Here is a 280,616-nt window from a genome sequence, read left to right as displayed (position 1 = left end):
TTATACCTCGTAAATGGTTTCCTACATTTTTACTTCTGAATTCGATAAAATGGTAAAGTTATTGCTTTAGATGTTGCTGGATGCGAAACTTCAAATCCTGTTTAGCAAATTGGCTTCCATGATATATCGATGATTAATTAACCGATCTCTTCAAAATTTTACAAAATAAATACAGTCAAACTTGAGCTTTTGTGAGGAGCTGAAAGGATTAGTTCACTGGATGATACGAAGAAAGAACTTTAAGAAGAAGATTTATAGGAATGGCGAAGAAATTAGTAAAGATCACATTGTACAACCTTTTTATCTGTGCCTGTAACGAAAAAGTACGTTTAGTAGATTCATATCAGTTATATATATGCTGAAAATTTCATCAAAATCGATTGATGCAAAAACAAGCGCTAGACGTCGAAATATGTACGGATCATTTAAATTATTACATTTATTAGTTTTATTAGTTTATTTGAGTTGTGGATTGGGTTAGAGTAATATCCACTTTACTCTAGTATTTATTCAGTATTAGTGTAATCGGCGTCATTAAGTGGCCGGCAATGTTAACATGAAATAATTTTTAATGAATTTATTGATATAGGAAATGTTGCACTATCTCTTTGTTCGTTGTGTATATGCTAATGATATAATCAGAATTAGCAAATACATATGTATACATGTTCTAATGAACACACGTAATCTAATGATAACCATATACCATATATATTTCCACTATATTTTTACACGTAGAATGACTTCCTGTCGATTACTTAGTTCTGTCCAGCTTGGAATTAGCCACGTTCAAGTATACTTGACAAATTTCTAAACTCGATCTTCTCGAAAACTAAGCCGGAAATGAGAGAATTCTATTCTATATCTTTCTTTCATTTTTACACAGGGAATCACGCCGCTCTTACATGTTATTCGGACTCTGTATATAAATAATAATAAATCGTAGTAGTCGAATTTATCATGCACTTACAAAATCGCATGAAGTAGGAATTAAGTCACGCTTGCGTTACCAGTCGAATATTAATCTACTCCAATCTATAGCCCGCTGATTTATCTCTTTTTATTTATATTAAAGATGACTAGCGTTAATTAGTTAAGTGTAGATTGAGCTATATCAAAATGTGACGCTCTGTATGCCAGAATGAAGCGCAATCGAAATTAAATTTAATCGAAGATTTTTGTGAATATCTCGGAAATGAAGAACGGACGGCGGTTACATGTATGCGAGAAAGTTGTTCAGAATGTTGGTTTTGCCAACATATTTCAAGCTCATTGAAATCGGTGAGGTGTGCCCCTTCCTATTTCCTCAAACAAAGAAATAAGTGGAAAAGTTTGCTCGTTCAAACAATGAACGTTGACCGTCGTATGTTTAGCATAGACTGCAACCAACCGTAGTTCAAGATACCTTTGGAATCGGTGCCAACTGGTCATCGTGGGTAAACATGATGAGATGTCAGCACCGGTGCTTCGTTGATAACGCGTCTTCTGAATGATGCCCCGTTTATCATTCGTTTTGATGGAGAAATATGTAGTAGGGGAGCATTGCCATTGACACAAGAGCGAGCCTCAGTTACCCCGCGTTTATTCGCGTAAACTAGAGCGCTCATAGCGCTCAGTGATTTTTTAGTTACTCGGCAGACGAGGGAGGTCACGAGCAAGGAAAGACTCGAGGATCGCGATCCATATAGGACTCGCGACCTGGAAGTCCTTCCTGAGTCCATGCGGAAGCACGTGGCCTAAGGTCAAGGTGAGACTAATAGAATTCTCGCGTGTTTTCGCTTTCTCTTGCATACTTTGTGCTCTCTGTTATAAGTGCTAATGTTTCTATCAGGATTGCTTATTTTTCCACACTATTTTATTACATATTTAATCAATTGCTAAAATATCTTGCGAACTACATCGTACGTATATAAATGGTCATGCGCTTCTATTGCAGTGCATACAAGCTTAGTTAAACGCATCTCACGGGTTTTTTAAATATACAATTTATAATATTATTTATACATCGTGTTTCATAAGAATATTGGATTTTTTGGGAAACTAAAATTCTATCGGTTATCATAGCAAGTAGATGATAGTATAGAGTCTACGCTCTTTATTCGATGTTCATGTAACTGTTTAAAAATAATGTAGCTTTGTCATTTTTACACATGACAGTCAAATATCTATCATTATTGTACTATGGTGTGCAACATTGTTCATTGGATTTATTTGGTACGTACAATAGCTTCTTCGTACAATGACAATTTTAATCTTCCATCTTTTCAATTTGCTCTATTTGTCAATTCTCTCTCGCTCTAAATATTTCATTTGGCGGAATTTTCATCCTATTCTTTCATAAATATGTTACGTTGATCAACATTACTTTAAATTGATCGTTTTACTCTATAGATTGGTATAGAACTATCTTACGTTATTACATTATATCATCTATTATATCATTATAACTATTATATCTATTATATCATCATGGACGTTTTTTGTCGACATTTACTTCCATTCGCAACTGTTTACCGGTTTCTCGTACATCTATAGTTCTATTACGCGCATGTGTCGCGTATAAAAATGTTCGTGCTTTTGATTAATAGCCGATGCCGGAAGTTCGTAACGTTTTACAGTACTTACTAATTATAGTACATAGTCATCGCTATGGAGCCTATATGACTTTCAGTGAATTTTACTGTTTATGAGAACATCATCGTAACATTTAGCTTTTCTCAGTTGTATTTTCATTTCTGTCTTTCAATTCTTGTCTATTTAGCAGTTTTAACGCGAACGACAAACGTCAACCAAGCCTTGATAATTTTTTCACAAGCTTTTAATTGAAATCCTTGTTTTTACGTCGAACGTTGCTGGTATTGCGACTTCTTCTCACTCGCGAATATATCATAAAGTTAGGTCCGCGATTCTTCGCGTGCTTCTTGTAGCACGACGAGGCGGAAGTAACAATCGGCTGGAACTCCGTATTAATGCAGTCTCCGAGCGTCACAACGAAATCTATACCCAGTTAAATTGCAATTGCGTAATCATCTCAGGTGCCCGTGGCGCACTCGACAATTACCAAGGAAATCGTTGGTAAATAAATCCATTACATCGTTTGACTTTTTGACATTTGCACACATGAGACATACATATTACTTTTTTTCTTTTTTGGTGAAAAAAGTAATATTATAGCGATTCTTCTAACGGTTAGACGATGTTATATAAAAAATTCCGCTTTATCGCTTTATGCAACAAGACAGTATCTAAATATTTAGCAAACAAATTATTTGGCAATATGAATTTCAGTTTGCAAATTTGTTATCTTCCCTACGAATTGCGGATCTTTCTAAGAATGATTTGCGAATGCTATTATTGGACATATTTAATCACATTTAACATTACTCTATTTTACTGTAATTTCTCATTAGTTATTAAGTCTCACTTGTGCGTGCTTTTAACGTGTACGCTATGCACGTATGTAACTTGCAAAATTTTCAAATATTTTATCAACGAACTTTTCATACGTTGAATCATAATGTAAAATCAAACATACGTTATACATATGTGGCGGTGATTACGAAAGTGACCTAAGTCAGGAATTTAAAAAAACGAGTTTATCGCTTATTCTGCGTTGTATTTATTTACATTACAATAATCTGGAAGAATTTCTGCAAGGTAGTAGAAATTAAATTGGATTGAATTGGTTGTTGAGCCGTTGAGCTGAATTCAGTTCGTGCGTCAAACGCAAAACTTTAATAATTTCTTCTTCAAAACACTTTCGTAATCACAGGCACGTATTTCCACGATTGATTTTATTTATTATCTTTCGTTAATCTTAATTTTTGTAATTTCAATTTCCCTCTTTCTAATGATAATTTCGCTGTATTTCGAAATTTTATTCACGGTCGATTAACAAACGTATTATAAAGTGATATCACTCTTGTGTCGAAAGTGTCATTGATAAAACTGACTGTGCTTATTTATGAACTTGATTCATGAAATTGCCTATTACAGAAAGGATGGGAACCATTGGTTATTCCAGCTGTAAGATACTTACGAGTTGAGAAACTTTTTCAAAAATGTGTAAACTTGAAATATTACGAGGCATAAGAGAGCTAGTTTGTCGAAGCTTTTAGAGTGTTGCTTACTTTTCATGCGTATCATTATTATTATTTTAGTTCCTCCGCCCGTCGATTCTGTGTTATCGCAATTAGACGATTTATTAAATATGAGAAAATTCATCATGAGTGGGGAATAAACATATCTAAACATATCTAAAGATTTTTCAAAGTAGGTAATTCATTTATTTGAAACAGATTTATTAACGCAGAAACATTTTGTCGTGATTTATATCCGAAAATTCGGACTAATCGTTACCAGAATGTAAGATTTGATGCAGCGAAACAGATAAAATTAACATTTGCACACATACATTCGTCGAAACAACGCTTTGAATCATTGCAGCCACATAATTTATTCTACATATATTTATATGATAATGAGGAAGGATTAATGAAATGGTAATAAATGGAGCGACCGCTGCTAATCATTAAATGATTAAAACGGTTTATAACGGTAGATAACAGACTTATCGCTGCTAAAGGAATTGTATGGAAGAGAGAAGTGTTCTATAGAGAAGTTAATGCAATTATTATAATTGACCTTGTTAGCTTTTTATTTCTATACACATATACATGTGGTTTATAGGCTCTTCATATTTGATATTACATTTAAACGTAACGAACATGTTTTTCGTATCTTTGTCGAGGCATATGATTTTCTTTTATTCGGATCATTCGATATAATAAGCAGCTATTTAAAATTTTTTACATAAATAAACAAAAATAACTCATATTAGTTGTTTGATAAAAAGAAGCAAAAATACATAAATTATTGCGATATTTGATGATTTATAGTAGTATGCGAAAGTATTGGTTTGTAAATTGCATCAGTAATAAAGATCTATCGTTATACCGTTATCAGAAAATTATTCGTTCTTTATTCTTCGTTTCTAATATCGATATTAACGCATTAATTTCCATACTCTTTGCGTGTTGAACTGTTCGTGTCAGTTTACATTTGATATTATAAAAAATAATTGTGGCATGATACTTTCGCAAGTTATTGTACAAAATGAAGAGCTTTTAACAGATTATAAGTGAAATGCGATATGTATTTTATTCTCCGGTCAGATTGTAACTAACAAGGTGTATGCTATATATCGTCATTAGAATGTTAATAAGGAAATATTTTATAATAATTTTCTAAAATGTTCCAAAAAATTCGGAAAAATGAGATATGTGAATGTTACAGTGCAGTCGGAGGGATGAGCAAAGGTTGTGGAGTTTGTGGGATTTATCCCCGATGGCTACGAGATCGTGCTACCCCAAAAAATTTCATCGCCGTGTACGGGCTCCTCGGTACTGTACAGGCGATGGCTTTTATTTATATCGTCGTCACTCTCACAACCTTGGAAAAGAGATTTAAGATACCTAGTCGGACAACTGGTAAGAACCTTTTGACATTATTAACCTGTCACCTTATTTCGTTTACCTGTATAATCTAAGTTATAATTATCACCTTTGGAGTAATATGATCGAACGTATCATATTAATTAATTCCAAGGTTTAAAATAAAACGTGCTATGTGAGATAGTTTATGATTATTCTCGTACTTCATCGAACGTTCTATCACCTCAAAGTGTATGGGATATATTGTTGCTAAATAGATGTATGCAAGAGGCTAAAATAATAAGTGTTAAGTTCGTTAAAGATTTACAGTCGCAGCTGAAAGAAGTAAAAAATACTTAATCGATATAGAAGCTAAAATCAGGATAAAATATATTTCTCGATAACGCGTTAAATACAAGGAATGAAGCAAATCTGAAAATATATTAAAGAAATCTAAGAAGAAATGTCATCGTTAACATAAAAGGGAACATAGAATATAAAACAACTTCTTTTATAAAATGTGTTTAATATGTCTTCTTTTCATATGAATATTCATTTGTATAAATTATAAATTGACGTATAATGTAGAAATATTTAAATGTTCCTTGCCTCGTCTCATATTCTCTGACGAACGTACAGTTTTTACTCGTCATCGAAATTTTATTACAATTTTCTATTATAGACGAATGGACTAAATTTATTAAGATTTCAAAGAAGATATGAAATTATGACAGAAATATTGATCCTAGAACCTAAGCTGAATATATTGTACTTTACAAGACTTTTTCAAATTTTACATCCTTTCGTTTTTCAATATCTTATGTATTAAGGAAGAAATTTCAACAAATCCTACGTAAATAATTATATTTTCTCTGATTTTATGTTATCGTAACGTGCATTACATAAAATCGACTCTTTCGTGCAACAATATTAAAATCTGTCCGAGATATAGGAAGCTGTGAACACTCGAGTATTTCGCGGTTCTTATTTTTACTGTGATTTCTCTCGTCACTGATACCGAGTAGCCAAGTGTTACGATTCTAGTCGCATTAAAGTACTTGGACTTGCATTTGCACACGTACACGCATTCGGCCCCGACGAAAGATAAATCGTGTGTCGGTGTGCGTTCGTCTAGTAGGTAAGTAGAGTGTCGCAATCATAGAAGTGAGAAATCTGTCGTTAGAATAACGAGTGCTGGATACTATAGAGACACACTGTTATACAATATGCTGTTTTCAAAGATCCTGTATGCTTTTCACTTTGAAAAGAGCGATTAATTTTTAGGTCAAGATAGAACGCAGATGGATAAAAATTATTCTATACTTTTTAAAAGTAATGTACGTATAATGCTCGAGGAAGCTGAGTTATAATTATTCGTAGTTGGATATTTCGGATACGTTTTAAATTTCGAAAATCACTTTGTATTAGGTGAAATTTATTACTGATTTTTTATTAGTATTGTTGCTATTGCTTGATTTTATTGGACAAAGTTAAAAAGCGTATTAAATAGATGTATGGAGAATTGCGAATTAGTAGACATTTGAAACCTGATTCTATGAAGCTTAGTATTAGTCAAAACCGTGTATGTGTAGATTTATTATATAGAACTGTTCCTGTCTAAACTTCGTCTAACGCTCATCGACTAATTACGCGTCGCCGTGCTGTGCCCCTACTACCGCTAATTTTCGTTAGGATTCTTAGGTCATTTTAATTATTATAAAACTCTCGACCAAGCAATATGTCTCCGAAGAAATATAGAGCGGTGGCTTCGCGCGTGCAAACTTTTAACCCACAAAGACATTGTGATAATAAAACAATTCTGATACGAAATAATCATGGTCTTCCTTCGCTATTTTATCAATTTTCATTTCATCCTACCGTTAAAGTTGCTCCACGTTTAACACGCGAAATCAATCAATGACAACGCGTCAACAATTCCTTTTCAATTATTTTCCATATTCAACCATAATATCTACTAGATAATGATATCAACATCATCGAATATAATTTTTAATTAATTTAATTGAATATAGATTATTGGATTAATAGCAATAGGTGTCACATTATGCGTACGCATTATTTACGTGTCTTATATATATTGATTAAATGTTACATAAATTACATTTTTCATTTTATCAAGAATGATTTAACAAAATAAAAAAGCCTGATTCGCTTTAAAAATATGCCTTAGTAGTAATGAATATCGCGCAAACTTGTTGCTGAGTCCACGTGTAATGATGTTAATCTAATTGACCTCGCTTTGATTTTTCAAATTAATCCTTTATTGTCATTTTCTTTCGTTCGAGTCTCACAATTGTATGATGCAAAAGAATCGAAGAACTCTCGTTTGTTTCGCTTACCACCCTGGCCATTAACTGGCCCACCGATTGAAACATTATTTGCATCGTGGACACGCAATTGGATGAACGTTAATTACGTGTTACAGCGGCTGCGTGAGAAATCGATACAACTCTTACGCACACGAACGTGTAGTATTCAGCCGGTGGACTTTGCGGTTTTACGAGGTCGGTGTTATTACGTTGATTCGATCGATCGATATCTGTACATATCCATTGGAGTTAACGATACAAACGATACGTTTTGTCGAATTCCGTGATTTTTTAGAAACGAAACAAATATTCCATACGACTACGACGATGGATAATTAGGCAAAATTCTATCTGAGAATCGTAGGAAATAAAGCTGATAAGTTCGTCTTTGCGAACTTTCCTGATTTTAATATCATCGGTTATTTAAAAAAGAGTACTTGATGTAATATAAGTACATAACTTAATATAGCACAGTCGAAAATGAGAATAATATGTCTAATTTGGGAAGATAACATATTTACGAACAGTTGATAAATTCACTCGGTTTTCTGAAAAAGTGAGAATATTTCTCTGTTTCATTTAACATTTTTAGAATGTTGTGGAGGATAGTAAAAATACAAATTTAATGCAAAAACGATATAAAATAGCGCCTTGTTTATTTTAAAATTATTGTTTTATATTGAACATTCAAATAACATTTTTTTATTATTGTAAAGTTGCTCTCCTATAAGAAAAGAATAAAAATGCTATTTATACATTTGTGTTCTTTCGTTGAAGTCTCCATATTATAATATTATCATTAATTTCAATAAATCAATGAAATGTATAAAACAAAGGAGAAGAAATATTAGTAGTCGTGATTAGGATTTACAGAATCGTACTAACGTCCAGCCTAAAAGAAAAATATTATTTCCATTGGCATATGTGGTTAATCTTTATGATTTGATATTGTGGTTCAAAAAACTTTTTTGATCAAAGTACAGTTGATAGACATGTAGAATATCATTTATTATTTTCGATTTGATTGTTTTCTATGGATTAGATGATATACAGATGTATAAGAGATGTATGATTTTTTGACATCTTGCAAACATTCAGATTAATCATTCTCCACAGTCTACATAGTTTGTATCTTAATGTTTTATGAACACATACTATGCTTAAACTGAAAGTAAACTCTATACAGTAATTTAATTAGTTACATTAATGCTTTTAATTTTTTAACTTTATTTTTCTGTTGCATCAACCCATTTCAGTTATTAGTAACTACATTAATTTACATAACTAAACATTATATTACATTAATTTACATAGGCAAATATAGATATTACGTTAAATTAAACGAAGAACTCTGACATGTATTAAGAGAATTGTAATACTATGTTTTAAATATTTTGGAAAAATTTTGCATTTCGTAGTTGCAATGTCTATTATTTATACGAAAAATTGTTTGAAGCAATATTCTCATAATAATCATTTCTTTTGGGCAAATTTTTGTAATATTGTTTGTTTTCAAAAATATCATGAACTCTACAATATTCATTTGATCCTTGAACGTATTGAGAAATTTGTTTAACTAATCATTTTTCGGAGATTCTAAGCAATTCTTCTCCAGAAATGCAGATTCCACAAAGAGCATTTATAATATCAATATCTTTAAGCGATGGCTATATTTGAAAAAATATCTATAATGAACTCGGTCCGTTTAATTTAATTAATAGAAGATCGTGAAATTCAACAAACTGTTTCTTCCGTATAATGTACCGATATAAGATATAAATTAATTAAAAGAATTAATTACAAATTATTATAATTAATACCTCATAAATTATTCACAATAATTTCGAATCTTTTCGAGTAGTTTCAGACGCAACAAATAACTTTCTTGTAACTTTGATCGGCTATATGCTAAACTAATCTTCATTTCATCTTATCATAATTTGATACTTTTCTATTACAGAGAGTAGAATAATTCAACCTACTAAAGTTTTGCTTTAATATGATGTTGATTGAATTTACAATTTCGAGCTTCGTACACAATGATATACGATATACATAAACGTGTGTTTATACAATTATGTACGATAATTGTCATAAATAAAAATCAAGCATTGTTTCCGTTGCATGTCTTCTTATACCACGAAATAAGAAATAGTCACGTTACATGAATTCATTTGAACCGAATTTATTTCAGGATTAATCCTTTCTGGCAATGAGATCTCTCAAATTTTATCTCTGATATTAACCTACTACGGAGGTTCTGGTCACCGTCCAAGATGGATCGCGGTTGGTGTCGGTCTTAGTGCCTTCTCGTGCCTAGTCCTCGCTCTTCCACACTTCTTGTACGGACCAGGACGAGATGCTTTGGCATTAACGAAGGAATACCTTGACCAAACTCTGCTGAACGCAACCACAGTACCCCAAGATCTAGCAATTTGTCCACGCGTCATCAAACCAGACCATTGCGACGAGGAAACGCTCTTGGATGTCAGCATTCTTCCACGACTCTTAGTCTTCCTCTCTCAGTTTATCCTTGGAATCGGTACCACCCTCTATTACGGTCTTGGTCAGACGTACCTAGATGACAATACCAAAAAGAAGAATACTCCGATGCTTCTAGGTAAATATTTATTCTATGTAAATATTTCTTGATATAAGAGAACCACGGATATTTATGCAAACTCATATTTTTATGAATATAGCGAAAAAGGTGGAACAGAGATAAAATGAAAGATTATTTTATCTATTAAATATCACAACGAGTACCATATTTTGGATACTATATATGTACATTGTATATTATTTGCATTGTGTGCATTTATGTAGCTTAAAATTTCTATCTTGTTGTTTGCTAAGCTCTTTATTTACAAATTTAATTTTTAATATTCAAACAGTAAATGTATGTAGTAATATATATAAATTGTAAAAGATACCTTTGACACGCGTGTTTTAACAGGTAATTTGAATTTATAATCTGTTGATTTCATAGGAAGGTAGTAAGTACTGGTTCTAATCATCGATTTATCATTAATTTGTACACGCTGATCAGACTCAAATAGTGTATCTATGCAAGGTATTATAATGTAATGTATTAAAGTTTCATAATTTAATGTACGTGTAAATGTAAATAGATCGTCAAATTCTACGGTTGTTCAGGGTTAAGATTATTGATTTAGATGCGTGGAGAGGAAATTCCAGGATGTTAAGCTATAAATATTTCTTTTGCATTTAAATGCTACGTCCAGCTAATTTTAAAACACTAAAAAAAACAATATTAACGGATTTCCACATTTTCTTTTACTTTTTTAATTTATTTGTAAGATATGTAAACTTTTTTAATATTTCCGTGATGAGAACTTTAATAATATCTATAAATCAAGTTTGAAGGAACTCTCTTCCTCTCTGTTGCTTTTAATAAATATTTACCAAATATTTTGTTTACCAAGTAATCTTAGTAGCCAACACAGTATAGGTACAAACATAATTTCTTTATTTTACTGGGTATAAATCTTGAATGGTTGATAATTTTATTTACCCGATTTTGAATCTCTTTAATTATACTTTAAAACAAATTTTAGGAAGCTCAATTATTATATATTTTCATCTAATATTATAGTTAACGCTATTCAACTAAACTGTAATGTTGTAACGCTATATATCAACTAAAAATTCCTAACGTTCGTTACATATAATTCGTAAACTCTAAAAGGTTCGAATATATATATTTCAATATTTAATTAATAGAAATGACGAATAATTATGTTATTTATTATCATAATTATTTTATTATTAATTGCCCAAATATCTGCGCCATGTGCGATTTATAGAACACAGGAATATTAATTTTTATTTAATCTTTATCCAGGTTTTACCTTTGCTTTGAGAACTGTTGGGCCAGCAATAGGATTCCTACTGGGTTATGGTTGTCTCAGTTTGTACATAGATCCCAGTTTACATCCTGTGATTACGAAAAAGGATCCACGCTGGTTAGGTGCATGGTGGCTCGGTTGGATTATTCTAGGCGCCACTATGGGCATGTTCGCTATTCTAATAGCAATGTTTCCACGAAATTTACCGACAGAAACAAATACTACAATCGACACTGCCAAGAAGGTGAAATATGATTAATTCTATAGAATTTATCGTTCAATGCATACGAATTTAATACAATATATAGTTTGCTTACTTTGCAATGTCTACATATGCAGCTTGCGTATGCACAGAAACGTATCGATAATGTTGCAATTAGGTATAAAGATCTTAGGAGTACTTACATAATTTATGATAAAAATACTTCTTACTGAGTATGTAGTATCAATATTCTAGATAATCTTTCAAGTTGAATTGTGCAATATACAATGATGTAATTATGTATTCGTGATACAGTTAAAGGAGCAAATTGTTGTTTGCATAATAGCTATTTTAGATAAAAATATGAACAATTTCAAAGTGACGTGTAAAATAATAATCGTAATGATTGCAACGGTAAAGTTTTGCTAAAGATTTCTGATTGCTCTTAATGATAGAATTTTACAGCATCATATCTTCACTTATACGTCTAGTAGATAAGAGGAAATATCAACAAGAAAATTAACTAATTGAATTACTTGCTATATTTTTTGCATAGGTATACATACTCACTTTGAAATATTTGATTACATTTTATATGTACGTCTTTCACATATGTTCACACGTATTTTTTTTAGTCGATGATTTAATGATACTTTATGCATTTTTTTCAGGATGGTAGTATTCCATTGAAATTGCACCTAACTGTGCAAGAGCAATACATGAAGCCGATGGAACCAAGAAAGTCTGTAGAAAGTGAATATATTCCAACTATGCGTGAATTTCCGAAAGCGATGAAGAGGTTGCTAACAAATTGGCTGTTAACTTTCAATAATCTAAGCGGAGTGTTTTACGTGTTAGGTGCTTCGGCATACATAACATTTTTGGCGAAATATCTTGAGGTTCAATACAGCACATCTGCTGCTGGTGGTACTGTGATTGCAGGTGTGTCACTTGGAAAAATTACATCTTGAAAATAACTGTTGCTAGTTATTTAACTCTTTCAGGACTCAATCTTTCTTTGATTGCGTAGACGAGAATTTTTATTAATAATAAAAGCACAATTTTTCTGATGTCTTTGTAAAGAAGACACGACGTATTAAAATGTATCAAATGTATCAAATACTATGTATTAGAATGTAAAGATCGGTTTGTCGACAATGAATTTATTGTTTAACTCATTGGCATGCAGTAGTCTGCCAAAGTTTCAAATGTTGTGTAATTTAATTCTTGGTTGTTAAACAATTCGATATCTAATATTGTGCAGACTGTATTTCTTTTTAACTGTTGATTACTAAAAATAACAGATAGTGATTTTGTTTGAGAAAAAGTAATATATAACAGAAACTTTTAATATGGAAACGATCGGTATGCCAATGGATTAATTAATAATTTGTTAATGTATAATGTTGCGTATACGTAAACATCAAGTCCTGTAAGGGTTAAAGTAATTGATTACCAAAGTATGTAATTCCTCAAAGCTATTAAACATAAGATTTTATATTTTAAGGTCCGATATCGCTTGTTGGTATGGTACTAGGATTTCTGCTTTCTGGATTGATCATTAGCAAATTTAAACCTGGTCCTAGACCATTGTTAGCGTGGAATGTGTTTGTCGGTATTTGTTTCGTCGCTGGTCAGATACTCTTTATATTTCTTGGTTGTTCCGATACCGGCATTCAGGGTCTCAACTTAGAGACTATGCAGTGAGTACGTTTTCTTGCTTATAGAACATTGTTTACATTACTCTCAGATTATAAATAAAAGCTCCGTTATAAATAAAGGAAAGTGGAAAAGTACAATTTCATGAAGTCGTCACTAAGAATAAAGTAATGTGTAAAGGAAAGTAATATAAGAAAGAACCTATAGATTGATCTATAAGGAATTAAATTGTAAATTCATTTGTAACTTTTTGCGTTGACAATGTGATAATTTTATTATTACTCCTGTTTTTCTCAAAATCTTGTAATATAGTAGTACTCTAATATGTAACAAGATAATTGTAATTAATTATGAATAGAGTCGCTTTATTATGTTAACATAAAAATGTATACCGATAGAAATAATTAGTATTTGAATTATTCTTAGTGAAGAGCATTACATACTCTAGAAATCATCGGATAAAACATTTCTTTAGGTTTTATTATACTTCTCTGTTAACGTAAGTTATCATTCTTTTTTAATATGTAGGGCGCTGTTCATAGAATTTAATGTGACTTTTACGTATTCTACATGAGTTACAGTGTCTTGAAGTTACATATATTAAAAACATTAAATGCTAGGTCCAAGGAATATATTTTAGGATCATATGCGCATTCATTCTGTACAAATTATTAGAAAGTATAAAAAATTTAATTTTTCGGAACTTCTGGATAACTGTTTGTTGTATTATTTGATATACATGAAATTACATAAATCGATATTGAAGCTAAAATTTGATAATTAAATAGTTAATTTTTATAGCTACTTTTATTGAAGAATGTAATTCCTATAAGTTTCTAATTTCTTCATTACAATATAAGTAATAGCACAGACTACTATACATGAAAACAAGTAAATTATTAACATATATCTATGATATTATAATTTTTTCTATAATACCATTTTCTTAATATCTTCTCTATTTAAGTATGCATTATTTGTATTTACTGTAATTGATTTGTACTTGATACCATGACATATCCTTTATGTATCTAAATATGATATTTAATACACGGTAAACTTTCATACTTATTTCTAAACGTATACTAACATTATAAATCAGTTGTAAATTGCTGTGAAATTGTTATCTAACACCTTTATATTACAACGTTGTATCGATACGAATAAAATTTAGTTAATTCATTTTTGTTACAGGATGAACCTAACATTTAGTTGCAACACCGACTGTAACTGCGATGGCGTTAAATATTCTCCAGTTTGTCATGTATCATCAAAGACGACCTTTTTCTCTGCTTGCCATGCTGGTTGTCGAACAATAATTAACGACAAGGAATTTGGAAACTGCAGTTGTCTTCCTTTACTGAGCACTCCAGATCTCGAAAGTCATTTCGGATACACTACCGATTACAATTTGAGGAATCAATCGATCTACGTGAACGATCCACATACGATGAATTTTGACAAAGTCAGAGCTGGACCATGCACGAATGACTGCAGCCGCCCTTATCTTTTGTTCACGGTGCTCACTTGTGTCATACAAACGTTAGCGTGTTCCGGAAAAATCGGCAACGTGTTGGTCAATTATCGCAGCGTCGAGAAGAAGGATAAAAGCTTCGCGCAGGGTATTACGCTGATGATCATTTCCATGTTTGCATTGATACCGGGCCCGATTATTTACGGGGCCATTATTGACTCGACTTGCTTGATTTGGGAGGAGTCTTGCGGAACCAAAGGAAACTGCTGGTTCCACCATGGAAGAAACTTCCGGTATTTAGTTAATATAACGTCAGCTGGTAAGTGTTTAGTGTAGTAGTGATTTTATAGTGTATTATAAAATGTTTTGATTTAATGGACGACAGAGGGATAATCCAATTTGTCGAATATTTAGTCGAAACGGTGACAAAAAGTATTATATTCAGAAGTTACATGCTTTTAGTAAGAAAACATTTGATACATGTAGAAAGTGAAATGTAATAAATAGATTAGTATAGCGTAAAATAAGGTGAAAACGAAAAGTAAGTTGCTTAAAAATAAAATTTCGTCTTCGAGAAAGTTGATTTCGAGAATGTACAATATGTCAGAAGGGTACACACGCACTTAACTCTGATATCGATAAACTAATAGAAACTAGTAGCTCATATCGATAACAAGCTTGTTATTAGTAGTAGCATAGTAAGTGGTAAACTGCAACGTTAATTATGTTTGTAAATGTAAGCACATTTACAAAGAGAGATGTATACTAAGGCCCACCAAATCATTAATTACGCGTATAAATTTCTAAAAATGATTTTCTCGAAAATGAAGTCTTATTAGAAAAGTTTTTACGGTGCATCCTATAGGAAAAGATATACTGTGTCAAATTCTCTCAACTTCCCTCAACTCAAACGCGTTTCAATTTTTAGGACAGGAACGCTAAATAGACATTTATGATATAAATGGTATTTATGGTATAAAAGTAGGAAAAGGATAAAGCCTGATTAAAATTATATCAAACATACCGACTTGTACCATACGAAAATAATTGTAACGTACACGTCTCCCTATTATGTATATTGGAATACAGGAGTTTCTATCATACTCAGAAAAGTATCATAAAACATTGATTACATTATTACCTATTACAAAATAATGTAAATATAATAGTAGATTCGAATGGTAGCAAATAAGCGATAAAGAAGTTTAAAATTTTTATCTTATCTCGTCTGGATGGAACTTTAAAAAATATACCGTTACGGTGTAAATTATACCACAAGTAGTGACATAACGATTCGATTCTGATCCAATTGTAAACTTTCGATTGCTAACAATTAGGCATTCCTGATATCACAAGTTAAATAATTTTGTTAAATAGAACAAATTAAATATCATCAAATGTTATTAGAAACTAGCATAATTCTTCATTCATACGTTTTATCTTATTCATGTCGAAGATGTAGTTAATCTTCGTTATACATGTTTAATTTTTAGCGATCTCGCCATGAAAGTACTTCGTTATTGTACGACAATGTGTTTTCTTTTTTTAGGATTCTCCATAATAGGAGTGTTTTTCGATGCAGCGGTTTGTTATCTCGGGAAGAATTTGGATCTTTACGGCGCCCAAGAAAGCGACAGACACTGCGAATTTATTCGAGAGGACGAGGCGTCACAAACTGCCGACGGTGAGAAGAAGAAGGAAATGAACGGAAATGTAAACTAAAAGACGAGCAATAATCGTTTCTATCGATTACAAGTCAAAATGTTCCACGTAAAACACTAGGTTTTGTTCGTTGTTATGTAAATTAAACAAATTTTCGTACTCAATATCGACAATTAGAATGACATTATTTAACATATCAAATTGCATAGGGGTATCTTTAATAAATTTCGCGTGTCCTATCGAATAGTTAGTTAAAAAGATCGACTGTAAATTAAAGTAAAATTCAAAGCATTTAAATAATGTCGATGTTTTTATCTTTTTTAAATTACATTCCAGACTGCTAAAATATTTGCACGATTGTACAGCGTTATTCCTATCTATTTGTAAATAAAACATGAGTTTTTATTAAATTTCTGATCGTGTATGATCTTTCTTTTGATCGTTAAATGTTCTTGTGCAAGTAAATATTAAAAACTGATTTTCAAGGAAAATCGGGCTTTCTTCGTTAAATCTATGGCAAACAAAGTTATAATACTCGACGAGACAGAAACGTTTGATCGAACTGAAATCAAAACAACCAGGTATGTATATTTTGGCGTCAAATGCGTTGTTCCTTTGTAACAGTTAATCAAATTCATTAAAAAGCGAGTTGCATAAAAGTAATGCTAACGTACAATGATGTATAACGAAATAATTAATAAAATATATTTTATCAAACTTTTATAAACTTATAATATATTTTCAATATATACATTTTAACAGTAGGTTGGTTCAATCAATTAGCATCAATAATGTAGTATTATGTGGCAAACGATTTAATTGTAAAACTATTATCATTTCCAGCACAATGTAATGGTTTCCAATCTATATATATATATATATTACTTATAACTTAGAAAAAGACATTTAGGCTCTTTAAATATCCTACGATTTACGTCTAATCCTTGTACAACGAAGCCCGGGCTAATTTTATTTGGAAATATACAAATCAATAATTCACGAAAGTATTTAGATTCATAGACTCTGTTCCCGAATATGTTATGTGTGTCATGTAAAAGATTTTGTATGACATATGACATATGACATAAAATTCGAAACAAATCGGAAAATGTGTATAGAAGTTGCACGATATTTGTTGAAAATACACACTTCACGAAGGTGACGAAATTATTTAAACAGTCGATTTTCTATTATATTAATTAATTTAGAGCGAACACCTTTAGCATTAATTATATGTTTATAACAATTATTCATGCTATCTATTAAATATTTTTTATCACTACAACGATAATCGTGTTTCATAATAATACTAATGGAAAAATTTTTGTACAACACACGTAATATATTCACAAAAATTTTCTATGATACGTGTCGCGAACCGTTGTACGCGAACGATTGTATTTTTTCATCCCTTAATATGCAATTTTCATCAGATCGGTCAGAACTGCGCAATTTTTTTAACGAAATTCATTCTTGCTTATATAGATAATAACATATTGTTTTATAATTCTAACGGCATATCTTACATTCTTAATGCAATAAAATGCAAAATACAAAGCGGAAAGTGAAGAAAAAGTGGCGTTTTTATGAATACGAAAACGATTTGTCAAAAATCGTGTATTGGCTGAGCTTGTGTCTCACGCGAGCATAAGTGTCCAGGAGTTAAGTCAATTTAATTGTCACATAGGGGTAGAAAAGGGGTAATCTCCGCTGAGCAAGGGTTGAATAAGAAAGTATGTTATATATTCACAAAAATGTATTAAATATCTTTAAGCAACAATTTTAATAAACCATGCAGATCACTGGTAACGCAGCTATATTCGTTGCCGGCGAACAGAGTAAGAAATGTTTAGTTGGTCGAGCATATTTGAAATTTCATTATACGATAAGCGAAGATTGTCCCCTTGGAGCAGTCCGATGGTTCGTAATGGTTTCGTTAAATCGCCCGCAAATAGGCCGTAATGCTCACAGGGAAGAAAGGGGTTTCGACTGGCTGTATGAAACAGGAAAAAAAAAAACGGAAAAGTATACTTAAATCGGGCGATCGACGGTTTCAGCTGATTTGCCGTTCAACGAAAGAGGAAGGAAAGCGCTTGGGAAGGGGGTAAGGTCTGAAGGTTTGTTTTCAGGCTTCCATCCCAAATTCTGGGGGTCGAGGCTCGTGCAGAGATCTCCGCTAGTCAAAGGATTACAAACCCGCGAGCCCGAAAGTAAAAAGGGAGTTTCTGTTTGAGAGCCTTTTAATTTTTAAGCCCAGACAGACAGAGGCAGAAGGCCCAGCCGCGTAATGAATTCCGCGACGTCTTCGTGACGTCAGGTCGTCTCTATCGATCGCATCCTTAGGCACGCTCCTGGAGGATGCGCTTTGGCATTACCGGAGGATTAAGTGCCCTGCCTTACTCCACCGTAAATAAAGAAAAATCACGACTACGATGGTCGCTCGTCGCTCGACCACCCGCTCCCCTCGGGATCCGCTTGCTTCTCGACCTTGTCTCTGATTCGGTGTTTCTTGTAGGACAATTTCTTGCTCGCCGAGTACCACGAGCCGTGGCGATTATCGGCTACATCGTTCCACGCGGTCTGATCAGAGCCGAGGTGAACGGCTAGCAAGAAGATTTGAATAAACCTTACACATGTAAAAACACGCAGCGTTAACAGTCATTTTAATCTAAATATCGGTTTTGGTAACGTAACGTTGCCAAGAAGTACTCACTTTTCTTATCGCCTCTTTATTTTCAGTTCCAATTTATTCTTAAAATATGAATTAACGCATAATTTGTTAAACTCTCTGTTACGTTTCAATGCTTCGTTAAGGATTCAGTGACGCATTCACTGCTATAATCAGCAGGTTGTTCAACTTTTCAGTAATTTCAGTAAACAAATAAAAACCAACTTGAAATCAATCAGAATGAAATAGCTTCTTGAATTTTAGTATAAATTCAAGCTTAACTAATATTTGTAGTGTATATATTGATCGTCTAAGAAATCTTTGATCGTCTAGGAATGCTATAATAATAGATGGAAAATTCTACAGAATAGCAGTTAGAGGACAATCGAATGCGATCGGTTTCTTAACTTCGAAAGCGTTAATTCGCTTGAATGTTTACCGCGCTATTTGTAATCGCGATATATTGACGAAACCGAGAGCAATTGATAAAACGAATACGTGACACTTGGATTTGTATGAAGTATGAAATCACGTATCGCGATACAACTGATACAGTTGTTACGACCGAAGATAACACGACTAGTAGAAATTGAACGTTTTTTATCAATGTCGGCCGTTTGAAAGCACGCGAACGTGTTACCGTGAATGTACGGGTCAGCTTCGTGTTAGGAAGTTTTGTCGTTGTGTGTACACGGTGCATTGTGCATGACCCTGACCCATCTTTCATATAGACCTCATCAACGTCTTCTGAGTCGAGGTATAGTCTGATCTAGACTAACGTCGACAATACGCATTGAAGGAGGATAGAGGTATGCGGCGCGGCTTACCGGAAGCGACCGGTTTCAACCGTCCTCTTGCTATTTCTAACCTGCATTTCTTTCTTAATATTGGTCGAAACACGTTTCGTTTATATACAAACCGATTTCTTTCGCTATCTTCTAGAAGTTTTTATTTATTTCCTGGTCGGACATCTCAGACCATAACTAAGATAAATATAAAGGATTACCGACACGAAAATTCGATAAATTTAATTACAGGCGATATATGTGATTTCTCTTATATTCAGTTATTTTATTACATTGTTATAATATATAATTATCGTAATTACTCTATAACATAATACAATACGTGTGTTGTATACGTATATATAATTATATTAAATTATATTTTTAATGGTTGGCTCATAAGGCTATGTGTAGAAGAGGCACGAAGAACAGTTAGCATATAAAGTGCATACACAGAGTTATATCTAATACGAAATCAAAGGCTCACAGATGCAGCGTTGATTGAAACAGAGAATGAAAATAAATAAATATGTCGAACACAGAGTTGTTATTTTGTGAGTATATATGTAAATATAATATTCAACGTATAATAAACGAAATAAGCGAAAGTGGAAGGTTTATAAAATTAATCGAGCAGAGGAACGATTTTGTAGGAGCTATCAATATATTTGTTCGCATTTATGTCGGCAAAAGAATGCAAGGAATAGAAGGCCATTCGCCCTCGAGAAAAACGACGATTAGCATTAACTGTGGGTAATAATAATGATTCTAATGCAGCTCGTCCGGCCTTGATTCTTCTATTCTACGAATGCTGCGTAATTTAGCGACGCAAGTGGGTTGTAGCGTTCAGCGCGTCTAACAAAATTTGTCAATCTATTAGACCGATTCTCCAGGCTCTTGCTTTTTAATTTACCAGATCACCCGCACAATACGAACATTCTTATTGTGACGCGACCGCAACGTGATTAATACGTTTTCCTTACAATCGTCTTCGTCATTTATTAGAAAACTTTCGATTTCACGCGTATTCCAAAAAAACGAAAAAGGTATTAAACGCCGATGCTTCTCCGTTTAACGGACGAAACTGGTATTTTAAGATCGTATCCACGTGTGAGACGAGAAATAAAAGTATCAACTGTATTTCTGCAATTTCAAGGGAACGATGTCGAGGAATTAGAATTCTGTTGAAATAGGTTATATATAATACTGATTTACAAGTGCTCTTGATTTGTCTCGTTTATCATACGTTTGAAGGGAAAGAGATCTTGTATTCGAAAGGTTATCTTAAATTACGTCAATTACTTTATTTTGAATAATCTCATAAGATTTGTCAATGCGTTAAATTTACCGAAAGAATGAATTGTGCCTTTACGACCGTTTACTTTTCCTAAATACGGTGCCAGAAAGATAGTCGTAATTAAAAGTTCTACACGTGTATCAGACAATTTTCTTATTTGTTGTTCCCATGAAATAGCCGGTAGTCGTCATTCTGCAAAAAGCTTTAACATCTGTTTTATAAATTCGATGTGAGGCAAGTAAACAGTACCATGCATAGTGGTTTGTATGTCGCTATGAATTTTCAATTGTTCTGTTCACCAAACGAAGAGAACGTTCAACGAATTTCGTAAGTGCCCAGCGTGTTCGTCTACATAATCGTCGTAAATCTGCAATTATTCGACACCCTTTCCTAATCAAATCTAATTGGCAAAGATCATCTATGATTCACCTATGAATCGAAGTAAAAACAATTTAATCACATTTCGATACTTTTTCGAGGAGTAGTTTGCAAACTTACGAAACATTAGGAAAATATAATTACCCTTATTCGTTAGATCTGAAGTTTTTATTTTATTACGAATTTCGGTGTTCGATTATATCGTTGACTTACAAGACCCAATTAGCGGAATAGAAGGAAAAGACGAGATCAAAACGTTTTGCTCGTTTAGTGACAAGATGATACTGTGTATTAATTTATTGCCGCCTTATCGTAGATGTAAATTTTTGCTAACAAACAAAATGTCTGACATATGTTTGCAAACAAGAATACGAACGTCAGAAGAGGGATATTTCCTACAAGTCATGTCAAAATTGGTTAATAACTCTTTCGTGACTTGTACGTTTCTTTGTGTTCGAATGACATTGACGTGATACCGTTATTCCTAACATTAGCAAGTAGGTAAGTAAAAGTGGTCGAAATATTAAACGAACCGGCTAGATATGATAGATAGCATCTGTTCGCTATGCTTTACGTATTTCCTTATTTGTCAGTTAAATTTCCTCGTTTCTATTAGTGCGCAAAGGTAACCACAAATCAGGAATATACGCTACATACATACGTTATTCGGTTACCGCAAGCAGAGACACGTGCATTCAGAATTCATACCCGGTTGGTAATATCGTTTAATTATCTTAGTAGCCGTGATAAGAAGATTTCAATCGGTTTCGCAATGTCTTCCATTTTTCTTACTCCAAGGTTACCGAAACTGTTTGAGTTAAACATTGTTGATTACTTGTTAAACAGAAAAAGAAGATCGTCAACGAATAAAGCTTCCTGCTTGTATTTTACGTACTTCATTTTTCGATAGCCGAATTTTGTATAAATCATACGGTTAAGAAATTGAATAGCAAAATCAGTCGAAATAAACCAAGTTAAGATTTCATATATTTCAAAGGGTATTAAAATAGCGAAAGATGAGCGTCGTTTTTAAATACAAAGAAAACATTCTCATAAGAGACACAGTAACGATTTATCGATGAAAACAATTACTGGGAACGTTAAGAACTTATCCTGATATCGCCTCTATCGAATAATCGTTTCTATATTTAACGAAACAATGATAAATATAAAATAAGCATAGTTGAATTATGAGCAGCAGTGAAAAAGACTTTCAAACTAACATCGTGAAATTTCACCGTTACCTAATACTTTAAAGAGCGATCTTTCTTTGTAGAAATGTATTCTTCATCGCGATGTAATTGTATTTTTCTGCTTTCTTTTTCCAGTGGTATACGGCCACTAATTAACGTGAATCGTACAGGTTAACGTGGAAAATCTCAAAGTATCTCGAGGTCGAAATAACTACGACAACACGGCCGCAGGCCGATCCATTCTTCGATGGAAAATTAAATTTCAGCAATTAACCGCCAGCTATTAGCGGTATAGCTGTTTGGTGTGTGCCATTAGCAATGCGCGGGAATAGACGGAAGAGTTTACCAGCCGCGTAGTGTGCGCGTGTGTGTACATCACGTCGGCTCTATTAAATCATAATGGGTTCACAATGTGAGACTCTGCTCCCGGAGGTTGACTAGAAACGAGCATAGACACCATACCCAAAGCCGAGGCTTCGTCTATCTTGCTGAGATCTGTATCTTTCGACCAAATCCTAGTTGGGAATACCCTTTTTAAGAATGAGACATTGGAGGCAGCAGACGATGAGATAATTGGAACGAATTTCGCTTAATATACCTTTATATTATCATAATTGTTAATAGACATACAAGAACCGATGTTGGTACTTTTCTTTACCGGCCTATCTGTTTACCATAAATTTTCAATCATTTCTCGGAATTAAGCTCGAAGATTTTTTTCTTATCGGTGTTCTCTAGCACATTGTAGTACGTATTACATTTCGTATTATCAAATATTGTGCTCTTATTACTTATTATTATCTTATTATTATCACGAATCGTATTATCAGCTTTTTAGTGGGTTACATCCGAAGCATTAGAGTGATCTTTATTAAAAATAAATTTGTAGCTTTCTTTAATACTCGTGGAGACATAAATGCTGGAGACAGCGGAATAAATTAACACTACGTTCCGCCGTTGTTTAGCGAAATATCTTTTTTATATCTAATCGTTTAACTTTCCATTTATTACAGAGAAATTGTAACTTTACCAGTAGTGGTAAAACATCGTATCGAAGAAACGTCATCGATCTTTTGTTCGTCAATATAGTGCTCTGTTAGCCCACAATTATAAACTTCTCTTCTAGCTATTCTCTGTTCCCCATATAGCTATTCTATATAGAAAGTAATTTTTTAGTTTACGTTGAATCAGCTCCGAAGTAACTTCCATTCTTATAAGGTCGCATTATCGACATGTCTCCGCAAATATAGATTATCAAAAGTAGACTTTTCAGGATGGAGTCAAATACAAATAAATTCTTCTGGTGTTTGAAGAACGGAGAAGAATACAAATAATGGAGGAAGAAAGAAGGCGTGCGCGCAAGAGAAAGGGAGTAGGCAATAGATCAGACAGTGAGCGAGGAAATAGAGGGGAAGGAGACACGAAGTGATCGCAAGAGAGGTAGAAAATGTGCCCGCTTGATAACAGCAACGCGAACCGAAGTACCATAGATGCATCACAGTTCTCCGCGTCGTGATCCTCTGTCGTCCGATCGGTTCTTTGGGGTCGAAAGTGGGGGTCCGCAGGAGATTTCGAACACGGTTTCATCTGTGTCGCTCTCAGAAGACAATTTCAGTCGGGAAGGAATATCGTTCGTTTTCGGACACAACATTTACACATTTTGTAAGAACCGCGTCGTAATTGCTTCGCGAAACGAACCTGCCACTCCGTAGGATTCTTATAAATATTTTACTTACCCTTTCGGTGGCGTTCCGTGTATTGGTCCAGCCATTATCCTCAATCGCTTTCGTTTCGACATAAAAATCTTTTTTATCTTACGGTAGGTGTGAGTGAATCTTGTAAGAGCTTTCATACTTTTGAATTGCCTCGTTTCGAAATTTACATCGATTGGTAATTATCGAGTTCGACGTGTAGTTTTCATGGCACATTTTTAAATTGTTCCATTCGTATATTCCATTGAAATTTATCTCGTGCATTTATTTCTGGTATTACGTATTTGTATTGCCTTTCAAATATTCGAATTAGTTTAGCCAGATTTAACCAGACTTCGCGATTTCTCTGGTGACTACCGTTAACGTTACTGAATGTTAGAAATAATTGTAAAAAGATAATATATTAACGATATCGGTTAAATGCTGCAAATAAATAGATAAAGCCAAATAATTATTTTGATATAAAGATAAGGAAATATTTGAGAAGTTACTTTTATCACTGAATGAACTTTGTTTTTATTGATTATATCTAAATTAAAGCGAATATCCCTCGATTTAAAGCATATACAATGGTACAGAAAATTTGCAATTACATACGTACTTTCACATTTCCAAACGTCTGCTTTCATTAGTCATCTGTCCTAGTTATGTATCATCAAACTTCAAGACGTTTCGTCAATATAACGTCAATATAAGATGTAACGTACATATGAAATGTCATTCTTAAGGTTTTCGTGAGTGATTAATGAAAGTGTACTCATAATCCTGTCTAAACAAATCATTAGATTTATAATCTGACCGCGTATATCTTCAGGTTAAAGGTCATCGACATATCTTGATCGAGTGTCAGAATCAGATCGACGCACGATCGGCTTTAACCGCGCGATACCGAAACATGGAGAACACGTGACCGTAGAAAAGTAAAACAGAAGTAGAGTGAGCAGAACGAGAAGCGCCGAGGAGCGTGTTGAAGGAAAAAAGCGATGCCAAGGGCCGCGAGAACAGCGGACGTCGATCGAAAACGTGCGATCAGCGATTGAGGTCAGAGCGATCTCGAAGCTGTAGAGTGGCTAAGTAGTCAACGCGTCGTCGACCAACATGAAAAATAACACGAGCAACCACGAGAAGAACGGGCCGGAGAGCCTGAAGTTGTTGAGGGTACCGTCCACGCCGCCGACTACCCCAACGACGCCTACCACGCCGAGTTCGAGAGGTCTCGAAGACATTTTCAGAGATTTACCCATCACCGACGAAACCTCCTGCGGGATCTGGTGTATACGGAGCCCGACCCTGCAGAGATTCGCTAATAAAAAGGCTTATGTGTTTCTGTACGGTGTGCTTGGATGTATATTCTCGGCGAGTTACGCGTATTTCAACGGTACCATTACTACCATCGAGAAAAGATTCAAGATACCTTCGAAAACGACAGGTGAGAATCGATAAACTTTGACGAAGACGAAGTAACATGGTGTGCTTCCTAACATTGCACGATTTCCATTCATCAGCTGAACGACTATTGTACGTAGAATACATGCAAGCGCGTAAATGTTCTGATCGAGTTTAGGTGCGAAGCTTTTTACAGTTAGTAGAATGAGAATAGTTCAGATCTCAGATAGGTACGTTGAAAGAACTTTTTCTTTTCATTTTAATTTAAAAGCACACCTTCATATAGTAAGTTTTATGTCAAATAATCAGATTCATATAAAGGGTAGTTATATATTTCCAAGTATCGTAATACGGCATGGATAAAAATGATTTCTCTGCGATAATGCATATGATAGCGAATGATCCATTAGCTTTGAGAGGTTTGCTAAACGGACAAGAAGTATGCGATGTCCTTTTTAACGTGTATCGAGTGTTTGTATTTTATATCATGAATCAATAGGAGCGAGGCAATTTAATTATTTCCACTGATCCAGAACGTTAAACATGCATTTTTTTTTCTAGGTCTTATCTCTGTGGGTAACGATATCTCGCAACTGTTTGTATCCGTGGTCCTGTCTTATTACGCAGGAAGGGGTCACAGGCCTCGATGGATCGCATTCGGGATTTATACTGTGAGTTTTAACGAAACAACTTGCTCGTTCACAGTCACTTAAAAACATCCTGAGTTATTTATATACATATGTACTTGATTTCTTTCTGTCTGTCTGTCTGTCTCTCTCTCTTGTCTCTCTTTCTCTCTCCCTCTCTCTCTCTTTCGCGAAGACCGAGGAACGCAGAGAAAACTATCAACTATCGGCACACGCCCCGAAGAATGAACTAGGAGACGTCATAAACCAGCGGTTGGTCAGTTCTTAATTAAATTAGGAAGCGTTGAAATCGTAGCTCTACGCTCATTCACGCCTCTTTCCATCGTACTCTCGCCACAGTATGCTTAGCTAAGCACTCCATTCATTGGGCAGTGAAAAGGCGCTGCTGGTATGCGTGAACCAGCTCGCGTCACGTATTTTCAATAATTATGTTGAAATAATTCGCGTTTAATTAGAAGCAAGTTAATTTGTACCATGTCTATTTGGAGCATTCAGAATTATGCTTGGTTGTATTACCCATAATTAATATTTTCGGAAGTATGAAAATATGACGTTACTATGCTAAATAACGTGGAATAACAACGTGTTCGTATCAGTGACATTTCGCTTGATGTTTAGGTTACTGAAAGAACTTTCCAGTTGCTTCGTTTAGAAAAATTATTTCTTGCTTTTTCTCCTTTTCCTTTTTTTTTATTTTAGTCTATTTCTTTTCATATTGATTTGTAAACTATTATCGGTAGAAATATTTTTAAACGCAAGATAAATTTATATATCGGCATATTACGTGAAAAAAGGTATACAATAAAGCAAAGTGACATATAAAAATCTAGGGATCAGTTTCTATCGACATAGTTTTAGTCAAGAATTGCTTGCGCATGGTAAAAAGGTATCTTTACACTCTGCTTACTCTGCACTAATCGTATTCCACGAAACATCGATTTTTTAAGAACCAATGAGCCTTAAGAAATTAATAAATCATTATCGAATATTTGATTTTCTAATGTAACAATATAGAATATATAGAAAATTAAATTTAACAAAAGTTTAAACTTCTTTTTTCTATGTATATGTAAAACTGAATAACGTTAATAGGGTAAAAATTCATAGACCTTATAAGTTTTGTAAGTTTTTCATAAATTGATTATTAAATGACGATTAATTCATATTCTAATTGTTTGAGATTGTTTTTGAGTCCTTCAGCATCTTTCGTTACGTCTTTTCGACGAATTAATTACTCAACGTTTATCTCGCATAAGACAGTCGAATACGCGATGAATTATTGTCAGAGCAATCGTTAGATAACGTCACGGTAACAGTAACGGTAAACATGACTTGTAGACAATCGTGCCTAACGATCGTGGATATAACAATTTCATGAAGTGCATGGCATTTTCCAGGCTGATTTTATTTAAGGTATTGACTCAAACTACCAAAGCAACACGTTTCATGATAACCAGCAATCACAAAAAATATGCAATATAAATCTTCAGAATCTTCATTTTATTTGATCTTCATATTGCACTGAATCATTGTCAACCAAAGATATCGTGTCTAGATATCTTTATCACGTTTACAATTTTTAATAAATTGACACTTTTGCCAATATACTATTCATCCACACTATTTACAGGGTTTCAGTATGGTGGAATATAATGAAAATTATGCCATTTCTTTTCGCAAATTCTAATTATGCCTATTTTTCAAATGCAAAGACAGGTTTATGATTCAGAATTAGCTTCAAAGATTTGAGTGTTAACAATAGCGTACTTCGGCTCATTGTTAATCAAATCGTATCTACTTTTCTGTCATTAAAAAATTTCTTAAATTTGAGGAAAATATGAAAGTATCGTTATTGATATGCATGACTTCACTTTACAATCGTATGTTAAGGACTTTTTTAACATATATAAAATCTTTTTTCGATTGAAACTAAAACGAGACCGAAACTTGAAAAATGCGCACACTACAGTAGGCTCAAATAATGATTGAAACGTCAGATAATTTAGTCTTGTTTCTTCAGTAGATAGCATCTAATCGATTAATTAGGGAAAGTTTGGAAATGAACGTTTTTCAAGATTTTTTAAAACTACTATCTCTGTACTTGCGACTGTTAACAGCACAAAATGAAAAAATAATAATTGGCTCGATATGGAACAAATACAGAAAAGGAAAAGATAAAAATTTCACTTATTACCAAGAATGGTAGTTATAACACTGAAAAATTTAACTTTGTTACGAAAGACGTAATAACACGTCAGCAGTTATTAGTGTGTCGAACATTGGTCATCGATAATATTCATATTTTAATATCGTAATTAAACTAATGCAAACAACATATGAAACAAACGAATTATTCCTGTTGTAGGAAGCAATAAAAAGATTTACTTGTTTTGTTCTTTAGGTAGTTCTCTTTTGCTGTTTAACGATGCTGCCGCATTTCTTATATGGTCCCGGAGAAGACGCTCTTCTGCTCACGAAAGAATACGGAGCGAAACCGCAAGCTGAAAACTCGAGTCATATACCTGATAAATACCGGAAGTTTTTATGTTTCGGGAAGGAGAGTCGAGAGAATGAATGCGACGATGACGATGGAAATTTCGCGCCTCAAGTGTTGCTGTTTATAGCACAGCTAGTATCAGGAGTTGGTGGTTCACTTTATTATACTTTAGGAGTATCCTACATGGACGATAATATACAAAAGTCAAAGACGCCAGCTCTAATCAGCTTTTCCTACTTCTTGAGAATGTTGGGGCCGGCCATTGGTTATGGTCTAGCTTCGTTTGCCCTCAAATTCTACATCAGCCCTACATTGACGCCTACGATTACAACACAGGATCCAAGGTACGCTAAATAATTCATAAAACAGATGGATAGTTCGATTTTTTTTGGCAATGAAAAATAACATCGTTAGATAATCGAGTGACAGAGTAATAAAATCACTTAAAGTAAAATTCCAGAATATCAAATTGAAATATATATGATACTATTAGTACAATGATTCGCAAAAGTATTTAAACACATAGCTTTCCTTTTTAATATCTATATTATATTTACAACTGGCTTACGTTTACTACTGAAATCACAATTTTCTGCCATTTTTGATAGAACAATGTTGTACGATTATTATTTTAAATTATATTATTATTATAAAAAAGCCGATGTATCAGTAAAACGAAAGAGAAACGGAATATTAATTGACCGTAAAGCTATATAAACGGATGATACTTCTAAGAATTGGAAATTATTATTAAGCGTATTCTCAAAATTTTGGCTCACACCATTAGAATACTCAGCCTGTTATATAATTATGAATTAAAACTTTCCTTTATATGTCTTTAAAGATACATATGAATCTCTTTCATTTATTACAACAAAATATCAATAAGGAATTCGATCATATTTAACGCGTTAACTGTCATGGAAGTCATTCATCAGTCAGAACAGTAGTGATCGTTGAGATCAAGAAATCAATTATAGTTATCTAAATCAAATATCCATAAAGTTTTGAATACCTTTGATGTTGCGATAACAGTATAAAGTGATAGATGCACCATGAAGTGCTTAAATAATTTGATTGTTTATAATAAAATATGTTACCACCGGATCATATAAAAAACATATATAATTCGTTTTGTAGTTAACATGTTAATATTGCCTAAAATAAATTTGATAGCGGTGTTACTTTCTTTTCCTACATCATGTGCGTAGTTAAATTTTCTATTAGTATGTCTATATTTTCTATTAATAAGATGAATTTACCGATGCTTGAACGTTAATAGGTGGCTAGGTGCCTGGTGGCTGGGTTGGATTATCCTAGCGTTCCTTCTTTTCGTCTTCGCAAGCATTATCGCGCTTTTCCCCAAAACGCTGCCCAGAGCTGCAGCCCGTAAAGCATTAGCGTTGGAACGAAACAAATCGGCAAGCAATATAAAAGAAGACGAGGAACCAGAGTTACCCGCCTCTATCTCGGACATGTTGAGGACGTTCAAGCGGCTGCTAACGAACACTACCTTAATGTGTAACAACCTAGCAACTGTCTTCTACTTTATGGGATACATGCCTTACTGGATTTTTATGCCGAAATATATTGAAACACAGTACAAACAATCCGCTTCCGTTTCCTCGTTAATTACTGGAACAGTCGGTTTGGTCTTCAGTGCTTTTGGAATTCTTTTGTCCGGTTTAATCATCTCCAAGTATAAACCCAAGGCCAGATATTTGGCCGCGTGGAACGTGATGGTTGGCGCTATATCGGTCGTAGGGATGATCTCTTACGCGTTCCTTGGCTGTTCCGCCAACGACAATCAAATTACAGTTCAACCGGATGGCGCCCTGAAGACTCTACTACCGTGTAACGAACAATGTCATTGCGATTACGTTACTTACAATCCTGTTTGCTCGGAACATGGGAAAACCTTTATTTCAGCTTGTCACGCTGGATGTCGCAATATGAAGGTTCGATATCGCTTTTTTTATAAATTTGAATTAATACCTTTTTTTTTATCGAAGTATTGAAACTACTTCTAAACTAACGCTTTTACTGCGTCATTTTTTTTAAATTCCAAGTCGCGGATATTATTTAAGGACAAAAGGGAAAAACGAGAAACGTGATAAAATAGTTTTGCTTCGGAAGTTCATCCGTAAAGGAACAAGATTTAACGAATTTAACTATATCCTTTACAGTATGAGGTTTATGCTTCTATTAGGTGTCAGAAAAATTATGGACAAAGAAATAATATATTACATTAATTTGTCTATCAGTCGAACATTGCAAGTTTCCATTATTATAAAAACAAGGTCAGTTATTTCGATATCGAGATACAATAGGACATCGATTTTTGATTCGAATTCGAATAGTGTACACGATGACAATGCAAATAGAGTACATGAAATTACAGCAGGTAGTATGAAATCTTAATATATTTGAAAGATATACTGGACAGATTATGACGAAAATCATGCCAGAGAGTGATATAAAAATGGTAAAATGAAAAATATAAGTAACGAAGAAATTATTGAAAAAGTTAAAAGAGGATTTAACAATAACGAAATAGCAATAAAACAGATGATGTTTTTGTAAACGATATTCAACATATTCACACATTCAAAAATATTCATAGCAACATGGACAAGTATTACACGATATGAAAGATAGAAGGAAAGTAATCCTGTGGAATTACTTATTTAAAAGAAAAAAGAAAAATTAAAGAACATTTCTCGTTTTCCCCTAATTTTTTAATTCGAATAACGTTTAAATACTCAGTTCGTAATAAACGTTTGTATAAGAATAAGACGATTAAAAGAAAAAGAAAATTTATAACTTAGACACGTATTTTAATTTCAAATTTTAATAATTTATTAATTTTGTAAATGCATAATCGTTACATTTCTATCCAATTATTTCTAGATGCAGGCTAATGGTAGTAAGATGTACACGGAGTGTAGCTGTATCAAACCAAAATTCGCACGTTTGCCATTTTTGTTTGCAAACAATAATTTTACGTATACAACAGAGGATCCGCTTGAGACTCCAGAACCTGATGGGTCAGCTCCTTTAGGCACCGCGGTACCGGGAGCCTGTCCCGTGGATTGTATGCATAAATTTTACGTCTTTCTGGCTGTGGTTTGTCTGCTCAAGTTCAGTGGCGCGACTGGAAGGGCGTCGAACTTCTTAGTTTCCGTTAGGTGCGTCGATGAGAAGGATAAAACAGTGGCTATGGGCTTTGGATTAATGATTATGAGCTTATTTGCGTTCATACCTTCTCCCATCTTGTTTGGATTTATTTTAGGTAAGACACGTTATTTAAAGAGAATAGAAGTTTTTTCGTTATACCATATGGTGTTTCGATTGGTTTCGACTGAACATTGTCAGTACGTTCTATAAATATAAACAGATGTTATCGAATTTTACTAAATTTACTGTCGCTAATAAAATTTAAGAACGTAATATCTAATTTATCGAATATTATTTTTATGGTAGATTAAAAGTGTATGATATAAATTGCATTAGAACTTATATTTAATGCGAGAGAGTTTGATATAAATATGTCTACTGTATATGATAAAGTTTTACGCTATGATATGGATATTAAATTTTTACATAAACATAGACCATTTGGTACCTGTTTTTGGTGCCTTAAAAAATTATAATAAATGTATAAAAGAGAGGAAACGATATTTCGGTTTCCAACATCACATAATTTTACAACGTTAGGTTTTTAAAAATACTAACTTTCATACGAAGATTTAGTATTGATCCATTGTGACGATAATGTGATATGAAGATTTTTTACTGTTATAATTTTTTAATAAGGCTTCAGAAAAAAAATGTTACTTGAATAATTTCTTATTATTTAGCCTCGCAGAACATATTGGCAAAGTTAGTCAAAAAAGAACTAGGATAGCTGACGTACAGAAAATACAATAGTAAAGTATATAAAACAGGTTGTGATAAACAAAATGACACAAATTCAAATTGTCATGTAAGAGATGGAAAATTTATTTTAATGAATGAAAAATTTAGACTATATTATTCAAAGTGATGTTCAATCTGTAACATTAGGAAATACTCTGTATTTAATCACAAGAAATCAAATATTTATTTATATATACATTGAATATTTCCGTTTTCTGTGCGTCTGTCATTTATTCGACTAAAGATTGGCTAAATATTTCTCCTTACATATTTGCCCACAGATAAAACGTGTCTTGTTTGGGGAAAAACATGTTCGGGTACAGGAAATTGTTGGCTCTATAACGGGGAAACGTTGAGATATCTACTGAACTTTACAGCAGCCAGTAAGTTTATTGTTCGATTCATTTTGAAAATGTTAACTCAGACTAAGCAAATATTTCACCTCCAAAGTAATAAAGTCATATATCAAAACATTTTCGTGCGACTTTTTGCATTTACGCTTGTTATCGATATGTTTTTAATTCTTTTATTGCACTTACGAATAAATCGAAAAATAAATGGAAAATATGCTATTATTGTGAAAATGCCAAAATCGCACGAACTGTATTTTGTATAAAATATCGCTTGAAATTTCGATTTATGCTACATAATATTCTACCTTTAGAATAATAATAATCCGTCTCGCAATATAAGTTCGTTAGCATTATGATATTTTTCTTCTTAGCGTTCGTAACGATTGGTACGTTATTTGACGTGGGTGTCTGGTATTTCGTGAAAGACGTAAAAATCTTCGACGAGGAGATCGAGCTGAAAGACATAGCCGAAGAATCGGGAGAGACACTTTGAAACTGAGCTACCAACGATCGAGCTAGATCGCTTCGTTTCAAGGAAAGGTGGAGTTAAGGTTCAGGGGCGAAGTCATTGGTGAAGAGAAAAAAAAGACGGGAGCGTTGGAAAAAAGGAGAGCCGACGAATAAAGACTTTACAAGTACCTTAAGCAACTTTTTGGATATTTAAACGCTCGTAGTACCTCAGGTAGAACTTACTGTTGACTAGTTCACTCGTGAGGCATAGTATTTGAAGAAGAAAATGAATTTCATTTTTTACTGTCCCCGTTTTATTATCATAATTAATAATAGTTTTCATCGCTTATGAGAAGCCTGAAACCCTCCTATCAGATACAAACAGCATAAGAGGATACGAGTGTAAAGAGGCTCACCAATAACAGTACGAGACTTTCGAATTAGTCATAAACCTGCGTTCCGTGTACAAAATATAGTCTAAAGATGAAACTTTCAATCCATTGGTGAAAGGAGGTTTTTTTTTTAATTTTTAATCGAATAGCGTAGCGTAATATATCGTGTTTCTTCAAATCAACGAAGCGTTGCCATGTTTTAGAATAATATTAAGATGAAAATCTGTTCGAATACGATCATTATATATATACATATATTTTTTACTCGAAGCAAACTAATTTACGTAACATAAACTCGAACGCAAAAGCTGAGGCATTATTGAAATTATATCGTATTAATATCGAGGTCCGATTGGTTGCAAATAATCTGTCAATTGACTTTTTTAAATCGTTAAAGAAGAAGGAAATTAATAAAAAGTACATAGTATGAAAATATTTAGGTATATTTAATTTTTATTTGCAGCACAACTCGGAAGAATGTCACTTAATAAAGATACAGTGTTATGTGGAATTCTGTTGTTGTATACAATCCCTGTTAAAAATGAAATTGATATCGTTAACAATAGAAACAAACAATAAATTAGGGGATTTCAATTTGAAATAGAAACTTATTATTTTGAAATTTTTATTTTAATAGTATATACACATGTTTCAATAAAACAATTTTATCTACAGCAATCTGTATTTAAAACAACCCGACTTACTATTTGTAAGGATGATTCTTCATTTTTGAAATTCGAAAGAGATGCTATATACCTACTTTCTAATTAACGAATTAAAATGGTACATTGATTTGCACAATTACAAAATTTAAAATTTGGTAATTCATTTTCATTTTTGTTTGATTTACTGATTGTATAAACTGCGGGCTTCATTCAAAGACAAATAAATGAGACGAACAAGTTAATTAATAACATATTTGAATAATTTCGTAATAAATATATAAAAGAATTTAACAGATATATATATTGAACGTTGTAGTATTCGTATTTTATACAGAGATATATCAAAGAATAACAATTTGAGTCAAGATTTTTATTATATTTTTGTTGAGTCACATTTTTAATACATAACCAGTGTATAAAACAGTTTATTAAGGTAAGTTAGGTATATTCTGCCTGAAATACATAAAATTAAATAAAAATGGACATATTATACAGTGTTTATATAAAAATATTTCTAAATAAAGAAATTACTATAATTTTAGATATTATTATTAATTAAATGAATATATATGAAATGCATCGTCATATATATGAACAATTTAATTTTTCCGATTACTCTTTAATTTTATTTTAATTCGTTCGTCGTTGGCAGTGTTATATAAAATTAATTATGGTCATACAGTCTTTCTTGATACGTATCTGTGATTAGTTATGTCAACTTGTTTTTTTTTTATTTAATATGAAATAGATATGTTACATGAACATAAATCTAGAAAATTTTTTTTTAACAGATTCTAATGAAGTACAAAAATTAATTTCATCTAATATTTTTAGACAAAGAAAACCTGTACTTAATATATTTCATAAATTTGTTATCGATTATCAGTAATCTTGATCATTTCGCTTGATAGTAGATATAAATTTCCAGTAGAGTACTAAAAAATCCAATAACACAGAGGAATTAAACTAAAAATAAAGTAACGATACTTTTAGGATAACTGACCGTATGTTATCTTAACCGCTCCACTTTTCCTCGCCGATTTGTTATCAGTGGAAATAGATCGAGTTAGTTACGTTTGAGTTCTACAGCTAAACACTGTAATTTTCATTGTAATCTAAACATTAATAATCGATTGATTTAATTGAATTGGAATTTTATGGAAATTCTGACTGCTATATTTTTTCTTTATAAATCTTTTTATAATATAGATATAGGGTCTGTAGATCGCTAAGATTCTTCTACTGAAAATTTTTACCAAATTCAAATTATCGTCGATCACCTGTAAATTTGTACTTTCTATATCTGTTTTGGTTAGTCGTGGTTATAATGGTATTGTGTAACGAACTGTTTTCATTTCTTCGATATAGATAATTACCAATAAAAAATATAAGTTGCATATTTTTCTAAATATTCGAAAATTACTCCTTTCTTAAAGTTATTTAAAAACTTGATCACTTGTTTGGTGTTCAAGATAATTTTAAAAAATTGGACATGATTGAACTTCACTACTCGTTTATGTTTATATGATATAATAGGAAAAATATATTCTTTTCCTAAAAAAATATACTTTGTTGCTAATAAATAATACTGACCTTGTAAAATTTCGAAAGCAAGTTTGGGAAAAATTTATATTTTATCTTTGCACGTCGCATTATATTTCCTCCTTCTAATAGAAGGAGATACTTTATACATTTTTATATTATTCTTAAGTTACATTTTTTTCTTTAAATGCAAAGAATTTAGTCTTCAAAAGTCATAAAAAAACGTATTTTTATGATATTAATAATTTTTTGAGCATTTTTCTGAAATTTCAGGCAAAATTATTTACTTAAAACTATCATTGATATACAAAATACTCTCTTTAATTTTTATTTATCTATACTTAGAAGTGTTTCGATTAATTTACTTATATTTCTTCTATTCTACAAAGATTCAATTAGATGTATGTTACTTTCCAATAGAAACTGCAATTCAGTGGAACAAATTTTTTGCAACATATGATTTCATTAAGATTAAGGAACTTACTTTTACGTAGTAACTCACGCTTTAACGGTTTATGAATAATTATATATGCATATTATAGAATTAAGATTCGACAGATAAAGAAAATTAACCAAAAGTGTTAAATAAATAAAGTATCTTTATAGATTTTTCGTATAAAACTTCAAAATAGAGAACTGATATGTAACATAATTGTACATCAGAGATCAGTGCGCAGTGTCCCTAGACTGCCCTTACTAGATGCTTTCGTGCTAACGCTTTCGCGGGATTCGGATCGATTTTCAGGAATCTTACTATCCGTTAAACTGCCGAACCCCGATGAATATTGACTTCTCGAGAGAGGTCTTTTCGGTGCCATAGCTACTAGCGGGATCCCTATTTTACTTTCCAAGTGAGTTCCGTTTTCGCTTGATCTGAAGGACTCTTCGCCTTCTTCGGTTTGCTGTTCAGCGTTTAGTTCGTATCGATCAATCAGTGATTTTACACCTTTCGCGGAAGCACGCGAAACAGGAACATCTACTATTGGTATACCAACTTCATTGAAATCTCCTTTCTTCTGTACTTCAGCGTCTTGCCTCTTTCTCGAAAATTTGAAACTGCTGGTTTCCGAAGAACCATCTATGTGTTTCGCTTGTTTCGGATCTACGTAGTTATCCGGATTAGGAAATTCACGTCTAAAGAGCGAGCTTTTCGCGGAAGAGCTGCGATCGCTGGTATAAACAGTATCGTAGTCCTTCCCCATAATACGTTTCCGCGATCTTGGCTCCACGCTGCTTAAATCACTTTCTACATCGGAATCGAGATTCAACGGCGTGTATGCTATCCTTGGACTCGATTTTTTTTTACTTTCTTCGTCGCTAGAACTTAATTCGTCCTCCGACTTTAAGTTTCGAATCATCGACCTTCGATTTTGCGTCGTTTGATTCAGCGACGATTTTGAGTCCGTTCGACGATCTCCAGGACCGATGGGACCATACTTCAGCGTTGTTTCCTCACTCTTTTCTTCCTCTTCTTCCTCATTCTTCTTCGACAGACTTTCATTTAGGGACCTCGTTGATATCTTCAATTCCTCGTCCGCGATATCTACTCGAACTGGCATGTCATCTAAAAAAGGATGGTTTTAATTTAATCGTTCCACTTCTTAGTAAAGATAAAAGTTGTATCAATACGACATTTCATTCACGATTTTTCTAACACTGCTATTATTTCTTTCTTCATTGGGGTCTTTGAAATTTACGAAGTTCACGATAATATATTTTCAGACGTATGACTAACTAATCAATCATTGAAATTCTTCTTGCATTTCTGACTTTCGTAACATGCTTCTATGTTTATTTCTTCCAGAAGTGTTTATGCATTATTTCACGGCTTGTTTAATTGATTAATTACGACACGATAAAAATATCGTTACATACGAAAGATAGATCAGGTAACATTGAATCGATATAATTTAATTAAAATTATATATACAAAGAAAAATTCTGTTCCGTAATATTTAATCATAATATGTAAGAGTTTTGGAATATTTTTCTGAACAATCACGGCTTTAGGTTAAATACATATTGAATTATAGTAGACTTGCGTTAAACGGCAGTTATTCTTGACTTCAGTTGAAACTTTCTCTAAGTTTAATTACTAAATACTTGAGAAGGCCGGTGTTTTACAAATCTCGGTTGCCAATGTACTTACTATCATGGTCAGGTTTAGTCTCTTCCTCTTGTTGACTAGACGCAACGTCAGGATTGCGCATCAATTTTCTCAATTCAGTCGCTGCTGCTGGTTCTTCGTCTTTCTGAATATAAAGCTCTAAGTCTCTGCAGAAGAACCACACTAGGGTTTTCAATATGACAGACAGAGCTAATAGTGAACCTGTCATGTAGCACAGATAGTTGCCAAGCTTCAAGCCATCATGGAGATGGCACACAGATGTTTGAGTTCCCCAATGTCGGCACGTTAAATTTGCAATCACATCGTAAAGAATTTTTCCGGGAATATTTGCAAGTATAGCCAAGCACGACATCCAGAAGCCTATGCTGATAGCCTTGTCCTGCGCGTTGACTGATCTCAAGATTATCAATATATCTCCCACGAAAGTTGATGCAATTAATATGCACGTCAACAGACTTCCGGACTAAAGGAGAGAAAACTATCATTGACCAAATTATAATCGTTGTTACGTAACTATGTTAAAGAGCTAAATTTATGAAATCCTAGGGTTTCGAAATTTAGAAAATTAGAAATTGTAATTTAGAAAAGGAGATGAACAAAAAAAAAAAGATGTGAGAAATTGGAAAGATATATAACATTTCAAGGAATAGCCTTGATACTTGCCTCGAAAAGTATCCAATTATTTTGACAACTAGTAGAAGTGCAAGGTCCATCGATCACTTCCACCCCCATTCCTATCTCTTCTTCTATGCAGCTGCAACCACTGTAAATTGTTACGCCATTTATAAGTTTGGAAGAAGTGCATCCAGCGTGACAAGGACTATAAAAGACGAAGGTGCCTTTGCTATCGCAGACTGGACGAAAATCAGCGTCATACGAACAGCCACAATTTCTGTTACAATACTTCAACAGGACGAGACTAAGAAAAAAATATATACTGAATAATAATGGCTAAAATGATTATTGAATTTTCTATTTCATTTACTGATGATGTACTTACGATCCGTTTCTAGTGGTACCAACAATAGGCTTTTTCTCACAAGTTGAGGCAGACAATGAGAAAATAATTACAGATGCTAAAAGTACGACGATGATACTATAACCAATGATACACTTAGCACCAGGTTTCGCCTTCGAAATAACTAGGCCAGAAACGATTACGATCAAGGCGACTAGAATAGGTTTCAAGATATCTGAAAATAGGTAATACGTTAACTTAGTCATATCTCGAAATTGTATCTCAAAATTATACTGAGATGTAATTCGTATCCTACTTAATATTAATCTTGACGAAGCTGGATCCTCGAAGCCGAGTAACATCCCACTTGGCTTCGGTACGTGAAATCTTGATTGCGCAATGAGATTTTCAAAACTAATAAAATGCACAATCGCCATAACGTAAAGACTACAAGAAACGACTTGGAAAATCAAAGTTTTATTAATGAACAGTCTACCGACCGATGGCCAGAAATTGGAATTACCAACTTTTCGGCTAACCAATCTGCGAGATGTTCGGTTTTGATTGTTGGAACTATGTAGCAACGAGGCAGCAGCTTTTTCGACAACCTAGTGGAAGAAATATGGTTTTATAGATACGTGTTTAGTATTATTAAACAGGCAAAAATGATTAGATAATCACCTCAGATGGTAACATTTGAGGGAACCATGAGAGAAGCAAACCAGGAATTATGAGTAGTATCGTTAGAATTGGTAACCCTAACCACCATGCGCCGATTTGTTCTCTGTAGGACTTTATCAAGCTCAAAGTCATTGCGTCGACTCTGTATGAATAAAAATTTTCACAAAGCATTGAATTATATATTTTGCGTAAGTTATATCAGTATTTTAAATTTTGATTTATTAACGCTATAACTTTGGATGTCGTTATTTTGGCTTTTATCAGAACATTGGTGCTCAATAACTTTCAATATTTCTTTTAGAATGTCATATATGCAGAAGTTTATAGTAGTATCTGCTCGTAAAAGGTTATAAAATAATCGAATTTGTATAAATTACAATGAAACATAAGTAATACATTTCATTTATAATTTATATTTGAATGAATTTTCATTAATTCTATGAACATTTGAAGTCGTTATTTCTTTCTAATTGTATGTTAGTTTACTATTTATAGAATTTTAAATAAATCTATATACTATTTATAGAATTTTAAATATATAAATCAGAAATTTAGCTCACCTGAGACAAATCCACGCCAAGATAGATCCTAGAAGAATACCGAAAATCTTCGCAGCAATGAGAACACCAATGAAAGCAGCTATGTGTTTTTTCTTTGTATTATCGTCTAAATAGGATATACCCAACGCAAAGTACGCAATGTTCGCAATACCAGATATAATTTGTACAACAAAGATCATTGAAAATGTGAAATAACAGGGCTCACTCTCTTTTGCAACAATCCTAGAAGAAGCGTCGAAACACAGATCTCGACTATCATCTGTAAAAGGATATGTTAAAAGTTATACTTCTCTTCTTTCATTATGTAATACATCAATATTCTATTACTATGTCTAAATTATAATTTATAATCACGACAAGAAGAACAGATTTAGAAAAATTGTGTGTCCACCGAAACTTCAATGCTTCTTATTCTATTAACTGACACAAGAAATTAATTGTATTTGTAAATGTATAAGAAAATGAATTTACTCACGAATACATAAGTCTATTGATAGCGATTGAATAAGAAATGTATTATTAATATGTATTATTCACCTGCGTATATCGACATATGTGTCATGTTTTCGGTTTCTTCGATAACTTTGGTCTGATGCGTCAGATGAGGAATTATCATAATAAAATACGAAATGCTTTGCAAAAGAACTATACCGCCAATCCATGCAGCTCTATGAATTCTATCACCCCAATATGCAACGACTACCCCAAGAAGGAAAGGCGTTAAATCAGATATTATAAGTACCCATTCTGCAACATTTAAGGATGGTAATTAGTGATTATTATCTTCAAATTTCTGTCTTAACGTCCGTACTAAAAATACTTTTGAAACTCTATTTCACAGAATTATGGTACAATATACCAAAGCCGATAAAAATCTTCGTCATAATTACGAATAGACTAATAGAATTCATTTACAGTAAATTTAATAGAACAAAAATGCATAGAATGCACAAGATATAAAATATATAAAATATTCAAAATTGTATACTCTTTGTAATGTCTAAGAGATGAAATGAATCTCGACTTAGGTTCCATCTCTTTAATTATATTTAGAAACATATGAATTTGAACAAATATCTGAAATCTAGTGGCGGAAAGCATTTGTACGATGATAGCAATTTTAGGAATACATGCCCATTACATAAGGATCAAATTGAAATCTTCTTCCGATCGTAGGTCCTGCTATGAAAAGATACGCGTAAGCAGCGGCTTGAATCAAACCAACCCATGAGAGTAAGCCAACGAAAAGTCGGCGAGTTGCAAATTTTGCTAATTTCGGACATGGTAGTAATCCACAACCGCAATCTATCGACTGACTCGGTATCGGATTAGCTGGACCAGCAAGGCCACCCTCCACTTCTGATCGCATCACTTCTTGAAGATGTATAGTCATTCCTTTAAAATAAGATCAACTGATAAAGTATTTGCAGTGTTTTTACGTTTCTTCTGTTTACATTATAAATAAAGTTGGTCACGCTACATAAAGAAAATATACATATATTTATTACTGAATTTTTAAATCTCTGCTAATGTTGAAATACCACTTTTAATTTTCCTTGCAAACACACACGATAACATGTTTGTGTTAATATTCCTTCAAAATAGATAGATATTAAATTTGCCGATTGGATATAACAAATATAATAAATATCTATATTGTACTGTACTAGCAGAATTAAAATATTTCATACTTCAGTAGGTTTTGAAGACTATTAAAGCAATATTGAATTACATAATTTACGCTTTGTAATATAATAAATATTAAACAAAAGTAATACAACGAGTAATTCTAAGCGTAAAAACATGAGAATATTTCGTTCGTATTTCGTCACTTTTGATGGGCTAATGATTAATTCTGCTATTATCTACATATATATATATATGTGTGTAACACTAGTTGTAATTCAATTAGCAATGTATTTCACGTGTCTAGCGATTTATGTGTCACGATGAATCACCTGATGACGTCTCTTAGAACCCGTAGTTTAATTTTTACTGAGATTCTCTGTACCGGAGAATCGTCATATTCGGCATAATCAGCATTTTACATATAAATTATTTATCGTTTACGACGCGTATATCAAAAACTAGTTCAGTTTTATTGATCATTTCAGTAGCCTTTGTTAACTTACTTCTGTGAGAAGTCGATCGATCAACAACTTCTATTTTTACGCACTGATGAACACGCCGATTTCTGTATCGATGTAACCACGAAAACTCGATGTGCAATCACATGTTGGCATCAATCACAACTGGGTTTCGAGTCGTTTTATCACGTTCGATTGCACGGTTTGTTTCGTTTCACGAAAACGGGTTAATAAAGCGCAAACCTACTAACGTGAGACCAGAGGCGAGGCACTTTTAGTCGACGCACGTTATCTTATTACAGATACGCTGCTCAGATATCTTTCGATAAAGGTAGAGTGTAATATACGCATGTGCTACAATAGGAGACGGTAATACTCGTACCTCGAATCAGACAAGAAAAATATTTATGAGATGCGCATGTCGATCGTCGGTTAAGCGATAATTCATAAACTCAATATTTAAATGGGTGAACGATGTAGGTAATAGATAAAAATCTTATTGATGAAAATCTTTATCTGCACAATTACGAGCTCGCACGTACAATATTTAGTAGTCTTATTACATGATTGGAGAAGTTGCATTGTGAAATATCATTCATTGATTGAGCAATTTTCTGACAAATTAACGATGAATCGTACGTAATTCTTCGATAATCACGTTACTTATAACGTGGATTTAGTTTCTGATTGAAAATAAACGGATTAAGTAGGTTGTTTTTTTCATATTTTTCATCTTATTTTAATTAGAATTATTTTTCAATTAATCGTGCAGATCAAATAGATGGTTCAGAACACAAATATATCTGAATTTGATTTTATTTCCTTAACCATAATTATTATATCAAATGGTATAAATCATTGCAAACTTCGTACGTCTTGGCAACATGTTTTCAATTTTTTTACATAAAATGTGTCTCACTGCGAATAATTCAATATCTCTCTGGTAATAATCACGGTTTACAGATATTTATATCCTAAAGCATATGTTTTACTTGCTTAGTTCTTAGAACATATGATAACTCTGCGAATTAAAGATAACATAGTTATCAGCTCTTAAGATTATTAAAGAATTTAGAAACTGTAAGACCTTCTTCGATACACCAATCAATAGAAAGAATTAAGGAAAGTAAACTTTAAATACAATCAATTTAAATAGTTTTTTATATAGGTAGATTAATATATGCCGAAATAAAAAGATGGCTGATAATAAAGGTCAATACACATCGCTACATCTAATTCCTTTACGTTACTTATAGACACGTACAACTTTTCATTACTGGAAAGTTTGAAATTAATTCATTTCTTGGGATGAATACATTAACATAAACTTGCATATTTAAAATGGTATAAAAATGAACGAACGTTTAATTAATCACCGAAACCCTACAATATCTGGAATTCTTGGGACATGGAGGATATCAACGCCATCAATTCCGGTGTTTGTGGTGCCTGGGAACGAAAAATCTTCGTTATAGAACGTATTCGTTCAATTTGGTATTCCGGGTTGCCTGAAACAGCGAGTTGGCAAGGAGAATCCCGAAACTGTCCAATTTCGAAAATGGCATCGGCCGGTTCCACGAGCTTGGCCAAGCTCTAGCGCTTCCAGAAAGGAGTTAGCACGCTTAAGCACACTTAAGTCGCTGCCATAAGAAAATGACGAATGCCAATTAGCATATGAAAAGCTTCCCTCGTTCGCCAGTTCGGTTGGTCGAGCTGTGCTCGACTCTTCGAGGGCTGTTCCTTCGTTCGGGATGCTTGGCAGGGCGATCACGTTTTTGAATATTAAGGGCAGGATTACACCGAGGGCTTAACGCGCAAAATTTAGTCCGGCGGAGCCAGAAACGAAAAGAAATCACCCTTAAGACCCCAGCGTAACGGAGGAATAGGAGACGCCAGAAAATCGGCAAGAGGACCGACCAGGGATATACGGCCCTTCCAACTTCTCGACCTTCTCGTCAGCCGCGTTATGCATCATTTTCTTAGCCAATGGCACTCTTTTCTAATGATAAATGAATCTGTCTGCTGCTGAAATGGGAATCGGACCGGCCTCTAGCACGCTACAAAAAAAATGAATGGTAAAATTTCATGGAATTCTCGCTTTGAGAGATAATTGAAATCGTTTAACGATGAAACTACCAAATATCATTTCGAACTTGTGAAAATGATAGGTTACAGATCTTTTATTTCTTTAGCCATTAAATTACCTCCTTTCTTCTTTCTAGGGTAGTTTCTTAAACGAGAACTTTTCTAATCGTGGAATTAAGAGTTAATCATGACAGATTTGGTATGTACAGACATAAGGGTATAAAGTAAAATATGCAAAGTAATTACTATCTAAGAGATTGGCAATTCGAACGACGAACTCTGTTACCAAGTTAGAAGTATGCAGGTGCTTTCGACAAAAGTAATGCCAATTTTTATTGATGCTAATCACTATGTCACGGGTTGTATGTATCTGTTTACTATAACACAGAATATATAATACAGAAAGAACACAAAAAGTAGATCATTTCGTTAATTTACCCTTTCATGAATTTGTGATATATTAATTGACAATTTCAAAGGATTTCATCGTACGTAGAAAAATTGTGAATAACTTGTTATTGTCATGGTAATTATCATGGCTTATAAAAGATTTCATTTCATTCAAATAAAACAGTCGTCATTTATTTGGCAACATACATAAGTATCCAAAATAAATATCGTTTTAGCGACACCGAAGAATAAATAAAAGCAACTGCACGTTTGAAACAATAGTAAAATTCAATTTGCCAGATAAGTACGAAGAGGGATAAATGTTATAAAGTTGCATCAGATAACTGGTGTACGTATGCTTGGAGTTCTGGATGGATGCTCATCAAGGAGCCATATACGGTAATATGCTCGTTCATAACGATCGCACAACGCTCCAAGTATTATAACTGAAATATAGAAATGTATTTATATACACGCGTATGTAAGTACATCTATAGATATCTCACACAGGAGGATGCAGGCTTTCCATTAGCGGAGTAAGTGACCACCGCTCGCATTTTCTTTGATGTTGGTTAATTTACTAATAACATCGTTCCACGGTTACTCTTCGTCCACCCTCTAAATATTTGTATCGCCAACATATCGACTTGTCCTCGTGTAATTAAGCTACATTATTATTTGAGTGGAAGCAGCCGGGAAAAAGACCCGCGACGTCGCCAAACTTCAACTCCTCCCAAAATGAACTTTCCATCAACCATACTGCTAAACTACCGCAGATGAGTTTCTACCCTATGTATGCAAACTAACATAAGCCAGGGAAATATGTGTGATTACTGGAAGCTATTGATTTGTTTAAAGAAATCGATATTATTCACACAGTAATTTAGTACCAAATAAATCGAATATTTAACAAAGGTTCATAAGAACGGTGTTAGTTAATTCTACCATACAGTTATGTGCAATACAGTGATGTTTGGTCAGATAGATCTTTTACTTTATGTTCACAAGAGTCATTTTAATTAACAACAAGAATGAAGACATGACAAATAAAAGAAAACGTTTTATAAAATAGACGTGACGATCATAGTGGAAAATTGCATTTTCGTAAAATCAATCGCCAGAAAAACTATATTACATAACAACACGACTTAAAAATAAGCTCAACCCAACAAAGTGGCGAATAAAAATTTATCAATAACAAGTGGAACGTATATCTTAAGCGAAACAAAGATATTATACATACAGGGAGAAACGTTTTAGGAGTTCTTTGAACATTTCACAACTTCCTTACGCGCATCTAACCGAGAACTTTCTGAAAGCATAATCTTGAACGATCAGCGTAAGATGAAAAAAAAAGGATAGGAAAAAGAAAGACTATCGAGGAGGGTTGAAAATCACGAACGGCCGTCTCAAAACTGGAGAGGGGCAGAACTAGAGGAGGGATCGCCAGTTCGGCGATCTTAGCAGAGGATTACGTAGAATTAAATCCTGGTCGGGGGCGTGCCCCCGTAACACTTAATTTTTCCCCCGATTTTTTAATCTCCCGGTAAATATCGTCCCACTCTGTCCCCCTTTTCCCAGCCAGTCGGCCGTTCACGTCTTCTGCGCTCTCTCTTACCATCGTCAAAGGAGAACCCATTTAAAAACCTCATCAATGCTTAAGCCCCCGCGCTACCATAGGAACTAATCCCTCCTATTTTAACGCAGGACGAAGGTGAGAGAAGGAACGAAGCGGGAAAGAAGAAGAGAAGCAGCGGTACGCGCTTTTAAAAGTAAGACTCCGCCTTTATTAGTAGATACAACAGTTTTATTTCCACCGAAAAAAGGCAAAGGAGGCAAAAGAGAGATCCCACGTATCGGGTCTCTCGTTGTTTCTTTCTTCTTTCCACTTCCATCGAGTTCTTAACTCGAACGAGGCCCCCGTCTTCGAGAAACGAGCTTACCCAATGCTACGACCTTTCAGACACGCCTAATTGGCAGCCTCTGTCAACCGGGCAAAAAACTGGTAACACGTCGCCTCTAAAACTTTAACGATCACGTAATCGATATATCCTTCATAATATCGTTTTCACGGCTTTCGACTTTCATTTAGGTGATCAAACCTTTTACCTTGTATATATAGAGATAGTTCTGCAGCAACTAAAATTCAATTTCGTAGGAAATGTAGCCAATTAACGATGTACATGTGCCATACCGAAGATATGCATATTTCGATTTTATGGTTACTAAAGTTATATTAAAGTATTGAATCACGTTTGTCACAGCGTTTCAAAGCGTTATGCGTCTAAAATGGATATATGCTCCGAAAGAGTTACATGCACCGGTTCAGTTCTAATCTATTCCAAACCAAAGTGATCTTTCCAGTCAGTTTCGCTATTCTACTCTACATAGGTATCTCAATATCTTATCTACATATTCTATTCTATTCTACATAGATATCTCAATATCTTATATATACAGTTTAGTAACGTTAAAAAAGACTGTAAATGTTACGAGCAGCAGATTTCTCGGACGTCGCAAATATTCGAGCTGGTACATTTCTTTGAAAACATATTTGTTGAAAACATTTTTCACGAGCATCGAGCTTTGGCCGAGCTCGTGATACGCGGACGAAACAAGCTCGCGTCGCGACTGTAATACGCTTTAAACTGTTAATAGAGTATCGTGGACCGTGTTTGGCTGCGGTTGAATCTCAAGTGTTGGGCTAACATTCATGATGAAATTAATCTGGAGCGGCCGATCGGGGGTAGTGTAGCCGTCGGTTAAAAAGCTCCTGGTTTTCGTCGGTGGACCATCCCATAGGTTTGTCCCCTTCTCGTTGACCTCGACCCTTCCACGGGATTCATTCAAATACGAACGCGGTTGTTGCCGCTGTATTCACGTGTGTAAATGTCCGTCTGCGACTCTAACTTTGACCGGTGATCACTTGTGGCAAGAGTCCACTGACAATATACCGTGCGTGTTGTTGCACGCTTAAATATATTCGTTGATTTTTATCGTTTTACTCTGCGATTTTGTGCGCTTTATCAAAAGAAACATACGGATTGCGGAATATATTTCTAACATACGGAATTCGGTGTTGTGTTTGCTCTGTTCGGCCGAAATTGTTGAGTACAACAAATCAAAGTAATCGTTGAATGTCTATCGATTCGAATCTTTTTCTCTTTTTTCTTATTCCACGTTTTGAATCGTTCAATATCAACCCTGATCAATCCTTTCGATACTTGATAATACGGAGCTATACTACATTTGACTGCTACATGGATGCTCGTACCGACAATTTGACTACATCAATTCATCCTTTGAAGTTTATGGTATAATAACCTCAGTTTCTTTCTCTTTGTTCGCCGTTTGCTTTTTTAAAGGAAATACGACGCAAGGTTTTCCATAAAAGCACTGATGAGATAACAGTCTTCGACCTAACGAAACCATGGCAGGGGTGAAAGACGAGCGCTTAACATGACAATAGCCACTCAGGGAAACTCACACCACTCGCCTACAACGTATTCCCATCGGACTCAATGCAAAGGTGGATCACGACTAAGAATTACAAACCTTTTATGAATCACAGATCCTGATAAATCGTTCTTTCAACGCGTCTCCCTCGTTAATCTTTACTATTTCTCTGAACAAATTAGCGATTCTCTCAAAAACAAGCAATTTTTTTTTAAACAAATCTTATCGTTCAATTTTATGTCACGTATAGATACATGTGTTATAATATGTAACATACATATACGCTAAAGTATCTAGTTAACTAACATTCAATATCTAAAAATTTAACCTCGAGGTTTGTATAAAACAATTAAACTTGCTATATACAATACTATGAGACACTTTTCATCTTTACTAATATCTATAGTAACGAAAGAATGATAAAATATTACGTACTCTAGTTTCAACAAGAAAAAATATCAAAGACTAGAAAATGATTAAAATAACATATGGCAGAATTAATTTACAACGAGGAAATTATTTGAATCAAGTAAGAATTTCAGGCTTACATGAAAGAAAAATATTGTAGTGTTATTAGGTCACAGGGAGGTTTTCGTTCGCTGAATATAGAACAGAACAAGTAAAACTGTAATTAACGAAATAATGAAAATAGTGTAACAATAATGATTCTCATTCGACACGATTATTTAAGACTTTGTTTCCCTGAACTTCCTATAGAAAGTACGACAAAGGTACGGAGTATAAAAATAATGTGTAAAGAAAGTCCGTATAAACACACTCGTATGTCAACAATTCCAAATTACAGCTTATTTTCTGTTATAACTACTTACTGTGTAGGAAAATTCCTCGGAGCATCATCTCTGATTTCAATAAAGACGTGACCACGTTTTCTCGTGAATTGTTGAAGTCGTTCGCAAAGATCACAACACAACTTTTAACACAAATTTTCACGATAGTCATAATCGTAATAAACATATCCTGCTTCACTAAACTCACTTTGTGTACTGACTGGTCGATCCACGATACCTGACTGTGTTTACGTTTTGTTTCATAATCCTTCGAACCTTGCAGAAAAACAGTAAACCAATATCCAACTACATTGTGCCTACTCATACACAGAAGGATACAGCATATAGTAGACAGAACAGAATCTTTTTTGGAATCTTTGTGTCCTAAATCCAATTCTACTTAATTTCTCAGATGCAACGAGATACGTACTCTATATGTATTTACAATATTGACTATAAGTATTAAATTGAGCGTAATTTCATTATTTTCACTTTTACTTTACATATATATTTTGTATCGAAGGGAATAAAGGAACTAGATTAGTTCTAGTTATTCAGTCCTGTAAAGTTCTGCATTGTTCAGCGATGAGGGATTTGAGCATAGGCAAGCGGTAAAGATGTTAGTGTATAGTGGGAGAAAAACTTGGTCGAGTTCTGTAAGAATGGAAACATCTAACCCATTGAAATGTAACATTTTTTTGCACTTTCTTTTAGTTATTCATCAACGGATTAAATAAAAATGCTTGCTTAAAAATTGCTTGCTTAAAAACATATTTAATGTAAAATAACAAATAAAGTGAAATTTCTTAGAATTTCCTAAAGAATTTAACGAACGAGTGTAATACTTCTAATCGCTAGTGTGTATTAGAACGTATTTATTATTGATTATTATAATTAATATTCAGCAGCGATTGCAGACTACGGCAAATATCTCGGTTCGCAATGAAATTACGGAGTTTTATGCCAACGACTATGTACATTTATCGATATCGTAGTCCGATGCATAGATAAAATTGTGTAAATCGTTTGTATACACATATAGAGAAAGGTTGAACTTTGAAAAGCAAGTATTTGCTACCAGAAGACTAAACTAGCAATCGGTTAAAGCAACGAGAACCGTGGAAAAGGGAAGCGACATCAAGTTTGTCCACGCTAATTTTCCCTGAAAAAAATAATTGCCAGACAAATAAGGAATCGGGAGGAAAGTTTTCCGCGAACCCCTTCGATGTATCCGCGCATAAAAGTAAAGGGACGGAACGTCTCGAACGGAGGCGTGGGAAGGCTGAAACAGACGTAGACAGAACATCTTTTTCCCCCGGTGATTTTTTTCAAATAAGAGTAAGAGTTTTATAAATCAACGCATACACGCAGACAGATCAAAAGGCGCGTTTCTGATAATTGGTAGAAATCTTTTCCAGTCCCTTCGACCCTCCATAAAGAAACGAACCCCTTCGACATCGCGATCCTGTATACACCTTCGTTTGAAGATTATGCACATTTGACGGTAGCCGCTACGGAAAAACATGGTATATTTATTTTATACGCTCGATACGCGAAGCAGTCATAGTTCTAAGAGGTAGTGGTTTCAATGGGGTATAAGAGGGGCTCGATGCAGTCTGGTATCGACGAGATCGGGGGTAGTCGCTGGTCGTACAGTTCAACCAGACGAGGGGCGGTTGCCGCCGGATGTCTTTGCTTTACGCTTTACTTTTATTTATCGCCGTGAAAGACGGAATTCATGGCGGCGCGCTGCTACCGTCGCAGACTTTTCATGAAAGAGGGAAAAAGCAGATGGTTCCCCTCCCACCATCGCGCTAAATGATACTCGGTAATTTCATGAGTGGAGTCGTTGCTTTTTTCTCTGATGAACTCTCCCTCGTCTACGATTCTACAAGAAATAAAATATTCCATGTAAACCAGAAATTTTAACGTCTAAAATTTCCAAGTTAAATAGAATCGTCGCGTTGCATCGCACGAGTTTGTTTATCGTTTCGCATTTTTTTTTTTTTTTTTTTTGAAACACGATTTTTATATGTTTACGATGTTTATATCAAAATTGATCCATGCGAGAATTTCGAAAAGAATGACTCACATTTCTTCCCAATTTCCACCTGGTATGATACCACGAACTTAATTAATTGGTATTCCACCTCTACTTGGAAAATCCGAAAGAAGTAATAATAAAGAGATCTATTCTTTAGCAAAGTATTCTCTGTAAATTTTTGGACGACAGTGGTAAATTCGCACGGTACGCCACGATATACGCACGCATAACTCTGTTAGTGTCTCAGCACTCGATATCGACGTATTCCGATCTATAAATCATAGATCATAAAATTCGGTAGATTTCATACTAAATCGAGAAGTCTTGAAAAGGGTTGAAATCCTCCTTAATTTTGGGACGTAGATTCGAAAGAAAAGAACGAATGAACGAAGGAAGGGGTTAACTTCTAATTGTTTTGTTAAATGACGCGCGAGTAAGAATCTCTGGAAGGACTTAAGCTCGAAAGCGAGCGCCAGCGGCGGTTTCAGTTCGTTCCGTCTTCTCTCGTTCTTCCTGCTTTCTTTCTCTCCGCTCTTCCCCTGATTCTTCCACTCCTCTCCGCCAAGCCTCTCTGCCGCCTTAATTCTTAGCTTTATTCTCTTCTAAGACTCTCTCTTAATTTCTTATTTCTCCCTCCACCGGCTCCAGCCTGCGTACTATCTTACCTTTCGCAATTTATACTCGAGAAGAAAGAGAGAGAGAGAAAGAGAGAAAGAGGCCACTGAATGCCAGGCTTAAGCAGACAATGCTTCGCTTTCAAACGGCGGCTTCGAAGACCTTTCTTTCGCATTAGATACTTTAATTCTTTAAACGTGTCTTTCCGCCGGCTGAGATACCCTCCGCCGTTACTACAAGCTTTCCTCCAAAACTGTTTCGATCCACAGAAAAGATTTATTTTCCACGATATTACATTTAGTTAATGATTCTTTTAATCTGAAGGAAATTAATTTCTATGAAACATTCCTCGTGGGAAATTTTAATTTCCGAAATAACGTGATACATGCGATGAGTATGAAGATATCCATTACCAATGTAATCTTCGCTCAGTCGTACTTGTGAAATACGACAATGCCGATTAACTTTCTTCAAACGCGTGTTAATTCGTTAATAAGGAAATAACATAAGATTTACTTTCTAGGTTATAGCAGTGCTGATACATTAAACGTTACTGAAAGGATGTTACTTAAGGCGGAAACTATCGAATAACTGTCAAACGTTAGTATAGATAGTTGACAATGAGTTGTCGAACTCTTCGGAAATGTCGCTGCTAGTGACCTAGACCCTAGACCAGATATGAAACTAACAAAAGCTGTCATACAAATGTTTCAGACTATAGTTCAATTACAAAAATTAATATCTAGCTACGTATGTAATTAACTTATCGCTAAAAGACACAATGACAATTTTCCTTCCTTTCGTACAAACTAGATACAAACTAAATAATCTGAGGATTCCAGAAAAGAAATTCCAATTTAGAAATTGATCGTAAAATAGATATTTATGCATCAACTTCTACTAATATTATAGTTTAAGAAGCAAAAATTCTTCTCTTCTCTATTCGACGCAGATTTATGTATCAGGTGAATGCAAAAATTGGCTCGGCTGCTGCATTGTCACTAACATTGATTTTGTAAATAAATTATGATAAATTTAAATGGCAACTAATGCCACGTAATAACTTTGTGTATCCTACTTTAAGAATATATAAAAAATGATGAATTTGTTTATTTTATAGCAACTATTGAAGTGGGCAAATGTTAAAGTTCAAAGTTGCATGGATTAAAGTTCGTACACCTCGTTGCATGCCATATGAATTTAAGAAAACTAACAGCGCAGTACAAAAATCTGTACAAAATATTTATCGCAAGTATGATGATGAAATTATAAATGAAGAAATTATAAAGGATGGTTTATTGGTTTTCGTTTTATGGGTATTTTGTTTGAAGATCAACTACAATGAAGCGGATCATTTACAAACGAGGGACAAAGCAAACGAGCATTGGTGATTTCATAGACTCTAGGAACCAGCAATTCTTTGCCAGAGGTATTATATATATTACATATATATTATACACATATGTAATCAGATGAGGAGTATAGTAGTTGGAAAAGAGTCGCAGAATTAAACACAGCATATAAACACAGAGAGAACATTTAAAAATGTTAAAAACACTTGTTACATCTTTAGTACGTAAAACTGATAGAACTTTTATATTCACGTGTTATATCTTCTTTAGTTATTGCTCCTTCTGGAAACGAGTAATATCTCAGAAACCATTTATTGTAAAATTTAGAAAGATTGATTTTGACATATAAACGCGCGACTTTACCTTGATCGGTATGGTCCGATTTTTGCAAGCAAATAATTCCTGTTCTATGATCTGATAGTGTTTCATAGGAACACCGACCAACGTAAACTGCTATAATTATTCGATACCTCTTGACACACCTAATTGGACAACTTGGTCGGTAAATGGTACCGGAAGAGAGCAAGATGGTGGAGATAGGAAGAAGTTGGTGGTAAGGGGTAGAAGAGGGAAGAGACGATACTGACCGTCGATTTCTACAGACCATCCATGGACCAACCATCGGCTCGTAATGGCCACTTTGAGGGCCCGCCATAAGCTTTCCCAAAGAGACGAACCCTTGCCCTAAGTGGTCTTACACCGACGTTTCGACGAGGTAGATACTTACTTTGCCTATCCGCAATATGACCTAACCTTTTGCTCTGTCCTGTTATCATTCTCTCTCCTCAATCCTTCTCTATCTTAAGTTTACCTTTCCCTCTGCTCCCCTTCTTCCTCATCGTCCCTATAGCTTATACGTTTAATTAATCGGATATTGAGTTTCATATTTTCGAATGCGAAACGATTTAATACTTGCAACTATCATGGAAAGAAATTAATCCCACGATCAGTGTAAATTATTAACTTTCTTATTGTTAATCTCAATTAACCTGTTAACCGAATCGCCACTTAGAGCTTCTATAATTACGGAATGAAAAATCAGTGAAGACAGATCAATTTCAATTATGTGGATTTTAATCATAGCGGATAAACGTGAATATATGATATAATTTACTTTTGGAAATTAAGAATTATTACAATCAAGAAATTGTGAACCTGAGAGATTTCTCTAGTTTACAGGCTAACCACAAGTGAAGTATCGCAACTGGTTCAAATCGTGCAACGAATTATTAACAAAATCCGTAGCAATATCTCACGATTATTATAATATTCATGATGATATCGCAGAATGACACAAAATATTCGATGTTCATTCATAAATTGTTGAATGGATAACAAACAGTGTAGATAACAATTATTACAAACTGGTAGTAACAGAAATTCATCGTTACAGTTTCCTCGTATCATGTCCCCATATCTTAGCTAATTCACACGATATAAGATTAAACACGAGATATTCGATCTTCGGTCATGTTGCTTCAGCGATTTGCAGGTATTCAGAGTGTACAGAATAGAAGTTCAGTTCGACGGTTTTAATATCGCGAAAACCAATTGACTCAGAGGTAGTCGAGAATGGGAAGGGGGGTAGGAAGGTAGAAGAGCAGAAGTACCATCGAAACAGGGGGTTCAGAGACTAAATGGAGGCACTGCAGAAGCAAGGGTTAACTCAATAGAGTTATAAGTGAATTACTTATCGCGTACACCCAGTATACAGACTAGATGCGTTTAGCTATAGGTCACGGATACTCAGGGAGGAGAATAAATTTCATCGACGTGAATAAACACACGTAACCCTTTTTCCTACCGCGACAACTTTTTTGAAATTTTTTCCTCTGTCCAACGACGGTAATGGGATTAAGCTTGACTTCGTTACGAAATTCGAGTTCCACATGAACCTTTTTTATGGACACATGGGAAGCATAGATTAAATTCTCTTTTTTTTCAGCGTTGCTAACTCTATTCGAGAAGGTATTTCCAAAATCATTTAACGTCAACTGCATTGCGAACGGACTTTTATTATTGAAAATACCAATTGATATAAAAGATAGTAGAGATATGGAAGACTATGCACGAGAAAATTCTTTATATATTTACTTCATTGGTAAATTCGTTTCCCTTTCTATTCGATTACGTGTCGCTTACCTTTCGATAAATGGAGCTAACACTTTCTGACAGTGGTAAATTGTAGAAAACCAAATTCTAAGGGTTATGCCCTTCGAAAGCCCTTACGAGGTCTTCCAGTACTGGGATCTTTGATGGACGCCTGGTTGCTCAAGAAAATTCAGTTAGTCCGTAGCTTTGTGTCCTATCGCGTTGTAGGGGCTGAGGGGTGATAGTGCTCGGACGGATGTCTCTGCTTGGAACTTAATTAGCCATCGCAGCCTTAATTACCGCTTGATATTGCTCCGGAACAATTAACGCAATTAACCGGAGAAAGTGTTGCGCATCCAGTCTTCTTTCGAACTTCTTCATCTTCGATCGTTTGTCGTTACAGAAGTGTTACTCATACCCTATATCGAAATGGAAAAATTATGGAGAAAGAATCAATTTCATTTCACTGTTGAGTCATCTCGCATTTAGTTCCTCTTATTGTATAATTAACTTGTGAAAAAATAATTTCATTCTTAATGTAATACAGTAGATATCGATAGTAGTATGCAGGTACTAGCGATATCTGTTACGATATGCGCTTTTTGACTGAATAAACGTAAGAGGTATACGATTTAGCTATTGTTACAATATTACAAAAAACTTAATTTTTCTAATATCTATCTCACTCTATCTCAAAAAGTCTACCTTAGTAATCTTTAGTAAATAAATATTTATTAAATATTCCTCCCTCGTTTATTATATATCTCCGCTCTTATTTCTATCATTTATTTCTATAACAATAATAGGAATAACGATAAGAATTAAATTCTGATGGAGTGGGTAGTTAATATTTACAAGACATCTACTATTGGCATAATTACGTAATGCTACGTAGCTTCTAGACAAGTAAGTTCCGTATAAAAGTATCGTAAATTTGACGTCAGTGACACTAAAAATATACCAAATACTTTACTGTATGATGATCCTATATAACGCATTCTTCCACGACGGGTCATCGCTGTATTCGTTTTAAGACAAAATTCAAACTCCATGCTAGAAGTGTTTCCGTTTGAGGACACGATCATATTCCCATTTTGATTGAAAAGGTTGATATCGTTTTTTAAATACATCTCGAATCGGATTGGTCAATCGTATAACTTATCCTTCGCCAAGAAATATCAAACACCTACGTAATTCGAAGATTTCCTTCGGCGTTTTCGCGCACCTAGCCTCGTCAGATTAATTAGAAAGAACGATCTTGAAGAGTGGCGGAACGGTAGAGAAGTGCAGCCGGTTGAGCGTAGCAGAAACGCGGAAAGGGTGATGTTCGGGAGGGGGTGAAACGAACAGGCCACGAAAGCGCGAGCGCCGCGAAAGGGATGGGAACTAGCTCGCATAATATACTCGTCGCGGCATAATAATTCAGAAATTTGCATGTACGCGGGCTAACTCCTCAAGTAGGTTATCTATGCTGAAAGTTTTCTTCGTGATATATAACGCATCCACGGTCGAGTAGCGGGGGAGAAGCCGCGTCTACATCGCCTTACGTCCACGCCGTTGAGGGGGTTAGAGACGAGGTTTCGGAAGCGAACTTGCCTAACTAGGCGCAGGTACCGCGAAATATATGTTATACCAACGGGACATTATCTTTTCGAATTTGAATTACCGATTCCGTGTTTCCGTTCTCGTGGTTAATGCTGTCACTTATAGGAAATTTATACGGGAGCTATACTTACGTCGTTAGGATCACCAAATTATATCCTTGATATTTTATATGGATGACATTTCATATAGAGTGAAATTCTGTTATATTTTAGAGAGAAAATTAGTCTTTATATGAATACTTCAAGGCAAACTTTACGAATCCAGCTATATGATAGATAATTTTATCTTAAATTGAGGGAACACAATTTTTTTGTTTCTCGTTAAATAAATTTCTCTCGTGGCTTATATGACCTACCCTTTTGTCATTATAATAAAAATTCATAGCAATAGCTTTCATTAATTGTTCGGTTACGAGAACGTTTGTTATCGTTGTTGTTATCCTGGTTGCCAGAAAAATAAACATAAACGGTTCGTTTAAAATTTGGAAATTTTCGAATAGCATCTTCACCCCTTTCTCGTAATTTCTCGAACTTTCCTAGCTCCGATTAGTCTACAGTTATCGCTTAAGCAGCTTGATGTCGGATACCACACGAGCAAACCCCATTCACTAGATTTACACCCCCAAATCTCTTCCAAACTACACACCTCAATGTCGTAAAAGGGACATCGTCGGTGTCCTGTAGCAAGTATGTCCCTCCCACTGTTGCGAACCTAATCCAAATTTCAAAACCCCACATTAGCCTTTGAGGCGATCGCGCATCCTCCGCTCCCTCAGTTTATCGCATGATGTTTTCATTTCACGTATTCGTACATTTTCCAGATAATATTATACTTTCCCGATAGTCGTATGCAACGAGCGTGAATCTCCTCTTTCCTATTACGGTGTATTATACCTACAGATTTCTGACAAACTACGAATATATCTACCCATCTCCGCTTCCTTTCTCTGTTTCTCTCTCGTTTGCTCTATCTTCTCGTTCGTGCTGCCGGTAACGTTTTCACCCTCAAAGGACCTGCTCGACATAGTCAGAGGATTACGATGTACAACTCTATGTCGAGTTAGAATTTGGTGACACGAAGATGAGTATGTATATGGGAGTTTATTGAATGAAGCTGTATTAAATTCAGTATCATTTCAGGCCGACAAGGAGATAAAGGAACTCAAGGAAAGAGCACGGAAGCTGATTACATTTAGATCGAATTTATAGTTATGTTGGCAAAAACTATCGTGATTCATTAGCAGCATCGTTATTGATTCGTAGAGAGATTTTAACAAATCTTAAAAATAAAAAATCGAGAAGTATTTCTGTTTGACGATAATTGTAATGTTATTGATAATTGTGATGCGTAGCAATTATATTCGTATTGGTCGTCAACTATTATTGTTTATCTGTAAATTACCTCGAGTTTGGATTTTATTTGGAAGAGATTTGAGATCGATTAAACTAATTTATAGAAGCAATTTTGGTATAAGAATATAATCTTTAGATCAATAAATATAATTTCTATGCTGTTTTTACATATTCTGTATAGCCTGTTATTGCATTAATTATAAAATCACTTACAGGTATCATATAGGTATGATTACATTTGTATATTTATTTTTCACATGTGTCATTGCTTTCGCCGACTATAACGTAGCTAGTGATTCTTTAAAATGTGCAGTTATGATATAAATTATACGAAGTTATTTTGTGAATTTCGGATTGAAAGGAATAATTACGCCTGAAAGAGATTTAATACTTTTATTATAATTATTACCCATATTTAGTGCCCAGCATGCTCTATCTTTATATTTTCATATAAAATTATAATAATATATAATTAGATATTTAGATAATATAGGTAATATTTAGATATATAGTACATACACAATAAAATTTAATATATACAATACACGATTCTATGATACACAAACGTTGTTCGAGTAATACAACTATATGTATACTCTACAGATACTTAAAATGTATCCGGACACTTGCTTATTCTGAACAAGGTGTATTTTCATTACAAAATTAATTAACATATATCATTAATCTATTTTTGATAAATATTCACAGACTGAATATTTATCAACACAGCTACTTCTAATTATTATTAATCTACCAAGTACATTGGTGAAAGTAACGAAGTTATTCCTTGTCCACTAATAATTAACAAATCCTTGTATCAGTCCCATGAACCAACCAAATTGTTTATTCCAATTATTTTGTTACGCTAAACTATTCGTATTATTTACATTTCGATGCAGTTCCTTCGATCTATCTAATAACGTTCTCAAATATATTAGCGTTAAAGAAACTGTACCCCTTAGGTTCGTGCGACAGCACAGTCACATAGGAAAAGGACGATCACGCTCGATGGAGCGGAAAAGATCCGTACCGATGACACGAAATATTTTTCGCGGGCTCCCATGGCGTTCTGTTCCGGCAGGAGATCCTTTTTACACGCGCGGAAACGCGACCGCTTTTATGTGAGTTAACGCACCGACGCTCGTAGATCCATAACGTAACCCCTCCGACCCTCGTAAACCAGAATTTATTAACACTTCGAACGATGGGGGAGATTTGCTAAATGGTTTTCAATTTGTACCTTAACGCATCCAGACCACATGCTCGACAGATTTCGCGGCATATCGCGTACGTATTTCCGAAAAGAACTGTATATTTCTTTTCTTATTTCAGATATTATTCCAACCAGTTCTTCTTTATCGCTTACGCGTCTCGAGCATCGACTACGAAATTTAAATTCGACGGCTACTTCTATTTTATTGCCAATCCTGGTAATTGAATGAGAGAGAAAGTAAATCAATGAACGCTTCGATGCTTTGGCTATGTATTTCTTATATTTCCTTTTTTCCAGCTTTTTGATTGTTTAAATACGCGATTCTCTACTTGTAGGTGAATTTTTTTATCGAATTTAAATTAATGTCGATATTTTGATTACTGTCTCCTATTTCTCACTTTATTTTCCAACTATCTCTCTTGAGTAAACGAGTACGTAAGGCCTTCGAGAAACTTTTATGCAGTTACGCAGATTTACGAACTGCTATATTTCAGACGATAAACGTAAGAAATTTTCACTTTTCCGGACGAAAAGTTCATTTCCTTTTGTTTTCATTATCAACAACAGATCCTGCGACTACCACTACAAAATTTGAGAAATAAAATACCCGGTTGAACTATTTTAAATAATATTTCGTAATATACGTATATAAATCTTCGAAAAGAATCAATATTCGTATAGATGCGATTCATCGACGTGAAAGCTACTTCGAACCAGCGTATTAAGAGAGTCTATCGGTAAGTTAAAATTCGATAGCGCTGTTTATCCCTACCAGCTTTCGCGTTTTCTTCGTTAAACGTTCCGAGAAAAGTGTTTGACGGTTACAGGAAGATGAAAAATACAGGATGGAGCGTGCTAAACGACCTCGCCCTCGCGGATATTGGCATGCATCGCGCAGGACGCTCGTAATTTTCTCGGTAAGCTTCGACAAATTAGCCCCGGGCATACGTTACCCTCGCTTTAGTTGTCCTCCGTGGTTCGCTTGGCTCCACCTAACAGCCCCTCCGCTGCTCCTAAAAAGTCAGATTTCCTCGAGAAAACGGGCAAGCTTCTATTTTTTTTCCACTTTTTCCAGCGACAGCGTGTGTCCAAACACGCGTACAAGCGTGTACATCCGCCGGTACACGGATGCAGAGTTTGGCGAGTATAGGAAAAGAGAGCCGAGGAAAGGGGAAAGCTTGCCGGTTTGGAAAAACTCCAAGAGGAAAGAGCGGCGCTTCGCGTCGCGTCGTATCAGGGGTGGCTTCCGAGAGGAACTATCCTCCGCACAGAGGGATGAGAGGGACGGGTTGCCGGTTCGAAGGGAAAGCTACTCTCTTGGTGCTGGAAGGCGTGAGTCGCAAAAGCTCCGCCTGCAAGCTTCGTGGAACACGCCCCGCCGGCGTAGCTTTACCACCCACTGTGGCGATCCTGGAAAATAGTCCGACCAGCCGTGTCACCGGCGAGGCTTCGACCGGTAACCCCTCCACGGTTAAACGGGAACCGTAGTCCTTCCATCCGTGATCCATCCCCTGCTTCTCGTTTTTTCGTTTCCTTTTCCTCCTCCTCCTCCTCCTCCTCCTCTTTCTCCTCTTCATCTTCCTCGCCTCCCCCATCATGCCGTCTCTCTTCCTTCTATTTCTCCTGGTTTTCCTTTCCCGACCTCCTCTTCCTCCGGTCTCCACCCTTCGAGTTTCAACTTCGGTCCGCTTTGCACACAGATTGCATCCGTGGCATCCGCGGATGCAATCATTACCTCGCTACCGGTCCTTGCTCCTTTTACAAGGAAGACGCTCAATCTATATACGGCCAGACTGGTTAGTTTGTACCCGTTCGTGTGCACGTGTGTGTCGTTTGCATGGGGATGGCTGGTCGGAAGAGTGCATCGTTCAGGCAGGGGTTGGAGAAGTTTGAGGTAAAGCCTCGTAGATGCTTTATTGGCTTCACCGTTGCGATAAGGAGCGCTGGGTTACCATGGGAAATAGTAATATAGGGAAAAGCGTCGCGAAACTGGATTCGAAATTGGCAGCGAGCGAATTCGTTCTTTTACGTTTCGCTAGAAATTTATTGGTGATCGTGCTATTTAAATGTCACCGGCGCTTTTTCGGCTACATATAGTGAAATTATACTGTCGATAGAAAAAAGAATTTTCTACCCTTGAATCTGTAAACGGCATCTCGATTTTAACCGAACGCCTAAAATACAATTAATCGTTAAACGTCACTGGAAAAGATCGAAGGCAAGTTCGCATCTTTTAAGATGCATTTCATTTAAAAAAAGAGAGTCGTTTCTTTGTTTGAAGGTAAAATCTTTTACGCTTAAAGACGTAAAACAATGTTTAGGAAACTGTATAAAGAAACAATATTCGCATATTCGATACATAATAAACACGATTTCTTTTAAACAGTATTCTGCTTAGAACGAGAAATCATCGAATACGTTCGTCATAAGGTAATTATATTAATCGTTTTATCCCACATTGTTTATCAGTATTGAAAGAAATATAAAGAAATGCTCTAAATCGCAAGAATGTATTCTCTGGATAATTTGAAAAATATATGGCTTTAATGGACAAATTGTTTCAATAATGCTAAAATATCAGGAAACGATCCAATTTAATTGAAATAAGGGAAAGTAAGATAAAACTGGGTACTTGATATAATTTTTCCGTTAACGAGAAATCATAGTGCGAAAGAAAGTTTAAACTAGTGTTAAGGGGGCTTGATACAATGAAGAGGTTTTCTTTTAAAAAATGATTGAACTAGCTGAAAAGAAAAGAAAATTTATCAAACATAAATTCTCAGCTCTGTTCTACGACTAGAGTACAATACAATCGGAGATACTCTCATTTGTTTCAAACTACGTATTTGAACGACAAAGTTTAACAATACCAATATCTTTTTTAATCGTGATAGCATTCTCTTATGATACCTTGAGAAAGTGCATTCTATCGTTACCTGTTCATAGCAACTAGTTAATTTTTTCAAGTTAATCAAAAACAATGACAAATTATTGAGAATATCGATTTCCAGTGAAAAATACCGTAGATTAAGCATTTTCTTCATACGAAAATCCAGCTTTTATTTCAGCTTACCTGATTGACGTATGGAATTGGATTTGAAAAGTGTAGAATGTTGTATCACTGAATGAAATTTCCTGATTTCCTCAATCTGTCACCAGGAATTTGCCTGGAAGATTTTCGGCTGGCTTCAGCCAACATGTGGTAAGATGCACGAGACCATACTACGTATAGAGACAAATTCGCAACGCGTTTCCATTATCTTATTTCGACCTGAAATACGTAACTGCGTGTCTATATTTCGCAATAACAAAAAGCATAAAATTTCAACGAATCGAAAATATCTACACCGAAGAATCTCATCCTGCGTGTCCAAGCACAGATTATCACTGTAATTATCGATCGAATATTTTAGATACTATGTTTTTATTCATATGAAGTTTTAACAGGTAATTCCGTTAAGTTGAAAGTAAACTAGAGTGGCAAGAGGGAAAAGAGAAACGACGAAAACACCGTTGAAATAGCATAGAACGTTGAATGGCAGATGTTACGTGAATAATGGATTAACAGGCGAGCACTTCCCTTAATCCCGAGATTATCTATTCTAATACCGTGACGCGATCGGAGCTTGGCCGAGATTAAGCTGACCGATCTGACTGATGAACTTTTTCTTCATTCGCATAAATCGAATATCGTATATCGATATCAATAACTTCTCTCGCAATCTGGGTTAAACGACTTTTGCTGTTTCATTTAACTGAATATAAAGTATGTATCCCGATGTGCGCATTCAACGCGTCATTTGATAAATGGAACAACTTTATAAATGAAAGCAGAAATAACACCGAATTTAAATAGTAAAAAAAAAAAGAAACGGTATACTTAAAATATTTTAAACGGTGATCATTACTATAGTCGATGCACCGGAAACCGGAACTGATACGGAACGTCGCGGTAGATATAAGCAATCTATTATTCCATGTAATCTGTTACAAATGTTGAACAATCATAACGACACTCGTTTCGAGATTTTTTAAAAATAGATTTTCAATTATCTTTTGGTCTTTATTTGTGAATTTCCGTGTTTAATAATTGATACCCTGTGTTCATTTTCATGGATTAATTCAAAATTAATTGCCAAAGATACTTGTACATTGCACTAAGACCCTTATTTTCACACACCTTTGATACAATGATGAATGTTCTAATTTTTCCGACGGTCATTCTATTGAAAACGCATAGTAACGTACTAGTATTTTTTTATTTCATTATTCATTCATTAATTTCCAGTGTTTTTCGCACACAAGTCTATTTGTTATCTTATTTCGTTATATTACTCGCAATGTCTTTATGTGCGAAGCTCAATGAACATTTCTACTTGAATTGAGTGTATGTGAAACCATACATGAGTCATATACGAATGTTACAATTTATGTTCGTATAGGAGAATATGCAAGAACAGCAAGAAGCACCGAAATTTCACAGATATGTTAGCCACGAATAACGTTATTACTTATTCGTCGTCGCTTATGCTTACTACAAATTAATTCCCTCCAATCGTATAATCTGAAGCCAAAATCAACGCAAGTATCGTCCATGGTGTATGTCCCTTGAGTGTTAGCCCCTTTGATCTAACGTTATCTTTGTTCTTACAGTCAAATATAATTTGGTAAATTACAAAATTTTATCAAAATAGAGATTTTATTAACGCGAATTAATACGAACATATCGGAATAGCGAAAAGTCAATATTAGTTGCTCGACTAAATCAAATCAATAAAATCTATAGGATTATTTTATACAAAAATGTAAAGAGTTTAAATGATGCGATAATTTCAAAGGAATTATCGAACGAATAACGTGTCATCACATTTTAACGCTAGAAACAATCATGTACCATTATAATTTTTGTGAGAGAATTTCAATTGAGCGAATTCTGTAATTGATAATATATTTCGATGTCCATTTATGTTCTTTAACATTTTAAACACCCACTTCGAGATGAACAATATTAATATATCATCTATTTTTCATAAACAGAGGTATTATGCTTATTCATGAATAAAGGACAAAATTTTATCTAAATTGCACTTAGCGACATTCATTTTGTATTTTATAGCTATAGTATAAATTAATATTTTTATAATTCGTTATCTGTTGATTAAAAGGCAGTGCGTTTATGAACTAAACATGAATGCACTAAATATACTTGATATGAGCTAAATATGAATTCAGTTCTGTTAAATTTCATATAAAACTAAAATTATCCATTAACGTCAATTTTAAACTATTCCTTGATATTTACATACGTTTATACTATTATTGTTAAAAGAAAATTAATTCAATATTGGCTTATCATAATAGATTTATCATAATAATTTAATCCCATTATAAAACCACAATATGCACAACAAAATTTAATTTTTTAATATAAAATTTTTCAACTATATAGATCTTTAGACGTTGCTGTACTTTCACTGTCCAACTCAACTTACAAAATTCTCTGAACTTGAAATCATGAAATGTAAATACCATTAAAAATACTAAAGCATTTTTTTTTTAATTGGAAGTTTAAAATCGCATCAATATCTTGGCTGTTAACGGCTACTTAGTAGTTAGTATTGTATACTATAAGTTTAACTCATATTGCCTATCTACTAAGTAATTTTTATATTTTATATTGTGTATAAAATATAAAACATAGGAGAGGACTTTTATCAAAGAATACATAATAACAATGTGTAGATATTACAACTACAATCAATATATTCTATCCTTTATAATTTTGTTTTACACGGAGAATTTTCAATTCTATAAATAATTAAATTTTCTAAACTAATATTTCTTAGTTAAATTTTGTTTTATTATTAAAACAGTGGCATTAATTATAGTAAGCGCTACGAAGTGCTTCCCTCGATTTATTACGACATAAATAAAATACATTATTTATGTATACGTTATTATATACTTATAGCTTCTCTGAAAATAATATAAATCAATTTACAGATTCCTATACACAATTACATATTATAATAAAAAGAAAAGCATTCCTTTATAAAGTATTTCTATAATTTTGTTGGTTAAAAATAACATTAATATTACGATACATGAACGTTGAAAGTAAGATTAAAATTGTAGATAAAACAATTTTAAAGAGAAACATTGAGAGATGCTCGTCTCGACAGAAATATCAAAATACTTGTTTATTCTGAAGTTGAAAATAAAGAGCGTATATAAATAAATATTCTATCGTACGTAAATATTTCATTGTACGTTTCTTTTTATCTTGCTTCATTTGAATTTCCTCGGGTATTAAGAAGTTGCTATTATTAGAAAATTCACAGCCAATATCAAAAAGTACGTCAAGCTTAAACTCTTTCCGCGAAATGTTTTTACCAAAGCAGAACGTGAATAAAAGGCAAAGAAAACTGACGCAACTGGATGAATACAGAAAGATGAGAAACTCCTTAGTGCAGGAGAACAAACCCATAGCCGAGGAAACAAGTTAGAAGGGGCAGGATCGAAATCTGCGTAAGAGATCTTAATTCTCCGTCTTCCGGCCCCTGGTCTGCGATGCCCACGACGAGATGCTTCGCACAGCGTGTTGCAGGTACACAGGTGCAACGGTGTACGTGCATCTTATCTCTAGACACACCCCCGGACTGAAAGTGGTACAGCTAAGAAGAGCGGGGTATATGGGAAAACTAGCTCCCGGACCAGAGAAGTGGGAGTCGAATTATAACGAAGGAGAGAGACGGAATGAGGAGAGGAGGGATCAGAAGAGTTAGAAAGGAAACTAACAACATCAGGAGGGAAAGAGAAAGAGAAAAGCAGATATAAGTAGACACAAGGTGAAAGGGGTGAATAAGGCGAAGCAGGAGAGAGTAGAGGAGACATGGAAAGAAAAGCAAAGAGAATCGAAGGACCAGGAAACTTTAAACGAAAACTTGAAAGAGAAGAAGATGAAAGGACGACGAAAGATAAAAAAGGGTAAGATCGTGCGGATGAGTAAAAGAGAAGGATAGAGGATATGACGAATCACAGGAGAGAAAAAGAAAAAAATGAAAGAAAGATGGAGTGAAAAACGTGAGCGGGGAGGGGGGAGGAGAAGGAGGAGAGGAGGAAAGAGAGAAGCGGAGAAACTGCACGGATGAGGAAGGTAGTTCCGGAGGGTTTGAGGGTGAACCATCCAAGTGAGGACCAGGATAGTCCTCGACGGTGGGCGATGGTAGCTGGCGAGGTGGTGGGGTAATAGCGACGGCGGGTAGGGCGTCGTAGGGGCAGAACCAGCGCCGCGACGCTTCGGCACGCACAGTCGCGGCTCGAACGCCGTCCCATGCGAACGTGTTATTCTCGCGGTTCGTGTATTCTTTTTCAGCATCGTGTATAATATTCACGACCTGTTCACATTCAGATAGGGATTTCGAAAGAACATGATCGAGATACATATTACGAAAATCTTTCGATCCACATTCCGCCCCGAAGATGGATTTTCTATCAAGATCGATGAAAATCAACGTTAAGTTTCTGAAAACATGACCGAGAATAGTGTTCATTGACGATGTCGTACGATTAATAACTGTGAGACCGTTTTAAGATTAAATCTGTTATCGATCGTTCGGAGTGATTTTGACGATGACATTGAAGCTTTTCAAGCTTGATCAGAGTTAATCGATCAAGACCGATTTTCAACTGAAACGTCATACGATTGGCCGATCGAAAATCAATTTGATTTAGTGACACTTTTGCAATTTACTTAACCAAGAGTACATGTTTTAAACTCTCTTTAAAGACTGAAATATTCCTGGAGTGTTTTGCAAACAATTTTTACCAGTGTACATATTATTTATTGACATAGTGTTTCTATTTAAACGTATAGTGAACTTTTGTTCCAAAAAATCAAAAGTTATCGCATGTATCGAAAGAAACTGAAATTTAATATTCGATCGGTTTAACATTCTTAGTGTAAAGTCGCGTTCCATACATGCGCTGTTTTCATTGAGTTTCGAGATACTGTCGTATCATTCCGCAAACACGTGTGTGCAAAACCATTTTTTCTCAATCTAGTCATAAGTGCGCGCGGTCGACGCTGTTATTGCTCCAGTGATTAAATCAATTTTACTATTTGATGATAATAATATGATGTATTCTTAATGACTAATAACGTCGCGGTAAAAAACACTTCTGCCATGAGGATATAACCGAACGTACGGTTAATGAGATTTGAAGCAAAGTGTATGTCCTATATTAGAGTGTGTACCTTGTGTATGGTATAGTGTATGCTAAAAAATTGACATTAGGAGACCTAGAATAATTAAGGATGTTCGGAATATGAATAGACGCGGTTGTGACTTTACAAAAAATTTGTATTTGCATGGTGAGTAGGGAGAAGGTGTAGCGATTTTGGGTCTTATTCGTTGATAAATTTCATGAACTAAGGACAAACATTAATCAGTGAAAATAATCGAAGCAATAAATGTCAGTGTAAAATAAAAAATGGCGGCGACTTCCGAGTCCCAGGATAATTATTGAGGAACTCTTTACGAGGGAATGGATTTTCAGAGCGCTATGGACACGTTTGTAGAGGCATGGATGGCTGCAAATACGAAAACAGATCAAGTACAGGTAAATCATATGTGTATCATTAATAATTAAAAGCAAATGATTATTCAAACATCCCTTTTGCTATTGATATTCATATCGAAGAAATGATATCCCGATTTTGGCATCCGTGAATAACATCATTGAAAAGTAACCCCTTCTAACATTACACAGCCAATTGGCCACCCTAGCAATTTCTGCCCTCTCGGAGCACTTCAACTTGCCACCAAGCTAATTCCCCGATATCAATTTGCCATTTTTCGTTAGATCTTAGAATAGCGAGTTTACTTGGATACAAGAGAAAGTATTTCAAATATCAATTTTTATATTAAATAAATATAAAAAAGTATAAAAAATCAATTTTATTATATAATGCACGAGACGAACAATGATTTATATAGATATATTAATCATAAGCTGGTAATAATTACGAGTTAAGTAGTTAAGTTAGTTGAATAATTAGTTGTACAGGTTAATTGTCTTAACATATCCCAAGAAAATGGCAACTTAATCACCGATTATAATATTAACAGCTCAGTTCTCAAAAATATAATACCTACATAGAATACGTGTCACATCAGAGATAGTAATTATTAAAAAATCATACCGCGGTAAATGAATAAGGAATGACTTCAGTTGAATCCGAGAATAATCTTCAACATTTAGAAACATCAAATTCTTTTAACAGATAATCAATGTATTATATATTGCCTTTAATAAATTCAAGACGATTAAAAGATCTAATGCTATCTTGTCTTGCAATTTGCTGATTATTCTAAAATTTTTGCACATAAGATAATTTACGAAGGAACAATTACGAGTACCACGAAATGCATCGAGGAAAATAAAAAATTCAACTTGACGATTAGGGATTATGTCGAGTACAGCAAGTGCTATAGAAAATGGAATTAAAAACTTCACATGTATTTAGATAATATTGATTAACCAGATCGGTATATATGGTCCTCCGTAGTAGGAATCTCTTAAGCAGAAGAAGTCGAGTGAGGTAGACAAAAGTGTCAAATATGTATATAAATTCGGCGCTCTAAAATTTCAGAAAGGCAACCGGAGCGGTGCTAAAGGTGGTAGAGGTGGTAGAAAGGGTTGTCAGATAATCCTTGGTAAAACCGCGGGTCGTATGTGTTGCGTGGATGGCCATACGTACGTTTACACGTGTACGTACGGGGGGTCACGGGTTCTGACCACGATACGGATGTGCCCCTGCCTTCTTCCTGTGCTACGACCACGTCCACGTTCTGGCATTCAATGCAATAAGACCGCATCTCCATTGACCAGTCGATCTCTCGATCGTCAGAAACTTCTGATTTTTATTTCTGACCTAGATATTCGAACGTTATTCCGATCTCGGTGTACCAACATCTTGCTGTCTTAAAAAAACCCTATCATCTTCGCGGTACGTTCCACTTTGTCTATAAACGTTAAGGATAACAAAATTATTCATAAAATAATATTTAATCTCACAACGAACGTTATTGTTTCTATACTACAACGATATTATCATTGTAACGTAAATAGGTATCCGAAAATTTCCGAGACACGGAAGTTCAATGTGCTCGTCATATGCATGTACTAGTCACATACTTTTTCTAACTGTTACTTCTAATGCGTGTTCTCAATGTGTTTCACTTTATAGATAGAGATTAGATGGAGTAGGAAATAGTTCGAAAAATATTCTTTGGACTTCTTCTCAGTCGCTCGAGTTCTGAGCGCACCTGCACGTATAAAAACACGACTAAACTTGGTGCGTGAGAAGCGACGAAATCAAAGATAATCCGGTAATGCCTGTTACTTCGATTTGTCAGGGAATCGAGAGATTTCCTTATTTAGGAGTGTTGCACCTTGTCAAGATTACGCATAATGCAATCCGTATTTTTCCTCAACAAATACAAGAACAATATTCCGTGAGGGATTCGGTAGTATTATATGGGGTTTGTTGGACATCCAAATCGGCCCCTCCCTTGCTATTCTCTGAAGTGTAACAGGCATTTACCTTCCGCTCTTAAAAATTGAGGGGAAAATATAGGGGAAGCAACTCTACACGTCATAGCGACAAATTAATTTCGTATGCAAATAAATTTCGAGTTTTTCTCAACTGGTCACTACCGAAGTACCTGGTAATAAATATTAGCGTTACGTATTAGGTACATAAATGTCACGTACGTCAAGCGTAAATTATCATATATCGTTACATTAGATTTTACGCGCAGAACGTAGGAAAGATTTCGGAATAGGCAGATATTTTTATATTCTACGAAATTTACTGACAGAAACTATAGTATACTATATAATGTTCGATGGCGAACATAATGTACTTTTATTGTTTTAACCAAAAGCTTTATTCATATTAATTTCTATCGAGCAATATCAAGAACAATAACATTTTGAAAAAGAAATTGCTATAAAATAATATTACGTACGTCAAACAATAATCAGAATAAAAGGTTATTAAACGGAATTGTAAAGATATTCAATAAATCAGATCTTTCCTTAGATTAAATTCATTAAAAGAGATCTTGTGCGAAATAAATGACATAAATATTCCACATGTGATATTTAAATCACGAATTTCTTGCACAGACAGCACGACGCGACGTTTTTTAATTTAAAGGACATCGTATGCTTTCTGTTAACATGGTAACCCAACGAGAGTTGGTAGCTTTCAAGATAACCGGAATACATATTCGGTGTTCCAAAATTCCAGTAGTGAAAAGCAGATTCCGGTAGTCGAAGATGCGTCCTTGTCGTATTGCGCGCAGGAGTATACCGTGTACGAACACCGAGGCCACGTGTGCACTCGAAAGTGCGTACATGTACGTCCGAGGATAGGTTCGAGGCACGCATGGTCACGGTATTTGACCACCCCAGCTACCGGAATGATTGTAATCCATCTATCCGGCCGCCGAAGCCGATACATCAAATGCACATAGAACTTTTCTCGTCCCTTTCCCTGACAGTTCCTCACTCAAGTTTTCTGTTCGGTTATCTTCAACATCGAACACGCTATGAATATCTTATTAATATTTATAAAAGTGTTGATACTTAACCTTACATCGTACGTCATTTGTCTAGAAATGGTAACATTGATGATTTATTTCTGTAAGAAACGTTTATCACGTTTCTTCAGGTACATCACGATCCGTTAAAAATGTCTAATCAACACACAATAATCAAGGTATTCCTGTGGTAATACAATTTTATGCGATCACATCCGTTGTAGGTTACAGGTACGTTACAATAAGTGCGACGTTTTTAAGGTGTAAATAGAAAATAAAATATCGTTCGTTATCTTCATTTAATAGGGAGAATTCTGCGTGAAAATAATAATATTTCGTGATCGTATATCTCTTACTTATCGTGTTACTAATCATAATAAATTATTGTAAATAATCCAATTCAATAGTACATAGGAAAGTTTGAATATTTAGAATTTTGAAATACTCGCAGCACGTGTTACGATTTTATTGATTTCGTTCAGCGTACGATTGAAATGATACTCTTCCTGTTTCACATAGTCTTCTTTCTTTCTTTTTTTTTTTTTTTAGAAATGACTAGAAGGCAGCGAACATCTGGTAGCGAAATGAGCAATTTACGTAACGTAGTCATGGAAGCATCAATCCGTGGATTATCTACCGCGGGAAGAGGGCCAATTATTGTACGTGGATATCGGCCATCTGATATTTCGATAAGCCTGATTAGAATGTTGCACGATTAACGTAAACCACAGAGACATTTAATTCCATTCTATCGATATTGGATAAAAACAGATATTACATTGGTCGGTGTTATTCAATCGCTAATCTCTTGTCGGGAGGATATTTTTTAAGTGCTTTGCTTTTACGAAATTGCTTTCGTCAATCATCCAATGCTACTTATAAATTGGAGTTAAAAGATGAGATGTGATCGCTGATTTTGAGCTTGTACACGCTTACAGAGAATATTTAAAACGTAGAAAACCAGTTTACAGCGAGTCACCAACTTGTAAACTGGTTTTTTTCGTTAATAAACACCAGAAGATTATATTGATAAATGAAGCATATCATTTAGAAGTTGAATTAAATGTTTTATCTATCGTACGTTTTAAATGCATGAAATCTACAATTCGTGTAAAACGATACAAATTAAAATTATCCCAATTAATCAATTAACAATCGAAAGCAAGTTATTTAATACGATTTTAATCTATCTTCCGCTTCAAACAATACATTTTCAAATTTGAGAACCTCCAGACAATTAAATTTAATAAACGCCACCGTCATAAATAAATTACACGTCGTATCTAGCGCTGCTTTCTTGCATAATGAATTATCCGTATGAAGCCGCGTTACGAAAATATAAATTCAAATTCAAGTAACAAGTAGTATGCAAAAATAAAATAAATCGTGATCACCGTTTCGGATTTCGTTCGATGCTGGTGCACGTTATGAAGAATAGAAATCAGCATTCGTAAAGAAAGAAACCATTTAGAATTTATCAGATCAAACGAAAATGGGAATGGAATCCTACTAAAATTATCCGGATAAGAAGAACGAAAGTTAAAATTTCAAGAAAATAATACGCGTGGAATACTGGATAATTTACGCGTTACGGATACGGTGGAAGAACACGAGCGGCAAGATTCAACACGAAAGACGTCGCAAAATTTCTGATAGGAAGATGTATTAATTTAGAAGGTTATTGAAGCTGACGCAAGGAGTACTCCGAACTGGACCTATGTTCAATTGCCAAACATTGTAGGCCGACCATTTCTAGTTCGAACTTACGTAAGCTCGTTAGAAAGACGCGACACAAGTCTAGCCGCAAATAAATTCACGGAATTTCTGGGGCCTTTGATCGTCACAGGACCGGGCAGCATTTTACATTGGTCGGCGATTAAGGTTATCGTCTTAACGGGAAACACTCTAGCAGGAAACGTCGTTGACGCGTATCTCTGTTACACCCGGTAGATAAGCTGATCCGCCGATAAACGATGCCGAACCGTTGTTTGCGATGCTGGCATTAATTCGTGATGATGTTGCATTTTGCATACAACAACCGAGTTTACTTTTTATTATTCGTTTAACTTTTTTCGGACTAACACTGATAGGCACTTCCTCTTTTATTAACAAGAGAAACAGCCACGAATTTGCTCGGTATAATTTGTGAATTCTTTGCTCCGCTCAGAAATTATAGATTGTTACTTTCGCTTGCGAAGGATAAAATCGATAGCCACGATAAACTAGAATTTATGGTTACATCAGTTATACGTAATATATGTAAGTATATATTTATATATATACATACGTAAGTAACTGCATAGAAAGACAAGGGGTAATTTAAGTAATTACTTAAGTCAAAGAAAACAAAATTCCCTCTCGTGCAGATTTAACATTGAATTCCTATCTGTAAAACTACAGCTGCGAAACTTAGGTACGTACATAAGAGTATTTTGATTCTGTTAAATTTGTCGTCAATTTTTCTTTCTTTGTCGAATTTTTGAAGATAACATTTAAGAAATCAATTAAATCAATTAAAATTAGGTAATCGAGAAGATAGTAGAATTAAGAAACGGAATAGGTAAGCAGTGGAATTTACGTTGATTCGGAAATTGTTGGGATATACAAAGGAACATGAACGCACCTTTGCACAGTGAATGGTGCATCCCCTTTCGCGTCACGTCGAAGTTACCGCGATATCACTTGGGGCGTTAGCCGGATAAGCCGCTAACCCCATCCACCTGTTGCCTTTTCTTATGCGTTCCCGCTTACAGGCCCGCGTTCATCCTCATTCCTCGCGTAGAAACGAGCCAAGGAGCAGTCGTCCTCTTTCAATCCTCGCTCACCTCCGGATTTTGCCTTCCTCCCTCGTCCACTACTTTATACACCGGTGTCAGGCTTGTGCTCCTTTCCTCTCTTCGCCGCTTCCACGGTGTCTTCGTCAGTCTCTTTTCTTCTACGTTTTCCTTCTCCACCTCCTCCACCAGCGCCGTCTGATTCTTTTGCTCCTCCGTCTTTTTCTCTTTCCTTCTCTCCTGCAGTTCCTTTTCTCGCCATCTTGTACCCTCTTGCTCTCGCACCCAAGCCCGGGTCTTCAGCGGTCTGACGTGTTTTTTGCGAGTGCATACCTCGAAGCAGCTCCCGAAACAGTAGCTGGTACCCCGGTACAGTCCGGACCAGTGAAAAAATCAGCGACCCGAACTCGGTCCTCTCGTTGCCTATCCACCGATCAACGCCAACCGTCGAATATTTCTTCGACCATTTTCTTGCGATAGATTCTTGCACCGAGATGATGGGATTTACACGAACTTAACGCCAACGTATCACATCACCTTATATTCGCTTTAGTTGTTTTCCCATTATTTATGGCCAATTCGTGCAGTCGACGTACAATAATACTTTGTAGTTTATAAACAGATACATTGAAACAAAATCTACAGCAAAAAGAGCCCGCTTTGTTTATTCTATCGCCTTCGTGATAGGCTAATGAAAAAAAAAAAAAAGAAAAAAGGAAGAGTAAGGAGTAAGTATACAATTTATTCTTGAAAGTGGAAGAAAATGCCAACCTATAAAATACAAGATTTTATCATTTCCAATTATATGTAGAATTGCGCGAAAGAACGTAAGATTATGTTAGAAATGGCACGATCAAACCTACTACTGATTCAATATTGCTTATCTTTGTAAAGTTTCGATGATACAATCTGATTGAACTTTGAATCTATTAATTCGGCAGTGGCAAAAATCTATCTATAGAGGCCGTACAGAATTATCGTAATAGTTTATCAAAACGATGTATCGAGTATAAGGTGTGTATCTATATATAAGAAAGTATTTTCACTGAGAACTGTTTAAGTAGCAAATTAGTAAATATCACGAATTGATTAAATAATTTTTTATTTCAAATAGATAGTTAAGTTTTGTACATTTGTTCATTTATTTCCTATGGATATTTTCTTTTTAGGAAACAATATACAATAGAATAAATATCTTAGAAAACGAGGCATAATTAATTTATTTTCTATAAATTTACCAGAATGAAACGCAAAGTTTATATCGAGAGTATCGTGTTAGGTATAGGAAAATAATGTGAAGAACGTTGATTCGATATATTCGTAATAAATAGAACTTGGCAAATTTTTATAGCATATTATTATTACATAAAAAGATAATAAAATTTGCACATGGAACTAAATTATTAAATATTTGTGTTACTATACAGTAGGCTATTTTACTTAACATTCGATATATTACAAGAACGTTATTAAGTAAATTAATGTTTTATAATGTAAACTAATTTTATTTAGAGTTTATTTATAATTAAAGTTAAGATTTATTTATTATGAATTTTACGGTATAAAATTTTGTTAAATTCGATAAATAGTCGATAATATTAACAATTTTGCAATCAGAAAATGATTTTGTTGATTCATAAATTTTTACAGCCCCTCTCTTTTCAAAAAATAATTTTGAAATTCATTCGTTTCTTACATTATAAAAATATTACTGATTGATTATGATGATTTATATCATTAATTATATCACTCCATATATAACAAGTATCTCTAAATATACTTACTGTATTTTTTTGTGAAATGTGCGCTCGCCTATCTAATCAAATTTGATTTAAGATCTTGATGCAACCAGTCTATTTAATATATTTCTACTTTAATTTAGCTATATTTTTAGATAAAACAACATGTCGGTCATACTAAATTAAGCATTATTTTATCACTTGTATTATTATATAAAAAATGTATTTTTAATCTTCTAATTTGATTTTAATCATTATTAAATCTCTTACTGGGTTAAGACATTTGATCCAAAATTAATTTAAAATTAATTCAAAATTATTCGTACTGAACTTACTTATAATTCACAAAAATTACAAAAGATATAGGGTAAACGAACGTAATTAATTGTAAGTATCTACTACAGCTTCATGGACATTTTTAGCTATTTTTTCGATCGTTTTATTAGCATAGTAGGATAACGGCCAATAAAAATTGAGAGTAAAATGCGTTGCGGATCGAGAAGATAATGACGATAGAGTATGAGAGGGTTAAACGGTTTCTTGGTCGATTTGGTCATGCAGTTCCTCGGAAGCGTCATCGACGATCCAGTTTTCAGACAACGAAAACTGCCACGCGGTGCATTTCGCACTTCGGTCGTAGTGTAGGATTGTCGCATTCTGGGCCCACTTGACCCTCGTTGACATCGTGAACGGCTTAGCCGTTAGTGTTAAGTTCAGTTCACTCATACATAAATCTAAGTCCGCGCTTATGCCTTAGCAGACCGTTGTCGGAATTGAGCACGTGTTCAGATTTCATCGACGAGAACGCTTAGATCATCCGGCTCATTCGATACGACCGAATCGTCGCGGATTCGACTATGTTAAGAGTGTCGTCTCATCGGAATTAATGACGAAATTATTACGTTGTTCTCCTTATGTCTATTATTAAACCGCACAATTAATGCACAGCTTTCCCTGCGTCTACTTTATCTATCTTTACGTGTCCGCTAAGGATTGTTGATGATCGTTTAAATTTATCACTTTATTTCCACGAAAGTTACATTTTACTCCTTATTATTGGTCTTAACATATACACATACACACACACACACACATATATATACAAAATTTTGTATTAACGCGTATGACCTCTCGCCTAAATTTTATATTAATTTATATTACTAATAATTATCAACTTAAAACGTTACAAATTCTCTGTGTTTGATAAGACGAGAGCGAGATTAAAATGCAATGTAATTGGAAAATCGCAACAGTGCTAAGATTATATTACAATATATAAGCTATAAAGATAATTGAAGATTACTTTTTTCGATGTATAATAAATATTTTGCATTTTAATTCATAAGTATTTCACAGTTTTATATATTTGAAAGGTTTGTTATTGCTGCTATCATCAAATATTTCAGAAAGAATAACATATAAAAAATAAATTACGCTACTATCACGAACCTTTATATATTAAGTAAAAGCGAAAATATAATATATATTTTCTTAGAATATAAATTTATCTTAAGAATATTTTAATTCAGTATTTCACGTACTTTGATCCATTTAATTATAATCATATCAGTAAGTAGACACGTCTATAAACTGAGAATTCGCAATTTTCAATGAAATTAATAAGTATTACAGCCTTTGTGTAACGTAGCATGATAATCATAAACCGTAACTGTAATCCGTAATAATTGCAATCCAGTTATACACGATTTTTGAAAGCAAGATACGCACGTGGTCCTTCGTGTAAAATGTATACAATTCCCTTTCCATTGTTTTACACGATTATCATATGTACAATTCATGCATCTGACAGTTTTGAAATAAGGAGGAAGAGGAGGGGTTATAAGAAATCTCATTGTATTTGACAAAATAATAGTAATTAATGGTTTTTAAATATGCACATGATTGGACGTCTTTCTGATCTATTAGTGTTTCTAGTTTAGTATGTCATTCATAATATTGTTAGTCACAGTTCACCAACATTTACATTTAGGTGTATGTACGTATTTTTGGGTTAATAAATTCATCTATAATACTATAAATACTAATATATAAACTATTACTATTTTTGGTGATATTTGAATCTGTGAATATTTAATCATCAAATGTATAACAATTTTAACAAGTTTTTCTAATGTACTGTACTCAACGAACGAGAACTTCTTGCGATTCAATGACATTGTATTATATTAACAACGAGTGTATGTTAACAATATGTACATATTGTCCGAAACTATACACGATAATTTTCTGAGAAATCTTGGGAATGATCCGACATAAGTAAATAATTAATTAGGAAGTTGAACTCTTTCGTTTGCAGAGCCAAGCTTTGGCATTGACACACAAGACCTCGCCACCTTCGAGGCCGAGCAGTGTGTCCTCGTTACCGAGGAGTCCTCAGTCTCACCAGTCCCAACAGTCTCAGCCGCAGAGTACTACTCAGCTTCCGCCGGTGCATCCTCATCAATCGCAGACACCCCTAAGCACGCCCCAGACACCGTTTGCTGCGCACAATCAACACCCCAAGCAAGAAGCAAATACAAGCCCCAAACAGGAGGGATTCGATCTCAGCAAATCTACCTCCAGTACGGGTGAGCTTTACCATTTTTTCCATTTCTTTCATCTATCGTTCGATGATCGTAGGTGGTCGAATTAAATCAAGTAAATTGCTCCACAGTGATTTCTGATAAACAATTGAAATAAGATCGGGAGAATTTTATTACAAATAATTTGATACTATCGGGTGATACAGCTTATTCATAAAATACTAGAATTAATATTTAAATGATATAATATATTCTATATGATAAAGATATTATGTATCATACCTTATGACACCGTACCGTGTATACAATACAATAAAATATATATCGTATTTTATAAAACACTTGCATTTACGGTGCTATGCAAACTGTATATAACAAAAGACATTGTAAAGCTTATTAATTAATTTTACGAAATTATAATGAAAGATTTTAGCGCGATCCTTTCATACTATAATCGAATTTATTAATTATTTTGATCACTTTAGGATTATGAAGGCAGAGATTCCAATTTGTATCATATTATTGTATCGACATAAAATTTTAATTCCATGAAAGTATACGGCATAGTTTCCAAGTTGCATGATTCCAAAAAAAAAAAAAAGAAAAAGAAAAAACAGAACATCAACGCAACATTTTATTCGCAGTTATTTTTTAATCAATCTACATTACTCAATTCTATCTTCTGACACTGTGGATACGAAAGGATTTGCTCGAGGAATTGCTTAATATTTATTTCATCACTGTTTTCTTTTCTACCCAATTGCTATAATTCTATTAAGTTTGAAGAAATTGAAATGTTTACAAGGATAGAGTCTCTTTTTACATCATTTACGATTCTTTATCTGATTTGTCTAATGCCTTGTAAGAGAAATATGTAAGAGATTATTTGTGTTTTTCGACAATGTTGTATTTACATAAATTTTATGTATTATTTTACTACTTGGTGCTTCAAAAACTAGCAAAGTTATTCAATTTTCTTTTTCGTTTTAATTCCTCTTTTGTCTCGCTTATTTATTTACCCTTCTTAACTAAGTTTCATCCAAAATCACATTGAATAGCTCATGTGTTATTTTCTTGGACGTACATTACCTTCGTGGTATTGGATCGAATAAAAACGACTTCTATATGTTTACATCGTGAACCTTGGTCTAGACTATCAATGTCGATGATGCCACCAAACTATCCTTCACCACATATTATGTTATTCTTTAATAGTAATTGATGCGCTTAAAATACGCCCGTTTAAGAAAATATCTATTTGAAACGATTTGATTTAATATAAAAGATAAACGTTTCCAATTAAAGATATTTATTCTACACTGAAAACTGAAAATGTTTTCAAATTATTATTTCTTATTAATCGATTATTGCTAATCTACTTTACTGTGTGCTAGATAGGATGTTAATATTATATTATTATTATATATGCATTTTTTATTTACCTGTATTAACTATTACTAATATATTATATGTAAATTTTATATAATATTATCGTACATTATACATATAAGAATTAATATGAATATATATGTATATATAGGTACATGTTGCGTAAAATAGAATATATGTGTAAACAAAGAATCTTTTTTATGAAATGCGTGAAATGGAATACTACCATGATACTTTCACTGGTAATTAATGAGCATTAATAATAAAAATAACAAACTAAGTTACCCTGCAAATATATGACAAAGTATTTCATATGACAATAAAATTATTAACGAAACATTCTGCAATTGCAAAAGGAAGTAAACGTACATTAAATTTTACATTACGATGGCATCCCTATTCTTGAAAGAGGCGTTTTTTTCGTCAGATTTTACATTTGATTTTCATGATGTCAAATTTTTCTAGCCATACAAAAGCACTAATAAATGATAGGAAGTATAATATAGGTACTTAGAATTAATTAATTAGTGTGTAAATGCTATGATAAATATCTACAACGGTGTTTTAACACTTTTTGTATTCACTGTATATGCACACGCGGTTGTTCTAATTTTTAATTCTACCAAACTTTATTGAATATACTATAAGCGCATCTCTTTTTAATTTACGTATAATTTTGATGCCTTAATTGGTTCATTTTGTGTTGCACTGATTGGTTGTTTTTTAGCTTAGCGTAATGATCACTGTAATCGTCTAATTAATCCCGCGTCTTTTCAAACAATAAAAATAACCCGGTAATACTGTTCGAGGAACAGTGGAACCGTTAACCATTGCAATGTACAAGTTAAAGAACTTGGATTCCGTGTTCGTAGAGCAAGTTTCCATCGAGAATGACGAACAGCTCGTGTGCGTAGACGATGGAGGTCGCTCGAAGGGGTCGTTAAAGCTCGTAAACGAGATAGACTATCGGCGGAATTTCCTTGATCCTCGATAATGCAGTGGAAACAATTTGCACGCGTCCGTTTGCCGGAGCGAACGAAAACCGGAGTCCACGCTTGGCTTCGAGACGTATCGATCCCCTTTGACAAGTGTTTCAACGTGTTCCTTAAATAGCAACATGGATCTAGAATATATCTATTTATTTGCTAATGTAAAAAAAGAAACAAAAAGAGAAGAGAGGGAATAAAAGGAAATTAAAGAATCCTTCCCTTTCGTTTAAATTAGTTAAATTAGTTTCTTTAAAATACTACCCGTAATAATTGCCATCAATCTGTATCTCTTTTTTCTCTCGAACCGTTAATACGATAATACACTGTTACGTTTAACCATTTAAAAAGCTAAAAAGTTTACGAGAAAGATAGTTTACGGGACATATTCGAATGTTTTTGAAAGATATATCCCAGTGGAATTCCCATGATCGTGACTTTGGGTAAGAAAACGGTGATCGTTGAAATATAGGGAGCGGAAAAGTACATATTTGCCCTTGGAATTTCGAATGACGAAGGCAAAAGGGAAGGGAAGACGTGGAAGCACGCACTTCTTCAATCTACGGATTTCGAGGATCCTCTTTAAATCTTCAGCGTCAAGACTAATCCTCGGTCTTCAGCCGATACCTCCTTTTCCCACTCTTCCGCCGTCTCCGTCGCTCTTATCTCGACTTTCCCTGTCGTTTTCGATTTTTTTTAAATCCCATGAAATTCCACGAAACCTTGGGATCGATGGAAAGAACTGTTTGCTCAACTAGCTCAGTCCGATGACTAGCCGATGATTTTTCCAGCGCATAACAAACAAATCTATTGCTTGGTACTTCATACCGAAAACTATCGAGATATCTGATGACTGACTATGATATTTAATGCGACATGCATAAAGTTGTTAGAAGGTAGGACAGTCAGCTGGTTCAGCAGCAATTTGTAGAATTTACTTTAATTTAATTTGTTTTATCGGCAAACTTGTTACCGTTGTGCAAGAGGATTTATTAACGCCGGTAGCTTAAAACTTGCAACATGTAAAATTTCATTTAGAATATTAATTTTATCGTACAAAAGAGCTCAGCTAATATATTTATTTAAGTTCATGTACAATCTGTTTACATTTAAATTTAATAAGTAAATTTTCTAACTAGTATCATCCATATCAGTTCATAGACGTTCCTTCAATGGTTCATATATAAGTCTAATAAATCCAAATCAAAGATTTCTTGCGTTTTTATATTAAATTGCGTCGATTGTGAAGTTTCTCAATTTATTTTTCACGAAAATTAAGTATTTCTGCTTTTACTGTTACTTGCAAATCTTTCTTCTTATTTCGTTAGAATCACGCAGCGTTTACTATTGTTCGTAACACTTTTAATTGGAACTTTTCTAATATTTCTACAGTAGAGTTAAGCAGAACCTCATCGTTAAATTTCATACGTCCTGCTACTATCTGTTGGAACTTCTTCAAAATAGCTTTACTGGAAATCCAGTACAAAAAAGACGTTAAACAAAAATACCTTTATGTTTCTTCGATAAAAATTGCGTCGTCTTGTTCACTGGCTGGCGAGTACGACAATCGCGACTTAGGGTAATAGAATGCGTGTACATGTGTCTCGGTTGTACCTGTGCGAGGCTAGCTTGATTTCTCGTGTACGTATAAGGGTTGAGTATCGAGAGAGAAGGATATTGTAACCCTTACAATCTAATCCGGATTAAATTTGAATCCCTGGCTATGTGGCTGGGCGATCCGCGAACATGTACTACACCGTCTTGCAGCATACGATTGAACTCGTTATGACATTTAACCCATTCTCCAACTCCATTTAGATTGCTATGGAACTGGAAATCGAACTTTTGATCCCCTCGCCTATTGTTTATCATTCAGAAGCTCTGAATTTATTTATCGATTCACCTACACCGGTATATTACGGTTTGATACGTTCGAAAGCTTATTATTTTTTAATCATTTTCAATGGAAACTTTAATCAGTTACGTGGTATTAACTATGAAAGAATCAAAAGCGACTCGTTATTTGAAGAGTTTATCCGTCTTTCTAGTCAGATGTCAATAGTGTTCCATTCGGTTCGAATTATTAATTGATAAATTAATGAAGGAAATTTGAAGCAAGTGATAAAGCTGGTATGGAAAGTTCCCTAAATGTCCAAATTCATGATATTTTTGGTAAAATTAGCACGTATCAACGTTATATCTGATTTATAAAAACTTCGAGGCTGTGTCACGGCGTAAGAAATTATTAAACGCTTAAAGATAAAAATGATCTGTATTGCAGAAATTATCCTGTACGCATACAGCTATATATGGCTTGTAACTTGTCCACACAGAAAGCTAAAGACAAAATCGATATCATTCTTTTGACAACGTTCATACGATGTACGAATATAGACATATCTCTCATTAATTACGTGTGTATATATGCGATTAATTTTCATTATCTTATACGTGATCTTCTCTGTTACAAGCTATACCTTTTGACAGAAGATGTTATTAAATATGTATTATCTATCTATTTTTATATTTTCCAGTTGCTATTCTAAGAACTATGAACATAAGTAATGAAATACAACTAGTGAAAAGAAAAAAGTTTAGCTGTAAGCTAGTATTTAATAAAACCAATATCTACATGTAAATGAAAAAGTACGTGTAACGAATAACACGGTAGAAGATTATTGATTTATAGATATTCTATATTTATATGCAATGTATATTACATTAATATATATGAAATGTACGAAAATTTAATGTAATGTAAAATGGTAAATTGTAAACCATCATCGAAAATTATTGCGACGTTGAGTAGTTCTTAACTATGAACGCAATGTAATGTCAAAATCTATACTTGAGCGTGGATAAATCCGCATTACTCGTATTTAATCGTATCGCGATGTCATTCGTCCGAATAAGAACAAACAATAATCCGCCTGATAAATATCAATCAGCACGCGAAATACCCAAGTTTTTAAAAATAATCCTTTAAAAACACCGAGATTAAATTGTTGGATAGTTATAGTGAGAACTCGTGAAATTAATGTAATCATATAATATAGCATAATACTAGAATTCGAAGGAAAAATGATTGCATTCGGTCGCGGGAACTCCTAGCTTAATAGGAGTTCCGTTTAAGCGAAAAGAAATACACGCGTAACAAAGCTGATTCGGAACTCCGTTTAATTGCATTCCATTTCGACGAAATTCGCGTCTATCGGATTTAATTAAGATTATTCGAAAATGTGAGTGAAATTTGTTCTCCGGAAGGACAGAGAGCTCCGTCGTTGAGCTGGTCGTTAAGACGAAAAATCGAACGAAACGAGGTTTAAAACAGAGTGTGTCCCCAGCGAAATGAAAGAAGAGTCGGTTGTAGACTTTCACGTACACCCTGTAGATAATGCCTCGACTGTCGTGGAACACACAGGATATGCCAAGAGTGGAACACTGGTGGTGTGAGCGCGAGATGCGAGGAAGAGAGGATGGGGGGTTAGGATTAGCTGAGTTGTGTGCGTTGGATTTCGGATTTGGGCAGCAGGCGGTGGGAGGCGGGCAGCGCACACTCGACCAATAATCCCGGATTAATCCCAGATTCGACCATATACGTATACACATGTACCGAACCAAGGACTCACACAGTTACACCAACATATATATCCTCGCAGCGAGTTACCAGTACATTCGCAAGGGACGCGCATGGAGTCCGGTCAAACCAAGTGACTGAAGTATACGTGGTCGCAATACGCGTACATTTACACGAGCGTGCACCTGCAGTGAGGCGCGATCGCGCACACCGAGAGAAAACGGTGCACGCGCGTCAGGACTCGGAGGAGAGAACCAGGCCGAGCCGCCAAAGGATTTGGCTACACGCACACAAAGCCACGCACACACGTGAGGACACATCGATGCAACGGCCAAAGATAATCCTCACGAATACAGAACCTGGATAATCCCCGTGTAGAACCGTATATACGGTTGCCGGATCGCGTATGCGTATACACGTACGAGAGCACACCTATCACGGACGCAGATGATGGTCCGTACAAAAGGGTGGCGCAGAGAACGACGGCGGGGGTGGATCAAGGGTGGCGACGCGGGGAGCTGGAGGACTATGGCAGAGCACACAAGGTTTAGAGGCTAAGCGGCTCATCCCCCAGAAAGCTTTACATCCCGTCCTGATACGACGGGAATTCTACGAACGATTCGAAAGATATCCTCTTTGTGAGTTGGGGTCGAGGCGCGAGTATGCGCGGCGTGACGTGCCGTACTGCTTCGGTTTATATGGAAATATTGGTCGGTAGTCGGTGTGAAAGGGACGCAAGACGATTTTACTGCTCATCGTACGGCTGACGATTACAGGAATGCGCTGTGTTTTTGTGGATTCTGTTTGTTTGCCCGGAGAAGTTCCAGTTTTTGGTGAAATCCTGAATCGTTTGCGGAGGATTAAACACAAGGAAGATACGCGCTGGCCGGTATCTGCGACTCCAATTACTCTTCGATGTATGTATATTTCATGCAGTTGGGAATATCGGCAGTAATAATTTATTAACATCAGACGATATTAATTTATAAGACACGAGGTTTCACCGCTGAACACAGAGAACGTGCAAGCAACTGCATACTATGTATAACATAGTTATTATGTAAATTCCATTTTCCTGGAGATAGAAGATAGATTATGACTTGGGATTTAATTTGTACTTTTTACGGTTAAAATTCGAATATATCGTATGTAAAACCTTATTATTCCACGGAAGAATCTTCCTCGGGGCACTAATTCATGGAGACCCATATGGATTTTATCTCCCTCGTTCCTCTCCGCGGAGAAGAAAAATGCGGGGACACATTCGCAGAGGCCCACTTCTCTGTGACCATAATCTTAATCCTGGATTAAATGATCTGGGGTTTGTATAATCTCGCCATTTTGTCCCTGAAACGAATCTCAGGATTAGAGAGTCTAAAACCTCGCAGTCGTACTATGACGATAAATCCGTGGATCATATAACCTCAATACATGCACATACTCTTAAATACATTGTAATAAATGGCACATATAAAGTTTATTGACTTTGACGTGTTCAGCGATGTTTTAACGTTTGTATAACATATTTGCGAAAATAAAGATAGTACATATCGTCACTTTTAATTAATTAGTATGACCAATGGTACATTTCATGTTCTTAAAAAAGTTTATTATATATTATTTAATAAGGGGAAACAATTCTCACATATTAGAATATAATAACGTCCTCGTCTTGATATTTTAAAATTCAGCCATTGTAGAAAAAAACTCTAAAATTTCTCAAAAGAATGTACATTGTATAATTGATTTAATTTTTCAACAAAACATTATCTAAAACTTTTCGTCTCAATAAACTGTTTTAAATCTAAAGATTTAACGAATTTTTATCTTAATAATAACCTGTACATCGATTAATAAAAGTGACAATTTAAAAAAAGAGTTTTTTACCTATTAAATAAATTGAAGTCCTTATATGAGCGCTCGAAGGCTTCGCGACAGATCATTGTGGCAAATTTCTCGTGTCAGGATAACAGAATGTGGCAAGGATTACAGCACACGGAGGTCCTTCTTGGCGCGTATCGTCGTAGGAGCGCTCTTAGCCTGTTGCATTCGACGACGAGAAAGAGTCAAACGGTGGCACTATAAAGCTTTTACACTTCGAAAGCAATACAGCTTTCTTACAATTAGGACTGTTCTGTCTGCTGGACTGGGTGGATTTCGTCCAGAATCCGGTCAACTTTAACGCGAGAATTGGGATAAAGAGCGAGGAAGAACATTAGGATCGCAGGAACGAAAAAGGTAGACTTCCTTGTAACACCGATACCATAGAACGTAGGATATGAGGGCCTGATCCTCGTGGATTTTTAGACTTTTCAGGATAATCGATTTGGAACACAGGTACCAGTGTTTTGCAATTCTTCTTCTGTGATCCTGGTGCTCAAGGGTCATTTCTTACCCTTTTTTACCTTCCCAAACACCTCTTTACTTGGTATGTTATCCGAACATACCATTTGTGAAGCTTCGGCAAATAGATACAAGTTGTATTATACAACAACGTGAAACTTCTCTTAACATTTTTGTAGTTTTTCCCCTTTATTTTATATTTTATGCGATATAATCAAATGTTGTTACTATTGACTGTAACTTAATTCTGTAATTTGTTATCGATATTAAACTACATATATCAATTATATTCAACAGTATTTTCGTTTTAAATTTTTATTTACAACAATGCTTCCAGACTTTCCGTCTAGAATTACAAATTTTAATACTTCATATATTATTATAATTAATCGTATTTCTTTCTTCACTATTGTACCTATGCTATTCTCAAAAATGATCTTGTCCATAATTTTTTCTATTTTATTTTTGCTACTTTTTTATTGATTGAAATTCATTGAAGAATTATTCTATCTACAAATTACACAAGGTCCCAATAGTTTTCAAATGAAAAATTTTCTTAATCTTTTTATTTCTTACTATTTTTTATACCGTACATTTTCACTATTTAGTAGAAGTTTCCGAATGTCGGTATAAATTATAAATCGATTCCTAATAATTCGTAGGCCTACTAGACGTCTCGTGGATCGGGCGCGCATATTTCGTTAGAAAGTAACCTATCTCGGATATTCCCGCCTTGGCCCGTTATTCGTTGGTCAAAAAGTCACAAGTATCCTTTTTAATCGAAAAGTATGCAAATGAGATCCTTTGTTTGACACCTGCCGCCTTATTTTAACGAATGGGAAAGCAGAAGCGTCGAGTAGGTGTCCTAAAGCACATTCCGGATTGTAGAAATGGTTCGTGACCCAAATAAGGGCTTTTGTAGGATCCCGACAACCAGGATAGCAGGATGGCAGGATACCTCGCCCTTGCACGCGAGCTTTATTCGTCGTATAACGCGTGCCTCCCTCCAAACTGTTCACTTTCTTACAAAACTTTTCTCGTCGCACTAGTTTTTTCATATTTTATATTTTTCATTTTCCGTTGTTTATTTTTAGAATCTCTTCTCTTTACATATTCTACTCGATATATTCATGTTCTTCTTATTCTACTTTTCATCTATATTTTCCTTCAACGATAAATTTCAAAGGATTATAAATACAAGCTGTAGCTGTTCTGTTATTTTCTTATGTTTACAAAAAAGGAAAAATAATGCAGTAAATATATAGAAGTTTAACTTTTACACAATTCGAAACGATTTAAACTTCTGCTTATCAGTTTCGTCAAGTTCGTTTAGTCGAAGATCTGATGACTTATGCATCGAAGGATTTTCATGTAGCACGTAATTGATTGATTTGTTAAGGTTTTGATTGCATGTCAATTGTTCGAATTCAACGTACAAGATCGTTAAGGAGTTAGGAGATGGTAGAAACTTTTACGAATGCGATCGATTAAATAATGTTCAGCTTCTGTGAAGAGGAACAAGTAACTATAGAAATTAAATACGTGATATGGAGGATCTCGGTGGAAAGAATACGGCCAATTGCTCTTCATTATGACTGATTTATTTTTAATAAGAATTCATTGATAAATTCTGCTTTTGTAAGATCCTTGACATTTTTTGTGAATGATTCATATACCTTGACAACGTGTCTATCGTGTTTATCGACGGGGCACATAACGGCGCACATTGATGTTAAATTAATTACCCTGTGTCTATCTTACGTCTAATCCTGCTCTAAATAATCTTCTGGATTATATAATCCCGTCATTTAAGACCCAGACTTACTAATCCCTGAAGCGTCTTTGGCAAACAAAACGGTAAGGTTGCATAATCTTGAGGATTATTTAATCCAAGATTAACAGAGAGACAGTTGGATGCATTAGTAAATTTTTCGCGCAACCTTTACGAGATAAATTAAATGTTGATTTACAGATATACACTAATTATATTTCCAAATATATTCGATTAATTTTTTAAATAATGTTTACCTTTGCATGTAAAAGAAAAAAGTAAAAGTTTCTTTTCTTTCTTAAATTTATTACATAGAACTTCTCTGTGATTTCATTTCTTTTATCCAAATACAGAAATGCTGCTTTATAGCTCATATATTTATCGCGTCCAACAATATGAACGAGAAATCGTTTTTAAGGAATTATTGTTAATATAAATTATATCATAACCTTAGAAACATTTCGAACAGGTATTTATGTCTGCCATAAAATCGATTTTGATCGACGCGTGACTATGTATAGTCTGCGTTGTAGATGATGCGCTTAAAATTGTAAGTTACATTCAACCAAGACCGAGTAGAAACAAATGGAAAAGCCGTATAGAAACTGTCTTTGTTTAGAAATTCGAAAAGTACCGAGGAAGAGAAATCTTTGGTATTGGAAAGATATTTTATTCACTACACATCTCTACTTTGTATCTTGTTTAATAAAATATAGATGTACATGTTTCAAGTATACTTGTTCAACATAATAACTTGCATTTATTATGATTGTAATACATTTTGAAATATTGAACTCGTAAGGTACTTTTATCTCTTGTTACTTTTGGCTGCAGTGTACCATAAATAAATTTATCGACGAGAAATTTGGGAACGTTACAGAAATTGTTAAAATTGTAAAAATATCTTGAGATTGTTCTCTATGTTCGATCGTTAAGATAAATATTGACCTTGCTAGTAGAAAAAAGAACCTTTCAACAGGGTGGAAATAGGACACATCCTGCGAATGTTCCTTGGGAAAGTAGGCTGCATGTTTCCCTAATACTCGAGTAAACAAGTTTCGCTTATTTTTTACATCATGCGCATGTATTTTACACGCATCACATGAAGTGCAGGACGCACCGTTTGTAGAATAACAATTGAAAATATATCCATCGAACGATTATGAAATAATTCTATATCGCTGAAAACAACAAAAGGAACGTTTCAATGAATTAGTGAAATTATTATGAATTTGCAATTTGATAATCATCAAAAGTTATTTAACCCAATTTCATAATACGTGGCATACACAATTTATCCCCCTTTAATGGTTTAACAAATTTCTTTATCCGAGATTTCCAAATTACAGAGTGTTCAAGTATAAAATACAATGTATTCCTTTTGTTTCTGTAATCATCCGTTTATCGAAATGTAACTCACGTAAAGACATTTGCTCGTTCTTTTTGAACGATCATAAAAATATTTTGGACGATAATTAAAAAAGGTCATCTTGCGTTTCTAACGTGTGCTATGCTTGAAAATATAACGTCTTTCACGTTACGATTGTTTTATCGAACAAATTTAAAAATACAAAGTACCTTGATTATAAAATTGACTAGTTAGAAAATTAAGCTGTACGAATACATATTACAACGAATAAAGGATTCATATAACAGCATTGTTCAATTAGTAACCATTCCATGCATTTATATAATAAAGATTGTGACATTTTTTCGAGACCTTTAATATATTCAACAAGCTAGTGATCCCTTATCAGTTCTTCCCATCGTTTCTGTTCTCCTGGGATAGAGAGGTCACACAGTACCCTTACCTACATTCCCATGGGATAACGTGGAGACGCCAACAAGGATAGAGTCAGCCAGCAACAAGCGTAAGAACGAACGGACACCGCGTCCAAATATAGGGATGCATTTGTACATGAGACTAAAGGCGATCCAGAGGGGATATACGTAGAAGGTGTTATCAGGATTACAGATCCTTGCAAGCGGTTCAGCCTCCCTTCGCACTATGTGAAAGGGAGAGGAATAGTTACATCATAGCAATTGATCTTGAGGTAGAGGCGCGAAATAGAATTGATATTCACGTATTGAATTTACATTCCTGCTATTCTATATTATATAATTGTATGACATAGTAACGTGGTATTATGCTAATTCAGTCACTCGCTTCAAAACATTCGCTCGTACTATTGATAATTAATTTTCCTGAGATACGTCGTATAGAAGCTTTATTTTTCGAGTTGATGAACAATGATCGGAATAAAATGTAACAACAGTAATAATTTAGAAAACCTATGATATGTCATAGAGGATCAAAAGGATTAATACAGTATAAGATATAATACATAAAGGAGAAACATACTTCTTCAATTTTTGAAGGGATAATTTGTACTTCATAAATTTAACATTTGGCGTGCGCTCGTGCAATAAGTGTTTAGTTATCTGACACATGTTATTAATTATTTATTTTCATTCGTTAGTATGTCTTTCTAGAAAATATTTTAAGGAGGATTTTATTATTTCAGGAAATAATCTGCTTCTGAAGTAGTGCAATACTTTCAAATACTTGCGAGTCAAAATCGGTTGAACACAGGCACATTTAATTAAGGACTATCTTGCCAGGAATCTTCAAAGAAGTTGCAAACGATTCCTGTTGTTCTTATGAACTCCTGATATTAAAACTCCTTATACTGGGCTTAAATCTAGGATCAACGTGATCCTGTAGGCGTTTAGTCTGCTCCTTACGCCAATAAAGGATTATACTATACGTTCGTCGTATAAAACCCTGATACAGAAGACCCTTCGATTTTAACCTAAACAAGACAATAGGAAACCAACCTCTATAGCTTTTCGATTTCTTTTCCACGTTCCTACTGACTAAAAAACTCGCTCATCCTTAAAAGCTCAAACACTGAGCCTTTCTTTTTCGTTTCCTTCTTGCTGATCAATTTAAATTCCCTTTATACTTTGCGCATAGCATACAATATGCATGCTACATTTTGCAATACTCTAACGGTGCAACTCGTGTTTCGTAAAATACTGCAATTTCATCGGAAACATAGTTTTAAGGAAGGCACTTATTTCGGCCAATGATCCTAAACGCGAGTAACTGTACTTGTCAGTTCCGTAAATACACACGTTCAATACCGTACGATTATACAAGAATTCATTTTGCATTACGTTTTATATATTTTACACATGGTTTTCGCGTTTGTTCCACGATATTTTTGTTATCATACGCTTTTTTAAAAGCAATTGGTCCCGCTTATAACGTTAGCTGAAATAATTTAATGATTCGCAAAACTGATTGATATCGAAACTCTCTTACGAACGATGAAAAAATTAGCAAATTGCTGCAAGATCGATAAAATGCATTTTCCACTTTAAAAGAGTAATACGTTCGTAGGCCGTTGCTCGCAAATAAGTCAACTCGTCCTCGAATTAATCCTTGATCCTCGAAGCAGGTCGAAATAATCTGAGATTAAGCCTCGCACTACGACATCCCCGTACAAACGAAGTGCACGAGGTGCTTGTATATGTGTAGCGTTATTTCGAGCAAAACGGGGTGAGAACGAAGAAAGTAGTAAGAGAAAGAGAGGAAGAAAAGGAAAAAATGGCAGGAGAGGCCGATGCGAAAAAAGGTCGGAACATGATCTTAATTCCGTCGAATAGGGACCCCCACAAATCTCGATCTTCCTGCTTAGCTGAGTTGTACCCGGTAGAACAGAAAAGACAGAAGGGAGAAAGGAAATAATTTCCCTAGGTCGACCTGGTTAAGATTCATAATTTACGATCTTGGAAATAATCCGTGGTGTAGAATAGAAGGGAGAGGGAACGTGGATAGAGGGGAGAGGAAAAAGTGTGTGTATGAAAAAAGAGAGCGGAGGTAGGACTTATCCTTTGATCCAGGATTTATTTAACTACGGTCCTAGCGCGAGCTTATCCCGGGGGAGGTTTTAGCCATCGAGGGGCCACGCTATTGATTTTTAGCTCGAGGATTAAAAGCGCACTTCCGTGATGCTGTGTGCAAGACAGCGTATGTGTGCATTGTGTACATGTGTTACAAAATAATCATCGACATACAAGGCGAAAAAAGATAGATATATAGATAACATTTACACTCAACATTGTTGTAATATTATATACTATACGGTAATGACTAAATTGTATAATATATTATACTTTTGTATATGACTTAGAGAGAGAGAGAGAGAGAGAGAGAGAGAGAGCGTGGGTATGAGAGTAATCGATATTTCTTTTTACAGGAAATAAAATATATAATATTATCTTGGCATTTATTAAAAATTATTGCACCGAGAAATATTATCATTATAATAATCTGTTGTATAACTGCAAATTGTACAATATTATGTCAGAATTAATATAAACTGGACACATTATACTGGCTATTAAGCTCTAGCATCATCGTAGTATGGAAGGACAAACTTGGATTAAATTCGGACTTGTTCCATACGTATTGTATTTTTCAAGATATACTGGTCAAGTATTTACTCTTCGTGGTTAATATAGTTGATACTAATAAGCTTAGAAATCTGTTCTGTTCTCATTCGATGATATTTTCATGTGAATACGAAGTGCTATAAACATTTGTACTTAATAATGATGTGATGTTCAAATACATATGTACATTTATCAGTAATCTAAAGAACAAAATTTGACGAGAAGCTCATGGAGATTTCTTAACTGAAGTGAAGTAAATAATACTATTATAAATATTACCGTGGTTAGTACGAAAATATGAAAATAAAATGTAGAAATAAATAATATCATTTCAATAATGAATAATAAAATAAAACAAACTTTGAGGCACATTACATAATAATTACAAAATATAGACATAAAGAAGATTTACATGTTAATATATTTGAAAGAAAATAGGATAGATTCCCTTACATTCTGAAATTTAGTTCTGTTATACCGTGACCTATTAGTTCCATCTATGGTGAAGGAGGCATTTATAAAAATCTAAAAGTTTATTTCGCTTCGGGTCAGGCAAGAATAAAAATAACCCTGCAGCGTCATACACTACATCTCTGGTAGATCTAGTTGATCCAACTAAGTAGAAATACTTACATATTAGCAACTAAATAGTCAATGTGAATTGCATAATAAGTTTCTTTCATACATAGGTATATTAAATTTAAATAATCGTATACGTTTCAACAAAAATAATTCCAACCTTTAACAGTCACACATACTTTAATGAAACGCCAATAGTTACTATACTGAAATATAGTGTTTCGTTAAACCTCTCTATGATAAAAAGAAGTATAATTTTGTAAATTTTCTAATACCGAAAGTTTAAATAAAATTACATCTCGAAAAAAACAAATATTCATAATATACCAGTAACAAAGTATAATTTTAACGAAAAATTGCTGAATGTATAGCAAGTATGTATATACAGAGTATGGTACGAATTGATCATAGCGATATTTGAACTGATCCTCAACTTAACGTCACAAAAGCATTTTTCAAGCGAATGTTCATTGACATTAATTGAAGAGGATATTAGTACTTTTTTTTTTATAAAAAAACTGGAATTTTTTGAATAACATTGTACGGATTGATCATAGCGATATTTGAGCTGATTATCAACTTAACGTCACAAAAGCATTTTTCAAGCGAATGTTCATTGATATTAATTGAAGAAGATATTTAATAAATTTTTTAAAAATAAAAACTGGTTTTTTGAATAACATTGTACGGATTGATCATAGCGATATTTGAACTTTCATTGATATTAATTGAAGGAGATATTAATACATTTTTTAAATAAAAAACTAGAGTTTCTTGAATAACTTCATGTACTTTCCTTTTCTTAATCTCAAACTGCATGATATATGTATTTTCAAAATAATTTTTCCTTATAATCTAAAAACATGGAGAAGATATTCTATATCTGTTTACAAATATGAGAAAACAATACAAGGGTTGTGTCTGTACATTGAATAAGAAAGAATAAAATAATTATCCAGGACCGGCTATATAGCTCCATTAGCTACGGAGTTTCAAAAAACCAATTTTTGAAATTTTTGTCTATCTGTCCGTCTGTCTGTTTGTATTTGCATCACGTAAAAACTACTGAACGGATTCTGATGGGGCTTTCTCTGTTGTATAGCTTGGTGTCGGAGAAAGAAAATAGGGTACGTTTCATCTTAATCCGTTTTGTAGAAACTGAGCAACAGCCTAACATCTGAGTTGTATACGTTCCCATGTTTTGTAGAAAACGAGCAACGATTACGTTATTGTTCACGTCATGTTTGTTCTGAAATCGAACCTTTTCGTAATATAATATTTTTTACTGCAGAAAATAATCTAACTGATAGCACAAAAGGTATCTGGCTTTTCATTCATAAAAATTCATCTGCTCAAAAATCATTCCGTATATTAATAGTCCACGCGAACGAAGTCGCGGGCAAGAATTAATTCTATTTAAAAACCATAAGATGATTTCGGTTTATCATAGAGAGAAAATATTTCCTTCTTCACTAATAAATTCCTGCCTTCATTCGATGCTAATTATCTTTCGCTTGAAATAGTTTTCAAAGCTCAAATATCATGATAATTGATGCGCGTTTTAGCCCGTATAAATATCCCGTAATCGACTTTAAACGCGGTCTTTGCTAAAACGGATTTTTATTCCGAAAGATAAAAATTACATTGACAAAGATAAATCCAAAGCAAGTTTTGAATTAACACATAATCTCATGAGTATGTAAATGCACGCATATAATAATATGTATAGCCGAGCATGGTCTTGGGTATGGTTACACAAATGCGTAGCATGCATATTTTGAAGTGTAGGATTTAGTGATCGCTGTGGGTGATTCGATGAGATTATCTAATTTCATGGTGTCAGAAGTGGATCTCAATTTAAAATGATCACGTATTTTTTTGCTACAAGAATGGTTACAAGATAATAATCACGCGTTATCATAATTTTAGAAACGAGGTCATCGATATTCTAAATGGAATTTCACACTTTCACCTAATCTCTCGATCTTTATCATGTTACATTAAGCTCGTGTCACGTTATCTTATTTTTATCTGTATTATTGTTTACGATTAACCTAAGATGCAGTCAATAAAATTAATTCTTTGAACAAAGAGAGTGATTCACGCTACATTTCGTGGTTACAATGTATGTACATTGTGCATACAGCATCCAAAATGTACGTTGTCATATGATTTACTTTTTAATAAACTGTGCAAATAATGTATGTATAATCTGTCAAATCCATAACGAAATGGTGATTGTAATCTTTCAATATAAAATTTAATAGCGCTACAGTTTTATAGGGAATAAAAATGATCGATAATATCATTCTGAGAATATCATTTTCAGCAGATAAAAGCTTCGAAATATATGTACGTTTCTTTTTTTTCTTTAATAATAGTACGTCACATTTATGATTAAATGTTCTTAAAACGTATCATACGCGATTTTTAATTTTAAAATGTTTACATAATTTTCGCAAGAAGATACGCCTCTACATGGTATTCTATAAAAAAAAACTCGTTGTTCTCGGCAAATAATTTAAATGGCAATATTCTTTTTCTCGTTACGCGCATAAAGTGAATAATAAATCCAATCGTTTGTAATTTCTTGAAATATATCTTTGCCTGAAATTGGACAGGCTCTGAAGCGATTATGAATATTGACGAAATTTGGACCAATGAGAAATGACAAAAGATGGGCATTGTTGAAAGCTGCGGAACAGGTAGGTACAGCATCCGCGTGCAGAAACCGCTCCTTCCTCTTTTCTCTCTCAACGTCTTGTTTCGCTGGCCGATGAATGCGTTATCTGGAACGCGATTCCTTGCGGCGTAAGCGCGTGCGAGCAGCTGAAAGTGCAATGAACGGCACATCGGAAATCCGAAAGCTAACGATGCAACGCACGAAAGGGGTTGATAAAAAAGTCGCGGCTTACGAGAAGCGCATGGACGACGAACCGATCGACGGCTTTAGGAATATACGGCCGGTTATCTTCACGGGTCACCGGCCACGGCTGCTGGCTTAATCTTCGCCAACGTCTGACGAGAGGAAGAAGACGAAGGAGTCTCACAATCAGAAGAAGAAGGGTCGACACTTATCTTTATCCGAGCGACTAACAACCGTTGAGTGCCACTTGGCTCCTTCGTTTTACCCGCCGCGCCATAACAACGATTAGCCGCTATGTTTTAATCTTTTAATCGGTCCTTGCAGTTTCATCAATCTGTAATATCTTGTAGTGGAATAGCGGCGACATTTCAATAACATCTCAGTCTTTGCCGTTTCTTATCGTTAAGATGGGAGAAAACTGCCGCCTTGTGCGATTGAGTCCATCCTTTTCCTTCGTTCAAGTAATTGAATTAACATTGTAGCATCAAAGAGTAGTTTAATCTTTCTTGTCAAAGATCTGATTGGTGCTTCTTAAATAAAAGTTTTCATTAGAACTACCCTCTTCGTTCTTGAGAAACATGGATTGTTTTTAAAATAGCAAGATAGAACTTAAATTATTGCTTGCTGACTTTCATGGATAAATACGTATGATGCCAATTTTATATAATTATATATATATATATATATATATATATATATATATATAATTCGATATCTTTCGATAAAAAAAACGTATGTTTATTACACTACACCTGTAATGCATATTGTATGTTATCATCATAATAGTATGTTACACTATGTTGAATGCAAATATATTTCAGATTAAAGGAAAGAAATAGGAATTAAAATATACCTTAACGTAAGGTAATAATTTTTTTGTACATACAATATACAGAGCTGTAAATGTATACCTAGAGCAGGAGAGACGAAACGATACTGCGAGATTAGCGAAGTCCGATGCCTTACTAATAAAGCTTTTTATCCCAAGCTTGTAAATCATTGATTTTAAAAGACACGTTTCAATGAATTTAATGAAACTGTAGAATATTTCACATTGTCAATCCCTCTTAACATTTGAAGTTGTTTGCCACATTACATATCATGCGTCTATAATTAACTATATGAGTATCTTTCCTCCTAAACTATAACAATAGTCACGTATTTTACGCCGCTAAATCATAACCAATCAAAATAACCTTAAGGTACACCAGCTGTGTGTTCAAAACTTATTTATATCTTTCAACACTTGCTTTTTAATCGTTATTTAAATTTATACCAGTATTCTGGCTGTATACTTTTTATGACTTAATACGGTCACTATCTCGGCTACACAAGTATTAGCGTTTTATATTAATCATATTTCGCTGGTACGATTTATCACTGAATCATTATCTTCGGGCTTTCCATAACAAATTGAACAGCCCCTGTTTATTAATATTTCTCCGAAAGACAATGTAAACTATCTCGAATAAAAAGATGATTTATTCGACATCGGTATCGGTTAATTAAAATTCTTGCGGAACGCGAGGCGCCCTGGCGACAGTCAGGTGCAATGTCGCGAATGGTTATGGGCGTCAGCGAATAATGTGTGCGTCCCTGCGAGCACGAGCTGTGTAAATCGTATTAGGGATTATTGCACGATCAAAAATATCCCCGTAGGATAATCCTCGAAGGTGGCAACGATGTGTGAGTGGCATTAACTCTCGTGTGTACCATGACGCGTGTAGGTATACACTGATCCCCTCATCTTCGCTCTTTCTCTTTCCACTGTATCTCCAACTACGTTTTCCAATGTACTGGTGGATACGAGCTTGTGTGTGCATGCCACCACGTCGGCCTCTGCGAAAATCCACGCCTCTGCATCCTGTTTTCGATTTATCTTTCTCCTCTTTCAGGCTCACGATGGGGCAGGTGATGTCATCGATGGGTGCCTCCGGCCCTTTCCGTAATCACGCTTTAAATGTTTATTCCCGGGCGTCTATTCGATTAGATTCCAAGTAAAAAAAATCTTTAGATGCAAGGCAAATACCCCGAATTTACCTCAGCATTCTAGCACGCGTGGGACTATTATGTTACATATTAACTTTTGTACAGGTCTAGCGTAAGGTATGCATTAACATTTTAATTTGAGTAATATTTGTAAAATACTTTACACGTGTTTTATGCGATGCCAGTAATCATTATAATGGATATATTAGATATTAAATAAATTTTTACCGTGTTTCTTCGTCTTTTATCACTAGAAGATTGTATATAGAATATAAGGTCCATTAAAAAAGGCATTAACATACGAGATATTTATTTTATGTTTCAATATTTATTTTTCAATAATTTTTCAGTATTTATATAACGCATATTTATCCAATTTAAGTAAAATATGAATATTTAATACAAGATGTTGGTATGTATTAGACGTTTCGACAAATTATTCACTCATGCGACATATTTTCATTTGCATCTTTGTTTGCTCTCGAATTAGAGAAAAATACTACTACCTTGTTAGAAAGGATAAACAAAGTAAAACATATTTTTTAACACAAGAATATTACTCTGTTATTATAATGTAATATGTTACATGATGATAAATGCAAATATGTTCTAACCGTATCGATCTTGGATTTGTAGGGATATTATAACAGAGACAAATATCTTATTGCATATATAAATAGATCAAGGAAAATATGAAACTTTTATATTAATAGAAATAAATTTTAAGGCGACTAAATTTCAATAACGGTAATTTTCTTTTGAAGTCGTCTTAGGAACCTTAAGAATAGCCTGAAGCAGGATAGAAAACAGAAAGGATGTGTCGTTGAATCACGAATTTGCTCTCATTGTATAATCATAATAGTCTCTTCTGCAGCCTTAATATTCTAAGACTCTTATAAATATAGATATAAGACAACATCAAGTCTCCGCCGACAACGTCTCTTGACTTTATTTTTAATAGGATTTGTTAATTGCTTTTTCCTTATGTTGCAACGCGCATGGACAAACAAACTGTATACTGGATCCGCGACGAATTATAAAGAGTTCCTCCACTCGAAAGCTGATATCATAATTATTTTCACATTCACATCGTCCGAATTTAAATACTTATGTTTAACTACTGAATTTTCAGATGTGATTAAACCCCTGCAGCCAAAATTTTGTACACCAGTAAGAGAAGAGATTCTTAATATCGATTACAGATTTTTAATTTAATTTGAAACTTGGGGGATAATTATTCTCGTAGATAAAACGTTTACTATCGATATAATAGCGTGCTAACAATATAAAATAAATAGCATATCGACAAGCAAATAAAATAAAATTTGGAAGCTATAGACATAGATTATGTGAGTTGCAGAATCCAGAGCTTCAGGTTCAATCTTATAGGTTTTGAAACACAATTACCAAATTGTATGTTAAATATTTGTATATTATAAAATTGTTAAATTTGTATTGTATGTTATAAAAATATGTACAAGCATTTCCGTTTATGCGAAAAGTAATTTTTGGCTTACTTCGTATTATCAGAAGTGTGCTATGTAATTATAAAGTTTCGAATTCTGTTATTGATATTATAGTGCTGACACCAGGAATTATTGCAAAACATTTGAACTAATTAGTACAGACGGATATGAAGTACACGTTAAGTTTATTATTTTACATCGAATAATTACTATTCGATATTTCAATTATTCAAGTTTTTTCATGGTAAAATTTATTGGCGTATCATAATTGAAAATGGAAGAGGGAATCTCGATCCTTTATATGAAATTTAACAAATCCACGATTAAATTGTATTAAATGTGGAGCGAGGTATATGAAGATATTTTCGTACCAAAATCGATTGATTTCCTCGGCACACGTTATGCAAAGATAAAAAGTCGTGAGATTCGGTCATATTATGTTGAAATTTTGATCCATTCACTAACAACATGATAAATTATAATGAAGACAATGTGGTCCACTCTATGCTACAAACGTTTCTAGCACTTCCGATATCACATCTACCGAATCAACTAAACATCATAACGATTTTGAAGTTTTTCCAGGATAAAAAACAACGAATCGCTCTTTCGGCAATCGTCAATTATGTAATGTACTCAAAATATTGGCGAACTGATGCAATTACTTACCCATTGAATTGAATCAATAATCTGTTCCTCGATGTTAATCTATCGTTTATACATATTTGGACATTTTCATATTATTTATATTGTATAATAAATAGATAAAATATACTTTTTAAATAAAACCACACTAACCTAATTTTGAGCCATAATTTTGAATCTCGGCCAACTACGTACAGTTAGTAAATATCGATACATAAATAAAAGAACAATAGTTGGAGTTGGATAAAAATTAGTTCTACGAAGATACCTGGATCTAGTAAGTTTAAGTGGTTGTAAATTGAGTTTGTTCAACGTTAAGGTTTTACAATTGCAACGATTAAAACACGTGTTTCTATATACCTACATTCTACAAGAGGATATAGATTTTATAAAGCGTCAGTCATTTCTTACAAATAAATATAAAGCTAGAGTAACGTAATATGTAGGCATATTACTTATTTTAGCTTAAGATTACCAGTGTTTCATTTAACCCCAGTTATGGAATACTTTTATACCATAATTCAGAAATTGTAACAAAGATACGAATATTTTATATCAAATTGCATCAGATGCTGACATAATTTATGCACGGTAACGTACACTATTACAGGAATGTAACCAAACGATTATCTTGCGCCTAACATAAAATTAAACATAGCATGTTGCCAGCTGTTCCGTTGTAGTAAAAAAAAAGTTACACTTCTATGAATTTTCTAAGCTAACACTTCTAAGGTGACGCAAAAAGAGATCGCATAAAATAAAGAGAGCCCCTTGGCATCTGCTACTTTTTCGAATGAAAAGGTTTCTGATCTGAACGTATGCAACACGGAACTTCGATTCTTTAAGAAACACATTGGCAGTGTGCGAAAGAAGACGGAAAACGGCTCGTCACCTTCGAACAGGGGCAGGGCAATCCTATTTCTTTCTTATGCAAAATCTTCGTACGCGTAGCCGTGTTAAGGGATTAAAAGTCCGCTCCGCAGGGTCAGCCGAAGGCTTAGAACGCCTAACAAGATTAGCTTAAGACGCCGAGTCCGCATACCCCGAGGATTACACATTATGTATTCACCTGGATGTATTCACGCAGAGATCTAGTTCGAGTTCCTGTTTGCGTCGAAGACGATGCTCGCGAAAGCGCGGCTTACCAGAACGACGCGTCGGTGACCGCGCGATTCGATCCGTTCAAGTGATTTCCCGACCAATAGACTTGCGTATTAGGCTTCCCGTAAGTGATAAGTTTTTATTCGCAAATATTCTTGCAAGTTTAAGACCACGAAACAAATAACTATACGCTGCATGCAGCTCGTTGCTGTAATGCGTATTACAGAAAGAAGAGTTTCAAATTTATCGAGCTGCTGCTGCTCACTGAGAAAAAGATAAAATATGTAATTGATAGACTGTGGATGTTTGTGCATTTATAGGGAATTCAAAGGCGAAAGAGACAGATAGAATACCCGTGCGGGGCAAAAATGCATGAAACATCAAGAAGTATAGTATTTGTTATGATATTTATATAGTGGTTCGTTTCAGAATCTATATCGAAGAAATACGTATTAGGTTATTTTCCTTTGTGATACACTATAGATTACATATTAGAGATTATACACATTTTTCGATAACTTTATTTACATCTTAATTTGATGCATATTATGTTGAAACTAGCAATGCGAATTCATAAGAGGGAATAAATAAATTTCATGTAAATGTTTTGAACTATGATCGAAGTAATTAACTTTATTAGAATCGTAGTCGTGTTAAGAACAGATAATATGAACAGAATAATTAATAGTTCGTGTTTAATCATATGTCGTTTTACAGTAGAAAATTATTTTCTCAAAAATTTCTCTTACCGTCTTGTGAAAATATTATTTACGTTTATATTTGAAAATCGTATGTTTTCAAGCTCTATGTTTGGAAGTAATAAGCACAACAATAAAGTTTGATTATGAGTGATTACAGTGTACGCTTCGGTATTTGGCATAGATTTAAGTAGTAAAACTTAATCCTAACATATCCGAATAACGATAAAATAAATAAAGGCAGTGTTTATTCGTAAGAGAATTTGATTCCTAAAGTTCGAAACCTTTTATTTAATTTAGAGAAACTTGAAAAAAAGAAAAGAATAATACTTCCACGCAGTAGGGAATGCATTAAACCTTCGATCATTAAGGTGTTATCTAATGCCAGGGCAACATTTTCATAGGATACGACATAATCTTCCGTGGAAGAAGAAATCACACGCGACTCTGTTGAGCTCAGCTGAGTGTATTGTAATAATAGAGTGCGTTTAGACAGCGATCCTATAAGAGTAGAAGAAAGAGAGCAGCGTCGAGGGGGAGCCTTATCTTCCCTGGTTGACTAGAACTTTATTTCGAGGCGAGATACGGGGTCTCTCCGCGGCTTTTAATGTCTTTTCTCTCCGTGGTTTGATTAAGAGAAGCAAGCTCCGACAAAGGTCCCGTGGCAAGAACGTGGAAGAGAAAAGGAAGAATGCGAGTGCCGGAGATAGTGCGCTGGCTAAAGTCTTGAGTAATTGTAGCCTTATGGTCGTCAGCTCGTCAAAAGTCACATTTACCTGTAGCACCGTGACGATTCAAAACAGAGGTGAGACTTTATTATCCGTTATTCCCTGCTGGGAATTCTATCAGATAACGACAATTGATGATGTACAGGAATTGTTGTAACTGCGTGACAAACGTAACAACGTATAGGAATTTACCCATGTTATATTTTCGAAGATAAAATCAAATATAAAAACTTATATTAAGAATCAATTAACAGTTATACGTGTGCAATAGGCATATATGTAATAGGCATACGCGTATGGCAATTAATTAAATGCATATGTAAAAAAAAGTATATCCATCGTAGTAGGCGGAAATTCAACACAAGTAAATATCACAAAATATTTGTAATAGCGATGATTCTTTTACCCTAAGTTACCCTAACGTTTATGACGTTATATAATATTTAAGCAGTGCGTAAACGTAGTTTTTTCTAGAGGGACGAAGAAAAAATAGCAATAAAAATTTTCTTAGGCGGATACCACTGATATCAAGCAAGGATGGTACGAGTAAGTGGTGGTTTTGGCAAGGGGATGTTCTGATGCGATTTCACGCTGGATTTGCCTAAGATCTCCGCTAAGGAGCCCTTTAACCCTCCCCTTTTACCCTCCTCCAGCCTTCACCCTTCCATCACCGATTCGATGCTCGTGGCTGCCGTCTTCTTCGACCCCTCTCTCTTACCGACCTTAGCTTGCTCCGACCAGCGTCACTTCCCGAGAAACCCCCGAAGATTACGTGCCTTAGCACAATGTCGCATAAAATGCCTTCATTGTTCAAAAGAACCGGCGAAACTGTTGTGTTTCAATTATAACCCTTCCTGCGTGGTATTTCCAGTTGTGCGAAAGAAGTGCGATTAGCCACAGAAATGTAGCAGAAACGTGGGAATAAGATAAGTAAATTATACATATGATGTAATATAGTCGATATTAAGTCGATGGTAACGTAATACGTAATACGTAATACGTTAGTAATACGTAATATATTAAATTAAAAAATTCTCCATAAATGTTTACTGTTTACAATTAAACACAATGTTAAGATTTTTTAATATTCTACGAAATGGAAAGGGACGAGACTCAAAGAAATTGAAAGATAGAGGTTTAAAACATCATTAGCAAAATGAAACTCGTCGGTCCTCCGGGAACCCATAAGCTCTTTGAAACGTTTATTTTTCCATGGCAAGTCGAGAAGGAATCTTGCTCAGTTCCTTTGCATATCCGATCGTCTTTGATGTTACTTCAGAACGCACGCAGCTCTCATCGATCTCCCTAAATATTTTAGATCGTCCGAGCAAGTGGAATAGCTAAATCCAAAGTGTTCCTCGGCCGATGGCGGGTTCAGGTTTTGCTGAAACCCTCGTGGATTAGGAGCATTCGTGTTGCGCGTATATCCGTATTTTAAGGACGCGTGCAAGCCACTGTATACAGTACGTTTGCTTGTGTGTGTATCCTGATTTGTGCCGGTCTCTCTCTCTGCGCGTGTATGCAAACCCTTATGGCTTAAGCTAAGGCTAAGGCCGAGGCTCTCCCGTGGGATTACTACGTCATTCTGCAGGACTCTCCGGTCGCCGGAAGGATCAGCTCTCTTCCTTCTGAGGATTTCGTGGAGGACTCCATCCCGTTTCTAAATCAGGTTGTCAGCCACAGGCTGAATCATTTCATACCGTTTAGCGCTTCTTTCTTTTAAATAATCTTTGATAACTTTCTTCTTGTTATAGCCGTAAGGTACATATATCTCTAGGAAATAGGATACATCTTGAAGGTTGTGCGACATTAAGGATGCATTGCATATATTGTACAATTATAAATGGCAATTTGAATAATTAGATATTCGCATTCTAATACTGTAACGCATTTAAGCTCTGTAATTGCGTTGGAAAATATTTTTTGATAATTCTTTCCGTAAGATTCGTATTCATATTTAATGAATTTTGACAAAATGTCTAAACGATAATTGAATTTTTCTCAATTGCGAATCATCTGGTATTTTTTGACGAGAATTGCTTTCTTATAAGAAAGACTTTGTAAAATAATTTCCTAAACAAAGTGACTTGTACAGGTGGAAAAGATATTTTCTACTCTTCCTCTTATAAAATCTTCTTTCCCCTCTCTTTCATCGTTCACTGTAAAGGAAGCCTAGATTTTCTATAATACGTTTTTTAATTTTCGAATTTCCTTCCTTTTTTCTTCTCCAATTATTTTGAATATAAAATAAAAATTCCATTTGTCAAATATATTTCGTCCTTCATTTATTTCAGAAATTTTACATACAGTCCCATATAAGTTAAGCGTTTCTAATATTTCCTAAAAATTACTTTCAACTTTTAACACTGTGACTAAATGTCTCTATTTAATAGGAACGGATATTTCGAGAAAGGTGGTCTTCCTACAATTTTTCAATTGTGTACATCTGACGCGAATACGATAGCTGAAAATCATTTAGAACCACGCTTTTTCAATGCATTGACATATAAACGTCTGACACTTACAGGAAATTCCTGCGGTGTAAACACTGGCTTTAGCCGAAAACAGTTCAGCGGCATAAGTCAGACACTTGCAAGGAATCCCACGTTAGGCGAGAATGATTGTCAACATTCCAATTTCTGAAATTTTAAGATCATCTATATTTTTTGATAATTTTTGAGAGTTTGAAATTTTAGACTTTTACATTCTTTGAAACGAGATAATTCACCGACGCATAAGAACATTACTCGTAGAAAAGAATGAAATTACACTTGTGTGATATATTGAGCTTCGACTAATTCTTAACGACACATTGTTTCATTTACAGTTTGTACGTACATGAAAAAATGGAATTCCATTAACTTGTATAAGTAAATAAATTGATAACTTGGTAAATTAAAAATTGTAACTGTATAATTGTACACAATTTTGGAAACGATTTTTATTCTGTAGGATATGATACTTCGAAATAAAATTTAATTTGTTATCGTACAAAGAAAGAACCGATGCGTATGTGTCCCAACCACCTGTGAATTTATCGAGAATCATACGATTACCTATAAGTAAGGAACAGCATTTTTGATTTGTTTCTCCAACGTGTGTAAAAACGAACAGTGATCATTTTTGATAGTATTTTAAACAAAATATACATATACACGGAACGTATCGTTCGCGTCATACAGGTCTCCATTGTATGTACAATTGATAAATTTTATGCAACAATAAAATTTTTTTGGATATGTTATCTTGTTTATCCTCTCGCTACAACGCGTATGTGACGCACTAGTTGCTTATTACAGTCCCATAATCATACATACGTGACGCATTCTAAAAGCTCCTTGGATCGTCTACCTATCTTTTTTTTTTTATTATTACATATATACGTAAAAATATGTGACATATTATGCAACATGCTGAAAATTGGAAACTCGAGCTGCGAACAGCGACTTTTGCCTTAAACGGCAGTAGCGAAAGTGTTAAATCAATGCCGAGAGCCTGAAATTTCGCAACTTAAAATCTTGAGAAACGAAGCTATTGCTTATTGAATTGTTAAACTTTGCAAACTGTTTCCATACAGTCAAACAATAACGAAAATATTGCAGATGCTTAGGATGACCTATATTCTTTAGAAACGTGACACGAATATAATATTTAGCGTATAATCCGCCATATGAAAGATAGCGCAAAAATTAATTCAATGCTCAAAAGCGATGAAACAAATTCATACAAACGATATGTTCGATTCAGATTACAAACTTTGTATTTCGCACGTTACGTGAAGGAATGGCCATATATACAGAATCGAGAAATGTCAACCTATGTGTAGCTATCCTTAGAGCGAATAAGATAGTATCATTTGTTTTGCTAGCCTACTCAAAACTATTATCCAGTACAGTATAGTACAACGGTACAACAATTCATTCCTCGAATGTTTTTCACATATTGAATTGTACATAAACACGGCATGTTTGCTGTGGTATATACATTTCGTACGTATATATCTCTGTTTCTTAATCTAGCACTATAAACCCTGCGTAAAAACATCCTGATATAACTTGTTAAATTAACATAGTATTTAATGTCGTTTACGCTACTACGTTTATTGTATCCAGAATCTAAGCGAAATCATTATTTGTTTAAAAGAAATCAATTAAATTTACTCAACAGGCAGGCATCGCGGTTTTTCCGCAAACAGCATACTCTTATTTCTAGGCAATATTGGTTAACATTGCATAACTAGGGAAAAATCCATCCATCAGCTTCCACCCCGATATCTCGGGCTCAAATTAAACAAATAAACCGAATCTCATGTTAGCTGTTTTCTCTGATACGCTGCAAGACTTTCGAAAGCGACAGACTGGTACCGATAAGAAGTTTCGCGATATTGTTCTTGAAAATCCAACGAATAATCCGTCCATCGCCTATCGGTAATAGACGACCGGAACCTGTCCTTGGTGCCACTTAAATCATCCCCCAATGAGTTGGCGCTTACAATAACTCGTTACCGAAAATCCAAATTAAGCTCCTTAGTCGAGAAATTTACGAGACGTTCTCCCTCTTCGAGAATCCTGTCCCCGCCCGCCCCCCCCGTCCCCTTCTAGTATCTTACGAAGTTTCCTTCCTTTTCCTTCGTTCGACGCAGTTTACCAAAGTAATTTTAATCTTTCGAGTATAGTGCGTGCACACAAATGTCAGTTACCGCGACGAACGACGAGAAATCGTACGAACCTGTGCAGATGTTGGAAAACAAACTCTTCGCTCGTGATGTGTGTGCGTGTAAGCGGGCGTACACGCGCATATTCCGCATATAGATACACGCATATGCAAAACACCTATATACATAGAAACGGATATACATACAGGGAAACGGTAGCGGAGTACGAGCGAACAACGCCCTTCTCTTATTCTCTGTCTTGTATAAGAGCTTACTCTCTAAGCGTCTTAGGGCAAGTTTTCACCCTTGCTTTCATTCAACGGCGACGCATACGTTGAGAGAATGATCTCGACTATCGAGTAAAACGCGCTTCGGAGGTTCGGATCGAGGTTCAGTGAAATACAAAGAGATTAATATTTGCACGACACAACTAATGAGTCCGGTAGAAAGAGAGAGAGAGAGAGAGAAAGAGAGAGAGAGAGAGGAAAGATCACGTTGTTATATCAAAAATGGTCCGAAATAAAAGATTAAGGAGACGTATTAACTCTGCATCCTTACCAGTCACACGCTTTTCTTTCATCCGTTCAAAGCTTACATGTTTTTTATTTTCAACCTTTTGATGCGTTTTATTCTTCTCATCCCTGCATTATTTTTATAAAAGAACTTGAAGCAAATTGGGAATTATTTTTAAATTCTACGTATAACATATAAACTTGTTACATTCGTCTCTCTCATTTTTCCGTCTTCTACATCTAGTACACCAATTAACTGAGATAAAAAGTCATGAAAAGACAAGAAATAAAGTGTCGATGAAGTCCAGAAGAGAATGAAATACGATTTCATTACGATCTGCTATTTCGCGCATTTTTCAATCGAGTACGGTATTGAGATGTGTTTTTTAGCACGGTGCGTGATCCTGTCTCTAAGAATCGGCTAACACTTAGATTTAGAAGGTTTCGTCGCGTGGCTGGTGATCTTATAAGCCACACTAGCCGTGAGGTTATCTCATTACATCTTATCTGGTGCTTTCTCCCCAATGCGAGCTTAGCGGTGCTGTAGAGCTTAAATCGCACGCGAACTCACGGACACAGCCTTTGCATGCACGCAAATGGAGCACGACCAAACGATATCAACTTCTGATTTTTTACGTCGCGAATATTACGAAGAATCTTCTTGATCGAACATTTGTCGTAACGCTTAATCCATAATAGAAACGCATAATCTGTAATACTAAATTGCGTTGTATTGCTATTGCGAATCGAATGTTACACTGTATCGATATTTTCTAAATTAATCAGACAGAGCATGAAAATTGGCATTACAAATGTTGAATCATGCTGCAAACAATATGGTACGTTGGGATAAAATTGAAAACACGACACGGAAGATTGAATAAACGCGAAAGGGAAAGACTTCGAAAGAGGACGGGTGTAGATAAAGAGTTCGAAAGAGTTGGTCGCTTATCTGTAAAGGCCGGCATCCGCCGGATCAGCTTCAGATACCAAAAACGCCCACACTTTCCTTCTAATGTACGCGCTTAGGTTAAGTTTCAAGAACGGAAGTGGCAGACTTCCATAGATCGCAAATTCCGTAACGTGCTAGGACGTGTTTGCCTCCAATATTTTTATAGATTCAGATTTATTTGCAATCGACAAGATAGACGAACATTGAATAATTTAGACGTTTGCTCGTGCACGAATATTATTTCTCCTACATTAGCCTAGGTTATTATAGTAATAAAAGATACTTCTTTTCTTCTTACATGTAGAAAACATTTGCAAATACCTTCGTGATATTGTCTTTTATTTTATACTACAACAATAGACAAGATTTTTCATTTACCTGTGAATTGTTTTCGTTTAAATTTTTACCGTCAAACATGGATTCTAATATCCCTATTCTTTAGTGGAGGCTTCGGGGCACAGCTTGATTCGATTTTGAGAGATTAGACAAAATCGTCTTGGATTACCAAGTCACCAAGACGAAGGGGAAACCTTAGGATCGAAGTCTCGGCCGTACTACGAGTCATCTGCATAGCTCTGCTCTTCCGGATGTAGAACATTAGATTTGGTGCGGATTTCTGTTCTTGGAACAAAGAATGCAAATTGTTGGCAGTATTTATCAAATGTTCGAACAAACATAATATTTTGATTTCTATAATACCGTTACAAAAATCATTCAATTACACGTAATATGTATTTCCAACGAATTATTTGCAGTACAAACGAACTGATTTATATTAAAACGAAATGTAAATGCACAAATATCGTAGTTAATCTCAATCCATCTCCACTCTGTAATTTGCAGATTTCATGGATATAAATATAAATATAGAATTGAATATATAATAGAATGATGTGTATGTATACGTATGTGTATTATACATATGTGTGTATATGAACAATGGAAAAAAATTTTGTTTTCCACCGTAAATTACTTAATCAAAATTTCTCTGCAACGAGGCAAGGAATTTTCTTTTCTCTATCGATGTATCTAAATGATCCTGAGGATCTTTCGACAGTGATTTAAAAACGTTCTCACCAATCTGATATTATAAATAATCATCCCCTAAGAAGGAACAGGGGTCGAAGATATAGAAGAAATATTCAGTAAAGATTTTTCGTCTCATTCCCCTGGCAGCTCTGTGTGCACCTAAAGAACCCATTATCACGGTAGCGTGGAATGGGTGATCACGGGGTGTCGAAAAATATGTTCCAACTTTTTATCTTGTATCTGCACCGCCGACTTGGCAATGGGTGCAAGAACCAGTCCGTTAATTTATCGTGTAGAACTTTGTTAAACGTTAGCTATGTGAATTACATTTACAATTATTTATATTTAAATATTTATCGAATCGTTCGTATATTTTCTTATACACATACACTGTACAATTTCATTTTCTATAATACATTTTATCTTAACAACAGTCATGCTGTCAAGTTTCTTTTCATATAAACAATAGTTATTCGATACAAGATGATTTAAATTAAATGATAATCTTTTAATACAATTGTATTTATTTTCTACGCGAATTTACGAATATTAGATTCATATAATGACGTTATGCACTATAAATAATTACTTGCTAAAATTTATATGCGAGTGTTTCAAAATTTAAAAGACGGTATTTTACTCACTTGCAGTTACGTAGGATTATTAAGTTTCAGCTTATAACTGGATATTATTTTTAACTTTCCCGTTGAATATTTCTTACAAATGTATGCTGAAAAGACACGTCCGAAATTTAATTTCAATCTCTCCAATTTCGCAAAAAAGGCGATTTACGCTTCAAAGGATCATTAAAATATATACAATATACGTGTAGAATAGATACCAAACACAAATATGATAGATTAAGTCGTTCGTTGATCGATTTGAAAATATAGCAACTTTCGTAAACGAGAGAAATCTATCAAGAGAAAAGTTGTTTCGTTTCTTTAAGGGTTGTCTTTGGGATGAATCTTATCTTGTAGCGAGAACTGTCAAAGACGAACCGTCCTGACGCTTCCGTCGTGTTTCCTTCACAGCGCAAACGGGGAGATAACCGGAAGCCCGATAGGGTCTGCACCAGAAATGAGAAATGTCTTTGCCGCTGCAGAGATTAAAGATTTTGCGGATGAGTGGTTGACACTTTTTCTCCTTCTTTCTTTCTCTCTCGTATATTGAAAACAAAAAATATATGGAAAGCTACGTTACTGATATTTTCAGCGAAATTTCAAGCACAATGATCATTAACATCGTAACGGATATTAACAATACATTTTGCTATACTTGTATTTCTTTAATTTAATGTCACCTAAATCAAATTTCTAAATTTTTTTTTCTAAGTTTTATTATCTATTATATAGATGTTATTTTATTGACTATATGTGATATTCATTCTAGTAATATTTACTTAAAAACCGAACACGTTCTTATGGATATTTTGTAACGGAAAGAATAAGAAAAATAAAATGAACGCGATACATTTTGTGATACTAAAAATTGACGAAATAAATATCAAAGCAGTAGATTACAGCAGCGGATCTGTGCGTATCAAGAAAGCTTGCTAATAAACAGACCGCATAATACGGCCGGTCGTGGTCAAATCTGCGGAGTATATGCCTACCTTAAACCAGCTGATCCCCATACAGAGACGACGCCAGGGCAGGGCACCTTAATGAAAACTATACGTCCCTGGATTAAGGTGGCCACTGGTCAGCTTTCGGTCTTCCTAGGTACGACCTGTCTTATGCATCCTGGGGGTAGACCCTATAGCAACCAGCGTATTAGATGGAAGTTTAGGGCATTAATACCTAATATCATGCCACCGGCAGTAAATCCTTTGTTGGTCATCTTACTGGTAGACTTAGCACCTTACATCACCGAGTATTGAGAACATCCTATATCAGTTTATGATTTAATATGTAAGTCGATCAACACGTTCATAACGAAGAAATCATGCATATTGAAAATAGTTCGTGGTAAACTTCGATATTTCATATTTAATTCGTATAATTGAAACGCGGAAACAAAGGAGATTAGTAATTAGATGATAAAAATATTTAGTAGAGCACAATGTAGAAATTATCCTCCCTTCTGCTTGTGTATTCATGACATTACAGAAATTTTATCGTTTAATATATAGACAAATATATGAAAATTTATTGGTTATATTTATATACAATTATTTAATTACCTATATAATGCGACTATCTATTTTTCTTATGCTCGTATATCGTAGCAAAATAATTCGCCCTTATAACATTAAAAATTGAGAAAATAGCAGAATCGATTTCTCAATTACTTAATTCCTTACTGATTGTGTATTCGTATAACGAATAATTGACATCTATTCCATGGAAAATTAAAATTAAAAACGCCACATATATATCCTAGATTATTAAAAGTACGATATAAACCGTGACACAACATGTATTTCCGGGATGAACAACTACTTGCAGTTATCGTTTCATTTTCAGTAGAGAGATACCGCCGGTATTTTGATTAATAAGTATTTCGTTGTTCTCCGAATGAAATCGGCAAAACCAAGTTTCCTTCCTTCTCCTTCTTTCGTTGTTTCCTCTCGTTCTCCATTTCCTCAGTTTCGTAGAAGTCTGGGATTATAACCTGAAGTGGGATAGACTCTGGGACTTAAGTCAGGGTTACACAAGGATCGCAGCTATTGTGCCATCGCCCAGCTCTTATTGTCTCGGGATAGACGAGTGGATCTGCATATGCTTAGCACGAGAGTTAGACTTCTCTCAGCGATCTTCAGCTTCACGAATCATCTGGACCCTCGAATTCAAATCCTGAAATGCGAAAGCGTGTGCCTATTGTCGGTCGAATGTATAGAGCCGGAACTAGCTTGATTGTTCAAGAAGCCCTGTTCTCCATTTTGAACGATTGAAAACTTTTGTCGAAATACTCCGACATCGTATTACGTTCGAATCGGCCGTCTAATTGTCGAATTATACAAACTTATAGATTATTATAATACAGCACTAGAGTTATCTTGAAATATATACAAATATTGTAATTAATTAAATTTTTACTCTGTGAATAATCACTTGTAGTTTAGTATTGTTGAATATATATTATATTATTTTTTTATTCGTGTTTCTTTGATAATAAAATTGTACATTTAATTTAATTAATATTAGTCAAAAACGGATAACAACTTATATAGGTACTTAATTTTTTCTAAAGCAGGTTACTTTTATCATTACTGCTATTAGAATTATTATTTATATTTGTGATATTGCGTCAAATACTAAACATTAAAGTATTTTGAATTCTGTAGAAGTAAAATTTTCTAATTAATGTGTCGACATTTCGGATATTTTTATATATTTCCGAATATTTCTATAAATTCGTGTCATACTAGAAAGTATCTTTTGACACTTACATTTGCGTTACAAAAATTAAATGCTGAAAGAGTTTTACATATGAACTCTACAATTTTATGAAAAATGATGTAAACATTTTGAGAAAATCGTTATAGCAACAAGTTTATCAAGATTTTCTACAAATCATTTCTTATTTATGAAAAGAACTAACACTTTACTAATTTATGCGAATATAAACTGGAATGTCATGTTTGAGCGAATGTTATATGAGAGAATCTTAAGAAAGAAAACAATGTTGATTTCAGGAAAAAATCTTCCAGTGCACTGTGTAGTCGAGACGATTCACAATATCGTAGAAACGCATGTAAGCAACTCTCGTGAGAACTGGCGGAGGCCTCAAGTAGAAACGGATTCTTACGTTATCATCCCTGTGGCTATGCCTTTCCAAGTGAGTATTTCTATTTTTTTTAAATGTAAAATTAAGTATTATTTTCTAAACACCGGCATTCATTTTTCGGAAAGTAATAACTTCAATCAGCAAATATAAAATTCTAATGAACATAGTAGTTACAAGCATAATTTCTATATAAGAATGGTCCAAAGTTCTTTTTCAAATTTAGCTATTTGAATATTACGAGAAAAAAGTACATGATAAGTACATTTCTGTTTATTTTTTTTTTTTTTATTGTAATATCACTTTATAACTAAGAACAATTTATGCTTTATAAAACAAGCAGTATTTAAATGTTCTTGAATACTTTAATAATATGACAAGCGATATTTTTTAAATTACAAGGATGGCAAAATACATATTCAATTCTGAAATGAAATAGAAAGACATTTTTGATAACATAAAGTTAATTTACAATGAACTTGATTTTAAGACTGATACTCTATAAAAATGGAAAATGTAACTCGACGGTAGAGGAAAAAAATATAACGTGTAGCGATTAACAAAAATAATTTTAACTGTGATTTAATAAAAATAGTGTCATATAATCTGGATAAAACGATGCGCCTTTTACCCAGAGTTTACAGATTCCCTGTCTTTAATTTGCTTAAACTTAACCCTGTTTTTTACTTCGACTCTCACCACATATTACAATAGTATTAATAAGATAATTCTTTCACTTTTGCAGGATTTAGTAGGCGAGGCATTAGTACGTCTTGGTTATTCAAGCGATTTGATACCAAGCGCTAGAGGAAGTATCGTCATAAGGAACTGGAAACCTCTGCCAATGGAAAAGGTTGCGGACGGTCCTCTGTTAACAGTGGGTGATATTTTAGCTGAGTTAACATCAGTCGCCACTTTGAAGATTCAAGTATACAGATCGAGGCCGCCGCCGCCTAGTCCAGCGGCTGAAGTTAGAAACAAATTATTAAGATTACTGTTACTCCATAGTCATGCACTTCTCGTCTCAGCTGGTTGTCCTCTAGACGAGGTAAGTTTATCAATTTTAAATCAGCTTTTTCGCATCTTTACGTTTAATACGTATGACAACGTCCAGAAGTACGTGGATATTTGCACATTTCTTTAAAATATTTAATTTAATTGCAAAATTGTAAAATGGAAAAAAAATAGAACTACTCATCCATAGAAAGATGTAAGACGATGTTATCCTTTATCAGAGCTGTCGTACAATATCATGATATGATAAAATTAATTTTTAAACGTTAATATGCAATAAAAAAGATTTACATATGTAGACGTTGAGCAACATCATGTAAATGTCTCTTATGGAACATCTTTCATCATCATCTTGAAGAAGAATCGATAGATAAAAGAAATTCGTAAATTATGTTACGAAGCGGATTAGGTCAGAATTAAGTTATGAAGTATGTTAGTATGGCAAATTCAACGTTGTTGATTAAACTGGTTGCCAAAGAAAATATACGCGGGGATGAACCCATGCAACGTGTGGTTAACGTTGGGAGCCGCAGGAAATGTTACTCGTAGGCCTTGTAACGTTAGCTAATCGGTTACTCGAGCGGCAAAGGTGTACCGTTGTGGAGTTTCTCAACGAATATTATGATTTGATATAATGGTATATAGTAGAGAGTACTGTATATGCATATTCTGTAAACTGGGACATACAATTGTTCCGTATAATTATTGCGATTTCTATGTGTTGACTTTAACTACAAATCACAAAGTAAGGGTTGCAATAAGCTCGATCCTGACTTTGATACCTGATTTTCCAGAGTTTTATGGTACAAAGACTCTTGTCCAACTGACTCACTTAGCTCTTGTTTCTATTCTTTTTATAACCAAAAAATTAAGGAAAAGAAAAGTAATAGGAAAAGAAACAGAAGAAATGTATAGATGAGATCTATGCACTACGCGGGAGAATGTTCCATGCTTCGCGTTGATCTCGCCTCACAGAATCCAAACCAAGCATCCACTTCTCAAATAAAAAAATTAGTTATGTGGCGCGAATGTAACAATTATGTTAATAGATTCCATTATATTAAATAAACAATTTATATTTTATATGACATTAGCCGTTGACTCCACACGTAAGAATAATAAAAATTGCTATCATCAATAGTTCCTCGTTAATTCCTATATTTTAGTAATGTTCATGTATTATTAACACAAATCAAGTAAAGTGTCCACATACTTACGAATAGCAGTATACATTCATATATCATAAACAGATCTTGCCCGTTTTAAATATTTCTGCAATATTGTTACATATTTCTATACTGTAACATTGTTTCTTTTTTATGATAATATTTTTGGAAACTTTTCCAAACAATGCTTTTTGTAACTAAGCTAGAAATGTAATAGCATTACACAGTGCGAAACAGTATCATAGTGACAATTAAAAACATAAACAAGCTATTGAATGCTCACGAGATTACAAATTAAATTAACAACAAGTTCAATCAATTGTCCGAACAAAGATTAAGATCGGCTAACGGTGTTAAAGCATTAAACCGCGGAATTTAAGAACGACTTAAAGATCAAGCAGCCGAAAGGAATCTTCGTGTAAGACCGCTTAAAAATGTTTAAAATGTAAATTTAACCAGAAAGTGCTTGTCTTCGGGACACCTAATCTCATTAAGAAGTCCTCCATCTTACGCTCTTGTTCGTCCTTTAAGAACTAGCAGTAATCTTTACCAGATTTTTGGTCTCGATCCCCGTTGATCTCCGCTTTAAATAAATGTTTTCCCAGTTTCAAGCTACCACAACAGTATCTAGACCCTCCTTGTTCAATATAAGAAACATTCCCGATTAATTAAACCTATTGTTAGTTAATAATTTTACAATTTATTTTGTCTTATTTTAGCCCATCTACTAACATTTCCAACATTTACACGACATACTACAAACCATTAATAAATTTGAACAAGAATGAAGCTATAGTATGTATTTTATATTCTAAACTTTCACGATGATTAATTAGTATATTTGTGATTTTTTCAATCGTGTTGTTAGTACATTGCGTTTTCAGGTGAAAGATTTTCAGGTCTGAAGAAGTGAACCGGAATACTAGTACTAATAACACTAATACCTGCAATACTAATAACACAATCGAAACCCGAAGAATCATAAATATATAGTACACTATAGCATTGTTATCCGTGACCATATGTCCTACGAGTATTTATATTAATATTTATAAAATTATTTTCTACATATATGTATTCATAACGCAATGCAAGGATACTCGTTTTGAAATTGATTCATCTTTACACTTCGAGATTTCAGCAACTTCTAACAATTTTTTAAATTTATTTAATCAATATCGATTTTCTTCTTAATAATTCCCCTTCTTGACTTTCTTTCGCGATACACATTGTTTCGGACATTTCACACTGTGGCTATCAAAATGATACTCGTAACAATAATTTATAGTACCAATATATCTACTAATCATAACTTACTATGCATACCATATAACTGAAGAACTTAACATATACATTCTTAAGACGAATACCGAAAACCTAGGTGATTTTAAAAACATCATGTTTAATTCGTAGTTGAAACGATCATTCTCATCGATTGTCCAGAATTACATTTAAAAGAATACTAACAACCGAATCACAGAAATAGAGACATTTTCAACCGAATCACCGAAATAGAGACATTTTTTCTAATTCCTCGGAAGAGATAATCCAAGGGACTGGGTTCACTCGACTTCGTTTCTTCGAAGGTTGAAGCATCATCGTACGATTTCCATGAAAGAGCAACGCGAGCGCGCCCTTTCGACGGCAACGAAGATCTCATAGCATGTGATAGGATTACCCTTTACTCAACCAAATTCGCAGCCTTCATCAAAAGCCCCCTCGATATCGGAAGAAGGAGAAGGGTGATGGGGTATGCCACCCCCTTCGGGCGGGCATTATCTAAGTGCACTCTCTTTGAAGATCCTGCTATACTCGCCCATCCCTGAACTTTAATGCCGCTCGCGGTGGTCTATGATTACCAATTTTCCCTGACAGACGTTTCCTGTTCGAGTTTCGGCCCGTCGACTAATGGCGAACGGCTGTGATGGAGAATCACCGACTCGAGTTCATGCGACTTAATCTGCCGATCATTTGGCCAAGACTCGACATTCGCGCTAGCTAACGCTTGCTAACCAACCGATTTATGAAGTCTCGACAAATTTGCATGATTAGCTGTCATGCCTAGAATTGCCTTCCTTAACGTTTAGTATCATTGCCTGGAGCTTCATTGTTCCAGCAAGGTCTTTATGTAGACTCGGATCAATCACAAACGCGAATTCATTGTTCCATAAATGTTAGATTTCAATAATTCTCTCCAGTTGCGCATACAAAACATAAAAACAGTAGACTTGCTCTATGCTTGGTAAATATGTACATACATATGTATACCTCACACATGATTTGGCAAGAAGAATTTTTGAAGATATATTAAGAGAAAGTATAATAGCATTTTTCATCGATATTTTTATAATGTCATATCATTCATTATAGGAGAAGAATATCATTATATATATATAACGTTAGTTCATTATTCTGAGCAGCAAGCAACTAGTATATTAAGTAAGTTGTAGGTAATATCCTCATCCGTTTCCATCGCGACAAAGTGTGCAAACACAACACTACTACTTATAAAGAAGTAAAGAAACATATCAGCGGAGATAATAATTTGTACATTGACGTACTGTGTGAGAAAGTAGTACTAAAAACGATATGCGTAAGTAAGAGACAGCGGTTGGTAACATTAACGAATCTAGAATCTCGCAACAACAAATTTAAATCCTTGTCTAATTCTCTTGATGGTTTTCCTGCTGTGTCTCCCGCTAGTATCCAACCGTTAGCCTCTGTATTACGAAAAAGTCTACATTCGAGCATTCGTTGACAACATCATGAGTTCAGTCAAGAATATTTGATCATCAGAATATTTGATATCAGTTCTTGCGATGACGATTGATTTACTACCACCCTGCGGATGATCAGCTGACGCTACTGCGTCATCTGGAAATAATAAATAGGCGTAAATCAGAGCTCGAATTACAGCGCGATGTCGTCAGATAAGCTTGGGTGGCCCGTCTTTTTTCTTCGACGGTGTTTACATGTATATCAACCGATTTCTGAAATCTCGTGCCCTGTCAACCGCTTTGTGTCTCGACTGCCTACCTGAGTGATTAAGTGCTGGGTTGTAAAATTCGTCGGATGAGAAATTCTAACGGGTGACAGCCTGTGGATAATAATTGTTCTGCGCCGTATCTGACGCTACCAAGGTGCCATGGATACGCGACGGATTACCGCGTTATTAAAGTGGCGTCGAGCACCTTGATCCTCGCGGGCGGAGATATTTGTTCTTATAAATCATTGTCCAGATAACGCACACGTTTGTCAAACCTCGTACTACTTCCTACGAATCTAAACTTTTCCATAATCTGGCTTCTTAATGCCACACCACCGGTGGAATTATATCGCGTGAACGACGATATGTATATATTTACCTCGATACCCTCCTAACTCGTATTATCACTCGATACAGGAATACTTATAACTTTATTACTGTGTAATTTTTATGGACGTCATAGATATTATTAACAACTATTTTCATACTGGATGTAATTTGTAAGAAGCAAATAAAGTCGTATAAATAAAAGTGTAAGATACATACATTTCCAGGGTCGCTTTGAATTTGAATAGCATTGTAAAAATCACATCGTACGCGTTGTTACATTACTTATCTTTTAATAATCATTTGTTATTTTAATCGAATAAATAATCTCCTACATAATTTTGAATCCACTAGTTATGGAGCAATGATTCATTTTTCAATCCAACCATATTTTGTTGTATATATTTATATTACGCATAATAATAAATAACAAGATAGAACACTTTAAAACTCGCAATTAAAAATCATTTCAATGAACTTCTGAGACATATGCTTCTAAACTTCTTTTCAGGCACATTTCTAGAAATTTCTTGTACAAATACGTGGATATGAAAGTATTTAATTTAGCACTCGTCTTTCTTCTTTAATTTAACATTTAAATAATTAGTTTATGTCTTAGTTGTTCAGTTTCTACTTTTGTTATATACGAACATTTACAATCCCTTCTTTGTTAACAAAATTTTTAAACTCCCCAGGCACGGCACAGCGTTCCAGTTTCTTTTTCGTACGTCTAGTGAGAATATAACATACGTTCGTAAAGAAGTATCTATTGCATATAATGTAATAATTTTCTTTTAAATTATATAGTTTTTTCAGTGTATTTATTTGTTTTATTCGCCGTTTATTTCATCAAGTCTTAAATGGAAAACAATTGAGATATTGTTATTATATTTGCCGCACTCAGCAGACACTCGGTGTTATTAAAAAGGAAGCAACGTACTTACAAATGTAGCAACAGAATAACGTTCATCGGCAGATGCATGACAATCGTTTATGTATCTGTAACATGTATAAATGAACTTAACCGCGTGTACGCATCAATTTTTATCCGGCGCAAACACGCGCGATATCGCCACAAGTACGCACGTTCATATACATACATACATATATTTCTCCATGTAATCTAATGAACTGTTGAGAAACGCGCGTGAAACCTTCGCGTGAATTCATTCGTCCGTCGACTCTTAAAAGACACGATTCTTCATGAGTTTTCTATGATCTTTATGAGATATAAAAGTGTATAGCTTTTCAGCAAACACTTGGCGCTTCGGTGTTTGAAATAGACATTTCCTCAAATTCATATGTAGCATTTAATCGCATCTGCAGTTGTTTCATCGCTATCATCATCATTAATGGCACTATTGTATCGCTAATTCGTTCTTAGAATCACATTATGTTCATTATCTTTACTTGCATTTGCAATTTTTCTTGTACCAATATCCTTGTTTGCCAAAATCGTAGCTGCGACTGATAAAACTGAATCGCATTTCAATAGCGTCCTGTGTGTACTTTAAACTGTTAGGAAAATTCAGTTATCTTAACGTACAAGGGATGTTCTCGACCAAGAATAAACAAAAAGAAAGGATCTTAAACTAAACAATAATAATCTGGGAGGCGGCAAACAAATTTGGTCATCTTTTTGCAGCTAAATTTGAAGGTTATTTAGACAGAATTATTACTGTTTATTAAGAAATGGAAAGTCTAGTTACGGTTTTCTGATAGACATAGCCCTGACAAGGCTTTAAATAATTAAAAAAGAAAGACTGGTTGCATCTTCGCAAAGATGAAATTTAATGTAGTAATTAATGGTATCGTGAAACTCAGTATGAAAGTCTAACGGATAAATGGAAAATTAATCTGGCCTGGAAATAGTGAAAAAAGAAGCTTAGTGGACTTATTTTCGTACGGTTGAAAATTAATCACATGACAATCTCATTATAAAATAAGGAAAAAAGACTGTTTGGATGTTATTCGAAGTCACTAAAATATTTCGTTTGCGGTCATACAAGGAACACAATTTTATTCTCACACGCTTGAAATTTAGCCACATCACAGTTCAATGTATAAAGTAATGAAAAAAAATAGTCTGGCTGTCATTTTGTACTACCAAAGACAAGCCAGGCTCGCCAAACGCATTAATTGGCGAGCGCTGTAACTCTCTATTGCTGAATGAACAGAGGTGACCGCGGTCTATTTGCTTAATTCCGCCTTTTTAAAATTTTTAACGCAACGAAGACAAGTATGCACAAAAATGAAGAAAATTTTCAAATTACTTTGTTACAGCAATTGCCGGAGTCCAGAGACAAATTGTTGAAAATTAGTGCACTAACTTCTTTCTGCCAAATCTTCGAATTATCGCCAGACTCGTTCTCCAACGTTGTACATCAGCCAGGCTGTTGTTTTACGTAACTTCATAATAATATTAATAATTAAAAAAATTTTCGTATGTACGAAGATAACTGCACCATACTTTGGAATCAAACTGAATTTTTTAAGCCCGTCGTATTTTTTAATTAAAATTTTTTAAATGAGAAATTTTTTATCGAAAAACGTTGCCAGACTGCAAATTCCATAATCGGAGATCAGTCACACTACTTTTCTACTAAGTTTGATGATAGTATTGGTAGTATTAATTAGTATATCAAGTTTCATGTATGTGAAAAAAAGAACAACGTATTTATATTTTTAATACATCGTTTTCATCAGTAATCAATAACCAGACTATTCATTTGTTAATTACCATCATTAAATAGAATCGGAATTGCTGTAAGTAGGGCGTACGAAAATAAGCGATCAAAAATGTTCACTGTCTCCCGATCTATAACGTGATAAGCAAAAGTCGTTAAATAAGACTCAGTACCACATGCCAGTACTAAAATACCTAGAAAATGCGCTTTCAAAGAGAAAGTTACGAGGATTCTGCCATACTTATTATTTAAGCAACAACGAAATACATTGAAACTTGAAAAAAGGTCCTCATCTTTGTTGCAAATCAATTGCTTCAGTTACTCAAGTACAACTTATTGTTTGATTTGCAGATGACACTGTTATCTCTCTGTAGAGGTGGAAACGATTTATCAGAGGAAACTAAACGAAACTTCGAATCTTGGTTGCAACAGCAACAGTTGGGTTTAGGTCTAAACCCGATGGTACCTTCCTCCAACCATCATCAGCATCACACGCAGAGCCCTCAGCCGGACGGAGGCGGTACCATTGGATCGGCAGGTGGTACGATCGGTCCTCCGCATCCCGCGCTTCTTCAATACTCACATAAAACTAGGATGAGAACGAGTTTCGATCCCGAACTGGAGTTACCACGGCTTCAGCGATGGTTCGGTGAGAATCAACACCCGTCACGTCAACAAATTCAACACTACGTCTCGGAATTGAATGCCCTAGAGTCTCGACGAGGCAGGAAGCCCCTGGACGTAAATAACGTTGTCTACTGGTTCAAGAATGCCAGAGCCGCTCAGAAGAGGGCTGAGAACAGGGGTGTCAATGGTTACAGCCCTCCTGGGCTCAGTCCGAGAGGCGCCAGTATTGTCAGCGAAGATTGTACGGACGAGGAAGAGGATTCAAGGAACCAGGTATGTGCCGAAACAAGAAAAAATTAAAACAACTGTTGCTCCTCTAGCAGAGATACGAAGTCAACAGATTTTTATTGAAGTTCATCTTGATGCAATTGAAAACAAAGTTGTAATTTTTTCAAAAAGAAGAGCAAAATATTCGATGTTATAATAATGAATCAAGTATAACCCTAATTTTTGGCAAATTTATTTTTCAAACAAATATTAATCTTGATCGCTTTTAAAACGAATATCAGAGACGATACGAAATTCAGTTAGTAAACATACGTTTTTAAATGAAGTATAAGGTACAGCAAATTTACTATTGGTATAACGATTACCACGTAGTTACCGATGTTTAATATGTAATTATTATTATGTATTTGTATTTCAGTCGACATCACCTTCTCCCTGTCCACCTGGCAGCCCACCCGTTGGTCCATTGTCACTTACAACCAGACCCGAGGATCAACAACCTGCACCTTCAACGCCATCCTCGGTGAAACAAGAAGATGCCAGAGTATCCTCCGGTTCAGAAGACGACGAGACAAGACCGACCGGTCCATTGCCGCCTGGATTTTCTCTGGTTCCTAGTTCAATGTTTGGTCATGGAATAATGTATATGTCACCTTATCTGCCGCCACGTGGATCTGCTGGTTGTTCCACTAGCATGTTGGACGAGAGGAGGAAAAGGAACCGGACATTCATTGATCCTGTAACGGAAGTACCGAGACTCGAAACTTGGTTCACTCACAATACTCATCCCAGTCACGCGGTAAGTTGAACGATGCTATTTAACCATCGACATGTACATTTGTCACTACTCGGCATTAATACTCATCCAGTCATTGGAACAGTTTTACGATATTTCTTGGATGCTTGAAGCTAATATTATTTTTAAAAACTTGAATAAATATATTCGTGCAAGTCAAGCGAGAATGATCAATAAGAATGTGCAGTATGATGACCAATCTTTTCATCTAGGTAACATTTAGAATTACATTTTTTTTCGCTTCCTGGTTTGATGTAATAGGTAAAAATAGCACTCATGATTGCTCAAGTTTAAAATATTAGTACGTTTTAAATATGACGTTAGTAAAAATTAATTTAACATCGCTATATTATTTCATACATCCTTATACGTGATTTTATCCTTTCTACGTCCTTGATTATAACGAAGATGTAGTCAGAATTGTAAATTGCATTCTCTTAAAGATTATGCTTTTAATTCCCGTGGTTGTGAATAAAAAGAAATATAATACAAAAAATAAATATATGAATGGTTCACTCAATATAGTATTTATTGCATATTCATTCGCATAATTTAAATACTTTCTAAATTATAGTCAAAAACTGTTATATACGAAAGTCACGTGATTTCAAGAAGCACGTAATCTACGTACTTTTTCGTGAAATTATTTCATTCGAAAGATTTAATGGTCTACTTTGTTTAAAACAGCATTATATTTTTTGTACTGTTTGTTATATTTTTTATACCAAAATTTTAACAATTCTAAATAAAATGTCTGCTTGTATTTATACTGACATATGTATAAACCAATTAATTAACCGAATATTTTGTCTAATATATGGAAAATATATCTTATTCCTTTAGTAGCGATAGTATTTTCAGGCTTCTTACGCGATTATGAAAAAGAAAAAGAAAACTGATATTGTGTATAAACGAAAAGATAGATATTTATGTTCAAATGTATAAAAAAAATTGCTATGATATTTACACGAGAAATATTTTTAAAATGATGATGGAATAAACGAAAAATTACGTAAAGGTACAAATTATGCCAAATAAATACTCAAAAAACGAAGCCAAACGCTTTCTAAATTATTAAATTGAAAGTTATCTAGTACTAATACATTTTTGTACAGATTTGTTTATCCTCTAAATTTTTTTTTAAATTTGAGCACAAAAAATTGACATCCTATGTGAGAAAATAAAGTTCAGCTTAAAATCTCTGGAACGATTACACGTGAAACAAACCACATCCCATGTGTTTATAACATAATAAATTTAGATGTTATTCAAGATATATGAGTAAGATAAACTACATTATATATTTTATTATTAATAAATGCCCAGTCTCACACTTACTTTTTTACATTCGAAAATTCAATAAGAATCAAGACGTAACTAGAATCGACTTTGTTTTCATCCCATTTTGTTACTTCCGTCAATCAGTCGATTATTTTAAGAGATTTAATTTGTTTAATTCGCAGTTGATTCTGAAATATACGGAGGAGCTGAATCGGATGCCGTATCGACAAAAGTTCCCGCGACTGGAACCAAAAAATGTACAATTTTGGTTCAAGAATCGCCGGGCCAAGTGCAAGCGCTTGAAAATGGCCCTTTTTGAGGGCGAATCACCACAAACGCACCCATATCATGCAGACTAGCTCGTCCCCTCATGTAACGTAAAGTAGGAACAACCAAGATGTCGCAAGACACGATCATTTATGTACTGTAAAACGGAAGAAAAGAAAGGAGGAGGATTGGAAACATCGTTAATCAACCTGTTATTCTTTAATATCGTTGACTTGTGACCATATTCGCTGGTTACACTTTTGTTGTAATTATGGCGTAATAATTAATATAATTACTATGGACCTTAATAAGTGTACATAATGAGAATACTGTCGAATAAAAACTATACGTCATGATTTATAGCATCGTCATTATCCTTCTTAAATAGTATCGATGTGTCTATACTTCCTTGTTTGTAAATACTCTTCTCCTCGTCTGTTATGGCTTAAGGAACAAATAAATAAAGAAACTTTTCAAACATGCGATGCATTGAGATATTATTATACCCATTTCATAGTATTTCTCTTATTTAACTATTTACTTGTGTTATCAATGAGGCATAATTGAATAGTAAATGTTACATATGTAATTATTTACTTGAGGAATGAATTTTATTGAACTGCGAGATAAATTTTTCACTTTTATGTATTATTAATAGCAAGGATACGTATCTTTTGATATTTTTACTAAGATTTTGCATAATTTACTAAAGCTTAAAAATAATTTTATCGAAAACATTGATATATTTATCATTTAGTTAATCGTTAAAATGCATTAACTTGTTAAAGTGCAATTTTGGATATATACAATATCAAATAGGAGGGGGTTAAAATTGATACAATAGCTTTCACATACACCGATGTGAGAAATGTTTATTCGTACAAAGACGAATATACGAAAGACTGAAAAGCATTTGCTTAGTTTTAGTTCTATTTTGTATTATTTTTATTATATTTAGTTCTATTCAACACATAGTCCTATTCAATAAAATGTGATACAGACCAGCGTAAATGTCTGTGATAGTGTCTGCGAGTCTCGAAACGTAGAGTCTGCAGGGTTGAAATCTCACCCTAAGACGAAATCAACGTGTTGTTGTCGAGTCAACTCCGACTCAAGCTTTACAATAATAATCAAAGTCTTTCTACAGATATGGCAAAGGACTATACTTGTCACATCAATATTAAATTATCACTTCTTATCTTCAAAATCAATACTACAATTTTATAGTATGTACAATTCGATGTTTAAACCATTTTTCTTTTAAATACAGTGTACGTGCATGTTTCGTTACAGTTCATAATCTTAATTATGTTTTTAAGTAAACTGAAGATGTTTACTAATTTTAAGGAATGTATATGAACAACTTTATTAATATGTACTAACTTATTTAATATCTGTGAACATTACAGCAGACCATATATTTTAAATAAACAAACATTTTAAAAGAGAATCTTATTTAACGTCATTTGTTTTTATATATAAAATTTACAAACTTTTTAGATGTAAATGTATATAAATCATAACGTGACATACACTGACACTGAGCTGCATTAAAATTTGCTAATTCAGTACAAGATGCAAATCGTTGCCAAATTTCTTTCAAATTTATTTTCGCTCACTTAAAATAAAATCAAATAAATTTCTCGTTCTTAAATAATGCCAAAATTAAAAAACCTAATGATACAATTGTAAGAGTCAACTAATAACTAAGACTTAAATCAACTTTATAGAGAACATAAAATTTAACGACACGTTTTTCCCCATGGCGAATAGTATGCAGAACTAATGATTAAAGAGGAAACGGATCTTTCTATCGAAGTTCCTGTGACGGTATGAGCGAATCTGATCAGAGGATATCAGACTTTCGACTCCGTTTAAGTCGACAATGCTACACGAAGATGACGAAGGGGAAGTGCTTTCGTCATCTATGAGATACACGCATAGGACGACAACAGGGAGATCGTACTGAAGTCAGGGCGGATTTAATGAGGATAGGCGGATTTGTCCAATTAAAATGTCTTGTAAAGATCCACGTAGGTCGATGCTCGTTCATTCGCAAAACATCGAAATTCGACTTCACCGCAGCAGCCTCTTCTTATCCGAGACTATACAGGTACAAACTCAAACTGTTATCCCTTTCGTTATTGAGATTCGTCTCTCGAGTGAAGCAAAGTCGAGACATCGTTAAGAGAGCGGCAAAGATTTAGGAACGTTCTTCAGGAAATCGGGACTATTTTACCGATATCGGATGAATCATATAAATATCAAATAAGTTTCACAGAAATTGAAAATTCATAAATTTTTTTATTTCAAGATTTCTCTTACCTTTAAAATAATGAAAAGATAATATATTAAATAAATTACAATAAATTACAATTAAATAATTGAGAAAATTGCAATGTATTGATATCTTGTATCTCTTTTTGTATTGTATGTCTTTGTAGTACATTCAATAAACGGATAACGATTTGTTATCGATACCCTGTGGTAAAAGTTTATTCAATTCACGTCACCAAACCTTTGATTTTACCGGTGTAGTGCTTCACGTAAATACATACTTATCGTCAACGATTTTCCTTGCATTTTAGCAAAAATTGTGTTAGATAAAAATTGAACTATATTTAAGCTCTCGTACTTCAGTGATATCGCTTTTGCAATATTGATAAATTATTATTTTCATCGATAGCAAGTTAAAAAAGAAAAGATAAATATATGTACATAAAAATTTATACATAAGAATAATCTTCTTTTCCGAAATATAACTTTGGTTTCAAAAAGCTTCGCTACGAAAGAATACTGGAGTTACTAATTGAACAATTCAAAATGTTGTCTGCAAATGAAACAAGAAGACGTATTAAGATCAAGCTAAGTGTTTCAATGGAAAACCATGTTTTTTATTTAAATTATGTTGGTACTCGTTAAGACAAATTAATGAGGTACCACACTATTTCATTCTATTTAATTCAATTCTATTTATTTATAGCATTCTATGAAAGCTTACAAAGTTGAGCGAAACGATGAGTTATCTCCGTTCCTCATTTTTGCTTGCAGGACGCATGGATATTATTTGTGCGAAAAACCTTTGAGAACTCTGCGTAACACTCGTTTTGTTTGAATTATACATATAAGCTAGACGTAATAAACATTCAATCATTCTATACAAACATTTTTGTGCGTCGTTAAAAAAGTGTAATGAAATTAATCATTTTCCTTTAATGATATGAAAAATAAAAACACACTGATGTAGCCATACTGCATTAAGCTTTAATAAAAAAAAATTTTGCCTCACATATTTCTATAAACAATTAATTATGATTAGGAGTAATACGTACGTAGATTTATGTGTAAGCACTTATTTGTAAATTTCATGTTCACGGTACATTTTCTACGGAATTATGTCGCTTCTTGTTGAAGAAGATAATCACCATAATGCGTTAAAAAAATGTCAACTTTTGACTAACGATGACGTTTCCACAAACGAAATAGAAATACAACTAAATAATTAATTCTGAACTAGGCATTAAAATTTCACAAATCTTAAACGCGATTCGAATATTTGATTCGAAAAACGCCAGAATGAAGATTCAGAAACAGAGACGGAAATATTAGACTGTTCAGACGGATAAGAAAATTGAGGTCGAAGAGTATGGAAGAAAGAGGGTGGAATGTAAGAAGCCGGTAGGGTGGCGCGCCGATGCCTTATGAAAATCTAAAAGTCAGCAGCCTCGAGGATCATCTCTCTATCTGATCTTAATTTGTCAGCCGACACAGGAATAATTTAAACCACACCCTCGCTAGTAAATCGTTATAAGGAATGACATTCTCGCCCTGGAAATCTTTCCCTTTTCTGTTCTTCGATTAATCCCTAATTAATATTGAATTTTTATTGGATTTTTAAACAACAGATACGACGAGGCTCCGAATGAAATGTAAAAATTCTTCTAATGATATCGAAAATTTACATGTTTTTATAAGTACATTGCAAGATTGAAGAAGATTCCAAAAATATAATCAATCATTATATAGTTCATTTACAAATTCTAAAGTCGTGTCATTTATTTAATTTGCAATATCCTTTCATATTTCTACGCTTGTCTTCGTTGATATTCCCACTTTACTAATGCCTATTACTTTGCTTGACTGAAAATATGCTTTCAAATATCAGGTGATATTGAGGTTTTTGCACTCGTGCATACCTTCAATTTCAGAGACTGAAATGATTTATTATTTTTAGTTTCGTATTTGCCAACATTGGCTACTTATAAACCAAGTCGATTTCTTTTAAATTTAGTGCTCAACCATATACTGAACATCTTCATTATGCTTGCTTACGATCATAATTCGCGTCGCAATTAACATTTCATATTTGCAAGTACGGTGTAGAATCGGAAAGAAATCTCGCCAGACTTGTCACACGATGCCATATTCTTTGTTTTATATATATGTGACACTTTCGGCTAATACGCGCAGTTAACTTTACGATTGTATCGATTCTATCGAAAACGATCAATTAGGTTTGTATTTCGTTCAGAGGACTTCTTTCCAGCTCTGCACATATATAGCCATTTCCTTTAATGTCATTTTCCATTAGATATCAATGTGACGCGATCCACCTAATCTAACTGAACGATGCTCAACGAAACAATCGATGAAACGCAGAAAATGAATTCGGAAGCGGTCGACAAATCTGCGTGAATAACGAAAAATCGGGATTTCGGAATAAGAACGTTCATGTTATTCGGTAAACTATGGCCTCGTCGCGATTGTACGCTAGGAAAGTAACCACGAGACGTGGGTACACGTCGTTCCAAAGGAGCATTGTGCGCGCTTCGGCATTCAGAGGACGTTCTTATCTGCCTATCCGGAGAGCTGTCAGCAAAGTTCCTGAATAATAACGGAGAACAAGACAGAGAGATCGAGAGAAAGAGCAAAACGGAGAGCCATGCTGTTCTCCTATCAGCCGCGGTTAGGATATGCCTAACTATTCTGTTTCCATGCAGCTGCCGGACGTTTCGTCGTAGATAATGTTGTCCATGATGACTAGATCGTTGGATGCGATCAGTAAGAGCAGTAAAAGTGTCCTAATACTGTTACGTATCCTATATAAATGCAGAAGGATTTATACGAGGATAATGGTTAAGGATAATGACCGAGTAATAGCCAGGTTATGATTATGATTATAGCTTAATCTGTTGAAGATGTGACGACGCAGTACAATCTCTTTATTTGCGTAGCTAAAAAAATTCAGTATTTTTTGGAAATATCATTTTTCCGTTGTAATTCTGGAACGTACAGGTTTACGATGAATCATCGATATTTTTATACATTTCTTGGTTTTGGCACAATCTTAAATAGTTCCTATCTTTTATCTGCTAATCTTGAAAGCAGAGTAGCAACTAATTAAGATAATTTATATAGCTAATTAATACATAATCATGGTCAACTTGCGAGTGTTTTCATCCGCACAATCGACTTTTATATTATTGCATTTTATGAAAATTTTAAATTCTGAAAATGTATTTGCAATTGTTAGCGTCACTGTATAAGAACAATTTTTCAGCAACGTGGCAGCGTAATTTCTAATTACTACAGTATGGATTCCGGATCATAAGTTCTTTTTTTAAGACAGAAATAAGGATTGTGTAAGAACTATCAATATTCTGTTCTCATTCATTTCTTTTTACTATTAACTTTAAAAAGAAAATTTTGAATCTACTTGTCTACGTTTAAATGTTTCCAAAATTTCTCTCGATACAATAGCAATGCTGCTCAAATTCTGCTATATATAGGTCGAAGCAGTTACTTACATTAAATTTGAAGGATTAGAAAACTACTGTCTATCGTGAAAGTACGTGTTAATGTGCTAATAGGACAACATTGATCTTCAATATGACCAAAAGTAAGAAACAAGAAATGGCTCTCCTCCACTTTAGCATATTTCTATGAGTTATGAATTAATATAAAAAAAATATCGTGAAATTTCGCAAAACTGAAAAAAGAACATTGTTTATATCAGGTACGATAAAGCAGCATTAAATAGGTTGGAGGAAAAACGAAATTGTTTGAGGTGTATATATTTTCGTGTCTTTTTAGGATTGCGCGTAAGAGCAGAAAGACAAGGAAAACAAGGACGAAACGACTAAAAGGCAGATGAGAGGATGGTTAAGACGAAATCGCAGAATGTTAAAGGGAGAATTCGAGAGTTCGCAAATTAGCCGCAGGATTGGCCTTATAATCCTTAAGGGATGGTAAGGTCGGCGACGCAGCTATTCTCTTTGACTCTTACTCTCCCTTCTGTTATCCCTTAACTTCGTCCTTTTCATTGGCCGATGAAATCGTGGATGAAGCCATATAAACGAAGTCTGACCTCCTCTTTCTTATTCTTTAATCCCACCCCAACCTCGTCAGTAGCTATGGTAAAAATTACGAGCAGCGGGGAAGAAAGGACGAGAGAAAGAGAGAGACAAAGGAGAGAGATAGATAGATAGATAGAGAGAGAGAGAGATTGAAGTGCTGCGATTGAAAGTAATGAACCGTGGAAGGAAGATCGCCGAGAATGGTAGGCCGTATCCCTCGGCTCCGTTAAATCCGAGGGTCGGATAATTAATCCCGTTAATTTATCGGCACCCGCTCTACATCTTGACCGTGCGTGCAGCGAAAGACAACCCTCTACGAGAGAGAAAGAGAGAGAGAGAGAGAGAGAAGTCCACAGGAGACAGATTTTTATGATTTATATAATATCCGTGGGTGGCTTACAAACTCACTTATATCTCACATAAAATTGTAATATTTAATACGGTTGATTTTGTACATGTTTAATTACTAAAAGAGAAAAATTAAAATACAATGCTTTGATTAAATAGTAGTTTCCTTGAAACATACCTGCTATATAATGTAAGTAATGTAGTATCATGTTAATTAGGAAAAGAATAGAAAATTATTTTCTACGGTGATTACGTTAATATCTTATTCTCCTTCCTTAATTTCTTATAAAGGATATCTTTTTATATATTTCTTTTTATTATTATTGTAATATTGTGCAGAATATATAATATATTGGTAGCATTCCATTATGATAAACAATTGATGGAGGTATTTTGTTTTCAAAATCCTTTCATATAGTTTTTTAAATATCGTGAAATTGTAAATTGTAGAAGTACTGCTTTTTAAGCTTGTCTATAATTGCATAAAATTCATGTATTAAAATTTTAATCCACGTAATAAATTAGAATGAACATTACTTTTCATTTATATTTCAAACATTTACATACATCTATAAATGTAGTATTTAATTCGTGTACATATAATTAGAAGCATGAGACATTATTTAATTTGTATTTTAATTCACATGTATAAATATAATTAACATGCCCTGGGTATATAAAAATTTACAATTTGATCTGGTGATTACTTAAGTAATAATTGATTATACAAATAAATGTTGCCAAAATTGTTATTAGTGTAGATGTATTGCATATTCGCACTCTTTCTTTTATTCAAAATAATTCATGCTTTCTAGATAGTTCTCTTTGCACCGGAAATAATTAACTCACTTACTATCTAAAACTGAATAATAAATTTTATGTTAGGTAGTTTTGCAATTAAAACAGTATTTCTAAATATTAAAAGAACGTTATTACGTTTCTTCTTTTACATATCATTTCTTTATGCATGCAATTCATTTGGAAATTAGCAATGCAATGAGTCACTAAAGGTTGACTTAGACATAAAAGATTGAAATGGTTGGTTGATAATAACCCCTGGTTGCAGAGTTTAATCAAACGAAGTTGATAGATATTTAAATTGAAATGATTACATGACTTATCGGACTTAACAATTTGGCAATACATTTTTCGTTCGCGGTTTCTTTAAATCTCCAATAAAAAATCTTTCACGAACACTTAATTTTTATTTGCTATTCAAATTCTTAGATTTATGTTACTCTTTTTTTACTCTTATTTGAAATTCAATGTTTCATTTTCAACTAAGTTTTAATGCGGAATAATTTCAAGTATCGCAGCTCACCTATGTTAATAACTTTTATACCCTTATCTGATAGAAAATAAGAAACGAGAATCAGGTATAATAGAGAGTTATGGGTGATTATGTTTCGTGATCGATACAAGAAAGTTGCTGGTTCGGAGAAAAGCAACATCGCCTCTTAATTGATCTATAGTCGAATATTACACGATTGGACAGAACATTAAGCCTCCAAAAGTGGCCGCTTAGTCGGTCATTGGCCGAGATCTATCGTAGAAGTAGAGTCATGAGGAGAGAAGATCATACCACTTAGCCCGACCAGCAAAGGAGCTCTTTTCGCGATCGTAAATAAAAGAAATCCTTGTAATGGCTTTCGGCGAAGATCTTGCCAGCTTCCCTTCCTTCCTCTCGGTATTTCGCTTGCCCCTCGCACGGGCTATTAAGCTCCCAGAGGCAAGCACCCTGCACCGAGTCGTATCAGAACCCTGTAGGCTCGCAACAGTCCAGCCAGCAACCACAGTTAATTCCTTAACCCTTATAGACTTCGAGAAAATTTAGGGACCCGCGGAGGAGGTACTGTTGGAACGTATAAACTGCCACCGAGAAGGAGGGCTAAAGAAGGAGGCGGAGGAAGTCTTGGAGAAACCATGAGCCGAAGTAGGAATACCAGGTGCTCCTGGGATCTTGGAGGCATCTTACGCCCGGACGATACATAATTTATGTTGCGCTCTGGTGGGCTTAAGACAGTATTAAGATCGACCGAACACCAACATTCTACTCCTTACACCTCTCTCATCTCTTCCTCTCTTTCTCTCTCTCTACCTCTCTCTCTATGTCTCTCTCTCTCTATGTCTCTCTCTCTCTCTCTCTCTATGTCTCTTTTTATACCTGCATAATCACTTATATACGCAAATGTAAAAAACCGCCTCTGTCGTACGCAGAAAGATCATTTGAATTTTAGGAACCATTGAAATCGCAAGATCAATGAAGACTGGTAATTCAATTGCCAAGTTTCTAATGTAGGATTTATGGTTGATCTGTGTATCAAGAGCAAATTTGTTATTTCGTACGAAATTCTCTAAAGTGTACAAAATATCAGAGAAGATAATTGAAATAGAGGACAGCTGCACTCATAAAAATGAAAAACAAGATGTACATATGATGATGATTATTAGTAGCGCGTATAATAATATCTTAAAGTATACTATGCTTTAAAGAATTTAAAAACGAAGCAGTGGATAAGAGCGAATGTCATCGTTTATTTCATTTTCGATAAACTCAAGAATGCTGATTAGTTAGTATTTTAGGAGGATCAGCGGGAATTTCATACAGCTTAAGGCCCATTCTACTAGAAGATCAGGGTTCGACAGAGGGGTTGTTGATACGATACCAATAGCTTTTAGCCATTTCATGATTGGCCAAACAGAATCTTTTCTCTCTTGACATATGATCGTGTCTTTTTGATCCGATAGACGTGTCCTTGCTAGGAAACGGTAACAAGACACGTAATCACAAACCGTAGAAGAATTTTCCAGTAGAGACTTTTAACAAGTTCATCCCTTTTCTCATATTTATTTAATAATAAATTTAAATTTACACTTACAGTATTTTTCTAAACATTTTTATAATCGAAACCGAAGAACCAAGTCTTTTTGCTTAGTGAATTTAAAAAAATTCTTCAATTTTCTTTCTTTGTAAACAGTACACGCGTCGTTTGCTATTTGTTTTGTATTTTTGTCTTTCTGATAAAACGTTTATTTGTATATAAGGAACCACTAAGCTGTAAATTATACAACAGTTAACCATAAGTTAACCATAATAGTTAACAATGAGTTAAATTATACAACTATCTCTCTTAATTCATTGTATAAATAAACATAGACGTTTTACAAGCGATTTATAAAAATCGCTGTTATATTTCTTATATTGTCTTCAAATATATCCACAAACATAGTGATGTTCCAATATCCACTGCAGAGATTTACATTTATTTACAATTACATAAATGGATGCTTCTTACAACTGACAGTTGTTTAAAATTAATACAATAATAAACTTACGCAATAAGTCAACAACTAATAATATCGGTGAATTTACAAGATTATTAATGCTATTGTTCGAGAAAATTCATTAGCATATGTAGTTTGTAACTTGTAACGTAACTTGTAAAATTTCATTAAAATTTCACTAATAATATTTTCTCGACCGTACAAGTGGTCTTGATAACTTTAAAAATTAGCAAATGTTTTTATACAAGAACAAATATGTGTATAATTAAACGATAAGAATCGGTTTAGGGATTTGAGTCTCCACAAACAGGCGACGGCGAAAAGTGGTGTGATCCCGCGGGACAGGGCAAGGAGAAGAGGACGAGACAGGGGATCGAAGCAGTCGAGGATGGAAAAATAATTGAAAATTTTCGGGCGGTCAAACCGGTGCGATGGGTTGGGTACAACGCCAACGATGTCTTGGCTGGGCGACTCGTGATAAAGCAAAGAGCCTGTGCTAAATACTTACATAAATCTGTATTGCCTTGCGCAGCACGAGAGAAGCTTATACTACTCCTACACGGTCGCGATCACGCGTACACAAACTCACGTGTAAACGAACATAGAAAGACATCCCCACAAGAAACGATGTAATCGGTAACCTTCCGAGGAATCGAGCATCGTCCTTTGAAAATTAGATGCATTGAATCAACGTAAAAATTCCTTCGATCCCTTTGCTTCTTTAATTTCCACATTTGGGTTAGATTATGTTTGCAATTCGCAGAATTGGTTAATTACGACGTAGTAATCAAGGAGTAGAATTTTTAACTTTTCAACATTTGCATTTAATTATGTTTACAATACACAGAATTGGTTAATTACTATGTAATAACCAAGATGTGGAATTTTCGACACTTTTCAACAGAATTTATATTTTTTTCTTCGTTCATTTGTATATATAGGTTCCTATGGAATAAATTTGAATCATCCATGGCGTTTTGTAACGCAATGGAACCCACTTCGGTAGTCGATAAAAAATGTAAATATGGTGAAAGAGATAGACATCCTGTTTGATCTTTCCCCTCAGGTATAACTATTTTTGTCTTTCAATGGCGTGTAACTGCTTATTTGAATATGTGCTCGAACTAAACTCACTCGACCTGTGATACTCACTTTGGACCTGAATGCAAGTCCGCAGTTAAAACTTATTAATTTGACAAACATTCCACGAACATTTATGTAATTTTGTATAGAAACAATTTCGCTAAGACGGTTATGCTATATTAATTTATTATTATAAATTGTTTAGACTAATAATATGCTTATATGAATCTTTCTTATTGTCTTTATGTAAATTATATGATTATACGATTGTATTGTATATGAAGAAACTTAGCTAAACTTGACGAGAGTTTTTCTAGGTTCATTTTGTATCATACTAGGTATATCTTCATGAAAAAAGTGAAAGTGGTATGCATTTCTTACACGATTTCGATGAATGACGAGAATGAACGAGATAAACATAGAAACTTCATAACGCGAGAATTATCACCTTATTCCTCTCTTTCTTTTTACGTTTTAACGATTTACGTTATAATTCACTAGAATCTTTTAAATTACAGCCTCTAGATTAATTGCAAGGTTAAGAAAATAGAATTTAATATTTGAAAGTAAAGATTTAAAAGTAAGTATGCTTATACTTACTAGAAAATTGCTACTGGATCTTATTGCCTTCTGAATATATTTATACAATTTTGGTAAATAATAATTTGTCAATCTTTTAGTTATTGTTTTAATAAAAAGAGAAGTAGCAAAGAACGAGGTACGTTTATACGAATCGGCTGTAAATCGAAGGTAGTATACATTTAATGTTGAATATATAACGACAGTGGTAGCTTCGAAGCTCGCTTGTAATATACAGGCAGCCATAAATATCGAAACACACACCCGTCGACGGCCTCCGCCAAGAAGCGGAGGGTGCAGAATGGTATCTGTAGGGTAGTTCCACAAGAGACTCAATTGATAAACGGATAAAAGCGGAGCCACCGTGGTTTCGTTTCATATAGTGATAACAAAAGTGTTAGCTTCGAAATTATCCTAATTATTGACTGCGTAAGAAAGGAATAAACAGATAAATAAAGAAGTTAGTTTGCAATGTATAAGTTGCCTGTTTATTTCATCGTTACTTTTATTAGTTATTTCACGATTACCATCAAATTGAAATGAAACAAAGTCATTGTCATTGAGAAATGTAATTAAAAATTAAAAACACAATTCAACTTAAGCAAAATAGACATTTATGTGGATATAACAAGAGAAAATTGTGCTCAGTGTTCGATTAAAAGATAGATCATTTACATATATACACAATAATTTATAAAAGTGTTTTGTTAGAAATAGGACCTTACCTAATTCGCAGTTACAAATTTGCAACAATGTTAACCGAGCGTTTAAGGTATCGACAGCGAATAATCATGTAGCAAGTTCACGTAATCCGATAGACAGAAGGCCATCAGAATCGAAGAAAGGAAAAAAGTTGGAATAGGCAAAGAGATTGAGTATTGCCAAAGAAGAAAGGAAACGATAGCAAGCGAAGAGAAAAGGAGAGGGTGGTGGTTGGTTCCGGAGCTTCGCTGAATCCGCGGGTGTCAGAGCAATAAATCTGGCGGGTATATCTGAGCTCATGAATGTTATTAAGATACAACCCCCCACGAGCTGAACGGAGCATAGAGCATGGGGTGTATACGTAGCATCGTAGGGAGATATAGGCAGAGTCGAAGAAGGAAAGACGCTGCTGGTAGATCGCAGGACCAACCAAGAGAAGGCCAGCCAGCCGAACCTGGTGGGAACGACGAAGAAGAGAAAAGAGAAGCAACCCGGAGAAACGGTTATGAAGAAATACCGCCACCGGTAATCCCACCATAGATCACCGCCTCTGGTGGCCGCCTCTGTATCTTCGCCTCTTTTCTTCCTGTTCTTCTTCTTCTACTACGGCGTGTTCCTCTTAGTCCTCCCCTTCTTCCTCGTCTTAGCTCCTTCTTCTTTCTTCTTCTTTATGCTGTCCTCTTCGTCTTCGAGGTCCGCGTCTTAATACCATAGACTTAACTCTCACTTTAATTCGACGTTTACCAAGAATCATATCAGCGCAAAACATTTGATTGTCATTAAGACGATAAAAACGTTTAACGATTAGAACGTTGAGATCGTTACGTTAAGGATATATTTTGTTATTTCTTTATTTTTATACGTTCTCTATTAATATCGTCTGTTAAAACAAGAAAGAATGATTCATTACGTTACTTGATTATTTAGTCACGTAGCTAAAATAATAAAATATCAGTAAAGTATTTGTAATATTTCATGTACTTGTTGTACTATTATAAAATGAAACAAATTTAAAAAATATAGAAATCTCAAAAAGTGAAACATTATTTATAAAAGTATAAAGGAACTGTGCTTCGAATTTATTATTGTAATGCACCTCGAACCTCGGGAAAAGTTTCAAACAGACGATAATCGTATTTATTAAATCATATGACTTAGGATAGTCTTGAAACTCTCGGACATATAAGTTCATCCCTCTTCATCGTTGCTTAATTAATTGAGCTTCCCAGTACGAAATGGACCGCGTTCTCGACATCAAAGTGAAGCTTTCGGTCTTCCATTCGCCCCGAACTGCCTATCAAAGTGTCCTGCTTGCCAATTAATACCAGACCCAGATATTTGTCCGCCGGTCTGCGACACATCTTATCTAGTAATAATAAGTAAATATGAAAATCTGGCGAATCATTGGGAATGTGGAAGGGTTAATCTCTTAAAGCCTGAACGTCCTTTCGACGTTATCGAATCTGAGTTATACATATGTAATCGAACTTTCTTAGCTTCTACTGTATATTTGTTATTATTATTAGCTTCTGATTAATTCTAATATAATTAGCCTCTATATTTTAAACCTTGGAAGTGTCCGATGTACGTATCGATGTCACGAAGATGGAATCGTTGATTAAAATCGTAATTAAAATCACCAGCTTGACGAGTTTAGAAAAATTGGAACTTTATTACTAACAGCATTGTGGACAATGAATGAAGTATCTAATAACAGTAGTTTATTATATCTCAGTTAAATTAGATCAAACCAAGTTGATGAAACTGAAACTTAATTTCTAAAGCAATGATAAATATCGAATGAAATAAAATTATATCAAGGAATGTGAGAAAGTTGCCGATGATGTTTCAATATTCTGATTATGATGCTAGACAATAGACATTTGGCTAGCAAGTGGAATCGAGGAATGATCGTGATCACTGAGAGGGTTAAATTGTTACCAATCTCTTGCACTGTTCTGTTCTACTCATTCGCGAGTACAATCTCAAGAAAATATACAAAGTATAATTAATCATTAAAAATTATAGCTTTTTAGCGATGGAACAATATGGACAATAACAATGTTATTTAAGATAAATAACAGTCGCATATATTCAACAGCGCCGTAACCCTATCACGATATAGTAAAAGGACAGACGACTTACAGAAAATTATTTCCTTCGTCAGAATGTCTTGAGCTTCCAACGCCAAATGCGGAAAATATTTTTAATCCTTCATGAGCAATAAATTTTAATAATTGCCTTGTGTATAGTAATGTTTAACATATAAAACTTATAGCCGTCTCTTGAGTTGCCTTTGTACTTCTTAAAAATACTACATACTTCGTAATTTTTCTGGATACTCCTTTTATTTCTTACATACATGTTAAAGTTACGTTGACATTGTTTCGTCATTATTAAGTCGGAAGGACTCGAAAGTCACGGAAGATTGGCGTTTAACGGCTGGTTGTTAGTAGGACGATTCGATTCGCTGTCCGACATCCGGAGCCCTTTTCCCGGGCATCGAGAGGAGGGCATCCTTGTTCTCGCGAAGATAGAACGCGGAGAACGGTGTATGAAACGTATACGTGTAAGCTTGAAGGGTGGTTTATGTATCGCGGGGGCAAGATATCCGATGATTTAGCTGCGGTCTCGAGGCCGTTCCGTCGAGAGTACTCGCGCCGAGTGTCTTCTTATCTTGCGGCTGCCCGCAGTAACCGCGCTGTAATCTTTTATTAATTCGGCGACTTATGAAATTTATCGTGGCTTTTGTTTACCGTGGCGCCACGCCGTCTTAAATCTCCCTATTCGCTGCCTGTTCCTCTCTTCTTTTGCATTATCTACTCGGCCGGCACGGTTCCTGCGACATTCACCACGGGGAGCGCCGTTTTTGGAAATCTATGAAAACCTATCTTACTCATGGCAAGTTCTTACTTGAGGGTACAAATGCTTAGAACTTTTTAAATATCCAATGCTTCTACAGTCTATTACAGCGCCTATTTGGCGTGAGATGCTATTTGGTATTTCTTTTAGAGGGTGAAACGTGTTTCCTTCTGTCACTTATAGGGTGCTTCTCAATAGAAACGAAAAATGCTGCAAGATTGAATCACGAATTTCCGATATAATAGGAAAACTTTTAGAAACGTTAGAGGAATATGAAATCCTACACTCTTTGCGGTCATCTTTGCTGAGAGTGGATTGAGTAATTCAAGATTCAAGATTATTGTGCATTAGTCTATTACAGTTAATATTATTGTAGATTAGCATATTCCCTTATTAAAACTATTAAAAAGGAGTTTTCAACTTCGTATATCAGTTGAGGGCATTGATTATATTAGCTAACATCTTCTCCTCGGAAAACGATTGTAGATATAATTGAAGACATTACTTTGCTATTAGCGTTTAGAGATTAAACTTTCCTGCTGGTTATTTCGAAAAAAAATTTTCTTGATATATGTAGTAAAAAGCTTAAAGAAACAGTCTTAAATCATATAAGTATTAGAATATATAAACATTGTTTCAGTCAAAAAGTTCTACCTGGAATCACTCATAAATATGCAAACGTTTCTTCGGTCACTTTGTAACGGAACTTTATCAGATTGCGACGTTTAGCGAATTAAATCTTATTGCTTAAGTTAATCACAATAATCTTCCTCAATCAGTTTAGCAGAATCTTCTTCATCTGAGAATCTACAGCTTAAAAACCAAATGAGTCGAGGGTAAAGAACTCTATTGGCATATTCCTACAGGTGTCAATTTCGGCATGTAAGAAACAATACTATACTAAATAGAAAGGATAAAATCGCCTTAAATCTTCAGCTTATTAGTTCTTTAATTTGTATTTTTCTAATTAAAATACTTCATATCAAAAATACACAATCGTCCAGATGAACTGCAATATATGTATTTGCATATACAATATATATACACTACTCTTACACAATATTTTTTAACCTTAACGTTCACGCACAGTTAACTAAACGTCTTTAACGCGTTTCTGATGCAAATGAACGATCGCATTTTCATATTTATAGAAACACTTTCTCACTTTCATTTCTTACTTTATATTTGGCATCTATTTAAGTGCATTCTGTAACAAAACATAATTTTTATTAACATTAAAATTTACGAAAAAGGAACATACTGCTAAGAAACAATTCCGCTAAAGGAAACTATGCATATTCGACAGGTCAGGTCGCAGAAAGTTGTACGTTAAAGGGTTAAATCATAGAGAATTCTTAGCTATGCTATACAGTACATGTACTAGAATTCCATATAACGGTGGCGGAATGGCGCTATATTATTATTAGAGTCCCTTAAGTCTAAGAGCCTTAAATCTGCGATAAGTTATGGGTACCCCTTTCCCCGCGCTACCGTATCCAGCTACCCTGCAACCAACTCCCCCAGCCACCACCTTCCACACCTTATACCATTTCTCTGTAATATCTTAGTCTACGACGGCGCCTCTTTGGCCTTTATCTCGCATACATTATACGGCCCTGAGCGGGCCGGGCTACATTCGAACAGGGTGGGGATGCAACTGAAGGGGGTCGAAGGGTAATTGAAAATAACTGCCGTGTCTGAAATACGCCTAATCCTTTATATTCCGACTAAGATAAACCTGGTATGATCATCTGCAATTTTTGGTTATCGTACTTTTACCCATGTAATTTCCTACATGTGAAATATTGTAAGTATCCGCAATTGAGATTAATCATTATTGTAGGAGGGGAAGTATTTTACAGAAAATTTTTCTTCTGATATAAGATAGAAAATTCGTTATTTTGTCTATATTGTTTATACACCATAAAAATATATGATTTTTACATAGATAGACATCCCTTAAATATAAAATGTTATAGTAAAAATTTTAACTTTACAAATTTTCTTGGCACACTAAAATATAGATATATCGTTAAAATGTAACAATTTATTCACATTCACCTTTATTAAAAAAAAAAAGAAGTAAAGAAATATAAAATACAATGTTTTAAAAATTACATACGCCTGTTATATTGACATGAAAAATTTTTGTAAGTAATAATAGGCTTAATATTATATTTAATACGTTTTAGCTTCCTCCTCCTTTTTCTAAAGTAAATATCAATAATGATATGTTATTTCTTTTGCGTTGAAAAAATTAAAGGTTTTGTAATTTTTGATATAACTTTATCCTAAGTTTTTTGTGAATTAAACGTTTCAACTTTTTAAATTCCATTTTAGTGTCTCTGGTTAGTCAGATACTCAAAATTCCATAGATGTATGTGGACTTTCGCGACTGACTATAATGAGTATTTGGACTAACTTTCATTTCAACTACAAATAAAAACAAGGTTAATTTTCTAATTAATTTATTTTCATCTTGAACTCACAAGGAATTAGACACGAATGCAATTGAACAAGCTCTGTAGTTGATCTTTTTAGTTCGACTGTGTGTTATAATCTCATTAAAAACTGAAAAATAAGAGGATTTACTTTTTTTAGTTTTATCTCTAAACTTATTAGGTATAACCCAATGTTTGTATTTTATGTATAAATTAATAACATGAACCAAAGTATCAACAAGCAAATTGATATTTTTAAATATTTTCTTTGAGTAAATACTTTATATTAATTTGAGTATAAAATTAGAATCTTTTTAAATTGTTTCTTTGTTTTGAAAAAAATTCAAGATGAAGATGATAGAATTTATAATACGATAATTTATTTCTGATAAAGTCTGTCCACGATATATATGTACGCTCGTCCCAGACATCGCAGTTGAACGGATTGCAGATATGTAAGGCGCACTGGCAATGAGTTAACGCGAGCAACGCAAGAATATACGCATTGCGATTAAAGTTGATATAATCTCTTTATATGCAGAATAAGTTTAGGTTGTGACGCGACAGCTGATACGAAGTAGTACATTCTAATACGATCTTCATTAAATGACAGGCAAGGTTGCTTACCTTATCTAAGGAAAAAGTTAAAAACTTCTAGAAGGAGGTTTATAGGCGGAGATGGATCAAAGTTTCCAAGTTTCAAAGAACTGTCGAGGTTCTCTAAGTTAAGTTTTGCGGCGCTACGAACTTAATCGCAGAACGTCCTGATTGGCTCATTATAGGAAAGCTTTAAGCATAACGTAAAGACGATTTATCGAATTTCCATTGACGTCGAACAAAATAGTTCTTAAGGTATTGCGTTACCGAAAATTTTCTCAATAAATCGAACTATTCCTCTCTATTTCCATACGTGATTCGAGCTCTTTCGATAAAGTATTATTGATCTTTGATCAACAGTATTTATAAAATTGCATTCTCATTTAATATTACATGGAAAATATAAATGTTTCTTTATCATTGCAAACTTATATTACAGTACGCAAATCATTGATATTACTGAAAATAAATGAATAATAAAATTTTCAAAATGAAATAATAAAAGATCACATTATACAGAACTTATGAAATTGTTTAATTCTGCAATTATCAAAAAGATTAAATTTACTATTGCAACATATCGTTTTAATAACGTATCATCAAGGTATTTAAGTTAAAACTAAATTCATACTCACAAGTGCCTGATCCCTAATCTAAAATTATAAATTTATAAATTTTTAGTGCAGATTGTACGAAAAAGTACAGCGTAGTAAGTAACATCGCCTTAAATTAAATCGTTATTAAGGAATTTTACTAATTTAAACAATTTAAACAATACAACTAAAATACAATTTAAACCACGACAAGGTGTTTTTAATAAGCCGTGTCAAAATTATAAGAGAATGTGATGGACAACATAGGAAATTTGGTGGAAATAACTCGATTATTATTAATAATATGTAATTCAAACTGTATCAAAACCGTGTACATTAAGATATATGTACATTAAAATATAATTCCAGATAAAGGTTGATTTTACTGATTTAATACCAAGATCAGTCCATAAATTCCTATAATTCTCATTTATAATGAAGCAATAAAAAGATACGATGTTGAGATTCATTTCAATCAACGATGCAGCCATTCGTCATTATTTTATGCAATTCCTCTGCATCTTGATAGCAGCAGTTTCATTCTATCTTCTTCAAATGATTTTTATCACTCACGTGTTTTTAATAAGCGTACAAAGGTGCATACAAATTTGTGAAATGATTTGATACAAGTATATATGTATATGCATATCGTAGTATCTATATTATGCAGACACGTCAATGGTTTGAACGTAAATTAAGAGCACTGAATCAATTCAGTTCTCCAATTCACTTTGATATATCTACAGTTTAGCTACTTTTCGCTTTATACCCGTATTGCGATCCTCAAATTTTATATCTGAATCAGAAATAAAAGGATGTTTAATGTAATTATACAACTCGCGCAAAAAGATCAAAACGAAAAATCACCCATATCAATAAGGATTATTTTATTTTTCCTTCGAACTTTAGAAATTTGTTAACGATAAAAGAAAGCGTTCAGATTGTGGGTTGACGAAGTACATACACATACTACACAATAGAAATTTGTACGTAATATGTAAATATATAAATTTATATATAACGACATATAGATTCGCAAAATAAATCCTCAATTGCTTTTAAGAATGTGTACAGCCTTTTGTCTCGATTAACCCTTATCTGAACACTACAAAAGTTTATCTCATTTTTCCCTCTTTGCCATAAAGAAGATACACTCTGTCAAATCTGCAAGAGATTCAAACTTAGTCGCTAGTGCGTGCTACGTGGCACGAAGGAGCGAAACCGTCCATTAAGGAGCGGTACAGAAGTAAAGATTACATTCGTAACGTTTCGTCGGGTATTTTCTTGTTGGGGGTGTGAGAAGCAGACAGGACAGCCGCTTATCGCGGCAATAAAAAGCATCGAGCAAGATTGGCATGTTGCCTGGCGCAGACGACGCAATCTTTTCGACTCTTTAGGCATATTCGGATGTACACCGGTTCTCAGATAGCGCTATGAAATATGCTCATCCACGAAGAATGTTCTGACATCGCCTTCTCCTTAGCAGGAGAACGGTGTGACGATACTTAATTTGCACAGACATATACATAATATTTTTGTTATCTTTCATCGCTTTGATTTTAATAGCATGCTAACTATATTTAGTTTGGACAGTTCTAACGAGACAGCGTGTTAGAAAATTCTATTTTAACACATTTCGTTATGCTTGAAAATTTCAACACCAATTTCACGACTGATGTACTATATAGTGAAATATGCTACAACGAACGAATACTATAGCGAACGATTGTTACGAACAAAATCAGAGTGCATACACCAAATGCAGAGAAGTAACATCAACCCTATCGATTTTATTATGGCATAAAAGTTCCTGCTTATAATTAAATAGAAGAAATTATCAATCGTCATCGTTTGTAATATAGATTATTTATTTGTTTCGACTTTTATTTATTTATTTGTTCTTTTAAAATGTCCTAATCTAGTCTAAACATATTGTTTATTTATTTTACTATATAATTTTAACCACGAGGAAAATATAGTAAGAAAGCTAATTGGTTCAGACATAGATACGACATGTAAACATTAAATAAATTAATTCTACAGCATTTTTATAGTTATGTTTCTCATTTTTCGTTAACGTTTTCTTATTTAGATCTCGAAATATATACTGCGTATTTCAATGTATTCTAGAACGAAGGAGGATCAAGAACGAATTAATTCGTTCTAACGTACCAATTCTAGTTTTATTTAATGACACCAAAATTTTGAAAATGAATTAGCATTCTTCGCTGTTTGAGACATTGTTTTAACCAAGTTTTCTGGCTGCATATCTTGTATATTTTACATAGGTTCGATATAATAACATAATCAAATGAATCTGTATCTTCGAACTTTTTAATTGAACTACTATAAATATGTGTGAACCTCTCATGGCAAGACAATTTATGGCAAGAAAATGCTGCAATGATAATTGTCAATTTATGGAAGTCATCAGATTTAACATACAACAAATTTTTAGTGAACATATTTTGAAATCAACATTCCAAGTAAATATGTTCCTTGAAAAAACCCTGGTCTGAAAAAGTTTGTATCTGCAAACTTTACCTGTATATGTTTACCTTATATCTGTATCATTTCATGTATATCGTATATATTGTGTGTGAATTACTATTACATATGATGAATGTTATTGGTGGTTTCTTTGTATATCTATATTATGTCAACGGAGGACTCTGGCTGACATTAATCACTGCTTACTTAATTGTTCTATTAGCTTATGTAAATATTTACTTCTTATATTCCTTCCACAATGAATGTACATATAACATAAAAAATATCCACATTTCGTTTACTAGCATTTCTCTTCTTAAACTATAAATTTCATCTACTTTCATGAAACAAGACATTTTTTATGTATTCACATAATAATAATATAATTACTTCGACATAAAGATGATAACCCAAATTAAAGTCATCTGCAAAATCTCCTAATTTGATATTCTATCTTCTTCAAATTTTTCCTCACTCGGTTCACACCACGCGAAACGATTTACTACCCAAATTGTGACATCAAAGTCTGATTTCCCTCGAATCTTAATTTGCGCTCTGCTTAACGCGGCGCTTCTTCCACCTACGACCTTTAATCGTCACTCGCTCGAACAGGATCCTGTTTCAGGGTTACAGGCTTCGTGCAGAACTCCAATACGGATTTACGTCGTCTGAGAGCAAGGAGACGAACGTAGGAAAGAGAAGGCGAATAGAAACGACAGCAAACGAAGGATAGGTCCGGACGACGATTAGACAATGCTACGGAAACATCGAGGATGCCAAGGTTTGACGTGTCCTTCTCTTTCTCCATAGTTTGGGAGCACCAACAGATGTGCACGGTATCACGGACCCAACGTATATTTTGTAGACGTGTATACGTAGACGGAGACTCAAACACACGCGTATTTTGCTGTGTACGTTGCACCTCATCCTCGCGAGGGTCCCGCACCTCAATGTCTCTGATCTTGTTAAAGACGCACTGAACCACAAATAGCCGGCATCCATTCAAATATTAGCGAGAAATCTACCTACATACTTAAGCTAGCTAGTTGCACGGCAATAACAACTTAGTGGTGGGTGATATCGCAGCAGCAAAACAGAAAACGTATCGTTGGTTAACTTAACAAAGTGATAAATATGACAAAATTATAACGCAATCTGTTTGATGCCTAATCAGAGTCTGGTAAAGATAGCTGATAAACTTGATAAAAAAAAACTTGACACTTTTGTAGTTTTGCGTATATTTCACAAATACTAGCAAATTGTTGCACTACGTAATGCAAGAAGTTTACTTACGATGTCTAAATGTAGCTAGTCTAATTACGTACATGTCTACTATAGGAAGGTTACAAGACTCAAATAAAGTTTTTTATATATTTACAATATCGATAACGTGTAACATAATTAGATTGTAACTACAGATATTTTATAGAAACATTTAGTAACAGGTAAAGTATTAAAATATGTCATAACGTACACACGACTATACTAAATACATACGAGCTAAACAACTCCATTTCCTGAAAATTCCTTAATTTTGGTATCAACATTGGTGTTTAATTTACCTAAAACGAAATAATTAATCTCGAAGGATTTAATCGGTATCGCTGTTGTACGATTCGGATGTGAAGCCCGAAATTAAAAAATTTTATATATTAATTAAATTCGCATATTTTATAATTTTCAATCCACTTTATTTTGCTACAATTAGCAAAAAAATCTTAAACTTTGTATATTGCAACTTTAACTCTTTGTGTACTTATCACCGTCTGAAGAACACAAAAATAATCTATGTATACATATATATATGCTGCATACATATGCATATATGCACACATTATCATGGAAAGTTCGTATGCTATCAAAATATAGATAATATCATAAAACACCTATAATTTCATACCTTCAAATGAAATAATTTTAGTCTTTTTTATTTTTACTTGCAATTTAATTGTTTCTTTACTCCCTTCGTTAAAAAATCCTTGTATTTATTATGTATTCCGATTTCACTAATTTTAATAATGTATCAACACTTGGAATTACGATAACAATCCCAAACTTTGAAACGTAGGGTAAACCCGTAGGACAAAGCCACGTACAGGATACCGTAAATCTGTACGTACAATCTGTGCATGCTTGTCGATGCGGAAAGACCACGACAAACCGCTGGATTTAATTCAGATACATGCCACAGCAATTACGAGTGCACGTTCCGAAAGACGTCTTCTTTTACGCGCCCCCTTACAAGGCATAAAAGGTGGTGGGTAGGGTCGTTCTGAGGAGTGGAGTTTGCCTTTGTACAGACTCGCAGTAGCGTTGAAGCCGACAAAAGATAAGCCGTTATTTATAACCGAGCTTAGAGCCATTGCGTGGCGGGGGTGGCTTTAGGGAAAATAAAATCACTCCGGAATCTCACAACTCGCGTGTATAACCCCCGCAAAAGTATCTTTTCCCCGTTTCTAATGTCGAAAGGTGATAAACGAGTAAGTTAAGCACGAGAATTACCTTAATTACAACAGTCGGTGCTTTTTGTAAAGAAAAAATATTTTTGCATAGAACTTTAGGATATTTGTTCTTAAACTTCCGTCGAAATTAGTAGCATAAACTACACGTAAGTAATTAGAGATTGGAGAGATATGTACCTCTAAGATATATGTATATATAAGTAATTTCAATTTACGTATCATTGTACTTTCGCATGAATTAGTAAAGAATTGACAATTAATATGTAGGATTTAATAGAAGACATTCAACGAATATGACATTCTTTTATTCGTATTTGATATTTCGTGTCAGTATACTATCTTACAGTCTATTTTGTTCTACGAATAGATAAAACTAAATCCAATGCAAAACTATCTGCCATCTTCTTTGCAACATAGAGTCGAAAATGATAAAAGTTTCTTGGAAGAGCAATTTTTTCTCAGGATAAATATGTAATAAGCATAAAAAGCGTGAGTTCGATCCTCTCGTCAAGCTTCCGCGTCAGACGGCTGTGTGGTTCCAAGCTTAACACGTTCGAAAAAACCAACTTGGATCTAACACGTAGCTACGTAATTCTCATTAATTCAACGAAAGAAATATCATATTAAACACAACAGCAACATAACATTCTGAAGAATTGCGGTTTAATCTTCAAAGAAATTCTACGTCGCAGTATTTCCAATTAAACGGTCCATAAAGTAGCTGTGGCAAATCCTGAAACGTCTCCTGAGAAGAAGCTACCGTGCAAACGATACCAATGCAAACTCGTCCCCGTTTTATTTCCGAAGAGCCTACTGAAGCGTAACCCGAAGATCCGAGCGGAGACGACGGCGATATCTAAAGATTCGTCTTCGATGGCTCGTAGCTGGGTCGCAGGGGATGGAGGCACGGTGGGTGGAGGGCAGTTGAAACTGCAGGTTGGCAGAGAGAAGGGGATGAAGGTGGAGGCGGATGGGGGCGTCACGAGCGACGCCGGTAGCCGGTGGTGAGGGTAAAAGGGAGGGGGTCGGTACAGGGGTCGAAGCTTCCAGTCTGCAGAAGGTGCACCCCCACCCGCTGAGGGTGGGTGGTACCCAGTTCTCGAACTGATCAATACCTGAAACACCGCGAGGTATCGTCCCGCTATTTCCGGTGTCCCAACGTGGCCGGAAATGAAGGCGTTAAAAATATATAGAGAGATGTATATAGTATATAGTATATAGATATATATATATATATACCTACGTAGACATACAGGACAGAATCTACCAGGCCAGATAGTAGCAACGTAATATCTTCTCCAGCAACTGTTTCGTATAGCTGGCCTCAATAGCGAGTTTGCCGGATGAATTTTTGTTGTGTGGATGGGCAGTGCCTTTACGATAATGGTAACCGCGGCTTTGCCAGAAACACGCATAGAATACGTTTGTTGTTAGAATACGTTGTTTGTTTTGATTCTGTTTCTAAACGGCTGACAAATGAGAATAGATATACTTGTTAATATTCTTCGAGATAACGGGTAAGAAATGTATATTTTCTCTCTTGACTTGTCGTACCGAGATCAAAGCTGTCGTATTCGTTCGGTTGAATTAGAATTGTCTATTTCCGTATATTCCAATGTTTAACTAAAAAGTACATAAACTTTAAAATTTATATATGGATTGTCGCTTAATAATTTGTTAAATACTAAACACGGAATCGTGTCTTCGGACACCAAATTTACTTTTAATCAAATTTTATTAATCAACGCCACTTCACATTCTCCGTGTTAAAGAGCGCTTTTTTTATTACAACTATACGTTGCGTTATATCCACCGGTTGTGACTTGAAATTAGAAATGGGAAGTCGATACAGGCTTGATAATAAAACCCATACAGAAACCATTGATAACCATCATCGTGATGCAAAGTACTCTTCGTTCCATAACCCAATATTTAACTTTTGCTTGGCGAATGCGTAGCGTTGTTCTAATAACGTAATGTTCGGCGTAAGATGATTAAAAGCTCGTAGCTTCAATGTTTGAAATTCATAGAATTTGGTTATAACGAGCCAGAAGAGTAGGTGGAAAGTAGCAGGTACAAGAATGCAAAGAATTCGTGTAATCTTCAGGTTGGAGGGCGTGACCAAATGTCTGGTGTGGAACTGTGGATTTGCAAAATCTCGACGAAGGGGTTGGTTTAGTATATCAACAGGTAGAAGTAGCGCGTCCTTGTCCCTACTGGATAAGCCGTCGGCTAAGCGCCGGCGCTGGCTAAACCGGTTGCACCCTCCCGAGGGTGTGACCTATCATCCCCATTGGACCAACCGGACGTGTGAAAAAGAGAGAGACACAGTCCTGCGCGGATAACGACTTTTTTAAATCTATCAACACGAAGGGAGGAGCCTTTATCGGTGCATGTCACAGCTATCTAACTTTAACTAAATTCTTATCGCATGCATTGATTCACACGTTCTACATTGTAGGTACTTGATAAGTAGCAAGCATTCTATTTGTAAACTGCAGCTATTATTTTATTATACTAGGCTGTAATCTCGGTAAATTTCTATACGTTTGTCGTTATCTGTTTCCTTACAGCAGCCAAGGGTATGTAACGAGGTATGCGAATGAAGTGCTTCACTGAAATTCGAACTATCTTACGAGAAAGTTAAAATCGAATGGCGATATTCAGATACGAGTACTAACTGAAGTAAGGCTGTGCGATTAGAACTCGGAAAGCAACGAAAATTTTTATACTTTTATCTCTTAAATATCTTATGGATTAACGTCCAGCTCATCACATTCTTCCTACTGATGTATTGACGTTGGTTATCGACATAATTCCGAGTTGCGGTTGCTCCAGTCTGAAGAAAACCTTAGATGCTGCCTTGTTGGATTGATAAAAAAAGGTTGTAATACGTCGACAGTAGTTGGGGAAAGGGGAAAATATCCGCATGGGTCAGCCGAAAGAGACTTAGACTGCGGAGATGGCCGCCTCAATATCGGCTTTTCGGATGCTTGAGGTACTTATCTAATGTCTTATATTTTCCACTGGACTGCCCATTCAAATTTCAATTCACAGACGATTCACTGTATCCTTCTGTCAGAAAAAGTTTCCATAAACTAGTTTTTTTAAATATGCTTCCTGTAATAGTTTATTATGAAATATTTTTACATATCTTTGAAAATTCCTCCTAAACGTTATTAATCCCATTAATATTTCTTAAGTATCAACGATAATTAATATTTCTATACTTTCTTTCATCACAATAAAATGTATAGAAGAACATGGTATATTTGTAACAATAGGTAGTAGTACTTTTATAATGATTTTTTAAATATTCAATTTTTGTATTTACCACTCTTCGAATTTTAACACCTCGTAATTTGTTCCACTAAATGTAAATAATTCGTATATAGCGATGGTCGTAATTTTTTAGACGAATAACAGGTGCATTTGTCGATATATCACTCGGATTTTTTCTACTATCACTGGAAATAATGTTCTCCACACCTCGTTGTACGCGCCAGTTATCTTACAGAGATATCATGTGGCATATCCCACGTTACTTATCAAAGATAAGTACTCAGTAGTTTTCAGGACGGTTCCGAGTACTGTTGGCCCACTCATTGATCCGCGACCGTTCATCTTCATTCCACGAAACTTCAAAGAAAAGAACAGTGAAAATGCACAATCGAAAGTTGACATAAAAATTCCTGCCACGTTTCTATTAACAGGAATCCGAGTCCGCTTCCGAATGAAAATGTGATTTCTATGGAAGTTCACGCGATCGCGTATGATAGTAGACAATATGAAGGACCGGATAATGTCGCCTCATGGTTTGCTATCTTTGTTAGCCACGTACTTAGGAATTTTCTCGATCACGATGTGTCAAAGTACTTGCCCTACGAGATGTTTGTGCCACCTCAGCCAACAACCAAGAACTGTCATGTGTTCAAAACAAGGCTTGGAGGTGTTCCCTGAAAATATAAGCGACGTGGTAGGTGAATTCTCTCTGTAGGATTAAGCTAATGACGAATTCATCTTCGTAGTGTTGGAACGAAGAGAAAAAGTGTTTGCGAGTGTTGGTAATGGCGGTGTAACAGACATTTTCTATGCTTTATCGCGTTAATGATTAAAAAAGCAACTGAGAATGAGTCATTGCTACAAATGTACCGGTAGAGAAAGGAAATGAGTATCTAACGAATACCTTGAAGGGTATTACATATATCAAAATATGTAAAAGTACTATATATGTCAAACTATGTAAAAGTAGCAATGTCAACATACGTAGAAGTACTGCAGTATGAAAATATGCATGCATACACATGTACGAAATTTTTCGTTCGAATCATTAATACGTTTTTGCTTTGAGAATCAATCAACGTTATATAAATTGTATTCTGATATTATAAATAGCATTTCACATGAAATTTTATATTATCTGTAATAACTTTGGACACAATGGATTTCAATCTTATGAGATATGAGCAATAATCTTTTATAGATTGATGCCATGTATTGATCATAAAACGTTACGTACAAGAAATGATGACATACCAGTTACAAGAATGTGCATTCGATATTGGCAACGTTTTAAAGAACGATTTATTAACTATTTTGTGACAATCATCTTTTAATTATGTTTTAGGTAGAACAATTAAATTTATCCAACAATCTATTAACGAATATCAGCGATGACATTACGCGACTCACAGATTTACAATACCTGAATTTAGCAAGAAATAAATTGAGTTCGTTGCCCGAGGATTTAAGGTCTTTAAAAAGTTTACGACGATTGGATTTAAGCGGCAACAACATAAAGGACGTTGTTGACATCAGATCCTTAGGACAATTACCATCGTTAACGGTTCTACACCTATCCACGAATCCATTATCCAAATTGGAGGGATTAATGAGCGCCAGTATCGAGGCTTTGGATGCTAGTTACTGCGGTACAATTATATTTCGTTAATTATATGAATATTTTCATAATAAACTTGTTACGTACTCTTAAATCATTCTTCCTTCATCGTAAACATGAATCTTCCAAGGCTTTTATTTCAAATAAATTTTCAAAGGTATAAAATCCGAAATTCCAAATACAAGTACCAATTAAATTTTGTTTAATATTCGGAAGATTTATTTGTTTAATTCTTTCATTGAAAGTGACAGTAGCTAAATAATACCTTTTCATTTAACAGAGATACGGGAACTCACTAACACATCGTTGGATAATCTACCGGCACTGACTATGCTTACGTTAATGGGAAATCCACTGAAAAACATTGACAAAACATGGAGTCCAAAATTACAGTGGCTCGATATGTCTGACTGCCTCTTAAATTACTTAAGACCCGATACTTTCAATGGATTTCCAGCGCTTGAAGAGCTTCGACTGTCCAACAATCCTACATTAGTCTACAGCACGAGGTAAGCGATCAAAATTCTAAGCAAAGAAACTATTCCTTAAGCCGAGGACAACGTTTGAGAATTAATTGTAATACGAAAGATGATTCAGTTTTGGTTATGAAGAAATATCCAAAACAAAAAATTAAAATCATAGTCTTGCATGTGTAACTGTTTCTGCAACTCTGATTGCGATATCAATTTACGTTCGCATTATTGTACAGTACGATCGTTACGTTGTTATTCGCATAAAAAGTCTATTTTTTACTATACAAATATAAAAAATATTAAGAACATGTCATATTACAGGATGACGTTGAAAAGAATAAGAAACTGTAAGAACGAAGACAATTATTCGCAACTAATTAAATTTGCAGCCGTTATTCTAATTTTAATTGGAGAACGAACGAAATTTTATAATTTCCTCTTCAAATTAATATTATACGATCTAGAACATAATATTTTCTAAGAGGCATTAGATTCTTTTCTATTATTACTAGCCTACCAAATTATTATCTTATTATATACACCAGCCTTTTTCTATTCTTTCTCTATTCTTATTATACTATTAAACCTATTAAATTTTGAAAGATATTACATCCCTCTATGAAAAAGTAACACAAATAAGAAGTAGTGAACTCCATAAGAAATATTGATTTTGTGTAAAAATATAAAAATTGGTATCCTTATAACTATTTCGTCTTTAACTTTAAAAAAAGAAAAGATAAATAAAATCCAATTCAATATTTTAACAGTCGAGCCTATTTTACACTTAAATAAACAATATCGTGGATATTTTATTTTCAGAAACTCGACATTGACACACTCGAAACTAAAGAAGCTGGACGTGTCGAGATGTAATCTGGATAGGCCAGGCCTACACGGATTTCCCTTATTGACTCAGGCTCGATTATCCCGCAATATGATTCGCATGCTGCCGGACCGAATCTTCGCTAAAAATAGAGAACTCGGCTTCCTCTACCTTAACGCGAATGGAGTTGAAAAATTGAATATGAGCACGTTCGAGGGTTTAGTGAAACTGCAAGTATTGGATTTGTCTGCCAATTACTTGGAAGTGATTCACCCATTGACATTTCACGAAAATGTTGAACTCAAATTGCTCAACTTATCCTACAACGTTTTGTACGAGCTTCCAAACTTCACGTCAACGGTAGCAACGTTGGACGCATCGTCAAACTTGATAAGTGATCTAAATGGAAATTTCTTGGCAAACATGCCAAAAATAAGGAGCGTTATTTTGAGTGATAATCGACTACAAAGGCTTCCAGCAAAATTAAAATCCACATCACTGAAGAATTTAGATTTAAGGCAAAATAGAATAATCGAGGTGCTCAACGATACGTTTCTTCAGTTACCGCAACTACTAAGAATTGACTTATCAGGTTTGATTTTTACCAGTTTATCGATAGATCTGCTACCATACCTATCTTGAGATCTTCAAGTATTTTTGAAACGTATCTCTTTAATGATTTACCTGCTTGTGTATCGTATATAAGTCGACCAATCGAAATACATCGTAGACGTTAATTTTCCAAACTAAACAATCAATAAATTTTTTAAACGATTAATGTTAATTTTAATTAGCATCTTATCACAATAAATTTATGACACAGAGGAAAATTAAATAATCGATTATTAATTTGCTCAGACAATAGTTGTTGATCAATTGTTTTGATAATGCTTAGAATTATTCGAATTTTTTTAATGATAGCAAACTTCTTAAATTTTTAGGAAATCGTTTGACAGAAGCTATAAATCCAGAAATTTTTCGAAACAATCCAGATATAAACAACATAAAATTAGAGGATAACCCATGGCGTTGCGACTGTGAGGACTTATACATGTTGTATACTTTTCTAACTGAACGGCCAGCAAAAACTGTGGAACAAACTTTGCTTTGTCAAAGTCCATCGAACGTATCTGGTTATACCTGGCTAACTGCTTGTTTCAACGTATGGAATGGACCTGTTTATTACAACAAGGACAGAACCTGGGGATTTGTGATGCTCGTTATTCTTACAATCGTTGTTTTATGTGGAACTTTCATATCTATCAGACATATGATGAGGATTAAAAGGAGAGCTATCGAACAAAGACAACAATTGGAAACTTTAAGACTATTAAGGCAAAGAAGGTGAGGAAGACTCTGTTAAAGAATTCTGATTTACACGATTTATAAGTTTAACTACACAAGAACTCTCTAAGAATAAAAAATATTATTTTGAAATTTTTTATATACGATATTATGAATATCTAATTTCAAACGATTACTTAACCATTTAAAGCTGACGATGATAATCACGAAAGTATTTCAATTCAAACGGGTTGTGTTATTAAGAAATTATTCGACTATAGCAAGCAAAATAACTACTCTAAAAAAAGTGTTAAAAATTTATAAGCAATCTGTTTTAAATGAGTAAAGTGCTTTCCCTAAAGATAAAACAGATAGTAAGGAATTTTCTTTTAAAATTACGAAAACGAGAATCATATAAATAATTTTTTGCAATTTTTCCGATATAGTGATATTAACTACAAAATTTAAAATTACAGTTCAAGAACATTTTCATCGTTTCTTAATCATCATTTTGCATCTGTCGATCTGTACAAATTACGATATTACCTATGTACAATAAATTAGAAATCTGTTTTACCTCAATGAAATAAGTTTATTTAAAAAGATCAAAGTATAACTACCGTTATAAATTAACGATCGTATACTTAACAATCCTTTATAAATCTCATTTACAATAGCTAAGTGTCTCTTTTCGGAAATTGTATTCTTTTAAAATCCATATTATTACAGAAATTTCAATGATTTCAATAGTAGTTATCATGGTACATTCAACATAATTGATGAAGTCTCTTTTAAAGTTATCGAGATAACAATCCAAATATTTAATTGGCTTTGTCTATTCTCATTTCAATTATCTACTCTCAATTCAATTAAATCATTTTTATTAAATATATATTTTGTCGTGAAAAGAAAAAGTAATCGTTGATTGTTCAACAGGAACCAAGCTACGCAACAACAGCAACAAGAACAACATTTGGAACGTGCACCAGAACCAAGAATCCATCCTCTCGAATTAATAGGGCCACCTAGTTACGAAGAAGCAGTACAAATGCCAAGACTAGCCCGGTCCTTAGATAATTTGGATGAAATTTCGGTAGAGACAAGTTCTGTGCGTGTTATGGGTTCTGCTGATAACATAAGATATAAATATAGAAGAACAAGGAGAGCAAAGAAGAGAATTCAGAGTGAGGATGATTTGCTTAGAAGGGAAGAGCGACGACACGAAAGAATCAGAAGAGAAAGAACTACCTCCGTCGATAACAGCGAAACCGCTTTACCACAGAATCAGAGAAATTCTAGAGCCTATATGGCACGTAGAGCCAGAAGGCAAAGCGTGATAAGTGATTCTATGGAATCAGGAAGCGGAAGAATTCGACCCAGACCGCAAACACCGAACTCAAAAAAAAGGCGACGGAGGTACACAGTTTACGACGGGCACTCGACCGATGACGAAGACTCAGATATTCAACCAGTTGGTTCTAGTAGATCGATTGTGATCAGAGAACTTCGAAGAGAACCTAAGAGTGGTTACAGAGAATCTACCGCGGAACAAGATTCTTGAAGAACAATCTATTATCAATTTTATTAAAATATTTTTTAAACGAAATGTTATTATATTTTGATATTTTTAATACCTAGTTTTTACGAAATGATCACTATCATAATCATTAATCTACCATCGAAAGATATTAAATAAAACTGATTACTGTCAACGAAAAAATAATTTTGTAATAACGCACTTGCATTGTTCTTCAGAACGATCAAACATGTTTTCGCTACTGTTTCCAAAATAGTTAAATAAAGATGAAAAATGCAATTAACCAGGATTACGAATTATTAGATCACGCAATAAAGGTACATTTCTCTCGAACGTCTTTTATGCCAAAATTATTGACGAAAGCTTACCTTTTATTAAATTTTATTAAATTCATATATTTAACAAATTCAGTGGTGATAAATTATAACCACTTATGAGATTTATTATTTAAAGAAATTTAAAAGTTAAAAAGCGACGAATATATTGTTTTAAAGATCATACAAAATGATATAATGTGTAGCATTTATAAGTCCAAGTATTTATTAACAAAAATCGACGAATTAACTCGACAAAGATAGGACAAGGTAAATACAAGGAATCTTTTACACACTATGATTATTTTATATCTTTAATTTGAAATCTTCAGATTACGTTAAGTACTTAATTTTTGCACGCACGTGTATCATATCACATTTATCTTATCTTTAAGAAGTCGTCATTCTCAAAATTGCAATATTTCTTTGTAACCTGCAATTTATTTCTTACACATGCTACATGATATATTAGAGTGGATCTAAATTTTTCGTAAGTAATAGATAACATTAGTTTAACTTATGTATGTAATAATAATTCAAATGTCTTAATAAAGAAGTCAAAATATTGTATAAAAAATATTTTTCTATGGTTAGATGTAAAGATACATTTTTCGTCTAACACAATGCAAAATATTTAAAAACATTATATATATATGTGCGTGTGCGTGTGTGTATGTGTATAGAATTAATAACGAAGTGAAACTTACAGCTGATTATATTATTTCGGACGTGAAACAACATATTTCATTGAAGGATTAGGATTTAATCAAGGAACTGTAAAATTACAGTAATTTCAGATCAACTTGAATACGATTAGAGTCAGCTTGGTACCGTAGCCGGTAATTTCAGCAATAAACGTATCATTTATCGTAACACATGAAGCGAAGGAAATTCCAATTGTTGTTCAGAAAAATGTAAACCTTTTAAATAGTAAACAATGATGTTAAACAGACATTTTGTATCTAGGAATACAACGTATTTTATCACCAAGTTGTTTGTAATATTCGTATAACAATCATTATATACGTATAATAGTCATTTTTGGATATTTTCAATATCATTTCAATTCTTAAATATTTCTATTTCTCACAAATTTAAGTTATTATGAAAGAGATAATTATACATACATATATATATATACAAAATATTTATATCCCTTTTTTTATTATTACAAAACAGTCACAGTAGTCAATAGAAGCATCGTCATTATCCTTTTCGCTACTGTTTTATGTTGTTTCTCTACATTTCGTACGTTGTTATTTATTTTCTTATGAATTATAGGTACTGTGGATTAAACATTTATACTTAATTATAATTAAACGGTACTTTAACAGGATTGATATAATACTGACGAAAACAACCATGTATTTTATAAATATTATCATTTTATTTCGCATCCATTGTTCAAAATTATAAACGCATGAAAAATATATCGATATGATTGTTTCAACTGTATATTCGCTATCATACAATTTGTACCTATATATATGTAACAATGTATAATTCATAAATGTTGCATGGGAAAACTTATCTAGGGAACAAAGTTAATGGCGAAAATAACGATGATATGTCGATGATAAAACGAAGCATCGAACATTACCTTCTCTTAGCGTTTCAGTGATAATCACAGTATCAATGAGATAATTCTCTTTGCTACAAGTTCAACCGAACACGCTTAAACGAAATCAACGAACGCTTCGTGTTTTGCACACTTTGCTGCCATAATACAAGGACGCTTAGGTTTTCTTTGGAAATAATTTTTACAAGGAGATTTGCGCTATCTTAATGGCAAATATTTCAATATTTTACGCATTTGGTTTAATTTAAAAGTTAATAGAAATTTGGTGTAAAAGAATAAATACGGTCAAAGCGACAAGTTTCAGAGAATTATTTTTAAAAATATTTTTTCCTCGTTTGAGAGGAACCCCATAATTTTTTTTTTTTTAACTGAATATTATTATCCAGCAATCTTAATTCTCATTACTTTCAGTGCACCGTAACAAATGTTTAAACAATATTTAACATTAACACTTTGTAACGTTGATATTCATAAATAGATTATTCGCATTTAATAATATTTATCCTTATGGAATTTTAAAGAGTAGTAAAAAGGTTGTTCAGCAGTTGAAGAATTGTTAAAAAATGCAAATGATGAGTCTTATGCGAACTCGTGCGGATACAAGACACACAATTGACATTTTATATTTGAAACGTCGAAGTTTTAATTTCCTTTCCAAACAAATTTCAAATATACTGCTTGTCTCCAACTATAAATTACATACACTCTATATTATCTTACTTTATATCGATATTTTATTTAACATCATCGGTTCGATGAGGATGATATGATTAACTTGGAATGATTATTATAAATACATAGGATGTAGATTTTATATAAATTAATTTTTTAATTATTAAGTGTTAAGTTTCGCTAGCGAAAGTCAAACTCTTTTGTATTCTTCCAGAAGAACATTTAATTTTTTATTTAATATCACAAAACGAAACATTCGTTTACTATCAATATATTATAATATATCTCAAGAAAAATTTAACGAAAACTGTATGTGTAGTATCATATAAAAATTGAACCAGTTAGAGAAAGATTTTGACATTATATATGAAGATTCTTATAGTTTTAGCATCACTCGTGTTATATTGCAACAATAATGGTATACTTCGAGTATAAAGAATTCTAATGGAACTTATCGTATTCAAATTCCATTCGAGTTTACACAGGAAGGAAGATGCTTAAGAGAACTGACTAGTGTGCTAATATTGCATAAACGTATATAAAATGTATCAAATAGTAACCATCCACAAACTTTGTTCAAACAGCGGAAGTATTATCATGTACGACTATTATTTGCAAATATGTACAAACAACATTTCGCAGAATCGTTCATTCCTCCTATTAACTCGATTAAACGAATCGTCAATAAACTGTACGTCTACAAAGCTGGACTTTCACTTAAAGCAATCCGTTTCTTAGTCAAAACACAGATTCGATGATGGTATAATTGTGTGTCTCACAGTATCTTAAAAATCCATTGAAATCAAGGCCCATTCGGCATGGATTTAGGAACACTGGTGGCATTATGAATCCGATAATTCGGCACACACGAACATACCGATCTCTTCTTCGTCTTCGTTGATTCTCCTGTGGATTCAAGTTTTACATCCGATTAAGGCCCATCGAATCTACTTCATGACGTCTTGACTAGATTCTCACCAGCCATTGTTCTCGTGATGAGTATAGGCGTCCTTGGCACGCTGTCAGGATTTTCTTGCAAAGTAATCTTCACTCTCTGAGCACCGGGACTTAAGGGAGGTTGGATCTTTTCTGGTGAAATCGGGCTGCCATTAACTACTGGATCTATAGAATCTGTCCGTAACGACAACGTATCATCTTTCAGAGAATTTCCATCTTGACCGGTCGTCTCTCCGATTCGTTCATCGTTTTGCGGAGTAATAGCTCGCAGTGGTTTTACTGGTTCTGTACGGTCGGAAATACCGTTCGGAGATCTCGGTATTTCTGCCGTAACTTGGTAGTTATTCGAAATCCTTATCTCATCGTGATCTGTCGTGTCTGCGACCAAAGGTGTGCTTTCCACGCTTCCGTTCGAAGCTATCTTTGGTTGCGTTGAACTTCCCGTTTCCAACAAAGCTTTCTGCATGTCTTTCAATTCAGTTCCATTTTCAACATCATCACGTTTTCTTCCTTTCCTGCAAAAGTCACCTTTGTAAGCTGCAAATCCTATGAGAGTCGCCAAAACCGCCAATAAAACGGCTAGAACAACGTAAGAACCCATTCCTTTCTTCGATTGTTTCGCTGGAGATACCGTCAATTCGTCATCCGTGTCTTCCTCGTTCACTTTAACTTTGCCTAATTTCGTCATCTCGTTCAACTTACTGTCGAATAGCTCAACTCCATTAACAGGTGTCGTTACATCAGCTTTGATACTCATATCAGTAGTACCTGGTACTGCTTCGTCGGAATCCTTTTTTGATACACCTACTGCAACCGCATTTGACACAGATTTGTCGACTAATTGTTCCTCTTCCTCCTCGATACCTTTAGTCGAAGACGCGTCGATAAATTGTTCCTCTTCCAAGTTAGGTTCCTTTTTCGTTTCTAAGGACGTCGTTGATCCCGTAAATATATTGTAGAATCGCTCGAAAAGAGAAACTTCCTTTTCGTCGTCGTTTGTTTGAGGTTGGTAACTTGTATTCCAGTCACCAGTGTCCATGCCTGTTCCAGATCCTTCTCCAGAACCGTCTTCTCCATCGCCTGAACTTTCTGTCGGATAAAATAGACCATCTTGGTAGACTTTCTTCCTTTCCGTTGTCATATTCACCGTAGTAGGATTACTTTTTTCTTCGGAATCGAAAAAGATCTCTTCGTCGTTGGTGTTTGTCGTTTTGGTAGCATCTGTTGGTTTGCTAGTATCTGTTGGTTTGCTAGCATCTGTTGGTTTGCTAGCATCTGTCGGTTCGCTAGCATCTATCGTTCGAGTCGAAAGCTGTAATTCAGTTGTTTTTGATTCAAAACTCGAAGCAGCAGTAGCAGGAATTTCTGGGAATGGTGTTTCAACTGCGATTTCCTTCGGAGTTTCGGTGGTTGAAGCTTCTATCGAATATTCCATGCTCTCTTCCTCTGTATCGAACAAATCTCCAGAACCATAATCTTCCTCCGAATACGTAGATGCCTGATCATTTTGCATCTCGCGATCTTGTTCCTCGAATTCACAAATAATCGCGGTGTCTAATTTGAATAATGATGTTCCTTTTACATTTTTCGGACTAGCGCAGAGAACTTTCTTCGAGATTTTCGCGCCTCTTTTTACGATCAGATCTTTTACCCTAAGTGTTGCACAATTACATTCCAATGGATTGCCTTGAACGTCGAGATGTTTCAGAAGTTTTAAGCGAGTAAAGGCTGCTGGCAAGTGTCGAAGATTGTTCTTACGAAGATTTAAACTGTGCAAATGATTTAAACCATCTAGAGAAGCCAATTCCAAATGTTCAATACGATTATCCGCAAGGTTTAAACTTCTTAAATTCGTCAATTTGCTGAAACTTTTTGGTTCTATTTGTTCGATGGCACTTCCTGAAAGATCTAAATGCCGAAGACTGGTCAAATTGACGAAAAGATTTGGCCCGAGGGTAGATTTCTCCGTGGAAGCCTTCAGCAAATTAAGGGCAGAAGTGTCTATATATTTGACATCTTCGAGTTCGTGGCAACGAGCTATTGTACCGTTCTCCAGAACGCAAAGCCCGCTGGTCCATTCTGAATAGCTCAAGAATGTTAAGAACAATGACAACAGTATTCTTTGCATCTTTCAATCCGATTCACCTGCTAAAAAGAAAAGAGAATTTATAATTAGTTTATTTGTAATTTTCATCGTTCTGATTTTAAGATTAATAACGACAGATGTTAGAAAAATCATAAACAGAACCGGAGTATGTTGTTATTAGTTCATATAAGATCTTACATGTTCGTAATAGATAATTAGGATGATAAAATCATAGTAATATTTATAAAGTTATTTAATTTATCTTATTCTATAGCTATATTTTAATTACTTTATTTGAAATAAATCTGCGTTAAAATTATAAATAACGACACCTTTTGATAAAATTTTGATAAAATTTTTAATATTAATATTTTAATAATTTTATCATAATATCATTTCATATTTTATCAAAATTGTAATTTATAAAAAGAAATTGTAAATCTTATAATCATACACGCGAAACACTCGAGTTGATGGCATTGCTTCTTTAACGATTTCAATGCTAATTGATGCTTTAACACGAATAACAAAGATCATTAATATACAGATATCTTGAAAACTTTTATATCCGCTTTATTATCGTCGATTATTTACGAAGAAGTTGTCGTTCAAAGTTGATATAGGATTATTTTATGCAGCAAACTTACATTTCCAGCCTCAAAAATTACCATAGAAAGCAGCTTTTTCAGTTTAAATTTGTTTAAACGTATGTTGTTTAACGAATAATACTGGATATGCTTTGCACTATAGTAACTTTATTATTTACTATGTTTTATTATTTACTGGTAAAAAATTACATAATATCGTTATATATGTATGGATATTTATATACTGCAGTTTTTCAGTCCAAATTATCATAATTTCTTCTTATCACAATTTCAATAGCTTTTTAAGAATAAATTGCAAAAACACATAGAAGCCTATCAATTCTATGCTCGAAATTATTTTCCTTCGGAATAAATATACATTTGAATTTGTTCCTTTTCGACAATTTATTCTTAATCGATTGTTTAAACGTAAACTAATTTTAAAATTAACAAACATCTCTTGGAAAAACCATAACTCAAGTAGGTTTGCGATCGTGAGAAATAAGCGATAAAATGGCGACTAGTTTTGTAGCCGTAAATGCCACATTGAACCGCTAAACCATCGTTCCAGTCGTTCTATAGATAGATGAAACAAAGGTGAGTCTATTACTTTCGGCATTACTACGTTATTTGTATTATTTTGCATGTAACCCACGTTGACAACATTACGTGCCGCCACCAGTAATTACTATATACACACATCGTCTTCTTCAGATGAAAGGAAAGGAAAACGTCGTTGTTCGGTATGCGAAGCTCTCACGAGAATGCACAAGCACTGAACTCCTTTTTTCGATTATAATCACATTAATTTGCGACCACGATTGCACACACTACGCGTTCTTTGTATGCCTTGAAATTTCTCTGACTGCTAATATGCATATCAAGTGCCCTTTAATATCAGGGCGATAATTCAAATAATTGATGCCATTGTTTGTCTTTATTTTGTGCATTGTATATCATGCAAACTCTAACGTGAATTAAACGAACATAAAGATAAGAAACGAACGTTTTAAGATTAATGAAAGTTAATGTATAGACTGGATTCTGAAGATGTTCAAATATTACAGAACTTTAATATAGAAATGTAAAATCATAGCTTTATTATAGAAATCTAAAATTTTTAAATAATTGATAAGCAAATAAATCAGTCGAATGAATAACTTAGTTCTAAATAAAACTACATGATAAACATATATAAAAATACGTATATGTGCCGATGAAGCGTATTTTAAAAGTGTGCGCTGCCCATTGGATAATTCCATCGATCTAAAGTCCAAGTGACGTGTGTGTGGGTATTCTTATGACAATTTCTGCGCCTGATGTGCAAACAGACACGATCGGTTAATAGAATTTAAGTAGTTACGTACTGCGCAAAGCAGTCTCCAAGTGTTTTGTTCGGACGCGTGGGTGGAGATAGGTCATGGCCAATGAGATAAGGAGATTTTAATACAGATTCTGCAATCATTTCTCGTAAGCGGTATAAAATTCAAGCATCTGTTGGTCCTGCTATTTATTGATTCGAAAGTGTTCATTTTTAAAATAATTTCGAGCACAGCAAGAGATATTTGTAACAAAATACTCACGATATATTTGATCAGATGTAGCCTTAGCAGGACTGTGGTTTCGAAAGCATCTGCAGCAAAGTGAAAAATATACAAATATACAAATTGCTACGTGAATATAGTTTATATCAAAGATTATCAAATATACAGTGTTATAACAAATAGTTATAGCCATTAAGGTAAAGTAAGCGGATCTCATTAGTAGTTCAAGAAACTTTTCTCGGAAATGTCATCGTAAGAGATCAAGAGCCAACAACTAAGAGAAATTCCTGTCGTTTAGTTTACCTTGTCATCAGCTTCATTATACATATGCTATACGACAAATGACAAATGGATTCTTCTCGAATGACGTAACTTTTCGATAAAAATATTTGGTCCGCAGAAAAGTGACGAACAAAAATTAGTAGAATCGAGAAATAAGTAATAGAATCGCGTTATGTTCTTCTATACTGCGATTCTAATATCAAACCACCGCTACTTTTATTTATCGTATTAATTTTGTCTTATTCTATATATCAAAAGTAGCTTGTATTATTAGTTCTTCGTAAAATAATATTTATGAATCAGAAATTACGTTTCGCTAACAATAAGTTATATACAATGGAATACACGAAAAATAATAAGAAGAAGAATAACGGAAGGAGAAAAATAATACTAGTCGCACTATAAAAGCATAAGTGAAGATAGTTGCCTCATACACATTCAGTAAAAGTTATTACAGGGGAACTACAATTGCTGAACAAGTTAGTTTCTCTTAATGTTTTACAACGTTCTTACATTCTTTTATATTACTCAATTCTTACCGCAAGACAACGTTAACCGTTTTGAGTTCAAAGGATAACGTTATTATGTCTGCAACCGCTACTTACATACCGTACATGTTTAAACCTACTTATTCATATTCTCATGCTATACTCTAAGTAAAAATCCTTTTTTAATAAGCACCTAATCCTATTGAATTACGCTTATTACAAATATTTATTACAGTTAACATTTACTACAAAATAGTGAAACAAGAGATATAAATCAAACCTGTTATTGGAAATCATTCTGTGATTATTAGGCATATGTATTCTACATAATGTTATGTAAATTTTTGTTGGAAATATTTACTGGACACCGAGAAGTAATACTATCTCCTACTTAATTAAAATGAATTACGATGCAGCTGAAATTTGTATTACTGTTACGCAAGCTTCTCTTGTTTCTTTTATTGCTAAGAAATTTATTTTGATCCACTACAGCTTCCACTTTCTGAATTATCATATAAAAAACTGATTTCGTTAAGAAGTTTATAGGCGAATACAATGGTTCAATTTAAAACAGATGGAAACAGTAGAAAAGTATATAGAACGCTATACACGAACTATACTCCTCAGACATTATTCCCAGCTTCGAAAACCGCACTGAAAGCCTTCATCTAAGGACTGTTTTTAGTCGATCTGTCGCAATCTTTTCAATATTGTTTATAGTCCCAAGATGAACAATCCTTGAGATCGGCCCTAATATTCGAAAACAAGAAAACGGAGATATCTTTCTAGAAATCACATAGAGTGTGACAGAGAACGTTATTATGATACTTGAAACCTATTTTGCATAAATCTTCCTCAGTTCAAATTACCGTGAACAGCTAGCACGATTCAAAACATTATTTAGATTTAATGTACAAAAGCATATTTCAGTGAACATATGGTATTTTAAATTGATGTCGCGAAATTTCGAAAATTCTTACAACTTCACGAGGTACGCTAATTTTTCTTTTTACAAAGGTGACAAGCTTAATACAAGTTAAATAAAGTAACTAAACGTCAGCATCTATTTTTCTTCGAAGCAGTATTATTTTATTCACGTTCGATTGAAAAAAGGTATTATCGCGAACGAAAGAAACAACGAAGAACTGATCCATCCTAAATTGTACAATACGAATACAGGAAGTGACAATGATTCCAATAGGGCTGACCAGGAAATCTTAGGTTGTAATGAACGTGGCAACGAGCATACACACCCGCTTTGGTCATGCCTCTACTTTTTGCCGGTTGCACGCTTAACGGTACCTTCGCGGCCTCGTGGTCCAGTTCACCACGTGCTTCTAACAGAGTCGGCAATTCCAGAAGTCGTTTCAAGAGGTCGTGTACCTTTCGATACGAGGAAGACGAAAGTGTCTGTGAAATTCCATCTGAACTCGTCGACCTCCATGAAATCAATGAAAAAAAGTTATCGGCTTCACGATTTAATCGGCTATTTTTCTTTGTTAAACGATAATGTTTTGTCTACATCAATGATAAAGCGATGATATTTATCTTGAACGCATAAATAGAATGCATGCATAAATTACGCTAATCTAAGATTACATTCTACTTTATACCGAGACGTAGAATTGTTGCTTTTCGAAAGATAATAAATAGTACGTAAGTGAATTTGCCAACATAGGATAAAAATTATTTATGTATATGTGTATACGTCGTTATAGATCTGAAGCTCCCAATAGTCGAATACCCTCGCGATGGGAAATAATCTTTTCTCTTGCTAATGAGCATAGATTTCTTGTTGTTACCAATAGCCAACAAAAATTAGCTTTTCGTTTCTGTATCGTTTATTGCATACTACTAAACAAAAAAAAAAAAAAAAAAAATAAATGTAAATGTATCGTATCAAAAAATCTACTAATCTACGAAATTTCAACTGCCATACGCCATCAAGCAGTAATGAATCTAACTGATTTTTGTACTAAATCCTTCAATTACATATATAATATGACCTTTAACACGTAGCTTATTCTTTAATTGCTTGGATAGTTACAACACTACTGATTCTTAAAATAACCTCATGAAGATAGAAACCATACCAAAAAAGAAATGCTTCTACAATAGTCTGTAATTAGAACGTGCTTAAAGCGTATCGAAATTTGTAATATAATCATAATGGGATACAAAACTCATTGACTATTTTCTACTGCTGCTATTTAATAGAATTACACCCTATTAAATAAAGCATAAGGTTACGTGATGATGTGGACGAGCAAATTATTGAACATAATGTATTAACTTAGCGGATGGAGGATGGAATGAACGCACCTGTATAATTATTACGCGGATGTTGCGCGTATAACGTAACTACAGATTTAGTATCTGCAGTATCCATTTAAAGGAATGCCAAGGTGTTTCACGGGAGCTCGAAGACAAGGTAGGACCCCGGCAGCGTGAAGCGCAACGAAGAGATACAGAGGGGAAAAAAGGAACAGAAGCGGAACCGAGGAAAAAGGAAAGCGGCGCGAGGGAATGCGGGCTGGTATAAGTCAGGGGGAAAAGAGAGGGAAAGAGCGAAAAAGAGAGACGCAGGCCACACAGGGAGAGTGTCTTAACCACGCAGGTATCGCGGTATCGATGGCAGCCGGTCGTGCGAAACGATTAGCAAACCGTAACGCACCAGAAATCAGGATCGAACCATACGTCAGGACAGGTCAATCAACTCAAACTAATCGGAAATAACGAATTCATATTTGTTATTCTAACGAGCCTTCCTATTTATGAATCGCCGCTTTCGATTAATCATTCGGACTCCGTGATCGTCGGCAAAAATGTAACCACGACAGAGTTGTAATGTTTTTCCATCGAATGACGGTGCGAGAGAATTGCTTAAACTTGTTTGTTGGTCTTTTGAGCATTATTAAGTAGAAATTAAGGAAATCGATAAGATCTCTGTATTGTGCCAATAATTAACGTAATACGTAATATCAAAGATTATAAGTAATGGAAATTAGTTGTAATTATCCGTTGGAAAACTGTAACTTCAATTCGATAGAAAGAGTATTATTATTGTATACGATCAATCATAAATACAATATAAAGAGTGACTTTTGGTTCTTATCGATTGGAATCTTTATTATAATATATATTGAAAAAGAAGTCAAAAAAATATTACAGAAAAAAATATATTCCTTGATGGTTGATAATAAGTGAAAGTAATGAGTTTGCACATATTTAGTGTTCAGGAGAAACTGAAAAGTAAGAAAATTATGCCGAGGGAATGAATCATATAATTAGCTAAAATTTACTTGTACTATAAAATATAGAATTTACAAAAAACAGTTTCTAAAAATAAATACAAAATGAAAGTACACGAGTGCTTTTGCAGGAAAAGGTAATGCGTGGATACAGTACATATTTCCGCGAACAGTGCTACCACTTGTAAAGTAAAATTTGTTTCTATAAATCTTAGCTACATCATAAAACCACATTAACATAAAATGTAGATAACACCGATGTAGATAACGATGATAAGGATAAATTAGCCAATTACCTAAAATTGAAACATTAGCGCTATCTTCATCTGTATAACGGAATATTAATGACAACTGCTATACAAGTACAAGATCAACAGCACTTTATCTTTTGTAACAAGAAAATTGCGTAGAGGCAAGATCAAAGCCGATGGAACTTTAATTTCTCTTATACGAATGTGCTACTATGTAAATTAATACTAAAACTAGATTCTCTTGCATTCATATACGCATGTAACATATTAATTATTAACTTTACGATTATCATTGACCGTTGACAAGCTGTTTGTAATACAATGAAAAAATAATCCCGTTATCATCATGAAAACTGGTTTTCCGTAACTGATGAAAGCAAACCAAATAGTATATTACTTGGTAACGTCAAAATTTTCGATAATGCTTTGCGGTTACACCAACGTCTTCAAATCTATTTAAATTATAAGAATCACATGGTCAATACTTTTGAAATAGTTCTTATTGACAACCAATGGAAGCAATTAAGGACGATATCTTGCTGCTGACATACATTTCGTAGCGAAGCAAGTGGTGTGAATGTCGCACGTGTCATTCGGCTAAGAGAGCAAGGCAAATATACCAAATATTTTTATATCTTTTTTCACCTGTTAATAATAAATATGAAGAATTACAAAATAATGATTTGTGATCTGACCCGTTGAAACAGTAGTTTTTAATTATAAAAAAAAAACGTATTCCATGATGATCAGTATATGTGTAAATAGTTTAAACTTCTTTTAAAAGCTATCGTTAATAATTATTTCTTGTGTATATGTATGTAATTTCGTTTTCAACATTGAATTTTCCCAATGTTTCGGAAAGAATATAAATTCTTAGGCATCTAATATGATCAATTTAAACAATAATACTTGAAAACAGTAGACCGATGAATCTCGTACAAAGGTATATATCTGTTGTCGATCAATTTTTAAACAAATAACTTTACTAATACTCATATCCTAATGCTGTTACTATAAATCGATTGAAGTATTCGGGTAGTATGTATTATCGTATATATGTATAAAATACAGAGAATGACTATTTCTATATGTAAAATAAATAAATTAGTAACACGATACTAAAAAATCATGCTTCTCAGCAAGAAAAAGAGTGGTACTGAAAATTATTCACAGACTTAAATAAAAGATGTGAGTCACGACACTTTTTATAATAGAACAGAGGTCAACTCAATTTCCATACTATTTTAAGAGGTACAATCTAAGAACAACATCTTCAACTCCCCCCATAAACCCGTTATCATTCTGATAACGATTTAATGTTAAGATCGCTTTACAATTATATTTAAACAGTTTACTAGTCGATCTTAACTCTCTATTTATTTGCGTGGACCAAACGTAACAAATCCTATGTTTGCAATTACCTCAAATATTAATGGGTGTTTACCATTGAATTAAATATGTAATCATACTAAAATCAGTGGAAAAAACGTAATGTTATATATAAAAAAATAGTAAAAACGTAACAGATACTCAATTAATAAACAATATAATTAAAAAGTTCAATTAACTACGTGAAAAACACGATATTTGTAATTAATGTTCCTATAAATGGTAATGTTATAATTATTATCAAACGATTTTTAATTTTCAAGATTATCGGACTTTTTACTGTATGCGTTATTTATGGTAAAATCGAAAAGGAAATGTATTAATTGATGATTCTGTTTAAAAAAAAGTGTAAAGCATTTTCTATGATATCTTTTCTTCCTCGACTGCGTCTTTCAGGGAAAAAACGTCATTGGATATGTATAATGTACATACTGTTACATAAATACATACAAATTCGCAAAGCATCAGGGAAATACAGATATTTTATTTAAACTTTCTGGACGTCTTTGAAGTCTCGGAAAGTGGATTTCTCTGAAATCTTACATGATAAACACAAATCGACAGGAATCTAACTGCATATTAATAAAAACTAAATTGTTCGCAGTTAAGTCTCGAAAGCTGATACATGTGTATGTATGTATATCGCACCTCATTAAAATCGATTTTTATATTGCAGTAGAAAAGATCGCGTAACAAAGTCAAATCAAACCACTATGAACCATTTGCTTCATTTTACTTTCATTCGTGACCTGTACAGGAAGAGATCCGTTGATCTCGTATACATGTAGACCGTGTGTTTCGGCATGAAATTAGATCTCAAAATGTTATTGTAATACCTCGATCGTTTTTTAGCTTGGCAATCGGCACGCGTCTATATCAAAAGGTTATGTAATTCAATCTAGTTAAGAAAAAAATATAAAATTCGACAGAGAGAAACAATGAAAAGTAACAACTAATATAATAGATATGATACATAATAGTAGATAAGATACTAATAATAACTAGTTATAACTTTATTAAAAATTATTCCATTACTATTACATTGTTAAATCACTAAATTAAGTAAAAATATTACATTATATTAGATTAAATAAAAATCCAATCAAATAAAATTAGATCCTTATAATCTAAAATGCACTATAAGGAAATAATTTTCTTATTTTCTATTTTAAATACTATAAAAAACAAAATACTAAAAGGCATATATTATTTCAGTAAAAGTGTTTAGAAGTCAGTGAGTAACTGTAAAAGAATTTTATATAAATACACATCTAAGGAATTAAATATTAAACACTCTATTTTATTTTTTACAATTATACGAAGAGAAATATATTTTACTATATTTTCTTATTTATATTATTTCTTGTCTATATTATCTTATATTATATTTTATATTATCTATATTATTTCTTTTTCAACTCGAAAAGATCGTTGTATAAAATTGTTTTGTTAATTCAACAGCGAAATTGTAAAAAGAAGTCTACATAAGTGAATATCGCGTTATATTGAGCCATCTTCAAATGAGTGGAAAAAAAGTAACAGACAACACAAGGAACATAAAAGTTATCTTATCTTATCTAATGCAATCTTTGAAAAAGTTGCCCTTTAAGAATAGTTTCTAGCACACGAGGTATCTGAACAATGAACCATTTCTATTAATGAATTATTTCCCATACATGTAATATTAACGCACATAGTACACAGTTTTGTAAAATATATCAATATGATGGAAAAAATAATTTATTTTATCTTTTGTTCAATAAGTAATAATTTGTTAACGTACAGGTAAAAATTCAAGAAGAATGTTTTCAGGATAATATTTAACATCTCCGTTAATATCACGTGATATAACACATCTAAGTAATTTATAATCGTCGATTAAATGACGTCGATATTCGATAACTCATAATACGTTTACTACGTTTTTACATGATTTCGGTTTTTCTCTACCATTGTGAAATATAATATTTGCGTAAATTTCAACTTTGCACATCTTGATTCTTTGTGCTGAATAATTGTCACTTTATATTTAAATCAAAGTATTTTATTTGTTGTATCTAGACATATATATAAAGAAAATTTATAAAACACTGCCAATACATTTCAACGATATTATAAACTTGTAGGATATATCTCACTTCATATAAGACTATATTTCAGATTAGTAAATATGTAGTTACACTTCAAAGCTTTCAATTGGAGTAATGTAATATCTACTGTTCAATCATCTCGTTACGCTTTCCCCATATAACTGTAAAATTTTGAAAAGGAAGTTCCGCGAACAAAATTTTTCGTAACTACATTATTTATAGCTACATTTTGTCAAACGAAGTATGTATTCTTAAAATACTTTGTTCTTTAATTGCTTATGAATATTAAAAAATTAAAACGTATACACTTGCCGACATTCAAGTATAAACAACTATTTGCTTCTAATATTCTATTTGAATTAGAGATTTAAGCATTCATATTATTTAGTATAGTTTTAATAAATAATGATAATAATTTCGATATTTCAACTATAATACTTTCTGCCAATAATAAAAATCTACTAAACGTAAAAAACATATCATTTGAAGGATTAAAATATTTTTAATTATCAGATCACTCTTTTGATATTACATACAATCGATTAATATTTCTTACTGTCTCTATTGAAGGTATTTGGTCGGCAGTACAGAATTTCGTTATCGTTCCCGATTCTTGAGAAAAATTCAAGATGTTCCGAACATTCGTAGGTTGCACAACATACTGTATCGTGATATTACATCAGAATTTTGCTGTATACACTATACTTTCGTTGTTCACTAGCGATTTCGTATACTGCGAACGGGAACGGCGAACGTAATGTGGATTACGCACAGTGCCGCAGTCCGTTTCGAACTATGTAAAACACGCATACGAACAAAATAAAAAGAATGAGACCGACCGGGAAAACTAAAATAAATATGCAGGGGTCGTAGGTCACTTTGTCGACTTCAGAGTATCAGCATTGCTAATGTCGTTAACAACGTCTATCCCCGTTTAGCCAGCCAAGTAGATGAAAATACACTATCCTTTTCCTTTCTGACATCTTTTACTTCTTACAATTACTTACGTAAATGTTATACAATGGATATCGATGACTATTAACCTCTTCGACATGAGCGTTGGACTAAAGTCGACAATTGCAAAAAGCATACAATTTACCATTGCCTTCAGGCAACTGTTTATATCCTCTTGTTTAGTCATTCTGATCGCGTAACTATAAGTAATCTGTCAACTTTTGTGCATATTCTCTCGGTCTAAATAATTATTACAGTCGCCGTCAAGTGACACTAAGCGACGAACGAGCGTCGTATGGAAGAAGTTAATTGGCATATGTTCGTTACAAAGTTACTTAAGTAGGAAGAATCTGTTTTACAATTATCTTGTGTAATAAGCTTAACGCTTATTGCTAGGATGTTATGCTTTAAATTCTTTTCCCAGAATATATTTCACATTATAAATCTACTTGGTTTAGATTATATTTTTTTACCATTTAGTTTGTACAAAATGTATTTCAAACTATAAGACTGCTTAATTTAAACTGTACTTATTTTATTTATTTTTTTACTTGTTTTCGTATATAGAATAACTTCTCACTGATTGTTTATTCATAGCTAGTCGGTAGTTAGCCAAGTTTAAGCATAAATTGACGAGTTTTTAAACTCGTTTTCTTCGAAAACTGAGACTGAGACAAAAAATTTTCTTCTATATCTTCTTTCCATTTTTTTTCTTTTTTTCGTAAAAAATCGTCGCATGCTCGCTTATACATATTATTGAGCCTGCCTCTATATATTAAGCATTTTTAGTACAAAAGTAAATACATATTTAACTACGACAGCAAGAGTCAATGTTGTTTTCTTTTCTTCGTTTAACATATATTATCAAATCCTTAATATTTCTTTTATGTACATGCCCATTATATTATGGACTATTTTTAATATAAAATTTTTCATGTGATGTTTAAATTTCTGACCATTATTATATCCATTCCTCTCACTTGCTTTTTGTATTTTATTCTTCCTTCTTATTCTTCTTATATTCCAAATTTCTTCTCCCTCGTTGTATTTCAATTTTTCACATGCTAGTTATTGCGGTCAGTGTTTTCTTCTTCAAAGGTACATAATCTTCGTGAAAGTTCACAATAGATGACACATACTTTGAAAGATCAGAGAAAATCATGAATTAACCAAGATCAGCCGAGAAACAAGCTCTACAGTTAATTGCTTCCATATTTCTGTGTAGTTTGAGGTGTTGAGTTAACGTTACCTTTGACGGAGTATATAACAGATAAGTTGACTTGCGGTTTTGTGGGATATGTTTAATCGAGGATTTGTAATTAATATCGGAACGATATTTCGATAAAAATGATAATATTTGAGTAATTTCTATATTAATTATTTGTAAATTGAGAAGGCATGTAGATCAAACATAAAGTCTTTAAGATTTTTAAGACAATATTTACAGGAGAATGTAGAAAATAGGTAGGTACATACACATGTGTACCTATGTGTAATCTAAATTTAAAACGATACTACTACTATCACCTTTTGAAATATCTATTACATTTATGAACTAAATTATTATTAAAATAGAATATTAAATATAAAAAGAATTATTATATACTGCATTATATATTACAGAGTCGACATTATATGTATGTTACGTAACTGCATTTAAACACTTGTTGTGAAACTAGAACATTTTCTTTTGGGTAACTCTAGAGTTTGCTGCAATACGATATCTCAAATCGCCACTATATTAGGCAGTCTCTAAGAATTAAATAACAGAATTACTTATATATATTTATATATAATTATTTATAGTTTTTATGCCACCTCGCGCGGTTTTTAAATAGCATTACATTTGAAAAATACTCGATTTCTCAATGAATTTTCAATCATTTTGATTACATAAGAGATATTAAAACGTTTTTATGTATGAATACCAATTATTTATTATTAATACGAATTATGAATCAATAAATTGATACAGTAACTGATTACACAAGTAGGTATTTATGTTTAATGATTATTAAAAGTAAAGTTTTGCATAGATAAATGTCTGGAATTATGAACTAAATTAATAACAGATTTTTTTATTTGTGAGTTAAAATCAGTGAACTTCTTAACTCTAATTCTCCATTTAATATTATCGACATATGTACAAATGGAGAATTTAAGGTTAATAAGTTAGCATTAACACGAAGAAATAACATAACTTATATGTGAAATTTTATAAATATCATATAAAATTATTATAAAAGGTTATAGCGAATTAATCGCTATACTATTTTCTCGCTGAGAATTAGACAAATGGTCTGAAAACTACTATTCCTTAGTTATCTGTATAGTTGTTTTAGTCTTAACAAATACAATACATACTAACAGATATTTTTATATCACATAAATGATATTGAAGATTTGTGCGATGTGCTATGAAAAAAGAAGATAAAAGTTGCGGTATTTTATGTTTATCACATATAACGATAACACGCATTGATAAATTCATGATAAAAGGTACGTAAAATCTGCAAACGTTCCAAGAAAGCTTCAGCTCGTTCGAATTATGATAATTACGTATGATGTCACATAACGATAAAAGTATGTCCGTTGGAAAACTTTCAATTTATCACCTGCAAACATACATGAACCTCCATTAAATTAATAGCAACGCATCACATTTATATGCTTTCCATTATTATGCTTTCTAATTTCTGTCACTAATTTCTACATCACGCCATGATTCCGTCTATTCTTATAAATGTTATATTAAATTTTATATGCGTATGTCAAGATGAGATCCATTACTCCCTAACTGACCCTCCAAGTCATTAACAAATAAACGACAAGAGAAACGTAAAGCAGATAGTCATGAAATCTGTGAGATTGTAACTTGCGTAATTATACAGAATATTACGTTTTCAAGCAAAAGAAGTAAGGTAACATACGCATTATCTTAATACATATTATCTCTTTACGTATCACAATCAATGAGTTGCAAAATGTACTACTTTGACAAGCTTATCGTAACAGCAAAAGAGTTATATTACTTAGATCGGAGTTTTTTTTACGGAAGTAGTCACGAAGTCAGAAGTAAGAAATAATCGAATAATTGTTATCATATGTTGCTGCGATAAAACCTTGAAATTCCAGTAACATAACTGCGTAAGTGTGTAGATATTACATGATACAGAATGAATTCGTTTCAGAAGAATTTATCAACGCTAATATAGTGTACAAATATAGGATAAATATAAAATATAAAACAGATTAGCAGCGCAAGATTAATAACGCGGAAGTACACCAGAAAATTTTTTTTGTTTCTAAGATTTTTATATTTTATATCATGTTTTATATTTTAACAACATACATAAACAGTTACATCAATAAACAATTTTCTGTAAGGCTATACGTTTCCTACATGTGCATACTTGGAAAGAATAATCAAGAACTAAAGGGAAACACGTAAATAAAAAGTAAGAGTAAAACGTATCGTACGATACATATAAACATCTACAAGGGGAAGACTGAAGTAATAAAAAAGTGACTTCGATGACGTTGTTTGGTTTCGCTATAAACACCTGAGAATTTATCATCATATCATAATATGGACATATTCTGAGTTACGCCAATTGAACTTCGAGCCAAGACTCCTTCAGTTCGATTCGTTTTTGCAAATATTATTCGCACAAATTCTTACAAGACGAAATGAGATCAAAACGAAATAATGCCATCAATGACTTGATCTTCACTTGTAAAATAGTTTCTCTTAATTCTTGTTATATTATACTATATTCTTACTATATTATGTTATATTCTTATTATATTATATTATATTATATTATATTATATTATATTATATTATATTATATATTATATTTTTTCTTAATAAATTGAAGCTAAAATGCAAGAACTTTTCAACAATATCTGTCACATAACAAAATAATAAAACACTCTAAAAACATTGCAAAATATTACGATTGAACTTTATTTGTTCTTTTACAGAACATTCTTATTGACTGTGACAACAAATATATTTATCGGAATATACTAGTATGCAAGGTGCTCAGGTATCTTCCGCAAAACGAAGTAAGCATATTCTATGAGTAAAAATGGAAAAAACGTTGTAGCATAAACATAGGCTCATAGATGCTCTATTAAATTTTTATAATAATAATACAAAATGACAAAGCGGGAATTGTTCTTCGTTTAACTCAAATGATTAAATAAACATCTATCTTGGATATCGATCCAACCTATGATCGGGAAATTATTAGATCATTATATTTCTGTTACTATGTAATTTAAAGAAAAGAATACACAACAAGCATTAACATACGTTTTAGGAATTAATATAATTGTAGTGTATTTATGAAAATTAAAGGACTAAATAAGAAATTCGCAGTATGACTTCAATGGATTTTATCCATAAAATATATTAACTTTATTATGCTGAAAAAGCCTGGAGCACCGAATACAATCTAATTGTTACGTATCTTCATTATATGTACATATCAGCGAACGTTCCACGATATTATTTTATGGGTAGATACTGTTTCTTTAGATTTCTACTTGCTATAAATTCTTAATTGATCTATCGAAGTAGTGATTGCAAGGAAATTGCCCGTAAAATACTTATAGTCGTGATAATAGACAAAACATTCATGTTTAATTTGAAAAACTCCTCCAGACACAGCTATAAATATTTCTAAGGAACAAAAAATTGATTTACTGACAAGTTTACAGTTATTACAAACATTAAGCTATTAAAATGAAAATATAATAGCTATAAATCTAACTAGACTGTGGATATTTACGCAAACTCATATTTTTCAAAATACAGTAAATATATTTTGTACAGAAAATCAGAACATCGATAGAAAATTGTTTTTCCTACTAAGTATTATAGAAGGCACTATACTTTGGATATTTTATTTATATCTTTTCATATTATCCGTATAGTGAACAATTTTGCACTTTCAAATTTCTTATAAATACATAATAATCCGTATTGTTATAATTGTTATATTTATATATAATATATATGTATACTATGTAAGTTATATTTCTGTTACACTATTTAGCATCCATTATAAGCCAATTTACGCGTCACTTATATGAATTTCTATCAATTGTCGATCAATATCAGCAATCACTTTCAATCAGTATCATCCTAATTAAGTAATGGTATATCGATGCTTTAAAAGGGTTGAACATTTCACTCGTAGGAGAATATTTGCAACATATAAAGCTACATTCCCTTAATCGAACATATTTGCAGTGGGATAAAAAGTTGATAAGATATTGTAGATTCACATATGAAAATAGCGATACTTCGCACTTTGGTTTCGATACAAATAACGTTTCTTTGCAATGCATTTTGCAAAAATACTTTAGCAAAAAAGAAATGTTTCGTGAATTTTGTATAATCTGTAACTAAATTTTCTATTTACTTTTATAACTTTACTATTACAACAAGTAAAAATCTACTACTCTGACAGATTTTTGTGATATTTTATGTGGAATAAATAACATTTAATTTACTGAAGTATTTATATATTAAATATATTTAGGAGAATACCAAAAATATTAATATTATTAAATTTTAACACAATATAATTAACATTAATGTACATACAATGTTGACATTAATATTATTAGCTAATTCCTGTTGTTTAATATTATTAATACTATAAATTATTAAAGTATTATTTTATAATTATGTTACAAAATATATAGAACTTATGTATTCTAGGGAAATACCTATATGGAATTGTGAAAAATATTCGTTTATAAGCATAAATAATTTTTTGTTTTACAAATTGCCCAAATACAAATCTCCTGAAGAATATACATCTTTTATTAACAAGAACCAAAGAAGCTATATTGGACATGAATACAATTTTCTTTCCATGCTTAACGTTTTGTGGAATATTTAAATTTTCGTCTATATAAATTTGAAAAGAGAAATTATTGAATGAAGCGATTTTACATACGTAGATACTTAGTTGCGTATTCGACATTCATTATCTTTTAAGCCTGTACTTGTACAACCTCAAGTTCTTGTTGTGACCTGAATAAGTATTGTGCAACATGTTAATCAAAAGCAGCGTATAATCCTGAGCCTGTCTGTCTACAACAAATCCAACGTCATCGTATTCTCACATAGGAAAATGGAGAGTTCCAGCCTGTTTGCCCTTGAAATGGAATATTCGTATCTTTAGTGAAGCTATTTAGAACCAAAATAACTCACTATGGAACAAAACCACTACAAGTTGGGTGGCCTTTAAGGGATCTAATAATAGTTGCATACCTTCGAAGAATGACAATGCAAATTTTCATACGAATTTTTATCGAGTGGTATTGAACGGAATAGTACCGAAATTATTATTTATTTGTGATACAACTTCGGTTTTACTTACAAGAATATATATACATTTAAAAGGAAGATAACGAATTGAACAGGTACTTGTACAAATCCAGGAATGCAATGTATCGTGACATAAATCCAAAATGATAACAATTTTTTTAAATTGCTTGTTTCCCAAGTCGAGTGGAAAGTATGCTTCGGTGGCGTGACTAATCATGACGTACGTGGCAATCCAATCACGCATATACCTGTTAACCCGTCAGTAATATCCCAATGTCGAAATAAAAATAATTTCCATTCACACGGTAAGAAAAAGTCATTAAATTCTACTTCTACCATCATTTCAATGGGAGCTGCAACGTTCGAACCGAAGAAACTATCAATCGGTGGATAACTGCATTTGTTATATTACGTAAAAATGACGAACGAACAGTCAATGTCTTCAAAGAAGAAAAGTAATGAATGAAGTAGTTGTAGGAGTAACGGAGGTGTGTCAACCATCTGACATCATCATAACAGTTTTCCTTTCTACTACTGTAATTTATATATAAAGCTAGGTGTGTTAACAATATAGAATCATTTCGCAAATATTGACACTGATTCAAAGCTATCTAGTTAATATTAAGAAGCAATGTGCACTGCGTACACTAAACTACGACAATTCAGTGTTCATAATCTATGGCAATTCACTGTAAGATACCCTGTACATATTTTGAAAGTAATAATCCCCAATACATCTTGGAGTACAACACAAATTCAATACAGGATTCAGTATAATTCTGATGATAAAATATAATCACCAACCATTAAATATGAAATCGCTCATTTATTTTTTTAAACTGTTCAGTAAGCATCCTTTAATTATTTAAAAACGTTACTTTTAAGGTAGAACATTGCTGATATAGAAGTTTCACGTCGTTATTGATTTTTTAAGCTTGTGATACGAATTCAATATGAATATGTTGAACATAAGAACTATGAATATGTTGATTTATAAAAAAAGGAATGAAAAATGGATCATTAGCATTTATGATTAATTTATTATGGAATTTATGCAAATGTTCATGTACATCGTGTTGAAAAAATGTGTCTTAATAGTGTTCATATTTTTATATACATTCTGTGTTTGTATTGCTCATGGAATTAAGAATGCTTACTAAAATGTGCACGATTATGATGTGCGCTGGAGGCTTTTAGGTAGATATATTAAATTAAAAGTATTAAAAAGGTAATTATTTTATTATTTTGAGGCAGGTTTTTAAGTGTAAAGTATAAGAATAAAGTGAACAATATCTTAAAGATATTCATCACTAAATAAATTGTAGAAAGTTTGTGCACTTTTCTACTTGTAAACGATTATGGGAGTAAAAGGTATATGTTATATAAATATTAGTTTTAATGTAACAATAAGCTACAGATACTTCTAATAGAATCTGGATAATAAACTTTTTCAAACTACCTTTCTATACCAAGACTTATCTCTTTATTTTATAAAAGTATTAATACGATCAAGGTAAAATCAGGAAGTACTGCACTATTATTTGTGCACAGTTGAATAATTTTAGAATGAAATAAGGAAGTAGAAGTAAAATAATTATTAACGTTGCTGTTTTAAAAATGTTAATTATTGGAACAAGTATTTATGCAAAAATTTAAACTAGGACAACAATACAAAGTAAAAGAACTCGTTGTTAATATGGATTAAAATCTTATTCAAACAAGTCGAGATTTATTAAGATTTTTATTAATTAGTTTAAAGTAAATCTGTTAATTTTCTAATGTTAAGACGCAGAGCCATAGCCTAATAACCTATTATTACCTATCATAAATCAAAATACGACCGAACTACACTTCATTGACCGACCCTGACTGTCTCGAGGTTACGTTACTTGATCTCTAACGATTTATTCTAAGTTTAGAGAAATGCAGCTCGACCGTCGATGCCGGAAATACAGTCTTACAAAAATCATGAGATGCAAGATAAGAATTGAATTTAATCTACATAGGACACAGGTATAAATAGCTATTCATTTGGGTTACAAAGAAAGTGCAGTTAGCTATAAAACTAATGGCTATGTTACATACGTATTATCAAAGGACTAGATTTAGATCACAACTAAGATTATTAAATTTATAATCATAGATCGTGCTCACGATAAAAGCGACCGTTGGAAGTTCCTTTATCTTCTGAATTTTTCATTTCTTTTAAACTTTACATTTTTGTCAAAGGTTCCATTTCCGCGAAGCGTTCAGTCGATAAAACATTCAAATACGCTAATACGAAAATTAAAAAATGAATTTCATCGTTCATTTCTGAGAATTTGCACAAAGCTGTATTCGTTACAATCATATTACATTCTGCCATATACGTACATACATACATTAATACCAATGCTACTCAAGACCTGTAGCCGGTAAATGACAGAAAACTGACTTAGCAAAAAATTTTAATCCCAAATTAATTGGATCACGATCTACTTGGAAACGCGATCTTCCATTCACACTCGATTTATCGAATTGATTCGCTTCTAACTGAAATGAGGTTTCTCACAAACGAAGGCCAACTTCCCTAGAAGTGTTGCGAAACCACGTGTCCTTACCTCCTAAGTTCCAGTCTTTTGATATGTTATCCTACCAAAGAATCCTTGAAACAGCAAAGTATCCTTGAATAATTGAGTTCACCAGCACTCGGAAAAGAAGAGGAAAGAACCGTTTTGGAGGAACGTTATCGACGCGAGGCGCGATAAAAGAAAGGTATCGGTAGAGTTTCGATGATACTTGCAGGTCTTTTGATCGGTCGCAGTTGAGCGAAGAGGTCAGTCAGGACCGGGACAAACTGACGCGCGCAAGATGAATTCGCGGCAAGATCGAACCGACGTAAGATACGATCTATCGTAGCCTGAGGCCGAGTTAGGACTGTGGACTCTGACAGTCCATGAGCGAGAGAACGTAGTCAGCGGGCAGGCCTACCAACTCTCCGCTTGCTCTCTCGGCGGCCCCACCACGATTCACGATGCACACTTGGTAGCGATAGGTGTGCGCGATCTGTCTCGGGGAACCGGTGAAATCGTTTTGAAGAACGCTGATCTCCCAGGTTTGTCCTTTATACATGTATGATGAAATACTAAACAACTGCGAAATCATGTTCCCCTGTTCTTGTATCCCTTTTTTTATTAATCGACATATAATATATGATCCATTTCGATTTCTACTTAATCGATACCTATTTGTAATCAATTAAACTATTATTTTTTATTTAGCTCTCTACTTTATTGTATAAAGTTATTTTATTTATCTTCGTAATTAATGGATCAGAGGAAAAAGAATTTAAGCAATAAGTTAGGTTTATTTGATTTAGTAATTGTAAAATATGATGAGAATACGATTTAACGTGAGTGAAGTGTAAAATATGATGTATTAACTCAACCGATATTTATAGATAAAGGTAAAATAAAAGAAATATCGAATAATATCGAATTACAAATTCTCATCTTGGAATTTCAAATAACGGGAAAAGATGAGTATGACGATTCTGCATATACATAACTGCAAGTAACAATTCACAATAATTCTGATCAATCCATTACCTGGAACACCTTTAATCATTCAGTAACTGTTAGTAACCCACGCTATTTGCAAGATTGAAATTGCGTAACCCTAAATCATAGTGATTATAACATTCTAACGGTACAATTACATTTGACATTAATGCTAGATATACAGATATATCTGTACACACCCTCTTATATATGAATTATTTAGGCCATGTATGTTCATAGGTACTTTATTAAAGAATAACAGCTGAAGAAAACAATAGCTATTTGAACTTAATAATATAAAATTTCTACATAAATTTTCGGCACAAATACAAAAATGTACTCAAAAGTGCGTGCAACTAATGCATAACGAGATTCAATGTCCATTTACATGTGTAGTATCAATCTTTTTAATTTTGCTAAAATTCATAATAAAATCTGAGAAAATAAAGTTAATTGCAGTAATGTAAAATGAACAAGCAACATTTTTGTAACTGTAAAATAACACGTCTTCAAATGTGTGAGTGAATAAAATAGTAAAAATTTAATCTAATCTATTATACGTAATCCATTATCTGTAATTTCTTATACCGGAGAGTGAAACTTATAATATCGTAATTTACACAAATCTTAGATATAGAATTAAATTCATTGTGTTGAAAAAAATATCATGAAAGTAACAAGTATAATGTCTATTAATATTAATTATTTATCGTTTCATCTATTTTTGCTAAAGAAATCAGTAATATACTCTTAACTACGTAGAGTACAAAATATTTTATTCTAATTCAGTCATTACATTATTTATTCTAATTATCAGTTACAGGTACAAAATATAACATTCCAAACAATCACCGAAATCGTAGCAGAAATTCAAGATACGATTAAAAGCAATAGTTCACGTCGCACAGTAATCATCCTAGTAGGATTCGTATCATCCACGGGCGAACTTCATAACATCCTACCCAAGATCACACTAAAGATAAACTGCTCGTGCATAAAACATAATATGCAATGAATGAATCGTAACAGAACGACTTTACGACAAAAAATAGAAAAGACATTAATTTTTCACATGATCCTCGGTAGTCTTGGTTCGCAATGACTGAGCATTCGAACTTAGGATATTCGATTATTGATTATCACTTATTCATGTCTCCATCATCTCAAGCACTGGCACAGCGGAGAGAATTCTTCAAGGTGGCTTCTGGTCTATGACTTATTGTTAGTCATATCGACCGACACTTGTCGTATATTTTCTGACCCAGAAAGAGATTCTTACGAGCGGAGAAGCGGAGTCGACAAACAAGTAGTGGATCTAGTCGACCTAAACGCCTAACACGTCTATTGCTTCACTGCCGGTAAGCATACGGTTATTACAAATCAACGATTAGGGCGTTATTGCAAGTCAAACATAGTTGCGAAGTGAGAAATCACTAGCAAATTGTTTTCACGTCCAATATTTGCTCATATTTTTTATTATTATTATTGATACTGAAACGTAAAAAAAAGTCAAAATTTTATAAAGTACTATCACCTGCACGCTGATATCAAATATCTTATCAATCAATGTTTGTTTAGTTTATTTATTTAATTTCCACGTTTAATTTCCAGTGCACACATGTGAAATGTATACATACATCCATTTCTTGAAGTATTTATATTTTAAATATTGAATATACATATATTTCATACATTTTATGTCAACACTATTTGATATTTTATATAAATATTTTTTTATTATTATATATTTACCATTAAAATGTTATAATTTATTATCTTTATTACATAGAATAATGATACTGATAACATATATCAGTAATATAGAAAAAAATAGTATAAAACGAGTTAACCACTTTTATTTGTTTTATACCCTTTACTATATTAGTAATACTTTTACTACTTTAGAAGAAACTTACAAATATCGTATAAATCGCGTATACATATATGTATGTAGATGTCCGAATGTAAGATTTCTTTTACAGAGAACTGAGGAAATTAAATACCTTATTAATGCACAACTTCAGAGTTCCTATTATTTAAGATTCACAATTTACATTACGAACATTTGGTCATAATACAAATACTAATGCAAATACTAATATCGTTTTGCGTTACAACCTTGGCATGTAAAGCAACCAATAACACAGGTGCGAGCGTGATATAATATCATTTCCTTTAGCATCGCAACCTACGTTTGACTCACGAGATGATCAATTATGGTTTCTGTTAAGAGAAAACGAATACAGCAAGTATATATTCACTGACATCTGCTTGTTAATTTAATTGACAGATTATCGGAAGAAAAGGAGAAACAGAAGAAAAATATAGAAATATCTTTTCAAATTATACGTCAGAATATTGTAATTCAAAGATTAAATTTTGTAATTGTATTTATTTTTTATTCTAATTTTAGATGGTATTTATTTATCAGAGTAAATATAGTAATGCAGCATAGGTACACATAAACTATATCCAAAGAAGATATTCTTATTCTTCCTAAAAAAACTCACAAAAAAATTACTTTTGTAAGCTGTTTAAGCTCGTAACGCGTGGAGCAATCATACTTTTAGAAGGGTTAGTTATAATACTTACAATCCCATTAAATCTACATGCAACCGATTACACGATAATGAGCATGAGTTTGACAAAGTTAGGGGAACTAGCAATGATTATAGTTTACTATATTACATATCGGGTATAATTTATTGTAGCTTTTTGCTATTTTCAAGATAGTTCGGATTAACACTAATAACGTAGATTTTACAAAGTACTTTTTCCATAAAGAATTTTTTTTTGTAAAAGAGAATATTTACTAAATTGTGTCTTTTAATCTAATAAACTAAATAAATAAATTTTAAAATCAACCTAATTTCTATATCTTTTACTTTTACAGTAATCGATATACATGAAATGTATTAAACATGATCTTAATTTCGTTCATAATTGCACATCGTTGAAAACAAACTAACCTTAAAAATATCATTTTTATTTAAAAGCGTGTTAAAAGAGAAACTACAATACAAATGTAAGTTTCTTCCGCTTTCTTATTTTCTTCTTTCACACAGAGTCGCTGGAACTTCTGAATACAGACACAGCTTGTACATTTTAGGCGACGTGTAATTGTGAAAGGTTCCTCCTGTATTACAGCGTAATGAAATCGAAATAAAGAAATCGTTGTGAGCACACCTTTACACAGTGTCTTAGAGAGAGGAACCACTTAGGTAGAGCCATAGTAACTCTATAACATAAGCGTGCCAGTTGGTGGCAAATTTGCGGATGCGTGCAATTGGCATTGCCTATGCCCTGCGTATACCTATATGTTGGCAATGGCAAACCGGCTGTCCAATCGGCAGCTATGAAGCAGTTAACTTAATATAGGCGCACTCGGAATGTGTGCCATCGACGACCTCGAGGCCTTCCCTAGGTCAGTGCTAATTCTCCAGAACCGACCACCTCTTCCGAATTTCCGGTCAACCTTCAAGACGTCGCCGACGCTGATCAGAAGCCACTATCCTATTATAACCGATCTCTCTATCTCTCTTTCTCTTTTTCTTTTCTATCTTTCCATCCTATCTCTTCAAAATATGAGCAAGAATTTCTTCTCTAGTAATAACTATAATTCTATGAATTGATTTTCTATCGACAAAATCCGTATTTCATAGTACTTTATTATTCTCATTCATATTTTTCTCTGATAAATAGAAGTGGTAACTAAAGTGTAATAGTACAAAGCCAACGGTGATCGAAAAAATTTACTTTATACAGCGTAAATAGAAATGATAACGCGTAATATAGTGATTCACTGATTCCTGAATTAAAGTTTTATCAATAGCTGTTTATACAATATACGGAAAATACTATGAAAAACGCTTGTTCTGTAAATATCAATGAGTTTCAAAGCTGTTATACAAATATAGGTGTAAATTGTTACGTACGTATAAAACTACATATATTCGTTTTTAGAAAATCAATAAAAGTTTCCACATATTATTTGGAAATATGAAACATGCTACGATATATTAATTTTTCAAATAATTCAATCCTCTGGAAATGTAGATGACAAAACATATATGAACATATATGAAGATATGTAAACAGATTTCAACAATTTCTTATTTTCCGATCTTCATTTTCAGTTTAATATCTTTTCACCATAATTAACTTGCAATTCATATGCCAAGAATATAATAATGGTATTCATAATACCACGGTTGACTGACAATATCGGATATGACGTACTTTTCTTTGCGAATAGCGTCTCTTAGAAATATATCAGTCTCCAACGTATGAAAAGTCGCGTTGTCTGATTCCAAGAATATTTCGTATTTATCCACCTACCTACTCCCGATATCAATATTACCAGGCAATCGAGGAAATTTGCAGCAACATATTTGCAGTACGCACGGTAACCAATAACGACGAATTGAAGAATGTAATTTCAGTCAAAGAATTGATGAGTTACTAATGAAATTTTAATGAAATTCTACAACAATTTCTATACCACTATATTCTTTCATTGCTATGTAAAATTGTATATATGTATATGATGTTAAATTGGTACAAGAACCGTTTGTTTCCTTTTCTTTGATCGTAGGTGTTTCTTAGCCAAGTTGCGTGTTATAGCATCAAGAGGGTCAATTTAGTCGAGACCCATGTTTTCTCAGTAAATAAAATAATTAGATAAAGTGCAGATTTTTGTACGTAAAATTCAAGCTAATGTAATGATTCAATAGAGGATTTATAATTCGTAGAAATACACAAATGATAACATGATACAATACTATTACGCTTATCGTACATTGTTTTCATCCAATCATCGTTTAGGTGAGTATAAGTTTATACACGCAAATGCTTACAACGTAGTCATTTAATAAAATTCATGAATGAAATTATCTCTTCGTTACGAAGCAATTCCCTATTTTATGTATATGTATTATCATTTTTGCTGAATATATTTTTACTGAATATACGTGTCATAAAATTGTATTGAGTTATATCGTCGTTTTTGGCTTAATGATTCATAAATCAATATGTATTTTGATATGTTCGAATACTTTACAGCGTTAACGAATCAAGGTGTGATAACAAAAATGAAGATAATATTTGAAGAATATTGCCAAAAGCTGCATTTATAAAAAATTTGGGACATTATTGGTATTATGATAATAATGTTTGAATAATTTATTTTCGAATGATGAAGGTAATATAGAAATATGTCAATTTATTTGAAACTAACTTTCACCTGACAGACCACATTTTTAAATTTTTACACAGCTTAGGTGAAATCAAGATCAATTATCTTTTATTACTGTCCAATCTCTAACTTACTACCAATACTTCCTTACTACTAGTCATTCTTGACATTCTTATCAAAACTTTTTAACAATCAAGTTCCACAATTTATGATATTACTGCCTAATAAATATATCTGTGAAAAGAATTTTTAAGTAATTATATTACATAATAGAAGATAATAATAATTTTTGTGCATAATCATTTTCTATTTTTGATGTACAATGATGTGCAGAAGTCTTCGATATTCCTTCTAACTAGTTCTGACAGTCTTCTGAATATATACATATGCAAACATATCTATGTAATAACTGCTTCCGCCTTTCTACCATAGGTCCAAAAAATTTTTAATTCAATATGAATTAAAATTTCTTTAATGTTTGCTATCGAGAAATATAAACGATTGTATTTATTACAGCATTCATATACTAATTAATTACGCCCAACTATATTAAAAATTGGTATCGTTTAGTAGTAAACAATTATTACTGTATTAAAAAATTATTACTGTAAATTCGTAAGTTTATATCATCGTCTACAGAATGTTTTTTAAATAAAATATAAATTGTTACTTTTTGATACTTTTAAATTAAAATTAAACTGCAGGGTTCTTCTCTTATAAAATTGCTTAATATTTAATCGCGAAGCACGTTGTAATCTAAACTTACTTGTATACATCATCGTACTGATTGCGAGTATCATTTCCGTCGAGATTAATGACAAAAACATTACCACATGTACACAAATCATTATTAATCTAAATTATCGTTGTGAATGCGAATCGACCTTTACATAATGCAGCGTTCAGTCAACAGAAATTATACTCTTCAATTACAGACACATGTGCCATTTCAGTACGAAACATTCCTTAACAACAGATCTAATTACACAACTGGTCAATTAAAAGCAACCAGCGAAACCAAAGCAGCGATCACGTCGGAGGTTGATACATTAACTAAATTTTATTAATAGTGTATCTTGATCTTGTTGTCATGCAACGAATATAGGAAAGATTAGCGTGCCTTTTCCTACAACCTATTTCAAACCTCGATCCAAGAGAAGACAAATCAAAGGGAAATCTAATCTATCGTCGAAATTGCATTAGTTGTCCGTGGCGGTTGTTATAGATATGTCTTGCGTAACACTGTATCGCAGACACGGTGAGTAAAAGAAACTCAGATAGAACTCTAATTGTAAGCTTTAAAAGGTACCGTAATAATTAAAAAAAAGGAAACTGATAAACGGAAAATTAGTAAGGAATTAAGAGAAATAGAAATGTAAAAATAGAAGAATAAGATTCGTTAATGTTATACTTTTCATTATATTGTTATTTGAGTTTCTCGATGCTGTATCTACTTCATGAAATAAGGTTTTATAATATGTATACATATATGTACATACATACAAAATTACATATATTGCACATACAAAAATAAATATATGTATATATATTGCATATTTGTATTACACACATATTTTACTAATTATATACTTGTTTTCTACGAATATTATTTTTATCGTATATTCTAATAATTATATATATTACGTATTAAACTATTTTCTATTTTATGTAACTAGCTTAAATATCGTTATGCAAAAAAACTGATATACATATAATTTTATATTTTAAACTTTTATAAGATGACATATTTGTGATTTTTCGAATTTCAAACGTATCAGTAGTATATTGCGATTTTGCGACGTTTCGTGAACATTGCAAAATGAATTTTGAACGATTGAGGTCCGAAGCATCAGAAATCACAAGTATGTTATGTAATTATTTTATATGAAATTAATATAAAAGATAATTTTCGAATATAACAAAAATAATAAATTTGAGAAAATGACATACCATTAACTGGGAACAAGAACATGGCAATTTCCATTCCCTATATTACTTTTACTTCCGGATTTGTACTATTCATTCTGATGTTTAAATATCTGTACTTACAATTAGACTATATGAATTATTGTATTTAATATAAGAAACAATACTATTGACTTAACAACAATCTTCTCTGTACGCGTCATGCAGGTAAGAGTATTTCACTTAGTATAAACATTTCAAGGATTTCGACTTTCTCTTTAAACATTTCGCGCGACATATATTATCGTGTTGCTAACCGAAAATTTGTAAGTGTATCGCTTACTGCTTTTCCTTGTATGAATAAAGACAGAATTATAATGATAATGCAATTGCAGTTTTCTGCAAACAGAAAATTTAGTATTAAAGTAAACTATTTAGATAGATATATTTTACATGGAAGATGTTTATGACACCCTACCCCCTACAACCATGCGTTTTATTCATAAAAATTATAATAATACTATGAAAAAAATACGAAAAATGAATCTCCGTAAAAAATGTATCATATTCTAAGAGTGTATGTCATAAAAATGAATAAAACATTGATAAACTAAAATTAAATAATAATCTAGAAAAGAGGAAAATGTATATTTTCTAAGAAACTTCATAAATGTTCATTTTCATACGTTTTTACATATTTCCGTAAATTCGCTCACACGTGTACATTTCACTACAAAACTAGAAGAAAAGAATTATAAAACTGCTCTTCATGAGATACTAATTATAAAGCTTCACGTAGTAAAGCAAACACTGATTGATATAAAAGATTTAATATCCCGCAAAAGAAAAAAGATAACTTTAATCTGTTTTTCCATAATATAAAAGAAACATAGAAGATACAATGGTACAATGATACAATAGTTCAAAGTGTTCACTAGTATTAACTATGATGGCAGTATAAATATTTTTTAGAACTTTCTATTACACGGCCATGATCATTCTCATTTAATGAATTCTCCAAAAAAGGAAATAAATTATTACTTACTTCTATTAGATATCGCGATGTGATTAAGGTGCAGAACAAAATACAGCTAAATGGTGCAAAAACCTTCGAAGTTCCTTCTAACACGCCCCTGGCCACCTTATAATATATTATAAGGAAACGAGTAATTTAATTCTGAAGAAGAAATTTCTTTTAGATATACTTTATACATTGATTTTAATATCAAATTACAGTTAAATAAGATAAACAGATAAACAGATAAACAAATCCAGAATCTGAAGTTGTGAGCTTTTACATGTTTTATCACTTGGTTGCTGACAATTCCAATAATTGATGTCCTAACGTCTACTTAGATACTTGGAAGTATGTGCCGTCTGATAAAATGGTCTACGCGAAGGTATTACGTTACGCCCACGTAATAAACGGCGTTAACGCGAGAATGTTAAGAGCTAATGGACCAACTTCCCGGACACGACGAGTTTCAACGGCCGCGGCCGTAGCGAATCCTCTGGCAATGACATTGCCGTCTGTCACGTCGTCGACGCCGAACAATTCCTCGTTATCATCTTACTGTGTTAACTATTTATATCATTGAAACCATAATATTTCTTTGCACTCTTATTTGTCAGCAATGAAAACAATATTTTTCTGTTGCAAGAATAAATACATTTCGTTCTACCTTATTTCTAGCAGGTAATTTATATATCTCAATTTTTACTGCCTACATGTATATTTAACTGTAATGGGCATAATTGATTTTATCAAGATATAATGAACTACAAATTTTCTACTCAAAAAATATGCTTTAATTATAACTTTAACCACAAGATTAATTACAGCGCGAGTTTCAGTCAAAAATACTTTCAAACAATTTTAGTTGAAATTAAAATACAAATCTCCCAAAACAGTAACACAAAGCATTTTTTGATATCTCATAAATATTTTTTAATAACACTGTTTTTTGGAAAAGTTAAGTTCCCATTAAACTGCTACAAATAAGGTGTACCTTTGTTAATTTGGAACTACAATTCCTTCCACGATTATGATTCAATGATGTAAAATAAAGGGTATGTATATGACATAGCACTATAACTAGCAATCATTTTCCTCATAAATTGAACACGCTCATGACTTACAATTTTACTATCACTTACCTTATTTATTCGTAAACTAGACAATAGTTTTCTAACGACTTTTGAATGATTTTCACTAAATTTCGAGATTATATGTCTTAAAAAATATATGAAAATGTACAGCAGTGTAATAGGTCAAAGGTGCCCTTAATATGACTTTACCTGGTGATACCGTTCGGTAGCTCATCAAAAGAAAACGTACACTTATTTTCAAGCTTCTACCTCGATTGGAAAGCTAATTACAGAATAAATTCTAATTGTCGGTTTTTACCTTACTTTGCCTATTTAATGGTACGCAAAAATCTTGAAAAAATTCGAGAACATCGTAGAGGCAGTAATCTGAGCTAGAGAATCTTTTTAGATTTTTCTTTGCGAATTCTAAGTATACGAAATAGAAAACTCTAAAAATGCTGAAAAATACAGATTTCGCATTGAAGTTTTAGAACGATCATCTTTTTATTTCTACAGTAACGATATATTAACATGATTATTATCCTCAAGCTTCTTCGGAATTTTTGATAGAATGCGCCGTAATTAAAAAGATAAAAATTGGCTTCCACGAGGTGTTTCGAGCAAAAACGTGATCAATACTTTCGATTTTTGCATTTTTTTTTTGTCTATACACTTATTCAAGTATTCATATTACATGATTTTTAACATTCTTTCATTCGAAAGGATATTTATATAAATGAAAGATATTAAGCTGGTTTAATCAATCGAAAATATATCTACTTGACGTTGTATCTAGGAAAGTACATTAATTGAGATATCCGACTGCAGAACTGCTATGAACTTTTTTCCTCGTAGATTCGATGCAAAGCATCCCAATAAATCTCTTAGGAAATATGTATTTATATTTAACACGATGAGTCATGACCTTAGTCGATAAGAACATTTCCATTCTTCTGTGTATTGAATCGCAAAATATTCTGCAATAAACCGTCGTACGAATTGAATTACTTAATCTATTCATGAAACATAGAGCGAAAAGGTATTAAATTTGTTTCTTGACTTTCTCGTGCATCGTGACATTTCGTCATACAATAATTGATATTAAACGTATATTAAATGTAATTTGATTCTCCACACGTAACTTTAAATGTATAGAATTACATTACAGATGTACGACATCGTAAGATCTTTTGATTCCAGAAATCAAATATCTGAGAATTCGTTAAAAAATTAGAATAACATATAATGCATAAAATTAAAAGCATATAGCTAAGATTGTTGTATTTGTTGTAATGAATAATACAGAATGTCCATTTAAATCGAACATCTAAATAAGAAATAGACCGTGGATGATTATGTATCTATAAGATATTTATAAACACATATAAGTATAGAATGCTACATGAAATATTCAAAAATATTATATCGAAAATAAAATACCTGTTATAGTATTTATTTGATAAAACAAACTTTTGCTTCAGTTCCATTTTTTGAGCTGTGAGAGCTAATGAGAGAAAACAAATAATTGTAAGAGGGATTTAAATGGTTTCAAAGGGTGTATTTGATAGTAATAAGAAAAGAGCCCAAAGTCGTCTTAAAGGTTGCTCCAAAGTTATCGACATTTTTTTTACATATTAACATCTGCTTTGTTTAACAAATGCTTTGTTCTCTAAATTTTGTTGTATTACAATGTTCTCAGACGACTGTGATTCGAGCAGTGTAACGATATAATTCAAATATATGGAAAAATGATGATATTAGATTGATGAAAAATTGCGTGGTAGTTTGCTGATGACAAAATATATCATTATAGTGAAGAAGGAAAAATAAGTACCTATATATCAATTGTATTATCGTTATCGTCTTTATAATTTGAAAATAGGATGTGCAGCCCCAAACTCAAACTAAAGGTATTGTGTGTGTCTACAAGATACTCTCATAACTCTAAGAAATGAAAACAGAAGACAATTATAAGAAAAGGTTTAATGTTGAAATAATTATATGCACAAAGAAGAATTTTAATATTATAATACGGGAAAAACGTTTTGATTTATTAAAATCACTATTAAAATAATATAAACAATAAGCAGACTAAAAAATTGATGAAAGCCATCCCAAATCATCAGAAATAATACAGTCTTTTAAAGAGCAATACAAAAGTGGTACGAAACAGGGAAGACAATAAGCTCATAGTTGCGAAGAAGAAATAATCTTCCACGAATGGTAAATGAATCATGTCACCAATTAATATAGTATGATCAGTAAAATGTATCGACGTATCTTGTTTTTTCTTGCTATTCTTTACACTTAATCATCGCCAATCAGTTAACTTTATATATTTAGAAGATTAAAAAAACTATAAAAAATTTCTTTGAATATTTTTTCTTCCTGTTTCATATATTTTATTTGCATATTTACTTCAAATGCAAGACATTCACGTGGCATATGTAAATTATTTATAGCAGGTATTCTCCATTTAATCATTAACCCAAACTAAATCAAGCCGAAATTAGTCGGTTAAAATGATTACATATTTATTCCTCGATACATTTACCGATCAAGTTAATTTAAATTAACGTTGTGCTGTAATAATATAGAGTTATAGGATACATTGTTTATCGTATACGATTACAGGAAATGTATAAGTTGGCCTACTTTGTAGCGATATTCAGGGAGAAGCAGGGTTTGAAAAGAATCTATAATGACAGTTGAATTGAAATTGATCTGACATTAAACGGAACCCTTGGTGAAACTTGTCACGTTAGATTAAGCTTTAGAATTATGGATATTGTTAACTAACGAGAACATTAGCTTCAGCGATACCCGCGCTGGAAACGATGATTTGCGAATAAACATTCTAACATATCCATCCGTAAAAAATACAAGCGGTATTACACAGTTCTATTGTAAAGTGATCCACCATATCTGTGACCACTGTCTGAGGCCAGGTGTTTGTAAGTAATCCATTCCCAGACAAAAGAGCAAAATTCAACCATTCAACCACTCGAAAGAGACAAATTGAAATTGATCCTCGATTAGTCACGATATTTATTATTTTGATTAACATAAATTTGTTACCAATGATACAAGCGCTATTTTAAAAAATGCTGTAGTTTTGCACTTTTTTTCATCAAATACGCGTGTTCCACTGCAAGCCCAAATATAAATTGCGTTATCTGATAAGAATCCTCGCGATATCATATACAAACTAGATAAAAATCTTTTCCTACTTGCCGTTCATATGACGAAAGAATACCAAGGATAATGATACTTTATCGAAAAGTTAACTTCAAGACTAACTCATTTCAACGCACTCTACAATGCAATGTAATATGATGCATTAAAACTATTTTTAATTTGCCTTGCTTGTGTTAAATTCAAATACTTGTTAATACTTTAACATCAAAAATTTGGATCGTTATAAAAATATTTATGTCAAAATAACAACATTCTAGTGAATATCAATGAAGAATCTATGATATTAATTTCATTAACCTTATCGAAATCAAAGCATAAATAGGATACGGATTAGATGTATGGTAGTAGATAGGTGTGCATAAGATGTTTGAGACTCATATGGGACTTTGTGTCATATGTTCTGAAATACCGATCGTGCAAAAAGTCAGAAGTGTTGTTATGCCATTGACTAAGGATTGGATAGACGAGACATTAAATGGGACTTTGTGTCTCACGTTCTGGAATACCGACTTCGAAGAAGATCAGGATGTTTCTTGCGCCCTCTGAAATTTACTACGAGGAACACAGAAATTATGTACATTCAGTTCAATTTTCAACTGCAGTTTAATTTTAACTTAAATGAAAACGAAACCACTAACTATGAAAAGATCTTCATCTGTTAAAAGTATAAACGCACTAATGATATCTAATCATATTTTTAATGATTCATAAAAGAAAATTATGACATTAGTTATGGCTGAAATTAAAATTAAATTTTATTACAAAATTGTGAAGAATACAATTGCAATACGAATACTTCTACATTCATGCTAGCACAGAATTAAATGTAGAATTTAATATATTGTAGGCTAAACTTCAAGAAATATAATACTAACTTTTGAAATTTTTATGGATAATATTTTATACTACCATATTAGTGTGATATTGAGCATGATGACATACTGTTAGTGAAACTGCATCAGATGATCCAGTAGCTGGAGCGTGCATCCACAGTTCAGTGGAAGAAGATTGGGCACGATATAGGCGCAAAACTATTTTAGAAAATGCGAACGTTCATCAACGCAACTCTAACTAGAAAACTGATTAAAACAATCGCAATGGAAGGACGCAACACTAATTCTTAAAACAAAAATAAAATTACTATCCATATACGAAGAAAAAGCTAATTCAAATATTGTATTACTAAAAACCGCAATACTATGAAATTGATAAAACGTTAGCGTTTTTAAAACTAAAAGTAGCAAGAGAAACTTCAACATGTATTAACTCTCTACAAAATTCTGACAATTCATAATCAAAGTTGCTAAAGACAATCGCGATGTCATAATTCGCAACACTAAATTATACACGAATATCATTTTTTCACAGCACTAAGATATCATTTTATCAGAACTCTAATTCAAGCCGTAATTAATTTCTCGCAACACTAATAAAAAGATCGCGACTTGCCCAATGTAATGGAAGGACGACATATAGTATATCGGCAAAAAAAAAAATACTACAACTACAAATACTAAAAGCAAGGATAATAGCAAAGTAGTAACGAGAATGACTTTCCATTCTCTGGATGGTCCAGAAGATAGAAAGCCATTAGTAGTTGCCCTTTTCTATAGAAAATTTGCCGGGCCAGTTACCCGTATCGATTTGGACCTTTCATCCTATGACATGACTGAATAACCAGAGGAACAAAAATGCATATGATTCACAATTAAATGCGAAGAGCGTTGTCAACGATATTGTTGTGCCTCAAGGGAAATTACCATCAAGACATCATCAAATCGAAATCATCGAATTCAGTAGAAGAAGTGAAGACTGGAAGAGGCATAATAAAGCATAAAATATAATTATTCTCAATAACAGTGCTAATTATTTTGAAAATTTGAAATAATAAAAGACTGATCTCCACTAAATAGAAAATTTTAATAATAATATTCAATTCAAGAATGAAAGGTTTACACTTATCAAATTTTCAATCTACTTTTAATTCTACTTTTTAATTAATAATAATTATTGTAAAAGTTTACAATACGTTTACTTTTAAAGCACCATTAGGTCCTTTCCGAAGATCGGAAAGAAAAGGAAAGAGTGACATTCCTTTAACAAATAATGAATTATTAGAATTTGTTCTCAGAAACAATAATCATTGTTCGAAGAATTTGAGATAATAAAATATGAAATTCTACGAAAACTTAGAACTTTAATAGCAAGAAAATTCTGATTGTAATAAATTCTAATTTCTATAAGAATTGGAACTCTAATATATAAATTTAAAACCAGGCTTTATTTTTTAATAAATAGATAATAATTACAGCAAAATATAAGAATATACAAATATTCTTACATGCTTAAAACGGAAGTCTTAATTCGTTTCGACGACGAGTATATTTCTTTTATTCTAGTACGAAAAACGACAAATCGCAATAAATTGCATCAGATTACGAATATAAAGTTAATCAAATTATGATTCTCACTATCTTGAAGCAATAATTTGGTGTCGTATATTAAATTTTCCATATTTATGACGAGCTCTCTACAGTTACTTTCTTTTCTCAATATGACGCTGGGCTAAATGATGTAATTTCAAATTTTAATCTCAAAATTTACCACCAGGGTGTACTTGGTTCAGGAACGTATCACGTTCTATTAATACCCGGATATTGTGTGATTATTTTTTAACTTATTTTGATATTCGTCTGTTTACATGGAAATACAATAAATCACTATAAATTATGTTAACATATTGCAGATTAATCGTTTTTCCTACTCAGGATACAGTTAAACTGTTATTTTCTAAAAGTCAACGATGAAAATAAGAAAATTTTCGTGATCGGCCTCAAGCATCGAAATAAAAACAACAATTCTCACAAACATGATTCGTCCTTAATATATTAACAACTATGAATACAAAACGATTTAAATTAAGTTTCTCACCGTTTTGAAGCAATGACATGTCGATGTGTATTAAATTTTTCACACTTATAACAAACTCTCTGCGGTTGCTTCCACCTTTCAGTATGACATCGCGCGAAATGATGTAATTTCAATTTTTAATTCCTATTTCTGCCACCAGGGCGCAGATGATTTAGGTACGTATTATATTATTATCAGTTATTTAATAAATAAATTAATTTAAGTCATTTTAATAGTATATATGGCTGTTACGAACAGAAGAGGTGAATTTACTTGTGTTGATTTTATTAACTTCAGCGGTTAGATGTAATATGATTCCACTAACCGCTCTAAATCATAGATGGCATAACAAAACCTGTAATTTTTGCACGATCGATATTTCAGAACACACAAAATTCCATGATGCTGTCAGATTTATTCTGTCCTCGATCTATTATTAAATTTGTTACTGATACATATATAATATAAACAAGAGAGTATTTAAGTAGTAAAATAATTTTATGCTTCTATCATATCTTATCCAAATAATTTTGTGAAGTTTTATATCTCGTACTTATCTAATAATGTACAAGAATGCATAATAAAAATGTTTACTATATAATGAAACAATCATTTTTCGTTAAATTATTATACTACTTAAATGTAAATTTTCATGTTTAAAATTGTCATTTAACATAGTTAGCATTAGGTACATACATTTTGTTGTTTGTACATATATTTTTAAAAAATTAAGTTCTCATTTAATTTCTTCTACGATTTTTTAATTTTCTGATGCAAACATTTAATTATAAGAGATATTATTTTTACGCTCTTATCAAAATAAATACATAATAAAATGTAATGTTTAATAGAAAATTTTCCAATAATAATGATTAAATTAGTGTTTAATTAACGAAAATTCAATGAGATTAGCTGTTATAATTTCTCAATCATACTGCACATCTTTATAATTACACATTTTAATGAAAGGATCCAGATGTCTTTTAAAAAGTTTCAATATCAACTTCGCTAGATGGCACGACGACAATCACCTGTTACCTGACTTTTACCTGAACAACTTTAACATCAGGGACCAATTGACCAATCAGTGACGCGACCCTAGGGCCTTACTAATCCCCACCCTTAGCCGCCTGGCTTGAGTGCAACAGGCTACGTAGTCCACAAATTAAAACCGTCGTAAGCACGCAAGAGGAACGTCAGGTTTTGGTGCTCGTTCCATTGTAGTTGCATTATTGCATACGATTTTACGCGTGTGTAGTTTATCCATGTCCGTGGAGTACCAATAGCGGAAACGAACAGGTGAGTAATCTCTTTATATCTGTTAATGTTTTTCCAACTGCGAAGTATATTCAACACCCGTTCCTCGTTGAATCGGTATCGAATCCCCGCTATTCGACTGCAAGAGGAATTTCTCCAGTAGCATGCCAACTAAGGACATTCCGTTGAATCGTTCCTTGCCATCCTTCAGAATGTGAATGCTCGTGGGTGTATTTCCATTAGCTACAGCTTGCTTCTTCAATATGCATTCTTTCTCTACATACAATCATCTTAGCTGTATTTTTCGATTAAGGTCATGTCATTCCTCGTATATTTATTGCTGCCATGTTTGAAGAACAAACTTGCACGAACCATGCTACCATGTTCTCTCTGTACCTTTTTTCACGGCTGTAGAAAATTTCATTTAATATCCTATTATTTTGTACTATATCCCTGACAAGTTTAATTTGAGTGGGTTCGATTTCTTATTTATGATTAAAGTACAGTTGCAATATTGTCACGATACACATATGTATATATATAATACAGTCTTAGGAGTTGGTACACCAAAATCCTAATTCAAATTCATTGGATTGGTATATTTTGAATTGCTATTTATATTTTCCAATTAACGTTTATTAAATTAAAATATCAATTATCAATCAGATTATAATCATAATAATTTTTATCATTAAAACAATGTTTCAAATGTCATCGTAGGTCTTGTTCACAAATGCTGACGTGATATTAAAAAATATTTTTTAAATGCAGAAGATTTTTAATTTCTGCATATTTAAAATTTACTGTATATTAAATATAATATTTGTATATAATTTAAAAATGTAAGAATGAGCTTTGATATTCGTTTTGTTTCGTAAGTTTAATGCTTTGCTTTCATTTTTTACGGTTGAGTGAAATTTTAGAATTATTGTGAACGTATGCACCTTCTAGAATTATCTAAACTAAATTTTATATAGTGATTATCAAAGGCAAAACAAGAACAATAAAATTTCATATATGTAGTTATTCGTACTACGCAGCAGTTTGCATGACAAAATAACATTTATCAGCCAACATTAGCCAACATTAACAATAATTTTAGTCAACGATTTAGTGTCGATGAACACGTTTATTTATTCATCTTCTTATTTACTTAGTCTTGCATCTAAATAGCGCTTACTATTTATATTATTATTTAATTATCATTTGTTATAATCCATGTCTCAGAAAAATCTTTTTATTGGAAACAATACATTCATTTCTAAGTAATTATAAGATTATAAAATTTCATCTGAAGTATATGGTTCTTTTTACGTTAATATTTTCAATTTCATAACTAATTTTTCAACTGATTAATATCAACTAATCAGTCGTGGTGGAAACCTGGTTATGCTTTAGTTTACATGCTACCTTGTTCAATCTAAAATAACAGTAACGACATTGGAATAACTGAGCGTAGATTTCGACTTAAACTCTAATATGACTAAATACAGATGTGCGATTGCTGCTATGTACGTACCTTTGCGTATGTATCAGCAGCCATAGATTAACTTATATTTTTGTGCCCTCGTTGGCGCCATCCAGCTTTGAAACAATGAAGCCGATAAGAAACAAAAGACAAGGTAACATGTTTGTAGCAAGAATTTGAGTCATTCTAGAAGTTTCTGTCATGTGGCAAATGAAATTTCCTTCATTTCTTAGATCTGTGTACATTATTTACTTATAGAGAAAGGAATATATATATATATATATATATATATATATATATATGTAATAAAAGAATGATGACACATACATATGTATGTATATGACATGTAGGTATATATATTATAATGTGTATATACATATACTTATATACCTGTCTATGTATTTAGTGCAATAATCGTGAAATATATTCGGTTTTTGTATTATAAATATTTCAAATGGAGATAACAGTGAAATAGGATTTTAATATAGATAGTTATCAAATAATTCTCCGTTCAAAATAACTACGCAATATTGATGATTGGTTACTACAATTCAGTTAAATTCAATTACGTTGAAATTAGGAATAAAAATTCTGTGTTATTTATTGTTTGACGTAAAATGATAAATATGATTTTCAATAAAGGATGGAATACGCGGATACTTTAATAGAAGCTTTAACTGAGCTTGAATTCAATATTTAGGTTGATGCCTACTTTTAGTTATTTTTATATTATACAATATTTTTAATTGACATTTATCAACTCTAAAAATTTATTAACTAATTAAATATTATTTAATATTTTGTATTATACAATATGGTTTAAATTATAAGTTCACTTTTATTTGTTACGTTTTACAACTTACACAACATAAATTATTTTCGATACTATTAGCGATGAAAAATCACAATGTATAAACTTATTAACTAAGATTTATATCTCGCAACTACCATGTTACACATGAATTACAAATGCAATAGAATCGTGTATTCATATAAATATAATGGAAGGTCACAAAGAATGAAGGGTTTTTGTATCATTTAAATACTATGGTTGATTCAAAGAACATGCGTAGTTATAGTAAAGGACATTAATATTAATATATGTCAACAATATTTTTATGTAAGCAATGAATATGTTCGTCGCATAGCACGCAGTAGTACGCACACGCTATGCGTACTCTGTGTATGTTAGATTACGATTCAAGAGCTGGCTGACAGTTACTGCACGTTGCTACAACCAAGAAAACAGGTCCATCGCGCATTCTTCTCTACAATGTTTGTGATAAAATTTTGATTTGGGTAGCAAAAATTTACGAAGCTTATGGTGAGTCTTAATTGTTTAAAAGCGTGAACATTCAAGTATTCAAAAGTTCATTTTATTCATTTTAATTGACTTCTTTAACAAAAGTAAATATGGGACAAGTTAATAAATGTCAATTAAACTAGCGGAAATAAAGTTTACAATGTTATACAATTCAATTTGTGAATCTATTTTTTATTGTTATATTACGGTTACTAAGTCTATTTTTAATTTTATTTCTATTTTCATTGTCGAGTCTAAATATATCCTGTCTAAGAGAAACATCAACTTTGTAGAACATAAAATAACACAATAGGTCAATCATAATGAAATGTATTTTAAATCTATGGCACGTAATTGTCACATGGCATTGTCTCGTCATTGTAGAATGTTTTTAATGCGAAAGTTTAAATATCTAAATACTATACATTTAGTTACTATTTGTTTCCATAAATGTTTACAATCTATATTAGTACATAAATATTCATATTAATTGGTATAGGCAGAAAATTTTATTTACAATTAAAGTTGAATGAGTGTTTCCGTCAAATTTTATTGTAATAATTTACGTCGCATTTATATCAAATACTTTTAAACGGAAAGTAGGCTATGACTGAACATAACTTCTCTATTGGATACTGTGTTAAATATTTTAATTATATTTTAAACATGACCAAAAAATATAATATGGGAAACTTCGTTTATTGGGCGAAAGTAACATCTTATTTATATTCATAAAATCTGTTGTCACCATGTCCACAACAATGGTACCTATCGGCGGAAGAATGATTGCTATAATAATATCTCGCATCCTAGCGTCGAATTGTTTGATTGCACAATAGCAAGGTCAGTGTCCATTTGAATAATCTATTTTTATCCAAGGGAAACACTGAAACTTGGTTTATGCCTGATCGATGTTAGTGATTGTGAAAGCTGGCGGACTGTGCGGAATGACGGTCAAGGTAGAAACGCCATTCCGTCATTGCTTGCAACGATTAATACTAGGTTTACGGGACCCGTCAATTTGACGGATTTCGAACTTCGAAACGAAATATCTCAAAAAACATAGCACCAATTTTAGCCATTTTACATCGTAAATTAATCATTTCATCTAAAGAATTTATACACAAAATTATTTTTTCTTAGGCTTTCTAACTTTTGAAATCTGTATGTAGTATATCTATTTCTACGAGCACCCGTCAAATTGACAGGTAAACGAAAATACGCATTTTTCTTTAAAAAATCGATTTATTCAAATTAAGTCTGAAAGGAACAATATTGGGCTTCGCGTTTAAATAAATTATTAATAAATAAAGTCTTTTTTTTAATTATCACTAAAAAAATAACAATAACATTAATACAGGGTAATTATATCTATTGAGCACATTTTTTACAAATATACTGAATGTTGTTTGTGCATTTTCCGCATACGATCTTTTTGCAATATATATAATAATTATTACTTCTATTTTTTTTTTTGCAATAACCCACTTGGCAACTTTTCCGTACTTCTGACAGTGAAGGTGACAGAAATGAAGCGTCTGATCTTTGGCAAATGTTCTCCTTGTTTTCTCCAGCTAATTCCTCGGCTAAACAAAATATGAATTCCTTTCTGGATATTTTTGATCCGGTGCACTCTTTATATAATATCCACGCGTTTATCGCTGCCAAATCCAAAATATTGAAAAAGACTTGAAGGAGCTATCGGAAACTCCCTGCTTTCACACTATATTTGCGTGCCATTTGGTCAGCGACGTCCACACCAAACTTTGTTTTATTGTAAAAAGCAATGGTTTCTGGAACACGTTTATAATTATCTTCTACTCGTACACCTGTATGTTTGGTGCTTAGAAGGAGGACTTTTACTTTAGATTTGCTTTTAAACACAGCAAGTGTGCAGTTTTCTGATTTATATAAATCTGACGAAAACAAGGTCATCTTGTCCTTTTTTTTCTTCGCTGGCTTTGGCAGTTCTCTTTTATTCGACCGGATGGTCCCAACCAAAGTTGTTTTTTGTGCAAGCAATTTTTTAGCTAGCGGGATGCTTGTAAAGAAATTGTCTGTCGTTATATTTCTGCCTCGTTGTAAATATGGTTCGGCTAACTTTAATGTTACAAACTCACCCAACAGTATTGAGCATCGAGTTTCATCTTTCCCCATATAAGGAAAACCATTCAAAATATATTTTGTTTGTCTCTTGTTTTAGGGATTTCGTCGGCATAGGCATAAGCGATTTCGTTGAAGACGAAAATAAACACTCAGGCCATACAATCCGCTTTAGGTTACATTATCGAGATCGATATCAATCGCGATTGAGAGATGCCGAATTGGAGACATCTTAGTAAAGACTTTTCTTTCATTGTTATATTTATTATTATTCTCGAGAGAATTGATCGTAAATTAATAATAAATAAAAAAAAATATTTATTATTGGAGGAATGACTTTACGAACGAAGCAAACATATAAGGTTTATTTCTGAAATCAGCTAACCCGTCAATTTGACGGGTCTCGTAGAGATAGGTATACTACATACAGATTTCAAAAATTAGAAAGCCTAGAAAAAAATAATTTTGTGTATAAATTCTTTAGATGAAATGATTAATTTACGATGCAAAATGGTTAAAATTAATGCTATGGTTTTTGAGATATTTCATTTCGAAGTTCGAAATCCGTCAAATTGGCGGGTTCCGTAAACCTAGTGTTAACGTTATTGTTATTTTTTTAGTGATAATTTAGAAAAAAAGACTATTTATTAATAATTTATTTAAACGTGAAGCCTAATATTGTTCCTTTTAGACTTAATTTGAATAAATCGATTTTTTAAAGAAAAATGCGTATTTTCGTTTACCTGTCAATTTGACGGGTGCTCGTAGAGATAGATATATATGAAACGCCCGTAAAGTGTTAAAGATGCTATTCTATTAACGTAGCTTGGTATCCGACTTTTGCTTATCTAAAAGCTAAGCGCTAACTATTTTCATAGTAGAATTGAGAACTGCCCAAATTAATGAGGAGAGGCAAATTGTTTCATCAGTCGCATTGATGATATATCGAATATAATTCCTCTTTATTTAAGGACTCCCTATATTTTTACGTTACGTTTCGTTCCTATTAAAAATTAATGACCTATGTCGTATTTATATGTGTGAAGATGCAAAGGTTAAAATCAGCGTAATTGAAGTAAATTTGCTTTTATTAATTTCCAAATTTGGTTACATGAAATTTGATATGTTTTATAATATATATGATAATGTACATATATGTACTTATTTCGTGTATCGTAGATTGTACAACAATATTTTTTGCCTTTTTGTTAACATAATGTTAGTATTATATGCGGAGCAGGGTGCTCCAAGAGGATCAATATACTGAAATAGATTATTCATTATATGTAAAAAATAAGTCTAAATAAAGAGGAAAAAATTTTTTCATTGCATGTTTGAGAAAGTCAAGCTTAAAATGAAGTTTTAACGACACATATTATGAACTGCATTTTCTTGGAAACGAGCCGTTAAACAAAAAGAATTTATTATACTTTTATTATATACCTTTTTATGTATTATGCATTAGGTGGATATAAACATTCTGTGTTTGCCTGCATTATCTACAACTAACATCTATAACTGTCTTTTTATTGGGTAATCATGGACTTAAAAATAGAAAATAATTCTGTATAATAACTACAAATGTCCTACTTTAATAATATGCAAGAATATAACTTTTTGCTTATTTTATGTCAACAATTAAAGTGGAGGATATCCGAGATTAAAATTCATATATGACATTGTATCTAATGTGAGTTTAAGTTTAAGAAAAGTAATGCTATAGCACAAACCTGCAAAGATATTTATCAAATGTCTGAAGATGAAGAAGCATGCCAACAATAGTTCGTTTTGTTTTAAATGGCCGAAAATTTTTATATACAGAGAAAGTTAAACTGATAATTTCATAGATTCTAAGGAACAACAGTTCTTTGTACATAATCTTGTAAATAACTTGTTATATTTTTATTACGTAAAATTGACAGAACTTTTACACTTGCTCAGTGTATACGTAGATTGGCCTCCTCCACTCAGGGAGTGCCTTCCGACTTCGCTCACCATATGTATATCTCAATGTCAAACAGTTCGAAACTGTACCTACATACAACTCAAGAAATTCTTTCGTATTGATACGTCACTTAGAAAAATTTAACAGTACTAAAATCTTCAAAATAATAGATAATATCATAAATATACAGACACAATCCAACATAATGAACAACATTTATTATAACAATAACTTATACAATACATGTAGTACATACAATGTATATTATTATATTGTAACAGTTGCATAAATTGACACATATTATGTAAACAGGAATTGTATATATAATGACTCATGAAAGTATTTGAACATTTACTATAGATTTTATGAAGAACGTCGATTTTATTTGAGCAGTCAATGACTGATTTGATTAATAGGCTAGAATATTTCTGATGAGGCTATTTTTAACACTAATTAATGCATCTGTTTAGGCCCATTATTTATACTACATACTGGGATCATACGTTTGCAATAAATGACCTGTAATCTCCACAATGTTATACATACATATCTTTTCGTACTGGTTCCTAATTTTATTAATATAATCATTATAATTACGTGTTATCATAATGCTAATGAAATTTTACAAAATTTTTATGTAGCACACATAGTATATTTTATGTTAAGTATTCAAATACTTTCGCGAATCACTGTACATTCTCTGCCGGTCAACAAAATATTAGTTCTCGAATGGAATTTTTAACTCTTTGTAAATCTGCAGTATTTTATACTCTACTCTTATAAATTATTCTTCCGATATTCCTCGAAATATTACGATACCCCCACACACAATTCGATCTTTTAGTTAAATATAGCATCATATGGATTACACTAATGGTATGATTTTTATTATTATGATAATGATTCTCGACGATAAAAGAAATCGAATGATGTCAGAGTTATCTTCTTGGAGCATATTTCGCTTCGTAACTTTGCACTGCAATAGATAGATATAAATACTGATTTATTATTCTATTATATAAATATATTAGAAACCTACTTCATCATAGATAGCAGAATGTTTCACCACGGGTAAAGATCAATTTATCAATTGATTTGGGGTATGAATCAGAACAGTAAATGTTACATAATATGTCCATGCAAGTCAGTGGTTAAGAAGATGCTCTTAATGAAAGTCGCCAATTGTTGATGTAATACCAATTACTTTTAGATGAATTTTCAGATGTATAATAATGCAGACTTAATGATTTATTGCAAATAATTTAATGTCCAAATGGTTTACGTATAAAAGATTAACAAAATCTATTATGATAGGAAATTATTAAAAAATGTAATATTTTTCTTTATTTTTCTAAAGTAATATTTTACTCAACAAACTAAACGTAACTTGAATCTGGTACAGGCAGCAGAGGAGTAATTTTCTATGTTATAAGTTACCAACGCGCTTTATAATCAACGTTCGTTAACTAAATTTGCTTAATTATTACTGAGCCTTCACGGCCCATATTCATATAATGTTTTCTACTTGAAATAAGCATAATTTGAATCAATTGGCAAGTTTTGGTTCATCCATAGTAAAATATACAAGTTGTCTCATTTTAACTTATAAATGCCCAATACCCACGTAACCATTAAGTGTAATGAAAAATGTTTGATTTGCAAATTAAACGGTTTCCACATGGAATGTGGTTAATAGTTCCTTTGGAGAATCATGTAATTATGTGTAATTAATAATTCTTTTGAGGTGACCGCGTAGAAAAAATATAAAGACCAACTTGGCTTTTTTCATTTTTTTAAATCCAATTTATCATTTCCTATAAAAAGAAAATTAAACTGTTTATGTCGAAAAATTGTTAATTTGGAAGATACTTTATACTTATATGTTTTAAAGACGTGGTATTTGCTTTTATAAAAAGATAATGGGGCGAATTCAATTATTTTAATATTTTGTATGATTTTATTTAACAAATTTGAAAACATACTTTCAAGAAGTAATGTTATTCATACATAAATTGATCGGACGAATTGAGAGCTTACTTTTAAAAGTATGCGTTGTCAGCGTTCTGGGTAGGCTAAAAAAATTGTAGAAGTCATATACAGGCGGTCGACCTATCCGCCTACCGATCTGTCGTCAGCAGTATTATACGAAAATTCTTTTGGATCGCCGATTGATTGTTCTATCCAAACTAACGTTGGTGACGCGAATAATAATGTTTTTTGCATTTTGCAAATACTTTGTGTACTTCAAATAAAACAGTTTGTGGAAGATCACTCATCTGGTTATTTTTAGGGACGTTTATATCCTACACAATTAATAAAAACTATTTCAAAAACATATTTGTAACTTTAGCACAGCTTAGTTATGATAAATTTATTTTCTCATCTGTTTAAATAATCAATAGTTCCAATTTATTTTTGCTTATTTATATCAATTGACAGCAAATTGTTAAAAATAAACAATTCATCGAATAAATTACACTTTGCAATAAAATAGTAACACGTATGTTCCAATACTTTTTAACGAGTACTCTGTTTACAACGTTATATTCTACCTTCTGATATTTCGTTTTTCCAAAATGATTTCCACGCGATCCTATACATTTTTCCAATAACTTGATTACTCTAGATTTAGAAAACTGATCAGTTTAAAAATTTTAATTTTTGTAGGCATTTTTCTTAATAGCCTTTTTTCATTCCGAAACATGGAATTAAATTCTAATGTTTACAAATATATTTAGATATTTGAAAACATGGGAGAATAAGGAGAACTCAACAAAATTTTATAGTAAATCTTACAATTTTCGTATAGTTATTTTTTCACTTGTGTACTAATGCAAATAGTTCCTTTGTTGACATATATATTATATATATGTCTCATATATTGTTCGTATTTTTAATATTATTATATGTCTACATTTATAGTAGGTGATTATAAATAATAGGAAATTATAATAATGAAGTTCTACCTGATGATCACCGCACAATCTGTTTTGTATGAAGCGATTATTTCGACATTAGTTTCATATATATATATTTATCATTTTCAACCCATTGTTTCGAACTTTCTGTTTGTCACAAATGATACGAGACGATGTGTTTTAAAAATGGATTCTGTTTCTTTCTTTGAAATAATGAGTTGGCTATCTCCATTAAATAACTGTCGAATGACTTACTTTCAATTGAGATACAATCTCACTTCCTGTTTGTTTTTGGACTATTTGCTATAATCTTTCTCCTAACACTATTGTCAATGGAATTTTCTTCCCGGCCTTCATTACTTAGTGGAAAATTATCAGTCCTGGATTTCATAAACAAACTGTTTCAACATTTAGTTAGCTAATTTATGGTTTTGGCAGCTTTTACAACATCGTCCAAATTTAAACTAATAAAAAAAGTTAAACTAATATGGCGACAGAATATAAATTTCTAATATTTCTATTATGAACCTTACATTTCTTTATTTAGTGACTATGGTTTTTATATATGTCATTTGATTTAAAAGGGTTTCAATTGGAATAATTTTAAAGATATATATGTATATATATTTCTTTTAAAAACATCACGGTATTTTCGCACTATGTTTTATTCTGTAGGAGTGATTGGATGTTGTTAGATATTTTATATTCTTCCTTCTGTCATAAATTTTGTTAGCATTCAATACATGTGTATTACAATAAATCTAAACGATGTTCCTTTTATATTAATGATCAACTGATCGTGACTAATCGTAAATAAAATGTATAACATTTAACTATGTAAATTCTTAATGAAAATAGACGTTGAGAGATATAGCAGCATAGTGTTAGAAGTTATTATTGCCAAAATATACTTAGATGATTTCGTAATAAATTAATTTAGTGTCCTCTTAACTATATACTTCAAATATTTAAATGGCGTAATTATAATTACATTTTTGTTTACTATTGCATGTTTGTAACATAAATTTTATTTATTCTGAACATTAACATATCCCCGTTAATTTTAATATAGTATAAAGGTATTTAATTTAATATGGAGGTACCTATATAATATTATTATTATATTGCATAAAATTACTGAAATTTAACTGTCTGCTGACACAATATCTTTAATGACAGTAATTTTTTCACAGACGAAAATTACTTCTTTAATACTTTACAACGCATATAACTTGGAAGTTACATTTTTAAATTCTTTATTTATTTATTTATCATTGTATTTCATCAGTATACCATTTCATTGACACACAATAATCTGTTTATGACAATTACTACTCCCTAATTTGTTATCACAACATGAACCTACAATTAATTCGAATTTCTAGTTTCATAAATAAGCAAAATTCTGTAAAGTATAGAACTATTAAATTAACTTGGATAACTACGTTTGATACAATTTCCTGCTTTGTATTTTTCTCTTATACTATAGAATGATGCAATTTTATATCAACATGTTCAATATATTGTATGTGTAATGTATATGCAACATACATACGGACAATCATGTTTTCCAAAGAATGCACAACTTCTATAGATGCACTTGTTGGTTATCTTTTCTGTCGAACAATTTTTATTTGGTTCTTATATCATTTAAATCTTTTTTTCTCGCTGACACAAAACACGCTATTTTAAAATATACATTCTCATAAATATTGTTGAGCAAAATTTGATCTTCTAAACGAAAATATCAGAGAAGCACAACATTTCAATTTTTATCTCATAAACTTAGCATAATTAATTTGTACATGTCTCTATAGTTAAATATTTACATTTTATTATATTATTACTTTAAAACATGTGCATAATTTAAAGACAATAAAAGTGCCGATATCGGTAAATAATACTAAGTAATTATTCAAGGAAAGTGACTAATTAAGTGATTAATTCGATTTATAACTGTTTGAAAGGTTTACTTAAAATGACTAATGTCTAGATTATTGCTATATTCTTCGTAACATATCGTTACGAAACACTAAATATATTTATTTTGTACGCAGATACCTATTACCACTATATACGCGTATATAGTGGTAATATTCCACATTTCGATTATTTAAACGAATAGCATAATAATGGGTATCAATAAAAGTAACATTAGAATTCGATACATAATAGAATTTTACACTTAAATCACTTAACACTGCATTTGTTTTATTCTAAAAAAAAAAAAAAAAAAAAAAATACCTACTATAACTGTACTTGGTAGAAAAATGCACGAAACACGATTTCTAAACACGACTGACATACTTGTACGAAGGATCGAGTTCGGTTAAAATCCGGCTATTGTATGCTCCATAATTTCATTCTCCTGCTGATACTTTCAGTCAAGATCAGAAACGATCGTTCCCGGTCCCTGAATGAATAAATTCCGAGTGGAAGAGCCGGTTCGCCAGATGCCTTGATTATCTTCTTTTTTTCTCCCTCTTTGCTTTTTCTTCCAGTTATAAACACGATACTCTTGAATCATGGAAAGTGGAGTACTTTGTATATACTTCAAAGTTCATACTTCATTAATCATCGGTGACTAATTCCACATACATTATATATTATTTTTTAATATTTATATATATATATATATATTACGTATGATATTACGTATAATATTTATATTACTATATATATATAATATTATATTATATATTATATATTATATATTATTATAATATGATAAAAATCCGTGCTGTAGTTAAATTAAATATTACGCAATTAATTTGTAAATATGTAAAGAATATTTACATATTCGAAATGTTTTAAAAATTCTATAATATCATTTGAATTAAATTTCTTACAAAGAACTATTAAAATTATGTATTCTGTTTTGTATACAAATGCATTTGTAATGACACGTATGTGCATGGTATTTGCGAATTTAATTTTGTTCATATACATTTATTACTATAAGTGTTTCTGCACGATATGTTATATAATATCATACATTTAGATATATTTGTGATAAAAATACTTGGATGGGAGTCATAATTATATCGTTATAATTTTATACAGCAGCAAAAAAGTTTTAATAGCTTATTTAACAAAAGACTGATTTCATGAATTTCACAAAATTTTGATATCTTTTAAATTAATTACATTATCTTTTACGTCTACGACGTTTTACGTAATGTAGCATCATCATTTTATGTAAATTTTTTCTCTCTGTTTAGGAAGCAAAAAGTAGATTACATAATTAATCGTGTGCTAATTATTTATAAGATAATTCAATAATGAAATGATTATATGCTGCTTCTATTTCATTATAACCTTTTGGAAACCTGTTGTTTGTTCGTACATGTGTTGCATTGTAAAAATTTGTTGTAATTGACAATAATTAAATTATATAAATACATGCTTATAGTGGAAAAGAACTTTACGACATAATTTACGATTTGCTGGACATTATATAAAATTGAACAAATGAAATGCAAAAATTGATTGCATAATCTTGGAAGAATTAACTTAGATGTTAAAAATCTGGTCACGTGGAGTTTATTCGTGCAATTAGACGCAGAAAATCGTTAATTGTTCAATTCTTTACATTGTTTCAATTCTCAAAATTGACAAGAAATTTTACAGTTTTCTGTCATAAGCGGAGATCGACAATTATAATTATAAAAAACTTGTTCTAGCAATGGAAGTGTTTAAGGCATAATAAATTAATGCATGGTAAAGTCGTACTGTCGCATTTTCCTTATACTGAAACGATCTTTGGAGCATAATTTCCTTATTTATCAATTCGAAGGAGAACTGCAGAAACTCCTTCCTAAGCAGCAAAGCTTCCAGGAAATCATTGTAAAGTATTATCTTTCCATGGCAAGACTTGTATGTGAGTTATATTATAACATTGAGGTAGTTGCGACTTAAATCCTTATTTTTAAGTTTTTTCGTTTATCCGTCAATTGTCACTTAATCTGTGGAATGTAAATGTTTAACTAAATTTCTGTTCCGTTTATAAAAGTTATTTTCGATATTGTACAGCGAATATCTAAAATTTTAAAGATAGAATACATGATTGGATGTTAATTTTAAGTTAAACGATTTACAATGTGTTGAGTTTTTCATTGCAGATTGTACATACATGGTGAGTTCTAAATACAGTCTCAATAAAAAGTACTACGTAAAATAACTTGTTACCTATTGGTTTTATCGAAAAACGTCTTAAATGAATTATGTTGCATTTCGAGAAGCTAATCGGATGGATGTAATTTTATTTTCTAATATCATATTTTCTGAGATATCAAGATGACCTTGAGTTTTTTAAATCGCACCATATATTTTTTATAACATTAATCGATACAGCTGGACATTCTTTGCAAGAAAGTATTAACCTATTTATGCTAGAAAACTATTAGTTTGGCAAATATTTTAACTTTCATTTGCCAAATTTAATATATGGAAGACTAGGAAAGAAGCGAATCGGTTGTACTTGTTAAATGATAAAATCCGACCACCCATTCGTGTCCCTTTAAATACAACATAATGTATTTAAGACGTTTTTCGATACAATCAATAGACAACGAGTTATCTTAAATGGGAGTTCTGATTGACTTACCCAGTATATAACACAGAAAAATAAAAAGAACGATGTTTAAAATTTTCTTCTTCATCCAGCATTGTAATTCTCTGTAAGAACTGACTGTAATGCGTTCTTGCATCAAAAAAAAAAAAAAAAACGAAAAGAATCCTACATTGTCTGTAGATATGCAGTATAATCTCATTTTAATCGCCGACCTCCATGTATGCAGTGCGCATGTTTACATATGTACTTGCATCGTAACACATTCTTCTGGATTGTGCTAGAATGTTATAAAAGATCAACATCTTGGTTGGTGCTAACAGAAAAAATAGTAGAAAGTATCAGTCAACTCTATAGGTCTCTAGAAACATTTTTTTAATCTTTTGTGCTATGATATAACATGATATTTTTTAACTGTTTTCTATTTCTTCCCGATTGCTTCATTTCTGACAAAAATAAATATTTTCGTCATAAATGAAAAACCTAGATGAAAAACATTTCGATAAATGTTGATAATTTTGATCTTCTATTGAAGATTTATTTTAAAATTAACCCAAGCTTTCGTATTATTGAGATTATTATATTGAAATATGTATGAAAACTAGCTTTTTCTATTGTCTGTTTTTCGGTCTATCTAGAGATAAACTAGAAATAAATGCTAGCTCGCTCGTTTTCTTTCTTCCTCTGAAGATAATTCGATAAAGAATCTGCGTAACAAGATTGCAAATAATTTCACTTTGTTAAAACATAATGTTAAATAAAAATTTGTTACGAAGTGGGACAGCTACAAGCTTAAGAAATCCTGAAAAATTTGCAAAAATTGCATTGGGTACATATTTACAGGCACAACAGTACCACAGCTTCAAATATAAGCTATAAAGGCGTAAAAAAGCAATGGCGTAGTCTCAGACAAAACAAATATATTATCAGTAAGTATAAGATAAACGCAGTGATAAGATACACCGACGATAAGAACCTATGTATATTGTGTGATAAAATGGTAACAGCGTACTAGCCAGCAGATGAAATGAAGTTTAACGAACGTTATGCTGTTAAAATGAAAAACGAAATTAACGCTTACGATAAACAATTCTGCCGCACTACTTTTAAAAATTGAATTCTAATAAAGATTTACAATTTTGGGATTCTATGAGTAACATTGTGACCTTCTCTATATGGTTCAATGATTAACAATGAAATACAAAAGAAGAATAATTATTTCCTTGAAACTTATTGATAACACGTTAACAACATTTAAAGGCATTTTTCAATCTAATCGAAATGCTTCTAATTCGTTCGGACATTCATACAAAGCAATAGAATGAAAAGAGCCGAGTACATAATATATACATACAAGCTGCATGCCCTTAATTTCACATGCAACAGTAACACATTACGTAAGTGACTATTATCACGCAGAAACATTTATACGGTGAAACGAGAGCAGCACGATTAACTAAACCAAAGGAGGAAATCAGGCGCGCCTGCTAGTCAGCAACTCCTAGAATATGATATTTTCGAGAAGATATCGCAAAAAAAAAAGTAGAGAGCAAAAAAATCTTTGTTTCCATCAATTCCGTGCTAAGAATTCACTTATGATATATCTTGTCACATATAAAGGAAATATCTCTTACCTATTAAAGAACAACCAGCATATAAATTCTCGTTTTAAGCTTTCATCATTTCATTTGTCTTTAATTAGATATTTGATACTTTTTGTTCATCGCGAACAATAGCAATCAAAAGATCCAAGAAACGATAAGTATGATTAAGTACGACGTCGATTGTACGTGACGATTAATTAAGAAATATACTGATATTTTCTTGAAAGGTAATTCAACGAAGTAAATACATACTCACTTAGGTTAGGTACTTTTACTGTTATCGACACCAGATTGCGGCTGTTATGTTATAATAACGCTATATAATAATGTTCCTCTGTAGAGTGTCATTTGAGCCGGTTTATTTCACAAGAAGTTGCTTTACGGTCATACGACGAATTAGTAGCGCAGGGATTTAATCGAATCGAGATGTAAATCTGACTAGGAGAATGCTTCGATAGAACACCTCCTCGAAGGACACTACCTTATAATAATTATCCAACGCACGTCCACAGAATATTTTCTACAAGACGAAACGTTTTATTCGACAGACGCGATGTCTTAATAATATTTATCTGTTGGAAGAGTAATTTCTTTTTGTTTTAATTTAAATGATCTGCTTGCTTTAATTTTTTTGTTTTAATTACACAACAAAGATTTCGCAGTAATCAGAAACAAGAAATAATAAGTTAAGCGTATCGTTCTATTTCGTTTAGAATAGAGATTTTTCTTCCGATATATTTTTGTACATGATCTTGCGTTGATAATTATCTAGTAATCACAGATACAATAGTAAGATAGAGATTACAAATCAAGGAATGACAAACCGTCTCTTTTTGTAACAACAAGAAATCGTATATTTCGCGACGTAATAGAATATATAACTTTTTATTATAACTACGAAACAACGATGCATTAACGTGATATTTCCTTTATAGTGCACGTGTAGTAAAAATTTTACATTACGTAATGTTGTTTTTATACATCGTGATCATGGGAAAAAAGTTCCAAGAAGTCGCTTAATTTTTTTTCATCGCCATTTTTTTATTTCAACTAGATCTTATAATTTTATAGAAAAAGATAGAAGTATTCGTGGTACTATGATATTGTTGTCATTCATAACACTATTCTTTGTAGACGCGGAAATTTTGTTTCTGACGCTAATTTAAAATACGATAATTAGATTTCTAAAATATTTATCGCGTCAATGGTTCATTTGTGTTCGTATAATAATACACTCACGCAATTCTTACGTTTTACTTCACAGCTAGGAATTCCCTTGGAGTAAAAATAACAAAAGATTATTACACGAAATAGTATTTGAGCATTTGTTTGTACAAAATATATCCGGATTCGTTTATCCAGTCTCATGTCGGTCCATTTAGATTCATCACCGACTGCATAGGTGGGCCAAAAATGTCAATTCAAAGATTTACAGACCCCCTTTGGGATAAAGTAGCTGTGGCTACGCCTTTTATTCGTGTTTGTTATGCCCAAATTGAAATGGAAAAGCAAAAGGGACCACCTGCGTTATGCTCGAAGATAGGTAACTCTACCTGGATTTAACCGCTGAGATTTTTTTAGAGTCGAACAAAGAACCCAACTGGCACTCGTGCACCCTAAGACCTAAACCCACCATCCACCTTTTAAGGCAACGTTCACACGTATATGCCTGATCGTTTTGAAGCCCACCTTCCTTAAATTACATTCCATCTCCGATGACTCTTGCCGTCTGTTATTTAGACATACCTGCATTTCTAACATGCCTGTCGATGCACAAAAGATAGATTTTCCTCGATTAGAAGTTTGCTTGGAATGTAGCTTACAAAGCGCGTATATATAACGTGACCTTCCGCCTACAACCTTATATTGTTAAAGAATTATTTAATTCTAATAATGATGACGCTTATGTACATATGACTTGTCCAAATATAATAAACTATTTAAGCATTTTTAATTTAGGCTACAAAAGAAAGAAAAGGAACAGTTTAGAAAATACAGTTATTACTACTGTTGGCTCTATTTAACAAATTGCTATATTTTTCTTGGCGAACTCATCATTCTGAAAATACAATAATTATTACATAGTAAAATAGTTAGGCGTTATAAAAGTCAACATATAAAGAGATGTATAGCTATTTACGAATAACAATGTATTCGAGTTACATCATACATAGATAATAATTCGCTTACGTCAGTACGTTTTACCTTGGTAATATGAATACTATTGAATATATTCAAATACACCATGAATTATGTTGCGTGGTTGTTTTATTAAAGAATGTGTTTCTCCCCAATTGATAACATTATACGTTTGAAGATTAAGAATAATATTTCGAACTTTATATCAAGAATAAGACAGAAAATTTAATTATATCGTACGCTATTTATAGAATTTTATAGTTTGTGCTAATTGAAATTATTATCACTGAAAGAAACGCTTCAACTGTAATTGTGCCTCTCTTCAAATAAAGTGATTTGTCTCGTTACGAATTGAATTATAGGCTAAAAAATGTTTGTGGTAGTTGAACATTGAACACGATAATCATACAGCGCTGACAATGAGAGGCGCTCCACGATAACAATAGCTATATCAGTAATGTCACAGTGTAATGCATCTACATCTACAAAAAATTATTTTTATGGATCTCGTTAACTCTTATCTCACATTTTAAAGTGATATCGCGACAAATTAAAGTAATTAATTTTATTCTATTAAAAAGTAATGAATAAATTTTTTAATTATTAATTCATCATTAGCTTCTACAGTTTCATCAAATTCTACCCAATTATTAACGTGTACAATTATACAGACGTATAAATATATTTATGCAGAAAATGTAAACTAATTTCTTTAACCTGCACCATTAGACCATTATTATTTACCGTCGGAATTATACCATTAAGAATTAATTGCATTTCGTAAACAATGAAATGAGTGATAAAACAGAATGTTTCATATATAAAGTGTATTTGAAAATTACAGCATCAAAAATCAGTTCTTCAAGTTTTCCTTCACGATGTTTCCGTTATAATACCTTGAGTGTTCTTCCGTATTCTATAATCACTAATTAACACTATTTAATTTACATGAGACGTATTTCCAATGCTGTAAACAGTATCATCTTTTTTTTTTTTAACACTAGTTAAAGCAGGAGAGATCCAATACGTATTGATAATATATATTATTGATCGCGTGCAAGTGATATTGAAGGGTTGGGTTTGGATACCGATGCAAATTGAAATATTTTAAAATTCAGGCGTCGGTACACTGGCAAGTGACGGAGATACTAGTAATGATATTGACTCTATGCGATCAAAGTCCGATATTTTTAATGAATATTCATAGCGTTGACTGGAGGAACATTTGAGTTTTGTGTCACGATGAATACTCGCTACACCTTAGCTACATACAGGACATAAACAAGAATAAGTCGAATCGAGATAAAGTGTCGTACTTCAACTTTGAAAGAAGGATGTTCAAAAATGGCCATTTTTGCACCTCCTCGCGGACGAATAATTCATTTATGACATTTAAGAATTTCTCTCAGGCAACAATAAATGTTACTAGTATTTATCAGAAATGTGATGGGAGAATTGAAAACAATGAATTACGCTTAATCTTCAACTTCTTTACATGCTGATCCATCTACGAAATAATTATCCATCTATATCGACATGATAGTACTTCAATCATTGTGTCGACGAATCAATTGAAGTTTGATGTCGAGCGTACTGTTATAATAAATGTATCAAAGTATCCGGATGATTTGAGCACTAGTCTAGTGATTCAAGATCAAAGTACAAGGTCAAGAGAGTAGAAACTTTTCTTGGTTCAGTTACCCGAATGCATTTTCTTTTTTGGTATAGATAAGTACTTCCTTCAAAACCGGTTGTAGTTACTCGAACTTACCTATAAAACATTAGGTACATGCTAGGAAGCATTTAGTACGAATGAAATAAAGAAAGAAGTTATATTTCTATTATCATTACTATTACTTATATTATAATATACGTCTGTTGTTAAATTTACATTTTATATCTATATACAAATTTCTAATACTATCATTATTTGTAGTCATACGATTATTCTGTAATATATAAAATAGAAATGAGAATATCTGTTTCATGTTCTTTTTTTTTAATCCATCTACAAACGATAGATCCCTATGTCATGACGCAGTGTCGTTCATGCACACTATAGAATTTGTAATATAGACGATATATTTGTAGTGTGTATTTTTCAATTGTAGAGCCTAACTATCGTTCCGTGTAGAAGACAAATAAGAAGAACTTTAGGAACTTCTTCGCTTCTAAAAATATAACATAGGTATCCTCCATTTAACATTGTTAACGTCTTCACATTCATCAACGAAATGTGTCGGTATTCAGATCTATTGACAAGATGTTTCACGTCTCAACGAGAAGACATTGTGAAATACATATTGTGAAAGTGACGCCCAATGATATCAAAAAAATTAATCATGTAATTCAGATTCACTAGAACGTAATCACGTATATGGTATTAATTTCATTGAGACACTTCGCCAATTTGGTCAAAATACTTGTAAGCGATATAATTATAAACAAATTTTATTTTTTTCTCTTGATGATTCAACGCTCAGATATCGCCAATCGCAAGTCGAAGATATCGCGTCCCTCCTTCTGGATTGTAAATTTTATCAAAGGAGATAGATGTTTTGACGTATTCTTGTTTTGAGTACATATTGAGTACCGAATGAAAGCAGTAAAAGCAGTTGCAAGGTAGGAATAACTCGGCGAACACGACTGAACGCGAAGAATACTATGCATAAGTATAGGATCTAATACTGATTATTATATAATTTAAAGTTTTGAGAAACATCATGTAAAAAGAAAATATCAGGCAGATAATATTACTTAATCTAAATGACTTTATTTAAAACATTTTCTATACAAACTATTCATCTTTGTATATAAAACAAGCAACATCTGTACACAGAGAATTTCTTATCTAAGTTATGATAATAGTCGTCATCGTACAAATTATTGTTTTACTAATTAATTAACTTGTAATCTATGGTCGATTTATGCTGAATTTTGTCAATAAGCCGAAGATTAAAAACAAAACGACTTATCTTACTTTTTCAAATTATATCAAAAAGCATGTCAAGTCTTTGAGAAAGTAAAGTTTTCAAGATAGTGTGTGTATTGTATACTAGGTATATATGTATACAACGATGTTCATAATTCAAAATATATTATTTATATATTTTTATATAAAAATGTTTTTATTTATAGATTACAAAATGAAGACTCTGACCATTTTGCTGCTTACGGTACTCGTATCTGGAGTGGTTCCTCGAAGTAATACTCTATCTGATCCTAGCGACGCAATATCATCTACAGACGTATCGTTAAACCGTATAGAAGATTCTGCAGAATCATCGAAAAAATCTTTACTTAAGGCAAGCGATACGTCCGGAAAAGTGTCTTATTCTACTGCCGCAACAATAAATGGAGAAACGAAAGACAAAACGTCCATTTCGGGTGATAAGAGGGTAACTTTAAAATTAAAAAAAGATGATCTACAACTTTTAAAACCTTTCCTTGGTCCTAAGGATTTACTTTTGCAAGAAATTCATACTTTAGACGAAGAAGCTTCTAATTCTAAGGTGATTTGTAAGTTCTTACATACAACTGACAATCTGACAGTGACTGAAATGATAAGACAAGAGAACTAACGGAGATACACAATATACATATATCCGTTACTTTATGATATTGAGATGCTTGTGCGTAATAATTTTGGCATATTGAAATTTTTATTAATCCAATTCTCTGATAATAATTAATAAATATCCTTTCTTCTTTCCTATTTTCGTCTCTTTTTAACGTAAAGATATTGGAATAATCGTAACTAATGCCATCTGATCGTAATTTTATAATAACATTGTGATGAAAATAATTGCAGACTCAAGATGGAGCCAAAGTGGAAGTTAATGGTGAAAAACGCGTAAATTTAACATCCTCCTCAAATTCATTAAGGACAATCGGCGATAATAACATAACCGGAAGCAGTGCTAAATCAAAATTAGGTAAAGATGAAGACGTACCCTACGAAGATGATATGAACGAGGACGAAGAATATGAAAACGAAGACGAATATGACGATACCGATGAAGACGATAACGAAAACGACCAAGAGCCCGAAGATGATGAACAAGTGATGACACAATGTCCCGATTATTGTAAATGTAGTGGGGAGTATGCAGCTGTATCGACTGCAACGTACGTTTTTAGTTTTTAACGATAACATGATATAAATTATTTCTTTTATGCTAACGACAGATAAGCACAATATTAATTTAATAAGTATTACATAATTTGATAATTTCTATAAAACAAAGAATTCAGATATTACTTCAAATTTAGAGACACATATAACTAAAAAAATTTTCCATTTGTTCTGTATTTAGATGCACCAAACTCGTGGATCATCAATCTTTTGACAGAAATATTGTACATTTGCGTATAGAAAATGCTGGTCTAATTAGTCTTGGCCCTCATGCATTTCAGTCACGAGGTTTCCAACAATTGGAATCTATTGCGATCTCTGACACGAGAATAGTCGAATTAAATCAAACTGCGTTTGATGGAATACCGTACTTATTTTCTATAAATTTAACACGTAACGATATTCAAGACATTCATCCGAATACTTTCCAAAGCAACAAACAACTATCATTACTTGCTATTTCTGGAAATCCGTTAAAGCATACGCAAGATTTGAAATTGGCAAAACATGGCCTGTTTGACGCTCCATCAGTTACAGAGTTTGATTTCTCCTTTAATGGTTTGACAAAACTGAAACGTACAGCGTTTTCAAAAATGAATGGTCTGACTTACGTTAATTTAAAAGGTAACAAATTAAAGGAAATTGACAGTGAATCTTTTAGCACATTGGAATCACTTCTGGAAGTGGATCTTTCGAACAATATGTTGAACGAACTTCCTGTTGATCTCTTTTCTAACAGTAGAGTTCAAACGCTTCGTATTGCTGGTAAGATTAATATAGTTAATCGTACACGTTTTACTATTTAATTGATGCAACATAAATGTTCTTATGAGAAAATTATTTACTAGCATTCTGTTCAGTAATAACGGAAGAAAAAATGTATTCAAGAAAACATATATTTAATTAGGGAAAGACAAAAAAGCACGAGTTCTCTTTTTGTTTGAGCACGACAAACTTGAATTTCGTGATCAATATCTATAATCATCAACGATAGTTATTAGAAATTAATATTAATATCTAATGACTAATAAATTAGTTTATATTAGTAACTAAATAACAATTTACCTTTTTTAATCAAATTGTATGTATTTTTAAATGTGTATTTAACTTTTAGGAAATAATTTGACCAATTTGAGTACTATACAAGCACCGAGAGTGAAATTATTAGATGTATCTAATAATAAAATCAAGATAATAGCAAAAGATGACTTTTCTGATGCAACCCTACTGGATACATTGACAATTAGATCGAATGGCCTCAAGAGAATTCATCAACATGCTTTTACTAATCTTAATCAACTTACCAATCTTGATATTAGTGATAACAAACTAACTTCTCTGACAGAACACCATTTAAGAGCTAATTCGATGTTACAAGTTTTATTAATGAACGACAACCCCGAATTGGAGACCTTACCAATATTCAAAACATCTGGACCTGACTCTAATACATTCAGGTAAGACTACTTTTTTAAATATTCACTATACATATATAATATTTATTACCATCGTAACTTTACTAATAAGTAGATATAATACATATGTATATGTATAATCAAGAAACAGGGATAAATTATATTTGAAAATTAATTTCTTCATTAGAATAACTTTGTTATTGGTAAATATTAATAAAAAGGGAGCCATTTCCGATTTTGATAATTTTTTAATATGTTGCCAAGATCATCATCCTGAGTAGTATTGTAAAGATCTTCGCTAGGGATCGCCATTTATTAAAAACACATCAAGAAATCATTTTTTGTATTTTGATGCAATAGTACATCAATAACTAAAAGGTAATGATCTTAAGATCACATTAAAAAATTATCGAAGCAAGGGGTGGTTCGCTTTTTGTAAATCTTTACCTTTTTATACATAGATATAACTATATATAATGTTAATATACATATAGCAATATGATAATAGAAATTTCCGAACTAATGTGACGAACGCGGTACAATAAATATATTTAAATAGAAAATTTGTTATCTAATTTTGCTCAGTACGTCATATATAGATTTTTATAAAAGTTAAGTCATATTTTAAATGTATTTTATAAATGCTCTAAACAAAATTAATTTAATTAATTTAAAATTAAATTAGCATAAACGCAATATCTCTAAAATATATTCTTTTATCATCTCACGATGATATTTATTTCTGTGTTAATTAAATACTTTTATTTTTCGTAGAATTCTTTAATTGTTGTTTTATATGCTTCTTTTAGTTAAATTCTATACTTTATTTTTAGTTTTATCAAGAATTTTATTATTTACAGCATAAACATATGTACATCCAGTTCATTCATATCATATATATAAATAAAATTAATTATTTAGATAATGATTAATTATTATATAATATATAAGATATACTTGTTATATTAATTGTATATAATTAACTTTTTACATATGTAAAATCGCACTTATAATTGAATTCATTTTTACAGTGTATATCGATTTGAATGCTCAAATTGTGGTTTGTATTTCCTCGAAGAAGGAACTTTCAACGCCATGCCAGCAATAGCACGATTAAATTTATCTAGAAATCGTTTGACTGGTCTTCCCGACGGACTTCTGAGTCGCCTCTCGTCTTTGCGAATTCTTGATCTTTCTGACAATATAATTAGTACCTTAGAAAGTAATATGTTCCGTGGTGCCACTAGTTTAACTAAAATCAATCTTGCGGGTAATCCTTTGACAGCATTACAAGTGACACCATTCCTGATGACTCCCAGTCTTAATAAACTCGATGTAAGCAGATGCGCTTTGGAGAGAGTTTGGTCTGAAGCTAGACTTCCACTGAATAGTTTACGGTACACATATTTTTATCACAACAAAAATTTGTTTTTATACCTGTATTTGCAAAACATTAATCCTTTTATTCTTACTGACTATTTTATATATTATTTATTTATTTTAAATTAATAATTTTTCTTAGTTACATTTCTCACATAAACTAAAAATGTAAAGATAACAATTCTAAAATAAAATGAAATAATATTGACATTAAATCAAAATAATTGTAATATATATATTGCATTTTTAGATCCCTGTCAGTTCGGCAAAATCTTCTTCGTCGGATTACTGTAGAAGAACTAAGAGCAATGCCAAATATTGTTGGTTTGGACTTATCATATAATCCTCTTGATTGTGATGTTGAGTTTAAAGATGCTGTACAATGGCTCACGGATCATGGTGTGACGCCACTTGAATTGTCAAGGTATTTATTCATTTTATAACATATAATTAACTAATATTTAAAAATTTATGATAATATCAACTTTTCAGTTTGGAAGAAATATTTTTATATTTTAATATAGACTTTCAAATAAGTTATAATCGCAATATTATCGAGGCATATAAGGATAAATTTTTATATAATAATTGAAGAAAGTAAATTTAATTATTGAAACTTAGTTTAAAAATACGTAAAAGTGAAATAGTAAAATCATTATCAGTGTCATTTTATTTCGTATAATTTAATACTAACTATAAACATTATGCAATATTATCTTCACATATATTAAAAAGGATTGAATAGATATTAATAAAACTAAAATCAAATAAAAGAATTATTTTAAACTATTCCATTATTAAAAAAAGGTAATAGTTCTGTAAGATTTTTAATGATTGGTCTTTTTTTGGAATAGTAAAACAGAGAATCTTTTCTCTTTTAAATAAAGCTTTATTTTTGCTGATGGTTCACATAATACGAAATTATAAAATTTTAAGCAAATTCGACAGTATTGTTTTTCTTAAACCATTTCAATAGAACCATATCAATAGAAGAAACTTTAAATGTAAGATATGGAAAGCGTACAAATTAAGTAGAATAATGTGCATTTGTATAATTTACAGTTATATAAGCAATTATGGTGATAGTGACAACTATCAAGACTCGGAAGGTATCAGTCAATGGACGGATTTAGCAAAAATAGTTTGTGACGGCATTAGTTCTGGACCACGACCGAGACCAGTTCCTCATAAAGAAACGAAGTTGAAAATTTTCCTTGGTGGATTTGACACGTCAGTAGATTCAGACCCTCTACTGAGAAGCAGTGTTGAAAGTGATGAAGTAAGCATAAATTTTATAATTTTCACCATTTTGATTAATGATAGAATATGATAAAGAAATTTATACAAAATGGCCCACAAATCACTTTGCTATTTATAATTTGTATAAATTTTCTATTATATAGTTGTAAATGTTTGTTTAAAATATTTAATATTTGTTTTTTTGGAAATTTGCAATTAAATATTATAATAAGAATGAAATAATAATGAAAAGTTCACAACAGAGCAACGAGAAAAAATAATTAATTTTTATCCTGGAAACGAATGCTACATTATTCTAACGCTATTCTAATGGTATACGAAGAAGTCCACTTTTACTTCAGTGGATATGTTAATAAGCAAAACACAACAACCACATTTGAGATGCTAAAGAGCCAAGAGTTTGTCACGTAAAATTTATGATAAAAAAAAGGAGTAACTGAACAATAACTTAACTTGACCGTGCTTTTATAATTTTGTAGGCTTTTATTCACGAAAATGATTAAGTATAATATTACAATAAAGTAGCGAAGTTCAAATCACGGCCAAACTGTAGACAAGACTCAAGACTGAAGACTAAAAAGACTCTTCTTGGTCGAATGCTGCTTTTATATGTTGCGTTTGCCGATGTTGAGGGGCAAGGGGCGGATCCTAATTGCCCTTCGTAATAGGAAAAATGTAATGTTGGGCCATGTGCAAAGGTCAAGTCAAAACTTAACGGTTCGCTGTAAGGTAGTATGGAATGACATAGATTTGGGTATGGTTGTTGTCACAATTTCATCATCGTGAGTTGCATCCTGTAAAGATTACAATATTACAGTTTTATGTGACGTTATATCGCAAAGAATAATAGGGTCTTATTCCACGGATTTTTACTTGTTGCTTCGTTCTGAAATTTTCAACTATACATTTCCAAAAACAAATTTCAAGAATTTGAAACAGAAATTTAAAAGTATACAATAAGAAAGAATTTATATAGCTTTTAAATGTGAAAGTAACTTATAAGCTACCCTGTATACACAAGTTTAATATTATCTTTTCAATTTTGTCAATACTGTATAAACTAAAATGTAATTGTAATTATTACACTTATATATATAAAAATTATTTATCAGACACTATGCTTCTAAGTCTACTATAGCATTTTCGATCGTTATTATATTTTGTTAACAGAGATTATATGTTAAGAAATATTTTGTATAGTGATTCTTATACACCTCTTTCTTTTCTTTCTTGTCAAAAATATTTTTAATAATCATACCAAAATTTGAAGTTATATACATTTTTATATATACAAGAATTATACAAATTTCTGGTTCTAATTATTATCAATCAAAATTAATTGATATAATAATGAATATAAAAATTATAAGAAAGTTATATTGCTTTAAAGAGTTACAATCAAATACAATTAACATTATGAAATTGTATCTGTATACTGTACATACCTTCTACTTTTTAATCTCAGCTTCTTTTAGGAAGCGCTAATTATATTTTATTTTATAAGAACTTTTTAACAATCATAAGGATACTTTTATGTAAAAAATTGTTCTTTTGTATTAGGACTTTCCTAAACTGCATAACTTTGATCACGGAATAAAGTCAAATGAAGAATCTGAGAAAGCCTGGACAACTCAAGATCAAGAATACGAAGACTTCGTTGCCTCCGAAAATATGGAATATCATCCTTGGTACACTAATGCACTTTGGCCTGTAATTATTGTGATTATCATAATTTTGTTGATTCTTCTACTAACGGCACGTATTGCAATTCATTTAACCAAACGGCGAGGTCAGGGACCTGTTATCAGGCCACCAATGATCCTTCGACAAGGTTTAATTGACAACAAGAACTGCGGTTTAGTATATAAGCCGCTTCAAGAAGAAATTGCTACACCGCATGTTCCGAAACGGGGAAGCTTTTACTCCAGCAGCACATTCCATTATGACAAAATCGTGCCAGAAAGTGTTTAGAATTCGTCATGAATTACAGTTAAATAATTAATTATTTAGCAACCAATATATTTGAATTTAAAGAGGGTAAAAAATATTTAAAAAGATAGAAAATATTCTTAAATATCGATGCGCAATTTAATTATACTCAGAAAAACGTGCCATGTGCAAAAATATTATACTTTTAATAGTAGACATAAAGGGAACATATAGACTTCTACACTTAATATTATAAAATATTCGTAAATGATGATAAAAGTACAGGCAAATATTTTTTAATATGATTAACTAAAATAACTAGATTAGGATGAATACTAAAAAGCACGTTTTTCAGAGTGCTTAATGTCGTTGCACTTCCAAGAATTTTATAATACTTAATAATATTTTGAAAGGAAATTTATACATTTTATATGAAACTCTTACTTGCATAAGCAACTAATATTCTTTTAATTCAAATAAACAATTTTTATTATAAATTGGAATGTTATAATAATAACTCAATTGGACGAACATTTAATTAGTAGTGCATAATTACCATACTTTTATTGGTTGATATTGATAATTGTCATTTATAGATAAATAAATGAGTTACTGTAAAAATAACTGAAATCAGAAAAAACAAAAATCGGCAAAAGTTAAAGAAGCAGGATTTTAAAACACAACGAATGTAATTTTACATTTTTAATTTAAATAATTCTGTTCAATCACAGTAATATATACAAACTATAAAATACATGATTCATAATTACGGTGATGGTAACAACATCACTTGTAACATTTGTTTAAGCCATAGAAAGTTAAGTATTTGTACCAAGTACTACATATAGTACCAAGTGAACTAATTCCTCGTAGTATAAATAGTACATTATGATGTGCTATATATTATGCTACATGTTGTAAATAATGTATAACGTTTTAATAAAATTTTGATTATAATAAAAGATGACAATAAATTTCTTCCTTTGTAATATTTCATTATGTCTGAATAGAAATAATAATCATCTTAATTTGTAAAAACAATATGATACTTTTACTGCAACCTTGTATAGATATTATAATGATATGATATATTAAAAATGCCAAAAATATTAATAGATAAATATACTTCATATATTTTAGAGTAATAATAATATTATTTTTTATATGTATATGTATAACTATTCTCTACTGTCATTTTTTATATAATGAATATTTACTATATTAATGTATAATGTATAACATGAAATCAAATATTAATATGCCTAGTGCAAAAATATTTTAATCATACTTTCACACACTATACTTATACATATGTATATGTGTATGTGTACTGTTACACATTTGACATTAAATATTTAAAGAAAATTTGATTAAATAGTAAATATAATATATCTAAAAGAAATAAAATTTCAAACTATAAAACAATAGAGAACTTTCAAAATATATTAGATTTGAAATATACCATGTACATATATGGTAAAATTTAATGGTATAATTTAATGGTACATACCATATCATATATGGTTCATATTCGTGAAAACAATCTCAATATGTAGTTAACATGTTTTGCTTCTATTATCAGTGACGCTAGGTAATATAAATAAACCGATAACATGTATATATTTGAATTAGCTTGTTATCTAACTATAGTTACGACAATAATTTTTGAATATACATATTTTGTACCAGTTTATATATACAATATAAAATTCAAAGAACACTACGTTATTAATTCAATGTATTAATTTCAATTAATAAACGGTATGTATCATTAGAAGTTAATAAGACTAAATTGTTATTAAACATTTTTTGTTAGTGGGAATGTAAATGATAATATTAATACGGCACTGACTGCTATCTACGTAATATTGTGTCACACGTATGTGTACGTACAGTAGATAATTAGAAGAGAATAATATCTGAAGGCTCAGTAGAAAACAGCGCAAGAGATTAAAGGATACTTGAAACATATAGTTAATACTTTTGCTTTAAATTCTTGTTTTATTTTATAATTATACATTATATTACAAAAGGATGATTTCCAAAAAACGTATCATAGATCTATTGCGAGTTATATCTTCTCAGTCGTGAGTATATATATATATATGTAATATACATACGCATGTACATATACATATGTATATTGTTTTCATATTGTATTCGTACTCTAAATCCTACAAAGTTATACATATATTATACACTTCATCTATATTAAAACAATTTCACATCATTTTTTATATAATACTTAACAGGATATTTAATGATATTAATATTTACACAATATACTAAAAGATACATGTTACAATTTTTATTAATTTTATAATATTAATATATGATATAAAAAATATAAAATAATTTATACTAAAAATTTTAAACAATTATATACTTATATATAATTAATGTGCCTGATAATAAATAAATAAATAAATTTGTATTACTTAACAAAATTATTATATTGTACGTAACAAATTTAATTATACGTACTTGATACGTGCTTGATATGTATTTAATATACTCATGTTACAAATGTACAAATACTACAGATTTTTATATATTTTGAGATCAATAATTTTGTCTTTTCATTGGCATTCTTATTGTATTTTAAGTTAATTTTAATTAAATATTTTTGGTATTAATTGATGAAAATTGTAGATGTAAATGTCCAGCTCATGGAAATCCAGGAGGTACAACTATACATGAATTAAGCAAAGCTCGTAGTACAGTAGCTAGTGCTATACCAGCAAAAGAATATGCATTTGAAGTATGTATTTTCAAAATTTCATGACAAATGACCTAATATTGAAGCTAAGTCTGTTATTCATTAAATGACTATAAAATGTAAAGGAGATCGTAATTCATTCAAATATTTTTAACACTATCATATTATGCTGTCATGTGAAATTTATAGTAAAATCCAACATATATATTTAGATTTATTGTGCTTTTTCCAATAGTCTGTGATGCCTATATGATGCTTTTTACTGAATTTTTAAGAAATAGAAATTTAATAATAAATTCAATAACAAATCACTCTCCTTTATTTTACTCTTTTGATTCATATTTCTCAAATAAAAAGTATAAAAAATAGCACTGGAGTTAAATTTATACATCTTTTATTCATTAAACTTTGACTTAAATATTAGTTTTATTAATTTCATCTTGATTAAAATAATTGCAGATGGCTTGTTCTACAGTGCGGTATGGCGTTGGTGTTACAAAAGAACTCGGTATGGATATGCAAAATTTTAATTCAAAGAATGTGTGTTTGATGACAGATTCCAACTTAATAAATTTACCACCTTTTAAAACTGCTATGGACAGCCTTACTAAATATGGAATTCAAACTACAGTTTATGATAGTGTACGTGTAGAACCCACAGAACAAAGTCTGAAAGATTCCATTGAATTCGCTAAACGTGGACAATTCGATGCTTTTATAGCGGTAAGAGACAAATATATGCGCAAATCTTATTTGAAAATTATCAGTCTCATTTTTCTAAATTATATTTAGGACATATTCTTATGTTTCTTAACTAGCAAGCAGCAATTCTGCATTTTGAGAAATAAAGAATTAGGAAGATAATTAGTTTTATCAAATCTGCATTGCAAGAAGAAAAAATTAAGATAATTACTCCTATATTTTTAAAATTTATAAGATTAGCTATAGTTTTAACTGCTGTGGCTATAAATTAATAACATTATTTATTTACTATGAAGTTTAATATAGGTTTAATATTATTATTAGGTAGGAGGTGGTTCAGTGATGGACACTTGTAAAGCTGCAAATCTTTATAGTTCTGATCCACAAGCAGACTTTTTAGATTACGTAAATCAACCAATTGGTAAAGGAAAACCAATTACAGTGCCATTAAAACCATTAATAGCAGTACCAACTACCTCTGGTACTGGTTCAGAAACAACTGGTGTTTCTATCTTTGATTATCAACCACTTAAAGCCAAAACTGGAATTGCTAATAGGTAACTTATTATTAATGATCTTATCAAGGAAAAGATACTGATATGATATATAAATAACAATATTGTAATATAATTATTATTTAATTGAAAACAATTTACATTTTGTGTATGAATGAGTACATGTGTGTTATATATTATTAAATGTTATTTGTAATTCAAATTATTCAGAACAATTATTTATTTTGAGAATTTTAATTACAATAGAGCTCTGAGACCTACCTTAGGTCTTATTGATCCAAATCATACATTAAGTATGCCAGAAAGAGTCTGTGCTTATTCTGGTTTTGATGTGCTTTGTCATGCTCTTGAATCTTTTACTGCAATACCATATACAGAAAGAGCTTGTCCTCCCAATCCAATTCTTAGACCAGCCTATCAAGGTAGCAACCCTATTAGTGATGTGTGGGCGAAATATGCTCTTCAAATAATGTGCAAGTATGTAATTGTTTGTTGTAAAAAAAGTATATAACGATTATAATAAACAAATAGAATATCATAAGAATATAAATTTTAATATTTTTAATATGGCCTACATTAACATAATTTACTTTCTTTTTATAACTTTCTTAAGGATTATTTATATTTGTATAGTTTTCATATTGTATCTCTATTACTTCCAATTACAAAATAGGTATTTTAAAAGAGCTGTATATAATCAAGATGATCTTGAAGCTAGAAGTAACATGCATCTTGCAAGTACCATGGCAGGTGTTGGATTTGGTAATGCTGGAGTTCACCTTTGTCATGCACTTTCTTATTCTATTAGTGGAAATGTACATAATTTTCAGCCAGAGGTATGTACATTTAATTTTAAATAATAGAAAAGATAATAATTTTATTAACTTGTTCGTAAAAGCAGCACATATTAAATGCATTATTTCACAGTTTTGCATACTTAAATTGCTACAATATAAAAGTGCAAATTTTTGTGTTACACAAAAATGTAAGAATTAAGGAAAATGTTAATTATCAAAATTAAAGTAGGTATGATTAGTGACATTAAAATCACATCTTATGCCATATACAATAGATATAAAATAAATGTACATATGATTAAATACAACAGATAGTTATTGGCAATTATTGTCATTAAATTATGTTGTTGCCTATATAATTATATAGGGTTAATTAATTTAATATATCTAAATAAATATTTGTTGAACTATAATATTGATGCATTGTTTATTGTAGGGTTATAACAAAGATCATCCTATAGTGCCACATGGTCTTTCAGTTGTTATATCAGCACCTGCTGTATTTTCTTTTACTGGGAGTGGATGTGCAGAAAGGCATTTAGAAGCTGCGGAATTACTTGGTGCTAATATTAACCGAGCTAAAAAAAGTGATGCTGGCAAAATATTATCAGACGTTGTAAAAGGGTACATGCAAGTGATGAAAATTGAAAATGGTTTGAGTGAATTAGGTTTCAAAAAGGAAGACATACCTAATTTAGTCGAAGGCACACTACCACAAGTAAGGTTCATTATTACGATATGGATATGGTGTGTTTTCTGACGAATTAACATTCTGACATTATTAAGAGATATATAACATAGTTATATCGTCCTTGAGATGTTTCATTCGTCAGAATACACATTCATTATGATCATGGTCTTATTTCGCTCCTTTCTTTTTACACCTTTTCTAAGGCACAATCAATCAATTATCGTCACTGAATTAGTATTAGATAAAATGTGACATATAATTATGTACAGTGTCCTATTTAAATCAATTCCTGCGAATATTTCCAAAATGCATTAATCGATCCGTCTTTGAATAGTTTCAATAGTCTCAATAATTGAATAGTTTCAAAGACGGACCGATTAATGCATTAAAACATAGGGTCCCGTTTAAAAAAGCAAAGCTGACCTCTATACGTTTTTTCTAGTATCATAAATAAATTCGGAGATATTTGCAGGACACACTGTTTATAATTATTATAGCTCAATTCGGTTGTTGCACATTTTTCACTGATTATGTAAATGAATTCAGGAAACAGAAATTTTAGACACATATTTTCTGGTTCTTAAAAATTGTTAAAAAGGAAAAAGTTAGAAGCAATTAAAAATTTTAAAAACCGAACGTCTCCGACCACATACCGAATGTAACCGAAGAACGCGTAATGTTACATGTCTGCGAAGGCCCTACACATTTTCTTAACAAGCTATATATATTACTCCGGCAACCGGCGTGCGTACACACCAGAGCACGGTCGTTACGTATACGGCCATGCATGAAAGAAACGAACTTGTGACATCACAAAGATGGCAACTAAGAAACGCGTGTTTCCACTCCGCTCAAATATCACCAAAGTTTTAATTTAATTATTTTGATTAATAAGTAAATATATGTAACGAAAATGTAAACTAATTGCTTCTAGGAACCCAAATTTTTGTCTTTAGTAACTTTCTAAATAAAAAACGGGAATTTTAAACTGATAAACAGATAACAATTTCTTGCAAATTAAAATATTTTTTTAAATTTCAATAATTTCATTAAATCGAACAGTTTAAGATTATTTCTCATCCAGAAAACATGTGTACATATTTTGGTAGATAGAAAAACCACAATCAATTTGCAGTAGTGATTTATTAGTCACTATACATTATGAATTATGACAATCAAATAAATTTGCCATATTTTTGAAATTTCATACTGCTATATATGACGAATTCATACAATTGTCACATAATAACATAATTTTTACATTTTATTATTTGTATGATCATACAATATTTTTTTCACACATTTTGAAGCTATAAATAATCTTTGAGCTTATTTCATTACTAATCCAGCCTTACATTATTTTCAGCATCGTATTACAAAATTGGCACCACGAGAACAATCAAAGGAAGATCTTACACAGTTGTTTGAAAACTCATTTACAATTTATTAAAAAAATAATGTTTCTCAATATGTACTGTATGTATTTTCTCAAAGACCACATTTGATCTATTTTTAATATCTACTTTTTCTACATGTAATTTTGTTATTTTTAATATATTTTATAAACAAAAATAAATGTTTTTTTAAATGAGAATATATAATTATACTTATTAATTGTTATATAATTATTAATCTGAACAAATAAACTAAAAGCTAAGTAGATAACACTAAATATCTGAAATATTAAACATACCAGTTATATTATTTTTAAAGTCATTTTATCAGAAAATCCTTTATAAAGCACTCATCATTATAATAATGATGAAAAGGATTCCTGAATTTAATGACTTGTAGTCTGCAATACAATTACTTATAAATTTTTACTTCTATTCTAACATTGTACGTAATTTTTGTTTGATAACATACAGAATTTGATTACCTACGCCAAATACATTGCATATTACCATTTTATTATCAACAGTAAAACCTTTATATGTAAGAAATTAGAGATTAGCTACAGATTAATATTCACCTGAAGCAGTCAAATTGTCTTTTATAAATTTAACTAAATATTTAATAAATTTTTTCAATTATTTATCACAAACTTTAGGTGGAAACAGTTCGTCCTGTTTACAATATATGTCATCGAAAAATGTAGGACAGTCATAAGGTGAGTTGACCAATTTTACACACTTAAGTACTAATATTGCACCGATAGTGCAAATGAAACATTTTATTAATTTCTTTTTTATTATTTAATATTTGAAAGATGACTTTTAGTTATTTTAAGAAATGTATTGAGCATAAAATTTATTAGTACCAATTTTTTTAATATATAAAAATTGTACATGTAAAATATACAAATTAATATTAAGTCATTAAAATATACAAATATCATTTGTAGTATACTGAATAAGGTTTTGTAAAATATTTTATTTTAAAAAATTTAAAAGTTGAAATTAATTATTTACTGTAGCAATTATTTTAATGTACAAATGATATTTCTAATTTTTAATAATATTAATTTGCATTTAGGAACATGTATCATGAATTTTTATATTAAAAAGGAAGGTACTAATAAATAATTTACTATATAATTATATACATTTCACAGTTCAAATGAAATTAAGGCATTGTCTTTATTGTATCAAATATTCCCTTCCTTCTTGTTCTGTACTATGACGCGACTTCATTTTTCATATGTAGTGCAAAATTTGTTTAATATAATAAAGATGTACGAACAAAAATTGAATTTTTTCTTGAAAAATTTGTCTTTTATGATGAGTGTTTAATGAAAAATATTTCTTTTGATTTACGAATATTCTTTTCCGGGCCGAAGTTGTTTAAATGATACTGAAATTTATGATATTATTTATGAATATAGCTATACGTAATATGATTTATCATATCAATGTAATTCAAAGTTAAGTATTGCAACAAATTACCTTCAACGTTTTATTAGAAAGCCATTTGTATCTTATTTTTTCTGTAATTTCCTGTAGTGAACCTTCCATGTTTAATTGGTATTAGAATATGTTACATTTTATTTTAAATTATGAATTATTCATGTCTTCTTCAAGCTACAAAATGTTAGAAATGCTTCATAATTTACTTATTCGTTTTAATAATATGTATAGCATACACATTCTACTATTACAATATTACAAATTTTATCGAAAATAATATTAGGTCACTTACCGTCGAACTTCCTTAAATAAATACCGTTCTGATAATAAATATCCATTTCGGTATTTCACAGCTTGAACTGACTTCCTTGACTGCGAGCATGTGTAATACTGTTCACCAAGGAACGTCTTGGGATTAATTCTCTCTTGTAACAATGTTGATGTTTGCTTTCCAATATCAAACTATTTCGCATTTCATAATGGTCGTAGTAGATGTGTATGGGCAAAAAAAAAGAAGATAATAATATTATTACTGTGGTCTTTCTACGATATTCGTTCAAAGGATATTGAAAGGAAGATTCCAAAATACACATGTATACATATATATACTATACTGTGTATATATTCAGAACATTTAATTCACATTGCTGTTAATATTTACAAGTGTTGATATCGACAGAAATGACCGACTATGAAATGGTACACACATTTAATTAAATCAGCTATACGAATATTTGACGAATTTTCAAAATCTACTTTCTGTTACATGATGCTTCGTACTCAAAAAATGTTTACCTATTTTTACATGAATTTTTAAATTAATTTTTCAAACATAAGTCGAACGATTTTGAAAACATGTATTTCTACAAATAGTATTATATACATACAGGATATATGTATGCATGTGGTACTATGCTATTCTTGTTACGATTTTTCAAACCCTTATTTTTACAACAAAAATGTTTTGAATAAAAGTTAAGCAGATTTCAACTGGCTACAAATTGCGATATAAAAAATTCCCCAAAAAATTATTTTTTGACAAAAAGCCCAGCTCACTTTGATTTCTGTAAATGACACTACGTATTTTCGATTTCATACTGTTGTACCTGATGTTAAGACGCATTATATATATACTACTATCATACTATGGCTTTGAAATGACCTTGAAAGTTGAAATGTTAGCTTAATCAGTGCTGTATTTTTATACCAATAACCTTAAACATTAAGTTTTATACACAAATATTTTTTAATATTCCTTACACTTCAGTTAAAATTTATTTTATTCTTGAGATATTATTTTATACTTTCAAATTGTCAAGATGTTATCTAAAATTCTAAACTATGACAATTTATTTTATAACCGAATTTAACATTCTTTCATTCAATTTTTCATTAATCATAATATGACAAGTTTATATTATATATTCTTTCCCTATATCATAAATGTTTATTATATTATGAACAAATTTTGATAAAAAAACTACTTCCCGATATGTCCATTTCAATTTTGTATACAAATTCGCACTATTGACTTTTTGACGTTTCAGAACAACTAAAATAAGTACAATACAAATGCGGTATATAATTTTGAAATATTATAAACTGATACTAGGAAACATTTTCGTAAAGTTATGGCATTTGTAGGAATTAATGGATTTGGAAGAATAGGAAGAATGTGTTTACGTGCTTGTCTTGAAAAGGATGTTACGGTAACGAATTAGTAAAAAATTACATTTACACGCAAATATTTTAATATCAAGCAAGTGTAAAACAAATATATTGCATTAGGTTAAGATGATTAATGATCCGTATATTTCAACCGATTATATGATATATTTATTTAAATTTGACTCGACTCATGGTCCTTATCCTGTAAAGCTGGAATGTGAAAATGGATTTATTATTATCGGAGGTATATTTAATAATTCATACATTATATTTTACTTGAGTCAATTTAATTAAAGCTGGCGCTGAACAAACTTTGTATTTAATACTATATACATATTGTATTACTGATATACTGAAGTAAATATATCATTGTAATATAAGTACAAAAGATCGATTAATAAATTATAGATTCACAAACTTACGAAATTAATACTTGAATCAATTTTTTCTTTTGAAGACAACAAAATAGCTACATCTCAAGAAAAAAACCCATGTAAAATAAATTGGAGAGATGCAGGTGTAACATATGTAATTGAGGCTACTGGGCTTTTTACTACCTTAGAAAAAGCAAGCGTAAGAAAAGAGATTGTTCCTCCATAGCTATTATTTATAATTTTGGTGTATTTGTTAATAGTTGTATTACAATCTCGATTTAATATGTACAATCGTCTATATTATAATGCTACTTAGAAAGCTTTCGTTTATTATTCAAACTTCGTAACTCATTATAAAGAGTAGAAATTTTTCTATTTCATGAAAAAACTGAACTTATATGTAATACATACGTAAAAAATTTATAAAAATATATTTAAATTCTATTACATAAGATAAATGTCTAGAGAATAAAGGAAACATCTGCCTCATTTTAGTTACATATGGATGGTGGAGCTAAAAGAGTAATTATTACCGCACCTTCTATAGATGCATCAATGATAGTTTATGGTGTAAATCATGCTTGTTATGATCCAAAAAAAGGTAAAATAATATCAGCTGCTTCTTGTACAACAAACTGTGCAGCACCTATCATTCGATTGATGCATGATAAATTCGACGTTATTGAAGTAATGATCAGTAGCGTACACGCTTTAACATCGATGCAACGAACTTTAGATGGGCCCTTAGAAAGAGGAAAGGTATTTACGAAATATTTTATCAAACTCTCTTTATTCATGAAAACCCGTACTTTTAATAGTTATAAATTCGTTGAAGCAATTAGTATTATTAATGTGTTACACAAAAAATATTACAGAAATAAAATATGTTACTTAATAAGAAAAGTATTACGTTCCTAATATAGCAATAAAAACACTTTTTAATAGAATAATGTATTTTTTGTCCTTAGTATCGCAGCTATTAAAATAAATCAAATTTTGTCGTCGAATCTAATGTTTACGTTACTTAAAAAACAATAATTTTATATTATTTATTAATAGAGATAGTAACTAAGAATTGATTACGATTAATGATTAACTTAATAAGTTCTTTTATTTTCATATAATATTAGAACGAACGAAACTAATTCGAACTTTAACATTTACTGATATAACTTGTGCATATTGATTTGTTTTACTAATTTAAGAAAATACGTTATAATTGTATCTGTATTGTAGTTGTGGAGAGATGGTAGGGGTGCTCTCCAAAATATTATTCCGACGTCTTCAGGTGCTGCCAAATCATTGGATAAAATTATTCCTGAACTGAAAGGCAAAATATCTGCTATAGCCTTTAGAGTACCAATTTCAAATGTTTCTTTATGTGACATGACTTTTCGGTAATGCCAATTACAGTAATTTATTTGATTATAGTAAAAATGTTATATATATATATATATATCACATATAATATTACGAGATTTCAAAACAAAAAACATTAATATTAAAGAACAAAGTAGCTTTACATCAACTGTAATTAACTTTCCTTAATTTATAAAATTAATACAAACAAATATCAAATGGCAACATGTGACACATTTATACAGTTTTATTAATGTTAGAGTTAATAAACCGACAACGTATGAAGAAGTGAAGGAAGCAATGAAAACAGCGTCAGAGAATGATCTAAACGGTATATTAGGTTATACAGATGATGATTGTGTGTCATCCGACTTCAATAAGACAAGCTTTTCGTGTATTTTCGATGCCAAAGCTGGAATTCCCCAGACAAGCACATTCATCAAAGTTGTTGCCTGGTAATTATCAAGTCATATTATTTCATAAACCATATTTTGTGACTTTTGTGAACTTACAGAATCATTTCTTCCATTAATATAATAATCAATTTAAATAACAACACAAGCAATATAAATCTTTCTTAATTATTTATTATTCGTATATGTACATAAATTACATTTATATGCATTTGAAATTTATATATACAGATATAAGTACTATTATCAAATTCTTTTTGAAATTGTAAAATAATAAATTTTATGTTCAATTACTTTAGATTATTTTGTAACAAATTTTCAAACTGATTAATCTTTAAATATAAATACATAACAAAATTTAACATAAAATAATTAATGAAGTAAATATAAAGTTTGTTAATTAATTAAACGAAAATATAAATATTTGTAGGTATGACAATGAATATGGTTATGCACATCGTATAGTGGATTTGATACAATACATGTATCAAGTTGATTCCGGTAATATACCAGTACCTGTGCAGGAGTTAGATGAAAGTGAAGATTAATTACTTCATTCAGTAACAAAAATGTATTATAAGATTACGTTTTATGCAAGGTAATCTTAATATGTATTCTATTCATATCTCCTATTAATTTATGTATCTCTTATAAGTTTAATCCCTTATTAATTTTAAACAAAAGATCACTATTGCATTAAAGTTTCATTTATTGCATTTTGTTCTATATATGTATGTATATCTTGTTTGCTAAATAAAATTGTTAAATAGAGAAGGTTTATATATTGTATAAATATAATGAAAATAAATCTGTATTAATTCTATCTATCTAATTCATTTTTAATATACAAATGTTACACGAGAACAAATTTAAATCTAGCGGCTTCTGAATACGTCGATAGGAACGTGTACTCACGTGATCCGAGAATAACCGATGATGTACGAAAATAAGGAACGGTTACAGCGCATACGCCTAAAACTGGTACCGGTTATATTAACGTTGCCTGCCCTTCAAATGACACTGCTTTTGCGGTAAGCGTATCGTTCAGATTGTTCTTTCACGTAAGTACCACTAGTTTATAACTTACTCTTAATTTATCGTATGTTTTCCTACAATTTAATTTTTTCACTACATCATATTTATATACAATATACTACAGTCTTTCAACTGATGTTAATAAAACAATAATAAAATTCAGAATTTTGCTTATATCTAGAATTACATAGCATGTTCTTAGTACATATATATGTACGTTTTATTCACACCGGTTGATATGACGTCATTCAAACTAAGTATCTTTCTATAATAGTTTTTGCGACAGTAGATACAAAATCTGTTCCAGAATCTCTACGAAAACGTGTACTGATAACTTTCTAATATGTCCGAATTTGTCTTTTCGTCGAATCACATTATTTCAATTTTTATTAGCGTTGGTTTTATTATATTTGTTACATATATGCTATGTATTTCATTCCTACTCACGTAACCCAACTTTTTTACTTACTACGAATTTGTTCGATTTCGACATTATACAACATTAATTATTTAAAAACAAGATTCAGAATTCACGAACTTTATTAAATATGAAATTATTTGTGAAAGATTCTGATTTTATGAAAAAATCTACTTTTATGCATACATATGTGCTGTTAATTTGATGTAACGCAATCTCTTACAACAATAGATTTTGTTACCGTTACATCAGTATTTTTATATGTTTTGAAAAAATCTAAAAGCTATATTTTAAAATTTAAACAATTATTAAAAGCTACTAGTTTTATTTTAAATATAAATTATAGTAACCAATTTTTAAATCGAATAAGATAGTAATACGGTTCATTTTACATACTAATATACATTCCGCTACATACATTTCTTTTGTAATGTTTCAATATTATTACAAATAATATTGAATATAAAATATATGCATGTACATACATATATCATCGTAAAAATCGAAGCATGAATATGTGAAAAAGGTCACGTTCGTCTTTAAGTACAAATTGGCGTTGAGAGATCTTATTGACCTTGAGTGACCTTTAGTATTAAACCTTGTTTTATAAGACAAATATCTGAATTATAATATTATTTCTGTTTGTAATAAATTGTTTAATTTAATAATACAGACTACAGAAATTATTTTTAATATTAATGCAAGAATATTAGAAACATCCAACTTTATTTGATGTATCTATGTTTATACATTAAATTATTCATGTTTTCGTTAGAATAGTAATATTTACAACAAAACACAATTGAATTTACAATAAATCAAAATATGCATATATGTGTATTTTACTTTATGAATTATTTATATTTCAATATTTTTATATTTGTAATCTAATCAAAAAAATAACGCTATGCTTTATATTTAATTATACCAAATAACATCCTGAATATAAAATCATTATAAATCGAAAAAATATATTACACCTATTTGAGGTTATGCCGTTAATATCGAGATTAACTTCACTTATATCGATCACACAAAAATTACTTTATAAAAGCAAATTGGTATATGCCGAGTCAAAAATATGTTATCAAAAGTTAAACCGCACATTTTCCAGTTGCATAGAAGAAGACGACATGAGCAAAATTGGAATCAACGGATTCGGCCGCATTGGCCGTCTTGTGCTTAGGGCCTCTCTTGATCGTGGTGCCCAGGTAAATAATTTGTTAATTTCATATGCTTTTGTACTTTCAATTCTTTTCATTATTATAATTTTAATAGGTTGTAGCTATTAATGATCCCTTCATTGGTTTGGACTATATGGTATATATGTTCAAATATGACTCCACTCATGGAAGATTTAAGGGAGAGGTCAAAGCTGAAAATGGTTGCTTAGTTGTCAATGGCAATAAAATTGCTGTGTTCAGTGAACGTGAGCCAAAAGCTATTCCATGGGCAAAAGCTGGAGCTGAATATGTTGTAGAATCTACTGGAGTCTTTACTACAATAGAAAAGGCTTCTGTATGTACAAACCTGTATATTTATTTTAAAAAGGGAGAGAGAGAAAGAAATGTATTCATATATAAATAATTATTTTAATCTTTTAGGCTCATTTGGAAGGTGGTGCAAAGAAAGTTATTATTTCTGCACCGTCAGCTGATGCACCTATGTTTGTTGTTGGCGTTAACTTGGAAGCTTATAATCCAAGTTACAAAGTTATCTCTAATGCTTCCTGCACTACTAATTGTTTAGCTCCTCTTGCTAAAGTTATTCATGACAATTTTGAAATCGTTGAGGGTCTTATGACTACTGTACATGCTATTACTGCTACTCAAAAAACTGTTGATGGACCTTCTGGAAAGGTATATCAAATTTTTTCTAATATATTTCTTCACTCTATAATTGGTTTTTGTTCCATCATGCTTAATGTTCCCTATTTGGTTTCATAACAGTTATGGCGTGACGGTCGCGGTGCAGCACAAAATATTATTCCAGCTGCAACTGGTGCAGCTAAAGCTGTTGGTAAAGTCATTCCAGCCCTTAATGGAAAACTGACTGGTATGGCATTCCGTGTACCGGTACATAATGTATCGGTCGTTGACTTAACGGTTAGACTTGCCAAACCTGCATCCTATGATGCTATTAAGGCTAAAATAAAGGAAGCTGCTGAAGGACCCTTGAAGGGAATTTTGGGATATACAGAAGATGATGTAGTATCTTCTGATTTTATTGGTGATAACCACTCCAGTATTTTTGATGCTAAAGCCGGTATACCTTTGAATGATAACTTTGTTAAGTTAATTTCGTGGTATGATAATGAATATGGTTATTCTAACCGCGTAGTTGATTTAATTAAGTACATACAAACGAAAGATAACTAAAGTTTTACTCATATTTATATGTAACACATTTCGTAAACTGTTCTATATGATAATGTTATATGAGTTATATATCGTTATTTTATAGATACATCAGATTAAATAACATTATAACCAGTAGAGTTTCCAACCAACAATTGAAAATGTAAGATTGAAAATATTTTTAGTAAACCGTTTCTTTCGCACATTACATAGTTGTAACTAATAATATCTAGGCAAAACAAGTACAAAAGGAAGCTGGTTTTAGGGTTTGTCACATTACTTAATTCGAATTTCTGTTTATGGTTTTCAAATATGTTCATAAATATATTCAAGTGCAAGTATAATGCACATTTATGAGAGTTACGTAGTCAACTGTAACGTAAATTATTCTTGGATCATATATAATATTATCTAAGTAAGAGTAATGTATGTTACATTCAATTACTTTGTCATTTTGTTCATTCATCAACATTCACAACCAAGATTTTAACATATTTGTGATTTCTTCCTGTAATATTATTTGCCATTCAACACATTGATATCAATAAAAATTGTTATGAAACTAAGAGAATGTTTTATTTAGTCCTTGAACATTTCTTTATCTTCTTATATATTGATACATTTTTACAGCATTATATGAATAGTAGGAATGGAATAAATCAACAGTTAACTTCCGGTTAACTTACATAATAGTTAACTCATATACTTCTGTACAACTTCTGTACATTTACAAAAAGATATTTCAATATGATTATTGATTGGAATATTTCTAAATAACTTTAACAAAAGTTCTGGCCATCAGAAGTGGCTACAATATTAATTACAATATTCTTAAAGTATTGTATTATATGGCACAAGGAATAGTTACTTTATATTTCTCATTTATATTAAATTAGTTTTTATAATGAGATATCGAACAAAACATTTTGCAGAACATTACGTTTATACGCAAATTATGTCATACGATTTATGATGTAATATTTTTTGTTCCTATTGAAAACAATACGTTGAATAATCTAAATAGAACAAAAGTAGTCCATAAAAATTGAAAGTATCAACGTTTCTTTTTAAAGTATATTTATTCTTTGAGTGTTCTGTTCCTGCAGACTTCATTTTCTCTCATTCCTTGTTCTAATTCTATTTGCTATGTACAATTATCATCACGAAATGAAATACATTGTTACATTTTAGGAATACCAATTTGTTATGCCATGCTGTGAAAAATTTGATGATACAGCAATACGAAAATACAGTTTTATTTTGTTGTCGTAAACAATAAATATCTATTACTCGCTTTTATAGTATGTTTTTTTTATAGTTTTGTAGTATACAATAATCATCAAGCTTTCACTATAGCTTGATGCGATTATTCAACTTTAAAAACTTTGTAATATATAAAGAACTATTTCTCAGCAATTTAGTACAGTACTATGCATAAAAAATATAAGTTTTTAAAATTATTTGAACGTTAAAATGCTGTAACATTTGAATACTAGAGAGTGGCAGATGTTACTACAATATTTGTACCCACGCTTCTATAATGCACGCTGGAATTATCTGTGAAAGAGGACAAAATGTGAATAATAGCGTAACCACAAAGAATTTTCATTGATATTTCTTCAACGTTTCTGTTTTAGAATGAAAGAAATATCCATTTCCTTTCAATAACACAATTATTCAAGAGCAATTTAGATATTTCTATTAGTAAACCATACATTATTAAAACATGGACAATATATAAAGGGACATTTAAAATCTAATAGTTTAGTAATCAACGATAGAAATAGGTTGAATATTTAACATTGGATAATTTTTATTAATATCTGCTCTGTAATGTTATTTTTTGGTTACGCTAACTGTTGTGGATGTACGAAACTTTGCAAAAGGAAATACTCTAGACTAGCATGACACATGAGTTACTCCATTTTACAACAAATTTAGGAAAAATTAATAATTCATAATTTGGAGTTTTTACAAATGATAACAAATTACATCATGTTAAAAGTAAAAGCTTCGCACGAAGATTTATACGTTCCTGAAGTGCGCTAGCTAATTCTCGTGTTAATTCTTCACAAACTAATCGCAGTTCAGCATTTTTCTCCCGTAATTCTTGTAATGTTAATTTCTTTGATTCTTCCAATTCATCCTTAGGAGCATCTTCATCTCCTTCTCGCTCTGTAAATAAAGCAAAAAGTTAAGAGATGATAATACTCTGTACATTGAAATTCAAATAAGAAAAATAAAGAAAATGAAAAACTCACTTGGACTGGGTTTTCTATAAATATGAAATGCACCACAGACACCAGTAAATTGCTGTGATTGTGGAGTTTCCAGAGGTGGATTTTCAGGTAGTTCGCTCTTTGGAGAAAAGTGAGAAAAATCAGCAACAAAACCTTGACTTTCATTTAAGGCTTTTTGTCCTTCTCCCTCACTTTTTTGACCAACCAATTTTCGAGGTGAAGTCTGTAGTAGAGATACATGACAAAATTTTCTTTATAACAATAATTTTGCCTACATATTTTAACTTTCCGAATCCATAACATTGTTAACATCTAAAGTATCTGAAATATCTACTGTGCGGATCCATAAAAAGCAGCTTAATTAAATGTAGTTCTCATTATTAATAATTTTAATCTAGATATTTGGTAATAGAATGATTAAAAAATGGATAAAAGTACTTACAATTCCAGGAGAGATTCTTGGTGGAACTAGCGGAGGTGCTCCAAGGAAACTTTGACCATTTTTCCCTACAAGAACGCGCACAGTTTGAAGCGTAAAACTTTGCTTTCTCAGCCACAGATGAAAAGTATCGCAGAGTATTGGTAGCAACATATACCTAATTTATTAAGATCAAGACTAGAACTTCTTGCATGTGTTCTGTATGGTCTGGGTGGTGGTGGAGGTGGTGGTTCCTTCTTTGGAGTTACTATAATAGCTTCTTCAGGAGGTGGAGGTGGTTTTTTTATGAGAGGTCGTTGCACCAATGCACTTGCAGTACGTTGGAGATCGTCATCTCCCAACGTAGTGCAGCTGCTACTGTTACCATTTGCTCCAGAGGCAAGAATCGCTGCTTCAGGTGTTAAACGTAATGGCACCGGATGTAGAATTTTAGGATCTTTTTCAACAGCAGATTTTTGAAAATCAAAATTCACTAATTGCAAACCTGGGCTAGTTAAAGAACTGCTAGTCCCAGTTGGTGAATCAACAAATTTTGTCCATTCTTTATTTCTTTCACGAGTACCAGTAGTATTAGGTGGAGTTTTTTGAGTAGTTGTAGTTTGTGGAATAGGTGGTGGACCAGTCTTTTGCTTAAGCAAAGGAATTAATAAGGGTGGAGGTAAGACATCAGGTAGAGGCACATGATTTCTTCGTAACACAACAAGATGCATAGCCACAAAAAATTCTTGTAAACTCAACGCTCCATCTCTGGTAATATCTGCGAGTTGCCAAATGCGACTAAGTTCTCCTAAAGGAAGTCCAGACTTTTCAAAAAATGTTCTGGCTATGGGACCATGTAAAAGCCCCTCAGGATCAAGTTGCAATTGTGCAAATTGAGCAGCATAATATTCACGCTGTTCATCACTAATTATCCATACTTCTTCAGGTGGAAATGAGCCATCACCATCTCCTTCACCTTCATCACTGCTATGACGTTCTGAACTTTCTTCTTCAGTTCCTAGTAATTGCCTTTGCTCTTCAGATACCAACAATCCTTGCCAACCTCCAGATACAGAATCTAATATAGTTTCACCACCTATGTCATTGTTTCTTTCCTGTATTATACTATTTGTTGGAGTAGGTGAATCTGTACTACCGCCAGTTTCCCTTGGAGATTCTGCTTCACTTTCACTTTCTGTGGTACTCTCAGGAGCATGTCGATGACCTTTTATAGCTCTGTTTGAATCTGAACTTCTTCTACCATCTTCTTCCCCAGATGCTGGCCAAGTAAATCTTGGTAAGGTAATAACATCCAAGGGCATAGTAATTATATCTTTACGGATACTAAGTCCTGCTTGATGAGCTGCTACAAGTTTCAACAGTACATAAAATTGTTTCTTTCCAAGATGTGTACCAATGTGTGCTGCTTCAGTTCCAAAACAGATATCCAATATCTATAAATCAGAAGAATTTATTTTGCAAATAAACATAATTAGTATTTTATTTAAATATGTCTAATTTAAACATAAATATTTTTATATCTATAGTTGTGCATATCTATAATACATTACTTACAAATAATGAATATCATACAAGAAGCAATAAATTACTTTAATATATGTATAACACATACTTACGAAAGTAATATAAAAGTTTCTTATGCTCAAATAACATTTGACAATAATTCTCAAACAATTCATACTTTTATTTTATATTCTACTTTGTTTATCAACAAAATAAAATATCTTAAATATTATCATCAATCTACTTTATTTGAAATAAACTATTAACATAAGGTTCGTTTCATGTATTTTAAAAATATTGTTTAAATTTGAGAAATTTGAAATTTCTCACTACTTTATTATTTTGCAAAACTTTGGAGAAATACTGAAATTGATGTATTCTTTAAACTAATTTGCAAATGTATCTTCATACATTCGATGATCATTGTAATTTTTATTTTTTAATTTTATACTAGAAATTTTTAACATATACATATTGAGAATAATAACATATCGGTATTGTCATTGTGAAAAAATCGATCATTAAACTATTGTAAAAATACTGACTGATTTTTTTATTCGGAAATGTAAGTACGTAACTGTTTAGTTGGTCATTTAATTAGGATACTTATAATCACTTCGTAACAGTTCCTTAATTCTAACCTTCATAAGCCTTTGTAATTTGCCGATATCACGTCACGTTCGACAAATTAAACGTCCACTTCTATACGATTAAAGAGATGTTATGATCTCAATATTGCAATCGCGTGTGTGACAGAAAACCAACAGCTGACAGACTACGTACAATGAGTTGATATAATTTACCTTCATCGTGACAACCCCTGGTAAATTCGCCGAGCGCAGTAGTTCGGCAACTTTGATCACCGGCACACTGTCGCTGTCTGCATTTTCACAGCAATAACTAAAAATATCTTCATAATATTGATGTTCGGTCATCGTCAGGTGAAGACTCGCCATCGTAATCGACTCCCAATCCATCTTGGCGACAAGTCAGAGCGGAGCAATGAACCGCTTCTACACTCGTTCTCGTTACGTACAAACTGGGTCCGTTCTCTTTCTCTACTCTCCTCCTCTCTCACACCTTTTTGCTTTTCTTCTATCCGTCTCCGTTGTTGTCCTTCCGTTTTTAACACGGTCTGCTTCACAGGACGGTCGTCTCCAGTATATAGTCACATTGCACGATGATATGATGATCTTGACGAATCCCTTGGGAATGTAAGGCACACCATTTGTAGACTACACCCCATGCATCACAAAATTACCGCTCGACCGCCATCTTTCTGTTCCCTCTGTGTTTGACATTATTATAATCCATGTGCGCATACTACCTGAACTGACATTTCTACGGTATGTGCGCATTAACTTTACTGGATTATAAAGGTTATACTGCGCATGCGTTTTCTTTCATCGCGATAACGCGGGATTTTCCATTTTTTTTCAACTATTTTATTTGGTCAATTTTTTATTTGCTTGACAGTACAATTTTATATTATAGTAGTTCTTTTTATATATTTTACGCATATCGATCACATTACAAATGGAAAATTATTTTATTCTTATAATATTTCAATCGTTTTCGCTATTTTCGTTTAATGCTTTATGCTTCAATCTGGATGAAGGACAAAATGTTCAAATTATTTTTCTTTTAGTGATAATTGAGTATTCTCAAGTTGTGGGCTATGATCATTGCAACGTCATTAAGTAATTCGTATTACTATCTTTTTTCATATATATATGTATAATATCAATGATATAAAAAGAGCAAGTAACTATCGTCTTGTTTCGCATTTAAGATGCATTATCTTATACGAAGGTATGTACCAGAAAACTAAGCGTTTAAACTTTCACTTGTTTGGAAATAGACGAAAAATGTTTTAACGTAGCAAGCTGCATTACGAAAGGAAAACCGTAGAACGCTTACGATGCGACAACAATACGAACTGATGCGTGACTAGAGCGTATTATTATGACCGATCCTTACAGATATACTTAATTTCGAATGTAACAATTTTACATAAACTCGATACAATCAGTTATCTGTTAATCTAATAGCAATATAAATTATAGATGCACAACAAAATGTCACCATGAATGATAGACACGATAATTCTCCAAGCGCAGTTTGATGTCGCAGAAAGCATATACTCTAATGAGCAATATTATATGTTATCGGTAATGGAAGAAGACGGACATTTCTTCGTGTTGCCGTAACGCCCAGTTACCGGTTTTTGACCAGCCGTCTTAAATCGATGCAGCACCGGCGAACTTTCTCTTGGACTACCGCTAATATTATCGAAGTCCCAACTCGCAAAATGTTCCTCGAATAGTTCTTCGAGTTTCTTCGACAGTATTTCAATTGTCTTTACTCGATCATGATTATCCTGCGATCAGATGATTAAAGGAATTTTATAGTCTATAATTCAATAGGTCTTGCCACTTTATTCAAATTCCTATGCAATATTGACTGCATTATATCCACGATGAATATTAAATATTATTTATTTAAAAACTATATTAGTTCAGACCATATATCGTAACTCAATCATATTAATTTGATTCTCTACATGTCTAGCAAAGATTAGAAAATCGATAAATAAAATAACCTGCGTACCTTGTGATATAATTTTGAATTATAAACGATACGACGAAAGTCTCTAACCACGTGTTCTACTTTATGGTAAACTCGATTCTTTAGTTTGTATTCAACCGTTTCCAGGAACATTGGACTTTTAATAACTTTACAATAGTCTTCGATCTAAAAGAAGATTATATAATTATCCATTTATGATTTAGAGAAATGGGCATATGCAAAGAAACTAACCGTGTGAGAAGAAGATTGTTTTCCATTATTGCTTCCTGAGGATGGACACTTGAAAATTTCTGCTTCTTCCATTTGCCAAACTGTTTGATGTATCATTTCTAATTTGCTAAGCGCAAGCGGACTGAGACTCTGTTTTCTTTTCGAGCTATACCATACGGACCAACCTCTGTCACTGGCTTTCCCACCAAATTTCCCGTCTAAAAATTCGATGCATCCAGAATTCTCTCGTTTCTTCCCGTGTTTTGTTGCGATTGTAGATTTCGATGTTCCCTCTACTTGAGTATCATTGACCTCGAAATTTTTCGTAGCTTTCTTCCCGGAACATTTACGAGATCTATTATGCAAGAGATAATATGATTTTTCGAAATCTTTTCTTTGACATTTGCGCCCAGGGATCGGTATTACAGTGCTACAAATCGTCGATACGTTGGCGATGTTTAATTTGCTCTTCTTGCAGAATTCTTTCTTCTCCGAGAAGGATGTACTTAAGGATGCGCAACGTCGAAGAGTCTCTGAATAAGTTGCCTTCCCTATGACACGCTCGGCCTCTCCTAACGTTGTTTGGCCATTGTTTAAGGAAATGCACGAACTTTTCCTTGAGCAAATAGTCTGTTGAAGATTCTTCACCGTCGTAGTTGTTGCGACTGTTGTTACGGTACTGTTGGTCACTAACGAAACAACGGGAGTCGGCTGTTCATTCTCTGTTACGGAACTGTTTGACGATTCTGAGCTATGTGGAACGGCATTGTTTTTTCGTCGTTTCTGCTTGTTTGCCATGTTAGCGTTGTTCAAAGTTTTGATTAACCACGAATCCGTTTTTACATTCATTTTACTAGAACCTGTTAACGGGTAGCTGCATAAAATATTGCGATATTTAATGCTGGAAGAACGGAAGTATTGCCTTAATGTGACATCAGACACATGTTTCCATTTACTTTTCTAAATATTTCAATATTTTATACGTACGGAACAAATACATAGTAAAGCTTGTTTTACTCTAAATATATTATATTATTATTATTATTATTCTTTAAAGCAGATTTACTCTCTCTCCCCCCCCCCCTCTCTGTTGCGTCTATGTTAATTTACAATTACGTGTTATGAAAATCTAAAGTTTTCAAATTTCCGTCCTTCTAGTATTAAAGCGATTAAATTTTATTTTCACTAAACAATTAGAATTAATGCTGGACATTGAAAGTAATGAAATACTCTGCTTGAATATCATAGTAATATGATAGTCGTGTAGAATGTATAGAATACGCAGAATACATATGACTTACGTTTTTAGTTCCAAAGCGATACGCGTATGTTTCGAATGAAAATATTTTTCCGATAGAAGTGATATTTAGAATAAACTTTAAGCGATTATAATTATTACCATTTTTATTACCAGACAACTGTAGAGCTTCGTTGATACTTGTGTTGAGAGAAAAATGATTCGTGGAGCCCGAGTCATCTTCGGACGCTTCGTAGCTCGAAACGCCTCCGCAACCATCGTTACTGTCCTTCAAATTTTTCGAAAGGCTTTCGTCTAATTTTTCACGATCCTGCGCCGCTTGGGACGTTGTATCGTCGTTCTCGTTCTCTTTCACACTCTCAAACTTTTCGCTAACGTCGATTCGATCGATCTCTGTTTTCTTAAAGTCCGTATCCTCTTTTACGTTCAACGCCTCTAACAGAATCTCAGCGGAAGCGCAAGCTGCTTTCCAAGTAACATCTTCCGACACGGTATAATTGGATGTATCGGATCGTTTTAAAATCCTAGGTGAATTTTCAAGGGAGAAGGTAGGAGGTGGTACGATCGGAGTCGCCGGGAAAGGCACTTTCATTGTATTTACGCAAGTATTAACATCGCTAGATATAGGTGTTGCGGTAGGTCGAGACACAGGAGTGGACGACGCCGGAGCGCAAAACGTTTTCTCTTTGTTGTTAACGTAATGATTGCGGTGATTGTTCGAGGACCCATTGGCAGCGTTTCGAGATGCGGAGCTCTCTAAACGACGATTTGATCTTCTTTGATGTCTTTTTTTTGGCACGTTGTAACTTCCTGGTTTCATGTATACTCGAACATCTTCGGAACTGTCATATTCTTCGGGTACCTGTTGCACTTGAACGCGATTATTGATCAAATTATAAGCGTTCCAGGGTGTAGTCTGAACACTCTGTATATTTTGCAGCGTCTGGAACTGACGATTTGCGTCGATATGCAACTGTCTAATGCAGCTACCGAGATCCATTGTATTCTTTGACATTTCTGCGCGCGTCGACCCACGTGGCACAACAGTATCCGTATTCACATCCGCCGGATTCATAAATGGCATTTGTCTGTTATCAGAGTTTCTCATACTGGCGAACCAAGCTGACAAATTGGCAGTCATCTCTTCCGATGATTTCTCCGGGATACTCGGTTCGATTTGGCTAAGCAACGTCATCTTATCCTTTGGCACAGTCGCTAGCTCCAGTTGACTCGTGGATGATTTACCAACATAAACCAAATCCATATTCGTTTTATTCCTGTGATTTTGTTCGAAGCTCTTTGAATTTTTGCTACCGTAATCTACCGTATACGGCGGACAAATAGCATAACTAGGATACAAATTTTCGTGGTCGTTGGTGGGTGGAAAGTATATAGATTCTAAACTAATGGAAGGGTTCAGAAACGAAGATTCTACCCTCGATAAACATTTTTGAGCATAATTGCTCTCACAATTTTCATCTAACTGTCGCTGTAGTCTAAACACGGTGTCGGCATTTTCCTGCGGCAAAACTTTATTTTCGGGGAATTCTTGTTTCTTCTCCTTGAATAACCATTGTCTAGAAGGGTCCTGATTGCTTTCCGTAAGAATTTTGCTTCTCAGGTGGAAAAACTCTGCGTTCAACGATTGCGTGGATGTGTCTGTCTTGGCAGAGGACGAGCTTCCTCTCGAACGAAATCTACTATTCGGTTGACCTACAGGTTCCGCGTGCCCTAAGAACATATCAGGCACGGATTTCGTGCTGTCTATTGTTAGGTTCTCAGTAACGGTCCACTTACTTCGTAATTTTGATTCTTTTTGGGACGACTGTTTCTCCTGGCTGGCATTGTACAGACTGAAATTTCGTAGGCTGCCGGTCGATAGCTGCGCACCGTTACTGAAATCTCGATTGTTCTTTTTATTATCGGGCTTCTGTTTCGATGTAATTATAGTTGAAGATGGGTCAAACAAGTCGCGATTCGTGTAAACTGAAACGTCACCTGGAAAAGAGGTTCCAAATGATTCTGGTCTTTGATCGAAATTAGAAGCATTGCCGTTTTCTTCGAGCTTTAAGAAAGCGTGGATGATTTGATTCAGTAGCTCGTGTGTGCTCTCTTCCCACAAACGAAAGCATCTCAGCAACTCGCAGTCGAATTTATCGTTCAAGCTTGGATAGTGCTGCTTGTTCAAATAATTATCAAGAACAAGCCAACCGTTGCTAATGCGCAACAAAGCGTTTATCAGATCGCCGACGAAAACACGATCTCCGGCGAAAATTGGGAAACAAGTGGAAGATTTGGTAACTGCTGTTTTAGTGGCGGTAGACAGATTTTTCAACCAACCGCACCTGGCGTTTGTTTTGCAACTATCATTTAAAACGATTTCGGCTTCCGTGCATCCCCAGTAAACGACTTTTCGCAACAGTTCCGGATACTGTGTCCTATCCAGGCACGGTCCGTCCGTTTGAACAGCTATCGACGTACCACTTCCATAATCCGCACAGAATTCGGCGAACCAAGTATTCTTATTTGACGCGGTATCGCCAGCTCCGCTAAACAACGGCGTTGAATTGGATTTCTCGGTTTTCGTTTCCTCCTTATTAATATCGTTCGAAGATATGTTGCAAAGCGCTGAAACCATCTTTTCAGCCTCGATCGTAAAATCGAAGCTGGTAGACGATTCGTCAGAATAATGTTCCTCCTGCGCTTTTGTACACACGTTCGATGTAGCTTTTTCCGAAGAATTCGTCTTGGTTTCTCGGTTTGCTTCATCCTCTGTATTCGGTTTTATGTTGAACAAGTCATTACAGGGAGAGGTAATCGTTTGAAGGGGCCATTCGTCGTAATTTTCAGAAGATATCGGGGTAACTCGAGAGGTATTGACTGTAGGTATTTTGTTTTTGCCGACTTTAAGGGGCGCAATGTCAAGTGTGGCAGCGGTGGCTACAGGTTTGTCTCCCTGTAGGCTACCGTAGACTAAACTCGCTGGATGATTAGGGTAGATTTGATTAGAGTGTACTGTTTGAACAGGACCCGTGACTTGGCCGTTGGTGAAATTCGCCGTAACTGTGTAAGGGCTGAGATTAGGAAATTGAAACGCTGAATTGCCATTAATTGCTTGCAAGTTGCAAGTGTTTGTAGCTGAGATATTATAATAGGAGCTGTGCGATGGTTGTTCCTGTTGCTGAATATTTTGTCGATCTTGAATTAGACAAAACGTTTGTACTTCCGGAGGCTTAAAGTAGGGCTGTGGTATCAACGTAATTCCGGAATTATTGTACTGATCGCCAGAGAAAGAGCCATGCGTGTACGTCGAGGAAGCAATTAAAAAGGAAGTAGTTGGTGAAGGTATCGGAGCATTGTTCGTCGTTTGATCATACAAAACCAAAGGTTTCGGGCTGTAGGATAACTGTTGTTGAATATGCTGGTGCTGCTGTTGTTGTTGGCAATATTGTTGATTTCGTACGAGCTTAGTTTTGGCTTGCCATCTGGTGCTTTTGCCTATATTCATGGATGGGTTTGTACGAGAATCTTAGAAAACTGAAACCATTATTTAACATAAACATTGATACCGATAATTGGTAACAATTAATATTTTTCACCAACGATAATATCATTCTCATTCCACAAAATTCATTTTGTATATCTGTTATTAATTATTAATTCTTTCCTTTCCTTCCAACAGAAAAATATTCTTGAAATTCAAGAAAAAAAAAGAAAAAAAGGAAATATAATCGATAAAAGCAAGATCCTATTAACTCGAACAGTGATAAAACGAATTCTGTGGTTGTCGATAAAAAGGTTGCAGTCGGTGGAAGTATGTAATCGTTGATCTGGTGCAAATGACGGTTACATCTTTTACTCGTTTAAAGATGAACTAATTATCGTAATATTTTTTAAAACTATCTTTTTTTTAAGTATTTAAAATGAACCAAATTTTAAAGGGAAACGTAGTTACACCTTGTATATGCAAAGGAGTAGGATTAGCGAGACTAGCATTACGTTGCGCTCCTGGATAAATACACGAGGGATGCAGACCACTTCCGCATGCTTGAAGAGTTAACGTCGGATTAGTTATAGGACCATAAAGAATTTGTTGTTGCTGCGGATGTACGAGGGACGACGGGGTTGATGCGGACGGAATCGAAGATTGTATGGACGACCGACTAGCTCGTGCGGCTGTAGGGTGCATGATCCACCTAACCCCGGCTTGAATACTATCCTCTCGTTGTCTTCTTACTTTTCAACCTCTGTTTAAGGAAATAATTTATTCTATTTATTACACGCGCCTAAGATTCATAATTTCGAATCGATGCGCGAAGCATTGACACTTTTGTATTAAATCATTTTGTATTAAAATAAAATAAAATTGAAGAGAAATGTTGTTAAAAAACGATACGTATAGCTAACGATATTTTATCCAAACGAAATGAACTTGGCTACTATGTCAGCTGTTATTTGACACGTCGTTAACCTAAGCACATTTCCCTTTGATCTATTTTATGCATATACAACGACGAAGAAGTTTCGTTTTACCTGATATTCAGATGCCTCTTTGTTCCTCTTGAGTAAACCATTTGTGTTCGATAAACGATGCAATAATATAATCGATGACGAAAAGAGTGACAAAGTAAGGGAATGTCTTCACGGGGACGACAGGTAATAAGATAAAATCATATCGAGCTTAAATAGGTACAGTACAGGAGAACAGAGAAAGGAAAGGGTTTAAACTCTTAACGAATGAACTTGCGGTTAAATGAAAGAACTCGATGTTAATCCAGGATTTTCCAAAATTGCTCCACTCCTTTCTCGAGTCAACAAATGTACATGTTATCGTTTTTCTCGTCTAACGTTTCTTTTCTCACGGAAACAAATCGAAATTACTTGCGCACGAGAAATGACCAAACTTATATATACATATTGAAAGGCAAATGGTAATCTACGAAATGAAAGTCAACGAACATCACGAAGAAAAATGGCAGATTACTGGCTGTTGACCTAAAACAAAATTCTCTACACGGAACAATGAAACGAGCGAAAAATTTGACGTACGGCGTGGGTATTTTTATCCATGAATTATCTAACGTTTTCAACGTACCTGTTAATCTTGTATAAATTTCAAATACTTTCGATCCCATTAAATCATATAAAAAATGGATATGTTTCGCGATCGATTTTAAGAATAAAGTAAATTATAAAATTCAACGCATTTAAAGCGACTTCAGATATAAATAATTTCAACGAATGTCGATTGCATTTTATTGAAATACATGTAACGTAAATCATGCTAGACTGTCTAATGTATCTTTTTCGCGTATAAAAAGATTCTCTCTCTCTAACGTCTAAGGAAAGCATGAATTCATTCTCGATACAAGTCGTTCGTTATATTGTTTGATAGGATGTAAGGAAAATAAGAGACTTGATATTCTCCGCAACGGCAACCCTGATATATTTTTCTCGCTTCGCACAAAAACATATCATACAGATGTTTTTTTCGCGAAGGTTGTCACAACATATAGACTTTCAACAAGTTGCGTAATTATTACATATGTAATATCATTCTTAAGCTCTATGCAGAAAATTGTCGAGTGAACACAATGTGACTGTCGTCACACCTTCAGCACCTAAATTGAAGATTTTCAAGAAGATTTATGCATGATCGAGGAGTGCTCGCCAAGCTGTTCGACATTTCGCAAAAAGTACCAAAGATCACGCCGTTCCTGAATCTCTGCACGAACTGTTCGTGAAAGCTCGTCTAAGATATGTAATTATCTAAATTATCTCGTTAAAAATTTATATACGTATATCACTATAGAACGCGTTAGCAGATGTGTGTATGCAATACTTTCTCGATAGAAATATCTATTTAGTTTCCTAAGACACGCTCTTATATATTCTTCGATTATTTCTATAGCGATATTATCAAAGCAATTACACGTAAGAGATTGGTAATTACGTTAATTTTTCTCCTTGGTATATTTCACTTGGAAACGTCCAGATAATCAGGAACAGCGGGAATATCTCGTCTAAAACTACTGTAATCTTGGATCGATTGACAGCCGGAGGCAGAAAGCCACCGCAGTGTCTTTAGAATCTCGAATGAAATGTATTTTCGTCGAGAATTTTTCCGTTCGTTCGAACATTTCGAGATCGCCAGCGTTTGTTCTCGAGATGCAACGTGAAATTCTAAATAGAAGAAGACATTTTGCGCTTTAAGTGATGTTTTGATTGTTTTATACGCTTTTTTCTTTCATTGACGACGAAAGTGTGGGAAGTGTGTGAGATAGTATTCGCTCTGAAACACATCGTCCTCTCCACTTTCGCTTACTTCCGATCCGTTAAAATGCGAAGTCGAAGCTGCTTGCAGGTACTAACGATCTCGGACGCATCTCTTCGTCGACTGGTCGAGAGTATATTAATTTTCTCAAAATTAATTACGAATGTATGCTAGAAGAACACTGCCAATAACACACGACAGAATCAGAGACGTCGGTGGTAAAACGTTTGGTGTTGCCGTGTTACAAAAGTCTGTCAAACACGAACAGACTTCCTGACGACCGCCAAAACCGCTTCTTTGGTAACACCTTCCTTTATAACTTGACTCGTCCCATCCGCAACCTCTTATGACTCGGGTATCAGGTGGAACTGTTTCAAACACATAGTAATAGTTCAGTCTATCTTATTTACTAATAATCGATACGATATCATGAAACTAATAAGTTGTATTCGATGTTGTGTGCAAAATATCAAATTACTTGAGCCAGTACTGTATCATAACTGGTATTGTGCTAATCAGGCCAGTGCGTGACCACGTATTGCAATTTTCTACAACGTAATAAGGATACTGTATTAGTTTGGGTTAATAGTAATAGCTCACTAAAGTTATAGTAGCCCATTAAAGTTACTGGTTCTCTAAAAGATTGGTATTGTTAGTATCGTAGCTGTTACAGTTGCCGTTCCCTTCATCAATTTTTCGTTGAAACGTATCTTAATGGTATCGAAATAAGATAACATAAACGAATATAAATAAAGACGATTAGGAATTTATATTAGAGATATTTCATATTAAATGAAATATTAAAATAAATTGAAGAATATTTCAGAAATATTATAAGAACTATAATTTAAAAAAGATTTTCTTTTTCCAAGGATCTGAATGTCACTTACGTCCATTAACGCTGAACTCGATTACTTGCGTAATCTTTCGGCACATGGTATATTTCGAGCCGTTTTTGAGGTCGGAGCAATCTTTTTTGAGGGCATCGGGTGGATGTTCATCGGCGCATCGACTGTCGTTGTGACTATTGCAAAGATAGCATTGCATCGCGTTTATGCCTGGAACATAATAATGATTTGCTTAAAAATTCTTCCCTCACAAAAGATTATTCTCTTAAAGTTATAAATAAAGTTATAAATAATATATATGAGAAATTAAAAGCTGTAAAGATGCACAAAAAGGAACGATAGGCGAAGAGATAGTAGGCAAAAATATATGAAAGAAATGAAAAGGAACGAATCTCCGGGTAAGTTCTATCTTTTGCAGTTGTTTTGTTGACTTCTCGTCGTATAAAAATACAGATTTGGATAAATAGTTGTGATTCCGCTATAACTACATCTTCCATATTAATGAAACTTATAATATCTTCATCAGCACAGATAAATTTACATGACAATTGTTTTAATATGACTCGGTATTATCCGCATTGCGGTAGTGTAGATAATTTATATTCAGTTTCGTAATTACATGAAACACGAGGTTATAAAAATATTATCGGATGGTTGATAAGAGAGGTCACTGCGAAACGAAGATAATGCGATAATTTAAACTTTCATACCAGGGGGATCGTGGTACTATCTTCTTCCAAATGCGTTTTATGTCAGCACAATTGAATAATTTGTTGTCGTTATGTATACGCGTCTGTTTATATGGGTCAACGTTTGGACACTAGGATTACCATAGAGCATCGTAATTTAGCTGTCTTTCATGAAGTCTGTTTTATAAAAACCAGGAAACGTTTCGAAATGGTATACATTCCCATTGAATAAAGGTTCATTGTACTTCCGACCCTACTGATATAAAAATCAATGCAGCTATCTGGCCTGGAAAGGCATAGCTACAATAAGTTTACGCGTTTGTCTTCTCGTTTTAATCTTGTCTCTACGATCATTCATTTTTCTGAGCGTAACAGGACATAAATAACGAACATAAATAACATAGCAATAAACATCATAATCACTTAAGAGATTAAACGGACTGCAAATTAAGAAATGTTAGAAGCGAAAAGATAATTATAAAAATGTCGAATATCATTTCAATGTTGACATCGATGTAAGTAACCACTTTCTGTTCTTGAGTTTCATATTCCGCGATAAACATGAAATTTTATACAAGTGACTTGGAATGTATTGTGTATGTGAAAACTGCTTTGCGCATAGCTGGTCATCATTGATCTCACTAACGTTCGCACCAGTCCATTTGGTTAAATCAAACCGCGGAATTATAGGTACTTTTTGGAGCATACAATTTCGATCGTTTAACTTCATGAAGATTATTTGATATTCAATTGCTTCCGCAAACAACGTACGACATATTATACACGCTCGTCCTTATTGTTAAATTAGCTGAAACAACGATGTCGAATTTAAACGCTTCCCTCGAACGAGGAAGCTAGTTGATCCACTTTTTGAATAGGGTATACCATCACTTTATTGACGAGAGTTAAAAGGAACAGGGCAAACATGGAGGAAAAGGGAATAAGAATTATACATTAAAAGCAAATGTGTCGCGAATTTCAATTAATTTATATTATATTTTTCAATTGTATATAGGTGGTCATAGCCAAGAAAGATATAAAAAACATAAAAGAAAAATCACATAATATACTAGCACATCGCACGTACAATCAAATCGAAACAAGTACAGTAATTATTTTTTCAATTAAAGAATGTAAGTTAACATAACGAAGTGTTATCATAGAGCATTTATCAGTTACGTCACACACTGAACGACGCGATTCAGGAGATGAACTTTTATACGATTATACGACTATGACGTAGTAAAAAAAGAACCAACAAAAAACAAAGAGGAACAGAAAAAAACAGAAGAAAAACAAGGAAATGGCGATGAAAGTAGGTCTTTTAGAGAAGGATACGAGGATCGATAGGAAGCAGTCTCGTAAACCCGCCCCGATCGTTGAACCAAAGACAGCACAGACTCGACGCGTAGACGCTTACCATAAAAACCGAGAATGACCAATAGGCAAATGACGAGGATGAGAAAGCGCTTCATGTTGGTTTCAGTATTATCCTGGCACGTCCTTCTACGATTAACGTTTCTCGCGGTCACTGGCGTAGATTACGCGCGACCGAGCGGCGGGAAAGAGAGAGAACGCGGTCAGATCAGGGGTTGACGAGGCCAACCATCCGGCCTCGACAGCTGCTGAAGCACTGTTCGCGTTGGCTGTCGTTCGGCGCGATTGCAGCGCAAGCCCGCAACTAAGGCGACGATGCTTACACCACTGATAGAATCATGAATACGTGATTGCGCGTGAGGAATACTAAGGTCGACAAGACGAGGCGAGACGAATGGGAAAAACGATTTCGCCCCAACGAATAATCCAAGGACCAAACGATCTAGCCACGGTCGCGCGAAAGCTTCGTCGCTTCTTGCGGTCCGCGATTTGAATTCCCGTTTTCCACGTTGCGTTGCACAGATTTTCTACCGTTGCTGCTATACTCGTCATATCAAGAAATCAATATTTTTGACGAACAGTCAGTAGAAGGATTGCTGCTACCTGGGATTGATCTTTACTGTGTTTCAGTGATTACACGTTTTTTATTTTCACTAGAAATATCGCTAGTAACGATAAGTCTACGTACAAAATACTCCATAGCCCTATCAATGGTAACTAATAAATACTAGAAATCTAATTGAAGCATTTTGTTACAAGAGACGCGCGGGGTGTTTTGGAAAGTGTCGTAGAATTATCAAACAGGGTATGATTTTTTATAAAAAAAAAGATTGATTCGTAACAAAGAACAACGTTTTCTTAAATAAGGGCTGGTTCTCGAGAAAGTTGATCTCGAAAATGTAGCAAGAATGCCTGCGTTTTATCCGATATCGATAAACCAATTCAAACTGATAGCTCGTATCGGCAACTGGTAGGATGGTAAATAACAATTTACAACATTATTCGTGATTATGAACGCAAGTGTACAGAAACATGGGCGAACATTGAAATCAACACTCTAAAGTTAAATCTATTTTGCGAAACATCCTGTATAATTTTTCTTCTTAAATTATCATGAATAACGAGTTCACCTATGCGCACTAGTATGTTCACTTGATTTGGCAGTCTTCCTCTGATACCATTTTGCAATCTCGTCGTTTATGTCATACAAGTGGGTGGTATTACAATTTTCTAATTTACTCAAGATAATTCATTAATTTTTAAAGTATACGCAACCTGCGATTTTAAAATTGTCCACGAAATCTATGAAAATTTTGCCAGCGTATATCATCTCGTTGTTTTAAAGGTTCAGAATTGATTATCCTTGGGATGAACCATACAAACGTCGTCTGTCCTGTTTCAACGAAACTCAAATTAATTTTTTAAGAAGTACCAAAAATTATCCAGATATAACGTTAAATATACTATGTATGATAATAAACAACAAATATCGTTGGAATGTTCCTGCTTCCTTCTAGGAAGTATAATTAGAATGTTAACTTTCTGTAGCAATCTAAAGCCTTAATCGTCGATGATAAAAAATACGATTGTTTTGACGGATAAGGCAGGGCTGGATGTTAAATAGGGAAGGCCGTGGGCGGTACGAAGAGCTTTATGTTCAAATGGAGCGTAAAGTGGTGGTTTGGAACACACTAAGTGGATAATATCCCTTTTCCTGTGACACACTGAACGTCATGAAATGTCATGGAAGCTACTGTAATAAGTTGCACGCGAACAATACGGAAAGGAACGTGAAGGATATCTTTCCACTCTTGCTATTAAGCTTCTGAATCATCGTTCCTTATGACCTATTTTTTTAAACTCGCCAGCGGAAGTAACGAGAACAAAATACTTGAGCTTATTGTTATTTGTCCCATTTGGATATAAAGATAAGTCTTTTATATGTTGCTAATTAGAAACAAATAAAGAAAAAGAATAAAATTGGCAGTAATATATAATAACAAATAATTAATAACTGTAACATCTTATGCTCTAGGGAAATACTGATTAGAAAATAAGAAATATTTCTGCTTGTATAACTAGATTGTTTGACATTTTTTATGTGCGTATTATTATTATTTAATGTTTGCATTAATTTAGAACACGTACATATTTCTTCTTAAGAATATGATGAGGCTAATGTAAACAGTGAAATTATTTTCGCAATAAAATCTGTGAAAATGATATAGAACTGAAACGTATTGAATTTACTCAAAGTCATATATGTGATCTGATTTTCACTGCACGTTGCTCGTCGCAATTAGTATTTAACTTATTTAGCAACATAGTGAGTCCCTGACACCACTTCGATGATTATGTTCTAAGTGATAAGTATTCTGAAATCTTTTAAAAATGTAACAATGGGATCACTTTTCTACTAATAATGAGGAATCTGTTACTGCCAACGAATACTCTTCTCGATCTTTGTACGTTATTTCAAGAATTTACGTGTAATGATTTATATGCATCATAAATTATAAATAAATATAATATAAATTATAAACTATATGCATTCTAAGAGATAGAATAATTCGAATAATTTCCAAGTTACATAATATCTTTAAGACGAATTATAAATATTTTAATACTTTGTTGTAGAAGATCGGTCACATTGCTTAGGCCAATCTACTCAAAGGCACAAACTTCAGTCTCAACATGTGTCAATAAATAGAATTACATAACAGTACAATAAAAATACATCTTGTAAACGGTGTAAAATACAGTACAATTTTTTCTTATGACACTCTTTCATTATTAACTCACCTGTCGTTTAAGAAATACATTTCTTTTGTATTGTGTAAAATATCGCATGTATCTTAATAAACATAAAACTTAAAATAAAATCTTTTTTATAGTATTTGTATTTACATCGGACTTATATAAGGACATAAAATAGTGTGCATGATAAATATTTAGTTAAAGTTTTTCATCCATATTCGATAGTCTTACATAACGATATTGAAATAAATATTTCATATCTTGAATATGAAATACGTATTTCCCTTAAAACAACTAGCATATATATAACGCGTGCTGTCAACAGAACAACGTTGCCTTATTTCTAAGTATTTAACAAATTTATACATTTCATCATCATATTTGAATCAATTGATAATTGTAGACATTTCATATATAATATTATCAATGTTATAATATACCTAAATATACTTATATTAAAAATGAGATTACACGAATATTTATACCACACAAACATTTTTTCTTTAGCGTGATATTACCTCGTCAAGTAAGAAATAAAATAGGAATTTAATTCTACGTCTTTATTAAGCATTTAAATAATTTTCAAATATTAATTTACTTGCAAATTTTTCCACGTGAAATTTTTATTCCGTAACAGTAACAAATACGTTATCTTATATTTCATCTAAAAGAATTGAAACTATCCTATGATATAAATATTAATATTTAAGATTTTGCAATTTACTATTTAGCTACATTGTTATAATTACACTTTTTTGTATAAAGATTCAAATTATAATAGTTTCAATTTATTCTTTAAAAATATGTAAAACTATAATAAATTAAGCTATCCTCCTTTTTAAATTGAATATTTCTAATATTATTATTTTTGTTTCAATGAAACTTTATAGTTTCTCACATTATTCTATAGTTCTTTGTATTTTAAGACTGTAGTGGTAACACTGTTTATTGAGAGCATGAAATTAAATTTAAAGACACTTTAGGAACAAATTTTTCCACGCGTCACGAAAATAGCTACGTATTGATTTTGTCACGTTTACTTCTAAGAGGTATTTACTAAATTTTTATGTCAAAGTTAGTGAAAAATTGTTAAATTAAATTGATTGTTTCTGTTTCGCTCGGGCAATATTTATTACTGTATAAGTTAATATATAAAAAGTTGTGTAAAGCGTTGCAATACGTGGATAAAAGTGCAGAAAATAAATTTTCCATTTCGGTAACATTTGTCAAGGTATGCTTATATAACCTTCCAATCATTATTATTATTATATTTATTTATTATTATTATACTCTCAATAGCAATATTCATTCCCATCATACTTTTAGCTACATATTACGATAGTCGAATAAAAGATAATGTCACAGTAATTTAGATAAAGTGGTTGTAATTTGAGAAAATTTGACAATTGGTGAACAAATGTTAAATAAATTGTAAATATAGAAACGCAAAAGAAAGTTTAAAATGCATGTAAAAGTAAATGGATTACATGTACTGTTGCTTTTATTTGTATTCCAAAGAGGTAAGTTTCATAAAAGGTATATCATGTTTATCAATTGTAGATAAAACAGAATATATGTTTATCAATCATGAATAAAGCAGAATGCAAACATATATATACTGACTGTTAGTATAATTGAAGCAATAAACTACACAAATAAAGCGAACAATACTTTTAGAATAAGTTTCTTTTTGCATATTTTCTTTAATGCTCTATTAATCGTTTTGATTTTCTTTATGGCTATTGTAGGAAAAATTTTCAAACGTTTCTTTATTCCAAATTTTGTTATATTCTGTTTTATAAATATAAATAACAAACAAAAATGAAGAAGCGCGTAAGAAGATTGCTATATAAAATATGTTATTCATTAATGATGTTAATACTATCATACTTTGTATTAATCTTATTATATACGTAAATTCATATCTGATACGTTATTGACACGCATAAGAAGAATCGAAAGCTATTACGTGTTATCAATGCAACAGTAAAAGGGATCCAGATTGCACTATTAATACGGCGGATATAAGATATTTGAAGCCATGCTCCTCGTCACAAGCATTTTGTCGTAAAGCTGTGTACATATGTAAGTTGATAATCACAATTTCTCTTTTACATTTCTTTTCTTATTTATTATAATTTGTTTCTTTCTGTTATTTTGAAAGTTTCATTATCTTTCACTCGTATCACGTACATTAAACTATTATTTCTTTACTTTTAGAAATATCTTTGCGATATAGAAGATAAATTGTAAACTAATCGTAAACTAATCACATAATTTTTAGATTATTTTATGAATTCTCACGAGTACATAATAATACGCGAGTGTGCAAAATGGGGAAGTGCTGACAACGAATGTTATAGAGGTCGTTATCCACGCGATAGTTACCAATTTGTATGCGAATGTAAGAGTACAGGATGCAATCGATCTACGACATTCTCATCCATGACGACCATAGTTCTGTATGTTTTGTGTCAATTTATAGTTTTTCTCGTTAGAGGTCCTACCTGACACGAACACATCGTTGGAAGAGAGATATTTCATTTCAATGATGTCGTCACGATGAAAGTTACTCAATCTCGCGAATAGAGTCTGGAAAAAATGGCATTTCATTACTAATATATTACGATAAAGTAAATAAATAAATAGATAAATCTAATTGATCGTCCGAATAATATAAAATGTAATAAAAATAAAATATGTATATTATTAGAGAAAGTATCTATTAAAAGATATAGCAAGTGCGTGAAAACGATACCGTTTAAATAAAAAGGAAAATGGAACAAAACAAAAAGTGGTTTTATATATATTATAAATAAAAAAGTACTGCGTCACTGTACATTTTTGCAACTTACGCAATCTAAAGTAGTTGGTACATACAGTCGTCCAGGAAAGTAAGCTAACGCTTCCGCTGGAAGTTTCAACGTAAGATCGTTAACTTACTTTCCAGAGCGGCTGTAAATAGATTTTATTATTTCAAGCCCATCCCCCGGCATTTTGCTTTCATTTTACAAGAAACCGAAACCAAATAAGTTAATCTATTTATTTAATATAAAATAATATAACTCTTAAAATCTAATTAAATCTGTGATATATTCGCAAATAATCTATGATATATGTATTAGGTTGTCCGGGAAATGTCTTCTTTTACAGACACGTCTTTTACAACGATGCATTTTTATACAAACATGAAACCTAATCTATCAAACGCTCTGATCTTTATCTTGATAGAACAAAATGGATCATACGTAATTCAATAAAATAATATAAAACGGAAAATGTTGTGCATCCATTATTTCCTTATAAAACGAAAGAAACTTTTCAGACGACCTAATATATAATAATCTAAAGTAAACTCTTTTAATTTTATCTCAAAAGAATAAGAAGTTCATAAAACTAAAAACATGAAGTGAAAATTTTTTATTTCTTTTACCTTTTAAGTTCAAAATACTAAATACAAGCATTACAATAATATATAATGTATATATATATATATATATATACATTATAATAATATATAATAATGAATATACAGTTATAAAAACAATTTTTATAAGCTACTGTATAAAGTTTTGTGGTTGAAATGTTTACACCAAACTGTAATAATATATAAATCACTTTGTAAGAAGATTATTAAGACGTAATAAATATGAAATAATAATTAATTACGAATGTTGACAAACGTACAACACTTACCAAAAAAAAACAACGATTACTAATCAATTTCAGTTTATAATTTTTGCAATTATAGACCATACATTTTTTATTTGTATAATGAAGACGATGCAACAAAGTTCATCTCACAATCAGTATGGATAGGATAGTTTTACACACCTTTCTTGTTTTTAACAAAATAAGAAATCTTTAAAGCACATTCGGAGTGGTTTCGGAGGAATCATGAAAATAAATCTAAGATGAAAGATATGACGAAACATATGAAAATATATCGTGAAAATAAAAAATCAATCTTCTACCGTTTTCTAAGGTCATCACATCTTTTTCGAGAGAAGATGTATATTTTTCTATCGTGTCTTGTTACGAATGTTACAGCTGCATTCGAGCATTTACGTATGTACGTATGTCTGAATCGTGGCCTCTTAAGACGACTGTGAATATCAAAAAAGGAAATAAATTCCAGGACAAGGCTAAGCTGTTAAGAACATTAGAACTTACGGTAGCTGATACACTTTCTAGGATGAGTAATCACGAATTGTAATATCTTCTCTGTTTCTGACATAATAGTTTTCTGCGATGCATCATGTTTTATGGAACGATAGAAAAAACTGGTCACCATATATGTATGTTTCAAATTGGCCACGATTACACATAAGAGGATTATGTATTATTACGTACAATATGTACAAACTATATGTATAAAGTATTTCGTTTATTTCGAATTCCTTAAGATTTTAGTCGCATTTACTGATAAAAGAGTTGTGATTCGCGTTTTGAACTTCATGATTTTCTCAGTAACGTCATTTTTTTCAACTTTTCCATGGTATTGATTATTTTTGAAAGTGACGCTACATGTTTCTATTCTGTACGGATCAATACGCGTGTTTTCTCATCCAGGTAAGAAAATACTAAGGTATCTGTGTCCGAAAAGATTAGTTTGAAAAATATTTTAATTAACTTGAATTTTGTAAAATCTACCTTACGAAGGATAAGAGCAGCACGAACACAAGAATACGCTTTTTCCTTATCTTTCGTATGATAAGCTTCGCATTGACATTATTTTAGTTCACATTGCTAATATAGAACAAGAAGAAATTATATTTAATTATACACATATTTGCGGATGTTTTGATGCGAACAGAATTTCGATGTTCGTCGTTCAATCAATATAAAATTGTTAATCTGAAACTACTGATAATGAAAATGAATGAAATAATCTGATTTAGGACTAAAATACCCCATAGTGTGCATACTATGATACAGATAAAGCGAGAGTCTATTTTCTTATTTAATTATACTAACGATAAGCAAAACTGTTACTTAACAGGTAATCTGCCATGGGGATGTTCTGTACTCTGCCCTGGGAACCACAATAAATTCAAATATGCTCCGTAACATTTAATTTTTTGCGAAATATTGTAGCGTTACTTGCGCGCATTTATATCTGGATCATTCGCATCGTCGACAATTTTTTAATCGATGAAATTTATCTTAATCGTTCCAAACGATTTAACGAAACCAGAATCACCGATGACCATCGTGGCAGTGAACGCGTCAAACGCGAACCTTATGCGTTAATTGAAAACCCATCTGATACCGAAATCGATACACGCAGTTGGAATATGAACGAATTAGCCAGTTATTCCCGCTAAACTTAACGACGAACTGTCGGAAACAATCGTTAGACAAGCCGCATTCCGGTCGTCCACCCACGTTGCCCTTATTATTACATCTGGTTGGCGGAACTTCTCCGAAGGAACATTTCGCGGATGTCATTTGCTGATTTATCAACATGAGAAAAGTTTCTTCTTTCCTCCCTTAATATCTTCCTTGATACATTTTTCCGAAAAGCAGTATATCTCTCGCGACGAATGCCAGTTAGCGCAAACAGCCACCACATAATCGCCGATATGCGCGCACAGGGACCAGAATTGTTCTTTCCGTTTCGTCGTACGGGTATAAGCGCGTACGTTTGTCATCGCGAAACAACGAGAATGTGGAAAAGCAAACGAGCAACGGAGCAAAGTGTTATCGATGCTATGGCTTCGTAAAATCATCGACTTCAGGCAGCGAACAATAACGTTACGTAGAAGCGGCTCACTACGTCCAAGGTTCAAGCAAATGTAGGTAGTGTACGGTCATTCTTCCTCGTCCTCCATCACTCGCAACAGCGTCTCCGACCCTCCTTCGCCGGCGGTATTATTACTATTTGGGTCGCAGTAATGTGGCGCCGAGCATCCTGACGCTCCCCGAACAGTTTTCACCAGCTATGCTTTCGTTAGTGTGCACCAACGATTCTTCCTGGATTACGAGAATCTTATAATGCATTTGTCTGTACATAGCCGTTTTCTCTTCGACACAACTACGAAAATTGTTTGAACAGATCCCAATAGATTCTAATACATGCAGGTTTCGCAACATTGTAAACACGGTTCTGTAAACGCTATTTGATCTTGTTTCTGAGTTAAATTAGTGCTTCGATAATTCTTTTTATAAACAGAGTTGGTATACTTTACTTAATCACTTATTATTGATATTTCTTATCTCATTCGTTATTTGTGAAATTATCTCGCGGCGTGAAAAATTATAAATGTGCATGTCTCGGAATTCTTTTTAGTAGAAATGTTAAATATTTTAAACAACAGCAGAAATTTGCTTTTATTAAGTGAATAAACTGAAAGGATTCATAATGTACTAAGGAAGTACGTATTTATGAACAGCGAGGTTGTATCCAGGTAAAATATAAAGTATTGATAAGATAATATCTGCAGCCTTGAATATTCTTGGAATACAAAATTACCTTGTAAACAAAGTGGAAGGAAACAAATATTTATAATGCTTTTTGCTGGGTTTTTCTTAGTTACGCTAGTATATTTTAAAACATTCTGTACATCGAAATTAATAATGATAAAGAATAAATCGGTACAGAGTTCTTCAAAGTTTTAGTTATTAATTATAACTTGTTCTTTGCCATTGTAACAATAAATGCATAGTAAATATTGTATACAGGAGATAATCATGCGCGTACCTTCAATGGTATATTAGGTAATTCTGAATATGAAATAGTGTATTTAATTTATCAAAATATTTAGCAAATAAATCAAAAGCGACTGAAATTGACGAAATTCGTTAGACGTGTTACTTTTCAACGGGAAAAAATTCTGTACATATTCATCCATTAAAAGATTTCTCAATGAACAATTTCTAGATCTATAGTCTAACTTTATTAACGAACCTGAACATACATAGTAGCTACATATGTACGTATAATAATTCACTTTTTTTTTGTTAACATGTCTGTAATATTTTTTAAGTTTGTCACATCCTATTAGATTTTTAATTAAATTTTGATTAAATTAAGTATTTTTACTAATGACATATATTCATAAGCTGTTTCTAAAATCATTTAACTATTAATCCGAGATAATGAGCTACATCCATTGTTCGAAAATTCGTTGATTGTCTGTGAAAGCGATGCTCAACACGCTTTGAACGTATGCCAAGGGCATTATCTGCATTACAGAACGTTTCTTAGCTCCGAGGATAACTTGTTACTAAAGTAACGGGTATCATAATGGTGATACGACTTTGGGCTCAAATTTATTAGTTTGTAGTAATGCTTTCTAATATATCACCGAGAAAGGATTCACATGTACACATGTACATATACATGTACATATACATAAAAACCGTCTTTAACTTGCGCTTATAAATTTGGATAAGACAGAGACGATTTTGAAGCTACTTGAACCTATTTTCATTTATAATTTATTTATGATTTATAATTTATGATCAATGAAATATACGTTCGAGACACGCAAATTAATATGTCTTGCAAGAGTTACACAGTCATATTGCTTTATTACTTCCACTTTTATAAAAAAATTTTATTACATTTACACTCTATAAGAACCATATAAGACGTTCTAGCTATAAGGCTAAAATTTGTTCCCTTCGAGAACTGCTTTTGTTATTATAGTGGATCGTGTGTGAATAACAGTCAATCGCATATCGTGTTTTATTTTCTCCTCCTTTTTCTTTTTTTTCACTTTGACGCAGAAAAATATATTAGACAAAAGTCGAATAGCTATAAAGGAGACAGAATTTGACAGTGTAAATGAGCATGTAGAGCATATATGAATTAGCATATTAAAAGAGTCTAGGACGAAATTGCCCAAGAAACACCCAGAACAGATTATTCTGATACCGTTTGAAGAAATGTAAAGGGGCAAACGTTGTAAATTCTGAACTCATATTCTGAATAAAAATATTAAGAATAAGTGAGCCAACCATACTCGATAGTTTCCAGTGTTTCGATAACTGATCGTTCCGTTAACCGGTCTTCTCATAATGGTTTCTGAGCAGTTTCGTCGTACTTGAAACGAAAAATTTGAAGAAATTAGTTACTGCTTTTAGCACTATCCCTACTTTTTCCACTTTTCTATTAAAGGCAGTAAGAAAAGACTCTCTTCTTTGCTATTTTATATAGAATAATATATAAATATCTATGACATAAAAATATTTATAATACGTATAAGGAGGTATGGAAAGAATAGTTCGGAAAGAAAATTCAGGGATGAGACAAACGATATTAAGTGCAACCTTTCATAGCGCTGAAACTCGTTTATTAATCACCAAAAATTCATCACATTCTGCTGTTTCAATACTGTTTATCTTGAATGTGACTTATAAACGTATGATGTGGTTTAATGATGTAACTATTATGCAACTAATGTGCAGTATATCGCTACGTTTATGCACTGTGGACGGTGGACTGTGGACGAAGTGGACTTCGGCTTTCTCGCGATATTGTTTATAGTTCGCCTGATATCTCTTAAACCTTTCATCCACGATACTACAATATTTTTCAGAAAAAAATAGTTTTCTTCATTTGGTATGTCCCAAGGACCACGCTTAATACTTCCTTTCCGTTTTTAAAAATGTAAAATATTTTCTCGCGTTAAGAATTAATATCGTCAATTAAGAGATATTATTTATAACGTATTAAAAAATAATGTTCAATAAAACAAATGACTATCAAAATTTTTTACAATTGATCTTCTCAGCTCAGTAACAAATAATCTCACATTTTTACAGTTTGGAATGTTTTTAGCATGCTTTTCCTGTATAATTATACGAGAGTTATTTCTTATTCCCTCCTATGCAAATTATTATAACTTCAATTATTATTATAGTTGCTAATTATTATAATTATTATAATAGGGAGCCAGCAGCATTACCGAAAGCTACCTCATTTTATATGTACCTACTGTATTCGCGATCATCATTGCCTGCACACAAAGATTTGCGAAATTCACAGGAAAGATCAGACGTAAAAGTTTGGTCTCACAGAGCTGCTAAATAAATAAGAAAATACAAGCTTATCGTTCATGTTCTCTGATAAAATTTCATGGATTTGCCGTAATGATAATTTAAAGAATGTCGTATGATTAATATCAGAGTTCAAAATTGCAAGAATTAGGAATTATTCTCTAGGAAATTCGGTATAATTAATATAAATTGAGGATTTAATATAGTATACGGGTTGTAAAATTCTCATTCTGAATGTGTTTTTCCGATAGTGTTTTAGGTCGCTAAAGCTGAAAATGAGTGTCATTTTTTACAGAAATTAACGGTTTTAATAATTTAAAGGTCATTGGACATACAGAGTGGATATACAGAGCGATAAGCGGCAAATGGAAAAACAAGGGTTGGCACAGCCAATGTCAATATTCCAAATGCCAATTTTGCTGCTCATCGCTTACCGCTTTCTGTTTGGTCGTGACCTCACGACACGGAGAGCGGAAAATAGGAAAGATAAGCCATACCTAATTCAATACTAACGATTCAAACGCATACAGAGTAACTCTTCAGCGGATTAAGAGAACCAAATTTTGAAAAAAGTACCATCAAAATCCATAAGGACGTTACACATTAATAGATCGACTGCAATTTTTTACGTGTTATTTCCGCGAAAACGACCCTCATTTTTGGCTTCAGCGACCTCAGAAACCCCAAAAAGTGTCATTCTAGGGAAATATTTTGCAGTCCGGGCACTATATCACAGTCCAAATTGATATAACTGAAATATTGTACAATTGGTAAGTAAAATGAATGAATATACTGTGATAATCAGTCAAATATAATCGATGGATTAATGTATAATAAATGTAATTTTAAATATTACTTTTTATTCACGAAATATTTTTAAACTGCATTCTTCGTTATAAATCGTAATACTATGCAATCTCTTATAGTCAGAAAATGAAGTTTTCGTAACTTGCGACACAGACTATCTAGAAAAATATTAAAGTATATTATTTATTTATACAATTTATTTACAACAACTTAATTTAAATATTAATGAAAACACTCTTTTTAAACAAACATAAAATACATTATACTATTACGCTATTAAGAAAGGATTATTTCTTTACATTTTTCAGTTCGAATATGATTTTGCTATTTTTTTATGCTTTAAAAGTTATGCAAGCGAATGATTCAAATTTTTCACCTGAACCAATATTGCCAGATGTTTGACATACGCGCATATTTCTGAAGGATAACTTCTATACGTAAGATGAATTAAAGCGTACTATATTTACATATTTCTCGAGTTTTTCTTTGTTCTTTGTTTGGTCTAATAACTCGCGTTCCTGTTTATAGGATTACATAAATACTAAAGAACATAAACGATATACCGGTAATAATATCAACGACGAGAAGAGAAGCTTTTGTATTAACTTTTCCAAAATTTAATATAATTTCTATAATTTGCATTTACTCTTTTAAAATGTTAAATCTCTTGGTGTATTATAAAAATATGGGGGTTAATTTCTACTCTCCCTCTCTCTCTCTCTCTCTACTTGGTATTAATTAAACAAAATAAATCTATTTCGTAGTTCAATCTATTTCTGACAATTGCTTCACTACACAGCATAAACAAGTGTCTGAATATCAGCAGGATATGAAAACAAGACAATTATCTGATAAAAAGGTAAGTGATAAATGATAGGATCGAATGCTATTCTTATGAAGCAATTGTTTACGTATCTTCACGTTACAATGAACGATTCGTATTCTCTTAGAATAAGTAGCACAATATTTTACCCTTTCGAGACTATTGGGACAACACGTCCCAAGATAATCTTCAGTATGTCAACTGGGATATATGCTCCCGAATTCAGTTGCTTATCTTTATTCACGTCACAGATATATGGCATGCAAGAGGTCCACAATAGTGAGAGCAATGCATAAATGAGCGAAATAAAAAAAAAGGAAATTCACGTCGATCTCACGTTATTAACATAACCTTATATATATACATTTACAGCCTTATATTTATGTACATATATAATAAAATTTTTCCTATTTTCACTAAGGCCTGTTGGGACATATGACTCCACTGTGAAGAACTGATGAGACTATATATCTCAATTTCAAAGATACGCTTAACTTAATTTTTTTAACCATCGAATATATTACGGTACATGTTATATTACTGCATTCATGGTCGGAAAAAATACGCCTCAAAGGGGTTAAATCATTCCCTCTTGTACACAAAGCAAGAAATACAGGGACAGTGCTGTGTTCGAAGTGATTAACGTGAGTAATTGTATATAATTATATCTTATCACTGTACAGACTTTTATTTACTCATTTATCGAATGCGTATTATTTATTATTTGTACAATATTTATATTTATTTATATTTAACTATTTAACTATTGCCATAAATTTTGTGGTTAGTATTCAAAGGTAACGAATAAATGATACGAAAGGAAATCGATTAATATCTATTACAAAGTTAATTAAGAGAAGCACAGTATTTGCCTACACAGGATTATGTATTTGAAAATAATTTGTTAAGACAAAATTATTTGCAAGAATAGAAAATCAAAGAAATATTTGAATAGATCGATTTGCAAACCGTGATGACGAAAATAAAGGAAGTTCTGTGCTAAATCTTATAGTAATTGCTAAATTCAAAACTGAGCTAGACGACGGCGTCGTTCGCGTCGTGGATAGGCGCCGCGATGCCGGACGTCTCTCGTTTTCATCCTTCCCCTCCTTTATCCTGTTTTCTTTGCTATACCGTACTGATTTTACGCAAGAACGAAGTTTACGACGTATCCGACTACACAGCGAGCAAAATGACTGGACAACGATTAATGATGCTGTCTAATGAAAATTGCAGTACAATTTTATAAGCAGCGATTTTCTCGGAAATTTCGAAACTGGAAACGTTTGAACGAAAAAGGTCATAGCGAGTATAAATCGTAGGTGAAAAGCACGCACTTTATTAAATTTTCGTTCAACCGTAAAACTGAAAGAGTTCTAGTCATAGACGTACACTATTTATATAGACTATAAATGGGCGGAATAGCTTTAGCAGTTTACGAGGTGCAGCATAAACGATTCAAGCAACTGAACCGAGTCATTTGTGAAATTCGGTTATTGTTATTCTCATTTGATTATTTTTAATCTAGTTAGCATTAGCAAAGAGTATTAGCGCAGAACAATATTTTTATACGTACAATTTTTATTGCCAATATATGATCATATTTCAATCATTATAAATTTTATTTATTTCTTAATCGTTGTTAAATTTTAGTAAGCATTCTGATAAATTAAAGTGTACATCCTACTTTAAATAGGAAAAGTAGTGAATTTAGCGAAAAAAGCAAGGTAGGCGTAGTTAAGTGGAATTAAACACTGCGTATTATCATGCCATATCTTAGCATCTTTGTGCTTTGATGTGTTAGGCTGTCCTCAGACGATCAATACATATTGTCAATACAATACTGTCAATATTTATTGATAAACCGTGTCTTCGTTGAGATCCTTGAAATATTGACAATATTATTGATTGTCAAAGGAGACCCCTATAGAAATATGATTGCATGCTTTTATTTTGCGTAACGAAACTTCTTTCAGTATATTAATCCAAGTAAATACAAACAATGATATCTTAATAATTTCCGGATAAGTGATTATTTTTTGTTTATTAACTTGTCAAGAAGATTGACAAGGGAAATTTTCAATTACGCTAGATGTTGGGAATAGAATTTTGAAGAATTAGGAGCGAAATTTTACGCCAGGTCTATAACATAATAGACAAAAAACGTAATGTATAATAATTTTGAGGTACTTTGTCTGCAAAAGTAAACTTAAATCGAATTAACGAAACTGATACTATCTGATCCAATTTGTACTTAATACATAAATATCAAGTGTTTTAATATTTTATCAGTAGTGTACATTTTTTAAAAATCACAAAGTTATTTAAACAGTTAATACCATTATATTAATAAGTTTCAGCATTATTAGACTATTCGTATCATGCTAATTTCTTTCTAAATGCATGTTTGGAATAAACGTCTGAAACTCGTAACTTTTATACACATACTCAGATTGATTTCAAATTTTACTAGCATAGCGATATCTCATTACAGTGACATTACATATTTACATTAATGAAAAAGATTTCAAAAATTTTTATATAATATCTACAAATTAATATACTGGTAAAATTCTCTATAATAAGCGTTCAAATACTTTCATAAGCCATTGTAAAGTTCATAAAAAAGTACGTTAGAATTTAGTATTGAAGACAAATTTAGAAAGATTTTATTATTATTATTTGGTAAGGATGAAAATAACAGAAGCAGAAAATATTGAATACATGAGAGACCACATTAAGGAAATTAAAGAAAATTGAAAATAAATTTCATGCTTCGTAGATAATTATTTCAAGGTTTTTACAAAAAGTTTCTCGATATCATTGTATAAAAATGAATATCAACGAATCCTATTAATTTCTTCAAGTGTCTTGTGTGTGAATGAATAAGTGTCTTGTTGTCACTGTACCAATAGCACTCGATCAACGTGTGATTAGGAAAACATTAATGTTGCTTTAGAGAATGCAATGAGAATGTTGCGTTGTCATAGATGAGTGAACGTATCTATATCTAAATCACCTATAATAATTTTAAATTGATGCCACTTACGTGCTCTGACGTTAAGTGAGCGACAGTGTCAATAGTCTGCACGATCGGAGGTCAGATCTAGAGGGAAATTCTGCGATTTTGCCAAAACTCGTCTAGAAGCTCACACCAGTGCAGACAGCGTTTATCTCTTCCACGAAAAGGCATACTAAGAGCGAGTCGAATAGAAAAACGTCCGCAGTACTATAAAAGGATACTAATTGGAAATCACCTGTATTCAATAGGAATTATTGGTATACTGAAAGTGTAGATATACTTCAGTATACATATTTCCAGACACTAGACTAGCAATTATAGTAAATGGAAGGAACATGGCGGGATAGTAAAATTGGTCAGTGATTAAAATTTACAACTTTCGATGATCGTGACAATTACTATAATTGGAAGTGGTGATTGTAAAGAGTAGAGCCTCGCCTATAAATGTATCATGTCAACTCAGAATTAGGTCTTCCTTTACGCTGCCTGGATCTAGAAGAAGTGTATCTCCTTGTAAAGGAAACGATTAAATTAGTTGGATTACGCATGTTTCCTTAATATGTGCTGCAATTAAATATATAACTAACGTGAGAAGATTCATATTTGGTAAATATATTGATTTATAAACTCCATTAACAATGAAACTGTTAAATAGGCTAATAATAATTAGACCAAATAATACAACAATGATTATTATTACTATTAACGAATTTTGTGACTGTATTCTATTAGATATGTTTCGCTTTACTTGCACCGAACATAATAATTATAATATATAATGACCATAAGTGACAATTAATAGTAAACAGTCAGTAAGACGGAACTTTCGTTGAAAGAAATAGTGGGAGATAAAATGTTTGCACTATTGGTCCTGAAATTAACTCGTGTTAAGTCCTCGTGTCGTCTAAATGTTATCAGAAGAATGCGTTGTTTTCCTATTTTCCTATATAAGGGGAACTATTTCTAAGAGAAATATAGAAATTAAGCACTGGAGTGGTTAAAATATCTTCTCTGATGAAACGCACGAGATCGTAGAATGACCTGGTACGTTATCTGCAATCTACCTATGTGATATTTACATACACCGTGGGCCGTAATTCGTAGTGCGAGTGAAGTTGAGAATATTCTGCGTCTCAAGATAAGATGAAAATGAAGAATATCAAAATCGCTTTGTAGGTATCATTTTTTAGAGAATCAAGCTTAAAAACTTGTCAAATATACGTATGCTTGGTTAATTTCCCTGCTTGCAATTAACCATCGGTCAATTTGTTTTAATATTATTCACAACTTGCCTTATGAACAGAAATTTGATTTCCGTTTAAAAAATTCAAGACGATCTGGAGTCAGTTATTCGAACCAATTCTTCTTCTTCTTTATCAGACTACCGATGAAAATAAGGCGTGAAAATGTATAAAAGGCGTATAACGCGAGAAAGTATATAAAATATTCGAATTCAATATTTCGTAATATTTAGTTACTAAATAATTTGATAGTTTTTATAATATTTAGCAAGCGAAACAACAAATCTCTACTTCATTAGTTTACTGAATTTATGGTTGTTTCTGTTAAAA

At 32.7% G+C, this 280,616-nt stretch overlaps 14 protein-coding genes and 2 long non-coding RNA genes across 43 annotated transcripts; 10 read left to right on the top strand and 6 right to left on the bottom strand.

Moving 5' to 3' along the window:
* The first annotated feature begins 1,562 nt into the window (after positions 1 to 1,562).
* On the top strand, positions 1,563 to 17,038 carry LOC122571573 (solute carrier organic anion transporter family member 74D). Of its 3 annotated transcripts, none has more exons than XM_043735503.1 (8): positions 1,563 to 1,747; positions 5,301 to 5,489; positions 9,957 to 10,382; positions 11,628 to 11,875; positions 12,505 to 12,775; positions 13,341 to 13,536; positions 14,687 to 15,285; positions 16,516 to 17,038. In XM_043735503.1, the coding sequence occupies exons 2-8, from the start codon at positions 5,309 to 5,311 to the stop codon at positions 16,686 to 16,688; spliced, it is 2,094 nt and encodes a 697-aa protein (XP_043591438.1). In that variant the 5' UTR covers positions 1,563 to 1,747; positions 5,301 to 5,308; the 3' UTR covers positions 16,689 to 17,038. The 3 variants fall into 3 exon arrangements, with proteins under 3 accessions (XP_043591438.1, XP_043591435.1, XP_043591437.1); XM_043735500.1 differs by having other exon boundaries at positions 5,296 to 5,489; XM_043735502.1 differs by lacking the exon at positions 1,563 to 1,747 and adding an exon at positions 3,051 to 3,075 and having other exon boundaries at positions 5,296 to 5,489.
* Positions 17,039 to 19,952: 2,914 nt separating this feature from the next.
* LOC122571572 (solute carrier organic anion transporter family member 74D) lies at positions 19,953 to 34,815 on the top strand. Of its 3 annotated transcripts, none has more exons than XM_043735499.1 (8): positions 19,953 to 20,105; positions 25,476 to 26,090; positions 26,609 to 26,718; positions 29,096 to 29,535; positions 30,474 to 31,149; positions 32,102 to 32,483; positions 33,391 to 33,492; positions 33,834 to 34,815. In XM_043735499.1, the coding sequence occupies exons 2-8, from the start codon at positions 25,760 to 25,762 to the stop codon at positions 33,953 to 33,955; spliced, it is 2,163 nt and encodes a 720-aa protein (XP_043591434.1). In that variant the 5' UTR covers positions 19,953 to 20,105; positions 25,476 to 25,759; the 3' UTR covers positions 33,956 to 34,815. The 3 variants fall into 3 exon arrangements, with proteins under 3 accessions (XP_043591434.1, XP_043591433.1, XP_043591432.1); XM_043735498.1 differs by lacking the exon at positions 19,953 to 20,105 and adding an exon at positions 24,441 to 24,611; XM_043735497.1 differs by lacking the exon at positions 19,953 to 20,105 and adding an exon at positions 24,441 to 24,768.
* A 149-nt stretch (positions 34,816 to 34,964) lies between these two features.
* On the bottom strand, positions 34,965 to 43,200 carry LOC122571571 (solute carrier organic anion transporter family member 1A5). The gene is made up of 10 exons (XM_043735496.1): positions 42,971 to 43,200; positions 41,973 to 42,233; positions 41,376 to 41,585; positions 40,839 to 41,097; positions 40,279 to 40,420; positions 39,914 to 40,205; positions 39,640 to 39,832; positions 39,303 to 39,558; positions 38,661 to 39,102; positions 34,965 to 38,075 (listed from the first exon to the last, which is right to left on the bottom strand). The coding sequence occupies exons 2-10, from the start codon at positions 42,229 to 42,231 to the stop codon at positions 37,171 to 37,173; spliced, it is 2,958 nt and encodes a 985-aa protein (XP_043591431.1). The 5' UTR covers positions 42,232 to 42,233; positions 42,971 to 43,200; the 3' UTR covers positions 34,965 to 37,170.
* A 24,003-nt stretch (positions 43,201 to 67,203) lies between these two features.
* LOC122571564 (homeobox protein dve-1) lies at positions 67,204 to 125,794 on the top strand. 5 transcript variants are annotated; one of them, XM_043735487.1, is made up of 9 exons: positions 67,204 to 68,538; positions 72,078 to 72,187; positions 78,359 to 78,629; positions 113,971 to 114,113; positions 114,805 to 115,107; positions 122,591 to 122,888; positions 122,952 to 123,139; positions 123,513 to 123,893; positions 125,354 to 125,794. In XM_043735487.1, exons 1-9 carry the CDS (start codon positions 68,502 to 68,504, stop codon positions 125,528 to 125,530), a joined length of 1,908 nt encoding a protein of 635 aa, XP_043591422.1. In that variant the 5' UTR covers positions 67,204 to 68,501; the 3' UTR covers positions 125,531 to 125,794. The 5 variants fall into 5 exon arrangements, with proteins under 5 accessions (XP_043591422.1, XP_043591421.1, XP_043591420.1 ...); XM_043735486.1 differs by having other exon boundaries at positions 78,359 to 78,623; positions 122,591 to 123,139; XM_043735485.1 differs by having other exon boundaries at positions 67,205 to 68,538; positions 122,591 to 123,139.
* Positions 125,795 to 152,088: 26,294 nt separating this feature from the next.
* Positions 152,089 to 158,536, top strand: LOC122571457 (leucine-rich repeat-containing protein 15). Of its 2 annotated transcripts, none has more exons than XM_043735200.1 (6): positions 152,089 to 152,234; positions 153,864 to 154,167; positions 154,417 to 154,645; positions 155,429 to 156,024; positions 156,374 to 156,776; positions 157,653 to 158,536. In XM_043735200.1, the coding sequence occupies exons 1-6, from the start codon at positions 152,199 to 152,201 to the stop codon at positions 158,275 to 158,277; spliced, it is 2,193 nt and encodes a 730-aa protein (XP_043591135.1). In that variant the 5' UTR covers positions 152,089 to 152,198; the 3' UTR covers positions 158,278 to 158,536. The 2 variants fall into 2 exon arrangements, with proteins under 2 accessions (XP_043591135.1, XP_043591134.1); XM_043735199.1 differs by lacking the exon at positions 152,089 to 152,234 and adding an exon at positions 152,825 to 153,212.
* A 1,396-nt stretch (positions 158,537 to 159,932) lies between these two features.
* LOC122571458 (protein windpipe) lies at positions 159,933 to 199,923 on the bottom strand. Of its 8 annotated transcripts, none has more exons than XM_043735205.1 (3): positions 199,905 to 199,923; positions 166,032 to 166,081; positions 159,933 to 163,923 (listed from the first exon to the last, which is right to left on the bottom strand). In XM_043735205.1, exon 3 carries the CDS (start codon positions 163,901 to 163,903, stop codon positions 161,771 to 161,773), a length of 2,133 nt encoding a protein of 710 aa, XP_043591140.1. In that variant the 5' UTR covers positions 163,904 to 163,923; positions 166,032 to 166,081; positions 199,905 to 199,923; the 3' UTR covers positions 159,933 to 161,770. The 8 variants fall into 8 exon arrangements, with proteins under 8 accessions (XP_043591140.1, XP_043591136.1, XP_043591138.1 ...); XM_043735201.1 differs by lacking the exon at positions 199,905 to 199,923 and adding an exon at positions 183,650 to 183,954; XM_043735203.1 differs by lacking the exon at positions 199,905 to 199,923 and adding an exon at positions 183,650 to 183,954 and having other exon boundaries at positions 159,933 to 163,920.
* A 1,106-nt stretch (positions 199,924 to 201,029) lies between these two features.
* LOC122571369 (extracellular matrix protein 2) lies at positions 201,030 to 230,271 on the top strand. Of its 4 annotated transcripts, none has more exons than XM_043735021.1 (9): positions 201,030 to 201,182; positions 222,329 to 222,495; positions 223,002 to 223,318; positions 223,507 to 224,090; positions 224,440 to 224,782; positions 225,772 to 226,137; positions 226,371 to 226,544; positions 227,183 to 227,399; positions 228,941 to 230,271. In XM_043735021.1, exons 2-9 carry the CDS (start codon positions 222,337 to 222,339, stop codon positions 229,349 to 229,351), a joined length of 2,571 nt encoding a protein of 856 aa, XP_043590956.1. In that variant the 5' UTR covers positions 201,030 to 201,182; positions 222,329 to 222,336; the 3' UTR covers positions 229,352 to 230,271. The 4 variants fall into 4 exon arrangements, with proteins under 4 accessions (XP_043590956.1, XP_043590955.1, XP_043590953.1 ...); XM_043735020.1 differs by having other exon boundaries at positions 222,329 to 222,588; XM_043735018.1 differs by having other exon boundaries at positions 222,329 to 222,702.
* Positions 230,272 to 231,166: 895 nt separating this feature from the next.
* Positions 231,167 to 236,327, top strand: LOC122571582 (probable hydroxyacid-oxoacid transhydrogenase, mitochondrial). 4 transcript variants are annotated; one of them, XM_043735519.1, is made up of 9 exons: positions 231,364 to 231,396; positions 231,962 to 232,070; positions 232,488 to 232,507; positions 232,585 to 232,751; positions 233,055 to 233,287; positions 233,492 to 233,722; positions 233,919 to 234,081; positions 234,479 to 234,760; positions 236,100 to 236,327. In XM_043735519.1, the coding sequence occupies exons 2-9, from the start codon at positions 232,060 to 232,062 to the stop codon at positions 236,181 to 236,183; spliced, it is 1,191 nt and encodes a 396-aa protein (XP_043591454.1). In that variant the 5' UTR covers positions 231,364 to 231,396; positions 231,962 to 232,059; the 3' UTR covers positions 236,184 to 236,327. The 4 variants fall into 4 exon arrangements, with proteins under 4 accessions (XP_043591453.1, XP_043591451.1, XP_043591454.1 ...); XM_043735518.1 differs by lacking the exon at positions 231,962 to 232,070 and having other exon boundaries at positions 231,167 to 231,396; XM_043735516.1 differs by having other exon boundaries at positions 231,171 to 231,396; positions 232,488 to 232,751.
* Positions 236,328 to 237,206: 879 nt separating this feature from the next.
* Positions 237,207 to 238,880, bottom strand: LOC122572044. The gene is made up of 4 exons (XR_006318353.1): positions 238,636 to 238,880; positions 237,872 to 238,041; positions 237,619 to 237,753; positions 237,207 to 237,526 (listed from the first exon to the last, which is right to left on the bottom strand). It is a non-coding gene; the product is annotated as an uncharacterized LOC122572044 (long non-coding RNA).
* LOC122572041 (glyceraldehyde-3-phosphate dehydrogenase 1-like) lies at positions 238,115 to 242,372 on the top strand. Of its 2 annotated transcripts, none has more exons than XM_043736561.1 (8): positions 238,115 to 238,728; positions 239,209 to 239,288; positions 239,368 to 239,491; positions 239,705 to 239,820; positions 240,117 to 240,380; positions 240,858 to 241,018; positions 241,241 to 241,435; positions 241,824 to 242,083. In XM_043736561.1, exons 1-8 carry the CDS (start codon positions 238,650 to 238,652, stop codon positions 241,939 to 241,941), a joined length of 1,137 nt encoding a protein of 378 aa, XP_043592496.1. In that variant the 5' UTR covers positions 238,115 to 238,649; the 3' UTR covers positions 241,942 to 242,083. The 2 variants fall into 2 exon arrangements, 1 of the variants encoding a protein (XP_043592496.1); XR_006318351.1 differs by lacking the exon at positions 238,115 to 238,728 and adding an exon at positions 242,273 to 242,372 and having other exon boundaries at positions 239,133 to 239,288; positions 241,824 to 241,991.
* A 20-nt stretch (positions 242,373 to 242,392) lies between these two features.
* LOC122572042 (glyceraldehyde-3-phosphate dehydrogenase 2) lies at positions 242,393 to 245,769 on the top strand. 2 transcript variants are annotated; one of them, XM_043736562.1, is made up of 5 exons: positions 242,393 to 242,454; positions 243,961 to 244,057; positions 244,125 to 244,364; positions 244,451 to 244,705; positions 244,796 to 245,769. In XM_043736562.1, exons 2-5 carry the CDS (start codon positions 243,980 to 243,982, stop codon positions 245,222 to 245,224), a joined length of 1,002 nt encoding a protein of 333 aa, XP_043592497.1. In that variant the 5' UTR covers positions 242,393 to 242,454; positions 243,961 to 243,979; the 3' UTR covers positions 245,225 to 245,769. The 2 variants fall into 2 exon arrangements, with proteins under 2 accessions (XP_043592497.1, XP_043592498.1); XM_043736563.1 differs by lacking the exon at positions 242,393 to 242,454 and having other exon boundaries at positions 243,937 to 244,057.
* Positions 245,755 to 250,694, bottom strand: LOC122572040 (ralBP1-associated Eps domain-containing protein 1). Of its 3 annotated transcripts, none has more exons than XM_043736559.1 (5): positions 250,189 to 250,694; positions 248,040 to 249,315; positions 247,886 to 247,950; positions 247,465 to 247,561; positions 245,755 to 247,378 (listed from the first exon to the last, which is right to left on the bottom strand). In XM_043736559.1, exons 1-5 carry the CDS (start codon positions 250,360 to 250,362, stop codon positions 247,197 to 247,199), a joined length of 1,794 nt encoding a protein of 597 aa, XP_043592494.1. In that variant the 5' UTR covers positions 250,363 to 250,694; the 3' UTR covers positions 245,755 to 247,196. The 3 variants fall into 3 exon arrangements, with proteins under 3 accessions (XP_043592494.1, XP_043592493.1, XP_043592495.1); XM_043736558.1 differs by having other exon boundaries at positions 247,465 to 247,666; positions 250,189 to 250,689; XM_043736560.1 differs by lacking the exon at positions 250,189 to 250,694 and adding an exon at positions 250,027 to 250,173 and having other exon boundaries at positions 247,465 to 247,666.
* A 229-nt stretch (positions 250,695 to 250,923) lies between these two features.
* On the bottom strand, positions 250,924 to 258,718 carry LOC122572039. 2 transcript variants are annotated; one of them, XM_043736555.1, is made up of 5 exons: positions 257,976 to 258,718; positions 253,584 to 257,689; positions 252,206 to 253,044; positions 251,996 to 252,139; positions 250,924 to 251,765 (listed from the first exon to the last, which is right to left on the bottom strand). In XM_043736555.1, the coding sequence occupies exons 2-5, from the start codon at positions 256,948 to 256,950 to the stop codon at positions 251,544 to 251,546; spliced, it is 4,572 nt and encodes a 1,523-aa protein (XP_043592490.1). In that variant the 5' UTR covers positions 256,951 to 257,689; positions 257,976 to 258,718; the 3' UTR covers positions 250,924 to 251,543. The 2 variants fall into 2 exon arrangements, with proteins under 2 accessions (XP_043592490.1, XP_043592491.1); XM_043736556.1 differs by having other exon boundaries at positions 252,206 to 252,873; positions 253,584 to 258,718.
* A 146-nt stretch (positions 258,719 to 258,864) lies between these two features.
* Positions 258,865 to 262,893, bottom strand: LOC122572043. Its single transcript, XM_043736564.1, has 3 exons — positions 262,674 to 262,893; positions 260,607 to 260,774; positions 258,865 to 260,084 (listed from the first exon to the last, which is right to left on the bottom strand). The coding sequence occupies exons 1-3, from the start codon at positions 262,726 to 262,728 to the stop codon at positions 259,870 to 259,872; spliced, it is 438 nt and encodes a 145-aa protein (XP_043592499.1). The 5' UTR covers positions 262,729 to 262,893; the 3' UTR covers positions 258,865 to 259,869.
* A 187-nt stretch (positions 262,894 to 263,080) lies between these two features.
* On the top strand, positions 263,081 to 265,407 carry LOC122572045. The gene is made up of 2 exons (XR_006318354.1): positions 263,081 to 263,343; positions 265,268 to 265,407. It is a non-coding gene; the product is annotated as an uncharacterized LOC122572045 (long non-coding RNA).
* A 919-nt stretch (positions 265,408 to 266,326) lies between these two features.
* Positions 266,327 to 267,994, top strand: LOC122571368. The gene is made up of 4 exons (XM_043735017.1): positions 266,327 to 266,618; positions 266,714 to 266,907; positions 267,338 to 267,472; positions 267,672 to 267,994. The coding sequence occupies exons 2-4, from the start codon at positions 266,850 to 266,852 to the stop codon at positions 267,896 to 267,898; spliced, it is 420 nt and encodes a 139-aa protein (XP_043590952.1). The 5' UTR covers positions 266,327 to 266,618; positions 266,714 to 266,849; the 3' UTR covers positions 267,899 to 267,994.
* The last annotated feature ends 12,622 nt before the right edge of the window (positions 267,995 to 280,616 follow it).

This window comes from Bombus pyrosoma, linkage group LG10 (genome assembly GCF_014825855.1).
Source record: "Bombus pyrosoma isolate SC7728 linkage group LG10, ASM1482585v1, whole genome shotgun sequence".
NCBI classification, from domain to species: Eukaryota; Metazoa; Arthropoda; class Insecta; order Hymenoptera; family Apidae; genus Bombus; species Bombus pyrosoma.
Note: the sequence above shows the minus strand (reverse complement) of the source record. Positions and strands in the feature narration are given on the sequence as shown.

Bases quoted from the DNA above. Each gene is read 5' to 3' on its own strand.
- LOC122572040 (XM_043736558.1), bottom strand. From the start codon at position 250,362: ATGGATTGGGAGTCGATTACGATGGCGAGTCTTCACCTGACGATGACC. The intron at 249,316-250,188 runs GTAAATTATATC...TCTGATTTATAG, and splicing joins CAGGGGTTGTCACGATGAAG to ATATTGGATATCTGTTTTGG. The intron at 247,667-247,885 runs GTAAGTACTTTT...TCTCTACTACAG, and splicing joins CAAGAATCTCTCCTGGAATT to ACTTCACCTCGAAAATTGGT.
- LOC122571369 (XM_043735018.1), top strand. From the start codon at position 222,337: ATGAAGACTCTGACCATTTTGCTGCTTACGGTACTCGTATCTGGAGTG. The intron at 224,091-224,439 runs GTAAGATTAATA...TTTAACTTTTAG, and splicing joins TCAAACGCTTCGTATTGCTG to GAAATAATTTGACCAATTTG. The intron at 224,783-225,771 runs GTAAGACTACTT...TCATTTTTACAG, and splicing joins CCTGACTCTAATACATTCAG to TGTATATCGATTTGAATGCT.
- LOC122572043 (XM_043736564.1), bottom strand. From the start codon at position 262,728: ATGAAGCGCTTTCTCATCCTCGTCATTTGCCTATTGGTCATTCTCGGT. The intron at 260,775-262,673 runs GTAAGCGTCTAC...ATTATGTTCCAG, and splicing joins GGTCATTCTCGGTTTTTATG to GCATAAACGCGATGCAATGC. The intron at 260,085-260,606 runs GTAAGTGACATT...TGTTTGAAACAG, and splicing joins CGAGTTCAGCGTTAATGGAC to TTCCACCTGATACCCGAGTC.
- LOC122571582 (XM_043735516.1), top strand. From the start codon at position 231,344: ATGATTTCCAAAAAACGTATCATAGATCTATTGCGAGTTATATCTTCT. The intron at 231,397-231,961 runs GTGAGTATATAT...TGAAAATTGTAG, and splicing joins CGAGTTATATCTTCTCAGTC to ATGTAAATGTCCAGCTCATG. The intron at 233,723-233,918 runs GTATGTAATTGT...ATTACAAAATAG, and splicing joins GCTCTTCAAATAATGTGCAA to GTATTTTAAAAGAGCTGTAT.
- LOC122572041 (XM_043736561.1), top strand. From the start codon at position 238,650: ATGACACTACGTATTTTCGATTTCATACTGTTGTACCTGATGTTAAGA. The intron at 239,492-239,704 runs GTATATTTAATA...TTTCTTTTGAAG, and splicing joins TGGATTTATTATTATCGGAG to ACAACAAAATAGCTACATCT. The intron at 241,436-241,823 runs GTAATTATCAAG...AAATATTTGTAG, and splicing joins TTCATCAAAGTTGTTGCCTG to GTATGACAATGAATATGGTT.
- LOC122571573 (XM_043735503.1), top strand. From the start codon at position 5,309: ATGAGCAAAGGTTGTGGAGTTTGTGGGATTTATCCCCGATGGCTACGA. The intron at 5,490-9,956 runs GTAAGAACCTTT...AATTTATTTCAG, and splicing joins GATACCTAGTCGGACAACTG to GATTAATCCTTTCTGGCAAT. The intron at 13,537-14,686 runs GTGAGTACGTTT...TTTTTGTTACAG, and splicing joins CTCAACTTAGAGACTATGCA to GATGAACCTAACATTTAGTT.
- LOC122571571 (XM_043735496.1), bottom strand. From the start codon at position 42,231: ATGACTATACATCTTCAAGAAGTGATGCGATCAGAAGTGGAGGGTGGC. The intron at 39,833-39,913 runs GTAGGATACGAA...ACCTATTTTCAG, and splicing joins TTCGTCAAGATTAATATTAA to ATATCTTGAAACCTATTCTA. The intron at 39,559-39,639 runs GTAAGTACATCA...TTTTTTTCTTAG, and splicing joins GGTACCACTAGAAACGGATC to TCTCGTCCTGTTGAAGTATT.
- LOC122571368 (XM_043735017.1), top strand. From the start codon at position 266,850: ATGCATGTAAAAGTAAATGGATTACATGTACTGTTGCTTTTATTTGTA. The intron at 266,908-267,337 runs GTAAGTTTCATA...GACACGCATAAG, and splicing joins TTTATTTGTATTCCAAAGAG to AAGAATCGAAAGCTATTACG. The intron at 267,473-267,671 runs GTAAGTTGATAA...CATAATTTTTAG, and splicing joins TCGTAAAGCTGTGTACATAT to ATTATTTTATGAATTCTCAC.
- LOC122571457 (XM_043735199.1), top strand. From the start codon at position 153,009: ATGATAGTAGACAATATGAAGGACCGGATAATGTCGCCTCATGGTTTG. The intron at 153,213-153,863 runs GTAGGTGAATTC...ATTATGTTTTAG, and splicing joins CTGAAAATATAAGCGACGTG to GTAGAACAATTAAATTTATC. The intron at 154,646-155,428 runs GTAAGCGATCAA...TTTTATTTTCAG, and splicing joins ACATTAGTCTACAGCACGAG to AAACTCGACATTGACACACT.
- LOC122571572 (XM_043735499.1), top strand. From the start codon at position 25,760: ATGAAAAATAACACGAGCAACCACGAGAAGAACGGGCCGGAGAGCCTG. The intron at 29,536-30,473 runs GTACGCTAAATA...GAACGTTAATAG, and splicing joins ATTACAACACAGGATCCAAG to GTGGCTAGGTGCCTGGTGGC. The intron at 31,150-32,101 runs GTTCGATATCGC...AATTATTTCTAG, and splicing joins CTGGATGTCGCAATATGAAG to ATGCAGGCTAATGGTAGTAA.
- LOC122572039 (XM_043736555.1), bottom strand. From the start codon at position 256,950: ATGAATATAGGCAAAAGCACCAGATGGCAAGCCAAAACTAAGCTCGTA. The intron at 253,045-253,583 runs GTAATAATTATA...ACCCGTTAACAG, and splicing joins GTTGTCTGGTAATAAAAATG to GTTCTAGTAAAATGAATGTA. The intron at 251,766-251,995 runs GTACGCAGGTTA...ATCTGATCGCAG, and splicing joins ATTCAAAATTATATCACAAG to GATAATCATGATCGAGTAAA.
- LOC122571564 (XM_043735485.1), top strand. From the start codon at position 68,502: ATGGATGGCTGCAAATACGAAAACAGATCAAGTACAG. The intron at 68,539-72,077 runs GTAAATCATATG...TTTTTTTTTTAG, and splicing joins CGAAAACAGATCAAGTACAG to AAATGACTAGAAGGCAGCGA. The intron at 115,108-122,590 runs GTAAGTTTATCA...TTTGATTTGCAG, and splicing joins CTGGTTGTCCTCTAGACGAG to ATGACACTGTTATCTCTCTG.
- LOC122571458 (XM_043735205.1), bottom strand. From the start codon at position 163,903: ATGCAAAGAATACTGTTGTCATTGTTCTTAACATTCTTGAGCTATTCA.
- LOC122572042 (XM_043736562.1), top strand. From the start codon at position 243,980: ATGAGCAAAATTGGAATCAACGGATTCGGCCGCATTGGCCGTCTTGTG. The intron at 244,365-244,450 runs GTATGTACAAAC...TTAATCTTTTAG, and splicing joins CTACAATAGAAAAGGCTTCT to GCTCATTTGGAAGGTGGTGC. The intron at 244,706-244,795 runs GTATATCAAATT...GTTTCATAACAG, and splicing joins TTGATGGACCTTCTGGAAAG to TTATGGCGTGACGGTCGCGG.